The sequence below is a fragment of the Balaenoptera ricei genome, chromosome 13, assembly GCF_028023285.1.
Source record: "Balaenoptera ricei isolate mBalRic1 chromosome 13, mBalRic1.hap2, whole genome shotgun sequence".
NCBI classification, from domain to species: Eukaryota; Metazoa; Chordata; class Mammalia; order Artiodactyla; family Balaenopteridae; genus Balaenoptera; species Balaenoptera ricei.
Genome location: NC_082651.1, coordinates 77,299,219 through 77,587,576, shown reverse-complemented (window position 1 = coordinate 77,587,576; position 288,358 = coordinate 77,299,219). Strand labels below are relative to the sequence as shown.

The 288,358-nt window shown below is 37.1% G+C and overlaps 2 protein-coding genes and 1 pseudogene across 3 annotated transcripts; 1 reads left to right on the top strand and 2 right to left on the bottom strand.

Moving 5' to 3' along the window:
• Positions 1-129,326: 129,326 nt before the first annotated feature.
• Positions 129,327-260,412, bottom strand: MEMO1 (mediator of cell motility 1). Of its 2 annotated transcripts, XM_059943650.1 has the most exons (10): positions 260,124-260,412; positions 259,592-259,669; positions 188,496-188,577; positions 176,342-176,410; positions 169,229-169,341; positions 166,840-166,951; positions 149,096-149,238; positions 140,837-140,913; positions 131,355-131,459; positions 129,327-130,003 (listed from the first exon to the last, which is right to left on the bottom strand). In XM_059943650.1, exons 1-10 carry the CDS (start codon positions 260,395-260,397, stop codon positions 129,872-129,874), a joined length of 1,185 nt encoding a protein of 394 aa, XP_059799633.1. In that variant the 5' UTR covers positions 260,398-260,412; the 3' UTR covers positions 129,327-129,871. The 2 variants fall into 2 exon arrangements, with proteins under 2 accessions (XP_059799633.1, XP_059799632.1); XM_059943649.1 differs by lacking the exon at positions 260,124-260,412 and having other exon boundaries at positions 259,592-259,926.
• Positions 260,413-267,022: 6,610 nt separating this feature from the next.
• DPY30 (dpy-30 histone methyltransferase complex regulatory subunit) lies at positions 267,023-277,493 on the bottom strand. Its single transcript, XM_059943648.1, has 5 exons — positions 277,284-277,493; positions 277,113-277,184; positions 276,980-277,027; positions 269,336-269,478; positions 267,023-267,361 (listed from the first exon to the last, which is right to left on the bottom strand). The coding sequence occupies exons 2-5, from the start codon at positions 277,146-277,148 to the stop codon at positions 267,289-267,291; spliced, it is 300 nt and encodes a 99-aa protein (XP_059799631.1). The 5' UTR covers positions 277,149-277,184; positions 277,284-277,493; the 3' UTR covers positions 267,023-267,288.
• LOC132377405 (transmembrane protein 33-like) lies at positions 272,810-273,546 on the top strand (annotated as a pseudogene).
• Positions 277,494-288,358: the final 10,865 nt, after the last annotated feature.

Sequence of the window (288,358 nt, the reverse complement as noted above, 5' to 3'; positions counted from 1 at the left end):
CAAACAGAATCCAACAGCACATTAAAAGGATCAAACATCATGATCAAGTGGGGTTTATCCCAGGAATGCAAGGATTCTTCAATATACGCAAATCAATCAATGTGCTACACCATATTAACAACTTGAAGAATAAAAACCATATGACCATCTCAATAGATGCAGAAAGAGCTTTTGACAAAATTCAACACCGATTTATGGTAAAAACTCTCCAGAAAGTGGGCATAGAGGGAACCTACCTCAACATAATAAAGGCCATATATGACAAACCCACAGCAAACATCATTCTCAATGGTGAAAAACTGAAAGCATTTCCTCTAAGATCAGGAACAACACAAGGATGTCCACTCTTGCCACTGTTATTCAACACAGTTTTGGAAGTCCTAGCCATGGCAATCAGAGAAGAAAAAGAAATACAAATTGGAAAAGAAGAAGTAAAACTGTCACTGTTCACAGATGAAATGATACTATACATAGAGAATCCTAAAGATGCCACCAGAAAACTACTAGAGCTAATCAATGAATTTGGTAAAGTTGCAGGATAGAAAATTAATGCTCAGAAATCTCTTGCATTCTTATACACTAATGATGAAAAATCTGGAAGAGAAATTAAGGAAACACTCCCATTTACCATTGCAACAAAAAGAATAAAATATCTAGGAATAAACCTACCTAGGGAGATAAAAGACCTGTATGCAGAAAACTATAAGACACTGTTGAAAGAAATTAAAGATGATACCAACAGATGGAGAGATAGACCATGTTCTTGGACTGGAAGAATCAACATTGTGAAAATGACTATACTACCCAAAGCAATCTACAGATTCAATGCAATCCCTATCAAATTACCAATGGCATTTTTTACAGAACTAGAACAAAAAATGTTAAAATTTGTATGGAAACATAAAAGACCCCGAATAGCCAAAGCAGTCTTGGGGAAATAAAACGGAGCTGGAGGAATCAGACTCCCTGACTTCAGACTATACTTCAAAGCTACAGTAATCAAGACAATATGGTACTGGCACAAAAACAGAAATATAGATCAATGGAACAGGATAGAAAGCCCAGAGATAAACCCACGCACCTATGGTCAACTAATCTATGACAAAGGAGGCAAGGATATACAGTGCAGAAAAGACAGTCTCTTCAATAAGTGGTGCTGGGAAAACTGGACAGCTACATGTAAAAGAATGAAATTAGAACACTCTCTAACACCATCCACAAAAATAAACTCAAAATGAATTAGACCTAAATGTAAGACCAGACACTATAAAATTCTTAGAGGAAAACAAAGGAAGAACACTCTTTGACATAAATCACAGCAAGATCTTTTTTGATCCACCTCCTAGAGAAATGGAAATAAAAACAAAAGTAAACAAATGGGACCTAGTGAAACTTAAAAGCTTTTGCAAAGCAAAGGAAACTACAAACAAGACAAAAAGACAACCCTCAGAATGGGAGAAAATATTTGCAAACGAATCAACAGACAAAGGATTAATCTCCAAAATATATTAACAGCTCATGCAGCTCAATATTAAAAAAACAAACAACCCTATCAAAAAATGGGCAGAAGACCTAAATAGACATTTCTCCAAAGAAGATATACAGATGGCCAAGAAGCACATGAAAAGCTGTTCAACATCACTAATTATTAGAGAAATGCAAATCAAAACTACAATGAGTTGTCACCTCACACCAGTTAGAATGGGCATCATCAGAAAATCTACAAACAACAAATGCTGGAGAGGGTGTGGAGAAAAGGGAACCCTCTTGCACTGTTGGTGGGAATGTACATTGATAGAGCCACTATGGAGAACAGTATGGAGGTTCCTTTAAAAACTAAAAATAGAATTACCATATGATCCAGAAATCCCACTGCTGGGCATATACCCAGAGAAAACCATAATTCAAAAAGACACATGTACCCCAATGTTCTTTGCAGCACTGTTTACAACAACCAGGTCATGAAAGCAACCTAAATGCCCATCGACAGACAAATGGATAAAGAAGATGTGGTACATATATACAATGGAATTTTACTCAGCCATAAAAAGGAACGAAATTGGCTCATTTGTAGAGACGTGGATGAATCTAGAGACTGTCATACAGTGAAGTATGTCAGAAAGAGAAAAACAAATATCGTATATTAATGCATATATTTGGAACCTAGAATATGGGTACAGATGAACCAGTTTGCAGGGCAGAAATTGAGACACAGATGTAGAGAAGAAATGTATGGACACCAAGGGGGGAAAGTGGTGGGGGTTGGGGGTCGGGGTGAGATGAATTGGGAGACTGGGACTGACATATATACACTAATATGTATAAAATGGATAAGTAATAAGAACCTGCTGTATAAAAAAATAAATTTAAAAAAATTCAAAAATTCAAAAAAAAAAAATAGAAAAAGAAAAAAGAATCCCCCTGCCAATGCAGGGGACACGGATTCGAGCCCTGGTCTGAGAAGATCCCACATGCCGCGGAGCAACTAAGCCCGTGTGCCACAACTACTGAGCATGCACTCTAGAGCCTATGAGCCACAACTACTGAGCCCACATGCTACAACTACTGAAGCCCACATGCCCTACAGACAGTGCTCCACAATGAAGAGTAGTCCCCGCTCGCCACAACTAGAGAAAGCCCTTGCACAGCAATGAAGACCCAATGCAGCCAAAAATAAATTAAAAAAAAAAAAAAAAGAATGGCTCTCATCAAAAAACCTACAAACAATAAATGCTGGAGAGGGTGTGGAGAAAAGGGAACCCTCCTACACTGATGATGGGAATGTAAATTGCTACAGCCACTATGGAGAACAGTATGGAAGTTACTTAAGAAACTAAAAATAGAGCTACCATATGATCCAGCAATTTCACTCCTGGGCATATATCCAGAGAAAAACATGGTTGGAAAGGATACACACACCCCAGTGTTCACTGCAGCACTGTTAACAATAGCCAAGACATGGAAGCAACCTAAATGTCCATCGATAGAGGAATGGATAGAGAAGATATGGTACATATATACAATGGAATATTACTCAGCCATTAAAAAGAATGAAATAATGTCATTTGTGGCAACATGGATGGACCTGGAGATTATCATACTAAGTGAGGTAAGTCAGAGAAAGATATATATCATATGATATCACTTATATGCAGAATCTTAAAAAATTTATACAAATGAACATATTTACAAAACAGAAACAGACTCATTGACTTAGAGAATGAACTAATGGTTAGCAGGGGGAAAGGTGGAGGGGAGGGATAGATTAGGAGTTTGGGATTGACATGTACACACTGCTATATTTAAAATAGATAACCAACAAGAACCTATCGTATAGCACAGGGAATGCTGCTCAATATTCTGCAGTAACCTAAATAGGAAAAGAATTTGAAAGAAAATAGATACATATATATGTGTAAATGAATCGCTTTGCTGTGCACCTGAAACTAGCACAACATTGTTAATCAACTATGCTCCAATATAAAATTAAAATTTTTTAAATAAAAATAAAAGAATTAAAAACACAAATAGGTTAAAAATTAGAAGATGAAAAAGATATACCATGGAAACACAAATCAAAAGAAAAGCTGGATTGACTATATTGATATCCGACAAAGTAGACATCTTAACAAGGAATATTATCATTGATATAGAGGGATATAATATAATGATAAAAAGTTCAATCCACAAAGAAAGTTTAATAATCCAAAATGTATACTCACCTAACAACAGCACTTCAAAATACATGAAGCAAAAACTGAAAGAACTGAAAGGAAAAATAGACAAATCCACAACTATAGTTGGGTAATTCAACATTTCTCTCTTAATAATCAGTAGAATAACTTGACAGAAAGTCAGTAATGATACAGAAGACTGAACATCATCAATCAACTTGACCTAATTGACATTTATAGAACACCCCACTAACAGGAGACGAGTACTCCTTCTTTTCAAAGTACCTGGAACATTCAATAAAATAGAACATATTCTGAGCCTTACACCAAATCTCAAGAAAATCAAAAGAACTGAAATCATACATAGTATGTTTCTTGACCAAGTCAGAATTAAATTAAAATCAATAATAAAAAGGTATTGAAAAATTCCTATTTAAAATTTAAAAACAGTTCTAAAAACTGATAGATCAAAGAGGAAATCACAAGATAAAATAGAAAATTTTTTAATTAAAAGAAAATTTAAATAAACATATCAAATTTTGTAGATAGATGCAGTAAAGCAATATTTAGAGGGAATTCTGTAGTATTAAAAGGCTTAACTTGGAAAATAAAAGATTTTATGATTTAAAATCCCACCCTTAAGAAATTAGAGAATGAAGAGCAAATTAAACAATCCCAAAATACAGAAGGGAAAAAATAATAAAGATAAGAACTGAAAAAATTAAATTGAAAACACAAAAGCAGTAGAGAAAAATCAATGGAACAAAGACTTGATTCTTTGAAAAGATTTTTTAAATATTATAAACCTCTTGTTTGAATGATCAAGAGAGAGGAGACAGAAAGAGAACATGAATTCCCAATATCAGGAATGAAAATGGGGATATCACATAGATTCTACAGACATTAAAATGATATAAGCAAATATTATGAACAACTATATGCTCATAAATTCAACAACTTAGATAAAATGGACAAGTTCCTTGAAAGGCATAAACTACCAAAGCTCACTAAAGAAAACATAGATAACCTGAATAGTTCCTTTCTCTATTAAATAAATCTAATTTATAATAAAAATCATTCTCACAAAGAAAATTCCAGGCCCTGATGGCTTCATTGGCCAAATATTTAAGGAAGAAACAGTAACAGTTCTATGCAAACTCTTCCTAAAAATAGAAAAGGAAAGAACATGTTTAAATTAATTTTGTTAAGTTAGCATTTCCCTGATACCAAAACCAGAGACGAAGATATTATAAGAAAGGAAAACCACAGACATAGATGCAAATATCTTCAATAATATATTTGCAAATTGAATACAGCAGGGAGTAGACATGGGGATATATGTATATGTATAGCTGATTCACTTTGTTATAAAGCAGAAACTAACACACCATTGTAAAGCAATTATACTCTAATAAAGATGTTAAAAAAAAAAAAAAAGGCCATAACACATCAAGAACAAGTGGTGTTTTTCCCAAGATAAGAGGTTGGTTCTACACTTTAAAACTAATGTAATTCACAGACTAAAGTAACAGAGTAAAGAAGAAAAGCTATATGATCATCTCAGTGAATAGAGGAAAAGCTTTTAACAAAATTCAAGATTCGTTCCTGAAATAAAAACTCTCTGGAAGATTCAACACTGTTAAAATGTCGGTTCTCTCCCAATTAATCTATAGATTCAATGTACTCTCAATCAAAATCACAGAAGGATTTTGATATTACTGATAGTCATTAGTAATATCAAGCTTATTCTAAACTTATATGGAAAGCAAAGGAACTAAAGTAGCCAAAATAATTTGGGAAAATAATGAAGTTGGAAGCCTCATATGAGTTGATTTTAAGACATACTAAAAAGCTACAGTAATCAAAATAATGTGGTTTTGGTGAAAGGACAGAAACATAGATGAATGTAACATAGTCCAGAAACCGATTCATAATATTGTCAGTTGAGTTAGACAAAGGTTCAAAGGCAATTCAACTGAGAAAGGAAAAACTGTTCAACAAGCAGTGCTGAGAAAATTGGATATCCATATACCAAAAATGTGGACTTGGCCAATAATGCACACCATTTATAAAAATAACTCAGAAATAGAGCTAAATGTAAAACCTAAAGTTATAAAACTTATAAAAGAGAATATAGTAGATAATCTTTTTGACCTTTCTGACCAAGTACTATCTGACCAGTACTTATACCTAGAATCGATAGAGAACTCCTACAACTCAATAATAAAAAGACCAAAAAACAATTAAAATATGGGCAAAATACTTGAGCAGGCACTTCACAAAAGAAGATATACAAATAGCACATAACCAAAAAAGTTCTCAACATCATTAGTCATTAATAAAATTCAAATTAAAACCATTATGAAATATCATTACATACCTACCACAATGGCTAAAAATTAAAAGATTCGCACCACAAAATGTTGGCAAAAATGTAGACAGTTTCTTACAAAGTTAAACATAAATTTATTCTATGATCCAGCAGGTCCACTCCTTGAAATTTACCAAAAGAAATGAAAACTTAAATACAAAACATACTTGTACAAGAAGGCTCATAGAAGCTATAGTTATAATAGCCAAACATGCTTGTTACTAGGAATACATACTAAAGTATTAAAAACAAAGGACTGTGATGTCTCCATCTTTATCTAAAATGGTTTAAGAAAAATATAATATCCATAGATAGTATTTTCACATTTATATTTAAGGCAGGATTGTTAATTTTTCTCAAGATTGCAAGTGTTACTGTATTTAGTCTAGCAACTTACTCTTTTCTAAAGAAACAAGTGGCATGCCTACAAACATCACAAATTCAGGAAACAGCTATAACTTTTAAGTGCCAGCTATCACCCTAACTCTGTCATTACACTTTTTTTCCTATTAACACATAGAAAAATATTTTGAGCTTTATGTCATAAGTTTTGAAGACAAACCTGTACATTAAAAGGTCATCCATTTTCTATTTTTCTGATAGATTAAGTTAGACTCTTTTTAGTTCAATTTATGTCAAGAGATAAAACTATAAGCATAACTATCTTTTTATTCATGGATGACAAAGAAAAATAAAAATTTATTTTCATGCTCTTCTTTAAAAAGTTATAAATATTTCCTACAAGTATCTTCCCATAAGTGTTCTTGGGAGGATTTAATGAGATGAGTATCTCTCAACATAGTGTTTCATTAATATAAATTTTCAATAAACACTAGTTTTTTCTCTTTGTATTACCCGCACTCATCTACTATATGAGATAAAATAGATGCTGAATGAAAGAGCAAATGCACACTTCATTAAGGGGTGGAGGTGTGCGTCTGTGTGTCTATGGGTATATGAATAACATACAAAATTCATGTGCACACAGAACATACACATATGACTACACACACACACACACACTCACACACACACACACACACAGAGGAGGTCTTCTTTACTATAGGATATATTCCTGCATGAGGGCTCCATCTTGCATCCATTTCAATGTTACCTACTTCATTAGTTTCCTTCCACTACACATGCTAACTCTTAGCACTTCAAGTTCTGATGTCAACTTTACCTCCCTCATTTTTCTAAATTTTTCTAGGGAAATTTATATTTTTATAAATAAAATATATTTGCATATTTGCTCTATATATTTCTATGTCCCTATGTTGGGTGCATATACATTTACAATTGTTATATCTTCTTGATGAATTAATCCACTTATTATTATATAATGATTTTCTTTGTCACAAACTGACTTGAAGTCTACTTTGTCTGATATACTTATAGCCACCTCTGCTCTCTTTTGGTTACCATATGCTTGAAATATTTTTTCTATCCCTTCCCTTTTTTTAAAAAAATTTTTATTGGAGTATAGTTGATTTGTAATGTTGTTAGTTTCTGCTGTACAGCAAAGTGAGTCAGTTATACATATACATATAGCCACTCTTTCTTAGATTCTTTTCCCATATAGGTCATTACAGAGTACTGACTAGAGTTCCCTGTGCTATACAGTAGGTCCTTATTAGTTATCTATCTTACACATAGTAGTGTGTATATGTCAATCCCCATCTCCCAATTCATCCCTTCCTCCTTTTCCCCCCTAGTCACTATAGTTTGTTTCCTACATCTGTGACTCTACTTCTGATTTTTAAATAAATACATTTGTACCATTTTTTTTAGATTCCTCATATAAGCGAAACCATATGATATCTGTCTTTCTCTTTCTTACTTCACTTAGTACGATAATCTCTAGTTGCATCCATGTTGCTGCAAATGGCATTATTTCATTCTTTTTTATGGCTGAGTAATATTCCATTTTATATATGTACCACATCTTCTTTATCCATTCCTCTGTCGATGGACATTTAGGCTGCTTCCATGTCTTGGTTATTGTTAACAGCACTGCAATGAACATTGGGGTGTGTGTATCCTTTCCAACCATGTTTTTCTCTGGATATATGCCCAGGAGTGGGATTGCTGGATCATATGGTAGCTCTATTTTTAGGGGTTTTTTAAATATTACCATATTTTTATTCGTCTCATTGACGGATGTTCCTTCATTGCAGGGGCAGCAAGGAGAAAGAAGAGGGGAAAACAACAACAACAACAACAAAAGGAAATTCTAGTTCTTGATGTACTCGCAACAGCTGAGGCTGGCCTGCTGTCAACCTTCGGTGGAATCGCATTTCAGCATCCAGAACTGGCCTGGCATGGGGAGTGAGGAATCCATCCCTTCCCCACAGTCATACCTCATCCAGGGATGTTGGAGAAAAATGCTGCCGGGTCCCAGGTCCCATGTCCCATGTCCCTGGGTCCCCAGGTCCCCGGGTCCCCTGTCCCTGTCCCCATGCCCCATCCACAGCTGTCACTGAGCAGAGAAATGTGCATCAGGAGGGTCCGTCATTGTGTCCCGCTGCCCTGTGCTCCGGATGCGGCCCACTCACTTGCCTGCCAGTTGTTGTGTTTTTAGTTTCTTAAGGAAACTCCATACTGCTCTCCATAGTTGCTGTGCCAATTTACATTCCCAAACAGTGCATGAGAGTTCCCTTTTCTCCACATCCTTGTCAAAACTTGTTATTTGTTGTCTTTTTGATAGTAGCCATTCTGACAGGTGTGAGATGATAACTCTTTGTGGTTTTGATTTGCATTTCCCTGATGATTAGTGATGTCGAGCATCTTTTCATATGCCCATGGAATATCTGTATGTCTTTTTTGGAAAAATGTCTACCCAGATACTCTGCCCATATTCAATCAAGTTGTTTGTATTTTTTAAAGTTGAGTGGATGAGTTCTTTGTATATTTTTGATATCAACCCCTTGTTGGATATGTCATTTATAAATATCATCTACCAATCAATAGGCGGCCTTTTCATTTTGTTGACAGTTTCCTTCACGTGGGCAAAAGCTTTTTAGTTTAAGTTAGTTCCATTTATTTTTGTTTTCATTTCCCTTGCCTGAGGAGACATATTCAAAAACATATTGCAAAAACCTGTAGTAGATATACAAAAAATAAAGACAAAGAGTTATCTAAACATACCACTACACAAAATCATCAAATCACAAAGGAAGAGAGCAAGAGAAGAAAGAAACAAAGGAATTACAACACAGTCAGAAAACAATTAATAAAATGGCAATAAGTACATAGCTATCAATAATTACTTTAAATGTAAATGGACTAAATTCTTCAATCAAAAAACATAGAGTGGTAAAATGGATTTAAAAAAAATAACACCCATGTATATGCTGCCCACAAGAGACTCACTTCAGATGTAAGGACACACTCAGACTGAAGGTGAAAGGATGGAAAAGATATCCACACAAACAGCACCAAAATAAAGCTGAGGTAACTATACTTATATCAGACAAAATTGATTTACAACAAGACTGTAATAAGAGACAAAGAAAGTCTTCATATAATGATAAAGGGGTCAACCCACAAGAGAATATACCATTTGTAAATATTTCTGCACCCAGCAAAGGACCATGTAAATATTAAAAAGCAAATATTAACAGACCTAAAGGGAGAAATAGCCAGCAATACAATAATAGTAGGGGACTTTAATACCCCAGTTTCCTCAATGGATAGATCATCCAGACACAATATCAATAAGAAAACAGTGGCCTTAAATGACACATTAGACCAGATGAACTTAAAAAACATATAAAGAGTATTCCACCATGAGAAACAGAATACACATCTCCTCAAGAGTACATGGAACATTCTCCAGGATAGATCACATTTTAGGCCACAACACAAGTCTTAATAATTTTAAGAAGACTGAAATCATATAAAGCAATTTTTCTGACCACAATGGTATGAAACTAGAAATCAATTACAAAATAAAACTAGAAAATTCACAAATATATGGAGACTAAACAAAATGTTCCTGAACAACCAATGGGTCAAAGAATAAATCAAAATAGAAATTTAAAAACACCTTGAGACAAATAAAAACAGAAATACAACATACCAAAATTTATGGGATGCAGCAAAAGCAGTTCTAAAAGTGAATTTTATAGTGATAAGTGCCTACATCAAGAACCAAGAAATATTTTGAATAAGCAACCTGTATTTACACTTCAAGGAACTAGAAAAAAAGAAGAACAAATGAAGCCCGAAGTTAGTAGAAGGAAGGAAATAGCAAAAATCAAAGCAGAAACAAATAGAGACTAAAAAGACAGTAGAAAAGATCAATGAAACTAAGAGTTGGATCTTTGAAAAGATAAATAGATTGACAAAACTTTAGCTGGACTCACCAGGAAAAAAAGAGAGAACTCAAATAAATAAAATCAGAATTGAAAGAAGAGAGACTAGAACTGATATCACAGAAATACAAAGAATTATAAGAGACTACTATGACTAATTAGATGCCAACAAATTTGACAACCTAGAAGAAATGGATAAATTCTTAGAAACATATAACCTACCAAGGCTGAATCATGAAAAAATAGAAAATCTGGACAGACCAATTACTAGCAAGGATATTGAATCAGTAATCAAGTAATCCCAACAAACAAAAGTCCAAGACCAGGCAGCTTCACTGGTAAATTCTACCAAACATTTAAAGAATTAATGCCAATACTTCTCTAATTCTCAAAAAATATAAGAGGAGGAAACACTCCCAAATTCATTTTACAAGGCCAGCGTTACCTTGATACCAAAACCCAACAATAATGCCACAAGAAAAGAAAATTACACATCAATATCCCTGATGAACATGGATGCAAAAATCCTCAACAAAATATTAGCAAACCGAATTCAACAATACATTAAAAGGATCATACACCATGATCCAGGGGGATTTATTCCAGGGATGCAAGGATGATTCAACACTCACAAATCAAGTGATACACCATATTAATAAAATAAAAGATTAAAATCATATGAGCATCTCAATAGACACAGAAAAAGCATTTGACAAAAATTCAACATCCATTTATGATAAAAACTTCCAATAAAGTGGATATAGAGGAAATGTACCACAACATAATAAAGGCCATATATTACAAGCAAGCAGCTAACATCATACTCAATGATGAAAAGCTGAAAGCTTTTCCTCTAAGATCAGGAATAAGATAAGGATGCCCGCTCTTACCACTTTTATTCAACATAGTGTTGAATGTCCTAGCCACAGCAATCAGGAAATAAAAAGAAATAAAAAACATCCAAACAGGAAAAGAAAAAATTAAATTATCTCTGTTTGCAGATGACATGATCTTGTACATAGAAAAATCTTAAAGACTCCGCCCAAAAAAAAAAATTGTTAGAGCTGATAAACAAATTCAGTAAAATTACAAAATACAAAATCAATATACAGAAATCTGTTGCAATCATATACACTACTAACAAACTATCAGAGAAATCTAAGAAAACAATCCCATTTACAGTTGCATACAAAAGAATAAAATACCTAGGAATAAATTTGACCAAAGAGGTAAAAGACCTGCATGCTGAAAACTATAAGACACTGATGAAAGAAACTGAAGAAGACACAAATAAATGGAAAGATAGTCCATGCTCATAGTTTGGAAGAATTAATATTGTTAAAATGTCTATATTTACTAAAGCAATTGTAAAAATTAATAAACAGAATCCTCAATTAAATAGAGTCAGGGGACCAGAAGTGGTAGCTCTCATACCCTAAGATGACAGCAGAGCCCAACAAGAAGAAAAAAGACTCCACTTCTTTCCTGGCAACAATTCAGCCAATGAAAAGCCATAGATTCCATGGATTCTTTATTTATGGTAGCCCTCCCCAACTTCCTTTGCCCCTCTATAAAAGAATTCTCCTTCCTTTGCTCTGCAGGAACTTGTACACGGTTTGCCATGGTTGCAGATTCCAAATCTCAATTCTCTACTGATCCCAACTAAACCTTTTTTTTTTTTTTTTTGCTGGAAAAATAACTGGCAGTCTATTTGTTTTAGGTCAACACAATGTGCAGTTCAATGTAAGCTCTATTAAAATTCCAATAGCATTTTTCACAGAAATACAAAAAAATTCTGAAATTTGTATGGACCTACAAAAGACACCACATAGCCAAAGCAATCTTGAGATAAAGGAACAAACTAGAGGCATCACACTTCCTGATTTCAAACTATGTTACAAAGCTATGGTATTGGCATAAAAACAGACACACAGGTCAGTGGAACAGAACAGGAGGCCCAGAAGTAAACCCATGCATATATGGTCAGTTAATTTATGACAAGGGAGCAAAGAATATACAATGGAGAAAAGGACAGTTTCTTCAATAAATGGTGTTGGGAAAACTGGACAGCCACATGCAAAAGAATGAAACTGGTCCACTCTCTCACACCATACCCAAAACTAACTCAAAATGAGTTAAAGACTTGAATGTAAGATCTGAAACCATAAAACTCCTAGAATTAAACATAGCCAGTAAGCTCCTTGACAGTCTTGCTGGTGATGACTTTTTGGGTTTGACACCAAAAGCAAAGGCAACAAAAGCAAAAATAAACAAGTGGGACTAGATCAAGCTAAAAAGCTTCTGCACAGCAAAGGAAATCATCAACAAAATGAAAAGGTAACCAACCAAGTGGGAGAAAATATTTACAAATCATATAACTGATAAGGGGCTAATATCCAAAATACATAAAGAACTCATACAACTTAAGGGTAAAACAAAACAAAACAAAACAAAAAATGGGCAGAGGATCTGAACAGAGATATTTCTGAAGAAGACATACAGATGGTCAGCAGTTACGTGAAAATGTACTCAACATCACTAATCATCCAGAAAATGCAAATTAAAACCACAATGAAACTATCACCTCACATCAGTTAGAACACTTATTTTTAAAAAAAGAAAGACAAGAAGTAACAAGTGCTAGAGAGATGTAGAAAAAAGGGAACCCTTGTGCACTGTTGGTGGGAATGTAAACTGTGCAGCCACTATGGAAAACAGTATAAAGGTTCCTCAAAAAATCAAAAATAGAACTACCATATGATCCAGCAATTCTTCTTCTGGGTATTTATCTGAAGAAAACTAAAGCACTAACTTGAAAAGATATGTGCACCCAATGTTCATTGCAGTATTATTTAAAACAGCCAAGATATGGAAACAACCTAAATGTCCACTGATGGATGAATGGGTAAAGAAAATGTGGTATACATATACAATGGAATATTATTCAGCCATAAAAAGAAGGACATCTTGCAATAACATGGATGGACCTTGAAAGCACAATGCTAAGTGAAATAAGTCAAACAGAGAAAGACAAATACCATATAAACTCACTATATGTGGAATTAAAAAAAAAAGGAATTCATGGATACAGAGAATAGATTGGTGATTGCCAAAAACTAGGGGTGTGGGGTTGGCAAAATGGGTGAAGGTGTCAAAAGGCCCAAACTTCCAGTTATAAATAAATCCTGAGAATGTAATGTTCAGCATGGTGACTATAGTTAATACCGTATTATATATTTGAAAGTTGCTAAGCGAGTAGAACTCAAAATCTCTCATCTCAAGAAAAAAATTGTAACTATATGTGGTGATGAATATTAACTAGACTTCTGATTATTTCACAATACATACAAATATACTGAATCCTTATGTTGTACACCTGAAATTGTTTCATATAAATAAACTGTTGCATAACAATTATATCTCAATTTTTTAAAAAAGAAGGTAGAGTGTTACCTTATTCAACCTCAGCTGGGAACATGCACTTTGGGCAATTTGAATTTTTCACCACTATGTACATATTTGTGAATAACTATGACAGTGCTACAAGTACGGATTTGGATGTTACAAATAAATTTTAGTGAAAAGGCAAATTTGAAAATACAGAATCCACAAATAATGAGGATCAAGTGTATATTAGTCAAGTTAGAAAGATAGAACATATTTTATTTAATAGTTCATTGGCTTGATTTTATAACTTTTAAATATTTAGACATATGGAATTGGGGCTTCAATTTGACTCTTACCCAGCCCCATAAATGTTTGGGGTAGACCTGCTCCACATCCTAAGAGCTAGCCCTGGACAGAACTGTGAAGCAGGCAGATTTTGTAGCTAATGCCTTTAATACATACATTTTGGCACACATAATATCTTACGTTAGCTCCTGTCCTTTTATTCATAAATCATCATTATCTTCCTGTGCTTAGACACACACACACACACACACACACACACATACACACACACACCATGTTTTTTTCAGCAACCTTCTCTACCCAGAATGGAAACCTAAGCTAGCTAGAAAGGAACACTCTAATGCACATTCCATCTCATTCCTACATCAAAAACTACCTGCCCCTGTCCCATTCCCTCAGGATCCTGTGATATGCTTGATGAGATAAGAAAGATATGAGCAAATAAATTCTTTTATGATAGTGGGCTATTCAGCTCTATTAAACTATGCCAGTGTGCTACCATTCCCAGGTGATACCAAGCCTTGACTAAATTTTTTTCTGGAAAACCCCTTAATAATGACTTACTGAGGATTTTTAAAGGATAGTTGTAGGTCCTTCTGGAAGATATCTGAGTGTTGCACAGTGTTGTCAAATCACATCACCAAATTAGAATCTGTTCCACAGGACACTTTATGTATTAATGTGATCCTTTTCCCTACTACTCAGCCAAAAATATCATTAGGAAGAGCAGGAGATAGCCCTTCTGTGTCTTGAAGGAGAATGGACAGGCCATTAGTCTGGAGGAAGTGCAAACATCAAAGGACATAAGCTATGAGGATGGACACAGACCACAGCTCTGCTGGGCCAAGTTCACTGTGTTCTTGGAGAAGCAGGTCCACATAAGGAGAAAACTGGGTCAATCTAAGGGCAGATGAGGTCTAAAAAGGAACAGTGCATGTGGGGAGTAGGAGCTGAATGAATCTAGAAGCAAGGAGCTTTAAACACACCTATTCTAAAAAAATACTCCTTCCCAGTCCCATGCCTCTGGGAAACCTATTTTTCCTTGGAACACCGAAAACAGTGGTTCCTACACTTTGAAATTTCACAGACTACACTTAATTTCTAAAAACTGGGACCCAAGAACTGCCAACCTTTTAATTTGCTGATTGAATACAATTTTTTAAACTAGTATGTGCCATTATATTAATTTCATACAAGAAAATATTTTGATATCAAAATAGTAGAAAAATATAATTACAGAATAAAAGCGAGTCTTTCCCATTCTGTAAAGAACAGTTGATGACCTGACACTGACACCGCATGAACCCCAGTGAAAACATTGCCATGGGCTGGCAGCACAGTCCTGGGAGTGAGCGGCTGGAACCTCTGTTCCAGAACCAAGTTCAACTCTGGGCTCATTGCCCCAGGGCCATGTTAGACATAGGAAATCTGGATGAGCTTTCTCATCAGATGAGGTCTTTATGACTTCTTCAACAAAAGCCTGTGGCTATTTTGGACCTCAACAGTGAGCCTCATTGTTTCTCTAATAAACCTTTCCTTAAACCTCCCTCCTACCTTTGATGTTAATCAGAACTTGTGGTGCCAAGGTGAGTTCAAACCTCAAGCAGAACCTGACAGAGAAGGGCTTGACATCAGATGGTTCTTACCTAGAAAGTAACTCACACCCTCCTCCTATCCCCAAAGACAGAGCCTGGCTTAGACCCAGGGGAAATGTATGTACAAAGCACAAAGGCAGCTACTGTTTCATAGTGTATTTCTCTCAGGAAACAAGATTTCAAACTGTAGCCAGTGGACTGGTGGGAGAGACAAGTTAGGGAGAGCATCTATGGAGGCCACAAGCTGTTGCTGGGTTTCAAACACACTTAGGCATCTCATTGTACCTGCTTGAGAGCCGGTCAGCCCAACAGAGGTTTCAGCATACCTCTGAGAGGCCAGGTGGACCATGGTACTGGGCACCAGGATGAGAAAGACAAGGGGGACCCATTGTAGAGCCACAGTCAAGGTGTTTTACCTCTTCCCCAGGTGTTTATTTAGTTGAGATCACATGGGTCTCCTTTGGCCCTCAACTTGGTTGTCCTGAATATAACATAACCATAAGAAGTTCTAACCTATTTCCAGCTTCTGGGAATGTGATTTGGAGCTGAAAACCTGCTAGCATATGTTTCTAAATTCTAGTGTAAGTTCTTCCACTGATTTGTGATATATTTGGGTATTATCACCTCCCATCATCTCACCTCACCTCACATCATGTGCCTCAAGTCTGCTGTCTGGGAGATAGGAGTAATAACCCTAGAAGCCCACTTGTGGTGTAGCCATTGCTCCAAGTGTGCATGCCATTATATGTGCCTTTTATGGATGTTTTACTCCACATAGTCTCCTAGAAAGGAGACAACACCAAGATGATGGGTGACATGGGAATCCTATTCAAAATGGTCTTTCAGAGACAGAGGCACTGGCAATGCTATGGAGAAATGACTGACAGAGCTATCATAGCCTTAAGCAGAGCTTCCTATGTGACTTCTGACCAGGGAAAACTTTCTTATAGTTATAGCTCCAGTTGGGTTCCCTGTCTAGGAACCACGGGCCTAGAGCCCTTCCCATTTGTTTGGCTCCCAGCTGGTAACTACAATGGAATGCCCTTGGGACTTTGAACTAAGTTACCATCTAGAAGCTGAACTAGGAAAAGTCTCATGAAATGAATGATATCTTTACCTAAAGGGGCATGATGATTGCTTGATCAAAGTAGGAAGAATGAATTAGGAATCAAATCAAGGTATGAATAAACTTAAGGGGGAAAAAAACCTGTTATCTAATTGATTGTAATAACATATGTGAACAAAAGGAATCAAAGAACAAGCTTTGGCAAATGTTAATCCCACCTGGTCCAAAGGAGATAGAGTGAAGACACTGAACTGGATGGGTTGATGCTTTGGTCACGTTAAGGTAATCTTCCCTCCCATACCCAACATCCTTTGCTCTGATTCAAAATTCACCAGGCAAAATGCTGGGATGGTTTTGATTCTCTGTCCCTCGGGAAGAGAGCATGCCCTCAATACAGACACAAATACTTAGGCCTCTGGACAAGCATGTCCTCCTCTAAAACTAAAAAAATTGGCTTTCTGGTTTACATAGAAATCTCTTGTGAATTTCACTTGGGTGGATTGGGCCTAGAAAGTCTTGTGCTCTCTGGAAACACAGACAAAACTAGTTTCTTGCACCAGAATACTGACTACAATTTGAGGATCACACCAAAAAACCACCTGAAGGCTCAACCAGCCTCATCTTTTTCCAGAAGCATCCTCGCATATCAGCAGTCATGACCATTTGCTCTCTGCATATGCTGCCCTGTGTTACTGTTTAGTGCTGTGACAACCCTGACTTTCCAAGTAAAGCACAAACTGGTCCTGTAATTGAAGTAGGTTGCACAGTGCATAGAGTATGCATAGAGTAGGGACATCTAAAAAATTTATCATTGCACCAGGGAAGGGTCTGGATAGAGGCAAAGAATTTGTAGCCACTGAATAGGAAGTATGATAAGTTAAAACAGAGTTTATGAAATAGATCAAAGACTTAAACATAAGACTAGATACCATAAAATTCCTAGAAAGAAACAGCGGGAAGAAGCTCATTGATATCGGTCTTGGCAAGGATTTTTTGGACATGGTGCTAAAAGCACAAACAACAAAAGCAAAAATCAACAAATGGAACTACATCAAACACAAAAGCTCTGCATAGCAAAAGAAGCAATCAGCAAAACAAAATGGCAGCCTACAGAATGAAAGAACATTTTTGCAAATCATATATTAGATAAAGGGTTAATATCCAACATATACAAAGAACACAACAACAAACAACAAACAATCCAATTAAAAAGTGGGCAGAAGAACTAAATAGACATTTCACCAAAGAGGACATCAAAATGGCCAACAGGCACATGAAAAGATGCTCAACATCACTAATCGTCATGAAAATGCAAATCAAAACCACAATGAGGTATCACCTCACACTTATTAGAATGGCTATCAGGGCTTCCCTGGTGGCGCAGTGGTTGAGAATCTGCCTGCTAATGCAGGGGGCACAGGTTCGAGCCCTGGTCTGGGAAGATCCCACATGCTGCGGAGCAACTAGGCCCGTGAGCCACAACTACTGAGCCTGCGCATCTGGAGCCTGTGCTCTGCAACAAGAGAGGCCGCGCTAGTGAGAGGCCCGCGCACTGCAATGAAGAGTGGCTCCCGCTTGCCGCAACTAGAGAAAGCCCTCGCACAGAAACGAAGACCCAACACAGCCAAAAATAAATAAATTAATTAATTAAAAATAAATAAATAAATAAAATGGTAAAAAAATAAATACACAAAAAATAAAATTTTTTATTACTGAAACTTTCAAACCTAGAGAAGAGCAGGAAAAATGGTATCATGAACACTCATATCCATCACCTAGGTTTTAAAATTGTTACTATTTTGCCATATTTGCTTCTTTTAGTTTTCTTCTGCTAAAGTATTCTAGAGTAAATATCAGACTTTACAATATCTCACCCCTACATATTTCAGTTTGCACTTCTGAAAAGTAAGGACCTGTTTCTACATGATCACAATAGCATTTTTCACACCTAACAAAATTCATAATAGTCTTCTAATATCACCTACTACCTAGTCTATATTCAAATTTCCTAGTTAACCCCTTCCCCAAGATACCTTTTATAGCTGGTTTATTCAAACCAGCGTCTGATTGAGCACCATACCCTACATTTGGCGAATGTGCCTCTGAAGTCTCTTTTCAGTGAGAGCAGCCACACCCTCCTTTTTTTTCCCCCTCTTACTGAAGAGACCAAAGTAACTGTCTTATAGAACAGCCACAGTCTGGGTATGTCTATTTGTTTCCTTGTGGTTTTAATTTTTTCCTGTGTCCTCTGTATTTCTTACAAACTGAAGTTATATCTAAAGGCTTAATTAGATTCTGCTTAAACATTTTAAGCAAGAATACCTTGTAGGTGATGCTGTTTGTGTCACCTTGCATCCAATCTGGAGACAGCACTTGGCATCTGGTTATCCCACCACTGGGATATTGATTTGATTCTTGGGGTAAGGTGGTGATTACCAGATCTCTCCACTGTAAATTCTTATTTTTCCCCTTGGGACCAACTCTGGGGTCTGGGCAGTGATATTTTGTGACTATCCAGTTCCCAACTCTTTTTTGTTTTTAGCGGGCATTCTTCAGTAAAGAAGAGCTTTTGCTTAAAAACCAAAACAATGCAGTTGTCTTTTTTTTTTTTTTTAAGTTAACTTATTTATTTTTGGCTGTGTTGGGTCTTCGTTGCTGTGCGCGGGCTTTCTCTAGTTGCGGTGAGCGGGGGCTACTATTCGTTGCAGTGCCCGGGCTTCTCGTTGTGGTGCCTTCTCTTGTTGCGGAGCATGGGCTCTAGGCATGTGGGCTTCAGTAGTTGTGGCACATAGGCTTTCGTAGTTGTGGCACGCGGGCTCAGTAGTTGTGGCTCACGAGCTCTAGAGTGCAGGCTCAGTAGTTGTGGCGCACGGGCTTAGTTGCTCCGCGGCATGTGGGATCTTCCTGGACCAGGGCTTCAACCCGTGTCCCCTGCGTTGGCAGGCAGATTCCCAACCACTGCGCTGCCAGGGAAGCCCCAATGCAGTTGTCTTGATATAAGTCCCTACTGTGTGTTTGATTCTTTCCCTTTAATTACTAATATCAAGAGTAAGAAGCTGCTGTAGTAGTCACCCTCAATATTTAGTAAACAAGGTTTGGCTCTGTTTAGGATTTTTCTCAATATCATTAGAGATTAACTAACTTTCATACGTTTAATATGTTTTAATCATCTTTAGTCATTGTTCTTTTTGATCCTCAGGTTGTCTCAACTTTGCCCAGTGTGAGCCCTCCAAGCTGGTTCCTGTGTCCTTTTGACATGATCCCACTCCTCTTTGAGTGCTTACTTGCCTTCTGCAAAACAAGTTATTCCAGGCTCTTCTTATACATCCTGTTCCCCAGACTTGAAACCAGCCATTTCCCCAAAGTGTGTTACCTAACCAGGTTCATTTTGCCCAATACACAGCAAGCCAAGACACTGAGACACCAAGGTTTGCAGCAAGGAAAGGATTTATTTTCAAGGCTGCCAAGTGAGTACACAGGACAATGAATCTCAAATCCGCCTCCCCAAAGGCAGAGGGCTTGGGGTATTTAATGGGATAACAAATAAGCAGAGTGGTCTGAGGCATGGGGAGCGTCAGGAAAGGTGACTGGGAAAAGGTGCACTAATCATCATTCTGTGCAGGTGTAACCTCTGAACATTCAAAGGGTCACCGACCGACACTCACACATGCCCAGTTGAAGAGTTGGTGGTCCCAATCAGTCTTAACCAGCTCAGCTGAACTAGGCACAGCTGACTCATGTTTTTCTAGAAAACAACATGGGCAAACATCTTATTGTTTAGGCTATGCCACACTTGGAGGACATACAAGTCTTAAAACGACCTTGATTAGTGAAGGCAGGTGAAATAGATTTAACCCACAGTTTTAGATGTCCTGTTCCTCTCTGTGAGAAATGGTATTGATAAACCAAAATCTGGCCACTAAGGGTACTCTGCTACTAGGATGTCATTAAATAATATTTTTAGTACATATCTTAGCATGTTTAACTTTTTTTTGGCTTTTACTACTGGATTTGTCAGCTTTACATTATATCCTTTAATTCCACCTATGTGGCAATCATTTAACTTGTTGTATTTTCTTCCTCCTTTCTTCTTTCCCCTTTATTTTTATAGTTTTGATTTTTTTTTTTTTTTAGGAGCAAAGGCTGTTAGTTTTGTTTTTGTTTTTGTTTGATTTATTTATTTTGGCTGTGCCAGGTCTTAGTTGTGGCACACAGGATCTTCGCTGGGGCATGTGGGATCTTTAGTTGCAGCATGCAGACTCTTAGTTGCGGCATGCATTCAGGATCTACTTCCCTGACCAAGGATCAAACCTGGGCCCCCTGCGTTGGGAGCGTGGAGCCTTACCCACTGGACCACCAGGGAAGTCCCTATAGTTTTGATTTTTTTATACTTTATCATATACATTACATTTAGATATTATTCTTCCACACTTATTTTCTGCTTTGATTTAGCCTTAGGTCTACATTTGAATGTATCCAATGCTCGCCATTCGTTCTTTGGCCTAAGTTTCTCCAATCATCTCTTGGTTGGCTGAAGCTTATCTTCTAGCAGATTGCAAAGGATGAGCTAACAAATACTTGCACATTCAAAACAGCTTTTATGTACCCTCACTGCTTGAAGAATAAAATGGATCGATATAAAATCATTGGCTTATTTTCTCTTTATGTATCCTGCAGAAGTTCCTCAACAACTTTCTACGTTAAATGTGGCTATTGGAAAGTCTGATGAAGCTCCAGTATTCTTCCCTTTGTATTGAATAAGTGACTTGGTTTTTTTACCTGGAGGCTCAGAGAATTTTTTTTCTTTATTTTTAAAATACAATAGTTTTATTAGGACATGTCTAGAGATAACTATAGTGGAAAAATTTTCCCAAAGTCATGGTGTTCCTTTCAATATGTAAATATGTTTTCTTTTATTTCAGGAGATTTTTCTTGAATTATAATTTTTACTTATTAGTTTTGCTTCAAGTTTGGTTTTTCTTCCTTGCCTTTCTTATAAATATATCACTCTCTCTCAAGGTCACCCGACCCTTCCAGAGCCTCCCAAACTCTTTTCTCTCTGCAGAGGTTGCTTTTCTAGGACTGCTGCACAGTTATCTTTTGGGGAGTTCCCAATAGTGCCATTCTAAATTGGATCCTCTTGTTCCTGGATACTGTATCTCCCTTTTCTTGGTTTAGTTCCTTTGTTTTGGTGGAGCACATTCTCTGGTAAGTTACTGATAAAATGTACATGGTAGGTAAAATTTTTGAGAACTTGCATATAAAATTAAATTTAAAAAAAATTTTAGCTTCAGTCTAGCTTCACACTTTGATCAAATAGAAAATTCTAGGTTAAAAATAATTTTCATTCAGAATTACATTTTTCCACTGTCATCTAGCTGGCAAATGTTGAGGCTAAGAAACAGACTAAGAGGTTAAGAATAAGATTCTATTCTTATTCATTATCTCCTGCATGTGACTGTTTATTTTCTCTGGAAGATTTTAGAACCATCACCTAGACTAATACTCTGAAATTTCATAATGATGTTTCTCGTGTTCCAACATTTTTTATTGCTTATAGGGCCATTCAGTCATTTAAATCTGGACACATATTCATCAATTATGAAATTCTTTCCCACATTTTTAAATAATTTCTTCTCCCTCAACTTAACTTAGAGGTTCATTTTCTGCAACTCCTGTATCAGATATTGGACCTCATAATTTAATCCTCTAATTTACTTAGTTTTTCTATCATGTTTTCCTTCTCTTTGTCTCATTGTTCTATCTCTGTGATAGTTCCTCAATTTCATCCTCCAACCTTTTCATTGAATGTTTTATTTTAGTTATCCTATTTTTATCTTCCAGCAACTCTTCTTGATCTCTGATTAGGCTTTTATGTAGCATCCTGTTCTTGCTTATTATTGCAACATCTTCTGGTATCTCTTTAATAATATTTATTATAGTTTCTTTGAATTTTGATTTTGTTCCTTGCATTATTGCTTTTCCTCTAGATCCTTTTTCTGTTCATTATTTTTGTTGTTGTTACTTTCTTGTTTTGCTCTCCTTCATATTAAGTTCTTTTTTTTAATGTCTGGTGATTCTTTTATTTCCATTTACACATAAGAGATGCACAGTAGAAAATGTAAATAAGAGTTCTTGTGTGCGTGAGCAGGACATGACTGTTGGAATTCTTCCCTGCCTGTGAAATGATCATGTAATTAGCCCACTTTTTCACTGAAAATTTTCATGGGTCAGTATGTCAGTATTGGTAGATATTGCCTCTGAAAATATTAGTATTTCCAGAGAGGTATCTTCAAAACTCTTGCCGGGGGGTGCTTTCTGTGAGCCAACTTAAAAAAAACAAAAGGAATGTTAGTCTCACCATTTAGGAATCAGATACTCATTCCTCATCCTTCTTTCTGTTTGGAACTTCCACTTTGCTTCACGTCTTCAAGTTGAGAGACTCTCTGATTCAATTTTTCCAGAGATTAGACCTTTTGGCTCTTGTGGGGTGGGAGATAATCTTCCAAGAGTGAAATAATTGGTCAGGGAGCTAGTGGTATAAATGCTACTTTTGCAAACTAACAAAAAATTACCTTGTGAACTTGGGGCCAGGTGTAGCTGCTGGGGAAATCATTCTCTGGTGACCAGGGTTTAGCCCTACAGTCAGGCTGGGGAAAAGCAACAGCTCTAAGACTATAAAATAGTCAACCCGGGATTTCCCTGGTGGTGTAGTGGTTAGGAATCCACCTGCCAATGCAGGGGACACAGGTTCGAGCCCGGTCCAGGAGGATCTCACATGCCATGGAGCGGCTAAGCACATGCACCACAACTACTGAGCCTGCGCTCTGGAGCCCGCAAGCCACAACTACTGAGCCCACGTGCCACAACTGCTGAAGCCCATGTGCCTAGAGCCCGTGCTCCACAATGAGAGACGCCATCGCAACGAGAAGCCCAAGCACCGCAACGAAGAGTAGCCCCCGCTCACTGTGACTGGAGAAAGCCCACATGCAGCAATGAAGACCCAATGCAGCCATAAATAAATAAATAAATAAATAAATAAATAAATAAATAAAATAAAATAAAATCATCAACCCATTTCCTGGGAGGATTAGAATTAACCATCATATTAAAATCCCTTATCTGGTGATAAATAGAGGCTCAATAAAATGTGTAATCAAAATAATAGATCATATTCTGTGGTTCAGAACAGTAAGTACCAAATTACTGTAATTTTCAAATTTTTAAAAATCTGATACATATCCCCTGAAAAATTTAACAGGGTTGGATCGCTGTGGTTTTGATAACAAAGCTTACTCTAGCCATATTTTGGGTTTGTTATGGTAGATTTGGGGCCCCTGTGGTTGCTGAGGGATATAGGAGGAAGTGGGTACCACATGGGGCCTTTCCTCACTGTACAGGCATGTCAGGAATATTGGTTTTTATTAGGAATAAGTCTGGCCCCTTTCAGGTTTTGGCACAGAAGCTTGAGATGGTTACTCAAGCTATTCACCTGACATATGCCTTGTGCCTGGGGAGGCCAAATGCTAATAAATCCCCAGTTTACACTTATTGTCCTGGATTAATGACTGAGAGGACTTCTTTTAACTCTCAAAATTGGTTTTGATGATAAATCACACAATATCTCTACATATATCATAATGTCTCAAGAAGACAGAGTCAGAGAGGAAAGGGGGAAAACCCTGAGCCCCATTCCCTCAACCTGAGAGTGCTGTGGGAGAATCTGAGTTTAAAGTTTAATTTTGGAGATTCTCCAAAAGAGTGGGAGAGGAGGTTCGAGAGGCAATGTAACCATGGAGTAAAGTCTTCACCCTCCAAGTGTGGGGAGCAGCATCAGAAACATCCATAGGTCCCAAGTCATTTAGAAAGTAGTCTAAGATTCCCTGAACAAGATTAATGATGTAATAGGAGACATCAAAGAACTGTTTGTCAATGGCATGATCTCTGAATCCCATAGCCCACATGCTTCCTCTTTTTTATAATGAAAAAAATGTCCAAAAAATTGAAATTCATGGAATTCTTGATTCTAAATAGATGAACTAAACTAAACCAACACTACATGTCTGTGCACAGGATGCCTAGTGGAATATCAGGTGTCTTTAACCCTGGATTTGAGAGAGCACACAAACAAAGTCCTTTGGCTAAAACAGGAAACATATTTTATCTGTCTGGTGTGGTTGTACCAATTTGAACAGATGTCCTTAGGCATGTTGTGAGCTCATAACATCCAAGCAGCTAATGAAAGAAATGACAGATTCACAAATTACCTAAAGGTACTAGTTTATCTGGATGACAGAGCTGTATTTGGGGAGACCCTGAAGAAGCACAAATAGCAGCTCCTCAAATTTTGGGATCATCTGGAAAACACAGGCTGGAAATTATTCCTTGACAAAAGACAATTCCTTCAGCCCTCAATAAAATATATTAGATGTATAGTATTATAATACGGGATAAGCACAGGCCTTGAAAAATCTCTACTTTTGTAAATTGGTTAATCCCCCCAAATTTTAGGGGATTAGAGAAATTCTTGATATTTCAGAATAGCAAAACCCTTCAATGATATGGGCCCTTCTGTGATATGGGCAGAAACTAGGACATCCCTCAGGAAAGTGATCCAAGAACAAAATAGTGGCCCAGGCCCTCCAACTCCTTAACTTTTGTGATGATCAGTAAGGAGAAGTATAAAGAAGCACTCACAGCACTGGACTGCTTATATTACATTTCTGTTCCAGCAACTGCTGTCTCTGATAAGCGCTTTATTTTAAAATTATATGCCAGTTTTCAGGACAATGGAGGTGTACCAAATCAAGGAAATGACACCTATATCCTTGCTAAATTTTAATTCTCAAAGTAGAATTTCTGGAGCTAAAGTGAAAAAAGTCCTTACTAACTAAGATTTGAACTTGTGAGGTTTAAAATATAGAGAGAAATAAGGTATATGACAACAACAATGCAAAAGCAGGAAGGGGTTACATCAAATTAAGTATTTCAAGACTATTTTTTTTTGAGAAAATGGTAAAAGTAATCATTTATTTTAGAGTGTAATAAGTCAAGGATGCATGTTGTAATCTCTATGGTAACCACTAAAAGAATAGTAAAAGAACACATAACTAACAAATTAATAAAGAGGATGGGGGTGAAATAATAAATTTTTGTGACTAATCCAAAAGACAAGAAAGGAAATAAAGAACATGAAAACAAGTAGGTCAAATAGAAAACAAATAGTGATATGGTAGACATCAACCCAAATTTGCCCGTAATTCTATTATCTGTAAATTTACTAAATCTCTAATTAAAAGACAAAAAGAAAAAAAAAATCACACTGGATTTTTTTAAAACCTATAACTACTTATAAGAGATATTTCTTATCTATAGGGTCACAGAAAGATTGAAAGTGGCGGGTTGGAAAAAGATATACTATGCAAACACCCCCAAAATGTTGGTGTAACAGTGCTAATATCAGATGCAATATACTGGAAGACAAAAAATATTACTGGGAAAAAAGGAACATTTCATGATGATCAGGAGACCAATTCACTGAGAAGATATAACAATCTTAAGTATATAGGTACCCAATAATATAGCTTAAAATATATGAGGCAAAAATTTACAGAATTAAAAACAGAAGCAGACAGATCTAAAATCATAAAGAGATACTTCAACATACGTCTCTTGCTAACTGACAAAACAAGCATACAAGAAATCAGTAAGGTTATAGAAGACTCACAGAACACAATTAACAAATTTAACCTCATTAGTATATAGAATATTACAGCCAACAATGGCATTAAACACAACTTTTCAAGTATACACGGAACATTTGGCAAAGTTGAACATTTGCTGAATTGTGAAGCACGTATATTAGTTTTCTAGGGCTGCCATAACAAAGTATCATAAACTGGATGACTTAAACAACAGAAATTTATTACCTCACAGTTGTGGAGGTTAGAAGTCTGAGATCAAGGTGTTGGCAGGATTGATTCTTTATGTGGTCTGTAAGGGAGAATTTGTTCCATTCCTCTCTCCTAGCATCTGGTGGTTTGCTGGCAATCTTTGGTGTCCCTTGGCATGAAGATGCATTACCCCAATCTCTGCCTTCATCTTCACATGGCGTTGTCCTGGTATGTTTCTGTGTCTGTATCCAAATTTCCCCTTTTCATAAGGACACAGTCATTTTGGATTAGGCCCCCCCCCCCATTGACTTCATCTTAACTTGGCAATCTGCTAAAATTTCCAAAATAAGGTCACATTCATAGGTACTGAGGATTAGGACTTCAAAATCTTTTGGGAGGCACAATTCAACCCATAACAGCAAGTCTCAACAAATTTGAAAGGAGAGAAATTACTCAGCACACTAACTATAGTGAAATGAAGCTAGAAAACCTCCAAATACTTGAAATTTAAGCAGTAATATTTCTAACGACCCATGGGTGAAAGCGGAAAACACAAAGGAAATTAGAAATTATTTTGAGCTACATAGTACCATCAAAACGTGCAAACATAGCTAAAGCAGTGCTTAATGAGACTCTATAACATTAAATGTATATGTTACTTAAGAAGAAAAGCTGAAAATAAATTATTAAAGTATCAAACTCAATAAATTAGCAAAACAGAGCAAATTTAAACCAAAAGAATAAAAAGAAATTTCCAAAGATAAGATTAGACATTAATGAAATATAATACAATCCTACGAAGGAAAAGAATAAAGCCAAAAATTTTTTGGAGGAATTTAATAAAATTGATAGACCTCTAGCAACACTTACGAAAAAAAAAAAGGCACAGTTACCAATATCATGAATATAAAAGGAGATACCTCTGGAGTTCCTACAAATATCAAAATAATAGTAAGAAGATATTATAAATAAGCTTATATCAATAAATTTACATTTTTAGATGACATGAAAAACTCCTAGAAAAGCAAAACTTACTACAATTGAAACAAGAAGAAAAAGAAAATCTAGTATCTCTTAAGGAAATTGAACTGTTAATTCCAAACCTCCCACAGAGAAATCTCTAGGACAAGATGGCCTCACTGGTAAATTCTTCCAAATATTTCAGAAACAATACCAATCTTATACACAATCGCTTCCAGAAAATAGAAAAGGGGAGACATTTTCCAACTTGTGAGTTATAAAACCTAATAAGGTCATTACAACAACAACAAAACCTATAAGCCAATCTCTCATGTAAATACATAAATGCAAAAAAATCCCCCCCAAAATATTAGCAAATCAAAGTCAACCGTGTGTGTGTGTGTGTGTGTGTGTGTGTGTGTGTGTGTGTGTGTGAATGAGCAGTTCTCACTTTGCCCAGTAGTATAGGACCTTAAAAATTACCATGCAATAGCACAGGGAGATCAGCTCGGTGCTTTGTGACCACCTAGAGGGGTGGGATAGGGAGGGTGGGAGGGAGGGAGATGCAAGAGGGAAGAGATATGGGAACATATGTATATGTATAACTGATTCACTTTGTTATAAAGCAGAAACTAACACACCATTGTAAAGCAATTATACTCCAATAAAGATGTTAAAAAAAATTACTATGCAAGCTGAAACCACGCAAAATGATTCTAATAATCAATGGGAAAATTGCAATTGTTCTATGAGCTTTAAAAATGTTGTCAAAACATTAAATACTCTTACTGTTGGTTATAAATGTATAAGGAAATGAAACACAGTAACGCTAATATTTATTTAGTACACTCTAATTTACCACATTAGAAACATTGAGAAGTGCTTTCTTTGTTTAAAACAACGTTATCAAGTGTAGTTCAAACAGTGCTTGCCTTCTTGTTGTATGACTTTGATACAGAGCAAGATTCTTTTCTATGCCTTGGTGAAGGCATGACTCATATCTAGAGTCTCTGGAACAGTGGAAGTGTCAACAACAGTCCGCTATTTCTTCTAGAACTCCATTTATATTCAATTCAAATTTCACTTCCAGTTTTAACACTTCGTGATTCTTTTTGGCACTTTCATCTTTGTTGGGCAATTCTGTCTTTCAATTTTCATTGAAGTTCATTCCAATTGTTAATATTTTTCAATTAAAAAAAATAATGGCAGATGGGTTTATTATTGGGAACAATTACAGAATACTCTCTTGTCTTTGTATTAACCTGAGTGACAGGTGCTCAGTGACCAATCATCCACAGACTTTGAAAAAAGTGATGTAATTGGTCAGTGCTCCTGATGTGAATTTGCTTTTTATGAAATGATTTGTGGACTGTATACTTAGCCCGAAGTTTGTATTTTATATAATTACTCTCAATGACTATACGTGGTAACTGAAATTTGAACTCGTGTTTGGAGGCTGCTGTTATTTAACTAAATCACGTTCATGGAAATTCGTGCATACCGGAACCATGCACGGTGAGAAGTGCCTGTATATTATAATTGTACTGAAAAGAAGAAAGGAGAATACTCCACAGAGGGCGCCATGCTATACTAGCACACCCGGGTCAGTTAAGTTTCCTTAGACTATACAGGCCCAATTAGTCCTTCTTTTCACTACATTCTCCAGGATGCCAAGAAAGGCACTATGAGATCACTGGGGAGTCTGGCGACCAGTCTAAAACTACGAGTTCCATTCATCATCAGATGCATAGGTTTTGACTTCCAATTATCATTGATAGCTTATCAAAACATATTTTCCCAGGACTTCCCTGGTGGCGCAGTGGTTGGGAATCAGCCTGCCAGTGCAGGGAACACGGGTTTGAGCCCTGGTCCAGGAAGGTCCCACATGTCACGGAGCGGCTGAGCCCGTGCACCACAGCTACTGAGCCCGCGAGCCACAACTACCGAGGCCCACTCGCCTAGAGCCCATGCTCTGCAGCAGGAGAAGCCACCGCAGTGAGGAGCCCACGCACCGCAGCGAGGAGTGGTCCCCACTCGCCACATAGAGAAAGTCCGCCCGCAGCAACGAAGACCCAACGCAGACAAAAATAAATAAATAAAATTAATTAATTAATTAATTTTTAAAAAGAAAACATATTTTCCCTTCTCGTGTCTGATTTTTTTAAGGGGTTACTTTTAGAAAATGCAATTTGAACCATTTTAGGATTAAATTTTCCTGTTAAAAAAAAATTTCCGTTTAATTATGAAAATTAACAGGAAAATATTCCCAATTCCAAAAGTTTGCTTTAGGGCTAACTTTTCATAAGCACACCTATCGGCATTCCCACACATGATAAAGACAATCTCATCTACGCCCCACCTCCACCATTACCTCTAGTTTTCCCTCCTCACTCACAGGGATAACTGTGCTTCCCTCTTTCCTCCTTCCAGAAGGCTGCGGAAGGCCACGGGTCTAATCTGACTGTAACCTGGGCTGAGGGGTCCCACACGGAGCACCCGTGGGGTCCCGGACAAGTGCTGGGCTCCACCAGGCGCTGCTGGGGAAAGAAAGCACAGGCGGGGTCCATCCACTCAAAACCATGGAAAAAGCTCTAATAAATACCTTAATCCTGATCTTCAAACTCCATTGACAATTTCAGGTGATTTTCAGGGACAAAGGTGGGAAAGAGGATGGTGCGGGCCGCAACACAACTAGATGGTTCTGTCACCGGTAAAGCCCATTAACAATTCATGGGAAATAAAAATAGATTCTGGGTAATAAAAGAAAGTCTAACCTTTTTTTTTTTCCTTTTCCTTTGTGCTTAGTCTAGCGTCACTTGCTCACAGGGAACCGTGTGCAGAGGCCTCGCACCCGCACTTCAGACCAGTCCTCCTAGTGCAAAGTGGCAGCACCCACACCTCAGCTCCGCGGGGCAGAAGCGCCCCGAACGACACCTCCTTTCAAGATGGCGGCGGCCGGCCGCGTACAGAGACGCTACGCCAGGCTCTGGGATCTGCAGCTGTGAGCAGTGCGTCTGCGCCCACCCCAAGCCGCGCCCACCCCCAGCCCCGCCCCGCAAAGAGCCGGTACTCCAGAGCGTGTGCTGGCACCTCTCCATTCTCTGATGGAAGAATAAAACTCCTTTGCTTCCGAAAAACTCGTCTCTTTCTTTTGGCTCCAACGACACTGGGCAGAAGGACCCTTACTGGAGAAGGTCGGTGACGGTTCCAGTTCAGATCCTCAAGAGCTCATCTCATTCCAGCACAGCCGGCTCTGGCCCTGATGCTGCCCACCCAGAGACAAGATGCAGACAGCCCTGAAGTCACTTCACCTCCTGTGTGGGTGACATTCTGTCTGCATCAGTGAGAGTTGCAGGGTGTTTGTCTCCCTCAGTTCTACCTTCATCATGCTCTTTCCAGCAATCAACTGTGCCGTCTACAAGTTACTTCACAGCTTTGTTAGGAAATGACCGGTTGTAAAAACTACTTTGAATTAGGTAAATTCAGAGTTCAAGGTTATAACCTTATATGGCGCTTCCCATTTCCAGGTCACCCTCCAGTCCAAAGCCAAAACGTTCTCATTAGTCCTCTCTGTCTCTCGGAAAGTCAAGCTTTTTCTGCCTGGGTCTCAGTGACTCTCTTTGAAGGCAAGCTCAGTGGTTGCACCACTTTCCACTCTAAAAATTATCAAATCTCTGACTGCTAACCTCCAGTTTCGGTTGCTCCAAACTATCCCTTCTCTGAAAACCACTATGGTGTCAGCTCCTTTATCCTAGCCTGCCCCCAAATTTCTCTTAAAGTCCTTTCCATTTCTTCACACCTCCTTGCAACCATCTCCCCAAAGACTCCATTAAGGCATCTGATGTCCTCAGGGGAGGAGAGCTGGGGAAGCACCTAGCCTTCCTCCCAGGGACCCTCCCTTTCCCCTCTCCCTGGGGCTTCCTTCTATTACCTTTGCTTCCTCTTCAGGTTGGCCAGTTCCCCAGCTTCAGACACAGAAATATACAGTATCTTTCAACCCCAGTGAAATCCAAGTCCCCAGTGAAGTCAACAGAGGACAGGAGATACTCTTTCAGGATTCCAGATGGATCTTAACCAAGAAAGAAATGGGATTTCTTTATAACCCAACACCCAGCCATGTGTTCTAAAATGACCATAGCTGAAAGGGTTCTCCCCCAAGCAGAGCCACAGAAAGAAGGGAAGAAGCTGAGGGCTGTGAGAAAAGTAACTGTAAGATTCTTCAGGTAGAAGGCACTCAGAAATTAGGTGGTGGAAACCCATCCAGGTGTTTGTCTGTGGGCCCCATGTTTGGAGATCCAGTTTGTGGGCGTTCTGTATGGTGTTCCTTAATCGTTGATGTTGCCCTGGAAGGCACTGTGCAAGGCACTGAAGGAGAGCAAGATGAGAAAGACAGGATTCCCTGCCCTTAAGGATCTTGCAGCTAAGACAGAAATGGAAGTCAGTGCAAAACAGGGCAACATTTAGTGGAACAGTATGAGACGGCAAGCACTGAAAGGTCTGAAGTGGGAGAGCAGTTATCTTTATGTGAGGAATGAGAAACTTTATGAAGCAGACAGAATTTGAACTTGGCTCTAGAGAAGGAATAGGAATTGATCAGAGAGAAAATCAAGAAGAGCATCCCAGGACTTCCCTGGTGGCACAGTGGTTAAGAATCCATCTGCCAATACAGGGGACACAGGTTCGAGCCCTGGTCCGGGAAGATCCCACATGCTGCAAGGGAAGTCACCGCAGTGAGAAGCCCACGCACCGCAACGAAGAGTAGCTCCTGCTCACCGCAACTAGAGAAAGCCTGCGCGCAGCAATGAAGACCCAACACAGCCAAAAATAAATAAACAAAAATTAAAATTAAAAAAAAGAGAGAGAGAAGCCACTGCAAGGAGAAGCCCATGCACTGCAACAAAGGGTAGCCCCTGCTCACCACAACTAGAGAAAGCCCGCGTGCAGCAATGAAGACCCAACACAGCCAAAAATAAATAAAATTAAATCTTTAAAAAAAAAAAAAAAAGAAGAGCATCCCGGACAGAGGGAACTTCATGAGAGAAGATGTGGAAAGAAGAATGCTTAGAGCGTATTCCCAGAACACTGAGAGGCTGTGGAATGGGAGTGAGGAGGAGGGGGGAGGACTGTGCAGGTCCATGCTACCCGGCCCCCTGCCCCTGTGTCCTGCGGCTGCTGAGCACAAACCATGACCCAGAGGGAGTCTCTTTTGTTTACCAGGTCAAAGAACACAGCCTGCTGCCCACTGAGTCATTTGTCACCTGTGGTCACCTCTCCACATTCTCTGCCCTCACCTGGCAACCTTCCTCTTTTGCTTTATTAATGAGGACAAGGTAAGTTTTCCCAGGCAACCATTAAAACAAAAAACCTGCCTTCTATTTCAAGGGAAACTTTTCTTAAAAGCTCATCTAAAAGAGCTGACTCTTAAGAACATTTGCTTTGATGTAGTTTTCTTAGTTATTCTCATATATGGGAAATAGCAAATGAGAGACAACTAATATAAAGGTCTGAGATCTTGGAGACACAGGCTTGAGTTTGGTCAGTGAAGCAGGCCCAGAAGTGCATAACACAGTCCAGGGTGCAAACTCCACAAGGGGCACTTCTGCCAGCTTGAACTCTGTGCTGGAGACCTTAGTGGGTCTCAGAGGATCAGGGTTTCTGACCACCGTCAAGCACCTGCGTGGCTTCATAGAAAGGGCCCCAGAGCAGGACCTAGGGGGCCTGGGAGCCCATCCATAACTCTCCTTGTGACTTTCAGCAAGTCACTTTATGCCTCTATACTTCAGCCTCCTCCTACTCAAAATGAAGTGTCTTGCTGATCTCAAAGGCAATATAACCTTTCTTTTCTAGAGGAAAGGTTAGGGTTTCCATGTCAACCAAAGAGTGTTCAAGTAAACCTTAGCTCTGCCCCCTTTTAAATTCATAATTTGGGACAAATTACTTGACCTATGCGAGCTTATTTTTCTCCTATGGGAAAAGGAATAAAAATTACCTACCTAAGGTTGCTCTGAGGAAATCAATGAGATAATGCATGTAAAAATGCCCAGCACAATATCTAGAAAATAGTTGGTACTTGATGCCCTGTTTCCTGACTCTTGAAAGGGTCCTTTTGTGTTATAACGTTCTATGTTTCCACCAAAGCAAGGTCTCCACATGTTACCAAAGAGTCTGCAATCATAGCATGGATGGAAATCACCAGTGGTTGAGAATCTGCCTGCCAATGCAGGGGACACGGGTTCGAGCCCTGGTCTGGGAAGATCCCACATGCCGCGGAGCGACTACGCCCGTGAGCCACAACTACTGAGCCTACGCGTCTGGAGCCTGTGCTCCGCAACAAGAGAGGCCGCGGTAATGAGAGGCCTGCGCACCGCGATGAAGAGGGGCCCCCACTTGCCGCAACTAGAGGAAGCCCTCGCACAGAAACGAAGACCCAACACAGCCCTAAATAAATAAATAAATAAATAAAAATGAAAAAAAAAAAAAAGACTTCAAGTGTTCACTTGGGACCCCTGATAATAATATCCTCCAGGAATAAAGGCAAACTAGAAATTAAAAAAAAAAAAAAAAACCTAAGTCATCATCTGGAGATTATAAAGCAGCAAGTCTGGAGAGAGACACGGGGATCTGAATATTTAACTAGCACATACATCCCCAAACCCTGGGGGAGTGGTTATTCCAAAGAGGCAAATCTGAGAAACAGCACTTGATACAGTTCCTCTTGAACTCCCAACCACCTATTTCTTCATTCTCTGGTCTGAGGTGGCTGCCGGCTGTGCTGCCTGCCCCTGGCCCCTGTGTGCTGCCTGGAATTGGCTCAGTTCCTGTATCAATTCTGCTGCTTCTCAGCCAGCTCTGTATATTTGGGGATTGACATTGCAGCATCTGTATTATGAAGATGTGGCTACTCCTTCATCCCCTCTAGAGATTTCTGACTGTGTGTACCTCTGTGAAGCCTGAGTCCAGGAAGAAGCTCAGCGTGTCAGTTTCCCATTTGTAGCAGTTTGGGTTGAAGATGGATTTGGAAAGGAGACTGGAATTAAAGGCTAAGGAAAGCAGTTGGTACCAAGTTCAAGCTCACACTGCTCCTTGCTTGACAGGCCAATAAATCAAGAGACAAGTTGTTGAGGCAAGGAATAGTGACCTTATTTGGAAAGCCAGCAGACTGAGAAGATGGTGGACTACTGTCCCAAAGAACCATCTTACCCAAGTTAGAATTCAGGCTTCTTTTATACTAAAAGGGGAGGGGGTGTGGCTGCTTGTTGTTGCACACTTCTTGGTGCCGGCCAGATTCCAGAGAATATGTGATAATCCTTTGTTCTTGCAGCTGTCCACATAGGTCTGGTCATGATGCTCCTATACACCTCCAGCAAGACAAACGTTGTTCTCTGTTACGCATCTTTTTATCTCTATATGAATGGAAAAGTGTTATACCTTTAAAGGTCAGTCTGGGAGGCAGAGCCTTGAGAATGGGCTATGATGTATATTTCAGGGTATAGGCAACATTCTTTTACAAAGGTACAGAGCACAGGCAACAGAGCACAAAGGTTAGAGCGAAAGGAATAGATCCAATATGGAGTCAGGTTTGTTCTTCTCTGTTACACAATCAGTTATCAAATCTCCTCATTTTCCATTAATACCATTACCAGGGAATTTCAACAACTGTCAGGGGCCCTTCAACCTTCTCCAGCTCACAGTACTGCTAGAGGGCTGATTGAACCAATCATTGCACTTTGGAAAATGTTCATATGCCTGTCACACCTGTCAAACACAGACCTTATGTGGCACTTTGGAAAATGTTCATATGCCTGTCACACCTGTCAAACACAGACCTTATGTGGGTGACTGTCAAGAAGTAGCACATACCCCAGATTAAGCCTGCCCAGTGGCTCCCACTGTGCCCCCCATGAACATGGTACATGGCCCTGCTGTAGCCTCCCACATGGCTCACAGCACAGCCAGGTACCTAACCAGCCGGCCACCCTCTCTGCTCCTGTAGTGACCCTCTGCTCCTGGGGCCCGCCCTCCCTTCTCCAGCTGACCCCACTCTCAGGTTCCCTTCTACCCTAGGCTCTGATTTCGTCTGTCCAAGTCAGGAGCGCTGCAAGGAGCCCTGCCTTAGTGCAGCAAGGCCAGTGATGCACCACAAGCAGCATCCTGCTCCAATCTGTGTCTGGTTTCTTCCAGTTATGGTCCAGTTCCTCTGGGACCAGGGACCGACCCTGTCTCTGGCTTCAGAGATTAAAGTCTTGGGTTTGACCCCATCCCCTAGGGTGAGGTCACAGTGTGTTACACCCCTCACTTCAGCCATCTTCCACCAGCCCAGACCTCTGCATACTGCTTAGTTGCTGAATTCCTCTGTCTGCCAACCTGCACATCCAACCTCTCTCTGGGCAGATCTCCATGCCCCAGCTTCCCCAGAGATGGAGCTACACCTGCCTGGGCTTCTTCCCACACCTGCCCATGATGCCACTTCCAGCACCAGCCTCTAGTCTCAAGGTCTCTGAGGGATAGTGTTGAGGGATAGTTTTAAGGCCTAGATACATAGAGAGGTATGATAAAGTCCCCAGGGTAGGGCATCACCACCTGAGCTCATGGGGATAGGTATGCCCCACACTGAAGCATCTCAGAGACCTAAATTTTAGAGGAAATATCTTGATCCTATAGGCCTCTGTGCTACAAAAGAGGGTTGCATTAATTCATTCATTCATGTTTGCCAAGAATCAGACATCAAGATGGGATTAGAAATGCAAGAGAGTAAGGGGAGGAAGGAGCACAAGGAGGTGAGGAGAGCCTCAGGCCGAGCTGCAAGTCTGACACCCATAGAAGGACAAAGGCAAGGGAGGAGGGCTGGGTAGGAAGAGTTTCAGACTACAGAGCAGTTCCAAGAAAGGTTTGGCAAAGTCAGTAGGGAATCCTTGAACCAGAGTCATGGATGGAGCCTCATCTCCCCAGAATGGGCCGGCCTTAGTAACCCCACCATGAAGCAGTCATCGACAGAGAGGAGGCTGCAGGAAACGTGAGCTCTGCAGCAGTGGTAGGCCTCAGGGCCAACAGCCGGGGCCTTCGGTCAGTTATGCTTCATGAGGGGATCTGCGCATGCCATTTTTATGGCAGCCACCTGGGCCTTCGTGGAGAATCAAGATGTGGGAGATCAACCCCACCTACCATATCTCAACTTAAGATAGAAAACAGAGCATTTCGGAGGGAAGTCAGGAACTACAGACCAGGAGCTGGCTCTAAAAGAAGGCTGCAAGATTTTGAGATTCTCTGCTTCCCATTCTTGGAATTTGGGCTCTCCCCTGCCTGTTTGCCTGTAGTGATTAGGAAAGAAAAGGCTGAAAATAAAAGGGAACTTGGAAGTTATCTTGGAAGAAGTTGGAGAAACCCATCCCATTTCATAGTCCATCTTCAGGGCAGGGTACATCAAGGAGTAGAAAAGGTGGGAGCTGTGTAAGAGAAGAAGAAAGTAGGCTGGTCTCCCAGGTCTGCAGGAAGACAGACTAGGGGCCTCTGAGCAGGTAGGTGGCATCCAAAAAGCAGCCCTGGGGCCTAAAAGGGCCTTGAAGTTTCCTGGGAGGTAATGAGCACAACAAGGAGAGAGACCTGGTAAGAACCATGTAAGTGACATCAACCTTTGACTCCACCTGTCATCTAGATACAGAAGCCCCGAGCACTTGACCCAAGGCTTACATGGCCTCACCTGTGGCAACCAAGGGTGAAGCACAAAGGCCAATGAACAGGCTGCTTAACTCTGACTCAGAAGCAAATACCTCCTCCCACTCATTCCTTCTGATCTCCCTAAAGCCACCCCCACACAGGACAAGGAATTTCCTAATTAAGATTTCCAGGTTGATAATCTTTACCAAGTTTACAGAAGATACGCCCTTCTCTGTTCTTTTTAAATGATGTATTTTGTAAGATTTGATACATACGAAAGTATAGATGTGAGTATAATGTGTATGCATATAAAACAAACACTCATAAGCCCACCACCCAACCTAAGAACTGCAATGTAATCTGCTGGACACATCTTCTGCTCTATTATAAAGCAGTTTTTTAAAGTGCTTTCATTAAATATTGGGCACATACAGTAGAATAACTGTAATGAAAAATGATACAACTAGCTTCTCTGCGCCTATCATCCACTGTCAGAAAAACGGCATTCTTATTAGCTTTGCGGTCTCCTGTGTGCCCCTCCCTAATTCTGTTCATGACTGTTTGCTACCATTGGGAGTGTAATTCTCAGATGAAAGTGTTCAAGATTTAGAACGTTTAGAACATTCTTAATACTTTATACTTCATAGCATAACACCTGCTTCGAGTTGAAAATATTTATTAAATTCAGTTCTATTTTTTCCAATTGCAAAAAGTTACTACTTTGGGCAAAGAGGAGAGAGTGGAAGATAAAGAGAGAGAGAGAGAAAACAACTTGCTTTGACTTGGTATTTTGTGGACATCAGAGACTATCCTTTTTTGGTGTGTCTCTAGGTGCCTAAAGTGCAGTAGATTCTCCATAAACATTCCATCCTCTTTCTTAGTAACTTCTCTTGCACCCATTCCTCAACTTTTCCATTACTTCGGGTTCTTTCACATCTGCATTTAAATATCCTCCAATCTCTCCTGTCTTTAAGCAAAAGAAAACAAACTTCCTGGGCATCTTTAGTCCACGTCCTTCTGGTTCCCTCTTTCCCCTCCAGACCATCGTTGTAGAGAGAGCTGTCTACACTCATTGCCTCCATCCTGCCTCCCACCAATTCCACAGCCCGTGGTAATCTTGGCTTCTGTTCCCCTTCTTCCCTCATCTCAACCTTGCAAACTATTTGCAGCAGTGTCACCAACAACCTCCTTCTTGCTAAACCCAGAAGACATGTGTGCGTCCTACTTCAACTCTCAGCAGCACAGGGCACTGTTAACCGCCCCCTCCTTGAAGCTCTTTCTTCCCTTACTTTCCAAATCATTACACTATTAGTTGTCTCCCCGGCTCTTTGCTGCTGTTTTTCAATGTCTTCTGTGGGATTCACTGCCTCTGTTCATCCTTGACGTTCTTGGAGACATTTTCTCCTCTACGTTTTCTTCTCATTCTATATGTCCTCACTAGTGAGCTCATCAATTTCCTTCTCTATCAGTAGATGTTTGGTTTTTTTCCCAAGTAACTGAAATTGACATTGCACCAGTTGAATTTCCAGGGACAGTCAAGGCAGAGGCAGGATCCAGAGTCCAGAGTAGCCAGCACTGGTGGTACAAAGTGTGATCCAATGTTCTGAAGTGATGGCTTCATAATTTAACTGAGTTTTACTCATTATGTGGATTATTAATAATAATAGAAGATTAAGAAGAAGATCTAATATGTAATGAGTGATTATTATATACCAGGTGTGAAATAAAATATATATATTGGTCCCTGCCTGCCCCCCCATTGCTGGCACAGAGCTCTTAAAATCTTCATAATTTCCTAAGTGATAAGAACACCAGGAGCATCTATTGTTCGAATACCTGTCTTTCACCCCATCCCTGACACAAGGCTCCTGAAACCCTTCTAAATTCCAAAATGATAAGAGCACTAGAAGCATCTTTTGCTCTAATGAGGTGACTTGGGTAGGCTCTTGGATGGCTCCTGGATGGGGGCTGGTCACCAGAGAGACCAAGCCATGATTAGAAGCTTGGAATTTTCAGTTCCACCCCACCTCCTCAAAAGAGGGGAGAGGGGCTGGAATGGGAGTCAATAATTGATCGTGCCCACATGAGGAATCCTCTATAAAATCCCAATAGTAGTGGGTTCAGAGAGCTTCCACGCTGGGAACACATCCACACCAGGAGAGGGATGCACTTCAACTCCATGGGGACAGAATCTCCTGTGCTCAGGACCCTCCCAGACCTCACCCTATGTACTCTCTATATGACTGTCCATCTGTGTCCTTACCATATCCTTTAATCAACTGGTTAATGTAAGTAAGTGTTTCCCTGACTTCTGTGAGCCACTCTAGCAAATTAATCAAACCTGAGGAAAGGTTCTATAGCCAGTGAATCAGCTCAGGTGATAACCTGGGCTTGCAAATGATGTCTGAAGCAGGGTTGGGGGCGGGGAGGGCAGTCTTGTGGGAATGAGCCCTTAACCTGTGGGATCTGATGCTGTCTCCAGGTAGATAGTGTCAGAATTGAGCTAAATTGCAGGACACCCAGCTGGTGTCACAGAGAATTGCTTGATGTGGAGAAAAACTTCCACACATTTGGTGACCAGAAATGAAGTGTTCTATGTAAAAATAAAGGAGACACACAGGGGAGAAACACAGTAGGGAAGAACTGCGTTTTTCCCTCCACAGAAAGAAAAAAACTGAGGGTTTTGTGGTTTTTTTTCCTTTTCACCAGGCATCATGCTAAGTGCTTTACATGTATCATCATCTCATTAGATTTTCTCAGCAACCATATGGGGTGGATACTATTGTTATTCCCATTTTCCAGAAGAGGAAATAGAAGCTTAGAGAATTGAAGAACGTGCCCAAGGCGCCAGAGTTAGTTGGAGGAAAAGCTGGTATCGTACTCAGGAGCTGGACTACAGAGCCTGCGCTCCATTCCACCAGACTATACTGACTCACAGTTTCTTTTGCAGTCGTGAATTCTTATTTCTCTTTACCAGTGCTACACACTAAAATGTTAGTCACTCAAGGGCAAGGCTATTCGTCTGTTTTGTTTACTACTACAACCTCATGGTTGGCTCCGAACAGAGATACTCAATAAAAATTTGTGGAATAAATAAATGTTCATTCAACCTCTTTCAATCTCTCTATCAAATAGTCACATCTTTCACCTGCTTTTTGTTGCATTGTTGAACTTTTTCTTACTGATTTTTAGAATTTTTTAAATTTTGTTTTTGTTATCCTTTAATTTTGTTATATGTATGGAAATAAGTTCTCCCAGTTTATGTTTTGTCTCTTCATTTTTTAATGATTTTTTATGTACAGAGATTCCTAAATAACACAGTCATATTTCAGTCTTTTGTTTTTGTTAATGATTTTGTATCTTTTTAAAGAAAGCCTTTCCTATCCTGAAGTCATATATCCTCCTGTACTCTGTTATAAGCTTGACCTTCACATTTAAACTTTTAATCTATCTGGAATTGATTTGTATGAGTAATGTGATGTAGAGATCTAATTTCGCTTCCCTCCATATAGGTATCCAATTGTCCCAGCCCATTTATTGACGTTTACCCTTTGCACATTGATCTGCAGTGCCATCTTTGTCATATCTGAAGTTTACATCAATGTAAGGACCACGTTCTGTGCTCTCTAACCTTATCTTTGGTTTGTTTTTCTGTCACTCACTGACACCAAACTGTTCTAGTTACCATACCTCGTAATAAATGCCCCCGCCTAGTTCTACCTCACACAGTTTTGACTATTCTTGGCCCTTTTCCAAGAAAAAGACTTTTTTTTGGCCATTCCTTCCGTATAAATTTTGATAAATTCTATGAAAATACCACTGGAATTTTCATAATCTAACTTGATATATTTTGCTGTGATTTTTGTGAAATTTTCAAGTATACAGGAAAAATAGTATAATGATCACCTGTATAATCACAACCCAGGTTCAGTACTTTTTAATATGTGCCATATTTGCTTTACTTATATATGTAGATATATTCGTAAAGGCTACTTGATTTCTAAACATTTAAAAATAATAGGCATTTTGCATTTTACTCTTAAATATTTGTGTTAATTTTCTAAAAATAAGAGCCTCCTCCTCCATAACTATAATGCCATTATCATATCTAAGAAAATTAAAAATTCCCTGTAATCATCTCATATTCAGTCCACACTTAAATTTCCACAATTATCCAAGAATGTGTTTATACATTAGTATTTTTTGTACCAGGGTCAAATCAAGCTGCACACATCCTATTTGATTGTTACAACTCTTAAGTCTTTTGTGTTCTAGAAGAGGCTCCTCACCAATTTTTTTTCATGACATGACTTTTTGTAGCTATCAGGTTAGGTGTCCTATAGACTGTCCCACAAATTCTGGATTTGTCTGATTACTTCTGGATAGCGTTACTTAACATTATCCTCAATCTCTTGTATTCCCTATAAATAGGAAATTTGGCTAGAAAACTTGGCTAAATTCAGGTTAAATACTTAGGGCACAAATACTTCATAGTTAATGGTGGGTACTTTATACTGTGTCACATCACAAGTCACATCATGACAAATCATCCCATCATTATGAATCTGAGTTTGCTCCCTGGTTAAGAGAGTGACTGCCAGTTCTCTCCATTGTAAAAGTACATATTTTTCTTTGCAATTAGTAAGTAAGCTGTGGCATGATACCTTGGCACTGTGTAAATATCCTGTTACTAAACAACTTTCACATAATGGTTTTATATCCACCAATAATCTTTGACTAAATGCAAAAATTATTTCACTGGAATGCAATATGTTGAGGTGTTTGGGTATTTTTTTAGAGGTAAACTGATTCTATAAATCATTTCAGGGCAAACTGACATGTTTGCAATATGGAGTCTCCTTATCCATAAACATGGCATATCTCTTCATTTACTTATATCTTCTTTCAAATATTTTCATTAAATATGATAAATTTAATTATAACGCTATTCATAATAGCAAAAATTGAAAATAACCCAAATATTCATTGACAGGAGAACTAATAAAGAATGATATATTCATACAATGAAATTCTATATCTGGGTGGAAATGAGTAAACTAGAGCTATACACATCAACATGGATGACACCAAGAAACATAATGTTGAGTGAAAAAGCAAGTTTCAGAACAATACATACCACATGAAAAGTTTTTATATGGAACTTTAAAAGGAACTTAATATATCATTTAAAATACAAACCTGTGTGGTAAAACATAAAGAAAAGCAAACTGGGACTTCAGCTTTTGAATTATGGACTGGGTTTTTTAGACCATCCCTCCCACTGAAGACAGATAAAAAGAAGTGGTGAAATTTTTTTTTAATTTTTCTTTAGGTATCAGAGAGCTAACAAGATGGTAGAAAAATTACTGGACCAAGATCTAGGAAAAAAACAAACCCAGGAAAGTGAGGTCTGCAACTCAGGCTGCTTTTGTCCTGGGAACATTTATCAATCTGGAAGTGATAAGTGAAAGATGTAATCATGCTTTGGAGAAGCCTTTATAGAGTAGAGTACAGGGACTTCCCTGGCAGTCCAGTGGTTAAGACTCTGCGCTTCCACTGTAGGGGCATGGATTTGATCCCTGATCAGGGAACTACGATACCACATGACACATGGCCAAGAAAAAAAAAGAGTGGAGTAAAAATGTCAGAATCCAAGAACATAAAGAGTGAGGACTTTGGGAAACAACCCCCTATCTTGGACTGAAAACTTGAAAGTCTGCATCTTAGGAGGAAGAATAAACTAGAAATGAATAAGCCCTTACATGGACTGCAAACCAGCTTTAAATTACCTGGGTAATACAGAAAATCTCAAACCCTGAATCCTATAGAATTAAGGTGAATCCAAATTGCTACTTCTCCTCCATACCACCATAATCTAACAAAATCAATCTTTCAAAATCATATTTAGAGGAAGGCAACAGCTTCCTGGGCCTCAAATTATTTCTACAAATATTTTTTAATTATAGGGTAATCCACGTAATCAAAGATAATTAGACAATAAGGAGAAAAGATGTCATGAGATGGAAGCAGTAGAAATAATAGGCAACTTATAGAGACCCACAGAAATTCTAAATGAATATCACCATACATCGTACAATAACCATGTTTACTATGTTCATGGAGCTAGTCAAGCTTCAGATTTCTGCATGGAACTTGTGATAGATAGCCTCTAAAATGGCTCTCAAAAATCCCCACTTCCTGGGACTTCCCTGGTAGCACAGTGGTTAAGCATCTGCCTGCCAGTGCAGGGGACATGGGTTCGAGCCCTGGTCCTGGAAGATCCCACATGCCCCAGAGAAACTAAGCCCATGTGCCACAACTACTGAGCCTGCACTCTAGAGCCCGTGATCCACAACTACTGAAGCCCATGCGCCCTAGAGCCCATGCACTGCAACAAGAGAAGCCACCACAATGAGAAGCCCAAGCACTGCAACGAAGAGTAGCCTCTCCCTCCCTCTCCCCCTCCCCCCCCCATCTCCCTCTCCCTCTCTTTTTCAATTAGAGCCCCTGGTTTGGAGAAACAAACTGCCATGTAACGAACTACCTTATGAAGAAACCCATGTGGCAAGGAACTGATGTTTCCGGCCAACATTCTCCCAAGACCCAAGGGCTGGTAACAGTCACGTGAGTGAGTTTAGAATGGGGGATCCTCTCTCAGTAGAACCTCGAGATGACTGCAGCCCCATATAACATGTTGATTGCAACCTTGTGAGAAGATAGAGCAGAGGAACTCAGCAAAGCTACACCCAGTTTTCTGATGTACGAAAACTATGTGATAAAAATTGTCATTTTAAGTGTTCAAGTTTAAGTATAATTTCTTATGTACAGCAGATAACTAATATAAAACCAGAAAATATTTTAAAATTGATATACAGTAGATTAGAAAATAATTAAATAGAAATTCTGAACTTGACAGTAAAAACTCAGTTAAATGGGTTTAAGAGCAGATTAAATATTACAAAAATAAAAACAAGCATAAAGGAAGATAGGTTAGAAGCAACTCTTACAGAGTAAAACCGAGTGAGACAAAAATGATGAAAAATAAAAGATATGAGACATACAGATACAGTGAGAAGATCTAATAGATATTTAATTCTCAGGAGAGGAAAGAGAGAATGGAGAATGTACAATATTTGATGAAGCAATGTATCATTTGCTGAGCTCCTTGGATCTGTGGATTGATAAAAGGCATCAATGTGTTCATCAATCGACAGATCAAGGAGCCCAACAAATCCAAGCAAGATAAATTAAAAGAAACCCACAACTAGACACATTTCTTTGAAACTTCAGAAAACCAAAGACAAAGAGAAAATTTTTAAAGCATATGGAGAAAAAAGACATTCTTTTCAAAAGTTACAGTTAGATTGACAGTTCATTTACACTGACTTCTCAGCAGCATCAGTGGAAGTCAAAAACAGTGAAATGATTTTGTCGAAGTGCTGAAAGGAAATAGTTTCCAACCCAGAATTATACGCTAGCAAGAATACTCTGGAAGAATAAAAGTTAAATAATAAAATAAATATATTTTTAGACAAAATTAAATAAATAAATAAACCAAAAGAGTTCACATCCAGTTGACTACCACTAAATGAACTTTAAAGATGCTTCCAGGCAGAGGGAAAATTATTGCAGAAGGAAGTTCAGAGATGCCATAAGGAATAAAAAGCAAAGAAAGTGATGAATATATGAGTAAAAGTAAATAAACATTGTATAAAAAAAAGTAATAATGTCTTATGGAAAAATAAAATATTTATGATTAAAATGCACAAAAATATCACATAACACAGAAGAGAAATAAATAAGGTTTGAGTGTTCTAAACTCCTTACACTGTCAGAGGAGAGTTTAAAGGTAAAGATTATCATTACACATTAATAAATCAAGAATTCATGTTGGAATTATTGAGTTACTTCTAAAAGAATAGAATATAGTGTACTTATTCCAAACTAATATAAGGATAAAGTAGAATTATTTAAAAATACAAAGAACAAAAATATAATCTAAACGAAGATTTTAAAAAAAAAGAGGTGTAGAACAATCAGTACAAATAAAAAGTTAGAAGACAATTTTAGCAAAATATACCAGGAATCATATAATATGTAATTGGACAAAGTGTTCCAAAAACAAAAGTTGTCAGACTGGGTTTTAAAACTCAATTATATGATTTTAAAAGACCCACATTTAAACATAAGGATATAGAATGATTGAAAGCAAAATGATTAGAAAATATACACCTTGCAAATACAGAGGAAAATGAAACTGACATTGCTGTTTTCCTGTTTGAGAAAAAAGACTCTAATATTACAATGATTACTAGATATCAGAAGGATCACCTCATAATGGTGAAAGTTGAATTCACCAAGAAGATATAACAAATCCAAATATATATATATTTGACCATAGTACAAGGAGAAAACAATATATTCAGATCACAAAGACCTACTTTAACACCTCTCTCAGTATTTCAGTAATTGTTAGAATAAGCAGACAAAATTCTGTAAAGAAGATATGAATACGTTCTTAATAAATACATATGGAATACTTCAGAATACACATTATTTCAAGCACACTAAGCCATAAGGCAAATCTAAAAAAAGTTTCAATATTGAAACTATATGAATTCTGTTATCTGATGACCATGAAATTGGGTTCTGAATCAATAACAAAAAGAAACTAAAATCCCCATATGTTTGGAAACTAATAAATATACTTCTAATTAACTATGGGTCAAAGAAAAAAACAATTAAGAGGTAAAAGTATAAGTGATCAAAATAATTTTCATTTGAATGATAAAAATACTATATACTAAAATTTGCACAGTGAAGCTAAAACAGTAGAAAAAATGTATAATCTTAAATGCATATATTTAAAAAAGAAAGTCTTAAAATAATGAGCTACGAATTTATGTCAAGAAACAAAAATAGAAACAGCAAAATACACCAAATAAATTAGAAAGTTAGAAAATAGGTATTTAAAATAAAAGTTAATTAAAAAGAAAAAACTAATAAAAGCCATAACTTCTGACAAGACTGATAGAAAAAAATTGAAAGAGCAAATAAAAATGTCAGAAATGGTGTAGACAATTAAAAGATAAGATATTATGAACAATTATCCACCAAGAGTTTGAAATTTTAAATAAAAGGGACAAATATTTTAAAAATATACAGCTTAAATAAAATGAACCAAGAAGAAATAGAAAATCTGACTATTCTTATAACTGCACAAGAAATTAAATTGATAATCGTAAACACACACAGTCCAGGGGGAGATCTTCAAGATGGCAGAGGAGTAAGACATGGAGATCACCTTCCTTCCCACAATTACATCAGAAATACATCTACATGTGGACAACCCCTATAGAACACCTACTGAACGCAGGCAGAAGCCCTCAGACTTTCCAAAAGGGTCTTGGTGCTCCGGCCGGGTGTCAGGCCTGTGCCTCTGAGGTGGGAGAGCGGAATTCAGGACATTGGTCCACCAGAGACCTCCCAGCTCCATGTAATATCAAATGGGGAAAGCTCTCTCAGAGATCTCCATCTCAATGCTAAGACCCAGCTCCACTCAACAACCAGCAAGCTACAGTGCTGGACACCCTACGCCAAACAACTAGCAAGACAGGAACACAACCCCACCCATTAGCAGAGAGGTTGCCTAAAATCATAACAAGGTGACAGACACACCAAAACACACCAGCGGATGTGGTCCTGGCCACAAGAAAGACAAGATTCAGCTTCATCCACCAGAACACAGGCACTAGTCCCCTCAACCAGGAAGCCTACACAACCCACTGAACCAATCTTAGCCACTGGGGACAGACACCAAAAACAACAGGAACTATGAACCTGCAGCCTGCAGAAAGGAAACCCCAAACACAGTAAGTTAAGCAAAATGAGAAGACAGAGAAACACACAGCAGATGAAGGAGCAAGATAAAAACCCACCAGAGCAAACAAATTAAGAGGAAATAGGCAGTCTACCCGAAAAAGAATTCAGAGTAATGATAGTAAAGAGATCCAAAATCTTGGAAATAGAATGGAGAAAATACAAGAAACGATTAGCAAGGACCTATAAAAACTAAAGAGCAAACAAACAAGGATGAACAACACAATCAATGAAATTAAAAATTCTCTAGAAGGAATCAATAGCAGAATAAATGAGGCAGAAGAACGGATAAGTGACCTGGAAGAGAAAAGAGTGGAAATAACTACTGCAGAGCAGAATAAAGAAAAAAAAATGAAAAAAGTTGAGGACAGTCTCAGAGACCCATGGGACAACATTAAACGTGCCAATATTCGAATTATTGGGGTCCCAGAAGAAGAAGAGAAAAAGAAAGGGATTGGGAAAATATTTGAAGAGATTATAGTTGAAAACTTCCCTAATATGGGAAAGGAAATAGCTAATCAAGTCCAGGATGCACAGAGAGTCCCATACAGGATAAATCTAAGGAGAAACTTGCCAGGACACATATTAATCAAACTATCAAAAATTAAATAGAAAGAAAAATATTAAAAACAGCAAGGGAAAAACAAAAAATAACATACAAGGGAATCCGCATAAGGTTAACAGCTGATCTTTCAGCAGAAATTCTGCAAGCCAGAAGGGAGTGGCAGAACATATTTAAAGTGATGAAAGGGAAAAACCTACAGCCAGGATTACTCTACCCAGCAAGGATCTCATTCAGATTCGACAGAGAAATTAAAACCTTTACAGACAAGCAAAAGCTAAGAGAATTCAGCACCACCAAACCAGCTTTACAACAAATGCTAAAGGAACTTCTCTAGGCAGGAAACACAAGAGAAAGAAAAGGCCTACAATAACAAAACACAAAACAATTTAAAAAATGGTAATAGGAACATATATATCGATAATTACCTTAAATATAAATGGATTAAATGCTCCCACCGAAAGACACAGGCTGGCTGAATGGATACAACAATAAGATCCCATATATATCCTGTCTACAAGAGACCCACTTCAGACCTAGGGACACATACAGACTGAAAGTGAGGGGATGGAAAAAGATATTACATGCAAATGGAAATCAAAACAAAGCTAGAGTAACAATTCTCATATCAGACAGAATAGACTTTAAAATAAAGACTATTACAAGAGACAAAGAAGGACACTACATAATGATCAAGGTATCAATCCAAGACGAAGATATAACAATTGTAAATATTTTTGCACCCAACATAGAAGCACCTCAATATATAAGGCAAATGCTAACAGCCATAAAAGGGGAAATCGACAGTAAGACAATCATAGTAGGGGACTTTAACACCCCACTTTCACCAATGGACAGATCATCCAAAATGAAAATAAATAAGGAAACACAAGCTTTAAATGATACATTAAACAACATGGACTTAACTGATATTTATGGGACATTCCTTCCAAAAACAACAGAATACACTTTCTTCCCAAGTGCTCATGGAACATTCTCCAGGATAGATCATATCTTGGGTCACAAATCAAGCCTTGGTAAATTTAAGAAAATTGAAATCGTATCAAGTATCTTTTCCGACCACAATGCTATGACACTAGATATCAATTACAGTAAAAGAAAAAAAACTGTAAAAAATACAAACACGTGGAAGCGAAACAATGCACTACTTAATAACCAAGAGATCACTGAAGAAATCAAAGAGGAAATCAAAAAATACCTAGAAACAAATGACAATGAAAACACAACAACCCAAAACCTATGGGATGCAGCAAAAGCAGTTCTAAGAGGGAAGTTTATAGCAGTACACTCCTACCTCAAGAAACCAGAAACATCTCAAATAAACAATCTAACCTTACACCTAAAGCAATTAGAGAAAGAAGAACAAAAAAAAACCCAAAGTTAGCAGAAGGAAAGAAATCATAAAGATCAGATCAGAAATAAATGAAAAAGAAATGAAGGAAACAATAGCAAAGATCAATAAAACTAAAAGCTGGTTCTTTGAGAAGATAAACAAAATTGATAAACCATTAGCCAGACTCATCAAGAAAAAAAGGGAGAAGATTCAAATCAATAGAATTAGAAATGAAAAAGGAGAAGTAACAACTGACACTGAAGAAATACAATGAATTATGAGAGATTACTACAAGCAACTATATGCCAATAAAATGGACAACCTGGAAGAAATGGACAAATTCTTAGAAAAGCACAATCTTCTGAGACTGAACCAGGAAGAAACAGAAAAAATAAACAGACCAATCAAAAGCACTGAAACTGAGACTGTGACGAAAAATCTTCCAACAAACTAAAGCCCAGGACCAGATGGCTTCACAGGCGAATTCTATCAAACATTTAGAGAAGAGCTAACACCTATCCTTCTCAAACTCTTCCAAAATATTGCAGAGGGAGGAACACTCCCCAACTCATTCTACGAGGCCACCATCACCCTAATACCAAAACCAGACAAAGATGTCACAATGAAAAAAAATTACAGGCCAATACACTGATGAACATAGATGCAAACATCCTCAACAAAATACTAGCAAACAGAATCCAACAGCACATTAAAAGGATCATACACCATGATCAAGTGGGGTTTATCCCAGGAATGCAAGGATTCTTCAATATGTGCAAATCAATCAATGTGATACACCGTATTAACAAATTGAAGAATAAGAACCATATGATCATCTCAATAGATGCAGAAAAAGCTTTTGACAAAATTCAACTCCCATTTATGATAAAAACCCTTCAGAAAGTAGGCATAAAGGGAACTTACCTCAACACAATAAAGGCCATATATGACAAACTCACAGCCAACATCATTCTCAATGGTGAAAAACTGAAACCATTTCCACTAAGATCAGGAACAAGACAAGGTTGTCCACTCTCACCACTATTATTCAACATAGTTTTGGAAGTGTTAACCACAGCAATCAGAGAAGAAAAAGAAATAAAAGGAATACAAATTGGAAAAGAAGAAGTAAAACTGTCACTGTTTGCAGATGACATGATACTATACGTAGAGAATCCTAAAGATGCTACCAGAAAACTGCTAGAGCTAATCAATGAATCTGGTAAAGTAGCAGGATACAAAATTAATGCACAGAAATCTCTTGCATTCCTATACACTAATGATGAAAAATCTGAAAGAGAAATTAAGTAAACACTCCCATTTACATTGCAACAAAAAGAATAAAATACCTAGGAATAAACCTACCCAAGGAGACAAAAGATCTGTATACAGAAAACTACAAGACACTGAAGAAAGCAATTAAAAATGATACAAACAGATGGAGAGATATACCATGTTCTTGGATTGGAAGAATCAACATTGTGAAAATGCCTATACTACCCAAAGCAATCTACAGATTCAATGCAATCCCTATCAAACTACCACTTGCATTTTTCATAAAAATAGAACTAAAAATTTCACAATTTGTATGGAAACACAAAAGACCCCAAATAGCCAAAGCAATCTTGAGAAAGAAAAACGGAGCTGGAGGAATCAGGCTCCCTGACTTCAGACTATACTACAAAGCTACAGTAATCAAGACAGTATGGTACTGGCACAAAAACAGAAATACAGATCAATGGAATAGGATAGAAGGCCTAGAGATAAACCCACGCATATGGTCACCTTATTTTTGATAAAGGAGGCAAGAATATGCAATGGAGAAAAGACAGCCTCTTCAATAAGTGGTGCTGGGAAAACTGGACAGCTACATGTAAAAGTATGAAATTAGAACACTCCCTGACACCATACACAAAAATAAACTCAAAATGCATTAAAGACCTAAATGTAAGACTGGACACTATAAAACTCTTGGCGGAAAACATAGGCAGAACACTCTATGACATAAATCACAGCAAGATACTTTTGACCCACCTCCTAGAGAAATGGAAATAAAAACAAAAATAAACAAATGGGACCTAATGAAACTTAAAAGCTTTTGCACAGCAAAAGAAACCATAAACAAGACAAAAAGACAACCCTCAGAATGGGAGAAAATGAAGCAACTGACAAAGGATCAATCTCCAAAATTTACAAGTAACACATGCAGCTCAATATCAAAAAAACAAACAACCCAATCCAAAAATGGGCAGAAGATCTAAATAGACATTTCTCCAGGGAAAATATACAGATTGCCAACAAACACATGAAAGAATGTTCAACATCTCTAATCATTAGAGAAATGCAAGTCAAAACTACCATGAGGTATCACCTCCCACCGGTCAGAATGGCCATATTTTAAAAATCTACAAACAATAAAAGCTGGAGAGGGTGTGGAGAAAAGGGAACCCTCTTGCACTGGTGGTGGGAATGTAAATTGATACAGCCACCATGGAGAACAGTATGGAGGTTCCTTAAAATAATAAAAATAGAACTACCATACGACCCAGCAATCCCACTACTGGGCATATCCTCTGAGAAAACCATAATTCAATAAGAGTCATGTATCACAATGTTCACTGCAGCACTATTTACAATAGCCAGAACATGGAAGCAACCTAAGCGTCCATCGACAGATGAATGGATAAAGAAGATGTGGCACATATATACAATGGAATATTACTCAGCCATAAAAAGGAACGAAACTGAGTTATTTGTAGTGAGGTGGATGGACCTAGAGTCTGTCATACAGAGGGAAGTAAGTCAGAAAGAGAAAAACAAATACCATATGCTAACACATATATATGGAATCTAAAAAAATAAATGGTTCTGATGAACCTAGGGGCAGGATAGGAATAAAGATGCAGACGTAGAGAATGGACTTTAGGACACAGGGAGGGGGAAGGGTAAGCTGGGATGAAGTGAGAGAGTGGCATGGACATATATACACTACCAAATGTAAAACCGATAGCTAGTGGGAAGCAGCCGCATAGCACAGGGAGATCAGTTCCGTGCTTTGTGACCACCTAGAGGGGTGGGATAGGGAGGGTGGGAGGGAGGGAGACACAAGAGGGGAGAGATATGGGGATATATGTATATGTATAACCGATTCACTTTGTTATAAAGCAGAAACTAACACACCATTGTAAAGCAATTATACTCCAATAAAGATGTTTAAAAATTTTTTTTAATGAAATTAAATTAAAGAAAAAAGAGCTGTGCACCAGGCACAACAACAAAAATAAAGTTCCTTAAATTGCTTAATTTGCCATGCTTGCATAATGAACGGCATCAAAACCCTTCAGATGAAAAAGGCTGTATATCTCCCTTTAGAACAATGAGGTAAGTGGGTTCCACACTCCATTTGTCATAAACAGAACAGAACCCCCCCAGTTAGAGAAGCTTCAAGAGGAGAGGTAGCTCAGTACTGCCACCTGCTACAGGAAAGAAAAGAACGCAGAAAGCTGACCCAGGGCTGAAAAGTAAGCCTGAGACCTTGCAGGAGAAGGTTCTTCGTGGGTTTCCTGGTAGTTTCTGAGAAAGGAGGATTTGAGCTGGCTGGTCTTTAAGATTGTATGAGACTACATTTGTCCTTCACCAGGGGGGAAGACCAGAGCATCCACACTGGGCCAAGATGTAGGTATGAGGAAGTACATAGATCTGCCAACAAGGAGCCAGGTTCCTGACAGGGAGCAGAAAGTAGGGTTGGAATGCAGGTTGGAGCAGAGTCAGGGCAACGTGACTCCTCACAAGTTAGAGACAGGAAGAGGATGAGGACTTTGTGCCGGGGAAGCTATGCCAACCAAACCAACCATGCCCAGACATCTTGTGATGTAGGGTTAAAGCAATGCTCCTCTGAAAACGTAATTTCCCTTCATCTCTTAGGATAAATTCTTTTGTCTTGGCCAAAGTAAGAAAAAGAAGGATAAATTCACAGGGTATAACATAGTGACTAAGAACATGCTTTCTGTAGTTAGACTACCTGAACTCAAATCCTAGCTCTACTAATTATTCTGTGACCTAGAACAAGTTATATATTTTCCCCTGTGCCCCAGGTCCAGCTTCTGTAAAAATTCTGGAGATAATAATAGTTCTTACTTCAGGGAATAGTGTCAAGATTAAATGAAATAATAGAGATAAAGCTCTTAGAATAATGCCTGGTACATAACTAGAATTCAGTAGATGTTACCACTGGGTAACAAGAAGAAGCTCCTGCAGAAGTGGGTCTCAACTTCAGTGTGTAAGAATCACCAAGGGAATCTCCTCTAAATACAGATGTCAGGGGAGTCTGGATTAGATATGAGGAATCTGCATTTTTAGTGTCACTCCAAGTGACCCTGATGCAGGTCATCCAAGAGAACCCTGAAGGAACCCTGCCCTAATGATGGCTATATTTAGTGGTGGCATCTCCCCTGCCCAGTTGAAAACCCAGGAGCAATTTGTAAGGCAAACCCCAGAAGAGCTGGAGACAGCAGTGGTGCCACTCTCTTCCAGCTCAGAACTTTCCCTTTTACACTTGTCTTCCTTCTGTCCAGTTCTCTGAGCACCTATCAAAACACAGCCTTGCACAGAGCAACAGGAGTTTGACGAGGTCATCTCAGTACTGTTACTAAGCAGCATCTCCCATTCCGAAAGAAACTTTTTGTGAGGACTTCCCCTGCCCCTTTTTTAAACTTTTCTGTTCCTCCACTCTGAATGCTGTGCTTTTAAAGAGGGCTTCAAGATTTCTGCTGTCCCAAAGGGATAAAGGTTTGAATTAACACTCCATTCACACATAAGCTTGGGAAATCCTTCTGCAGCACAATGAGAAGATGAAATGGAAAAGCTTTCTTGGGCACTTTGAACAGTCTAGGCAACCCTCCAGATGTGCCCTCCGGATCCTCCAGAACACCAGGAGTAGCCCCAGATTCCAAACAATAGCAGGCTGAGACCCAAAAATGCTCTTTGTGGTCTTGGATCCTTTCGAGCACCATCCCAGATTGAAGAGAATTCAAAATTTAGCCTAACAGATTCTCTTGAAGTCTTGCCCCACAATGTCCTAAGTAAGCACTTAGCCTCCCACTAACTTAGCAATGGCATGGCACTTGAGAATTGCAAAGTGCATGAAAGACACATGGCTTTATTTTTCTGTGCATTTAGTTCTGGGCTTGATGATGGTATTATCTCCCTAACAATCACAAACACAGAAATGGTTTGCTTGGGAGGGGTGGGGTGTGTGCACTTGCCCTTCACACCAGAAGGCTCCTTGACTAAAAGTCTCCTTTCCATGCAGTCCTTCTGTGCTCACTGCGACAGGATTTGAAATTATGGCAAAATTATCCTACTGAGTTTTTTTTTTTTTTAGGTAACTGAAACTCTACATGAACCATTTTCCTTATACCAATCATTTATCTACCTTATTTTAAATTACATTCCTGCTTTGTCTTCTTTGGAGTATAATTGAAGAAACATGAGCTTTGAAGTCTGACAGAACTGGTTTGAGCTTGGCCCTGCCACTTGACAGCTGTGTGGATTTAAGCAAGTTACTTAACTTCTATTTACCTTGGTTTCTTTAATCTGTAAAGTGAAACTGATATGGAAGCTACTTTGGAGGTTCTTCAGAAGAAAATATCCATAGCTTCTACAATCCTTGTTTCTACAACTAGTCCATCATAGGTATCTATAACTTCCTTCTTCCACTACCCATTCCATGTTCCATTGCCCTCAGTCATCCCCTCATCTAGAAATGTCTCTTGATCTAATAGGGTAATTCAAAATTTCATTCCTGAAGAGTCTGAATCACTAGGCTGTATTGGGTTGCTATAGTATGCCATTAACTTTTACCACTGGTCGTGGAGACATGAGGAGACACTCTAGAGAATCTCTTAGGTTCCTGACATACTCCTCCTTACCCACATTGTGTAACAACAGCCCTATTTTCCCTTGAAAACCAGGATCAGCAACTCCATACAGTACAGTAAGCCCCTTCTTTGGCTGTTTTTTCAGTTACATGAGAAATCCAAAGTGACCAAGTGGCACTTTCAACTTCCAGGTTAGTTGAACCATTTTGTGTCCACTAGTAGAAGTAAGCCTCCATTGGAAACTAATACTTCTAATTCAGCAGAGCCCAAAGTTGCAGAAATGAGAAGCAAAACATATGTGAGTGGGTTATTAGGTACAGCAGAGAGAGAAGCCAGGCCACTCTTCCCCTTGGTGGAGAATGGGATAATGGGAGAAAATGGAAGGAAGAACCTTACATAACCTGCTGGCTCAGAGCATATACCACATCTTGTAGGACAGCACCCCGATCTACCAGGAGTTGTCGTCCAGTGGGCACATACTTAAGTAAACAATAGACCATTCTTTCCATACTGTTTTCAGAGCCACCCATGAGTGGGGCTATGATGCCATAGCTGGTGCCAGCATATCATGTGGAACACTCTTTAAACCAGTTTTTTCTCCATCATTCATTAATTGGTCAGTGGGAACTCCCCAAGAGTCTGAGCTACTTGCTTGCACAATTTATTTGTACTTTTAATGCTTGTTCAAGCCTAATTTTATATATATATAAAATAATGTGTATATAATGTATATATTATAATGTAGTATAACATATAACATTATATATTATAATGCAGTATAATATTTAACATTATATATTATAATGTATATATGTATACCCTTTGCTGTGTGTGTTGGGGTGTGTGTGTGTGTGCACCAAGATCTCTGCCAGATACTTTGGACATCACTAGACCAGCTGGTCATAAAATCCTTGTAGCAAAGTAATGTATGAGTGTGATCTAATCATACGAGCCCTTAACAGCTGAGAACTTTCTCCACCTGCTGGCATAAGGGAAAAAGGGAAAGATAGATTCATTGCATGAGAAGAACTTGATATGCCATTCCTGGCTTTGAATATGGTGGGTGGGGCAGTCATATGCAAAGGAATGCGGGCAACCTCTAGGAACAGAGGAGAACCTCCCCAACCAATAGTCAGCAAGGAAACTGAGACCTCATCCTACAACCACAAGGAACTGCATTCTGCCAACAACCTGAATGATCTTGGAAGTAAATTCATCCCTAGAGCCTCTAGATAAGAGTCCAGCCCACCAGACAACTTGACTTTGGCCTTGGAAGACCCCAAGCAGAGATCGCAAGCCAGCCCAAACAACATCAATGGATGTTGTTTTAAGCTACTAAATTTTTGGTAATTTGTTATGCAGCAATAGAAAATCAATAAAACCACTGTAATCTGAACTCAGGTGAAACTGCATCACCTGGCATCTATAAACCCCTACTCTGACAGACCATGGTAGCAACTTGAGTCATCAGGGATTAATGTCAAGTCAGTGTTGCTGTACAATAACCCAAGAAAGTTTAGGTATTTTCCACTTCCCAGTTCATTAACCTTTTAGGAAAGACTAGGAGAAAGATTTACAGTACGTACTTGTGGGTGGCCACAGGATCCTTCCTCAAGAGGATGTGTCCTTCACTTCATTCAAAGGCTCCTTTCTGAGACCTGGCTTAGGTCTTAGACTTAGGCGATATACTGACTACTCAAACATTTCCCTATTCACCAGACCTAGAATTTTTTATTATACAGAGTAAGTAAAACTTTACTTTACTTTACTTTACTACTAAGTAACTTAGTAGGTCACTGTATTAGTTTCCTATTGCTGCTGTGACAAATTACCACAAACTTAGTGGCTTAAAATAACACAAATTTATTATATTTCTGTGGGACAGAAGCCTGAAAATGGGTTTTATAGGGCTACAATCAAGGTTTCAGAAGGACTGGGACTTCCCTGGTGGTGCAGTGGATGGGATTCCATGCTCCCAATGCAGGGGGCCTGGGTTCGGTCCCTGGTCGGGGAACTAGATCCCACATGCATGCAGCAGCTAAGAGTTTGCATGTCACAACTAAGGAGGCCACCTGTCATAACTAAGACCCAGTGCAACCAAATAAACAATTAAATATTTTTTTTTAAAAAAAGGTTTCATCAAGACTGCATCCCTTCTACAGGCTGATATAAATTGGCAAAACCTTGTAATTCTCCTACAACGTCAGACGTTTTTACCTGTCCCCTGGGGCCTACTCTGATTATGGGTCTGGAGGTAATAAAAGGTGTTAGGATGAGTCTTGGGGTGAATAAGCATCCCTTTGCAATCCCTTTGAAATTACCTTAGTTAGGTCGTTACAGAGACTTCAGGCAAGGGAGGTTATTACAAGAATCCAGACACTGAAATCCACCTAGATGTTTCTCTTCCAGTTCTTAGCATCCCATTCTTTCCAGTCAATGTCCCAACTTTTACAAAAAGCTCTGGTGAGCCATGAATCCAAATTTGCTCTAATTCTGCCATCTACAGCATCAAATTTTGGGTCTGATTTTTTGGATACATCAACTATGGCTATGACTGTAAGACATAAAAGTTTCTTTTAAGGCAGTCATAAAAGCTCTCTGGTTTTCTGACTGTGCTTTGAGCCAAGAAATTTGTCCTGAGTCTTTTTTTTTTTCTTTTGAATCTTCTCCAATGCAGTCAGTTGCAGTTATCCCACCCAATAGTCCTTATGGTCCTCATATCTATTAAAATACTCTATTAAAGCAGCACTTTGTCCCCCAAAGCCTTACCTTCAATGGTCGTCTTATTCTGCGCAACTGTAAGTGGTAATTTCAGTAGCTCTTTTGCCACTATATGCCATGGCCTACCAGTATCTGTTTGTCTCCAATGGATGAAATCCAAATCTAACCAGGTTTGATCCCCATATTTGAGAGTGTGTTTCTTAGTGTCATATACTTTGTCAGAAATGTCCCTCTACGTATTTCAAGCAAGAAGGGATACATCTTAGACTTAGAGCCTTTCCAAAATGTAGAAATGGTGGTCCTGAAAGTACAGGAATCCCAGGAAGCTACCACTAACAATCTCAGATATCTAGAGCACTAAGTAGAATGATTTTCAGGAGGCCTCTGAGAACATATCTGCTGTTCACCAAAGCCTACCCTCTGCTCACCACTGCCCTAGGAGCAATAAAAGTTTTTGTTTGCCTTCCAAATCACATGTGAATGCCATTCACTGAAACAATATAACCAAGAATCCTACTGACACGTATTCTGAAAAAATGTCATTCCAGCCCCTGAGATACAGGGAAGAACATAGAAAAGAATAAATAATACTGAATTTTCAACAGATGATTCTGTACGTAATGTTAAAATGTAATTTCTTCAAAGACATGATGGTGATTTTAGAGGATAGCATGCTGTGCATGCGTGTGTTGGTGTCTGTGTCTGTGCGCGTGTGTGTGCATGTGTGTGTGTGTGTATGTGTGTAATATCCTTACCTGACAAAATAAAGTTAACATCTGTGGTGGATATCGGGGATGTCTAATTATTTTTCTTTCAGGCCTATTGAGTTTCTTAAGGTGAGATGTGACTTACTCTAGCCAAAGAAATTAGAAGTCACACATTTTAATTCCACATAGAAGCCTTTAATTGCTGAGGCTCAATACTCCATCCTATTGTCCCACTGTTGGAATAATCACAGAAGCAAATGTTGATATGGAGGTAAAATGCTGAAATGTCATATGGAAGACAGATATTCCAGAGAGTTTCCCAACCCACAATGGACTCTGCTAGAGCAAAAAATAAACCTTTATCAATTTAAGCCACAGAGATTTGTGGGTTATGTATTGCTGTAATACAATCTATCCTATTCTGACTGGTGCAGTTAATGATAACAGAAGGGATAAGGGATATTACTAAAAAATAATCTAAAATCTGTTGCCTTGGCTAAAAGATTATGCAGTGGGAAGTGAGGAAGCTGATAATGGAGACTGGAAAGATGGCAACTCAAGTTACCTAATGGCAAATCTTTTGGTAAAACTGTAGCTATCAGTAACTTGGGAGGCAATCATGTTATCATTGAACTTGTATATATAATTTGAAAACAGAACAAGAGTTGTATGTGTTTATTGCTGCATTTGTCAAAGAATTGCAAAAAAGAGATGAGCTCATAAGAGAGCAAGTTTTTGTTTGTGTGTTTGTTTTTTGCAAACTGGAACAAAAGGTATGGGGTCTAGCAGGATTGGAAAAGGCAACTGTTTCTCAACTCTAATAGTAAAGATAAATTTGAGAAACAAAACTTACTTAAAATCAGGCTTGAAGTGCACCAACAGACATTATACTGAGAGTTAACACCTATGAATGGATTAAGGCAATTAGACAAAATAACTCATAGAAAAAGGTGCTAAAAGTGTGGTTCTCTCATTGAAATCCAATAAACTCAAGGTGTATGCAATTGCAATTAAGTCAAGAGAGAGATCAGGATGAGAAAGCAAACACAGAAAATCTGAGAACTATTTAATTAAAAAAAACTTTGGATAGGACTATTTGGCACATGAAATTGATTTTAATCAAATTGATAAAGAGGCTACTAAGTTTCTGAGATACCTGAACTACCAAAGGAAGCACGGGCTTGGACTAAGTCTCCAACTGCTCAAAACTAAAAAAACAAACAAACAAACAAAAAAAACCCTTAGACTGTAAATATTTACATATAGAAAAGAGTCCAAGAAGACTGTTCATACCTTTTCCCAATGTTTCACTTCATTTGTGGCCAATGAGACTAATATCAAGGGAAGAACCTTCCCTGAGAGTGAAGCATAGAACTACAGTGACTGGACTACAGAGCCCTCTCAGAGAGCCCAATGGGAGCCTAATCTAAAAATATTCCACTTAAAATACTCTCATAAGACAGATCTCTAAAGCTTTCCCAAGTTTCTCACTGAGAATTAACCATCCCTCCTGGATGCTGTGAAAACATTATTTTTGAACCTCTCTTGCATTACACTCATCTATATGCATGGATGTCCTTATCTAAACTGAGTTTCTTGAGGGTAGGTGCAAATTCTTATTCATCTGTGTATCTTTAGGGACCATCACAGGTAAAGGGCTTTCAAAAATATCTAGCTAGGTGGATTTCAGAATTGCTACAGATCAGTGTCTACTGTTCCATTTTTTCCACTTTCAGAATGGAAACGTTTGCTGTGGTATCCTATTCCCATCCCACCATTGGACACAGGTTGAGCTGCAGGGAGCAGTAGGAAGACAACTTGTCTTTTTAGTTCATAAATCTCACAATCAAGAGCCACACATGGACTACACGCAGAGACTCTCATCTTCACCTACAGACCCTTGGTTTGGGGGTCATCCCCCTTGTGGAAGGGATGGAGGCATTCTATGTTGCGGGAGAAGAGTGAACCAAATATGTAGTGTCTGGAAAGTGGGCTGTAGTGCACATTAGTTTTATTTTATAAAGGAAACTATATATCTAGCTTTCCTCCTTCAAGATATATGGTAGAACTGACTATGTGATGGTTATAGACAATAATTTGGGGGCATATGAAATATGGGGAAATGATTTGGGGGATGGAGTATTTAATTACTTGCCAGTGTGAGACACTATACAACCCCCTTCCCTGCTTCAGCACCTGGCAACTTCCAAATGGAGCCTCTGTCAGCTTGGGTTCCTCAGTGGGGACAATATAAGACAGAGCCCCTTATCAACCTGAAATGGATATGTAACACGAGCAAGAAATAAACCTATTTAGTGGTGTTTTTGTTACCGTAGCGTTGAATAGCATGTCATGACTGATTTAGTATTCCTATCAATTCTCCAAGTTATGTTGAAATCTTCTTGACTTGTGTAAGTCAGAAATCTTCCTTGGAAGATATCTATCCCAAAGTCCCTTAAGAAACAGAAATGATCTCTGCCCCAGTCCCAGCAGACAACCATTCTGTCCTGTCTATCCACACTCAGTGATGGGCATGCACTATCTTGTGAAGAAGTATTGTGAAGCACTTTCTTATGTGGAGACAAATCTGCTTCCCTATTATTTCTACCTATTAATCTTAGTTCTTCTCACCTATGCAACTGAAAGGGAGAATAGTTCTTGTTCCATAAATATCCTCTAACAAGTTTTCTTCTCTCTAGGCTACTTAATGTTTCCTCAGATGGCAGTTTCCAGATTCCTTACCATCTTCATCACTTTTCTCTTGATTGCAGTGCTAATGTTCAGCTTAAAATATTCTCATATGACATATCTCTAAGGTTTTCTCAGTTTCTCAGTAAGAATTAATCGTCTCTCCTCAATAACGTGAAAACCCTGTTTGTAAACCTCTCTTGGGGTGCCTATGCATTACAGTCATTATTATATGCATATATGTCTCCCCATCTAAACTGAGTTTCTTGAGGGTAGAGGTAAATTCTCATTGATCTATTCAGTTGGCCAAAAAGTTTGTTCAGGCTTTTGTAAGATGGTACAGAAAAACCCGAACGAAATTTTGGCCAATCCAATACATACCTTTAGGGACCATCACAGCATTGAACACATTATAGGCACTCAAGGAAAGGAAGAACAAAAGGGGATCTGTGACTATAGTAGGCTAATAACGGCACCCAAAGATATCCAGGCCCTAATCCCTTGAACCTATGAATGTCACCTTATATGGTAACAGGAACTTTGCAGATGTAATTAAGATAAGAATCTTGAAATGTGGAGATTAGCTTGTGTTATCCAGGTGGGCCCTAAATATAATCACATGCATCCTTACAAGAGACAGGCAGAGGGAGATTATACTATGAGAGAAGGCAATGTGACAACCTCAGCAAAGAGAGAGAGAGAGAGATTTAAAGACGCTACTCCGTGGGCTTTGAAGACAGAGGAAAGGACCATGAGGCAAGGAATGCAAGCCATGCCACTCTAGAAGCTGGAAAAGTCAAGGAAACAGATTCCATCAGCTTCTGGAGGGAGTGCAGCCCTGCCAACACCTCAATTTGGGGCTAGTGAAAGTGATTTCAGACTTCTGGCCTCCAGAAATGTAAGAGAGTAAATGTGTATTGTTTTAACACACTAAGTTGGTGGTATTTTGTTACAGTGACAATACAAAAATAATACAATGATCAAAAGGATTCCATGGGTCTGACCTTCTGACACAGTCTGAACAACACGATAAGCATCTGGAACAAGTCAGTGCCATGCCTGACACCCACCAGACAGTCTACACTACCTACAACTGGTGGGAGCCACTACATCTTCCAAAAGTAGGAAGAGAATTCCCTTTTCCTTTATTTCAGAAATACAGCAGTAATTTCCATCCTTACAGGAATAAACCATAAGTTAAAATTTGGTTTTCTTAAATTCACATTATTTCTTCAGCTTTTTCATAGTACTGGCATGATTTAAAGTACTGATTAGCTACCAATATTCCTTTTATTCAGCCAATGTACAATTTATTAAGTTAAAAATGATCACACTTTTATTTCAGAAGACTATATTTGAATGTAAATTTGTACCTCAGCCTCCTGATCTTCCCATGAAAGGCAATAGTACCAGCTGCTGGTTTCTCAATTAAGAAAGTGACATGGGGCTTCCCTGGTGGCGCAGTGGTTGAGAATCTGCCTGCCAATGCAGGGGACACGGGTTCGAGCCCTGGTCTGGGAAGATCCCACATGCCGCGGAGCAACTAGGCCCGTGAGCCACAATTGCTGAGCCTGCGCGTCTGGAGCCTGTACTCCCCAACAACAGAGGCCGCGATAATGAGAGGCCCGCGCACTGCAATGAAGAGTGGCCCCCACTTGCCGCAACTAGAGAAAGCCCACGCACAGAGACGAAGACCCAACACAGCCATAAATAAATAAATAAGTAAATAAAAATAAAAAAAAAAAGAAAGTGACATGATGTAGCAGACTTGTTGATTCAGTGTCATTTCTTCAGTTTTCCTTTTTTTTTTTTTATTAATTTTAGTATATTAGGATGGGAAGGAACAAAAATGTATGAAGGACAATTCTGATGTCAAGATGAGACATCAACAGAATTTCAACTGCTCAGCAATAGAATTTAGAAGACACATTTGAGGGCCTGCTCTCCCAAAGTTAATGAAAAACCATTGATTTTTTTAAACTGAATTTTAAGATCAAGTCATTAGAATTTAGAACCTTGCCATTCTTGACGGCTAGATCTTTGGAACACTTTGTCTGCATTAGTAATATTAATACTATAAAACAAATCTTCACTTAAAAGTGAGCATCCTACAGTAATCAAGACAGTATGGTACTGGCACAAAAACAGAAATATAGATCAATGGAACAGGATAGAAAGCCCAGAGATAAACCCACACTCATATGGTCACCTTATCTTTGATAAAGGAGGCAAGAATATACAGTGGAGAAAAGACAGCCTCTTCAATAAGTGGTGCTGGGAAAACTGGACAGGTACACGTAAAAGTATGAAATTAGAACACTCCCTAACACCATACACAAAAATAAACTCAAAATGGATTAAAGACCTAAATGTAAGGCCAGACACTATTAAACTCTTAGAGGAAAACATAGGAAGAACACTCTATGACATAAATCACAGCAAGATCCTTTTTGACCCACCTCCTAGAGAAATGGAAATAAAAACAAAAATAAACAAATGGGACCTAATGAAACTTAAAAGCTTTTGCACAGCAAGAGAAACCATAAACAAGACCAAAAGACAACCCTCAGAATGGGAGAAAATATTTGCAAATGAAGCAACTGACAAAGGATTAATCTCCAAAATTTACAAGCAGCTCATGCAGCTCAATATCAAAAAAACAAACAACCCAATCCAAAAATGAGCAGAAGACCTAAATAGACATTTCTCCAAAGAAGATATACAGATTGCCAACAAACACATGAAAGGATGCTCAACATCATTAATCATTAGAGAAATGCAAATCAAAACTACAATGAGATATCATCTCACACTGGTCAGAATGGCCATCATCAAAAAATCTACAAACAATAAATGCTGGAGAGGGTGTGGAGAAAAGGGAACCCTCTTGCACTGTTGGTGGGAATGTGAATTGCTAAAGCCACTATGGAGAACAGTATGGAGGTTCCTTAAAAAACTAAAAATAGAACTACCATATGACACAGCAATCCCACTACTTGGCATATACCCTGAGAAAACCATAATTCAAAAAAAATCATGTACCACAATGTTCATTGCAGCTCTATTTACAATAGCCAGGACATGGAAGCAACCTAAGTGTCCATCAAGAGATGAATGGATAAAGAAGATGTGGCACATAATACAATGGAATATTACTCAGCCATAAAAAGGAACAAAACTGAGTTATTTGTAGTGAGGTAGATGGACCTAGAGACTGTCATACAGAGTGAAGTAAGTCAAAAAGAGAAAAACAAATACCAAATGCTAACACATATATATGGAATCTAAGAAAAAAAAAATTAAAGGTCATGAAGAACCTAGGGGAAGACGGGAATAAAGACACAGACCTACTAGAGAATGGACTTGAGGATATGGGGAAGGGGAAGGGTAAGCTGGGACAAAGTGAGAGAGTGGCATGGACATATATACACTACCAAATGTAAAATAGATAGCTAGTGGGAAGCAGCCGCATAGCACAGGGAGATCAGCTCCGTACTTTGTGGCCACCTAGAGGGGTGGGTAGGGAGGGTGAGAGGGAGGGAGACGCAAGAGGAAAGAGATATGGGAACATATGTATATGTATAACTGATTCACTTTGTTATAAAGCAGAAACTAACACACCATTGTAAAGCAATTATACTCCAATAAAGATGTTAAAAAAAAAAAAGTGAGCATCATTATGTACTTCAATAAGGCCATCAAGATCCCATTTTAAATGATATTACATCCTCTTTTAAACTTAGTTATGGCCTAGGTCTTCTGCCTATTAGGACATCTTTGTGTTCTTTGCTTACCCTAGAGCACCTGACTTGACAATTTTGAGATCTATTTCTCTATGTTTGCTTAGATGCATTTATGGAGGGCATGTCAATAAACAGAAAGTTTGGTTGTTTAACAAGAGGGTTAGTTCTGAACAATTACATCAAACTTATGAACATGAACATGCTGTCTTTAAACGCTTCTATCTATGAGTGATTTAAGCAGCAAACTCCCAGCTGCTGAAATGACATGACCACCTAAGACCTAAGGATCCATTTCTTGCATTGTACCTGCAAGGTAGATGCTGCTATAAAGAGCTCAGTGTCTGAATGATTCTTAAAGCCCAGGGCATGAAACTATGCAACAATACAAGAGTGTCTGGATATACACTAACAAGGATCATATATGAACTTGAAAAGTTTTCAGATGAAGTTTAATCTTCATTGAGCTCTGTTTTATGACGGGAAAAGTTGCTAAGTTTTACACTGACTTTTTAAGGAAAGACTTATTGTTACTTAACCAAGATAATAGGAAAGCCTTCACTTTAGTACACAGGTGTGAGGGTGGAGTCTTCAGTTTCTTCCCCAGTCACCTGAGTTCCACCCATGGTAAATTTTTCCGAACATAAAAGAGTCTAATGGAAACCTAGCTGACCCTTAACACGTCAGCCACATCACAGCTCCCTTTTTCAGTCCCAAGGTCACATTGAAAAAGAAATCAGCTTTTCTCTCCTCCCTTATTCTAATTAATCCCAACAAAAAATGACAAACATTGCCTGGTTGTTACAATTCTAAGTCTCTGTTAGCAGAGGCATGATATCCGAGTCATTCCTCTTTCTTGACTTTTCAACTTCTCCTTTCACTTTTTTATAAAGAAACAAGCATTGTTAATTTATAAACATTACCTCCTTGGAGGTAACATTAATCTTTGGGGAAAGATTCAGATGGACTTTTGAGCAACACAAAACAACCTGCTGCTTTCTTTACTCTCCCTTGTAACCACTCACCAGCGTAACTGGGGCCATGAACTACAGCTGGAAATCGAAACTGATCCACTTTCTTGAAGAAATTAACAACTTGTAAAAACTCAACAACTATAGTTTGTGAGAAAGTAAGCCTTTCCTTTCAGTTCCTATTTCAATTGTTGTGCACCAATTCTTGATATTAAGTTCTGTTCTTTGTGGTTTATTCCAAAATTACTTTTATTCATCATCTCCTGATTATTTCTCTCATATTATCAGCAGACAAAATAAACTCTAACCCTAATAAGGGGAAAAGGTGGGTCAGAGCTCAGACCTGCCCTCATTCTCATGGGCTAGTTTATTTGTTCCCAGGTTCTCACACTCACACAGCCTTCTCCTCTCTGTCCCTTTCACTGTCTCCCTAGCTGATGTAGGAGTGGAACTCCAAGGAGCCACCCTTCAATGATTTTTCTTCAACTGAAAATCCAACTTTATCTTGCCACCCCTATACCTTGCCTTTGTTCAGGACCTTATCTTCTCCTCTTTGTTATCTCATCATTTCCCCTTCTGCATCCAGGTCCTGACGTTCTTCCTGACTCAAATCCGAACCCCTACAATCCATTCTTCACACTGCCGTCAGATTAAGCTCCTCACGTATGCCCCCTCCTTAAAGCCCTCCAATGGATGGATCTCTGTTGCCTCCAGCATAAGTGCAAATTCCTTAAGATGACTTATGTGGCCCTTTGAGATCTGGTCCCTGCCTACCTTCTTTCACCGCTCAGCACCTCCCTGCTTCCATGTGTATTCATTGTCTCACTGAAGGATTTGCCTCCCAAGCTCCTCATCTCTATTTCTCCCCGCTTCTTTTCCTCACACTGCTACAGCGTTGAGGAAGACACAGAGCTAAAGATGTGTCCAAAGTTTCTAGCTTGACTCATATAGTGGATGGTGCCTTTCATGGAAACATGAGGAGAAGATGCAGATGGAGGGCATATGAGGAGTTGTTTTCAAGACATCTTAATTTCAATGTGCCTAAGGAACAAATCATAGGTGGAGATGCTAAGCACACAGTTAGAAAGGAAGGGGTGAAGTTTAGGGGAGAGGTCAAGGCTGAAGACAAAGATCTGGAAATTAAAGCCACGGAGGTCCCCAGGGAAAGTCTGAAGCTAATGGCAGAAAATTTAGGATGCAGGCAGAAAAACGAGAACCAGAGAACTGAGAAGGAGAGTATGAGATGAGGTTGGAGAGAGGGCAGAGCCAGCCCCTGGAGGACCCTAGGCACTTGTTAAAGAGATTAAGCTTCATTCCAAGGATGATGGTGGAGTCACCAGAGGACTTTAGGCAGGAGCATGACAGGCCAATTTGCAGCATAGACACATTATTCTGCAGCAGCGTGGAGACAGAGAACAGTTAGAGGGCTGTTGCATTAATCCAGGTGAGAGGCGATGGGAACTCAGAACAGAGCCAGGGAAGTCAGGATGAAAAGGAGGAGTTTCAAGAAGTGTGAGGGTTGAAACGATGTTTTAACATAGCATGGGTAACCAGCAAGCCCATCCAACAGACATTTCCACAGCACAGCATGCTCTCTTTTAAGAGGCTAGATGTCTGCTTGTATAAATGACATCACCAATTTTTCATATGAAAAGCATAAAAAAATAACTTGCTAAACTGTTTCTTTCTTTGGGGCATTTCATATTAGTAACTAGCAAATGGAGCCATATGTTTCTTTACCTGACTGAGCAGTTGACTTCATTTTCTAAGGTTAAGTTGTTGCAGCATAACTGGATTCCTTGACTAGGCTGGAAGAGTCTCCCAACACTTAACTCCCACTTAACCCTATCAAACCCCATGGCTGGAGTAAAATTTTTACTATTCTTAACTGACCTGTTAAAATCGCAGAAGAAATCCTTTATGTTTGAAAGCCTCTAGCTCTGGTGCCTACATGAAGATAAATATCTAAGATTTATCAGTCTGTAAACAGAAATTGAAGCTATGGAGGCCACCAGAAAAAGTTTGAAGGAGGAAGAGAAGCTGTTGATGGTAGAACACTTAGAATGTGGGCAGAAAAACAAGAACCAGAGAATTGAGAAAAATCATCTGAGAGATAGGAACATAGTAGGGACATACAAGAGACAAAAGAGGAGCCCTTTCCAGCTCTCTGCAGTCTTGTAACTGAGTTCCTCTACATCACACACACACACACACACACAGACCCCAATATAAGGCTTGCTTTTAAATCTCAGCTCCTTTTTATTCGTTCTGAAAGTGCTGGGTTCCTGAGAGCCCTGGATTATTGGAGAAGTTAAAGCAGGAGATCCAGAAATACCTCTGCACCACAGCACCCTGGTAGAAGAATGGATGAGCTGAGCCCCTCAATATTTTGTTCCAACACACAGAGAGTGGCACTCCACGAAATTCTCCACCAGTGTGTTCTTCCACCCAACCTTCCACCCACTCACTCACAGGACCAGAAAGGCAACCACTGGGAACAATGAATAAAATGTTAAATAAAGTGAAAATTTGCCCTAGCCTAGATCCTTACTGAAGAGGGATTATTTGGGCTCTGGACACACAGTAGGCCTAAATAATTTATTAAGAGCAATTCTCTTCTTGTCTCTCAAATATGCTGCTCTGTCTTCTTCTGTACTGTCATCGATAGTTATTTATTGATTATTGGTGGGGAGATTCCTCTATACTAAAAAAAAAATTTCTGTCTTGACCTTGTCTTCTTTCCAAAGTTCTGTTTAATCTTTTTTCCTTCACTTTGCCAACAGAAATTAATAATCATGTCATGGTCCTGCTTGATAAATCTTCAATAATATCACAAAGTTTAAAATCCAAATGTCTTAACCTGTGATGGCAGGGCTTTCCACAACCTTATCTTGAAAAAGAATGCTCCCAGTCCCCCATGGTTTGGCCATACTGAAGTCCATACAATTTCTGGAACCCTCCCTGGTTTTTCCCACCTCCATGATCATGCCCTTATTATTGCCTTTTCTTACCCTCCCTCCTCAAAACTCCATGTCTACTCTTAAAGTCCAATTCATTAACCAAAGTCCAGCTTCAGCACATCTCTGCCCTGGGGCTTCTCCAGATGCTCCCAGTCAAAATTAATCTCTCCTTCTCCCTTCTCCCTTCTCCCATCCCATTCTATGATTCTTCAATAGCACCTCTCTTAATTTGCCTTATATTATAGTTTCTTGTGAGTAGATATGTCTCTGTTCCCCCTCTGCTTCCTTCCCCATCCCTCCCCACATACACACTCACACATAACTATGAGTCGCTGGGACTCTCTGTTATTCACCTTTGCACTTCTCATAGGGCTTAACACAGATTTGGACACACATCAGAGTCTCAAGAATATTTGGTAATTTGAAAGGTGTTGCAATCAACATGAAAAAAAGGCATAAACACAAAGAAATTAGCAAACAGACTATTACTATTTGGAGGAAAATTAAAGATCGTCTCCTCTAACTGGTTTATTTTATAGAAGAGGAACTCAAGGTTAGAGATATGAAAATGCAAGAAGGTATCCTGTATCAAGGACCATATAAATAATCAGTGTCACATCACTATGGAGTAAAACAAGTATTATTTAAGAAGGTAGGAATTAACCAGATCTCTAAGGAAAGAGTATGAATAGAGCATTCCAAGGAGGAATGAGGGAATCAGCAAAATTATAGCAATCAAAAGGAACATGATATGTCGGGGAAAACAGTAACCAAACCAGTTTGGAGGGAGCAGAAATTTCTTTCAGGGAAGTAGTAGAAGATAAGCCTCGAATAGTAGGTTGGGGTCAAAATCTGGGAGCCCTTAAATATCAGAGTTCAGACTCTATCCTGCAACATTGGGGTGCTCTTAAAAGTGTTTTAATATTAAAACAGGATGACTTGAAAAAGATGGTGATTTTGAAAGATAAACCAGACACCAAGGAAGGTCAGGGGACTGCAGTGGAACCAGATAGACTAGTTAGAAAGTAGGAAGTGATGATGTCTGGGCTGGGGAGACTACAAAAGAAATCAAAAAGAGGAAGCAGACTGATTCATCATTAAATCTTGAGAACGATGATGGGAGAGGGGTAAACATCAAGAGTGAATTAAAGATTTCCAGCTCATGTGACTGGGAGGGTGAGGGTCTGAGAGGAAAAAAAGAGAGGGGGGAAGCAGAGAAAATAAACTCTTAAACCTGGAAAATTCCTTGCAGATTATCTCCTCCAAGTAGTGTGTTTTACAGATGATGACCAGGTGAATGCTGGTGCTGGAGAAAATGGGAAGACTGCTTTTAGTCAGAGTTCTTAGAATGTGTGTCTCATTACTTTAAAGGCCGGGAATGGAAACATCCCCTGATGGAGAACAGCAACAGCCTTAGGCAGAGTTGCATCTGGCCCCTGGGTGGGGCTCATCCTGCTTCTCTTTCTTGTCTGGTCTGTGCAGCCCAGGATCTGCCCTGGGCATGGATGAAATCTTCTTCAGCTGGATCTCTGTAGCTTCCCTGTTCCCTTGCCTGGAGTATTCTCTTACCTAAGTCCAGGCCTTTTATTCTGGCCCCAGACTCATCCCCTCTGCTTAGACCTGCCCTGAGCAGATGCATGCTAGCTCCACAATATCCCTTTCTCCATTCTCCTTCAGTCACTCCTTTACATTCATTCATTCAAGGTTTTATAAGTCCTGGAAATACAATAGTAAGCAAGACATGGTTGGTGCCCTCATAGGGCTTACATGCTAGAATTGAAGGCAGGCCCTTCCCACTAACCCTTCAAAACAAGTAAAATAATTAAAACAAAATAATTTAAAATCATGATAAGTACTAGCAAGAAAAACAGGGCTGGGATGTAAAATTATGGAGGATTTTTGCAGTCTATGTGGGGAATCAGAGTAGTCAAAGAAGGTGCTCTGGGGAGGTGTCACTTGAGTTGAGACCTAAAGGATGAGGAGGAGCCAGAATTCCAGCTATGTGCAAAGGCCCTGAGAATTTATGCATTCAAGGAATTGAAAGGAGGCCAGAGAGACTGAAGCACAGTGAGTAAGGGGGGGAGACATACAACCAGGGAACTAGACAGTGAGGAGAATTCTTTCAGAAAAATAATACAGAATTTTGAATACAATATTAGGTACAAAACTAAGTTTATTTAGAATGAGAAAAGATATCACACAAATTATAAATTTGTAAAAGCTTACAGGAACTAAAATTTTAGAATTATTAAAACTTTCTAGTTGTTTGAACCTTTTATCATGAACTGAGCCACTCTAATAATGCTTTCTAACTTAAAGTTTACTTGTCTGACAATAACCATAACAGTTTTCTTTTAGTTAGTTTTTTCCATGGTATCTTTTCTCATTCTTTACTTTCAACCTTTTGGAAACCTTATGTTTTAAATCTTTTTCTGGTAAACAGTCTATAATGGGAATTTCTTAAATTCCACCTTAAAACAAATCTTTATCTTTTAACTAGAGTACTTGGTTCATTTATATTTAATGAAATTACTGATAAATTTGATTTAAATCTATCATCTTATTATTTTCTTCTATTTGAGCCCCTTGTTCTATGTTCCTTTTCCTCTTCTTTCATGGCTTCCTTTAGATTGACTGTTTGTTTTCATTCTGTCTTTTCCATCTATGAGTTTGGATGTTGCACATACTTTTTCCACTCTCTTCATGATTATCCCAGTGCATCTCTGAAATATCAAAGTCTGACGCTAATCTTTACTTTTATTCTCCCCCTGAAAAAATGCAAGAAACTTGGAGTACCTTAACTATCTCTTCTTCCCCTCCAAAAAATTATATGTAGTATTATGTATTTTGACTGCATATAGTTTAAAAACCCCACATGTTGTTATTATTATTGTTGCTGTATATAGTTAATGGTCATTTAGATTCACCTACATATTTACCACCTTCTTTGCTCTCCTTTCCTTTTTACATCACGGAGCTTCCATCTGGCATCATTTTCCTTCTTAGTGAACAATATCCATTAAATTTTTCTTTAGTGAGTGTGTGTCTGTTGGAAGGAATTTTATATTTCCATCAGCAGTGTATGAGTGTTCCAGTTTCTCCACGTCCTCCCCAAGACTTACCATCCATCTTTTTAATTATAACCACCCTAGTGGGTGTGAAGTGAAATCTCATCATGCTTTTGATTTGCATTTCCCTAATGACAAATGATGGTGAGCATCTTTTCATGTGTTTATTGGTCATCTGTATATCTTCTTTAGAGAAATGTCTACTCAAATACTTAGCCCATTTTCAAATTGGGTTATTTATCTTTTTATTATTGAGTTGAATGAGTTCTTTATATATTCTGGATGCCAATCCCTTATCAGATATACAAACTGCATATGTTTTCTCCCACTTTGTGGATTATCTTTTCACTTTTGTGATGGGATTGTTTTTAGCATAAAAGTTTTTAATTTTGATGAGGTCAAATTTATCTATTTTTTCTCTTGTTGCTTGTGCTTTTGGTTTCACATCTAAGAAACCATTGCTTAATCAAGGCAATTAAGATTTACTCCTATTATTTCTAAGAATTTTATAGTTTTAGCTCTCACAGTGAGGTTTATGATCTACTTTGAGTTAATTTTTGTGTATACTGTGAGTTACGGGTTTAAGTTTATTCTTTTGCATGTGGATATACAATTGTCCCAGCGATATTTTTTTTAACATCTTTATTAGAGTATAATTGCTTTACAATGGTGTGTTAGTTTCTGCTTTATAACAAAGTGAATCAGCTATACATATACATATATCCCCATATCTCCTCCCTCTTGCGTCTCCCTCCCACCCTCCCTATCCCATCCCTCTAGGTGGTCACAAGGCACTGAGCTGATCTCCCTATGCTATGTGGCCAGCAATACTTTTTGAAAAGACTGTTCTTTTACCATTGAATTGTCTTGGCATTCTTATCAAAAGTCAGTTTACCACAATATAAGGTATTATTTCTGTATTTTCAATTCTATCCCATTTATCTATATGTCTATCCTTCTGTTGGTACCACACTGTCTTTATTACTACATCTTTGTAGTAAATTTTGAAATAGGAAAATGTGAGTCCTACAGTTTTGTTGTTTTTCAAGATTGTTCTGGCTATTCTGATTGCCTTGCATTCTCATATGAATTTTAATATCAACCTGTCCCTTTCTGGGAGAAAATCAGCCAGGATTCTGATAGGGACTGTGTTGAATTTGTAGATAAATTGGGGGAATATTGCCAGCTTGACAACACTAAGTATTCCAATCTAGGAGCATGCATATTTTTCCATTTACTTAGATTTTCTTTCATTTCTTCCACCAATGTTTTGTAGTTTTCAGTGTACAAGTCTTGCATTTCTTTTGTTAAATTTACATCTAAGTATTTTATTCTTTTTTATGCCATTGTAAATTGCATTGTTTTCTTAATTTCATTTTCAGAAGGTTCATTGTTAAGTGTAGGAAAATGCAACTTTTCTTTGTGTATTGATCTTATATCCTGTAACTTTGCTGAATTTATTGGTCTTAATAGTTTTTTTAGTGGATTTTTTAGGATGTTCTCTACACAAGATCATATCATCTGTGACTAGAGATGGTTTTATTTCTTCCTCTCCAATCTGTATGTCATTTATATATATATTTATTTATTTATTTATATTTCCCAGTTGTCCTTGCTAGAACCTTCAGTACAATGATAAATAGAAGTGACAAGAGCAAATATCCTTTTCTTGTTCCTGATGTTAAGGGGAAAACATTCAGTGTTACCCCTTTTTTTTTTTAATATTTATTTATTTATTTGGTTGTTCCAGGTCTTACTTGCGGCATGCGGGCTCCTTAGTTGTGGCATGCGAACTCTTAGCTGTGGCTTGCATGTGGGATCTAGTTCCCTGAACAGGGATCAAACCCAGGCCCCCTGCATTGGAAGCACGGAGTCTTATCCACTGAATCACCAGGGAAGTCCCCAGTGTCACTCTTTATGTATCTAGTTCCCTGATGAAATTTTTAAGCTCCAAATTTATCTCTATGAAGTTAGTAAGCATAGTAGTTCTACAGTCCATATCTGATAATTCCAGTATCTGATGTCTCTGTGGAGCTACTTTTTCTGCTAGTTCTGGCTTATACTTTTTTATCTCTTAGTGTATCCCATTGTTTTGAAGCCATTTTCATTTTTAATTACTTGCAGAAGTAATTTGAGACCTTAAGTGGTGTTATCTTCCTTCAGAGGAAATTTTTTTCCCCTTCTGCCAGGAACCTACGGGCCCTTGCTGTTGGGAACCAAGGTTTTCTGAGTTGCCAAGATGACTTACCAAAGTATAGTCATATCCTTATTCCCAAGGCACATCTTGTTGAGGTCTCAGTCCTGAGCAGTGAGTGTTTCAACGTTTTTTCCACCCTTGGACTGTGCTGGACTCCAATCCTTACCTCTGCCAAGATAGAGTATAGTACTACCTTTCATTCTTTTCCCTGAAATGAGCATATGCCCCTAGGATAAAAACATTTTTGAATGGTGCAACTTTCATTTTGAATGGTGCAGGAGTCTCAACCTCCTGATTCCAAATCCTTCCTACACTAACCTGCCAAAAGTGTAGCTTTGTCCCAATCAATGAACACCTCCAGGGCAGAAGCAGCTGAGGCTTATCTCTCTGAACTATCTTTCTCAAGCTGATCACAACCTCATAATTATTCACTATCATTTTTCCTCACTATTACTTTTAAGACTTCTTTTTCTGTCCAGCTTTTTTAGTTGTCTTCAGAGGAAATGTTATTACCAAATCCAGAAAATTCCTTTTCATCTTAGTAACTTTGCTCTCCAAATAGAAGAGGATATTTCTCTTTATAGATGAGGCCCAACTAATTATTGAAGAAAGAATGACAAATTTTGAATATCATTGCTTTATAAACCTAGTGAAGTAATGAATCTAGGCACTGAATTATTAGCTGCTAAGATCGCAAGAAGAGGGACAATCAGACATTGCAAGTCTCCGAATAGAAAAACACAATGCCACTATGAAGTAGTCATCTCGAAAAAAAAAAAAAATCAAACCTGAATTTAATCAAGCCTCTAAATCCATCTACAAATCTATCTACAAGAAATACTAAGGACAAAGGGGAATATTAAAATGTAACATAAAGATGCAATAGGCAAAATCCAGATTGTGAGACACTCATGAGAAATAGCTTGGTTTCTTTAACAAATAAATTACATGGGAAAAAAAAGAGGATTGGGGGACTTAGAGATTAAAATAGATTTATGAGACATATGAAAGAATCACATTGCACAGATCTTATTTGGATTTTGATATTTTAAAAACTATTGAAACTATGAAATTTATGATACAACTGAGAATTTGAATACTGAATCAAAATTATTTGATAATATCTTTAAATATTATTACATTTTAAAGTATGCTAATACTATTGTGATTATGTTTAGCAAAAAGAAGTGTGTTTGTATGTGTGTGTGTGTGTGTACATACATATGTACATACAAATGTATATATACATACGTATATACATAATATGTGTATATTATACTATACACACATATATAGTATAGTAGTTATGAGTGCAAATGTTACTAAACCAACCTTGAGTCCACTTGCCCATGTGCAGTAAAGCCAATCTACTGACACCGGGTTGTGGTGAAGGAAATTGCAGCATTTATTGCAGCGCGCCAAGCAAGGAGCTCGGGCCTTTTAAGCACTAGCTGCCCAGACTCCTTGCTTGGCACCCTGCAATAAATGCTGCAATTTCCTTCACCACAACCTGGTGTCAGTAGATTGGCTTTACTGCGCATGGGCAAGTGGACCCAAGTTTGCTTCAGTAACACAAGTATTAAGATGTCTGAGAGTTGTTTAAAACTAACACAGGAAGGTAAGAAGTGGATGGGGGTGTGGAAGCAGGGGAAAAAAAGAAGACTGTGTGGAGAATAGGAGAATGGGTTGGTAACAACAAGAATGCAGAAAAGGAGACCATTTGGGAGCCTACTGTTGTGTCCAGGTGAGAGATGATGGTGACCCAGACTAAGTCAATGAAGCAACGTGGAAATTTTTTATTATTTGAAGGTGGCCTTGATTGTAAATTGAATGTCTGGATCAGGGAAAGGGAAGAACCAAAGGTCACTTCTTAAGGGAACCCTCATATACTGTTGGTGGGAATGTAAATTGGTGCAGCCACTATGGAGAACAGCATGGAGATTATTCAAAAAAATTAAGACTAGAACTACCGAACTACCAAATGATCCAGCTATCCCACTTCTGGGTATTTATCCAAAGAATACAAAAACACTAATTCTAAAAGATATATCTATCCCTATGTTTATCACAACATTATTTACAATAGCCAAGATATGGAAAAAACCTAAGTGCCCACCAACGGAAGAATGGATAAAGAAGATGTGAGATATATATATATACATACACACACACACACACACACACACACACACACACACACACACAATGGAATACTACTCAGGCATAAAAAAGATGAAATCTTGCCATTTGCAACAGCATGGATAAACTTGAGGATATCATGCTAAGTGAAATAAGTCAGATGAAGAAAGAGAGATACTGCATAATTTTACTTATATGCGTAATAAAAAAAAATGAACAAACCAAACCAAACAAAAACAAACACACAAATACAGAGAACAGAATAGTGGTTAACAGAGGGAAAGGAGTAGGGAGGAGGGTGAAATGGGTAAAGGGGGTCAACTGTGTGGTGATGGATGGAAACTATTTTTGGTGGTGAACACACTGTAGTGTATACAGAAGTAAAAATATTATGTTGCACACATGAAACATATAATGTTATAAACTAATGTTACCTGAATAAAAAATAAATTTAAAAATAATAAAAATAAAAATACCTAACAGCCAAAAGCAAAAAAAGTGACTTCTCAGTTTCCAGTTTGAATAACTGAGTTGGTGTGGTAACACTTACAGAGAAAACTTGAGAACAGGTGTGGGGAAGGGCAGGTTGGTGGGGAACAGACTCCTGTTGACATTTGTTACATTTTGACTTTGAGATTTCTAAGAGAAATCCATGAATACGTAAGAAGATAGTTGCCAAGGAGAGATTATATAATTTGGAATGAATTTATATCAATGAAAAGATGATTTTTAAATCTAGATGAATTAATAAGCCTAGTCAGGAGGAGAACATAAAGGCAAACATTTATTGAAGTCTAATATATCAGGCACTCAATAGATTTACAGTCTAGATGGGGGAGACAAGTCAGTGGTAAATACTGTGATAAACATGGGCCAAGTAGAGTGTTGAGTGGGGGTGTGAAACAGGATCACTCTCTATTCTAGCTCCCCAAACAGTTACAGGGGATGGACTGTGAATAAGGGTCAAGAAATGTAAACTGAAGGATGTCTGAGATGTTGTCACTGTCTGAACTGTTCAACTTCCTCCAAAGGAATTCGCCATTTTTATTGATAAAATCATTCTTCCAGCCTTGTTTTCTTAAAGAATGAATTTTAAAAGCTTTAGGCACAGGGTAACATGTCATGCCCAGCATTTTGGATGCCCTCAGTATCAGGACAAGATGGAGCCTGAAGCTGCTGGTCAGAGCAGCCATGAGCAAACTAGGCTCCAATTTTCCTTGGTAGGAAGGCACTGGAACAGCCAAACAGGATGAGGGGAGAAGCCAGGCCAAGAGTACATTCTCGCTGGCTCACAAGGCCTGTTTATGCAACCCCTCATGCCCTTCAAGTTTTCTCCCACCCTGAATGCACAGGCTGTGAGTGAGTGCTAGTTTATAGGCACGGCTGATTCCAGTCTCTTACATATCATCTCCTAATGTTTTATGACGTGTTGAGAAGACCTCTGGCAAAAAGTCTCTGTTTAAATTCCTTTTATTATTTTCTCGTTTGTGATGTATCAGGCCAGAGGATGTGTGCAACCTGATCAACCTAGTAAAAATTTTAATCCCTTCTATTTTTATGGCCTTCCAGGAAAAATTCCATTTAGGGGAAAAGTAATGAGTTTCAGAACTAATTCACAAACATCCTGTCAACATGTTACCAAAAGTGGGGCCCAGCCTTGTCAGGGGTCTCAACTCATCTAAAAGTTTTCCTAATAGTTTTTGTTTAGAACGTGGTGCGTTGGAACACTTGGGAAGCAGAGACTTGAGCAGGGGACGGGTGACGGGTTCACTGAGAGTGTGTGTGTCTGTTTGTGGGAGGAATGGAGGAAAAGACTTAGGAGTGAAGAGTTGTTAGGATGCCTATTTCCAAGACCTTTAGTCCACAGAAACTAAAGGTCTTGCTTGCTACCAGATCACTCAAAATACTAATCACAGCTAAAGTCACAATCCCTTTGGTTCTCACAAAAAGCCTGTGAAGTAGGTATTCCACACATTACAACCCCACTTTCCAGATGGGGAACTAAAGCTGGGAAAAGCTAAATGACTTGTTCAGGGCCATATGGCTTAGTGAGCATCAGCTTTGACCTGGTCACTTCTGACCTCCATGTCTAGTTTTGTTCCTGCCCTGTGCATGGGCCAAACTACCTTCTACACAGAAGATTTCTCCCCAGTATAAACATTCCCCCACCTCTATTCAAAGAGCCTGGGAACCAAAGGAGGGCAAATTTGAGAGTAACATACACAAGAGCTGCAGCATCATTCCATGTATAGCATCTTCAGTCTAGTGATTCTTACCTCCTTTTTATCTCACTCCCACGATAGTTGACGTACACCTGGGATCACTTCATCAGCGTAGGATCACCCATCTGTAATTCCAGTACTTTATCTCTCACTTAAAGAGAAGCATAGCAAAATTCAGGTAAGAGCGATATTAAGTCAGCTCTAATTTATCTTCATGTAAGTCATTCACAAACATTCCATAATTAGTAAGAACAAATTATTAGTAGCACTGATTACTTGCAATGTAGTTTCAAACTGTCACCAGAAGTGACACCTGGGCTTCCCTGGTGGCGCTGTGGTTGAGAATCTGCCTGCCAATGCAGGGGACACGGGTTCGAGCCCTGGTCTGGGAAGATCCCACATGCCGCGGAGCAACTGGGCCCGTGAGCCACAACTGCTGAGCCTGCGCGTCTGGAGCCTGTGCTCCGCAACAAGAGAGGCCGCGATAGTGAGAGGCCCGCGCACCGCGATGAAGAGTGGCCCCCGCTTGCCACAACCGGAGAAAGCCCTCGCACAGAAACGAAGACCCAACACAGCCATAAATAAATAAATAAATAAATAAATAAATAAATAAAAATTTAAAAAAAAAAAAAAAAAAAGAAGTGACACCTGTTGTTCCATCCCAGTGATAACCACTTATTCTTTTTCACATCTACTACTGTTTCCTATTCACAATCACACACTCACTTTCACTAATTGAGGTCAGACCACATGCCTGCCTTCAGATAATACCAAGAGAGACAAGAGACCTGTCCCCATGGAGGAGGCTATGCACAGAGGTGTGTCAGAGGAACCGCAATGGTGAATGACCCCCAAACTGAATCCCAACACCGTAAGTGCAGGTATGACAACAAGAGATAAATCAGTAATGGAGAGGCAAAACACAATGAAAAGCGAGATCATCTCAGGATCATATGTTAGTGAATCATCAAAGGATTGATAGGATTCTACCAGAGGAGTTAGCTATATTTATTCTATCAGCTATCGAATCCATTTTTACAATCTTAAATCTGACACTGATCACTGCTCACTCAAAATCTATAATGGTGCTATGCTGTTTTACCAGGGATTCCTGTCTAATATTATCTGTATCAAAAAATGAAGATATGCTATGTAGCCTCAGCTGGTGCCCCAGGGCCACTCTCTTCACTGACTGACTCTTAAGCCCAGTTTTACAATCATCACTCCAGACTTTTTCCACTCTCTTTAATCCCTCAAATAGAAACTCACACCATACTCCCACACTCCACCTCCAAATGCACAGATGACCTAGCCTTCTAGGAGGTTTTGTGAAGCCTGACGCTTATACAATTTGGGGAGAGGGGTTCTTTAAGGAGAAGAATACAAAATGATGAATACAATAAAGAAATAATGCAAAGCACAAATTTTTTAAATGTGGAAAATTCCACATCATCGTAATATATATAAAAAATACATAATGTTTTTAGTAATTAACTGCCTGACATATCTCTATATTTTTCTTACAATTTTTTGCCTGCAAACTCTGTGATCATCTCTTCATATGACAATGGCTTTGTAATATAATTTTTTATAGAGAGAACAGAAAGGTCATTATCTTTCCCTTAGCATAGTTGATCAAAATTTGTGGGTTTTTTAAATTGATATTTTAGGAGAGTTTCTTTCAATTTCCCAATTCAGTTACTGGTGATGTGAAGCAAATTTTTAGGATCATTGTCAAATTTAGGAAAACCTCTATTAAGTTTCTTTCATATATAAGCTATAAGATATGGAAGAAATTCCCACAGATTAGTTTATGACTCCTTATTTTTCAAACTCTGTTTCTCCTCCACTATCCACACACTCCTGATGCCAAGCACTGTAGAAAATGTTCGTTTTGGGTTATGACCTTTGGCCGCACACCTTCATGTCACGATGCCAGGTTAAGTCAGCTCAGTGGGCTGTAGAGTATTCCTGGATGTCATTGCTACACCGGGATTGCTACGAATGACTTAACTATACACGGAAGTGACTGAGAACAAAATAAATACACCCCACTAAACCTAATTAAATATATCCCCAACTTACTCCCCTGTAGCCAGATCCTCAGAACGTCCTCCACACTCCAATGCCAATCCACATGAGGGAAAAGTGTGACAAAGAAGAAGCTGGAGTGGAAAGAGACAGCAATCTTAACCAAATGCAGTTTAAATATTGTACTTTTGCAAATCTTATAAAAACATGAGAACACATTGCTAGAAAAGGGAGGGGCCCATGAAAGTAAGGGGTTCTGAAGCTTTAAGTTTCATTAGATTCATGGTAAATCCACCTCTGTCTCTTAAGGGATTTGAAGTCATCCTACATGAACTTCCTCGGTTCCTTTCCCTTCTTTTTCAAAATGTGTCCATATCTTTAGCTATCCTCTGACCATTCCCTTCTGTTTCTGAAGAAAAAGCATACCAACCTACTTGCAACACCAACCCTTCCATTTAATCCCATCTCTGCTGAGCTCTTGCCCAATCCATCATCCCTTCTTTTTTATCTCACCCTTCCCTGCACTATTAGTTTCTTTGACTCAGCCTGCAAATATACCAAAGTTCCAATACACCTTAAGGTGTTTAGACTGTGCTCTTCATCTTATCCCCATATCTGCTCTTTCTTTGGTTCTCCATTTTTATTATGACTTCCATCATCATCCTAGATCCACAGGCTACAAGACTGACATATTTCACTCCCATATGAATCCTTTTGCCAAGTTTGGTCAAGTGTACATCCACAATATCTTTCTTAATCAGACACTCCATTTTTATATGACCTATATATAGTAAACAAACTAGGCTCTCAAGTCTATAGTCTTCCTGCTCTTACCCAGCCAAATACTGGGTTGACGGAGTGGACCGCTGTTGTTTTTGTCTGCCCAGCATCCACCCTCCTTTCTTACTGTCAATAACAATACCCCGATTTTTTGTTGAGGAGCCACCCCACCCCCATCCTCAGTCCATCTGTGGACATAGACCTAAACATGGACAATCAGAGAATTCCATTCCCCTGGCCATAGTGATCAGTTCACATATGGGCATAAACAACTTAAGCCAGACCAATGAGACTCGATTCTGAGTTTGGGGTGTTTTTTCTTAATTACTGGGGATGAGGAACTGGTAATGATATCTTACTGGATCTCTCATTAATAAATGGGTTAAATAAAATCTTGACACATTTATTTTACATTTGTATTGGAATCATGATTTTACCTTTTTTTGTTTTCAATTAATGATCCATCTGGAGGTCCTCCACCAAGATGCTCAATGAATTCACCTGACACAGCTGAGTAAAATGCATTGCCAGGAAAGTGCATCCAATGGATAGCTTGAGGCCAGACACATATTATCTTTGCTCCCAGAGATGAATGCCAAACAGCAATTTATCTTGAACTTTGCTGACTCTCCACTTCTCTAGTTTGTTTGGTTTTTTTTTAATTTCCACTAATTGTGTATGTGTATATTTCATTTATGACTGATCAATTATTCCCCATCGTTGTCAGCAAAGATTAGGAATTTGGTTTGAATGCATGACCATTTTGGCAATCTCCAAAACTGCATTAATAGACTGTAGAGATCTTTTTATGTTGTTGTTGTGTTAGAGAAGACAGAGAATTTGTTTGTTTGGTTCGTCTATTTGTTTATTTTGAGCTCAAGCCAGTCAAGAATTTGTGCTCACTGGGAAGGAGAACTGTTCTTTGATATCTAGACCAGAGTGTTTTGCTATTTCTGTGCCAACTCTTGACTGGTGGCTGAAATTATAGAACTGAAGCATTAAGCTCTCCATCTGTATGTCTATGTCTATAATTGAGAAAGGCTTCTACCTCTCTTTGTGGGTGAATAATGTTTTCCTAACTTCTAAGGGAATTAATAAATTAGATCATGAAATCTCATAAAGGAGCTCTGTTCTGATTAATTACACAAGAGACAAATAAGGCCAGGAGTCTCAGGCTATTTGAGTTACCTCAAGAAGGGAAGAATTCACCCAAACTTATAGACACTGCAGGTGGAATCTGATGGAGTTCATTCGCTTTGGTTTCCTAGCTTCAAGATTCCCAAATAATAGAGGCCTTTAAAAGTCCAATCTAAGATTCTTTTTGAAAATTTCCAAATAAAAATTAATTTTTTAACTCTTCAATACTGTATGACTCTTGATTTGGCAAAGCAAATTTAAGGAGGCCTGTATAGTAAATTAACATTCTTGCTTCACCTATGATAAATAATAAAGCCAAATCTAATGAGTCAGATTTATTTTGTGATAACTTTTTTCTCTTTTTTTTCAAGATTATTATGATCACAAGGTGAGGGAACTACCAGAAAATTTTGTCAAAACTTGGAAATGAACAGAAAAAGATTAGAGAGTATTTTGCCTAGCCCACCAGGTTACCTCAGCCTTTCCATGTCTTTGAGCTATTTCACAACGCTGTAAATTGTAAATAACTAATAGCAATGTAGATGATATTTTCCATAGTAATGCAAGTTATGCCTAGTGAAGAACCTATTGATTCCCAGCACCTTCTCCCCTACCCTTGTAGAAAAAGACAGTTTTCAAATTTTAGAATTTTTTTAATTGAAGTATAACTGAAAAATAACATTAAAATTTTAGAACTTTTTCTGGCTATTTTTGCATGTTTCCTTTTCCCTCTAAATATTAGAATTAGTTTGTCTGGCTTTTTAAAATAATTTTGGCATTTTTCACTGGGATTGCATTAAATTTATAGATTGTTACAAATTACAACTTTGTGAAGTCGAGTTTTAACGTCCAAGAAACTCCACCAGATTTCCATTTATTCAAGTCTCCGTTAGTGTCCCTCAGTCACATTTAAAATTTTCTTTTTATGGGGTGTCAACTGAAAAAAATGCACAACATGAGAGTTGTGAGTTAAGTTTTATTTGGAGCAAAATGAGGGCTATAACCCCGAAGACAGTGTCTCAGATAGCGCTGAGGAACTGCTCTGAAGAGGTATGGGGGGAGGTCAGTATATATGTGATTTTAGTAAAGGGGGATACATGAAATCAAGACACATTACAGCAGAAGGTAATGTTAGTCACAAGGAGCAGATGTCTCCATTAATGATTTTAGTCCTTTTCTAGACATGAGAAGATACAAGAATTTGGGCTCATAAAATCTTCTCCTGAAAATATCTATCTGAAGGCCTGTTCTGCCAGTTTTCCCAGAGCACAGAGTGCCTCATTTCTGATCCCCAACCTGAACTCCTCTCAGTATGTGTTGAAGGTCAGCAACTACAGTGGCTAGTAAATTCATTCTTACTGAACCAGATGGCAAGCAACAATTTTTAGTTGATAGGAGCTTCTACATTTCTTGTTAAGCTTATTTCTGGGCATTTTATTGTATTTGCTGCTACTGTAAATGGGACCTTTTCTTCCAGTCCCAGCGGTGTAATTCACAATTGGTTTAAGCCAAGAAGTATGGTCCCATTTATCTTCCCAGCCCATACTCTTCTGGTCAACCCAGATATGAGAAGGAGATATGAGGAGAAAGGTTTTCTTCATTGGTCTCACTTATCTGAAAAAGGCACATGGGAAGCAGCAGACCCTCTTGTGAGGGGGGAAAACCCCCCCCTTTTTTTTTTTAATATATTGAGTTCTGTTTTCTAGAACATGCAGCTGAAAATATCTTGTCTGATAAAATAACTATGATTGCATGTAATATACTTAATCCCTTATCTCTTTATCTACACTTAACCCTTTATTTCTTTACCCAGAATCTATAAGCTCCCCATAATGAGCAGTGATGACATTAGTATGTTTCCATTCAGGTTTGTTATTCAGACATACACTCTGCTATGGAAATAAATGAAGATCAATCAGATGAGAACAGGCAAAGAATATTTATTCAGAGCTCCTGTAGCAAAGGATCCAGTTGCCATCACTTGCGTTTTGACAGAGACTCATAAGCAGGCAGAGGAGTGGAAAAGCTTTATAATGGAAAAAAAAGGGAAGCCTTCAAGTATGCCCTAACTGAAGGCTATTGGTGGGGAAGCTGTTGGTGGACTAACCATAAGTGGGACATCTTATGCAATTGTTTGGGGGTATTTAGCTTTTTATGGCTGTCTAAGGTGAGGTTACTATTGGTAATGGGTTAGTTCCCTGTGGTGGTTGTTACAGACTGTGGGTAAGAGTTCCATTTTTATATATGGTCTGGCCATTGTCTGTTTGTATATTTAGTTTCTCACTGCTACAGCTATAATGGCAGCTCAGATACTGATATACTTCCATAATAAGCTCCAATGTGCCCTCCCTACCACTCTTCTGGACCCCAACACTCTCCATGCAACAAAAGGATCAATGTCTGGCACAGCCGATGACTGCCAAGATCCTACTCCTACAGTAGCCAATGTCAATTTTGATTGGTGGGTGCCAGTACCTTACTGGTTGTTAAATAGCCTTTTTAATATCACTCCTGCTTCTACTTCCTCTCACTTTCTATCCCTGTTTTCCTTTTTTCCAAGCACCAAATTTCAGTAGGTCATATTATTTGCTTAATCCTTCTAGTATTTGCTTTCATATTATGGTAGATTGAATTCATGGCACCAATACTTCACCCCCCTCGATAGCCATTCCCTTTGCCTGGGACTTTGCAGTTCCCTCTACATAATAGGTGGAGTCTCCTCCCCTTGAATCTAAGGTTGGCCATGTGACTTACTTTAACCAATAGAATATTAGCAGAGTTGATGCAAGCAGAAGCTTGAAAAAGTACTTGTGTATTTCTGTGCTCTCTCTTGTTTTTATTTATTTACCACAAGAACATGACCAGGCTAGCCTGCTGGAGAAATGTGACAGGTGTATGCTGGTGAGTTGAGTCATCCCAGCCAAAGCCATTGTAGACAAGCCAGCCACCAGCCAACAAGCTAGTTGACCAGAGACACATGAGAAAGCCTAGCCCAGATCAGCAGAACAAGCCAACTAATGCACAGATTCATGAGAAATGATAAACTGTTGTTTAAAGTTGTATGGTAATATGTTTCAAAGTTATAGTTACCTGAAACACATGCCTTTACAAGTACTTAGATTGCTTTTACTGGATTTTAATATATCTTGACCCTTAGCTATAAAAAAAATGATTATATTTATAGTACCTCCTACCTCCTCTTCCTCAACTTTTATCACTTCAATCATTCTGCAAGTTCTACATCATCTTCCCTAAATGCTTGTGTTTTCTTTGAGCATTGTGAGTACTTGAATAAGTTCTTTGAAATCTTGGTGACATGTTTAGTCACTATTTTTATCTAGTTAGCGTCTATTTTTCTTGGGAGGGTCTTCACCTTTCCTCAGTTTTTCCTCACTTTTTTTCTTGTAATATAGGTTGTGTACTTCTTCCTTTTTCGTGATTATTCATTCTGGAAGACATGAGTACTTCCTGGACTAGCAAATTTCAGGAAATTTTAGTTGGAGAATTTCCAAGGTAGTTCTGAACTAACAGGTATTTGCCCTGAATCTTAGTGTAGCTTCTTATAACACACTGTGCATGTGAGTGTGTGTGTGTGTGTGTGTGTGTGTGTGTGTGCATTTCCCACTAGAATGCACTGTGTGTATGTTTCCAATTCAGTGCCATCTCCTCTCCACTCCTTCCCACCATGACTTGTACGTTCACACTGTGGTGACAACAAGGTCCTGGGAGGTACCTTTCTCCAACTGGGACATCCTATTTCCATTGTTCCAAACTAAGTGTAGTTGGTTTTTGCCTTTCATGTATCTCAGCTACTTTGGAAAGCAGCTCTTGCCTGAGATCTACAGCTGGACACATCCTATTTGAGGAGCTTTCTGGATACCTATAAATATTTTAACTGAATGTGCCTCTACTTAAATTTGAGGAGAATCTAATATATTTGAAATTAATTCCATTATTTTATTTTGTACATTTATTTGTTCCACTTTCTCTGTGTTTCATTTGTTTGAAGGGATGTTTTTCCTCATTTCTTTCTCTCTCTCTACTGATTTCGAAATCGTGTATTCTATTCCTTTTCTTTAGTAGTTAAATTTAAATTTTTATATGCATACCTAATAAAGCCAACATCTCTACCCTTTTTCTGAACAGGATGTTAGAATGCTTTGATCCCAATCACTCCTTTTGGTTTAATTGCTATTATAGTCTGGCATTTTTGTTACTGCATTTCCTTATTTTTTTTTAACATCTTTATTGGAGTAAAATTGCTTTACAGTGGTGTGTTAGTTCCTGCTGTATAACAAAGTGAATCAGCTATATATATACATATACATATATCCCCATATCTCCTCCCTCTTGCATCTCCCTCCAAACCTCCCTATCCCTCCCCTCTAGGTGGTCACAAAGCACCGAGCTGATCTCCCTGTGCTATGCGGCTGCTTCCCACTTGCTATCTATTTTACATTTAGTAGTATATATAAGCCCATGCCACTCTCTCACTTCGTCCCAGCTTACCCTTCCCCCTCCCCATGTCCTCAAGTCCATTCTCTATGTCTGCATCTTTATTCCAGTCCTGCTCCTAGGCTCTTCATAACCATTTTTTTTTACATTCCATAAATATGTGTTAGCATACAGTATTTGTTTTTCTCTTTCTGACTTACTTCACTCTGTATGACAGACTCTAGGTCCATCCAACTCACTACAAATAACTCAGTTTCGTTTCTTTTTATGGCTGAGTAATACTCCCTTGTATATATGTGCCACATCTTCTATATCCTTTCATCTGTCGATGGACACTTAGGTTGCTTCCATGTCCTGGCTATTGTAAATAGAGCTGCAATGAACATTGTGGTACATGACTCTTTTTGAATTATGGTTTTCTCAGGGTATATGCCGAGTAGTGGGATTGCTAGGTTGTATGGTAGTTCTATTTTTAATTTTTTAAGGAAATTCCATACTGTTCTCCATAGTGGCTGTATCAATTTACATTCCCACCAACAGTGCAAGAGGGTTGCCTTTCCTCCACACCCTCTCCAGCATTTATTGTTTGTAGATATTTTAATGATGGCCATTCTGACTGGTGTGATGTGATACCTCATTTTAGTTTTGATTTGCATTTCTCTAATGATTAGTGATGTTGAGCATTCTTTCATGTGTTTGTTGGCAATCTGTATATCTTCTCTGGAGAAATGTTTATTTAGGTCTTCAGCCCATTTTTTGTTGGATTGTTTGTTCTTTTGATATTGAGCTGCATGAGCTGCTTATAAATTTTGGAGATTAATCATTTTTCAGTTGCTTCATTTGCAAATATTTTCTGTCATTCTGAGGGTTGTCTTTTCGTTTTGTTTATGGCTTCCTTTGCTGTGCAAAAACTTTTAAGTTTCATTAGGTCCCATTTGTTTATTTTTGTTTTTATTTCCATTCCTGTAGGAGGTGGGACAAAAAGGATCTTGCTGTGATTTATGTCATAGAGTGTTCTGCCTATGTTTTCCTCTAAGAGTTTTATACTGTCTGGCCTTACATTTAGGTCTTTAATCCATTTTGAGTTTATTTTTGTGTATGGTGTTAGGGAGTGTTCCAATTTCATTCTTTTACATGTACCTGTCCAGTTTTCCCAGCACCACTTATTGAAGAGGCTGTCTTTTCTCCACTGTATATTCTTGCCTCCTTTATCAAAAATAAGGTGACCATATTGCGTGGGTTTATCTCTGGGCTTTCTATCCAGTTCCATTGATCTATATTTCTGCTTTTGTGTCAGTACCATACTGTCTTGATTACTGTAGCTTTGTAGTATAGTCTGAAGTTTGGGAGCCTGATTCCTCCAGCTCAGTTTTTCTCTCTCAAGATTGCTTTGGCTATTCGGGGTCTTTTGTGTTTCCATACAAATTGTGAAATTTTGTGTTCTAGTTCTGTGAAAAACGTCATTGGTAGTTTGATAGGGATTGCATTGAATCTGTAGATTGCTTTGGGTAGTATAGTCATTTTCACAATGTTGATTCTTCCAATCCAAGAACATGGGATATCTCTCCAACTGTTTGTATCATCTTTAATTTCTTTCAACAGTGTCTTATAGTTTTCTGCATGCAGGTCTTTTGTCTCCTTAGGTAGGTTTATTCCAAGGTATTTTATTCTTTTTGTTGCAATGGTAAATGGGAGTGTTTCCGTAGTTTCTCTTCCAGATTTTTCATCATTAATGTATAGGAATGCAAGAGATTACTGAGCATTAATTTTGTATCCTGCTGCTTTACCAAATTCATCGATTATCTCTAGTAGTTTTCTGGTAGAGTCTTTAGGATTCTCTATGCATAATATCATGTCATCTGCAAACAGTGACAGCTTTACTTCTTCTTTTCCGATTTGGATTAATTTATTTATTTTTCTTCTCTCATTGCTGTGGCTAAAACTTCCATAACTCTGTTGAATAATAGTGGTGAGAGTGGGCAACCTTGTCTTGTTCCTGATCTTACTGGAAATGCTTTCAGTTTTTCACCATTGAGAACGATGTTGGCTGTGGGTTTGTCATATATGGCCTTTATCATGTTGAGGTAACTTCCCTCTATGCCTACTTTCTGGAGGGTTTTTTATCATAAATGGGTGTTGAATTTTGTTGAAACCTTTCTCTGCATCTATTGAGATGATCATATGGTTTTTCTCCTTCAATTTGTTAACATGGTGTATCACATTGAATGATTTGCGTATATTGAAGAATACTTCCATTCCTGGGATACACCCCACTTGATCATGATGTATGACCCTTTTAATGTGCTGTTGGATTCTGTTTGCTAGTATATTGTTGAGGATTTTTGCATCTATGTTCATCAGTGGTATTGGCCTGTAGTTTTCTTTCTTTGTGACATCTTTGTCTGGTTTTGGTATCAGGGTGATGGTGGCCTCATAGAATGAGTTTGGGAGGGTTCCTCCCTCTGCTATATTTTGGAAGAGTTTGAGAAGGATAGGTGTTGGCTCTTCTCTAAATGTTTGATAGAATTCGCCTGTGAAGCCATCTGGTCCTCGGCTTTTGTTTGTTGGAAGATTTTTAATCACAGCTTCAACTTCAGTGCTTGTGATTGGTCTGTTTATATTTTCTACTTCTTCCTGGTACACTCTCGGAAGGTTGTGCTTTTCTAAGAATTTGTCCATTCCTTCCAGGTTGTCCATTTTATTTGCATATAGTTGCTTGTAGTAATCTCTCATGATCATTTGTATTTCTGCAGTGTCAGTTGTTACCTCTCCTTTTTCATTTCTAATTCTATTGATTTGAGTCTTCTCCTTTTTTCCTTGATGAGTCTGGCTAATGGTTTATCAATTTTGTTTATCTTCTCAAAGAACCAGCTTTTAGTTTTATTGATCTTAGCTATTGTTTCCTTCATTTCTTTTTGATTTTTTTTTTGCTTTGATCTTTATGATTTCTTTCTTTCTGCTAACTTTGGGGAGGTTTTGTTCTTCTTTCTCTAATTGCTTTAGGTGTATGGTTAAGTTGTTTATTTGAGATCTTTCTTGTTTCTTGAGGTAGGATTGTATTGCTATAAACTTCCCTCTTAGAACTGCTTTTGCTGCATCCCATTGGTTTTGGGTTGTTGTGTTTTCATTGTCATTTGTTTCTAGGTATTTTTAAATTTCCTCTTTGATTTCTTCAGTGATCTCTTGCTTATTAAGTAGTGTATTGTCTAGCCTCCATGTGTTTGTATTTTTTATAGTTTTTTCCAGTAATTGATACCTAGTCTCATAGCATTGTGGTCAGGAAAGATACTTGATACGATTTTAGTTTTCTTAAATTTACCTAGGCTCAGTTTGTGACCCACGATATGATCTATCCTGGAGAATGTTCCATGAGTACTTGAGAAGAAAGTGTATTGTTGTTTTTGGATGGAATGTCCTATAAATATCAATTAAGTCCATGTTGTTTAATGTATTATTTAAAGCTTGTGTTTCCTTATTTATTTTCATTTTGGATGATCTGTCCATTGGTGAAAGTGGGGTGTTAAAGTCCCCTACTATGATTGTGTTACTGTTGATTTCCCCTTTTATGGCTGTTAGCATTTGCCTTATGTATTGAGGTGCTCCTATGTTGGGTGCATAAATATTTACAACTGTTATATCTTCTTCCTGGGTTGATCCCTTGATCATTATGTAGTGTCCTTCTTTATCTCTTGTAATAGTCTTTATTTTAAAGTCTATTTTGTCTGATATGAGAATTGCTACTCCAGCTTTCTTTTGATTTCCCTTTGCATGGAATATCTTTTTCCATCCCCTCACTTTCAGTCTGTATGTGTCCCTAGGTCTGAAGTGGGTCTCTTGTAGACAGCATATATATGGGTCTTGTTTTTGTATCTATTCAGTCAGTCTATATCTTTTGGTGGGAGCATTTAATCCTTTTACATTTAAGGTAAATATTGATATGTATGTTCCTATTACCATTTTCTTAATTGTTTTGGGTTTGCTATTGTAGGTCTTTTCCTCCTCTTGTGTTTCCTGCCTAGATAAGTTCCTTTAGCATTTGTTGTAAAGCTGGTTTGGTGGTGCTGAATTCTCTTAGCTTTTGCTTGTCTGTAAAGGTTTTAATTTCTCTGTCGAATCTGAATGAGATCCTTGCTGGGTAGAGTAATCCTGGTTGTAGGTTTTTCCCTTTCATCACTTTAAATAAGTTCTGACTCTCCCTTCTGGCTTGCAGAGTTTCTGCTGAAAGATAAGCTGTTAACCTTATGGGGATTCCCTTGTATGTTATTTGTTTTTTTTCCCTTGCTGCTTTTAATATTTTTTCGTTGTATTTAATTTTTTGATAGTTTGATTAATATGTGTCTTGCCATGTTTCTCCTTGGATTTATCCTGTATGGGACTCTCTGCATATCCTGGACTTGATTAACTATTTCCTTTCCCATATTAGGGAAGTTTTCAACTATAATCTCTTCAAATATTTTCTCAGTCCCTTTCTTTTTCTCTTCTTCTGGGACCCCTATAATTCTAATGTTGTTGCATTTAATGTTGTCCCAGAGGTCTCTGAGACTGTCCTCAATTCTTTTCTTTTTTTTTTTTCTTTGTTCTTCTCTGCAGTAGTTATTTCCACTATTTTATCTTCCAGGTCACTTATCCGTTCTTCTGCCTCAGTTATTTTGCTATTGATTCTTTCTAGAGAATTTTTAATTTCATTGATTGTGTTGTTCATCATTGTTTGTTTGTTCTTTAGTTCTTCTAGGTCCCTGTTAAACGTTTCTTGTATTTTTTCCATTCTATTTCCAAGATTTTGGATCATGTTTACTGTCATTACTCTGAATTGTTTTTCAGGTAGACCCTGGCAGTGGCGGGCTGCACAGGCTCCTGGGAGGGGAGGTGTAGATAGTGACCTGTGCTTGCACACAGGCTTCTTGGTGGCGGCGGCAGCAGCCTTAGCGTCTCATGCCCGCCTCTGGGGTTTGCATTGATAGCCACGGCTCGTGCCCGGCTCTGGAGCTCGTTTAAGCAGCGCTCTTAATCCCCTCTCCTCGCGCACCAGGAAACAAAGAGGCAAGAAAAAGTCTCTTGCCTCTTTGGCAGCTCCAGACTTTTTCCCAGACTCCCTCCTGGCTAGCTGTGGCGCACTAGCCCCCTTCAGGCTGTGTTCACGCCACCAACCCCAGTCCTCTCCCTGGGATCCGACCTAAGTCTGAGCCTCAGCTCCCAGCGCCCGCCCGCCCCGGCGGTTGAGCAGACAAGCCTCTCGGGCTGGTGAGTGCTGGTCTGCACCGATCCTCTGTGCGGAAATCTCTCCGCTTTGCCCTCCGCACCCCTGTGGCTGCGCTCTCCTCCATGGCTCCGAAGCTTCCCCCCTCTGCCACCCCCACCCGCAGTCTCCGCCCGCGTAGGGGCTTCCTAGTGTGTGGAAACCTTTCCTCCTTCACAGCTCCCTCCCACTGGTGCAGGTCCCATCCCTATTCTTCTGTCTCTGTTTTTTCTTTTTTCTTTTGCCCTAACCGGGTAGGTGGGGAGTTTCTTGCCTTTTGGGAGGTCTGAGGTCTTCCGCCAGCGTTCAGTAGGTGTTCTGTAGGAGTTGTTCCACATGTAGATGTATTTCTGATGTATTTGTGGGGAGGAAGGTGATCTCCACGTCTTACTCTCCTGCCATCTTGAAGCTCCTTAGCTAGCTTTAAGTCTTAGAAAGTTAAATGTTTCAAAATTATCTGTTTCCTATTCCAGAGCAACTACAAATCAAAATAACATTCAAGTCAATTATAACTCAAAATATTGAGAACAAAATTGTTTAACTACTTACTAGATTTGAAGAGCCAGAACTTGTGCCAATTTAACTTCTTATTTTAGTGTGTAATCTCCACCATTCCTGTTCTCACTTTAAAAGATTTATAGAAGCATGAAAATTCTGGACAACATAATTTTCTATTAGGGGGATTAAAACCTTACCTCTTGATTTATTTCAACTACTTATTGATTCCAGTCTTGTGCCAAATAATTGGATGATCTAAGGATACCTTGCCTTTTTGAGAACAAGAACTATTTTTTGTTTCCTCTGGAGTTTTGAGATCATTGGCTGGGAAAGGAAGAGAACTAATGATGAGACAGAAGTCCTTCCCATTTCTTCTGCTGACAAAATTTGTTATCTGAATATTAAAGGTTAGGAACAGCTGACTGAAGCCTTTATTTATTTTTCTTTTTTTTGTGTGTAAGCTTTTAAAATTAATTTATTTCATAACAAAGGGAACAAAACAGATGAAGTATAAGGTGAAATCTTCTTATAAATATTCCAGTGAGCTACATGGAAATATTATTCTATGTCCCTAATTTCCCAGCTGTTAGATTTTAGTTTTGTCTTAAAACTTACTCTTAGAAAAATTGCTAGCAAGAGAATATCCTTGTGTCATTTGTGTTGAAAAGAAAGTAAGGCTTCCCTGGTGGCACAGTGGTTGAGAATCTGCCTGCCAATGCAGGGGACACGGGTTCGAGCCCTGGTCTGGGAAGATCCCACATGCCGCGGAGCAACTGGGCCCGTGAGCCACAATTACTGAGCCTGCGCGTCTGGAGCCTGTGCTCCGCAACAAGAGAGGCCGCGATAATGAGAGACCTGCGTACCACGATGAAGAGTGGCCCCCACTTGCCGCAACTAGAGAAAGCCCTTGCACAGAAACGAAGACCCAACACAGCCATAAAATAATTAATTAATTAATTAATAATAAACAAAAATTTAAAAAAAAAGAAAGTAAGATTAGCTCAGTGAATATGAAGTGTAAACTTTTAATTTGAATAAAGCAAAGTCTCTAGGATTATTAAAACTAAAGCACAATACATGTAAGTTTATGAGTCTATGAATATTTTTAACACATTTTTATTAATTAATAGAGGACTATCAAGAGTTTGTGACAGATAGATAAATGATAGATAGATAGATATCCAAATATGTGTTCTTGTACAAACTGTAAAGTTAGGTGAATAGGAGTAACTTGGAAAAGTCAGAAATAAACTGAATAAAACTGATGGTGAAATGTTAAATACTTATCAACTGAGTTCTGTTTCCAGCCCTATGGTACCAATGAAGGTCAGAAAAATTCCTCTTTTTACTGAACATTTTTTTAAAAAGCTGGAATATACATAATTCATGGCTGAGCCGAAAGAAGAATGAGAGCACATTGAAAAGACAGGAATAACAATACAGTGAGGTACATATAGAATCATACTTATCCTGCAGAAAAGCTGGAACAGCCTTCCAATTTCAGCCCTGAAATACAAAGCTTCTAAGTCATCATTCCTATCTGTAGTAAAGTCTTCCAAGTGCGAAATTTTAAACTAGGAGATAAGTAGTGAAGGTAGTCTTAGCTGTCTTCAGAGGTCTGGTCTTGTCCTTGCTCAAGAGATTTTCATAAATTCAATGAAATTATGACAGCCCAAAAAAGAGATCATGTAAATTAACATTGTTTAAAAATAACTAGAGACAAGTGAAAAAAACCCACAACATACCAAACTTATGGGATACATCAAAAGTGGAGCTAAGGGAAAAATTTAAAGCTCTAACCACTTACATTAAAAAATAAGAAAGATCTCTAATCAAACTAACTTTACAACTTAAAGAACAAGAACAACAAACAAAACCCAAACCTAGCAGAAGGAAGGAAATAACAGATTAGAGCAGAGATAAAGAAAATTTAGAATAGTAAAACAACAGAGAAAATCAATAAAAACAAAAACTGGTTCTTCAAAAAGATCAACAAAACTGACAAACCTTTAGCTGCATGGACTAAGATAAAGAGGAGAGACTCAAACTACTAAAAAACAAATGAAAGTAGGGACATTACTACAAATTCTACAGCAATAAACAGGATTATAGGCAGTTTTGGTTCAAGATGGTGATGTGGAAAGATCCTGAACCCACTTCCTCCCATGGACACTCTGAATCTATAACTATTATACATATGGAACAATTTCCACTGGGGGGAAAAAAAGAACTAAAAACCAGCTGAGCAACACCTACATATCAGGGAAACAAGAAAGAAGCCACAGGGCTTCCCTGGTGGCGCAGTGGTTGAGAATCTGCCTGCTAATGCAGGGGACACGGGTTCGAGCCCTGGTCTGGGAAGATCCCACATGCCACGGAGCAACTGGGCCCGTGAGCCACAGCTATTTAGCCTGCGCGTCTGGAGCCTGTGCTCCACAACGAGAGGCCACGATAGTGAGAGGCCCACGCACCGTGATGAAGAGTGGCCCCCGCTTGCCACAACTAGAGAAAGCCCTCGCACAGAAACAAAGACCCAACACAGCCAAATAAATAAATAAATAAATAAAATTTTAAAAAAAAAAGAAAGAAGCCACATTGAGCAGGTTGCTGGTATAACCTGGAAAGGAATTTGTAAACTGAACTGGAACCTTGATTTTTGTGATTGCAGACCAAGGGACACCTCTATATCACCTGGCTCTGGTGGCCATTGGGACTTATACTTGTGGTCCACAGGACTGTATATATTTGCATACTTTAAAAGCTGCAGCCTGAGGGCTTGGCTCCCAATCAGACTGAATCTAGGTGCTGACAGAGAACCTTCCCTTTAGGACACTGACAGGCCTTGGCACACCCTCAGATACTGGGAGCCACTAAAAGTGGGCTGTATGGATAATCACAAAGGTTTGAGAGATAATAAAGAGTTAGGGCAGGGTTGAACAATAAGGTTCATCTACACAAGGCCATTCCATCAAGACTGGAAGAGGTGGCTGTTTTATCTAATGAATAGAAACTAACAGAGTCAAGGAAAAAGAAGAAGCAGGGGATTATGTTCCAAATAAAGGACAGACAAAACATCAGGAAAAAAATAAAGTCCTTAATGAAATGAAGATAAGAGATTTACCTGATAAAAAGTTAAAAAATAATAGCCATAAAGATGCTAACCAATGCAAGAGGGAAGAGATATGGGAACATATGTATATGTATAACTGATTCACTTTGTTATAAAGCAGAAACTAACACACCATTGTAAAGCAATTATACTCCAATAAAGATGTTAAAAAAAAAAAAAAAGATGCTAACCAAACTCAGGAATGATAAATGCAGTGAGAACTTTAACAAAGAAACAGAAAATATAAGAAAATACCAAATAGAAGTCACAGATATATATATAGATATAGATATAGATATAGATATAGATATAGATAGATAGATACAATAACCAAACTGAAACATGCACTAGAGAGGTTCAACAGCATGCTAGATGAAGCAGAAGAAATGATCAGTAAACTCAAAGACAAGGCAGTGGAAATCACCAAATCAGAGGAGCAACAAAAGTAAAAAAATAATAATAATAAATAAATAAAGTGAAGATAGCTTAAGGAACTTAAAGAGACAACATCAAGGTAATAAACATTTGCATTATAGAGGTTCCAGAAGAAGAGAGATAGAGAAAGGGGCAGAAAACTTATATGAAGAAATAATGGCTGAAAACTTCCCTAACTTGGAAAAGGAAACAGACATCCAGATCCAGGAAGACCAGAGAGTTCCAAATAAGATGAGCCCAAAGAGACCCACATCAAGATACTTTACAATTTAAAAGTCAAGAGTTAAAGACAAGGAGAGAATTTTTAGAGCAACAAGAGAAAAACAACTTGTTATATTCAAGGGAATCCCCATAAGACTGTCAGAAGATTTTTCAGCAGAAACGTTATAGGCCAGAAGGGAGTGGCAAAATATGTATCCCATGTTCATGGATCAGAAGAATTAATATTGTTTAAATGTTTATACTGCCAAAGCCATCAGTAGATTAAATCCAATCTCTATCAAAATTCCAATGACATTTTTCACAGAAATAGAAATCCTAAAATTCATAGGGAACATAAAAGACCCTGAATAACCAAAACAATCTTGAGAAGGAACAAAGTTGGAGGTATCACACTTCCTGCTTCTAAACTGTACTACAAAGCTATACTAATCAAAATAGTGTGGTACTGGCAAAAAAAAAAAAAAAAATAGACACATTAGACCAACAGAACAGAATAGAGAACCCCAAAATAAACCCCTGCATATATGGTCAACTAATATTTGGAGCCAACAAGGGAGCCAAGAGTATTCAATGGGGAAAATATAGTCTCTTTAATAAATGGTGCTGGGAAACTGGAAGACCACATGTAGAAAAATGAAACTGGACCCATATCTTACACCCCTTACAAAAATTAACTCAAAATGCATTAAAGGCTTAAAATAAGACCTGAAACCATGAACTCCTAGAAGAAAACATAGTCTGTAAGGTCCTTGACATCAGTCTTCGTGATGACTTTTTGATCTGACTCCAAAAGCAAAGGCAAAAAAAGCAAAAATAAACAAGTGAGACTATATCAAACTTAAAAGCTTTTGCACAGCAGAAGAAATCATCAACAAAATGAACCTACTGAATGGGAGAAAGGCAACCTATTGAATGGGAGAAAATGTTTGCAAATCACACATCTGATAAGGGGCTAATATCCAAAATATACAAAGAACTCATACAACTCAATAGAAAAAAACAAACAATCAGATTAAAAAGTGGGCAGAGGAACTGAATAGACATTTCTCTAAAGACATACAAATGGTAGATACATCACTAATCATCAGGGAAATACAATCAAAACCACAATGAGATATCACCTCACACCTATTTGAATAGCTGTCATAGAAAAGATGAGAAACTAAGTGCTGGTGAGGATGTGGGGTAAAAGGAATCTTTGTGTACTGCTGTTGGGAATATAAATTGGTTAGCCATTATGGAAAAGAGTATGAATTCCAGCAATTCCAGTTCTAGGTATATAGCAAAAGGAAAACAGTGATACTGAAAAGATATCTGCACACCCATGTTTACTGCAGCATTATTCACAATAGCCAAGACATGGAAACAACGTTAAGTCTCCATCAATGGGTGAATGGATAAAGGAGATATGGCATATCTTGAGGGCATTATGCTAAGTGAAATAAGCCAGCCAGAGAAAGACAAATAATGTATGATACCACCTATATGTGGAATGTAAAAAAACCACACTCATAGAAACATAGTAAATTAGTGGTTGACAGTGGCTTGGGGGTGGGGGAATTGGTCAAAGGGTACAAACATGCAGTTCGAAGATGAGAAAGTTCTGGAGATCTTATGCACAGCACTGTGATTATAGTCAATACTGTACTAGGGCTTCCCTGGTGACACAGTGGTTGAGAATCCGCCTGCCAATGCAGGGGATAGGAGTTCGAGCCCTGGTCGAGAAACTAAGATCCCACATGCCACGGAGCAACTAAGCCCAGGCGCCACAGCTACTGAGCCTGCGCTCTAGAGCCTGCGAGCCACAACTACTGAAGCCCCCATGCCTAGAGCCCGTGCTCCGCAATAAGAGAAGCCACCGCAATGAGAAGCCTGCGTACCGCAAGGACGAGTAGCCCCCGCTCGCCGCAACTAGAGAAAGACTGCGCACAGCAACAAAGACCCAATGCAGCCAAAAATAAATAAATAAAATAAATATTTAAAAACTAATAATAATAATACTGTACTATACACTTCAAAGTTGCTAAGAAACTAGATCTTAAATGTTCTCACACACACACACACACACACAAAGATAATTATGTAATGTGATGGAAGTATAAGCTAACACTATGGTGATAATCAAATTGCAATATATAATTGTATCAATTCAACATGTTCAATTCAACCTTAAACTTATACAATGTCAATTATATCTCAATTTTTTAAAAAAGAATTTTAGGTCAAGTCTTCCACCATGTCTACTTCCATTTGCCTCTTAACATTTGCAAAATATACAGAATACTAAGAATTTCTTACATTTCAGTAACTCTTTTAAAAATATTTATATTTCACATGTCATTCTGATGACCCTGTGTAGTAGGTAAGACAGAGATTATCATTATCTACATAGCTAATAAGTAGTAAAGGCAGGATTCAAACACAGTTCTTCCTTAAAAATGACTCCAACACTTAAAGCCTAGAGATAAGAAAATGTTAGCATCCTAGACAAAGAGGAGATTGCTCTAAATTTCTGATATGCTGAGTTTATGGAGGGAGGAGGAGTCAAATGAGATAGGCAGCTCTCTCACTTTCAACAGCTTGCCAGTCTGAAAGATAATTGGTGCATAGTAGCCTAAGCTAGTACATTGTTATATCCTTTTCCGGTTTCAGATCTGAATTTCCCAGATCTGCTTTTTTATTTTTTTAATATTTATTTATTTATTTTTTGGCTGTGTCGGGTTGTCGGATCTTAGTTGTGGCACGAGGGATCTTTCATCGCGGCATGTGGGCTTCTCTCTAGTTGTGGCGGGCAGGCTCTGTATTTGTGGCACATGGGCTTATTTGCCTTGCAGCATGTGGGATCTTAGTTTCTCGACCAGGGCTCAAACCCGCGTCCCCTGCATTGGAAGACGGATTCTTAACCACTGGACCACCAAGGAAGTCTCCCAGATCTGCTTAAGTATCTTTCTATTCCAAGCCAGTTCAGCTTGGATACCCTCTAAACAAAATCAGAATAGGCATTTCGTGTACATGACTATTTGAAGCACAATGCTGACACCTAGTGTATTGACTGATTTTTTTTCTTTCATTCTTTCTACTTTCCTTTTCTTTCATCCCTTCCTTCCTTCCTTCCTCCCTCCCTTCCTTCCTTCCTCCGTCCCTCCCTCCTTCCCTTCCTTCCTCCGTCCCTCCCTCCAAAAATGGCTACTAGGATATAGTTGTGTTTGTTTTTTTTCTTCACACCACACGACTTGCGGAATCCTAGTTCCCTGACCAGGGATGGAGTGCTGGTCCCCCACAGTGGAAGTGAGGAGTCCCAACGGCTGGACTGCCAGGGAATTCCCGAGGATACAGTTTAATAATAGCAAACATTTATTGAGAACAGCATATCAAGCATTGTGCAAAGCATTTTAAAATATTTATCTTCATCAACTACAAACAATTCTTTATCATCATCCCTATTTCATTAAAAGACAAGGGGGGTGGGAGAGGTAAAAAGTTTAATTAAATTTTATGACTGCAAAAGTTAGGATTCAAATGCAGATGTCTGACTGTGGAGCTTATGTATGCACTCAATCACTATTTTTAAAGGAGTTTTTAAAATAAATTGTTTGATTTGATGGCTAAGTCAGTTTACGTGTTATTCACGTGGAGTACATGTTTACAACAGAGACTATTCATAAGACTATTCATAAGAGTTAAGGCAGAAAATATGACAAATCTTAGGTCTGCAACTTTGAGCCAGCCCTCCTCTTGATTTAATGTCTCTTTCTATGACAGGACGTCAGCCCTAGACTCATCCAGGCTCTTTGCCCTTTCATTCTCCCTCTGAGGGCATAAGAAGACTCACAGAGTCTTCTAGGTAGGTTCTGGTTACCTCTGGTTTTTCAAAAAGAAGAGCAGTTATCCCGGGGCTTCCCTGGTGGCGCAGTGGTTGAGAATCTGCCTGCCAATGCAGGGGACGCGGGTTTGAGCCCTGGTCTGGGAAGATCCCACATGCCGCGGAGCAACTGGGCCCGTGAGCCACAATTACTGAGCCTGCGCGTCTGGAGCCTGTGCTCCGCAACAAGAGAGGCCGCGATGGTGAGAGGCCCGCGCACCGCGATGAAGAGTGGTCCCCACTTGCCGCAACTAGAGAAAGCCCTCACACAGAAACGAAGACTCAACACAGTCATAAATAAATAAATAAAAGAACGTGAATTTCTAAAAAAAAAAGAAAGAGCAGTTATCCCGTGAACAATATACATTATAGTGTAGCTTCTTGTAGGGAAAGCCTACCTTTCCTTAGGTTAACTTGTTTCTTCTAGACTGAATGCTGCAAGAAGCCAGAACGTATGTCTTTCTCATTTTCGAAGGCAGAAAACTTGGCATATAGTGGGTACTCAGTAGTAATGTGCTAAATACATTAATGGAAGGCTGAGAATCTGTTATTTCTTTGCACCTTTTATTTAGAATATGCAGTTCTTTGAGTTCAGTTGCTTGGTGCTTGGTGTAAGACTATAGCTGTGAGTACAATCTCCAAGTGAGTGGCCTAGCTTCTCTCTGAGAAAACAGGGTCCCCAGGGCTTGACAGCGTCTCCATCCAAAGGCTCTTTTCAAGAATTTTATTTCCCTTTCCCTTCTCCTCGCCTCACAGTTCTGATACTAAGATGCATCAACTGTTCTAATGCAATGGGAATAAAGTGGTTAGAGAGGCTAAGTAACACGCACAGTGTCAGGCTTTCCAGTTAGTCTGAGCAAGCATAACTTGGCTGCTTTCAGGACTTCCCTTTCAACTTCCTTGGATCAGCCTGTCACTAAATCTCTGTGTTTAAGTCTTTGTAATTAAACCTGAAAAGAACCTGTCAAAATACTTCTAGCCTAATTCTTCTAGACTAGATTTTATTCTTCATTTCCAGTGTCTAGTATTCGATGGATTCTCAAGGAGAGTTTAGTAACAGAGAAAATAATAAAAGCTAACACTGATCAAATACTTGGCACATGCAAGTTCATTGCTTAACACAGCACATACATTATCTCAGTTCACAATACTAGAAAAAAAAAACTATTATTATTGTTTCAATTTTACAGATTAGGAAACACAATAAAAGAAGTTAAGTAATTCATCCAAGGTCAGGCTCCAGATTAATATTTGACTCAAAACCCAACACTTTACAACTATGAATCCCAAGTCCAAAACTGAGCTTTCTTTTGCCCCTTTTGGATGAAAAAGGCAAGACGTTCCTGTCAGGCCTGGACTTCAGTTCGAAACTGTTCTCCAAACATCTGTCTGAAAAAAGTAGTGATGACCTTTTAACTCTATTTAAAAATAGCCTCTGGATGCAGAACATCCCACAACGCCTTTTTTGGGAAACTCTGTAATAAATTCATTAAAATTAAAATGTAGGGCTTCCCTGGTGGTGCAGTGGTTGAGAATCTGCCTGCCAATGCAGGGAACACGGGTTCGAGCCCTGGTCTGGGAAGATCCCACATGCCGCGGAGCAACTAGGCCCGTGAGCCACAACTACTGAGCCTGCGCGTCTGGAGCTTGTGCTCCGCAACCATAGAGGCCGCGATAGTGAGCGGCCCCCGCTTGCCGCAACTAAAGAAAGCCCTTGCACAGAAACGAAGACCCAACACAGCCAAAAATAAATAAATAAATAAACAAAAAATAAAAATAAAGGAATTTCTTTTAAAAAAAATTAAAATGTATGTGATTAATGACTGTTGTTCACTTGATGTATGGGCCTTTTAGGTGAAGTAGAAATTTAGAGTTGTTTTAATACCATATTATTTCTACAAAAGTTGGACAAGTCCACATTCAGCAATATTACCTCCTTTTCCATAAAATCAGATTCATTTCTATCACTGACTTACAGTTAGTTTCAGGAAAGTATTCTCCTTTGTCTCAAAACTGTAGATATTAAAGATATTGAACATCTGATAGAATAACATTAATTTCCTCACACTCCCAATTATACACATTTTACAATCACTTCAGTAGTTCTCAAACTTCAATGTGTAAATTCTGTTGGGAAGACTGCTAAGAGTTGGGGTTCCTGGACTATTCTCAGAGAATTCTAATTAATGGCTCTTGCTTGGAGCCTATATAATAAACACCTACGTAATTCTTTTTTTTTAAATTTTCATGATATATTTATTATGTCAGTATATGCAAAGTGTTATCATTTCAACATGTAATCAATATTAAAACTATTGGGTTATTTTACATTTTTTTGCACCAAGTCTTTGAAACATGGTATGTATTTTACATTTATAGTACACCTTTTAAAATTTTTTTATTTTATATTGGAGTATAGTTGATTAACAATGGTGGGTTAGTTTCAGGTGTACAACAATGTGATTCAGTTATATGTATACATGTTTCTATTCTTTTTCAAATTCTTTTCCCATTTAGGTTATTACGGAGTATTGAGCAGAGTTCCCTGTGCTATACAGTAGGTCCTTGTTGGTTATCTATTTTAAATATAGCAGTGTGTACATGTCAATCCCAAACCCCCAATCTATCCCTACCCCGCACCCTTCCCCCTGGTAACGATTAGTTCGCTATCTAAGTCAGTGAGTCTGTTTCTGTTTTATAAGTTCATTTGTATCAATTTTTTTAGATTATGCATATAATTGGTATCATATGATATTTGTCTTTCTCTGACTTACTTCACTTAGTATGATAATCTCCACGTCCATCCACGTTGCTGCAAATGGCATTATTTCATTCTTTTTCATGGGTGAGTAATATTCCGTCGCATATAAGTACCGTATCTTCTTTATCCATTCATCGTTTGATGGACATTTAGGTTGCTTCCATGTCTTGGCTATTGTAAACAGTGCTGCAATGAACATTGGGGTGCATGTATCCTTTCGAACCATGTTTTTCTCCGCTATATGCCCAGGTGTAGGTTTGCTGGGTCATATGGTAGCTCTATTTTTAGTTTCTTAAGGAACCTCCATACTTTCTCCATAGTGGCTGTACCAATTTACAGTCCCACCAACAGTGTGGGAGGGTTCCCTTTTCTCCACACCCTCTCCAGCATTTATTTTTTGTAGACTTTTTGATGATGGGCATTCTGACTGATGTGAGGTGATATCTCATTGTAGTTTTCATTTGCATATCTCTAATAATTAGCAATGTTGAGCATCTTTTCATGTGCCTCTTGGCCATCTGTATGTCTTCCCTGGAGAAATGTCTATTTAGGTCTTCTGCCCATTTTTTTTTTTTTTAAGTTTTGCTTGTTTTTTAGTCTTTTTTTTTTAACATCTTTATTGGAGTATAATTGCTTTACAATGGTGTGTTAGTTTCTGCTTTATAACAAAGTGAATCAGCTATACATATACATATATCCCCATATCTCCTCCCTCTTGCGTCTCCCTCCCACCCTCCCTATCCCACCCCTCTAGGTGGTCACAAAGCACCAAGCTGATCTCCCTGTGCTATGTGGCTGCTTCCCACTAGCTATCGGTTTTACATTTGGTAGTGTATATATGTCCATGCCACTCTCTCACTTTGTCCCAGCCTACCCTTCCCCCTCCCCATGTCCTCAAGTCCATTCTCTAGTAAGTCTGTGTCTTTATTCCCATCCTGCCCCTAGGTTCTTCATAACCTTTTTTTTTTTTTTTTTAGATTCCATATATATGTGTTAGCATACGGTATTTGTTTTTCTTCTTCTGACTTACTTCACTCTGTATGACAGACTCTAGGTCCATCCACTCACTACAAATAACTCAATTTCATTTCTTTTTATGGCTGAGTAATATTCCCTTGTATATATGTGCCACATCTTCTTTATCCATGCATCTGTCGATGGACACTTAGGTTGCTTCCATGTCCTGGCTATTGTAAGTAAAGCTGCAATGAACATTGTGGTACGTGACTCTTTTTGAATTATGGTTTTCTCAGGGTATATGCCCAGTAGTGGGACTGCTGGGTCATATGGTCGTTCTATTTTTAGTTTTTTAAGGAACCTCCATACTGTTCTCCATGGTGGCTGTATCAATTTACATTCCCACCAACAGTGCAAGAGGGTTCCCTTTTCTCCACACCCTCTCCAGCATTTATTGTTTGTAGATTTTTTGATGATGGCCATTCTGACCAGTGTGAGATGATATCTCATTGTAGTTTTGATTTGCATTTCTCTAATGATTAGTGATGTTGAGCATCCTTTCATGTGTTTGTTGGCAATCTGTATATCTTCTCTGGAGAAATGAATATTTAGGTCTTCTGCCCATATTTTGATTGGGTTGTTTTTTTGATATTGAGCTGCATGACTTTTGCATATTTTGGAGATTAATCCTTTGTCCATTGCTTTGTTTGCAAATATTTTCTCCCATTCTGTGGGTTGTCTTTTCATCTTGTTTATGGCTTCCTTTGCTGTGCAAAAGATTTTAAGTTTAATTAGGTCCCATTTGTTTATTTTTGGTTTTATTTTCATTACTCTAGAAGGTGGGTCAAAAAAGATCATCAGTGTTCATGAGGGATATTGGTTTGTCGTTTTTCTTTTAATGAGTTTTTCTGAATTTTTGTTTGGTTGTGTTTTGGTTTGGTTTGGTTTGGTTTGGTTTGGTATCAGGATAATGCTGGGCTCATAACTTGGGAAATGTTCCCTACTGTCCTATTTTTAATGAGTTTGTGTAAAATTAGTATTGTTTCTTTCTTCAATGCTTGGTAGAATTTACCAGTGAAGTCATCTAAGCCAGAAATTTTATTTGTGAGAAGTATTTAACTTTAATTCCTTTAAAAGGTATGCCTATTTTTCCAGTTATCTAGTTTCTTGAGTGAGCTTTGGTTGGTCAAGTTGTGTCTTTCAAAGAACTATCCATTTCACCTAAGTTGTCAAATTTATTGGCATGAAACTACTCATTTCTTTAATTATTTTGATATCTATATGATCTGTAGTGATGTCCCCTCTGTCATTCTTGTTATTAGTTGTGTCTTCACTCTTTTTTGACCTACTTGGATAAAAATTTATCAGTTATATTGATCTTTCACAAAATCAGTTTTGATTCCATTTATTTTTGTTTGTTTTCTGTATCACTGAGTTCCTCTCTTATCTTTGATTTCCATCTTTATACTTAGTTACTTTGCTCTTCCTTTTCTAGTTTCTGAAAGTGGAAGGTTAGATTATTAACTTGAAATCTTTTCTATTTTCTAAAAAAAAGTATTTAAAATTTTCTCTAAGCACTGCTTTAGCTAAATCCCATACATTTTAATTTTCATTCAGTCCAAAATATTTCTTCGACTTATTTTTTATTTATTTATTTATTTATTTACTTATTTTTGGCTGTGTTGGGTCTTCGTTTCTGTGTGAGGGCTTTCTCTAGTTGTGGCAAGCGGGGGCCACTCTTCATCGCGGTGCACGGGCCTCTCACTATCGCGGCCTCTCCTGTTGCGGAGCACAGGCTCCAGACGCGCAGGCTCAGTAATCGTGGCTCACGGGCCCAGTTGCTCCGCGGCATGTGGGATCTTCCCAGACCAGGGCTCGAACCCGTGTCCCCTGCATTGGCAGGCAGATTCTCAACCACTGAGCCACCAGGGAAGCCCTCTTCGACTTATTATTTAAATGTATGTTTTTTAATCTTCATATATTTGAAGTTTGTCCAGACAACTTTGTTATTAATTTTAGTTTAATTCTACTGCGATCAGAAAACATTTTTTTGAACTTATTGAGATTTGTTTTATGGCCTAGTATATGGCACATCTTGGTGAATGTTCCATGTGAGCTTCAAAGAAAATATATCCTGCTACTGTTAGGTGGATCTATAGATGTCAGTTAGGTTAAGTTAGTTAATAGTATTGTCCAAGTCTTCTATATCCTTACTGATTTTTCTCTCAACTCATTCTATCAGTTATGAGAAAGGTCTTCTGAAGTAGCCAGCTATGATTGTGGATTTGTCTAGTTCCCCTTTCCAGTCTATTAGCTTGCAATTTGTGTATTTTGAAATTTTATTATTAGGTGCATCAGAGTTAAGATATTCTCATTTCCTCTTGATCAGTTAACCAGGCTGTCATAATACAATGTCCTTTATTATCCATAGTAATATTTTTCGATCTGAAGTATACTTTATGTGACTAACACAGCCACTCCAACTTTGGATTACTGTTTGCATATACCTGGGTCTTGCTTTTTCATCCAGTGTGACAATATCATCTTTTAATTCTGGTGTTTAGACCATTTTCATTTAATATAATTTAATATAATTATTCATATGGTTGGGTTTAAATCTACCCTTTTCATAGTTTTTTTCTATTTGTCTCATGTGGTCTTTGTTCCTTTCCTCTTTTCCTAACTTCTTTTGGGTTTGCTGAGGTTGTTTTTTGTTTTTTAAATAATTCAAATATTTTTAAATACCTCTTTGTTTTGTTATTTTGCCTTAGTAATTGCTAGTTTACAATATACAGTCAATCTTCAAATAACATTATGCCACTTCACACATACTATAAGAACCTTACAAATGCATGCTTCCCATCCCCCATTTGCACACTGTGATATTATTTAGACATTTTACTTCTACATATGCTATCCACCCCAAATGCATTGTAAATATTTTTGCTCTACCTAATAGATTATTCCATAAGATTTAACAATTAGAAAAATTAATCTTTTTTATTTACTCACATATATGTGTCCAAATATCTGGTTGTTGTTGTTTTCATTTTTGTTTTTTTCTTGCTAGGAAAACTTACTTGTCTTTTAGTATTGGTCTACTGTCAATTTATTATCTCGCCTTTTGTCTTAAAAAGTGTTTATTTCAACTTCCATTTTAGGAAGCGTTTTCTTGGGTCAAAGTTTTAGGTTTAGTTTTTTGTTGTTGCTGTTTGTTTCAGTGCTTTAAAGGCATCCATTGTTACAGCCTGCATAGTTCCTGGTAAGTCAGTTGTCATTTTTATCTTTGTTTCTCTGTGTCTTACCATGTCTTTTTTCCCTCTGGTTTCAGATTTTCTCTGCATCAAAGATTTTCAGCAACTTGTTTATAATATGCCTTGCTGTGGTTTCTTAACATTTACTCTTTGTTCAATTTGCTTCTTGAATCTGTGTGTCTGGTTTTTATGAAATTTGGGGAAATTCTGGACATTATTTCTTCAAATACTTTTTCTGTCCCTTTCCCAACCACCCCCCTCCTTTTTTTTCCCACTGGGATGCCAATTACACCTATATTAAACTGCTTAATACTATCCCATAGATCACTAGTGCATTGCTTATTTCCTCTTCCCCTGACTCTTTTGTTTTTGTTTCATTCTGGATAGTCCTGTCTTTAATTTAGTGTCTAATCTGATAATCCCACTTAGTGTATTTTTCACTTCAGCTACTATATTCTTCATTTCTAGAAGTCCCAGTTTGGTCTTTTTTATATCTCCCACTTCTACCATGCTGTTTTCTTCTGCCTTCTTGGCCATATGGAGCATTATTTCGAAGTCTCCAGTACAAGACAACACTCAATCTGGCTAAAAGATTCCAGAGTAAGTCCTTATGATAATGAAGGCCACCAAAGGCTGGCCTTCATCCAAAGAAGGTGATATTGTGTATATGGTGGGATTGGAAGGGAGTCCTCTATTATGAGCCCCTTCTGGAAAACCAAATGATTAATTCCAACAAGTACTGCTCTCAGTTAGACCAACTGAGAGCAGCACTTGACGAAAGCATCAGAATTCGTCAACAGAAAACGCATAATCTTCCATCAGGATAATGCAAGACCACATGTTTCTTTGATGACCAGGCAAAAACTGTTACAGCTTGACTGGGAAGTTCTGATTCATCTGCCATATTCAGGAGACATTGCACCTTCGGATTTCCATTTATTTTGGTCTTTACAAAGTTCTCTTAATGGAAAAAATTTCAACTCCCTGGAAGACTGTAAAAGGCACCTAGAACAGTTCTTTGCTCCAAAAGATAAAAAAGTTTTGGGAAGATGGAATTATGAAGTTGCCTGGAAAATGGCAGAAGGTCGTGGAACAGTGAATACGTTGTTCAATAAAGTTCTTGGTGAAAATGGAAAATATGTCTTTTATTTTTACTTAAAAACTGAAGGAACTTTTTGGCCAATCCAATAGTATACATAATGTAATGTCATATATATATATATAGTTATAATTTATACATTTAGATGTACTGTTATATATGTACTATTTAATTTAGAAAGTAAATGCATACACACACACACCCCTATCTATATATCTATACCTATCTATCTATTTCTTTATCTACATATATCCTCTCTAACTGCCAAGGACTCTTATTCTCAAAAGAATACTGTTCAAACTAAAGGGTACACCAAATATTATAACAATAGAAAAGACATTGAAAAAAAATTTTTAATTACAAGAAAACATCTTGCTGCTTTATTGTGGGTAGTTTTGGTGAAAAGAAAAAAAAATGACATGCTATCAGACCCTGTCCCTGCAACATCATTCTTCATCTGGAATGCCTCTGAGCCGAGATGGACAAGGCAAGGAACATGTAGACAGGTGTGGAGACGGTTTTCCAGGCATCATAAATAGCAGATGTAAAGTCATAGAAGTGCTGAAGCGTAATTTTGGATGGTTAAAGAAGAGGATGGAAGAGATTATAGATGAGGTTGAAGAAGAAAGCTCTTTAAGAGCCTTATAAAAGAATTTAGATTTTATCCCATGGATAATGAAATGGCATTAAAAAATTTAAACAGAGAAAAAGCACAATCATATTTTCCTATTAGAGAACTCTGGTGCTGGTGTAAATGAGAGATTAGGTATAGTAAAAGACTTGAGGTGGGAAGACTAACCACAAGAGTCTTATCTATAAAATGTGGACAATGATATCTGCTTTGCCTATTTCACTTAGAGTACTGTGAGATGATCAAATGAGAATATATGTGAAAATGTTTTGAAAACATAAGTAGTAAACAAATGCTTATTATATCCAGAAGGTGAACTGTGCATAAGATCTGAGAGTTCATACTATTTCTGAAGAATTAGACAGCAATAAAGATGACGAAAGACCAAAAATTGATAAATATTCTTCACTCTTTCAAAAGTAGTAAAAGGTGCATTTCCAGAAATTTAAGACTGGTAAAATTGACCTCAAGCCCCATTCCTACCAAGAATCATCCCTATATTTTTTAAGATATTCAGGGCCAAACACATGGGATGGTCTAAGTTCTCCCAGCCCACTGTGAATAAACCTTAGTCTATTTAGAGGTTATAAAAGGATGCACCTTAAATGCTGTGTGCAAGGCATCCTTATGATGTTGTATAGTCCCTTCCCCCTGAGTAACTTGCTTCCACCCAACTTTGAGAGGGTGTCACTTCCATAATTAGACTACAAAAGATTCTGACTTCTGTCTTGCTAGTAGACTTTCTCCCTTGCTCTGATGAAGTTGTCATGTTTGGGAAGCCTAGATGACAAGGAACTTCTGGCCTGCGGCCAGCTACAGATCTGAGACCTTAGTCCAACAACCCCAAAAGAACTCAGTCCTGCCAAAAACCACGTAAGTGAGCTTGGAAGCAGATCTTTTTTCAGTCAAGCCTTCAGATGAGACTCCAGCCCTGGTTGACACTTTGAATTCATATGAGACAACCATGGGGCAGATGACCAACCAGCTAAGCTGTGCCCAGATTCCTAACCCACAGAAACTGTGAGATAATAAATAGGTGTAGCTTTAAACTATTACTTTTGTTGTAGTTTGCTATGCAGCAATAGGTAACCAATACATACTAGTAGGATTACCTTGGACAAACACAATGGCTGTAGAACATTCAATTGAGCCAATGTTTTCCCCCAAAAAAAGCAACTGACTATAAGCCAGAATACTCTAGCATTCTCTTGGGAAGACAACTGTTACTGTCATGGCAACCTGATAAAGTGGCCTTATTTTAGGAGATAAAAGATGAAAACAGCCTGGCCCAGGACTTCATTATAACATCATGTTCCCATTATCAAAAGATGATAAAGAAACAACCCAGAAAAAAACACTGAAGATGATTAAAAGAAAGCAGACAGTGAAGAAAGATTCAAGGACAAGAATGAATTAGGCCAGGGAAGAGTAATCTGGGTTGATAGGTAAGGAAGTTGAAAATGATTTCAAGTACATAAGGGATAAATGAATACATATGTACGGTTAGGTAAAGTTATAAAATTTCCCCCTAGAGATTTTAAAGAAAGAAAGAACAGGTTACTTTCCATAATCCAGTCAAGCTCTGTGCTTCCAGAATCTACACATCAATTCAAAACACCACAAAACAATGACATCACAAGTTCGAATATTCTGAGTTGGCAAAAATATGGGAAGCAGCACTGAACAAGTACAGCCACGTGTCCCGATACTAGTTTAGAGAGTATGCGTTAGCAAATGTAGTCATGCCTATCCATAGGAGTACTAACTACTACTCTGATTACTGCTGCTATAATCTTTGGTTGTCTAGAGAGCTGTAACTATCTTAGAAAACTCAACAAATACTGTATATAGATTTAATATAAATTTAAATATCAAAAGAAAATCTTCCTTATCACCTGCAAGTTAACTCTGCCAGAAAGGAAGCTTGTGAATAGATGGTCATCACTCAACCCTTTACTGTGCTAGGATACCAACAGATCATTACCACACGTAACTGCACTAAATCCCCCAGGTACCTTTAAAAGACTCAGCTTTTCTCAAATCAAACCACTGCATCCAGAGTCTGAAGAACCAGAACTTGTTTCACTTTTTAGGAGAGGCCTTAAGAAAAGAAAAATAAAATATGGAAACAAATACTATAGTGAAGTTGGGTTCTTTAGTTTTTTACATAGTCTGATTCCAGGTAACAGTTTCATTCCACATATGCCTCACACAGAAGACTTTAATTCTTCAGAGTTCTAAGTAGACGAACAAAGGAAAATAACTTTACAAGGTTTTTAAAAAATTTTTTTTTCTGGCCAGTTACCCCTTTGGTTAAGTTCTTGATATAAAAGCGCACCATAGGAGTGATGTCAGCGAGATGACAAAATAGGAAGCCTTCCCCCAACAAACACACCAATTCAACAACAATTCATGGATAAATTCCCTTTGTGACAAATCCTGAAACTAGTTAAGTAGCAAAAATCCAAAACATTGACAACACCAAATGCTGGAGAGGATATGAAGCAACAAGAACTCTCATTCATTGCTGCTGAAAATGTGATAGCAATACTACAGTCACTCTGGAAAACGGTTTGGCAATTTCTTACAAAACTAAACGCACTCTTACCATACAATCCAGCAATCGCACAACTTGGTACTTACCCAAATGAGCTGAAAACTTACATCCACACAAAACCTGCACAAAGATGTTTATAGTAGCTTTATTCATAACTGCTGAAACTTGGAAACAACCAAGATGTCCTTCAGTTGGTGAATGGATGAATCAACTGTGGTACATCCAGACAATGGAATATTAGTTAGTGCAAAAAAGAAGTGAGCTATAAAGCCATAAAATGACTTGAAGGAAACTTAAATGCACATTAGTAAGTAAAAGATGCCAATCTAAAAAGGTTACAATAGCCTACGACCCCAAATATATGACATTCTGGAAAAGGTAAAATTATGGACAAAGTAAAAAGAACAGTGATGGCCAGGAGTATGGAGGATGGTGGAATGAATAGGCAGGAGCATGTAAGATTTTTAGAGCAATGAAACTATTCTGTATGATACTATAACAGTGGATACATGTCATTACACATCTGTCAAAACCCATAGAAGGTACAATATGTGATGTTGTAAACTGTGGACTTTGAGTGATAATGTATCAGTGCAGGTTCATGGATTTTAACAAATATACCACTCTGGTTCAGGCCATGATAGTGGGAATGGCTGTGCACATGTCAGGGAAGGGGATATATGTGAACTCTGTACTTTCTGCTCAGTCTTTCTGTGAACCTAAAACTGCTCTTAAGAAGTCTATTTTTTAAAATTAAATTAAAATTAAATTTCATAGGCACAGGTAGTCTGACAAAAACCTCAACTGATTTCTTAAATGTTCCAACATGTTTCCTGTCCTTCTTAAGGCTTAAGGTGATCATTGAGAAGAATCAAAAAGAGTATCTTGCAAATTGTGAAGATAGTTATAGAAAGTGCCAAAGTGCCGATAAGTGGTCAGCTACCCACAGATATTGCCACAAGGACAGCAGCTGTCTGTGTACATGAATTCTGATAAGTTGGTAGAAGACAAAGGTCTCTTCAGTTGATAGGCGTATCTTATTCAAGGGGATCATCACATAGTATCCAAATCCTCTTTTCCTGAAAGTCTACTATTTGTACATTGTTTAAATTGTGTTGTTATGCAGATTTTATTCTAAACAGTACTTTCTATAATGAGATTTAACCTGTAATATAGCCTCAAATTGGCTGAATGTTACAAAGTTACATATCATTTTCAATTACTAGGTATATAATATAATCATAATGCTCATCAAATGCTTTTACCAAAAAAAAAAAAAAATTTTTTTAATGTGACATTTTAAAAGAAATTTTAAGAGACTCGCCAAGAAAGAAAAACTGTTTAAGAACACTGTTATATTAAAAGCACAGCTAACAGTTTTAAAATGACATTACCTCCCTGAGAATCACAGCTGTAGATGCCTTGATTCCTGTGCCAGATTAAAGAACATTAATTCGTTACCAAAAAGTAAAACTGAAGGACTTCAATACAAACATCTCTTTTAAATTTTAACAAAGTAAAAGTTAAGATTTTTCTATATCAAAATCACTAACTCAGATTTCCCCAAATTTCATAGTGGTTCTAAGGAATTCTAATTGTTAACAAAAAAAAAAAAAAAACTTCAAACTTTTGCATTTTCAAAAACTGCATTTTTATACCAGTTATCAATTTTCACTGAAATGTCTAGGGGTTTCACATACATAATCTCCAAGTATTTAAGTAATTTCAATTACGTTACATGGCCTAAAGGCTGTCCATCAAGTTAAAATCTTGACTATCCTGCTCACAGAAGTGAATTTAAGGTAAAGCAATGATTTGAAAACTTTTGAGGTATATTCTTTCTTGCTTCCCTCCCCTCCCACACACCCACAACAGACAACACACCAAAGGGCTGTGGCATTATGCTTCATAATGAATTCTACAATCTCACCTTGAACTAAGAGAAATTTCACTTAATCTTTGAAACTTCTCCCGGGCAGAACCTTACCTAAACCATTCTTGATGAAGCTACGTCCCCTCTTCTTCACCAAACCATCCTATGACTGTGTGCTCTGTTGTGCTCCTAAAGCTGCACAAGTGTTTCCCAGGGTCTGGTCTGATTTAGGACTATTTAAAACTAGCTATTGACTGAAATAAAAACAGCTCTTCATCACCCAGAACATGTTCCTAAAGATAAAATCAATCCTGACCTCTCCACTTTACTATTCCACATTTTTCTTAAATCTTCCTCCAAATCCTATTTCCTCAAATCACATGTGCCACTTACTCTGAACTTTTTTTCTCCTTTTTTCACGTGTGGAGTCCAAAATCAAGCACAGAACTCTTACAAATGTTTCAACGATGTGTAAGGATTCTGCAAAACACCGTTAGGATGGCCATTTTTCTCCCATCGTACCTATGATGCCATATTATAAGTGGATGGCAATAAGCAAAGTTTGTATTTCCAGAAGAGTTATTTTTTGTTTCTCTTTTTGAAAACTCAATGGGAAGGCTTGCATTCCTGGGTCCCTTGAAACTGAAACAGAAAGGCAGTTCTTAGTAGACTACCACCCCCACGGCACTGCAAGGACAGCAGACTGAAACACACTCCCATCTTTCTGGGAAAGAGGCCTATTTGCTTGTCTTGGAACTTCAGCCTGAGGGGCAGCCTCTGGTTTGGCACACACCTGGAGACTACAGAGGTGCTCTCAGGGAACAGGATGCCATCTTTGCACTCTCCATCTGCCTCACAACAGCTCTTGGGTATTTTCCAGAGAGGAGCTTATACACTCATCTGGAGCACAGATTTGTGCACCTGTTGCCTAGGGAACACCTCCAGATCGCCCAGCTCTAGCGGCCAACAGGGCTTATGCTTGCGGTCCCACTGGTCCCACTGTATAAGTTTGCATGCTTCAAAAGCTGCAGCCTAAGGGTTTGGCTCCCAATCAGCCTGAATCTAGGTGCTGACTGAGATACTCCCCTTTCGGACAATGACAGGTCTTGACACACCCTCAACTACTGGAAGTTATTAAAGATAAAACAGGCTACATGAACAATCATAAAGCCTTCAGATACAACCAACAGCTAGGGCAGGGTTGAATGATAAGGTTCATCTCCTAAACGAGGCTACCCCTTCAAGACTGGAAGAGGTGGTTTTTTATCTAATGCATAGAAACGAGCAGAGAGATGAAACTGGACCACTATCTTACACCATACACAAAAATTAATTCAAAATGCATTAAAAACTTGAATGTAAGACCTCAAACCATAAAATTCCTAGAAGAAAACATAGGTGGCAAGTTCCCTGACATCAGTCTTAGCGATGATTTTTTGGATCTGATTCCAAAATCAAAGGCAACAAGAGCAAAAATAAACAAGTGGGACTATATCAAACTAAAAACTTCTGCACAGCAAAGGAAATCAACAAAATGAAAAGAAAACATACTGAATGGGAGAAAATATTTGCAAACCACATATCTGATAAAGGGTTAATATCCAAAATATATAAAGAACTCATACACCTCAATAGGAAAAAAAAATCCAACTCAAAAATGGGCAGGGAATGTGAATAGACATTTTTCCAAAGAATACATACACATGGCCAACAGGCACGTGAAAAGCTGCTGAACATCACTAATCATCAGGGAGATGCAAATCAAAACCACAATGTGATATCACCTCAAACCTGTTAGAAGGGTTATTATCAAAAAGACAATAAATAACAAGTGTTGGAAAGGACTTGGAGAAAAGGGAACCCGTGTACACTATTGGTGGGAATGTAAATTGGTGCAGTCGCTACGGAAAACTGCATGGGGGTTCCTCAAAAAATTAAAAATAGAATTACCATATGATCTAGCAATTTCACTTCTGGGTATTTATCTAAAGAAAATGAAAACACTAACTCAAAAAGATATATGCACCTCCATGTTCACTGCAGCATTTACAGTAGCCAAGATATGAAATCAATCTAAGTGTCCATCAATGGATGGATAAAGAAACTATGGTGATCACATACCGATACACAATAGAGTATTTATTATTCAGTCATTTAAAAAGTATAAAATCCTGCCATTTGCAACAACATGGATGGACCTTGAGGAGATTATTCTAAGTGAAATAAGTCAGAGAAAGACAAATACCATAAGATCTCACTTACATCTGGAATCTAAAAAAACAAAAAGCAAAAAAAAACAACAAAAACAAAACCGAGCTCACTGATACAGAAAACAGATTGGTGGTTGTCAGAGGCAGGCAATGATGAGTGGGTGAAATGGGTCAAACGGTACCAACTTCCAGCTATAAAATACATAAATTATAGGGATATAATGTACAGCATGGTGACCATAGTTAATAGTACTGCATTACATATTTGAAAGTTGCTAAGAGAGTAGACCTCAAATGACCTCATCACAAGAAAAAACATTGTATAACTCTATGGTGACATGTTAACTAGACTTATTGTGGAGACCATTTTGCAATATATACTAATATACTTTATGCCAATTATGCCTCAATCAAAAAAAGAAGAAAAAATGACATTCTTTCTTAGATAAAGGGAAAAAAGAGACATAGGATAAAAAATGACAGAGAAAGCTGTATCCCTTCTGATGTCATATGATGAAAGAAACTGAGATTTAAGTGTTGTTTTAGGCTTGCAAAATTTGCCCTATTACACACAAAGGAACCCCATTCAAGAAGAAACTAAAAATCCATTTTTATTAATGATTTTTGTAAGAAAACAACATATTTACATACATGTTTACAAACATTTGCATAAAATGATTTTTTTTCCTTTCATTTTAAAAGGTGTTTTTCATTTGGCAAAAGATTAAAACATTATTTACCATTAGCAATGAAACCCAGTAACTTTATAAGTGGTTATTTCTTCCCTTCACCCTTTTCCTTATATTAAATACACTTAAAGGCTACCCAAGCTAACACTAATATTTAGAAGGACAATGAACTAAAGGAGCATGACTAATGGTAAGACTGCCTGTTAGGAGATAATGCTAAATTTATGAGTGCTAATTAAGAATATGAAATACAGCAATTGCATACTTACAGGGTCCTATTTTCCTTGATGTGTTTCATTGAAGGAAGAGGGAGAAGCAGAAAAGGAGTGAGGGAAAAGGGGCAAGAAGGGGGTCGTTGCTCGTGGGGTCTTTTTTAGGGGGTGGGAGGGATGGAAAGGTCCTTGGAGGGGACCACAAAAAAGCATCTGAGACCACAAGTACAGTTAGAGAACATGCCTAACACCATTCCTGCACACAAACATGGGGCTGCTGGGTATTATCTCCTGAGTTCCACTCTCCATTAAAAACCAGGACATGGAAGCAACCTAAGTGTCCATTGACAGATGAATGGATAAAGAAGATGTGGCACACATATACAATGGAATATTACTGAGCCATAAAAAGAAATGAAGGGAGTTATCTGTAGTGAGGTGGACAGACCTAGAGACTGTCATACAGAGTGAAGTAAGTCAGAAAGAGGAAAACAAATACCATATGCTAACACATATATATGGAATCTAAAAAAAAAAAAAAAAAAGGTCATGAAGAACCTAGGGGCAGGACAGTAATAAAGATGCAGACCTACTAGAGAATGGACTTGAGGACACAGGCAGGGGGAAGGGTAAGCTGGGACAAAGTGAGATAGTGGCATGGACATATATGCACTATCAAATGTAAAACCGATAACTAGTGGGAAGCAGCCGCATAGCACAGGGAGAACAGCTCGGTGCTTTGTGACCACCTAGAGGGGTGGGATAGGGAGAGTGGGAGATGCAAGAGGGAAGAGATATGGGGATATATGTATATGTATAGCTGATTCACTTTGTTATAAAGCAGAAACTAACACACTACTGTAAAGCAATTATACTCCAATAAAGATGTTAAAAAAAAAATGAATTGTAGGGGAAAATGAAAAAAAAAGAAGTCATGGCTAAGGATACAAGAGAATGAATAGATTACCTACTACCAGAAGCCACAGGTTGTGAGCTATCTTGAAAAAGTTTCTCCCAGGTAAAAGCAGCCTCTTCAGGACTACAAAAGTAGGCTGTTGTTGCCGTTGTTTTCAATATACAGGGGAAAAAAAATACAATAAAGAGAAAAGAAGGATGGATACAGATCAATATCTTTCTTCACATCGTCATCTTTTATCTTAGAGGTAATGTCTTTTTTTTTCTTCCAATAGCTTTATTAACATTAGCAGCTTTATTCGCATACCATACAGATCATCAATTTAAATCAAACAGTTCAATGGTTTTTAGCATATTCACAGACTTATGCAACCATCACCAAAATCAATTTTATCACCCCATAAAAGAACACCTGTGCTTTTTTTTTTTTTTTTTGGCTGCATTGGGTCTTCATTGCTGCACGTGGGCTTTCTCTAGTTCGTCTAGTGGGGGTTATTCTTCATTGCGGTGTGCGGGCTTCTCATTGAGGTGGCTTCTTTTGTTGTGGAGCACAGGCTCTAGGTGCACAGGCTTCAGTAGTTGCGGCACGTGGGCTCAGTAGCTGTGGCTCATAGGCTCTACAGCGCAGGCTGTTGCTCCACGGCATGAGATCTTCCCAGACCAGGGCTCGAACCCATGTCCCCTGCATTGGCAGGCAGATTCTTAACCACTGCGCCACCAGGGAAGTGCCACCTGTGCTCTTTAGTTATCATCTCCTTCGTCTCTCTGTCTCTAAAGATTTGCCTATTCCGGATATTTAATATAAATGGAGTCACGTAATTGGTCTTTTATAATTGGCTTTTTTCACTTAGCATGATGTTTTCAAGTTTCATCCATGTTGTAGAGTGTATCAGTCTTTCATTCCTTTCCATTGCCCAATAATATTCCATTGTATGAATATACTACATTTTATCCATTCAGCAGTTGATTTCTACTTTTTGGGTTTTATATGAATAATACTGCTATGGACATTCATGTATAACTTTTTGTGCAGGCACGTTTTCATTTCTCTTGGGTATGTAGGTAGGAGTAGCACTGCTGGGTCAATCATAAGATAACCTCTCTGTTTAGATTTTTAAGGGACTGCCAGACTATCTTCCAAAGGGGCTGCACCATATTATATTCCCACCAGCAATGCACAAAGCCTCCAATTTCTCCACATCTTTGCCCACATATTCTCTGTCTTTTTTATTATAGCCAGCCCAGTGTGAAATAGTATCTCATTGTGGTTTTGATTTGCATTTATTTCCCTGATGTCTAATGATGGTAAGCATCTTTGCTTATTGGCCATTTGTACAAGTTCCCTGGAGAAATGTCTATTCAGATCCTTTGCCCATTTTTAAATTGGGCTTCATTTTATTATTGAGTTGTGAGTTATTTATATATATAAAATACAAGTCCCTTTCCAGATATGGGATTGCAAAATTTTCTCCCATTCTGTGGGTTATTTTCTTGATGATGTCCTTTGATGTAAAAAAGTTTTAAATTTTGATGAAGTCGTTTGTCTTTTTTTTCCATTTGTTGCATGTGGATATCTAGTTGTCCCAGCACCATTTGTTGAAAAGACTATTCTTTCCCCATTGAATTATCTTTACACTCTTCTTGAAAATCAACTGATCATACATGAGGATTTATTTTTAGACCCTCAGTTCTATTCCATTGATCTATATGTCTATCTTCATGCCAGTACCTCCCTGTCTTGATTACTGTAACTTTGTAGTAAGTTTTGAAATCAGGAAATGTGAGTCTTCTAGGTTTGTTCTTCTTTTTCAAGATTGTTTTGGCTATTTTAGGTCCCTTGCCTTTCCATATAAGTTTTAGGATCAACTTGTCAAAATCTACAAAAAAGGGCAGCTGGGATTGGGATAGTGATTGTGTTGAATCTATAGATTACTTTAGGGACTGAGGCAATGTCTTTTTAAACGTTAGGAGATAACAAGCATTATAGAATTAAACCAGTAATACTACTGTTGAATTACTTGTATCAATTAACTAAAAGGGGGGAGAGAAACAGATAAAACTTGGCATTTACTGCTTTAGTTCCCAAATACATGAAAGATACTCCTAGGAATAACCAATTTAGTTTGACTTAAAAAGGGTTTAAATTTTTTAAACAATATTTTGACTATTCATATTATTTTCCATTTATTATATAAACCTCATTATCTTTATTTGAAAGACTATTATTCTTCAGTGAACATGATAACATCCCCATGCTCAGTAATCTCAGCATCTCTATTTTGCTACACAATCCATTGTTGCTTTCTTGAGGGTGTTCCTAGGCTGATCTGCAAATAAGTACAAAATTTGGTAAAGGTTTATTTTTTAAGAATATTAAGTGCTGCAAACTCTGTTATAAGAGAGAGAAGTAAAGTATAGCTCCCTATCACAGTGCTGCTCATGTTGGGCAGAAAGACTAAAATTCAGTGAAAATAACTCCACTTTCAAATATGTAGTTTTCCTAAAATTGTAGAGAAGGTACTGGCAATGTAGAATTTTTTTTTTTTTTAAGGAGGGGAAAATAATAGGATAGAAACTAACAAGAAAAGCTAAAGATTCTAACCAGATAGCTTTTTGCTACCATGTGCTATTAAAATTACTATAAAACTTTGCTAAAAATAATTTTTATAATTCATTTTATATCCAGAGTAACTTCAATCATCTACGAGTTGGTTACAGAAACCTGAAGCTACTATAGACAGACATAACTTCAGTTAAAGAGGTAAAATTTCAATTAAAAAAAAAAAGGAAATGTAGTTGTACCACATAAAAGCTGTTATCGCACACTGAACGAAAGGAACAAAAGTTCCTTTCAAGTAATAAACTACTAATGATTTAAATACTGTACATTTACCTAAATTTCTATTAGCTAAAAAGTTTTTTAATCTTCATTTTATAAACAAGCCTAAATGAAGGCAGAAATTTAAAACAACACTAATAATGCAAAACCTCTACATTACACTTAAAATGTAAATTACAATCAAGCAATTTTGAATCCAATATCAATTCTAATGTAAATACCTGAGAGGAAACTGATATCCTTCAGATATTCAATCACAAACCTGATGCAAAACACTAGACCTAAATTTAGACCTGTTTTAGTACTAACAATTGGTTCAACTTCCCTCATTCAATAATGTAAACATTTAGTTAAAAATTACTTCTGTTGAGACAATAAATGTGAAGATTTTTCAAACAGCAAAAAATGTAAATCAAGCACTGCAAGGTACAATATTTTCCTAATACAAAAACAATAAGAACCAGAAATTACAAAATTATCTGTGGCAATTATGGAGATCTACTTTTTAAACAGAAACTTTAAAATACTTTAACTATTAGAACATGCATCATTATTTCATCCAAGTTAATTTTCTCTGACAACTGTACCAAGCAGAACTTTCAGGAACAGACTAATACTATAAGATTCATCAAATTAACAAACATCCAGAAATATAACATTGTTAAATACAAGTACTTAACATTAATGTAGGCAGGGAGCACTTTTTAAACCTTAAAAAGTCCAGGTTGTACTTGAATATTTATATGTACAGACGTATTGCATAAGTGGCCTACTGGTGATGGAAAATATGTGAACTTTTGAAAAGAGACAACTTTTCAAGCTTGTTTTACATCAAGTTATCTTGAGATTGTTCACATTTAGCACAAAGAATCAGCTTCCAGTAAAGACTGTAAAAAGATATTTCACATTTTTGATCTAACATTCCTTACAGAAAATATTTAGTGTTCAGGAAATGGGACAGCCTTCTTGACACATTTTAAAAATCATCTCTGGTTCTTACTCCAAATTTTCAATCTATCATGTTGAGATATTTGAAATGCCAAAAGTCTTGACTGGATTTGATAATAAATTAGTTAGTTGTTGGGAAGTAACATGTCTAAAAAATAACAAGATTAATGTTTTTGAAATAACAGAACTTACATTACAAATGAATAGTTACTTTAATAGACTATACGCTTTTTCCAATACGCCACTGCAGAGATTCTGAGGACAGAGTTTCCACTTTAGACCAGTTTGATGTGTCCCAGGAGAAAGTCAGACTTACTCCTTTGTAACTATTTTCCCCCTAGACCATATTATCCAATTTAATCACCCAGCTGACCTTTGAACATTTATAACAGACAAATGTAACCTCAAAGGTCAATAAACGCCCTGTCATATATTCAAAAGAACATGGCAGAATGTGAAGTTACCACAAGGCAACTGCACTGAGGGAAGATACTCTGTATACACTCTCTGGTATTTTTGCTTTAAAAAAATACAAATGTTTAAAGATGTTACTTTACAATAAGGATAACTAATTAAAATACATTCTTTAAATGTTTTGTTTTTCCTATGGAAAAATATCTGTGCGTGCTAATCTTAGGATGGGCCTATAAATAGAACTATAAACTTGGTTAAATTCATGCATGTTCCATTGCATAAACCAAATCAATAGAGAATACATTTCAGACACACAAACACAATTTTTACATGGAAAAAAAGAAGACTGATAACTAACATATGCCTAAAATGAATACAAATCTCCCACATCAATTTTTTAAAAACATATAAAAATCATTATTTCTAGTTCAAAAAAAAGGTATCAAAGAACTACAAAAGATGTACTTACAATACACTGAATTTAACGTAGTGCTTATTCAACTTTAAAACTCCATATTCTTAATCTTTAATAAATCAAAAAAAGTTTTGAGTTAACAAGGACCACAGAACAATCTTTGGGGAAATTAGCCAGGAACTAAATTTATCCTTACAATCAATGTTCGGCAAGGCTAATCCTGGTCATGGATTGTGAATAAGCAGGTCCTGATAAGAGATGAGAAGGCTGGATTCAAGTAGAAAATAATCTATAATGTTGGCTGAACCAAATTCCATGTTAATTCAATTTCTACCAAAATAGATAACCCACTGTGTCCTTATAAAGCATTTGGAAAATCAGGCCATAATTTTTTTTAGAAGGACAAAAGGATATGGTAGAAAGATTTCCACATAAGATATTTACCCTGAATTTCTACTTAAGAGTTTTACCTTGAATCTTTCCTTTGTTAGGAAATGAAGTTAAGGAAATTAATTTGAACATGGATGTGATTATGAGACTAATTAAAGAATCAGAATATTAAAATACTTGTTTTAGATCTTGTTCAAAATAATTGCCTTAAAAAAAATCTTTCATATCTAACAAGAACACTAGTAATAACTTATCTCCCAAATCAAACATGTTTTAGTTTACCCCAGAAACAGATTCTGAGACAGGATTCAAAGACAAGAATCTCATTTGGGAGGTAATGTCAGAAAACATTGTTAAAGGAATGAGAAGTGAGACAGAGAAGAAGAGGAAGAAAATAAAGAATGCATATTTAACAGTCTCCTGTTGTGGGCAATGAGGTCCAGCCCCACTGGAAACTCTAGGAAACAACATGAAACATGCCTCAAAATATTACCAGAAGGGCAAGGAAGCTGGAATAATTATTCTCCGATTCCCATCTATCACTGGCTGAGGGATGCTCCCAGAGGATTATCTTCCTAGCACTTCCAGTCTGCCCTGCGTGCAGGTGAGAAAATCCAAGGCAGAGTCGCAGGTGCTTGCAGGACACGTTAATGCATGAACTGGAATGGTGAGAGTGTCTGCTGCAAAGTCTCACCATCAGAAATCACAAAACTTAAATTCATTTTTTGTCACAGTCTCATTACAAAGAAGCAGTGCCGTTTTAATGATGCAAGCAATAGCACAGAATTTTGAGGTCTAAAAGTAAACCTCCCAGCAAAGAGAACCGAAGTCTGCAGTTATTAGGAGTATTTTAATCCACCAAAAGAAATCTATTTTTGCCTGAATTAATCAAAGTAGATGTTTACATGAATTATTCCCATTTTCACTAAAGTTGCGCAAACCCATTACTATTTGAATTCAATACGATATCTCAAAGAGCCAGCACCAAAAACAAAACACAGAATAATAATATGGTATAGCATTTGTAACACACAGGACTAAAAATTAGAAGAGCTGAATTCTTGCTAGCTCTTCATACTAACTTGCCATGCGAACTTATATAAGTCATGTTATTTGTATGGGCCTCGGAGTCTCTATCAGTAAAAATACAGTAACGTCTGGCCTACTTATTGTTGAGATTAAGAGAAAAGAAAAAGTTGTGAAACATATTTTTTAAATTACAATATGTTAAAAGTACAATATATTAAATAATAAGGTATTTTTATTATCATCATAAAAAGTCAAAGGTGGAAAGGCCCTTAGGAGTCATACTATTCACTTCTAACACACATTAATAAAGAGATAAACTCTGCTCTAGGAAAGACCAGTGATTTGTTCCAGCAAATCAGTAGCAACTCACTGGCAAAGCTGAAAATGGATTCCAGTGCAAAGCTTCTAGCACCCCATAACATCTTTTTACTTGAGAGTTGGCTAGACATGTCATTGGACAAACAGCTAAAACACATTTTAATTAACTGTTTTAAAAACTCTGTAACACTTTTAAATAACAGTAAACACCATAGGATATTATAAAATATGAGCTAAGAATCATGGGCCAATGGTTTCAAATTTACCAGATCACTTATATTATCATTCATTTGGCATTGCATAGAGCCTAGGAATATTAAATTCTAGCATCTTTTAAAATTAATAAGGAAGCTGGTTTCCACAATCAAAAACTGAAAATGGAAAAAGCCAATTAAAAATTGCTTCCAGTTAAAAGGTTTGTTTTCCTGTCCTTTAGAAAACACTTCATATAAAGTTTGTCTTTTGTTCTCCTTGCTTTAAAATTCAATTCATCAAAATTGAACAAATACCAATTGAAGTCTCTTATGTGCTAGATTCAAATGGGTAAATTTTAAATGGAAAAAAAAACTTCTTAGAAAAGAATTTCCATTTATAAAATTATTAAGGTAAAAATATTTTATTAAATCTAGTTCAACAGTCTAGGTATTTAATTTTAAAACTCACAAAACTCAGTCTTGTCATTTATATGATGTCATTCACATGTTATTCTAATTTTCTTAGTTTTCATCTTGCTTTAATACTTTTTACTTAAATGTATATGATATCACATTCAGTAAGTAATTCAGAGAATATTGTGGTCAGAAAAATTAAAATATTTTCCAAAGTTTACACTGGCAGACTTAAAGACCAGAACTAAGGTCTTACTCATAGCTGAATACACTTGGCCTTGAATAACTTAATAACATTCTCTTTGGTTTCCTTATTAGGCTGATAGGAAAAAAATAGGACTGCATCTAGTAAAGTTACAAACCTCACTTTATACAGTATGAAATATACATTTAAATATAGTGTACAATTTATAATGAAAAACCAATTGCATTATATGGCTTTCAAAATCAGGAGAACTGGCTTTAAATTTTTTCCATTATTTTTCTAGGGTGATGGCCAAAACCTTGCATTAGAATTAAATACAAACAAACACTGTAAATGTGATATGCCCCGGGTACAAACCACTCTGTGACCACTGGAGAACCCTTGAACAAATGACAAATCTAAAACTCTACGGTTCTTCACAGGGGGCCCAAAAAACAGAACATATCAATAAACTTAGGATAGGCAAACAAACTCCATACACAACAATGACGTTACAAAGGCAGAAGTTCCAGTTACCAGCATTACTTTTACCAAATGTATATAGCATGGTCAATGTAATACTGTGACATGCCACTTGGTCGTATTTACAGCATAGGAAAAGAGGAAAAGGGCAGAGAAAACTTATCTGCCAGCTGCTCTTGGTTCCCCTTCCAATATTTTGACATTAAAATAATATAATATAAAAAGAGCAAGCTCCCTCAATACCCTTTTCTGCTACTGATATAGCTCTGTTTTAGATTTAGGAAAGCTAAGTCACTTTCACTAACAATTAAGTAACAATCGTCAATTTATAATCTCTGTTGAAAGTTAGTGTTAAATGATCAAAATCAGTTTTTATTTAAAAATGATTTCCCTTAACAGTTTTATACAAATGAAATAAGTTCCATTTTATTTGTACTAATTCCATTAGCTTTTTTTCAGCTTGGTGATCCATAATTTCAGGTCTACACAGGTAATATACCCCAGTGGTGGTGCTGATGCTGATAGTATAGGGCTCCTACTTTGAGAACCACTGATCTAGCTTTTGTGTAAATACTTCCAATGATTTTATGAGGACAGAGCTGATTTTCATGTAGAAATTCTCATACACATAATTCTCCTTAAATGTGGAACCAGAAACTTCCATTTCTTATAATTAATTTTTCCACCTAGAACAAGACAGAACAATTCTATTCCTTCTTACACATGGCAGTCACTCAAATATCTGAAGAAAACTCCCTCTCTTTAAACTTATTTTCTCCAAAATAAGTATCACCAATTTCTTTGCATCCCGCTCAAGACTTTCAACAGTCTGCCTCCCTATGAACACTATACTTCACAATGTCACTTTTGATATGTGGCACTTACAATTTAACACAATAATATAAAAGTTTTAGTCTGAATATCAGAGTGCATGTGGTTTACTACATCTCCTAATCAATAATAATTTTATAACTATATTAGATCTTTCAGCAACTGCCAGTCTGCGGACTGATACTACTCCTTGATGAAATTTTCAGTGATACAAAGTAGATGAGAAAAGAACAGTGGAGTAATTTTTCCATCAACTTAAAGTCATTCAACTTAAATAACTCTCTTTTATTCTAAGTTTATGTCCTCCCTAAATATGGGAGGAATTTGAGGGGGTCTTAAACAAAGTGATGGTGATGGAAGATGGTAGTTATTTTTCCAACAGTCTTTCTTTATATGGCAAAATAAAGTCTCACATTTCACAATTTCTCTTATCTGTTCCACCCTCTACTATCATCTAGGTAGCCAAGTGCTTAAGAATAATTTATATAATCTGCAACCACCAATCACAACCTCCACTCATCACTCTTTTAATTATGGCAGCAAAGCAAAACTCCTAATGGGCTCTAGCAAATAAAAGGGCTTCAAAGTGCTTTTTTCCCTAATAGTTTCTAGTTTCCCATACCCACTTCCCACTTACCTTTATAATCCTAAATAACATTCAAACCCAGCCAGCTAGACTACATCAAATTAAGAGAGGGCTGGAATGACAGAAACTCAAAACCATTTGTTGCAGTTTAAATTACTAGCCAGTAATTTGAACTACAAGTGAACTATACCATCTAGGACAGCAAACTACGGCCTATGGACCAAATCTAGCTCACCATCTTTTTGTGTAAATAAAGTGTGAGTGAAGCACAGCCACAATGACTCATTTACACATTGTCTATGGCTGCGTTTGTGTTACAATGGCAAAAGTGAATAGTTGTGAAGAGACTAGATGGCCTGAAAATCCTAAAATATTTATTATGTGGCCCTTCACACAAAACATTTACCAACCTCTAATCTACGATAATGAACTATTTGCTACCAAAGAAAAATTTGAGATCTGCAATAATAACCATTAACTAACTCAGGACACCTACTATCTCCATTGGAATATCTAAACACTGGAATCTGAATAATCCTTTATCCCTACTCTGTATAAAGATTTGTTGCCCACCCAAGACAGAGAGCATTTACTTACCTGCTCACTGAGCTAATCTTTAACATACATTTCTCAAGGACTCATTACCCGAATAGTGAAGAATCCATGAATATACTGCTCTGTGCAATCTAAGGTTTAAAAAAAAGTTGCTGCAAATAATTCAAAAGTATATCAAAAAAAGAAACTGTATAGAACTACATAAAATTTCCTTTACATTTTATATTTCAAATAAAAACACTTTTAAAGGCACTTAAAGCAGGAAAGCTTAAGTTCAACAATTTAGGTAATATTAACTGCATTAAGTAATGCAAATTAATTTCCCTTTTGTATTAAAAAAAGGACTTTCATTTTCATGTATGTAGAGTTGAAATCAAAAGATACTACTTCTAATCCAATTCAACCATGTAGTTTTTTAAACATAAATGACATTAGAATCTCTAAAGAGCAAAGTCACAAGATCAAAGTACTCTGAAACCGGAAAGTGCTTAAAAGATCACCTCTACATTTTACAGTTAAAGTTTTGATACAACATGAAATATTTATGGTGAGACAAATAATTAGTGGCAGAGGCAGATCCAGAACCCAACACTTAACTATCAGTTTGGAACTCTTTCTACTTTATGACTAAGAAAGATAGCTCATATTCCAGGATAAAGTAAAGTGATGTTGAAGTACTTTGGAGATTTAAATGTACAGTAAACATACTCAGAGGGCTATAGCCCACTCAACCTACCAACCCTCTTGTGTTTTTTATTAATCAATTAACTATAAAATTACAGAAGGGAAAAAAATCATTCATTATAAAGCCACTCTTAATAGAATGATCAAAAGAACAACCAATTATTTGCTTACCAAATTTTCAACGATTAGAAAAAATAATAGTGGAAAAGCGGCAGTATGATGAGTACTCGTAAACTGCTAATTTGGTACAATCTTTCTGAAGGGTAACTTGGTCATATTTTAAAGAGCTTAAAAAGTTCTCACCATCTAAACCAATTATCCCATTCCCATGAATATATCCTAAAGAACTAGTCTAATATAGAATTCAAATTTCACATACAAAGATGTCCATCCCACTATTATTTATAATTGTCAAACATTAGAAACAATCTAATATCCAAAGAGAGAACTGGTTAAATTATGTTGTATTCATACAATAGAGTATTAGGCAGCCATTTTTAAAAATCACATTTTCAAAGACATGGGGAAGTACTTATGATGGTAAGTTATAAAAAGTAGGATATACAACTATATGATCAGCATAATCTCAATTTTGTTATTACGCACACACACAAACACATATACACACTCATACATATAAATAGCACAGACAAAGATCAAAAGGAAATACAAAAAATATTAACAGTATATCTCTGGATAGTGAGATTGCAGGTAATTTTTTTTCTCTTCTTTATAGCTATCAGCATTTTCTAAATTTTCTGTAATAATCATGTATTATTTTTATACCCAGAAAACATTAAAAATTTACTCTGTAGTCAATTTTGAAATTTTTATAGTCTTTAAAATAAATAAGGAATAAATATTTACAGTACTCAAAAGTATATCTGAATGATGGGAAATAAATCACTAATATGTAAGAATATAATTTCCACATATGGATAGGTGGGTAATTTTGAATCCAAAAGATTACAGTATTTTATCTCAGTTCTTGAGTATAGAAAGTTGGTATTTAGTAAGTAAGAAATGCAAATCTTTAAATAAAATTGGTGCAAGGCATCTAAAAATTGTGCTATTCTGGCGTAACACTGAAGATATAAATGCTCTCCAATGTAACAATACCCACTGTTATATTAAAATAGGTATAATCTAGTACATACATGATGGCCAATATTAACTAATTGAATTAACTTTTTTTTTTTTTTGCCAAAGTGACTACGATTGGTCTATGCTAAAGGAAGAAATACAACACCATACCATTATTTTAGTTGGAAGAGCCGCACCAAAAATCGTGACAAAAAAAAATTGTAGAACTGTAAGAAAATCCAGTGGTTTTTTGTTATTGTTAATGACTTCTTGCTAAAAATTCAAGTAAGAGAGTCAAATTGCTTGAAGCACTAAAAAAGCATAGCAGCAGTGTATGGTCTGCAATGATTTGAAAAACACTAAGAACATTCTTCAATATTTCCTCATTTGCAGACTACTGCCTATCAAGCACTATCTCTGAATTACAGGACTACACCTATGTTCTTCACCAATCTTGAATTTATATTGTGTTATAATACAGTAATGACACAAAGTGATGTCACACATAAAAAGGCAAACTGTATGTAATTTTAAAAGCTAACTTTAAAATATGATTCTAATATCTGTGATAAAAAAATCACATAAATATGTAAAATATAAAAATACATCCTAACATATTTTTACATAAGAGCTAAAGTTTACCACTTTTAACATAAAAATTCTGAAATGGAATTAATAAAAAACAATTTTCATATGTACCACAGAGCAATAAGTTTAAATCAGACTATTTTGAGTTGTGTAGCCCTTTATTAGCAACTAAAATAGAAGGTATCTGTTGTACAACACGGGTAGTAATTGACTATAACTGGAGATTTTTATATTCTAATACAGATCATTTATAAATGCAATTTCTTTATTAAAAAGCTTCCACCCTTTTTGTTTGTTTGTGTACAATTTGCAAAACTATTCTGAAAGCGGAGTATATGTGCACAAGTCTGCAAAGAGTGCAAATTTAGGATATGGTAAATGCTTTACAAGTTACTTTCAAAAAACTGACTGCCACAACTGTGCCTTTACATTGCCTTTTTTTTTTTTTTTGATCAAAATATTTTGATGCCAGCCTTCCTTCCACTGCTCTAAACTATAAAGCATTTTTTTAATGAGTTGAAATTAAGGAAGGACTACACCTACTAGAAAAGAAGAGAAGAAAGTTCTATTAGTTTGAGGTTTCAGAATCCCCCCAAACCAGGACCAGTATCTTGGTAAGGGTTAGGCTGGGACCCTGGACAGAGTATGAGTATGTGCAGGTGGCATCCCTGAGGATTCAGAGCTTCAGTGAACCGTGAGTGCTCCAGCTGCATAACTCACTGAACTGTCTTGCCAGTTTCGACACTGGCTTGACTGGGCATAATTCAAAAAGGAAAAGCTCATATTCATTCCATTCTTCTGCAGCTCTGTGATAGCCTAGAAAAAGAAAAATTTGGTTATGACAGACATCACACAAAAAAGTGAGCACTCTTTGAATGTGCTGGTAGCTTAACTTTGAAGCCTAGATCTCTCTCTCACTCTTAGTTTCTTGAATTTCTCGTCGCCCCATATTAAATAGGAAAAAGAAAGAATTCCTTATTTCATTCTCTCAAAGACCTTCTCCTAATCTAGCTTCTTGATAAATATCAGTCATCTTCCACTCTATCTCTCCCTGTATTTAATAAGGCACTTTAAAAAATAAATAAATAAAATTTAAAAAAAATCATAGTATCTTTCTTTCTGTTCTCTAAACCAAACCTTGGCCACTTTCGTCTTGAAATGTTGGAGTCTTTTCTTTGTCTGAAATTTTAAATGTATATAAATTAAGTTCCAAATCTAAGAGGTATACCAGGGTTTTTACTTTAATTGTGAATTGGCTCATCATTTATTTTACTAAAGTTTTATTTGACCCAATTCAAACTCTAGTAAATTAGTATAGCTTATTCTAGTTCAAATTTCAGAAATCAATTTAAGCCCTTAACAGGCTTTTCTCCCAGTCAATCAACACTGCTTAAGAGAAGATCTTTCCTAAAAATCCACAATGTACTATTTTTCAAATCACAGTAAAGTAATACTAGACCTTTAGGTTCCTACCCTAGACTATTCTAGACTACATTACCAACTCCAGTATTTCTCTGCCTCTCCAAACAATGAGCCCATTATTACTTCCTCTAACCATTCCTGAGTGTACACTGTCTTCTTTTTGAGTCTCTCATTTTCTTTCAATTTGTTTTATTAGGAAAAAAATTAATGCTATTATCTCTTGAGAAAATCCAGCTAACCAAAACTTCTGCCTCTTTACCAGTCTTTAAATGAAATATTGTTTTTGTTATAAGGAGAAAAACATATACATGTCATCTGCCTTGCTTTATTAAATTATGAATATCTAAAACTCAAGAGCAGAATCTTCCATTTATTTTTTATAAAGTCAAGAACACTAAATAAAACCCAAAAATTAGTAAGACCATATTTCTTGAGACGTTACTTTGGTTTATATTTGTAAAGAGCATATTGGAATTGGCTCAGAGTCAAGAGAAAAAAATGGGTTTCTCTTCTAAATAACTTTCTGTATTTAAAAGAAAGTATTGACCTGTCAAACAGTGATATATAATTTTATTTAAGTCACCAAAACAATGGAAATTTAAATTATCTTAAAGGAACTAGAAAGAAAATTGACTATGTATCTAAAACCAAAGCTAATAAGGTGTCACAGATGATAACAATTAAGACATTTTGAAACATAATAGGATCAAATGTTAAAAAATCAAGGCTTCCTAAGGATACTCACATTTAATAACACCCCAATGGGATGTCTTCCACATATAGTATTATGGTATTTCTTCAAGTAATTGCTAAAAGATACAGGGTCTAATTGTTCTATAATACTCATACCCTAAAAAAAAAAGAAGAAGAGAAAAAAAAGAATAAAAAAAAAGAAAATAAGACAATTTATTATTTCCTAATTACATTTTAAAACTGTTACTTAGAGCTAACAATCAATTTTTCAATTAAGGAGAAGTAAAGAAAATACATTAAACATTAAACTCTGTGAAATATCAAATTCATTCATCCAAGGTAATCTCATTATAGTCAACTCTCAATAATATACATACTTTATTAAGTATGTATATTAAACATACTGAAATATTTAATCCCCAGGTTTCTCTGACCTCCTGGTATGTTTCTACACCACATTGCCCAGTTGTCACTCAGCTCACAACTCCTCAAACATTTCACGATTTTATGTTTTTCATATATAATATTTACACAAGTAAACCTGTCGTGAAAATTTTCATACAAAATCTAAAATTAAATTTGATATATGGCTGTTTTTCCAATGTCCATTATATTTCTCATACCACTGGCATAAATAATCAAGAGCTGATTATAACTTAACTTTTTCCATAACATATACTTAAACGTCAACAGTGTGTAAGGCATTTTGAATTATCAGTATTTAGGTATGTGATAAAAAGAGACCACAAACTGAGAAAATAGTTAATGTATTTTAATCAATTTAAAGCTCATAAAAGACTGATAAAAGCTTAAGCAAGATAGGTCTTTACAAATAAGTTGAAAAAATAAAAGTTTTTTATCTCTTAAACTAGAATGCTTTGCTTTCAAGATTTTAATTGAGAATCAAAATTTTTAGACTACTATTGAAACAATAACTATCATTTGGACACTTGTTTATACTTAATTCTGTATTCTGCAAATGCATTCAAAATAATGTGCTCAAAATACATCAATACAGAGCAACTTTAACTCATCTGAATCAAGCAAATAAGTCAATGATTCTAACTCATCCATTCACCAACCTTGTTTTCTTATTCAGGTGAAATACTTTACATTTGTGTTTAATAAATTGGATTAATATCCTCTGGGAGAAATGTAAATGGTGGTTTAACTAAGGAATTAACTGATACATTTTTGTGTTTTCTTAATTATATTTCAACATGTTTTAACAAGCACAGTGTAGAATCACCTGGAGTAATCAGATGAACACTCATCTGAAAAATGATAGCAATCAGTAGGTAACACAGTACAAATATTGCAGTGGCAGTATGTAAATCAAAATTTAATTTTATAAAGAATCTTTCTTCAGAATATCCAAGTCTTTCATAAACATTATCATATTTTTCTACAAATATATCTGAAAGATAAGCGTATGTGTGTATAGTCAACTTTCAATTGCTTGCACATCAATTAGCCACTCTCAGATTTATCCACAACCAGTGTTTAAGGCTAAGTTGGGTTTCCCCTGTCAACTAGGAGGCTTCCAGGTCACCATTCTCCACTGACATTTGGTGCAAACCGAGAGAAATATGAACTAATTTAAAAGTTAAACCTAAGATAAACAATTAGTATTATAATTCTGGTACATAGAAAAGCACTCATATTTCTAAACCAAGTAGTAATGCAGAGATGGAGTCACAAATCTCTTCCATAAATATGCATAATCAAGGTAGAACTCCCTAAAGATGAAGAAACTAAGGCATAAAAAAGGTTAAAAGCTTGTCTCAAATTTCTAATCCTAGGCTATTGGATTTCTAATCCCAGGCTTCTCATTGACTTACTCTGCTTCATATAGAATAACAAGAGACATACCAACAATTCTTTAATACTCTCACATAGGTACAATTGGTATACATATTATAAAAGAACTTTAAATGCTCCTGGGTGAAGCCTAGGACAGCTTACCTTACCTTAAATAGAATTCCACTTATTAATAAATCATGTAACACTGAAGTTCAAATGTGTATTTTAATATTAAAATCTCAAAGCACACTGTGAACAAACATCACATTTATATATATTAACGTGAGTAATTCAAAGAGAAGAAAACTAATGATCACATTTGTAGAAGACAAAGAATTCAAAGTAACTGGCCAAGAAATTCTGCACAGAAAATATAGAATTATAAATGTAGAGAAGTGTAAATAAATAAAGTGTTCAAAATGAAGATATAATGGTTAAATTACAACACAGAAAGTAAAAAATTGAGGTGATGGAAGATAAGGGATTACATTTAAAATTTTAATTTCCTGAAGTGTGCTATGTACCTACCAGGGCAAGAATCAATTCCATTACACTCAATTCTCTGACAAATATGACAGTTAAGAGGTATGCCTTTTTGGGACTTTCCTGGTGGCGCAGTGGTTAAGAATCCGCCTGCCAATGCAGGGGACACGGGTTCAAGCCCTGGTCCGGGAAGATCCCACATGCCGCAGAGCAACTAAGCCCGTGTGCCACAACTACTGAGCCCGCATGCCACAACTACTGAAGCCCTCGCACCTAGAGCCCGTGCTCCTCAACAAGAGAAACCACTGCAATGAGAAGCCCGCGCACCGCAACAAAGACCCAATGCAGCCAAAAGTAAAAAAAAAATTTATAAAAAAAAAGGAGGTATATGCCTTTTTATAAAGGAGGGATAGAGAGAAAAATTAAAGCACTTCTCATGAGTGAACCTCTCCAACTGGAAAATTCATGAAGTATGCAAACAACAGCAAAAATGATTAGTAAAACTGCAAAATGGGACACCCATTAACTAACACAGAACACTGACAAATAAACTTTTGTATATATTTATGTTTTGATGCAAACAATTTTGAAATTACTATTACCAAAATTCCAAGAAGATAAAAATGCTAGTTTGATACTACTGCACAAATTCCAAAAAGATGAAAAATAAAAATGCTTCCCAAATACGCCTAAAGAACTTTTTGATTTCTTAACATACTGGAAGATATGATCAGTAAATCTAAAGTCCAGGTGATAGAAAGCTTGCCTAGGGCCTGGTATACTGAGAATTTGTTCACATGAACTTAATCTAATATGAAGCAGTGAAGTGGGTCACTACCCATTCAGCTCTAAGATACAGACATTATAAACACCAAGAGCCTATCCATCACAGTACGGGTTTCTGAGGAATTTAACAGTTTCAGCAAGAAATTCTCAGACTGAAAGCTAACTCCCTACCTTGAGGGGAAGAAGGGTGGAGGGAATCTATCATTGTGCTGACTCTCCAAGTAATGAGTGAAAGCTTGTATTGTCAAATCCTAAGTGGTAATCCCAAACTGAATAGGCAGTTTTAACTGCCTATTTAACAGAGCTGTAAATTCAAGACTCTAATAAGACAACAAAGGTCTTCCCTTTTTAAAAGTTTATCTATATATAATAAATTATTTTAAATTTTATTTAATTTTAAATACTATCACCTAGATGTAATCTAAAGTAACACACACAAAAGAGTAGCAAAACATTTTTAGAAGTCTTTGAGAAATAAAAACTAGAATCATGTCTATCAACTATTAACAGATAATTAAAACCATATTATCAAATCATTAGGACTGTGGCCTTATTTTTTAAAATAAGGATACACATTTATGTTGGAGAGATGGGTACACATTTAGGAAGATGAGGTAGGAAAAGGAAATATTCTAGTTTCTTTAAGAGGTATCAAGATAAAATCTTCATTAGAAAGAAATTTTATGGAAAAAAGAAATCACCCTAAATATAGCAGTGCTAAGAACCAGTGTACTAATAAATAGATACCTTAAAGATGATGCTGTAAAACTGACTAAAGACTACTAAAGAAACTAAACTACTGGCCTAAGTTCAAGAGAAAGAAGTATGAGCGGACAAACATGAACAATTTCACTTTCAGAAGAGTAAAAGGAAGAAAAGAAGTTGAAGTTCAAAGTAAACAAAGTGACTACTAGTAAATTTGGAAGGAAAAGAAGTTACAAAGCTGACTACAATGACATTTTCAGATTCTCTCTGCCAAATCATAAATAATATGCCAATAGCCATAAGGAAACACTGGTCTATATCAAAAGTAGTATGGAAAAAATAACCTATGATCATGTAATATATATATAAAATATGTATAAATGTGGCTAATGTTTCCAGTATGTAATCTAAAAGGTTCACATAAATCAACATCTTAAAATATGTTCTGCTTTGGTCACCATAATTACTGAAATTGCAAAGTACTCATTTCCAAAAAACATGGTCAGTAGTCAGTAATATTCTAAGACTTTCAGAATCTATATCTCTTATAATTAGTTATTTTCTCCCAAATACAACATTTGGAAGATTGTTTGTTTTCCGATACATTCTTTCTTCCTTATGTGTTTTCTTCACATAATTAATCTCCAAGATATTCAAATGCTAGACATAAAATTTTTGCCAAAAAAAAAAAAAAAATTAGCGGTTTTTCTTTTGCTTTTGGAAACTAAAAGCTTTTATTTATTTTCTAGCATTTTAATAACTACATTTAATAAGACTTTTCTGATAACAAAAAAGAGACCAAAACTTAATTAACATAATAATTTTTTAAAAATTAAATCTAAAATTTTATACTTAAAAATAATCTTTTCACTCTATCAAACTTTCCAAACGTATAATTACAATTCAGAATTGCTAACATTTTTGCAATACTTGTACAGAGAAGCATCCTACTATATTTTGCTCCGAAAAGATTGTATATAGCAACTAAGATATTAATTCTGAAATGAAAGAAATTATTTACAACATAAAATGACCCTTGTGAAAAGCAATATACAGTGGGATATTCACCATTTGGTTATATAAACCAATTAAGAAAACACATTGTATAAGAGTCTGCCTAATAGTGAGTGTACATATACTCATACATGTATAAAATCATATATACATGAGTATATGTATAGACCTAACCATGCTTATTATTTTAATCCATTTATTCTAACTCCCAGAATGGACTTATAACTTGAATTAATAGCATGCTAATAAAAGAACAGACCACTTTAGACTCCTTTAAAAATTCTATATATTATTAAAAAATTCTATATATAAATAGAAATGTTTCAATAAACAGACCACAAAAATCAAGTCCAAGTCAAATGTTACATCAAATACTAAATTCAAGCATATTAATATGAAGCAAATACTCAATAATTCACTGATTTACAAATTCTTACATTTGCAAAATTAAATGTTGCCTGATTAAAGTTTACAAATGATTTAAAGAGCTGAGTAGAAAACAAAGGGAAAGAAGATGAATAGGAAATTTTCTTCTACTTCAACAGATCAGGGGCCATAATAGGCTAGCTCAAACTCACCTACGAAGCTATTCTGGAATAAAGTTCTGGGGACTCTCTCCATATTACTGAAAGTGGATATCCAGGGGTGGGTATGGGCAAGTCTATTTTGAAAAAGTTCCACAAGTGATTTCAGTTGTAAAGATGGGGTTGAGGATTACTATAGTAGGCAACCTTATCTCTGCCCTGGCTTTGATTACCATCACATGTTGAGAATGCCCAAACTTACTCCAGACCTCTTCTCTGCGCTCCAAACCAATATGGTCAATCCATTAGCAAAGCCCTGTTGAATACAAGAACTCAAATCTATGAACTTCTTTCTATCTCCACTACTACCACCCCAGTCCAAATTACTATCTTCTCTCCCCTAAACTCCTGCCAATGCCCACTGTTACTGTTCCTGACCCTCTTGTAGAATCTATTCTCTGCACAACCGCCAGACTGACTTTTAAAATAATTATTTTATTACTACATCATTTCACTTCCCACTGTATTCACATAAATTTCTTACCCTGGACTATAAAGCCCTACATTATCTGATCCCTGCCCACCTCTCTTACCAGAGCTGTGTCACTCTAACCCCTATCTACTATATTCCTACAATCCTGACCTTTTTCCCATTCTTCTAACACACTGGCCTCTTTCCCATCATAAAGTTTTTGCAATGGCAGTTCTGTCTAGAATACTCTTCCCTCTAATCTTCACTTGGTTTGCTCCTTCTTATTTATATCTCAATTTAATATTCCTTCTCAGGAAGTCTTTCTCCAATCATTCAATCTAAAGCAGCCTAGAATTATATACTATTTAAAAACACTTTTAATATTTTCTGCATAGCACACATCACTATTAGAAACTAACTTATATACAATATCCTTAACTTTAAAAAAAAAAAGTGTATCTCCTCCGGTTAGAATAAAATGTCCGTGAGAGCAAGTTGGTTTGTTTACTGCCATATCTCCATCAGTGCCTAGAACTGTAAATGCACTCAAAAATAACTGGTGAAAAGAAAATCCAAACGCCTACTTGGTTGACATCTCCACTTGGATGCCTTAAAAGCAATAGCAAATATATCCTAATACAATTTATGATCACCCTACCTCGTAAAAAATCTAGTCCTATCTTCTTGTGCTTCCGACCTAAGAGAACAGAACCAAGACTTAACCAGCAGCATAAGCCAGATATTTAGGAAACATCCTTTTTTTACTTTTTTATTTTTTATAAATTGTTAAAGGTTACATTCCATTTACAATTATTACAAAATACTGGCTTTACTCCCCATGTTGTATGATACATCCTTGTAGCCTACCTTACACTCAATAGTTTGTACCTACCACTCCCTCACCTCCATGTTGCCCCTCACTCCCTCCCCACTGGTAACCACTAGTTTGTTCTCTAAATCTGTGAGTCTGCTTCTTTTTTGTTATATTCACTAGTTTGTTGTATTTTTTAGAAGGAATCATCCTTGATACTTCCTTCCCCTCCAAGTTCAATTGATCTCCAAGTTCTATCATCAATTTGTCTCTAAAATATACTGGATACATCCACTCTGTCCCTCTCTTCCACCATCACCAACCCATCCACTGTCTAAATTACCATGTCTCACTTGGATTATCAAACTAGTCTACTCATCTCTCCTCTGGCCTCCCTCCAACCCGTTTGCTGCACTGCAACTATATGATCTATTCACATACAATCTGATTTTATCACTATCCTATTTGATATCCTTTAAACGCCTGTTCTAGATTCTCTAGCCTAATTTCTCACTACTCTCCCATCCACTCATCCATTAATTTAACAAATATATATACTGAGTACCACAAACAGGCTGATACAAAATGGACAAAGATCCTGATCTCACGAAGCTTATGATCTAATAGGGCAGGTTTTCATCAACAAATCAACAAATAATAAGTCATATAGTAATAAGTACTAAGAAGAAAAATAAAGCAGGGTAAGGTCACAGAATAACTGTTCACCACAGGGGCAAAATGGAAAATTGTGGGCACATTTCTGGGTTGTGTCAATAACTAGAAGATGCTGTCAGGGGATTTAGTAGGTGGAATCCAGGGATGCTGACTGTCCTGCAATACAGGACAGTCCCACACAGAAAGAACTGCTCTCATCCTATAACACTTTCACATGTCCATGTATGCGAAAAACCTGCCTATAATTATCCACACTCTAACGCCATTTTACATACAAACACAAAGAAGTTTTGCATGATTTTAATATACAATAGATTTCCCAGGAACAAACTATCATATAAAGTGAGGGAAGACTGTACTTTGTTTAGTTTACAGTTTTGCTAAGAAATGTTCACCATTTTGGAAAATCAATTCACCCACCAATGTAACTTGGTAAATGTAATTCACAAATATAAACAACTGTTTGTATGTGGCTGTAATATTGATACTATGTGTAAGCACCTAACTACTTCATTGTCTCTTTTAGTACAGTTGGTGCCTGAGCATTTACATTATTAAATATATATTAATTTATTATAAATTACTTTCCTTTTATTTCTTTCTCAGATTACACTTAAGGTATTCATTTAATTCAATTATGTATATAGGAGGATTATAGTCACCAATTCATTCATTTGAAAAATATTTGTTGAGCACCACTTACGTTCCAATCGCTATTCTAAGCACTTGGATACATTAGTGAACAAAACAAATATCGTTATGTAATAAATAAGTAAAATATTCAGTTTCTTAGAAGAAAAAGTGGAACACAGTAAGGTAAGGTGGACTGGGAATGCTGAAAGGGTGGAGTGTAAGATGTCAAATTAAATACGGTGGTCAGTAGGCCTCATTGGGAAGGTGAAAACTGAGCAAAGCCATAAAGTAAGTGAGACAGTCCAGTGCAAAAAGGGCAAAAGCCCTACGCTAGGCACATATATGGCATTATCAAGAAATAGTAAGGAGACCAGTGTATCCACACTGCCTCATAAATATCTTACACATCTCTATACTGTAACAGCTTCTTTCTAAATCTGTTCAATGATTAGACTGTAAGATCCATTAAGTGGGAGATCATGTTTTCTCTTCTTAGTATCTTCAATACTTCACATAGTACCAGACACACAGTGGATACTCATTAACCATTTGCTATATGAAGAAAATAAATGATACAGAACCAGGAAAGTTTTCTGAGGCAACTAAGAACTAAACCTCAGAAAAATAAGATTAGAATAGTAGCCAGGAAAGAATTAATTGACTGAAATGGCAACATAATAAAGCCAAAAAAAAAAAAGCCCCAAAAGTCAGTGAATTAAAATCCAAACAAAATTCCAAAGGTAAAAGCATTAGGCCATAATTGGATTTAAAGTAACAAAATAAATTTAAATATGATAAAATCTCCTAAGTAACTATTTTGTATGATAAAATCTCCTAAGTAACTGCATTCATTCCATTTGACTTTTAATAAAATAATATTACTCAATATAATCTACTTATAGTTTCAGATCCAGATTCCTTAGTAAAATGTTTTATCTACTTTAGACTAAATATTTTTATACTAAAACATATACATAAAGCTTTTCACACACTGGTAAAGTTGACTTTAACAGATTACAGACTTAAAGTCTGGTGGAGTTTAAAGACAATTTAGAGACCAAGCCTCTCCAAGTCTCTCATCTTAGAGATGACAAATTGAAGACTAGAAAATTGAAATGATCTATTGAAGGTCAGAGCGAATTAGTGATATATCTGCCAGATTCAACTCCTGGACTAGTTAAGAATACAATAATGCTTTAAAATTCTAATTTAAAACAAATTCAAATTCCATTTAAGAAAAACCCAAATGGCCAAAAAATATAATTAAATACTAAAATAAACTTAGAATTTGCTATGGTTGTTTCTGCTTAACAGTAAGCAATGGAATTAGTATCCTGTTGTCCCTAAAACTAAGACATTCCCCAAATAGTATCTAAAAATCTGTATCTAATTATTCAAGGTGTAATTAATCAAATAAAATTAAGATGAAGGAAATTTCTACTAACAGAACAGGGATTATTTTTATAATCAATATCACATGATTACAAAATATATATTGCACATTTAGTTAAAGATAGGGAAAGAATTATTAGCCCACTGTATATTTTAACATAATAAGTCTTGAATCACTAATCTGAAATTAAAGAAAAAATCTTACAGCAGTAAAACCCCACACCTGAAGGACTTACCATTTTATCTAGATGTTCAATGGATCTATAAATCTCCCCCTGGGATTCATCATAGTAACTGTAACGGAACCTTTGACCTTGAAACAAATATCATGTACAAAATAAAATAGGGAAAAATTAGAAGCTAAAAAGAAAGCAAGCGCTTACCAAATAATTTCAGTTCTCATGGAAGGCAAAGCACAGCTTAAGCCTCTGAGAGAATCATTCCCAAGAGCCCTTGTACATAAAAATAAAAGGCATATTTGGGAAGGTAATAAAGAAATGATATATCACCAGTGTTTCATGATGTTAAAAACTATTTCAAACTGTAAAACCTTAAAGTCATGAGCAATACAAAAGACTATGGAAACAAACAGTTTAAAAGTTAGAAGCATTGTTAAACATATTATATCGGTCTATAATGGAAAGTAAACGCCAAGAATATGATTCAAGAAAATTTGGCTTAAGGAAACTATCTCAATTTAACAAATCAATGAAAGCTTAGCTTTTGTTGTACAAATGCAAAGATTTAATCTCTACTACAGAAAAGAAAGAAAAAAAGTAGGTCAGAGATATATGTGGCTTGTATAATTTTTATGACCTAGATTTTAAAAATTTATCTCATTTTTGCAAAACTTTCTACTTGGAAAAGGATCAATACAAGTGCCTTTAAGTAGGATACACAGAAGTATAAATATAACAAATAGTCCTACTCTGACAATAAAATCTCAACAAAGGTACAAGCACAGGACATTCAATGTTTAGCTATTCTCCAAAGAACAGAGAAGGTAAAATGGAAGAAGCTTAAAAAGAAGGTAGAAAACAAAAGGCTCAGGAAATAAATTTTGCTTCCTACTATAGTCAAAGAAAAGCCAAAAGTTAAACATATTCATAATTAATTACATATTATTATTCAACTGATTATGCTGTATTTCAGATATATCTAAACCTATTTTTCAGCAATGCCTTTATTTCCAAGAACTCATTACTTTTATATTCTTTATTTTTAAAGATTCACCAAAATGCAATTCTGAAGGTATTAGAGTACACTAATCATATACACACATAGTATGCATCTTGTGCTTCAATTTTACAGTGAAGTTCACATATCCAGTTATTATCCTCCCATCTGAGGAGGCGGGTTTCTTTGGCTGGATAATTATGATTTTTAAGTTTTCTGTTTCTCTCACTAAAAGAATCACCTTACAAATAATGAGCCATGTAAAATTATAACACCCTTTTGATGTCCTTTTTTAGAGAAACCACACATCACAGTTCTTAACATTTCATTAACTTGTTGATGCTAATCATCTCTGATGGTCACCTTTCTACAATATACCATATTTCCTTAACTTTCACATATTAACTTTTCACATACATTAACATGCACAGCTACTCAATGTGGCAGTTCTTATTTCCCCGCACCCCCTTCCCAGCGCCACTATTAAATAAATATTGCATCTTACAATTCATGATATCCTATAATCAAGCAATAGGGTTCTGAGACAATTACCTGCATTCTGAATATAACAACCTTTTCTGGTAAACACTGGAGACTACTGCATGTTGCTATAACTATCAGATTCATTACAGTCCTTGCACTAAAAAAATTCTTAAACAGTGACAATTCTATCACTGAGTACCCCTATATTAAATAATTCATCAGACATTTCTTACAAAATTTAAAGTATAGCTTTGTTTTTCTTTAAAGAATATATGTACTTCCTCCTAGCTAACAACAGGAACTATATAATTCACCCTATCTTTCCTATTTGCCAGCTGGCTGCCAGAAGGTTCAAAGCCAAATATAAAGTCTGTCATAATAACTTAGTGATTCAATTCATTGGTACTAAATTTCTACTTCTGTTTCAAAGTTCTTTTGATAAAGCTGCCCCAAATCTTCTGTGAAATGAATAAACAATTAAAAGAATAATCTTAGACAAGAAAATTCTAACACACTGTCACTGTAATAAGAGTAATATCCTTGGACGAAATCAAGATGAATATTCTTTGAACCTGAGCTGCTTCAGGTTTATACTAACACATTCTCTTTTTCTTGCTTCTGGTGATAACTGTCAGTTTTAGTTGTCAATAATCCCTGTGACTGGGACATAACTGTCTTATCTCAAGACTGCTACTCTCAGGTGCAGAGAAAAATGCATGTACTTTGTGACATTTACTATTTGAAAGTCTTTTCTATTTATTTCCAAGTTCAGAGCTGCTGTGTCAAACGGCTGAAGTTGGTCAAACCTGCCTTAATCATAAGTCAAAAGTGTAACTATATTTTAAAACGCGGTCTTGTTCATATGGACCATTTTCAATGTAACTTTCACTTAAAAACTACTTCTGAAGTAAGAGAGAAGTACGTAGAATGTTTAAAGTAAGTTAAAATACTAAATCAACGTGTGATTTAATAAGAATGACAATACACACAGAAAATCAATGAGCAAATGTTTAATATTTTGCTGTCTACTTTTTGCTACTCTTTAGTAGCCACCTCGCATTTAGTAGCTGAAGAACTGAGTAGAAATATTTGATAAGCGTTAAAGGATTTATCAGTTAAGAAGCTAAATTTACACTACTAAGCTACTACACTGAAAAATGTATCCTACTTACGATAGCTCAAATTGTCTTACGATAATTTTTAATTATACAAACATTTCAAAATTACTTTTCAAAATTACTACATTCTGGTCAATATACTTAAAGAAAGCATCTAATTTGAAGTAAATAGTTGCCATCATCCTAGCCTAAATGTATATACATACATATGTATGAATATATGTGTGTGTGCATGTGAGTACACACACATACAAGTTCAGTTAAATACCACTTGGAATTTGAGTTCAAAAGATTTTTTTTGTTTCTAATTATTAAAAAATGAAGTTTATCAAGATTTTACTTAACAAGAAATTAAAAAAAAGACAACCCTAGTGCAATACACTGATCATAAATGCACTTTTAAGTATTTATTGTTCATTTAAAATATATTACGATTTCATGTACCTCATGAGTTTTGTTTTACAATATTTCTAACATTCAGTTAAGCTTATGCATCTAAACTGAACAAATACAGTTGCCTATGTGCCTGGAGAACTGGACTTGTGAACTTTTATATAAGTATGAATAAAGCATATCACATAGTAAGAGAAAATTACTTACCTGAAACTTATCCTTTCAGAAGGTACACTGGGAAAATGGATTCTTTGAGCCCCTGTTTCAACTCCAAGTATGAGCTTTCTAGCTTTAAGAGCCATTGACACTGCCCCTAGGGGCAGCACAAGCTTTGGAACTCCCCTAGTGAGTATGTCAGTAGTTTCTCCAGGTGCCTTCCCTCAGTTCTTTTCAAATTCAAAAGATGAGAGGAAAAATAACCCAAGAAAAAAATCCTGTAAAGCAGAAACCTTACTCTTTGAGGGAAGGAGGGTAGCTCATTTGTGAATCCATTCCAGAGCACGCTTTCTGAGAAAAAGAAATACAGGTAAGTAATTTTCCCATCTCCAAAGGTGACTGGTGATTAATGAGTGGATTCACAGAGTGTGGAGAATAAGCTCCAGGGATGTCTGTTTAACACACAACAATCAACTAATGAGGACAAACATAACAATGAATGGTACAAGAACCAACACTACTTTTGAATTACCTCAAAACAAAAAGTAAAAAAAATATTAAATACCTCAACATTAAGCTATACACTAGATTGCAGAAATAAACATGAGCTTGGAAAGTTGTTCAATAAAGCCCCCAAAAGATCAGTCAGTAAGACAGACTAATCTTTTAATAAACAATTAAAAGAATAGAATAAAACTGGACATATATCCAGTAAAAACTGTACTGTTATACATTTACTTAATCACTTTATGTTTATATGTTAAAACGTTTTCAAATATTTGAGTTGAACCTCACAACAACCTGTGAGATAGACTATTAAACCACAGTACACTAAGGACCTAAACTGGGGACACTCATAATTGACATCACTACCAAAGAAAAAATGTACTTCATAAAGAAAATATTATCTAAGTAGCTCAAATAAGGTAATCATTTTTATAAGCAAAATACTATAGTCCTTTCATTCTGAAGTCTTAGTTATAATGTAAAATTATTGGTTTTATCTCAAACTTGTAAAAAGTCAAAACCCTAAATATGTGAAATCAGTATGTACCAATATTAGAGAAGACAAATGTGAAAGCCTGAATAAGATATATTTCAGGAATTAGCTAACTTACACTCAAACCAATTTAAATATTTAGAAAATAGTAATACCCTCAGACCCAAGAGACTAACAACAGAAAGGAAGAAGAGTATGCATGAATAATCATGTGTTAATATATATTAAACTAGAAATCTGAATAAAGATATAAATTTCATAAATATTGAAGGAGAATGCCAATTTTAATAAGTGGCACATATTTATAAAAAAGAAATTATGTAAGCCTAGACAAATGTAAGTTGATAGATAAAAATCCAAAACTGCTGCAGTGACTGTAGTGTAAACTCTATTCATATTTTAACAAAATAATATAATTTATCATTAACATCTACCAAATAAATTTATTGAAGCTGATTTGAACTTAAAACTACCATTTAAAAAGAAAATTAAATAGAAGCATGAACCCACTTTTAAAGAATCAATTTCTATTAGGTCCAGTTTCATTCAGAAACTTCTTAGAAGTTAACTGAAAGTTATGTTAATGAAAGTTGTCAATAATCTAAATTTGGAAGTATAAAGTTCAGGGTGATCAGGAAAACACAAATATTAACAGTATATATGGAAAAGAGCAAAAATGAAACTCAGGAAAATAGAATAAAAATTCTACTAATTAGAAAAACTAAAACAGGTCCAGACAAAATCCTCTTACATGGAGCCATCCTCTAGGATGTGGAACTTGGTAAGTACACAAAGTATGGGGACAACATTACTTCACCATGGTAAAAGTCAAATACTAGCGGCAAATGTATGCCACTCTTCCTGATAGCAGCAGGGAAGGGGAAAAGAGGTGGGATCATTAAAACGTTACCAGGGAAACATCATCCTATTGGACTCCCTAATGACCAAATAAAAGGCAGGAATTGAAACGCAGGGGGTTGGCGGGGTGATTCAAATGAGGGGATAGAAAGACAGGGCACAATAGAATCTAGGTTCCCAACTCTCCCTTTGCTTCTCTCACCCAAAAAGAAAAATTGAGAGTATTTTAATCTTTCTATTTTTTCTCTCTCTAATATCTCTTTCAAGTCTAATAAGAGCTAAATGGTATCTGAAAGATGAACATCTTTAAAGCAAAATACCCTTAAAAAAAAAGTCATTCTTATAATGGACACTGGCTAACAAATAAGGTTGACAAAGGCAAAATCCTTCCAGTTACACACATATAGGTCTCCTAACTGTCTCTATCATCAAGTTTCTCATTTTATTTTCCACAGAAGCTGGACATTATATTATATAAACAGAAATGACCACTAGAGATGAAAGATGTCATCACTGCCAGTATTCTATTATTCAACAAAAACAAAAAAATTCCACTGTATGTATGTAATTGATCAACTGTACCATAATCAATTAAGTGATTTTTCTTCAAAAACCAGCTATTCAGAAATGTGGAGTGTGTTAAGAGCCTAACTCAATGAAACTTCTAAGATCTCTGAGTACTTGAGAAAATGAATCCTTCCTGTGAAATGATTTAGAATTCAGTGTCATCATTATTTAGTATGGTAAGATCAATCTGCACAGCATCTTTAAAACAAGAAGAAGAAACTACTAAGTATTATTGTCCTGAGAGAAAGCTAGATTTTTGAGATGGAAATATACCCCTCATTAATTTAGGAAAGATGACCAATGCCACTAAAGCATGAATTTGAAAAATATGAAACAATTTCTAAGTAACCACAGTTTAACCCATAACTAGCCAATGATTCATATTATTTCAACAGGCATATAAAATAGAAAATGAAGCTTATTTTACAAAAATGACAGTTTCTATTACTATCGTAGAAAGGAGTCTAACAATTTTGGAATAGTGTCCATGTAACTCTTTCCACTTACTCCCAAACCTCCATCAAATTTCCTAACAAGAATTAGTACAGTGCTTTCCATAAGTACAAAGTAAGCACTTAATGAATATTGTTAGTGATAGTGATACTGAAAAAATAAACACTTGGAAAAGTTCCATTACTTAATCACCAAATGTAAATATAAATATGTTTTAGTCTCTAGATGATTCCCATAGCTAACATTTATCAACCTCTGGAAATTTTGAGTTCTTTTTTGTAATTATCACCAAAAAATTCTATCTTGCAATTTAAATTCCAAAATTTTCAAGAAATCAGGAGATCAAATGGCCTAAATAATTTTCTGAGGACCTAGATAGAATATAAGACAAAATTCATCTTTTTCTCTCAACATTCTACTTAAATATAGTAGTGGCTTAGGATTTGCTTTATAATCATCAATGAGGTAAAAAGAATGAGTCCACATAAAAGAGCAATATTAAAACATCTACTCATGTATTATGTGGATTTATGCTGTGGTTGTACGTGCTGCCAACCTTGAGGGAGGGCCCTGAAGAACACTATCAGGGGAGCGAATTATTTAAATCATAAAAGTGATTTTAAATGATTCATAAGAGCCTTAATTAAAAGTGAAGAGGGAGGGGACACATGCTTCAGGAACTTTTAATTTCTAAAACATGCTTTATTATCAACACAAATTCATAATACTAAGTAAAATAACCTTTTTTTAATCATGATACTCCCTAGTTTTATTACTAAACTTCAAAGTTCCCAAGAAAAGAACTCTTTCAAGCATCTACCTACTCAGATCTAAGTAATATACTTATATCCATAAAAAATAACTTCTGCCAAAGGTAGCAAACCAACTAGCAAATAGATTCGTCATTAAAGAACCCTGAGAGCCTCTTAAGGAGTTTGACAAGGTAGCAGAGCTACATGCATACCCTAATCCAGGGCTTCCAACCTGAGCACTATCAACATTTGGAGCAGGATAATGCTTTGATGTGGGGGGCTGTCCTGTGCATTGTAGGATGTTTATTTAACAGCTTTCCTGGACTCTACTCCTTAGATGCCAATAGCATCCCCACCTCCTTCCCCACCCCAGCTGTGATGACCAAAAATGTCTCTAGGCATTTCCAAATGTCTCCTGGGGGGACAGTCAGCCCCAGCTGAGAAATCAGTGCCTTAAACAGAAATACTTATCTATACCATTAGGGAGGATGGTTCTCTTGAACCGAAATCTCAAGGCCATGCATAGTGCAGCATGAGGTAAGAGAAGAAGAAACCAGCCTATCCAGGCCTGATAAATGTTGAATCAACTCCGGCAATCAATGATAAGACATGTAAAAGCCAGGGCTCCCTATATCTCATTAAGGATGTTTTTCTGGCCATTCTGTATCTGAAAATTTATGGTGTTGTGCCTTATGTTTTTACTATAATCAAAGAAATAACTGAAGAATGAACAGATAATGGCATCCTTAAACCGTTAAAATAAATGAGTCAAAGAGATGTCCTAAAAGGAATAGGATTCAGAAATATTCTACAACAGTAATGGATAAATGAGAACAAATTGTATCCAAAGAATTCAAAAAACAAAATTTACTAAACAAGGCATCCATAAATGTCTCACTTCCTTTATGATCTATTCACTGTGAAGCTTCCTTATTCTTTTAATTCACAATAATAACAAAAATCTCTTAGGAGTCCTTACCCTTATGAACCATTACCAATTTAGACCACAGTGCTAATAGCTAACATGTTACAACCTTTGGAGGGTAGCTCTAAACTGATGGCAACTATGGGCAAAAATTAAGCACCAAAGGAAAAAAAAGAAAGAAGAAAAGACTAATTACAAAAAAGGAAATGTGGGAAAGGACTTGCATAGCACACAGTGCTCTTCTACGGTCTAAAGAACATTTGTTTTATCCACCAAAAATTTAACTTCAGAGAATCTATCCCACAACTCTACCTGGAAATGGGGTTAAAAAAATCTTAACTCCCACTAACCTAAGTGTCTAAGCAAGGATGCCCTCACAGTGTGAATCCAATTATACCAGTCGCCTTTGGAAATGTATCCATAATCCCCTATTACAATCTCATCCTTTTTAAATGACCAAAAGACTTTTTTTATTCACCTTTAAACATTGTTGCTAAAAGTAAAACTTTCCAGGGAAAGTGACAAAGAACTGAAAATCAGAGCTTAGAATGAAAAGATACCTTTAACCACAAGTGCATAATATCTACCATGAAATGTTAAAATCTAGAACTTACCCCAATGGCAGAAATCAGAAGAAACCACAAAGAGATTACTAGGATCCGCTAGATATTTACTGAAGAGTTTTCCGAATTCCTGTTCTTTTGACTCACTCAGAGCTCCAACCAATACAGGAATAATGGTAAACTCATCCTTATGGCTTAAAGAAAACAGAAAAAAAAAAAAAAAAAAAAAAAAAAAGTCATTTAAGAAATATAAGAATAAAAATAGTTTTCCAATGTGTTGGCACTAAAAAGTGGAACATTTATTAATAATGGAATGGATAATATACATAATATTGCTGAATTCTTAAAATCTATAATGTTTAAAGAAAACCGTTTAAAAATATGAGGTACAGAATACTAAAAATATCTATTTAAATTACAGAAATGTACAATACTTCTTTAGGTAAACAAAGCTATTTTACTACTAATAATATCCTCTAATATAAAAATAAGCCCATCAAACCAACACCAAGTCAAGTCTTCTCAACTACCCATAAAAGCTACAATCATCTCTGCCCAATGCTTCTGTAATTTTAAAAGAGTATTAAATTCTTCCTCACTTATTTTAATTCTATCCGATTATAAATACCACCATTTCTGGCACTTGTTCTATAAACCTGCCAAGTGAGACCTACAAAACTTATCTTGGCTCCCGTAAGATTCACCAAATGCACCTTACTCCTATACTAATAAACAGATACAGGACAGTCTGAAGATACAACTCAAATTTCACTGGCATCTAGGGTGGACATAGAATTCAAGGAAATAGATATTAATTTCTAGCAGCAAGAAAAAGACGCCACGCCCATCCACAATGTTTATGGCATATCCACAAGTCCCTTTTTCACTCTATAGATTGAAAGATTTATGGAAAAGGAACAGAGCAGATTAATTAAGAATAACTGTGACGGGCTACAGAAACAGACCTTTAAAATTTTTCATTGTAGTGAAATTTTGTTTACATATATTCAATATTATTTATATTCTAAAGGATCCCAGATTTGGAATTTTAGAAGTATGAATCATGTTTGTCTGACTTGTTCTAAACAGGACTTCAAAAAAAATCATTGTAATAAATGCTTTTTAATATGATAATCCGGCACTTAATTGATGTAGGACAAACAGAATTCATAAAAGGGTCTGTAAAAATACTAGGTTTAAGTATTACCAAAATAAATGTTAGCTCAGCTTCATAAAGCTAAATTCAGGGCACCCAAGCGCCTCCCCCAAAAAGGCCCCCTTACCCTTGTCAATTGCGAAATAAACAGATCATACAGATCTCCAGTCCCTCTGCAATGCAGGGGCTTCTTGGGCAGAATCTGCATCTATGGAGTAAGAAAAAAAGAGGAAGCTGGCAGAGGAAGCTGCCATGGGATATCTCTTTCTCTGATTCTTACCACTTTGCTTAACAACTGCATGAACGAATAGGGGCTCTTCAGTAAGTTAAGAGTGATTATCATATGAAAGAAAAGAATTTGAGCTCTAGTAAAAATTCAAGAAGATTGTTATGAATTGTTCTAACTTCAAGTACTACCTACATAAATAAATACACTAAGATCATTAAAGAGTCTGCAAGTAATTATGACATAGTAGGGAAGCAGTTATATAGAGTATAAAAAACAAGAAGTCAGAAGAAATGGGCTCAAGTACTATCTCTATCACATACAAATAAATGTTGAGAGCATAGGTAAGTTACCAACCTAAAAATTTATATTATTTGTAAAATGATCATAATTACAATACCCTTTTCATAAAACTGTTACGAAGTAAGGAATACTACAAGAAAAGTACTTTGTCAACAACAGTTGCTTCACTCTGAGCAAACAACACGTCTCCTCTCCATAACAGCCGCCAAACTATTCAATTAACCTGTCTGAACTATCTATACAGAGGTAAAAGTCTAATACTACTTAGAAATCTAAGCTCTGAATCAAGATTCATCCATCCACCTCTTTGTTATTTCTCTTTTTAAAAAATTGCTTGTTGTTCTCTATCCCCACAAAGCATGACTTAGAGAAAAGAGCATTTGGCTTTGAAATGTAATATTCCTAGGTTTTAGAATCCAAGCTGTGAAGCTGGTCTTCCCTAGTGAAGGAGTATAAAATCTCGCCCTCAAATAACAATTATAAAACTGTCAAAAAAACCAACCATTTTGTGCTCTGGACATCAACCAAGGGCGAAAAACACAGTGAGAAGAGTTTATTCATGAAAAATAAACTGATTTCTTGGGAAGAACAGTGGAAGTCTGGCATCTTACCAGGAACTGACTCTATCTCCCTCCCCTGCTCCACCAACATTATGGTGAAAGCAAGGTGAGATTGCCTGTGAAAACCAGCAGCTTCACCGCTGAAGGAAGCTGACTTTGATTTGGAGTAGAGAGCAGAATACCCACACCCAGCAAGAAACAGAAAATCCTGCAGCTTTTGTAGCCTGAAATTACCATATCATTTGAGGCAAGCCACAAACCTGAGGACTACCTAGAAATCTAACAGGGAGGTCTGGGAAAGGAGAGACCCATATAGGGACTGAATAAATTCATATATTCTGAGGAGATGCCCTGATGGTGCCCTGGCTGAACAGGAGGCAGCACATGTGTGCAGGGGAGGTCCATAAGGCCCTAAGCTCTCGCCAAATGCCAGGTAATTGGGAGGGTGAGAGCAAGCACAAGGGTAAGTGGAGACCTGAGAGACACCAAGCTCTTACACATCCCTGGCTGACTGGAAACCTCCACACATGCACAGGGAGACCAGAGAAGATCCAACAGAAAGCAAAAGGAGGCAAACTTGAAAATTTCATATGTGCTCGCCAAAACATACACAATCCAGCAGCAGAGGGTGAAAGGTATACAGCCTCAACATGTTTAAGCACAACCTCCAAACAAACAGTAGCTAGGCACTAAGCAGTGCAGATACAGGGGTGAACTCTAGAAAGCCAGGGTAAAAAATATAAATAAGAATTTTTTAAAAGCTAAGGAGATATATCAGTAGCCAAATACTGTGAGAGAGACAAATTCCACATATAGAGTCCACGAAAGTTACTTTTAAAAAAATTAATGAATGAAACAACCACCACCACCATCACTACCACCTGCAGAAAAAAATTAATAAAATCAGAATAAAGTTGCTATAAAAAATGGGCAGAAGACCTAAACAGACATTTCTCCAAAGAAGACATACAGATGGTCAAGAGGCACATGAAAAGATGTTCAACATTACTAATTATTAGAAAAATGCAAATCAAAACTACAAAGAGATATCATCTCACACCAGTCAAAATGGTTATCATCAAAAAATCCACAAACAATAAATGCTGGAGAGGGTGTGGAGAGAAGGGAACCCTCCTACACTGTTGTGGGAATGTAAATTGGTACAGCCACTATGGAGAACAATATGGAGGTTCCTTAAAAAACTAAAATAGAGCTAGCATATGATCCTGCAATCCCACTCCTGGGCATATACCCAGAGAAAAACATGGTCCGAAAGGATACATGCTCCCCAATGTTCACTGGAGCACTGTTTACAATAGCTAAGACATGGAAGCAACCTAACTGTCCATCAACAGAGGAATGGATAAAGGGTTGGTACGTATATACAATGGAATATTACTCAGCCATTAAAAAGAATGAAATAATGTCATTTGCAGCAACATGGATGGACCCAGAGATTGTCATATTGAGGGAAGTAAGTCAGACAGAGGAAGAGAAATATTGTATGATGCCGCTTATATGTGGAATCTAAAAAGAAATGGTACAAATGAACTTATTTACAAAACAGAAACAGACTCACAGACTTAGAGAACAAACTTATGATTACCAGGGGGAAAGGGTAGAGGGGAGGGATAGTTAGGGAGTTTGGGACTGACATTACACACTGCTATATTTAAAATGGATAACCAACAAGGACCTACTGTATAGCACAGGGAACTCTGCTCAATATTATGTAACAACCTAAATGGGAAAAGTATTTGAAAAAGAATAGATACATGTATATGTATAACTGAATCACTCTGCTGTACACCTGAAACTATCACAACATTGTTAATTGACTATAATATAAAATAAAAAGTTTAAAAAAAAAAGAATAAAGTTGCTATAATATACTATTGGATTGGCTAAAAAGTTCATTCCGGTTTTTCTGTAAGATCTTATGGAAAAACACAAACAAACTTTTTGGCCAACCCAATACATAAAAAGTCCAGTTTCAAGAAAAAAATTGTGAGCCAAAGAAAAAGGAACCTGTGACCCACTCTTGGGGGTAGGGTGGGGGTGGGGTGGAAGTAGAAGCTGTATCCAAATGGGACCGGATATTAGATTTAGCAGACAAAAGATTTTAAAAGTTATTATAAATATGTTCAAAGAAATAAAGGAAACTATGCTTAATATATACAACATCAAACATACGAGGATGCACACAATGGGAATCCCAGAAAAGTTACAGTAAAAGTATTAGAAAAAAATAATGGCTGAAAACTTTCCCAATTTCATGAAAAACATTAATCTACAGATCAAAAAAAAACTCCACACCCAAAGTAGGTAAGTATAAAGAGATCCCCTACCTAGGTACAACATAATGAAACTGATGAAAATCAAAGACAAAGAGAAAATCTTGAAAGCAGCAAAAAGAAAATGACTCATTACTTACAGGATAGACTTTTCAACAAATGGTACTGGGATAATTGCGTATCCATAGGAAAAAAGTGAACTCAGACCTTTACCTCATACCATACACAAACTGGATAATAGCCACAACTATAAGCTAAAACCGTAACACATCTAGAACTGGGTTCAGCAAACATCTTTTGAAATGGGCCATACTGTAGGTTTTCTGGGCCATACAATATCTGTAGAAACTACTCAACTGTCACTGTAAAGAGAAAGCAGCCACAGTCATTAGGTAAATGAATGGGTGTGACTACGTTCCGATAAAACATTACAATAACAAGCTGTGGGCCAGATATGGTCTGCAGAACACACTCAAGAAGAGAAAATCTATGTGACCCTGGATTCAAAAGCAGAATCCATACAAGAAAAAAAAAAAAGATAAGAATTCATCAAGAATGTTTGCTCTTCAACAGACACCATTAAGAAAACAAACAGACAAGCCATACAACGGGAGGAAATCTTTGCATATCATATATATGAACAAAAAACCTGTGTCCAGAATATATAAAATCTTGTAACTCAGTAAAAAGATAAATTATCAAATTAAAACTAGGGCAAAATATATGAATAGACATTTGACAAAAGAAGATACATGAATGACTAATAATCATATGAAAAGTTGCTCAACTTCATAAGTCACTGGAGAGATGCAAATTAACAGCACAATGAGGTTACACTACACATCTGTCAGAATGGTTGTAATAAAAAGACTGACAATAACAGGTACTGGCCAGAACGTGGAGAAACAGAACCCTCATGCATTGTTTCTGGAATATAAGACAGTGCCATCACTTTGAAAAACAGTTTGGCAGTTTCTAAAAGAGTTAAAACACAGACTTATCATATGACTCAGCAATTCCATTTCCAAGTAACTATTCAAGAGAAATGAAAACATATGTTCACATAAAGACTTGTACAAGAATGTTTATATCATTATTCCTAATAGCCAAAAATGAAAATGATCCAAATGTCCATCAACTGGTGAATGGTTAAACAAAATGTGGCATATTCATACAATGAAATAACTACTTGGCAATAAAAAGAATGAACCATGGATACATACCGCAACATGGATGAATCTCAAAAACAGTATGCTAAGTGAAAAAGGACAGACACAAAAGACTATATTTTGTATGATTCCATTTATTTAAAATTTCCAAAAAATACAAATCTATAGAGAAAGAAAGAAGGTAAATGGTTGCCTGAGATTGAGAATGGGAGCAAGAATTGCCCTCAAATGGACACAAGGTTTCTTTTTTGGGTGATAAAAATGTTGTTTTAGGGCTTCCCTGATGGTGCAGTGGTTAAGAATCTGCCTGCCAATGCAGGAGACACGGGTTCGAGCCCTGGTCCGGGAAGATCCCACATGCCGCGGAGCAACTAAGCCCGTGCACCACAACTACTGAGCCTGTGCTCTAGAGCCCACGAGCCACAACTACTGAAGCCTGCACGCCTAGAGCACGTACTCCGCAACAAAAGAAGCCACTGCAATGAGAAGCCTGCGCACCACAACGAAGAGTAGCCCCCGCTCGCCGCAACTAGAGAAAGCCCCCGCACAGCAACGAAGACCCGACACAGCCAATACATACACACATACATACATATATACATAAATAAATAAAATTTTTAAAAGAATGTTGTTTTAAAACTAGATTGTGAGATGTCTGCACAATCTATAAATTTATCAGAAATCAGTCAGCTATAATTTTATGTGGATGAGTTTTACAAGATATAACTCATACTTCAAACTTCAATAAAACTGTTAAAAAAAGAAGAAGAAAGAAAATCCATCTTTGCCAATTGCAAACTGTGCTACTTGCACCAGGTTACTTAACCTATCCTAAGCCTCAACTGTCATCAGTAAAAACAGAGTTAATAAAATCTACCTTGCAAAACTCTTGTGAGCACTTTAGTACTGTAGATGAAAGTTTTATCCCTTCTTTTTCTGTCCTATACCTTAACCCGTGCTGCAGAAAATTACTATATCCAAGATGTGTAACAAACAAGAATTGAAATCCCAGAACCAATAGTGAAGCACTCTCTTTAAAAACAAACAATATGGGCTTCCCTGGTGGTGCAGTGGTTAAGAATCTGCCTGCCAATGCAGGGGACATGGGTTCAAGCCCTGCTCCAGGAAGATCCCACATGCCACGGAGCAGCTAGGCCCGTGCACCACAACTACTGAGCCTGCACTCTAGAGCCTGTGCACCACAACTACTGAGCCCACGTGCCTCAACCACTGAAACCCACGCACCTAGAGCCTGTGCCCTGCAACAAGACAATCCACCACAATGAGAAGCCCACGCACTGCAACGAAGAGTAGCCCCCGCTCGCCACAACTAAAGAAGGCCCGCGCGCAGCAACAAAGACCCAATGCAGCCATAAATAAATAAATAAATAAATAAATAAAATTCTTTAAAAAACAAACAAAAAACCAAACAAACAATATCGGGACTTCCCTGGTGGTCCAGTGGCTAAGACTCCGCGCTCCCAATGCAGGGGGCCCGGGTTCGATCGCTGGTCAGGGAACTAGATCCCACATGCCGCAACTAAAGATCCTGCATGCCACAACTAAAAGGTCCCACGTGCCGCAACTAAAAGATCCCACGTGCTGGAACAAAGACCCCACGTGCCGCAACTAAGACCCAGTGCAGCCAAATAAATAAATAAATAAATATTTTTTTTAAAAAACAATATCACCGTATCACCAATGCTCTTAATGGTACACAGCACAAAAAGTCTAAATTCTAATGTAAAAATTCTAACATAAAAATGTGAATTTGTAGCTAACATAGTTCTACAGTTAATGCTATAGTTAATAACACTATTGAATATTCGAAACTTGCTAAGAGTAGATCTTAAAAGTCCTCATCAGAAGGAAAAAATGTCAACTCTAATATGAATATTCTAAGTGATAAGAAAACAATTTAAATGGCAGTGTTTTTACTTAATTAGTGGTATATAAGTAACTGAAATCTTAAAATTGATGACATTTTAAACTAGATGAAATACTGTATACAAATAGTTATTTGCTTATTCTTTCTATGGCATTAATCTGAATATTTCTCCCCTGAACAACACTGATGAACATGAGAATTTTCTTTTCTATACAAATTGTTCCAACTTCCCAAAGATTTCAGAAGCAGTCCAGAGCTTCTCAGGTGAGAATTTAAAAAAATCATAGGTACTTCCCTGGTGGCGCAGTGGTTAAGACTCCGTGTTCCCAATGCAGGGGGCCCAGGTTTGATCCCTGGTGGGGGAACTAGATCCCACACGCATGCTGCAACTAAGAGTTTGCATGCCACAACTAAGGAGCTGGCAAGCCACAACTAAGGACCTGCCTGCTGCAACTAAGACCCAGTGCAACCAAATAAATAAATAAATAATAACTAAGTCAGTCAGAAGAAAAATTATTCTTATCCCTAAGGTGCTGAGGCTGTTGCCACAATAATATCACTATATAATTTACTCTCCTCTCCTCTTTTAGACAGAAAATATTCATAGGGAAAAAAGAGGACAAAACATATGTAAATACAAAAAATCTTTACTCTGATAAAAATAAAATACATCCCAATCTTCTCAAATGTCTTATGCTATCTCTTGCTCATCCTTTTCATGGTCATAGAAACTAAAATTATTCCATTACGACCAACAAAGAATTTGTACTTATTATTCCAGAGATTCTCCATGTTCTATCTATAATTCTAAAAAATGCTCTCTTCCGGATACAGGTAATACTCAAAAGGAAACTTCTATGTTCATGAAAAAGTGAAACTGGGGAAGGGGAAGAAAAGGGAAAAGGGAGAAGGTAAACTAGCTGTCAATGACAACTAAAATTACCATTTAAGTCATTATAAACCTTTACTGTTGGATCAGGTAAGTGAATCTAATGAGATTATCAAAACTAATTTCAAAGGTTATATCTTTCTGAATTTCCATTCCAGTAGGAATACTGATTAGAAAGGCTTTACAAGAGCAGGCATATTTCAGGTACCAGAGAATCGTACTAAACTCTGTTTTGGAAACTCAACCATTTGAAGCAAGAGTCCTATGATAAATTGGCCCAAGTCTGCTGTCAGAATTATAGAGACATTCTAGTATTTTGAGAGAAACAAGTCAACATTTCCATGCCCTATGCTCTCCTAAAATTACACCCGGGTTTACACCTAAAACTTAACAGCTTTACCATCTCTGATAATTGTATACTCTTAGGCCTTAAACTTATCTTAAAATTATCTTACTCTCCCACATAGAAATATTTACCAAGTTTTGCTCATTCTAACCTTTAAATGTCTCCCATAATCTGCTCAGTCTGCTACCTTATCCACCACTACCTTAGTTCAAAGCCCCCGTGATTTCTAAACTATTTCTACCAACCTCTTCCAATTCTAATCCATCCTTCACAGTACCATCACGCCATCAAAGAGTAATACTCTTATAGTCAAGTTCCAATCATCTCCCTCTTTTGCTGAGGAACTTTTACTAGCTCTATACCAATCATGGAATGAAATACAAATATCTTAAAATGACATTCAATGCCCTTCATAATCCTGTCCCAACCTACTTTCCAACTTTCTAATCCTGGCCCTCTTACTCTACACCTCTACAAAGTTACCTATTCAAATGTCTCCAGTCCCACATTGGTATCATATATGTGTGAAAAGTCGGATAAGGTATAAGATAACAGGAAGTGGCAGGACCAATATCCAACTAAAAACATTCATATCTGTGAAAAAACTTTTTCTAACTATGCAGGCCAAACAAAAAACATCTACAGACAGACCTCAGTTACTAGCTCGGCCTTCTGCAACTCCTGCAAGCTAAGTCGAATAATTTTCTGTTCTTAAAATAAGCCCTGGGCTTTCTTACTCCTATACTTTGTATTTACAGTACTCCCTTTCCCTCAAAAATTCTGCCCCATTCTGTGAAAATTATAGCCATCCTCAAAGTCCACTCAAATATCACCTTCTCTACAAAGCCTTCTGTGCCCCCCTAACTCAGCTATCACCTACATCCCCCTTTTCTGTTCCTATAAACTCTTCAATCGTACTTATTACATTTTGAATTATATTACATTATCTTATATTATATTACAGTTATCTCTCCTACTAGACTATATGCTGAGGAAACACACAATATTAACTTATTTTGTATCACCTATCATTCCTTGCACAATTAGGCAACTCTACTAATACCAGAAAAATTCAGATTAACCAAAATTTTTAAATTTTGAGAGTAAATGTCATCTTAAAAACAATCAAATCTTTACATCAATAACTAGTAAAACTGAAGGGGGGGGAGTTACGATTATGGGCCAAAATGACTTTTGTTTACTAGCCTACTTAATTACTCCCCATGAATAAAATACATTATTCTTAATCTGCGATTAACAGAAACATTGGAAAAGGAGCCTCTTGTGTATTCCTGTGAAGGTGACAAAGGTAAAGGAAAAGAAATCCTTTTTCCAACCCAAAATAGCAAGTTTTAAATAATAAAATCACGGACTTCCCTGGTGGTCCAGTGGTTAAGAATCCGCCTTCCAATGCAGGGGAAGTGGGTTCGATCCCTGGTTGGGGAACTAAGATCCCACATGCTGCGGGGCAACTAAACCTGAGCGCCGCACTACTGAGCCCGTGTGCTCTGGAGCCCACGCGCCACATCTAGAGAAGAACCCGCGCGCCACTACTAAGACCCAATACAGCCAAATAAATAAATAAATATTTTAAAATAAATAAAATAAAATCAGAGCTATAAACTGCTAAAAAGTCCTTCTGAGACAAGGAAAATGATATAGGTCATAAACTCATATTGACATAAAAGAAAGGAAGCACATTAGAGAGGGATAAAAGAATGTAAAATAACATCTTTCATTTATTTCATTTTATTTTTCTTATCTTAATTGATCTAACAGATAACAATTGTTCAAAATAATTATAGCAATAATGTGTTTGGTAATTATAGCTTATTATGAATGATAACAATGTTATAAGGGACAGGAAGGAGAAATCGGGAATACTCTGTTATAAGATACTTGCACTACATGAATCAGTACAGTGTTACTTGAAAGTACACTTGCATCAGTTGCAAATGTATGTTGCAAACTTTAAAGCAACCACTAAACAAAGTAAAAAGAAGTATAATCAATATACAAAGAGAGAAAAGAAAATGAACTCATATTAAATGCTCAATTAAAACCTGAGCAAGAAGAAAAAGAGGGGAAGACAAAAAAGAAATAAAGAACAAGGGCAATGAACAGAAAATGGTAACAAATATAACAGATATTAATCCAAGTATATCAATAATCTCTTAAGAGGTGAATGGATACACTGTGATACACCCATAAAACGGACTATTATTCAACATAAAGAAAAATAAGCTACCAAGCCGTAAAAAGACATGAAGGAATCTTGAAAATATATTACTAAGTTAAAGAAGCCAACCTGAAAAGGCTACATACTGCATGATTCCAACTACATGATATTCTAGAAACTATATGACTATGAAGACAGTAAAAAGATCAGCAGTTACCAGGGGTTGGATGGAGGTAGAGAGGGGGGAGAAGACGAATAGGTAAAGCATGGGGGATTTTTAGGGCAGTAAAACTATTTTAACTGGTACTATAATGGTAGATACATGACATGAGGCACTTGGCAAAACCAATAAACTATATAACACAAAGAATGAACCCTAATTAAACTATGAACTTCAGTTAATAATCATGTATCAATATTGGTTCATCAATTATCACAAATGTATTATACTAGTATAAGATGTTACAAATAGAAAAAATGTTTAGTTAATAGTAATTAATACCATACAAGGCATCTGACAGTATTCTCACTCAGGGAACCCAAAAATATAATTAATACAAATAAACACAAGAATTACAAGAATTAGGTTTAACAATCTGGATAAACTATACAAAATCAAGATTTTCTAAATATATATAATGGTATAAGTACTAAGTTACCAAATCCTAACCATGGTGAATTTCTAAGATTGGCTAGAACCTAAAACATAAGATGAAACAGATTTAAATACACGGTACTGTGCTTTCAAGTTGTCCATGTTCCAAAATATTAGTAGTAACAAAAAGCATTATATGGCTAAAAAGATAATAATGATATTTTTAGAGTGAACATGAACATTTTTATAGGGTCATATTTCTCAAACACTTTGAAAGTTACTAAAGAACTCTATTTACTTTGCACATTTTTCTGAACAAAAAAAGCATTGAAATTAGGGCAAAGGAATTGTTCTATATCTTGACGGTGGTGAATATTTACAACTCTGCATTTATCAATATTCATAGACTTCTATGCCATAAAGAGCATATTTTACAGTATGTAAATTACCCCAAAAATCAATTAAAAATTTATAAACTGTAAATAGAGTAAATGGGAATGATATAGAGAAAGGAATAAAAGGGGGGGAAAGATAACTGACCAGAGTAAAATGCAAAGAAAAAGAAGAGGTGGGATCATGTTGTTAATTTTAAGAGTGAACAGTTTTTTACAAGATAGACGATTTCTACATATCCGAACTTAACTCTCTCAAATGCAATTATATGCAATACTAAAAACTATGAATTTCAATCGTAAAGATAATATATGGAAAAAGGATCAGAATAAAATACTTAAGATATCATCTCCTATTTACATGTTTTAATTTTCACAAAACCATGTGTATGTATAAATCTTATACATATATTGTATATACACAAACATATATGCATACATATATGTTGGCATATCTATAATAATTTTTACTGTCAGTAAACACTGGTTGAGGAGAAGCAAAGAGGCTTTCACTGCTCATTTTGTACTTCTTGATGTTGTTTACACTTTTAAACCATGTACATCCATTTTTTAAATGTCAACAGAATTAACTGAGCAAGGAGATTATGGGTCATTTTATGTTTTCTCCTCTATAACCTCTAATGAATATCATTTTAAAATCTGTTTAAAATAACAGAGAATTATAAATAATATCTTAGATATTTAATTGTTTAACCTGTAATAATTTTTTATAGTAGTGAAAAATGAGGGAAAAGTTTTAAAATTAAATGATCAATTGAAGTATTACAGAGATGTATACTAGAAAGTCCTATGTATACCCAATAAAAAGGAGTTAAAAAAATGACATGGAAATAGGTTCATGATATGAAAAGCAGTTAATAAAAAAAATCTGATCTCATTTTTGGAAAAATATTTAATAAAAGTATTAAAAATAGATTGTTATTAATTTATTCAACAATTAATTATTGAGATCCTTTTGTGTACCAGGTACTGAGATGGATACAGAAGATACAGGGTAGACTAGCTGCCCTGGAGTAGGGAATAGGTTAGGTAAGTACCAGAGAAGGGAGATAAAGAGCTATTTAACTCCAGTGCTACTGTGGTAGGTTGTCTACAAATATAATCACCAAAATTCCTCCCACTTCTGAATGCTCATGCCACTCCTCCCATTAGGTATAGAGCCAATTTCCCCTTCCCTTTGAACCTAGCCTTCCAACTTACTTTGCCAAGTAGAATGCAACATAAGTGATACTGTGCCAGTTCCGAGCCTAAATATTAAGAGGCCTAGAAGTTTCTACTTGCTTTCTTGTTACCCTGAACTGCCATGTACTTCAGGATAGTCCAGCAGGAAAGGGAAACCATGTGTAGAGACAGGCCCTGAAGGAAGAGTAACAAGTGGAGATAGCACCCAGATGAGAACTAAGGTGCCCCGCAGACAACCTGAATCACAGCCCCAAACAGAAAGTGAGAGCACCTTGGAACATCTAGCCTAAGTCAACCTGTCTCAACTGGCAGCAGATAAAACAGAGATGACTGGTCGCCACTCATCCCTGACCAAATTTCTAGCCCAAAGAATCATAAGCAAAAAAAAAAAAAAAAAGGTACTTTAAGGTGATATGCCATGCTGCAATAGATAACTGAGACCAAAAAATGGTACCTGGAAAGTGTATTACTGTAAGAGAAACCTAAAAAATATAATATTGGCTTTGCGGACACAGAGATAGGTGGAAGTTGAAAGGGCAACAAGGAGCCTAGAAACTGGACGAGCAGTAAGGACACTGCTATAGGAGGCTAGAAATAGGGTTATCCATATTATTTACTGCGAGAACAATTAGCATAACTGTCATATGACATAACTTAGAAGATTAAAAATACACATAGTGAATCCACAGATCTAGCTAAGAAGATTTCCAGACAAAATATTCAAAGTGTCAATGGCTTCTTTATAGCCAAGTATGAGAAGGTACAAGAAGAAAAACATGAGCTGAAGAATTATAAGCAGAATTTAAAAGAAATATTTCCAAACAGGAGTTGCTTGGTTGGAAAATAACTGTTTCTCATCGCTAGCCTCTATAGATAGCAAAAGACTGTCAAAGAAACAGCATAAGGACAAAGATCAAATCCACAGTGCTACCAAGAACATGGGCTCAGAGGCATCAAATCAAAACGCATCTGTAAAATGTATTAGGACCTCAGGAAGACTTAAGACAGTGCTTGTATACTCTCTCAGGCAGGTAAAAGGGCTTCTAAGAAACTCCAGGCCCCTAACTTGAGATCCAAAGTAGTAAGAATCCTGTCTCAGACAGAATTGTGGATGCGACTTTTGTCTAATGGAATGCACTTATAATCTGATGTATAGAAAACCCACAAAGTGTTTAATGGAGTTCAATCAGTTTGTACTGAAAAACAAATCAAAACACTGTTCCAAATGAAAAGAGGCCTTTAGGGTCTTAAACTGTCACATACATGAAGCAGACTAAAACTGCTACTTAGATGCAAACAAGGCCCATTTCTTATGGAAAAGTAAAAATGACTCAGAGAGGAGAGCCAAGAGCCGAAAGGATCCAGTCAAGAGCTAAGAACAATACAGGTCTTCCTCAGCTTACAATGGGGTTAAGTCTCAATAAACCCATTGTCAGTTGAAAATACATTTAATACACCTAACCTACTAAACATCATAGCTTAGCCTAGCATACATTAAATGTGCTTAGAACATTTACATTAGTCTACTGTTGGGCAAATCATCTAACACGAAGCCTTTTCATAATAAAGTGTTGAATCTCCCATGTAATTTATTGAATACTGTACTGAAAACAAAAAACAGAATGGTTGTCTTGGTACAGAGGATTTTAAGTGTACTGGTTGTTCACCCTTGTGATCACGAGGCTGCCTGGGTGCTGCGACTCACTGCCACTGCCCAGAAACATGAGAGAGTAAGCATACACATTGCTAGCCTGGGAAAAGATCAAAATTCAAAATTCGAAGTACAGTTTCTACTTAATGTGTATCACTTTCACACCATCAAAAAGCCAAAAAATCTTAAGTGGAACCATCATAAGTCAGGAACCATCTGTAATGAATTATGAAGCCACTATCAGAGGACAGAACCAAGCCATAATCAAGGATATTTTCTATTTCCTGGTTAGAGTTCAGAATTGCTTTGGACCAGAGACTACTACATGCTTCCCATTCTTTCACTCTGCAACGGAAGTAACTATTGTGCTTTACTGTCCTTGTCTCAAAACTGTACATTGAGTGTATTGGGAGGGTGAGAGGGAGACTTGCCTTCTTAGTTCACAGGTATCCAAATCAGAAAGAGCTACACCCAAGGAGCCTCATCCATATCCCAACCTAACACAGACCATAAGATAATGGACTTTGAACCTGAGGTCATAACTGGATGAGATTTCTGGGCATCTTAGGAGAGCTGGGGGTGTCCTCCATGTTGGAGAAATGGGGATTGTCCACCAGAGGAAGAATTGCGGTAGTCCATCTGCAAAGATGGCTGCCAACAATTCCTCCTACTCCTGTACACATATGCTACTCCTCCTATCAAGAGGTGGCATCTATTTCTCCTTTGAAAAACAAAAAGCAGTTGAAATGATACTATGTAGTTTCAGGCCTAGGCTTTAATGGGCCAAGAAACTTCTGGTTTTGTTCTCTTGTTATCCAGAATCACCATGTAAAGAAATCCAGACTATCCTTCTAGAGAGAAACCAAGAAAATAGAAAAGCCCTGGTTGGTAAACAAACAGGCCATCTAGAGAACAGATGAGGTGTCTCAAGTAAAAGCCAGCACTAAGGCCATCTTGGATCCTCAAGGCCCACTCCAGCCATCTCAGTCAGTATCTTGGGGACCAGAGCAAGGTATTCCCTACTTAAACTCCTGATCCAAAAATTGTGAGCAATAAAATAGCTATGATTTTAAGTCACTAAGCTTTGAGGCAATTTGTTACTCAGTAATGAATGACTGATACAGGTAGTGAGTGCAGCAAAGACTACAAAGGAAAAGTACTGGGTACTTTCTAAGAGTCAGTATTAGGAATCCTAATGTAATCTGAGATGTAGGGAAGGTTTTCTTGAGAAGTGATATACTTAAAAGTGGTTATTTAACACTATTTAATAGGAAATTATGAACAAAAATTTTGTTCACTGGTTTCAAATTTCTATTTTCCTAAATTTCCACATTATGCCTGTTTTACTTTTGAAATAACAACAAAAATGTTATTTTATTAAAGCTTCCTTAAGGATACTGTTGGCAGTTTATTGGTCCTATTGTATTGAAATTTACTAAGTCTAAAATATATTTTCTCATGACAAAATATGCAAACATTTCAGCAAATAACAAAAGTTTTCTACTGTCCTATGTAGTTGAAGAATGGGATGTTCTGATTACACTAGGATTCCAAAAATTAAACAGCCTACATTGGTTTAATAACTTCTAAAGAATTAGAATGTATTAAAACAATTAACCTAAAATTATACTGCTTATAATTTAACTTCTTCAGGTTTATGTAATTCCTCATAGTTATCACTGTGAAAAGATGTGGATAACATAAGACTGAGAGAAGTAAATAATACTTTGATAACAGAATTAAGAGTGGAAATAACCCCCAAAACTGCAATAATGGAATAAAAGCAACATGGAAAAATTAAACAGAAGTAACTGAAGAGACAAACACATTTAGGGTTAAAAAGAAATCAACCACAAAAGTACAAGAGGAGAAATAATCCAGCTTAACAGTATAAAAAAGCCTTGGGGTTTGAGCTGACCACAAGTATATCAGACAATAGTAAGGTAAGCCATATCAGCATAATAACTGCTTAGATAATCTCAGACTACATTAATGCATTTAATTAACAAATATTTACTGAAAACCTATAATGCACTACTTATTTTCCTAAGAGAATACAGTAATGAGGACCAGAGAAGAAATAATCTCACCATATTTAGAACTGGTCAAACTACATATGGAATATTAAGTCCATATAAAGGAAATGGTTGAAAAAATTAGAGAAATGTGACCTATAAAAGGAAAACTTCCTAATTTGAATACTGCCCTAAAAGAAGAAAGAAAACTCTTAAAACAATTCTTTCATTTTACCAAAATAAATTGACTATTACGTGACAGGCGTTGTGCTAGGCACTGGGGTATTAAGTGGAAAACAAAATAGATATTGTCCCTGTCTTCACTCTACTTATAGTCTAGTGAACACCCTATCACTAGAAGACCTTTTAGCAGGTACCAAATAAGAATCTGTCAAGCACTTTTTATAAAAGAGATCTCTTTTATAACAGATCTATATTATATTTAGATAATTATTATATATTATTATACAATAATCTCTTTTATAATAGAGATTCATGTACTTTGATTAAGGCTGAAATAAATTACCTCCAAAGTTACTTCCAAATCTAAAATTTTATGATTACTTACTTATAGCACTGTAACATGAAAGAATGTAATTGTTACTCTGAGATAAATGAATGTATAATGAATAAGATAACAGGCAAATCAATACACACAAACACACACACACGGGTTGTTGTTGTTTTTTTCTTTTAATATTTCTACCTAATAAGACAACCATGTCACTTTACACGTTAAGCCTTCATAGGCAAACTACTCAAAACCAACTTCAATCCACATTCAGAAAATCTAATCCCAAATTTTTATTTCATTTCAACAAAAATTTTAAAATCTCTTTACCCTAATGATTATCTCACCCTAGTTAAAATAATTCCAAAGAAATTAATATCCATGATTTCTCTGGGATTTCTTATATTAATTAATATACCTTTCCATGGCTTTAGCTGTATAAGGCAAATGCATTTCAATACTGTGTTCATCTTCATCTGTCTGCAGAGACATTCGTTCAAACATTCCTGTCTTCCACAGTTCTCCGTAAACTAGAGATTTCAAAATATAGTAAAACAAATATATTAATGTATATCCTTACCCTGTGAGACTCTATCCAGTAACACAAAACTACATGCTTTGGCAAGAGACAAAAAGCACCATATAATATTCTCCATTTTTAGTCTAAAAAAAAGGAAAAAACAACTAGCTTCTTGCATACCAGACAAAACAGTAAGACACGTAATGATTTATTCAGCACTTTCTTATGTTACATAGTTACATAAAAAATAATAATTTAAATTTTTCATCAGTTCCTTTCATTATATCTAAAATCACCTCTGAGTCTAAGCTTATCCTTGACCTTATCCAATCAGTAGATACTAACAAGAACAGTTGATTAGAAATCTTACTGAAATATGGAAAAATCCCCTGGTCTACTTACTCATGAGGTTAATAATATAGTTTTTGAGTTTTGCTTTGTTTTTTAATACAATGTACAGACTTATTGTTTTACACCTCAGGTTCCTGTCATACTAAGAAAAGAAAATTCCTACTGAGAATGCTATTTTCCTCAACATTAAAAATTAAGCTCGTGGTATAGACTGGAATATAAATTTACCACAGTACCATGCCTTAAATAATCTTAAAATTTTTAAATGATTTAGTAATTCAGATCCTTCTGATGAATTACACTTAAAACTAGATATTATCAATATATAGCAAGAAAATGATGAAATATGTAAAAAAAGATATAAGAATATTTTTATTTTATCATTGAACAAAACCAGCATTTTTGTAACTACATCCTTAAATGGGTTTACCAATATCAAAGAAATGAACAAATAACGGTATGACTTTTTTTTCTATAAAATTATACCTGATTAAAAATCCTCCATTCCTCATTGCCAGTCTATCCAAAACCAAAATTTTCAGAATGCCCCAACAAGGTTTTAAAAATAAAGCGTGTCCCGGAGGAAAGGGGAATTGGAATGAAGGTCGTAAAAAGGTACAAACTTCCAGTAATAAGGTAAGTAAGTACTAGGGATGTAATGTACAACATGATAAATATAATAAACACTGCTGTATGTTATATACAAGTTGTTGAGAGTAAATCCTAAGAGTTCGCATCACAAGGGAAAAAAATATTTTTTTCTATTTCTTTAATTCTGTATCTAGATGAGATGATTGATATTCGCTAAACTTATCATTTCATGACGTACATAAAGTCAAATCACTATGTTGTATAACTTAAACTTATGTAGTGCTGTATGTCAACTATATCTCAATAGAACTGGAAGAAAAAAATAAAAATTTTAAAAGCATTTTAAATATTTGAAAAATGTGTACCCTAAAACCATTCCAGGGAGTAAGGCTAGTAATATTCCAGTTTCATTAATAAGCTATAGCCTAACAACAAATTGCTAATACTCTATAATACTTAAAACCCCAAATTATGAAAATTTAGGCCTAAAAATTAAAGAAAAAGAGGTGATCATTTCCTCTGCAAATAGCTTCCTTCATTCTACAGAAGAATTTGTTGCAAAATTTCTTGAAACAATAAAAACACTCAACGTACTTAAAATATAATTTGATGAAGTGGAAGGATACACACCAAGTTCATGAATGCGGTTACTTTTGGAAATGCAAATTGAGTTCAGATGAGGGGAAATTCTGAGTCAAGTGTGGATGATAAGTACATGAGTATTTGTTATAGTAGTCTCTGTATTGTTTGGTATTTTTTAAATTATGTACAAAATGAGACATGATTAAATAAAAACTGTGATTTCTAGAATTCTGTTTAAAAATCAAAATAATAGATACGTCTTAAAAATAAAATGCACTTAAGATTTATGTGGCACCCTTCTTGCAGAGTTTCACAACTACGGTCTCAATTTTTTTCCCATAAAAATCATATATGAGGATATAAAGTCATTATCACCATTACCATTTACGGTGAGGGAACTGTTATACACAGAGGAAGACTAACATGCCCAAAATGTTTCAACAAGTTGTTGTGGGTACCAATTCCTTGTCTCACGGTACAATGAGTACATGGTACTTCCCTGATTATAAATGTAACCACTACACTCCAAAGACTAGCGGATCTGACAGATTTTTGTGGCTGGCAGAAAAACTGTAGTTGTCTTTTAGGCATATGGAAGATTTTCTTTCTTAGTTTTTGTTTTTTGCAGATTAGTTATAACAAATTTTATTTTTACAATTCAAATATTACTATGATATTCATACTTCTAATTGTAAATTAACTTATAATTCCTATTTGTAAAAACTTCAGCTGTTTACAAGCTATAAAATTTCTATATACTTACTCTTTTGGTCAATACGAAGGTCATACAGAGGTGTCCTATATATATCCACACTGGAAAGTGCACATCGAGAAAGGGGCACATGATGAGAAGGCCCAAGGATGAAAATTCTCCGGCTAGGAGGTATACAATAAAAAACACAGAACAATTGCACTTCTACACAAACTTTATTAAATAAAAAGGAAAAAACAAGTAATTTTAAAAAATTACATGTAATATTGTTTTCCTTGATTGAGTTCATTACCTAATGTTATGTGCTAAACTGTGTTCTCTTGAAATCATACGTTGAAGTCTCAACCCCTGTACCTCAAAATGGAACCTATTTGGAGATAAGGTCTTTAAAGAGGTGATTAAGTTAAAATGAGGTCATTAGCGTGAGGCCTGAATTCAATATGACTGGTGTCCTTATAAGAAAAGGAAGAGACACCAGGGGTGCACATGTACAGAGAGGTGATCAACCATGTGAAGAGGCATCAGGAAGACAGTCATCTGCAAGCCAAGGAAGAAACCTAAGAAGAAACCAACCCTGCCAAACCTTCATCTTGGACTTTTCCAGCATCTGGAACTGTGAGAAAATAAATTTCTGTTGTTTCAGTCACCTAGTTTATGGTAGTTTGTTATGGCAGCACTAGCAAACTAATGTTCCTACCAATGACTTGCTCCTCAGTTAATTAAGTTCAATTCCTTATCTCTATCTTTTTGCTGGAAGGTCTTTAAAAGAACCATATTTAACACCCGGGAATACTAGTTACTGATTATCTACAGTAAACCAACCGACTATGCTTAAAATCACCTCTGTATCACATGGCTAGGATACATAAGGTTTTCAATAGCTGTATTAATTGAATTTTAAACATTTCAGCTATTAAATAAAATCTCAAAATAACAAATTCTAAACTTGCCTATAACATTAATAAAAATACATAAAAGTATAAATTTTAAAGATCCAAAATATCATTACAAAGAAGCATTCTGTTAAAGCTATTTCCACATTTCTTCCATGGCAGAGAAAAAAGGCATCTTGTTGAGAAGAACTCTGTGTAATAAGCTTTCTCAGTTCCCATTCAAGTAGAAGTCATTCTCAAAAACAAAGAAACTTAATTATGTGTTATTTGCACTGTAGGCTAAAGAAAAGAACTGGGCTAAACTGTAGCTTAAATCTTTACAATCCTTTTATCTTAACATCAAGAGTAAAATTAACTTATTCTCATTTTATCTCAAACATCTCTACAATCTAAATTCCAAACTCTCCATTTTCGCTGTTTCTCCCAGATTCATATGTACTAAACTTTCCCCACCACACACACACACACACACACACACACAAGTTACAGACACAAAAGAACCAAAACTATAAGAAAAAAAGGAATATATGTAAGCTATATACCTAGAAAATTAAGTTCTACTCATTGCTCATCTAATGGACAAAAACACAAAGACTGAGACACAGAGCTATATCTCTTTCACATCAAAAACTTGCAGGCCAAGGAATGTGTGCTTTAGCAATATATTTATTTTGACAGAATTCTATTACAGCTAAGAAAATTAACCTATTGTCAGCTATATCTTACTTGCTATATGGGGTGTTGGGGGGCGGGGGTGGATAAGAAAGATGTGGATAAGGACAAGGTGATTCTCAGTTTAGTCCCAAAATCTCCGGAAGATGTTGCAATCCTCAAGATGTCACTCAGAGCCCACATGTAAGACTTCACTCACAGGCCATTTCTAGTCAGAAACATAATCCCTTTCCTCGCCTCCCCTGCTAATACTCACTTCTTGTCATCATCTCTATGATCAACTCAATAACCATTTAAGAAAAAAAAAAATCAGATCTATAGATTCCTAAATGAACAAAAGATACCACTATGTTCTCGTATCTTAACAGCACATAAATATCACCACATTTTTAAAATTAAAGTTTAATGAGGGATATAGAAAATGGTAAATCTCAGTGCTTAGGAAACTTGCTTAAGGATAGGTATTATATGAATCAAGAATCAAGTAAGAAAAAAAAGCATTTTTATGATTGAGGAATGTATTTCTATGAAGAGAGAGAGAGATAGAATATTTAAAATCAGAACACTCCTGGGAAATTCAGAATATATAATTAAAATATGAAATGACTTTTAAAAATCAATCTAGGCATAGATATATTTCATAGGTAAGTGTAACAAGGTTCTTCTAACAGTGGCTAAAAGATGAGCGTTACTCCAGAAATAAAGACCCGAGCTCAGCTTCGAAAGCCTAACTGCCTCCTCTAATATGTGACTATTAATCTTGCTTGCCTTTTTGTCAGACCCAACCTAGATGAAAAGATAAAGTCTGGTGGGGAAAAGAGGTCCCAGCAGTCTGGATTATCCAACTGTGTACCCAAAGGTTGAAACTCATCCAAAAGCAACATAGTGAAGTTCCACGTTTAGTTAAGAGAGATAATAGGAAAAAAGAGATTTAGGTCCCATCAATATAAAACCCTTAAAAGTGATATACCCAAAAACAAACCAAAAAAGGCTAGGTATCAATGAAAAGAAGAAAAAAGAAACTGGATATTGAACAAGTAGTAATCTCAGAATGAGTCTCTGTGTTAGCTATATGCTATAAGACAATTAATAGTGTAAATAAAAGATAATGCATTTTTTCCCCCTAGATTGCTAGATCCCTAAACACCAAGACCATACAAATATTTTGGAGAGAAATGTAATATAGGCATTGGAAGTAATGCCACTTTTGCTCCCTTTAATTAATTACAAAGTTCTTTGTCTTCAAAGAGTAAATTTTAAATATTGGCATATAATCACTGTTGCCATACATGTAAAAGAAACCTTTAATATAAAAAAAATAGAAAAAAATCAGTAGGCATTCTTTCAGAAATAAATGTAGTTCACATATAATAATACCTCCAGAGAATCCACATTTGTGGAGTTACTTACTACGAGGAGTATAGTCTGTACACCTAACACATGAGTTACCTGAGTGTCTGTTCTCATAAATATTCAACCACTTATACTAAATAATGGAACACAAGTAATTTTTTAAAAGTGTTTCATGGTTAAGTGGAGATATTTTAACTAAAGAATAAAATGTCATGTGGCCCCAAAGAAGATTCCTTTTGGCATTCTTTTTCTGCCCTGCAAGGTTTTCTGAAAGATATGAATCAAAATCAAGTTACTATCTAAGTAACACCCTGAGTTCCGGTTTTTAATTAAAGTTTTAGTAATAGGAAAACACTTTGCAACTCTAAATATGGGAAAGAACTTAATTAAATGTATAATTTTTAAAATTCCTTAAACAACCTGAGTACTCTTTCTAAAACATGAATCAGATCATATCACTTCCCTGCTTAAAAAGTCTTTCAATGGCTTTTCTTGGTCAGAGGATAAAATACAAAATCCTTAAAATGGGTTCTAAAGTCTCATATCAACTGGCCCCTTCTTGTGTTATTCTTCCCCCCTTGGATCTCAGTACTTTATGCACACTGGTCTTGCAGTTCCTTGATGACAAGAATACCTTTGCCTATTTCAAAACTGCTTCACGTGTAATTGTTTCTTTTGCTTGGCTTAAAAATCATTTCCCCAGAGATGCCTTCTCCAATACCTTATCCACAATATAAATCCAATCACCCTGAATCACAGCAGTTCTCAAAGTGTGAACTGTGAATTCACAAGAACCTTTCAAGGAGTCCACAAAATCAAAACTATTTTCATAATAATACAAAGAAGTTATTTGCCTTTTCAACATGTTAACATTTGCACTTGTAGTACAAAAGTAAGACTGCGTATACTGCTGGCTACAATCAAGGTAACGGAATCAAAATGTACTAGTAGTCATGTATTCTTCACCTTCACCCATGCTGTATTTTTTTTAAAGCCAGTTTCATTTAATTTCATTAAATCTTGAACTTCGAGTACAGTTTTATAAAAATATTGTGTATGACAAAATGCATTCAATTTGTGGTGATAAACACATAAAGCACTTCTACTGCATACAGAAGTATGTCTCAAGGAAAAAGCATCTGTGTGATTTTGAGTTATGAGCTGAAGTAGACTTTTTTCCACGGAACACAATTTTTACTTCAAAAAATGACTGTAGACAAATTGTGGTTATTCCAACTTAGGTATCTGGCAGAAATTTTTTAGAAAATGAACAAAATGAGCCTGACACTTCAAAGAAAATATTTGACGTATTTGTTGCCAATGATAAAATGGAAACTTTTAAGTGAAAATTAGACTTTTGCAAAAAGCTTCCCAATAATTAAAAAATTTTCTCATGAAATTGATGGTGATATTAACAAATGTGATTTTTTTTTTACATCATATGATGAAATGTCAACATTTGAAAGATCTGCATGACTCAATGAACAAATATTTTCCAAATGTTCATGCAAGATGTTACAAAATCATGCAAAGGTAAAAGATCCATTCAAACTTTAAGGACAAAAGATGATCCTGGTTGACATGTAGAGAATGGGAAAGGGAAAGAAGAATGGAAGCTAGTGGTATCAAATTTATCCTTCTCTCTTGGACTGTTATTTTTTCTTATACTTATTATTCCCAAAAGGATGTTTTCTCTATTTTCTTAAAGAACTATGAAGATATTGCAAATCTCAGGGAGGGCCACTTTCAAGAGAATACAACAAGACTGTCCATGATTATTTTTAACACTGAGACCTTCACACTTATTTATTCAGAATTCAATTACTATATACTAATTATAAAAATAAACTGATCACATCATCATCCATCATTCGCATTTCTTTTTACTGATCTCCTTTATCGTCACCTTCTTAGTCCTTGACTCTCTTCCCTTATTATTTTTTTCGTTTCCATTCTCACTGTCCATCAACTGATTTAACACACAATTTCCACTTATATCAATATAGGCTGTATATATTCCTAGGCCAAATTTAATTCAGGGGTACCGTTTTAGCACATATCATCATCAATAAAAGTTCTGCCAAATAGAAAAAGGTTTGGAAAAGGCTGTTATATAAACTAGCCTTGATTATGGCTGGTTTAAAGGCCCAGGGTCAAATAAAGGAAGCTTCTGAAAAGTTTTACAATCTAATTTCTATTTTACTCTTATTCATGAAACAAGTTAAAATTATACATTAAATATGTATTATGAAATATTTGTTAAAGATGTGCAACAAAACATCATAAAGGAGGCGGAGCTGACCAAAACCTCATCAATCTGGCAATATTATCATTTTATTAATTATTAAAAACTTACTAAAAAATAATTTTCGATAAAATGTGCAGAGCATACTACATAAAAACAAAAGAGAGCAGCTTTTTTGCTTTAACAATTTGAACTAATTGCGCATAAAGGAGTAGGCTGTGGGTGAGATTTTCTTTTTAAACTCATGGCTGTTGTGAGTTACTTCTGAATGATTATACTTCATCTCTACTAGTACGGGTCTAACCTAAGAATCAACGTTTGACAGAATTAAAATGATCAGTTTCACCTATTCACACAGTGTATGTACAACTGGCAATATAGACTAGAACCTGAGACTGGTTCACATGTAGTGAATTAACTATTTAAATAAAATGTTGGTCAGCAAATTAAGTAATTTGGGTGGCTAATTCCAGCAGAAACTTTTGAAATTTCACAAGTTTCTTATTTTAGAGAGTGGTATACTAAGCTTTTAAAGTTCACAAATTTCTCATTTTAGAAAGTAGTATACGACTCAGTCTCAATTTGACAGAAAGATTTTTTTAAGCTAATTTCAGAGCTGTCATTAAATTATTAAGAGCTAATATACTTCAAAAACCATATTAAATTCATTGTCAGATTCTAAAATAACTCAGGTACCTTATCCTGTCAATGAGAAATTATTCTTCATTCATTAAACACAACCTAACACGTACAATAAAGAATTTTCAATTATAAAGTGATTAAAATAGAACAAAGGCCTTTGAATTTTTCTTAAAAGTATTCATCTCCAGGTTTTCAAAGAAAATTTTAAAAACCAAAATATTTAACTGTTAATGTTCCTGGACCCAATTCCACTGTGTGCATTCATGTGAGTGGAAGAGGGGGCACACTCAATTCTGACACTATCTACCTTGAGATAGCATCAGATTCCACAGGTTACGGGTTCAGTCCTACAAAAACGTCCCCACACCCACACCCATCCCCCATCTCAGATGCCAGTTGCAAGCCCAGGTTGTCACTTGTGCTTCTGACTAACCAGTTACAGATTGGCGATTCCAACAACCACCTCCTTGAATTTCAATTCAGAGGCCAATCATAAGTCCAGGCTGTTACCTGTACTTCTGACAGACCAGTTACAAATCAGAGGTTTAATTTGCTAGAGTGGCTCACAAAACTCAGAGAAATATTTCACTTACTAGGTCACCAGTTTATTATAAAAAGATATAACTTAGCAACAGCCAGATGGAAGAGGTGCATAGGGCAAGGCAAGGGGAAAGAGCCAGGACCTTCCATGCCCTCTCCAGGCGGGCCACTCTCCCCAAATCTCCACGTGTTCACCAACCTGGAAGCTCTCCGAACCCTGTCCCTTTGGGTTTTTACAGGGGCTTTATTACATAGTCATGATGGCGACTGATTCAACCTCCAGGCTCTCTCCCCTCCCCAGGGGAGGTCAGGGAGTGGGAATGAAAATTCCAACCCTCTAAACACAAGGTTGGTTATCCTGGCAACCAGCCCCATGCTTAGGTGGGGTCTGAAAGTCACCTTATTAACATACAAGAGACACCTTTGCCATTCTCACCACTTAGGAAATTCCAAGGGTTTTGGGAGCTGTGAGCCAGTAACTGTGGAAAAAGACTAAATATAGATGTGAAATATATTTTGGTCATCTAAATGACCAAATATATATTTCATATAAATCACAATACTGTATTAACCTTCTAACACTTCCAGAAGTAAACACTTTACCAAACAAAAGGAAGGTAGAAACTAAATGTTCAGATAATGAAAAATAGTATTAAAGCTTCTCATAACCTATATAAGGTATAATCAAATTTATAAAGTCAAATTCTTAATGAAATCAAGAATATAATAAGTATGTAAAACAAATTACTTCAGTGACAAAGCAATTATGATATAATTCCCAGCCACCTAATCAAAATGGTATCTAACTATATTACTTACGTAATAGATGGATCCACTTGTTTGTAAGCATGAGCAGCACAAGACCCACAGTACGTATACCCTGCATGGCTACAAAACAAAAAAATGTTTAACTTAATCATCAGATTCAAAATCAAGTTATTCGGGGAAAAAAAAAACTTTTGAAAGAAATCTAATAATTATGGTAAACATTATGCGTACAGATTAAAAAGCAATGTATTGATAGATAATGATGCAACTTCTAGAAGATAACAGGGAACACATCATTGTTCTGTGTTCCACTGTTATTTTATTTTATTTATTTATTTATTTTTGGGGGGGCCATGCTGCACAGCATGTGGGATCTTAGTTCACCAACCAGGGATCAAACCCATGCCCCCTGCAGTGGAAGCATGAAGTCTTAACCACTGGACCGCCAGGGAAGTCCCCCTGTGTTCCAATTTTAAATGTTAAAAAGTATTTGGTCTGAAGGAAAATTATATTTGGAAATATTCAAGGCTTATTTGAAGTTGCTAATGTAACATTAATAATATATGAGCTCTTAACATTCCTCTTCAACACCATTAACAGACTATTACATACATAAAAATGATAAGACCAAGTCAAATCAGAGCAAAACAAATAATCTACAAGAAAAAACTCACGTCCCTCTGTGTCTTTAGTGGTAAGAGAATTGACCTGACCTTCTGTGTATTATGCCTTTCATTTTCTCTCCCTACTACTCATCCCATCCTTTTCCTCCTCTGGTCTCAGCTTTACATTGGTTCTCTGATCACCCATACAATGACTTTGTTTCAGAACTTCATTTTTCTTTCTTGACTCAAGCTATGTGGGTCTAGAACTATTTCCCTTAATGCTTACTATTTAGTGTACGGCCAGTAAATGTTTAACAAATGGCTCTGCAGGAAAAAACTGTATACATATGTACATAAGCTTATTATAAATTTTACTGAAATAAAGAGAGACATATCACACAACTGACAAACAATGAAAAAATACAAAATACTCTTTACTGCAAATTCAGCTTAGGCAATTGATTGTCCCAGAATGCTTTCACTGATGGTAGCTGAACTCTTTAACCCACAGCCAAGCAACAGCTGCAAATGACAAGAGTGAAATAATGAAGACATATGTCTGAATTTCACTCATTCAACAAAGACTTGAATGACTTCTTTGCTTATTAGACAATAGTTTTTCAAATACTGGAAAGCATATTTCTTTCCTCATTTTTTTGTGCTTGTCACAGTGTAAAGGTTACAGACATAACATAATTTTAAGTTTCATCTGCCTTATTAACCTTTCCCCATTACTTTTCTTGAGTATAGACAATCAACAAAAAATAAAGTCCTGATTTATAGCAATCTGTCTATTAATGTGGAGTAAATCATTCCCATCATGGACAATCTCAAGATGCACAGTAAACTGAAAAGACAAAACACTGACTGGGAGAAAATATTTGTAAAGCATATATCTGACAAAGGATTTATATCTAAATATATAAAGAAAAAGCATATATCTGATAAAGGATTTATATCTGAATATATAAAGAAATTTCAAAACAACCTAACACTTTAAAAAATATAGGTAACTGTTTTACAAGACAAAAAGAATTCTGAAGATTGGTTGCACAACAATGTGAATGCACTTAACACTACTATATAAATGGTTAAAAGTAGTTAAGATGGTAGATTTTATGTTACTACAATTTTTTTTAATTTTTAAATAGGAAAAGATGTGAACAGATACTTTCATCAAAAAATACACTGGGATGGCAAAAGACACACAAAAGAAGGCTCTACATCAGTTAGTCATTAAGGAGAGGCAAATTAAAACCACAATGAGCTACCACTAAACACCCACTAGAATAAGCTAAAATGAAAATGAGTGACCATACCAAATGTGGCAAGGATGTAGAACTGAAACTCAGTCTGTAGGAAATGTAAAACGGTACAACTACTTTGGAAAATGGTTTGGCAATTTCTTAAAAAAAAAAAAAAAAATATATATATATATATATATATATATATATATTTAAGCATTATGTGCACACAAAGATTTGTACACAAATATTCATCCCATTTTTATTTGCAAGAGCCAAAAACGGAAAGAGCCAAATGTCCCTCAAAAGGTGAATGGATAAACAAATTAAAGTATATCCACACAATGAAATAACTCTTCAGCAATAGAAAGGAATGAACTATTGACACACTCAAAATAATTATGGTAAAAAAATAAATATGCTGAGTGAGAGAAGCCAGACAAAAAGAGTTCATACCATATGATTCCATTTAAATACTTCTACAATAAAAAATTTTTTTAAAGAATATGTATGTATAAAACTGAGTCACTTGCTGTACAGGAGAGACTGGCACAACATTGTAAATCAACTCTACTTCAATTAAAAATAAAAATAAATAATTCTAAATAAATAATTAGAAAATAAGAACTAATCTATAGTGACAGAAAGTAAATCAGTGGATGTGAGAGGGTGGGAGAAGGGCAGAGAGGGAAAGAAGGGCACAAGGAAACTTCTGAAGATGATGAATATGTTCATTATCTTAATTGTGGTAATGATTTCACAGGTGTATACATATTTCAAACTTATCAAACTGCATACTTTATATGCAGCTGAATGTTAATCACACCCCAGTAAAGCTCTATTTTAAAAATGGTACTCATCTGATATAGACAGAAAAAGAGATTCACATAAGTCAATCACAACCATACAAGATAGTAGGGTCCTTAATTAGGAGTAAAGTAATATGGGACATATGCTAGGCACACTGAAATCACTGAGGCTTTATTGGTCAGATTAATGGTAGTCACTCCATCCTCACACCTCTGTCAAGGGAGCCTATCAAGTTGCCTGAATATAGCAATATTCTCACAATCCACTCTAATCTTAGCCAGAAGGTAATACAAGTTGTTCTGTGGCTCAGCAAATTCAGTTTTGCTGTCATCCTGTACTGATCTTGATATTCTAGGCTAACCAGGGGCTCTATTTTAACCAGTTATGTCCCCAATCTTCCAGTCCCCAAGACGCCAATACCAACTACTTCAGATACTTAATACCTGTTCCTCATCTGAACATCACTGGCTCCTGTCAGTTCAGATATGCACTATCTTGCCTGCCCATGCAGACCTTAAAAACCATCTGATCCATCTGGATCCGCCCTGGTCTGTCACAAACCTGAATGACATTCAGATTTTCAACACTGCTTTGCTCTCAGCTGTCACTCACTTCACATCCCTCCACTTCTCAATCCTTACTCTTCTTGAATTTAAAGGCCCTGAACCCCGATCTATACTCCGATCTCTAAATCAACCTGTCTTTGTACTCTGAGTCTCTCCCAGTTTTACCAACGCTGTTCCTACCCAAGCTCAGTTCTTAAATGCCAGAAAGGCTTCTTAGAAACGTTAGATTCTTGAAGTACAGGTAGGAAAGAAATAGTAAGTAGAAGGGTAAGGGCATGAAGGGAATAAAGCCTGAAGGAAAAACATGAGCAAATGTCCAAGTGTATGATGTAAATGAGAAAATATGAAATTGGCCTGAATGGAACAAGAGAGTAATGTTAAGCCAGAGTCAGACAGAGGAGTCTGGGCTTGATAAAACAAGTTACTGAAAAACTGCTGTATGCTCTTGGAACAGGGGAGTGACAATATGAAACTGTTATCATGTACTGAAAAACACAAGCACAAAGGACGTGTTAGAGGCAAGAGGAGTTACATGAAGCTCTCTTGGAAACTGTGGCGTGAGGTAGTAATATCATGGTCTAGGTCTAGAATGGTGTCAGTGCCAGTAGGAAATGAGAAATCAATGCTCTAGGGTCTAGAAGGAAACAGTGACATATCTTAGTGACCAAGTAGGAGGAGGAAGAAGAGGACAGTTATCATGATGGTGATAAATGAGTGCTTACTGCATCTCAGGCACTCTTCTACGTAACTCAAAGCATTACTTTTAATCCTAACAACTCTATGAAATAGGAATTATTATTCTTTTCATTTTATAGATGAAGAAACTAAAGCAGAAAGGTTAAGAAACATGCTCAAGGTCATACAGATAGTAAGTGGCACTCCAGGATATAAAGCCAGGCAGTAGAGCTCCAGAACCCATTCTTAAGCACCGTAAGAGACCTTTACATAGTTCAAGGAAGAAGGGAAGGAGTCCATGGAGTAGGAAAAGCAACAAGCCTAACAACTGGAAAATACTTACAGAATCATATATCCTGTAAGACTACAAGGAAGGAAGATAGTTTTGAAAACACGATTAACTAAGGTAAACTTGTTTCATAACAAGAACTTAGATTTCATGGTTTCAGTCCTTTTTGAAGCTGAAGGTTTAAAAGTCTGCTTGACCTAAAGACAACATAGTGGCAAAAGGAGAGGAAGATTCTTTTACCTTTTTTAAAATTTTATTTATTTATTTATTTTATACAGCAGGTTCTTATTAGCTATCTATTTTATACATCTTAGGGTATATATGTCAATCGCAATCTCCCAATTCATCCCACCACCACCACCACCCCACCCCCGCTTTCCCCCCATGGTGTCCATACATCTGTTCTCTACATCTCTGTCTCTATCTCTGCCTTGCAAACCAGTTCATCTATACCATTTTTCTATATTCCACAAATATGCGTTAATATACGATATTTCTTTTTCTCTTTCTGACTTCACTCTGTATGACAGTATCTAGGTCCATCCACGTTTCTACAAATGACCCAATTTCATTCCTTTTTCTGACTGAGTAATATTCCATTGTATATATGTACCACTTCTTCTTTATCCATTTGGCTGTCGATACGCATTTATGTTGCTCCCAATGACTTGGCTACTGTAAACAGTGCTGCAATGAACATTGGGGTGCATGTGAGTTTTTGAATTATGGTTTTCTCTGGGTATATGCCCAGTAGTGGGATTGCTGGGTCATATGGTAATTTTATTTTTACTTTTTTAAGGAACCTCCATACTGTTCTCCATAGTGGCTGTATCAACTTACATACCCACCAACATTGCAAGACGGTTCCCTTTTCTCCACAGCCTCTCCAGCATTTGTTGTTTGTAGATTTTCTGAGGGATGCCCATTCTAACCGGTGTGAGGTGATACCTCACTGTAGTTTTGATCTGCATTTCTCTAATAATTAGTGATGTTGAGCAGCTTTTCAAGTGCCTCTTGGTCATCTGTATGTCTTCTTTGGAGAAATGTCTATTTAGGTCTTCTGCCCATTTTTGGATTGGGTTGTTAGTTTTTTTAACATTGAGCTGCATGAACTGTTTATATATTTTTGAGATTAATCCTTTGTCCATTCATTTGTTTGCAAATATTTTCTCCCATTCTGAGGGTTGTCTTTTGGTCTTGTTTATGGTTTCCTTTGCTGTGCAAAAGCTTTGAAGTTTCATTAGGTCCCATTTGTTTATTTTTGTTTTTATTTCCATTGCTCTAGGAGGTGGATCAAAAAAGATCTTGCTGTGATTTATGTCAAAGAGTGTTCTTCCTATGTTTTCCTGTAACAGTTTTATAGTGTCTGGTCTTACATTTAGGTCTTGAATCCATTTTGAGTTTATTTTTGTATATGGTGTTAGGGAGTATTCTAATTTCATTCTTTTACATGTAGCTGTCCAGTTTTCCCAGCACCACTTATTGAAGAGACTGTCTTTTCTCCACTGTAAATCTTTGCCTCCTTTGTCATAGATTAGTTGACAATAGGTGCATGGGTTTATCTCTGGGTTTTCTATCTTGTTCCATTGATCTATGTTTCTGTTTGTGTGTGCCCTCCAAGAGTGGAGTCTCTGTTTCCCCCAGTCCTGTGGAAGTCCTGCAATCAAATCCCACTAGCCTTCAAAGTCTGAGTCTCTGGGAATTCCTCCTCCCGTTGCCAGACCCCCAAGTTAGGAAGCCTGACCTGGGGGTCAGAACCTTCACTCCAGTGGGTGGACTTCTGTGGTATAAGTGTTCTCCAGTTTGTGAGTCACCCACCCAGCAGTTATGGCATTTGATTTTATTGTGATTGCGCCCCTCCTACCGTCTCATTGCGGCTTCTCCTTTGTCTCTGGATGTGGGGTATCTTTTTTGGTGAGTTCCAGCGTCTTCCTGTCGATGATTATTCACCAGTTAGTTGTGATTCCTGTGCTCTCACAAGAGGGAGTGAGCGCACATCCTTCTACTACTCCGCCGTCTTAAATCAATCTCCCAAGGACAGGGAGATTCTTAACTTAGATAGAGAATACACTGCAGTGTATCTATTTTTTGATCATTAAGTATACCCCATACTCACTTATCCCCCACAGTGAGGAACTCTACCTCATGAAAGGACCAAGGTCACAGTCAAAGAAGAGAATTTGTAATACTTTCCTTTACCCTGGCCCAGATATATGGTAATGAATAAAGCCATAGTAATAATCATCAACTCTCACCACTAATCCTCTGTTCCTACACCCTTCTCTTGCTAACAGAATCTATAACTCTACATGTATGTGGAAACAGGTTCCAGTAAGGAATCACTCACAATAAAGGAGGCTTCGCTAAGGGAATGGCTACATTTTTTTCTTTAGTCGTTCTGCATAATAGCCAGAAGAGCAATGAAAATTTGAGCTCTACAGATATTTGAATATGCATCATAAAAGTGTGTCCAAGTCAGTCTTTTTAAAGTTCTTAAAACCTTTAATACAAAGTCATCCCTGCTAGCTGTTACAGGTAACTCTGATTCTCAATGTAACTTCTCATGTAAACAAATACAAAATTATACTATTATTATATCTATAATTTGTCATTAGGCTAAAACCATACCTCTAAAAACTGATCTTTCTTTTAACATAGAGTACTTTTGCTTCTTCCTTTACACCTACGCAGCAGACCCTTTGCATCAGCAAGTTCAGCTCCTAACCTACCAGAATTTCTGTGCCCCTCAGAGAGCTGCAATTAAATGAGGATGCAAGGTGACTGTCCACAATCATTCACTAGTTAAGTGACAGTTTCCCATACAGCAACCTTGCAGTGTGGTATAATTTAAATTCCTACCTCAGGAAAATTACTAATCACTACATCACATGGACTTTCACTTATATCAACTATGAATGCCAAGAGTCTACTAAACATTCTGAGAGGCTTTTCATCAAAGTGGATATAGGGAATAATAAAAGAACACTTACTTGAATTCAACAAAGTCAGATTTCCGTAGTCCTAATTCTACTGAATAGCAGGAAAAATGCAAAATAAAAGACTGCCCTAGATGAAATGAGAAGATTGGACCAGATGAAATGAGATCTCCTCCAGCAATAAGCAAAGTTTGTAACCTTAAGTTAAAATATGATCTACAAACCTAGAAACTAAATTTAAAAACATCTGTAAACGTACAGGATCAACCTGAATGACAACTGGCCCCAAACAGTTTACAGAAGCAGCAACCTCCATCTCAATTTTATTTTGCTGCACCTAGCCTTTTATTCTTTTCTTTCACAGGCACTGCTCAATGGCCCTAAAGATTCCTGCTTCAATAAAAAAATCAGTAAATGATTATATCCAAAAAATATCCAGGTAAAACAGTCATTATTTAGAATATTTTATTTTTACAAATGGAATCTCACAAACATTAAGTAAACAATATTATGAGCTAAAAAGTCAAGTAAGAATAAACTAACCACAATGTTGCATATTTAGGGGTTTTTTTTTTACTGCTAGAGTATATATGATTTGAGATATTGCCATGAATAACCTACCAGTCCTTCTTAATCTTAACAAGACTGGGAAAGTCTTGATGGTTTCTACCAGATTTAGCTCGAACTCCATGCTAATGTGAGGAGCCTGTCTTCTGGCCTATCATTCACACAGGGCACATCTGCTTTCACTATGTGAAAGGAAACAAGACAAAACCAGAACAAAGCCAAACAAGCACACAACACAACACAGAACGCACTATGAGACTGTTTAGAAGATTGTTTGTTAACATTAACAAGGACTGCAAATCTCCAGTAACTTAAATTAACTAGATAATTTATGAAGATTCATTGTCTCATGACATGCACTGGTAGAGCTCTACAGGTATGCTTCAGTATATACAACCTGATCTTCTATATAAATGTTTCTTAGTTTTTAAATTTTTTAAACAGGTTTTTATACTAAAGGTATAATGTACACAGTAAAAAAGTCAAACCGTAAAAAAAGGTACACAACGAAAAGTGAAAGTATCCTTTATTCCATACTATTCCTACTAGGTTAACCACTAAGAAATCAAATTCTGCTTTAAATGTATGGCCTTCAATATTCATTGTCTGTGCTTGACAGTAAAAAATAATTTCATCATGTAAATTAAGCCCCTTCCACAATTATCTGCTTATATTTTTATATTCAATAAGATGTTTCTTAAGTGATGCATACCTGTACAGCTCCATTCTAAGGGTTGCTGAGTTATTCCTGAATACTGCAAGATAAACAACAATTTTGGCATCAAGGTATCTGGCAGTCATGGTAAGAAGGCTTCTGGAACTCCTAGCTCATGAGATCATTTCAATATATATCCCAGGGCCACATACTGTCTCCTGTGCCTCAATATAAGTAAGATAGTTCCAAATGCAACCAAAAGATATTTTTTAGTCAAATTAAATTCTTTTGAATCCCTCTCCTAAATGTGCCTGGTTATGTTATATAGATTAGAATTCATTAAAATTGATCAACAGTTGGTTTATGGGTCAATATTTAATCATTTAATGATGTCAACAATAAATGACATTATTCTATTTAATCTACATCCATATAAAAATAAGCAAACTGTTTAAGCATTTTCAAAAGTGTGCTATCTAGGTTCTGAGTTTGTTTTTTTAAGGTTCCCCTTGCATGATTTATTCCTATGAAGGCAAAATCTAAGAAAGGTGGTCCCAGAGAGCTAGAATTTATAAAATTTTAAAAGTATGTTTTTGATTTGAAATAAAAGTAGAAATCTTAAAATTTTAAGTTGTCTAATTACTATATAAGCTCGTTCTTACAAAGACCCTTTTGTGCCTATAGAACAAGAAAATATTTGTTGTTGCTTTTCTACCTTAAAAAAAAAAAAGGTAACTCTGGAAAGGAAAATATAATAAGATGGAAACCATATAATAAGATGAACTTGACTATATTTAAAGTTTTCATATATTAACAAAGTAGAAATTGCCTATACATACATAAATGTAACTACAAAGTCACTATATAGCAGAAACATGCACACCAAAGCCAAAACTATTTTCAAATATTCATTTTAAAACCTAAGGTAACTTGGAAATCTCTTACAAATTAATATATTTGTAACGTAGACCCAAACATTTCATTTCCCAGGGCATTTCCAAACATTTCAGTTTAAAACTAACTGCAAGAAGCAAACAAGTCTAACTACTTTTTCATGAATAACTAACTTCATTTTAATTTTATGTTGATTCAGCTCAGCTCCCACATTTAGAGTAAGTTTTAACTAGGAAGGTAGTATACCATAATAGTCAAATACCAGCAAAGTAATGGGAATGACAATAAAACATATCTCATGAGATGCTATAAAGAGATGATTACTAATCCACTGTTTCTCACCCAACCAAGGATCTCACTTACACAAACTTCCCAACTTATCCTTGCATCAATTTTTCTTTCTCTACTGGATCATGTCATCAACATTATAAACACTTTAATATCTCCCACCTTAAATAAAAATTCTCCCCGACACCATATTCCCATTGCCCGATTTCCTTGATTTATAGCAAAATTTCTCAAAAAAACTATCTATACTCACTGTCTTCATTTCCCTCCTTGATTCTTTCTTGAACCCACTCCAACTGTGCTTTCATCCCCACCACCCCATAGAAATTGTTCTTATTAAAATAACCAGCAATCTCCATAGTATCCAATTATCAATTATCAATCCTCATCTTATTTGACTTCTTGACAGAATTTGACACACCTGATCATCTTTTCCTCCCTGACACATTTTCATCCTTTTGTCTCCCAGAGACTTCACTCACTCTTGGTTTTCCTCCTTCCCCACTGGTCCTCCTTCAAAATCTCCTTTGCAAATACTCATCTTCATCGTGACCTCTAAATTAAGCTGGCTTGCCTAAGGCCTTGGTCTTTGAACCTCTTCTCTTCTCTATTTTACTCCCGAGGCAACCATGTCTGATTAAAGTTACACACTTAGCTGTGTTAAGTGTGATATGCCAACACAGCCTAGCCCTTCTTCCCTGTACTCCAGATTCATATATCTAGCTGCCTCACTTGGATATCTAATAGGTATCTCAACATTAACACAGGCAGAATAAAATTTAGATTTTATATAAACACTTCAAATTCTACTCCCCACCTCCACCCTTGTTTTCTCCTTTAATTAGTACAAACCCCAATTCCATCCTTCCAATTTCACAAGCCCAAACTTAAGAGTCATCCTTGACTTGTTCTATTTTATTGGTCCTGCTTTCCAAATACCCAGAATATACAGCTTCTCATCACCTCCACCTCTAGCTCCCAGCCAAAGGCATTATGTCATCTCTTTTCTGTACTATAGTAATAAGCCTCCTAAATTGGACTCCTTGCCCCCCACAAAACAGAAAGTTCATACAGCAGCAAGAATAATCCTTCTCAAACCTAAGTCAGATCATGTCACTTTGCTGCTCAAAACTTCTCATTACTTGCCTTATCACTTGGAATAAAAACCAAAGTTTTTATGTTCTCCTACAAAGCCTCCCTACAATCTAGCCCCCGCTGCCTACCTCATCCACTACTCTTCCCCATACACACACACCACTCCAGCTACACTGGCCTTGCTTTTCCTCAAACACATTAAGCGTATCCTGCCCCAGAGCTTTTGTCCTTGCTTCGTCCTCAACCTGAAACCCTTTTTCCCTGGGCATCTGCATAACCTCTCTCTCACATCATTTAGACTCAATTGTTACCTTATGAGGAAGACCTTTTCTTACTATCCTATCTAAACTAGCAACTCCCTACCCATACTGTCATTCTCAATCTTCTTATCTGCTTTATTTTTTCTTAGCACCCATCAGCACCTGACACAGAATATAATTATTTATTTACTGTCTGTCTTCCCCAAATACTAAAAGGCAAGCACCATGAGAGTAGTGATTTTGTTTTATTCAAAGAGCAGCACAAAGAAGAGTATCTGGCATTTAGCCTGGTAGATATTTGCTGAATAACAAAATAAGTAATAGCAAGTCATTATGCTAAAAGTTTTATAAAGATTAGCTCATTTAATCTTTGGAAAAACTATATGAAAGTAATACTATTATTCCAATTTTACCAAGGAGACAAAGGCACAAGAGATTAAATAACTTATATGTCACACAGTTGGTAAGTAGTATAGTCAGCTTCCTGAATCTTTTAAACGAGATGAAGTTAGACCATACAAATGGAGTATTTAACAAAAAGTTTGGCACAAAAAATACATAACATTTATGGAATACTTATTATGTGCCAAACATTAATGTAAGCTTTTTATGTGTATTTACTCATTTAATTCTCATATTGTTTAATAAGTGGTTGCTATTATTTTCACTATTTACTATTTATCAAGGTACCAACCTGAACTCAACAGAAGTCACATAAAAGATGCTGCTGTGACAGAAATAGCACAAACTCCAACATTTACCAAATCAAAATTAACTGAATTCACATCATACACAGACACATAGTTAACTGTATGTTTGCTAGCCTGTAGTTCTCAAAAAGCCCTCTAACATAGACGAAATAGTCACAGATTTTCTTCATTAAAAAAAAAAAATCTACCCCTCCCCTAAAAATCTGGCTGCTACTCCATACTGCACCATATTATGTTTAATCCATTTTTTATTATAAGTTTAAAATTATGTGATTAAAGTAGATCTTTTCAATGTTTAAAACAGAACTTATTCATTTGTACCAAATACTACTGAAATCACCAAGTTTATCTAATGTAAACAACTCTGTTTTAAAAGTCAGTTTTATTACCAAAAGTAAATTTTGATATTTCTGCATCTGAGAAAATAAAGTAGCCAATTCCTTTATCCTTCAGTTAAAGTGAAAGCCACAAGAATCATGAAATTTAGTGAATATAACTTCTTCAGTTCAACACAGCATTTGATTTTTAATTTTTAATTCAATCCGTAGATACTCATTCTTTATCAATAATTAACATATGAAAGATTCTGGGTAAAGACCCTTAAAACTTACGGTGCAATAATGGCTCTAGCAGGTCTTTTTGTGGACTGTACTTGTGAAAGCCAACCTTCTAGCTGTGCATTCAGTTGCGGTCCTATAAAAAGAGAAGGAGAGAAACAGGAGTGAGCAAAGCAATACAGTACTAATAACCATACATGACACAAAGTCCTCACTGAACCTATTTGGAACTAAAATAGCTTAATGGGCAGTGGATCATCATTCTGGATGTTAACGTTTGAAACTTAACCAACTACAAAGTTTCTAGTAGCAAGCCATATGATAAAAACAAGTACTGATTAAACAAAATTTGCTTTTATCCATCCACTTATTTATTTACAACCATCTTCATTCAAGAACAACAATACAATCTACAATTTGAGGCAATGATCAAACAAAATAAAACAAGAAAGAGAAAACTATAGTATATGAAAATAAGTGAATATTTTTTAGAGTACCAAAACCTGCCTTAATCACTAAAATCACATCCATGGAGTGATCATTACCACACTCAATGATCTTTCCTGCCATCCACTCCAGCCCCCTATTCCCATCACCATATAAATAACCAGTGTAACTACACCACCTCAAAAATCTCAATTTCAAGCATCTCACTCTCTTCACTTCCTATCATTCCAGTTCACGTCTAGAAATCTGTTGGAGTCACTTTTCCAACTGTCCTTCATCCTCTCTTCTTCACTTTTTATACCCATCCTGAGATTTGATGATCCATCACTATAATCACTCCCTTGCCTGTGGCCTCCCTCCTTTGCTCCTCTCTTCCTCCAGCATAGTCAAATCATAGTTAAAACCAACCTTCCACTTAACAAAGCACCTCCATCTGAACAGTTGAATGAGACTGTAAAGATACACAACCATATGAACTTTGAAATTATACTCATAAATTACAGCAGATCCTTAGCAAACAAAGCTCAGAAATCATACCACGACAACCTAGTGAATTTGCTCACCTATCTTTAAGATAGTTACTTCATACAGCTTCTCTTTTTACCTTAAACCATCATCCCCTTCCCATTCCCATTCCCAACAGATGATCAAACTTTTCACTTTGTTAAGGAAAAACAAGCAGAATAACCAACCATCCTGGTTGCTCAGGACTTTGCCAGTTTTAGCACTGGAAGTCCTGCATCCTGGGAAACCTCCCAGTCTCAGGCAAACCTGAATGTTAGTCGCCCTAAATTCAGAAGAGAACTACTTCCTCTTCCCACCATTTATTCTGCTTTCTCTCCTGTTTCAATCAAACTGTCCTTGCTCCTAACAAAAGCCAAACAAATTACTTCTGCACTGGATCTCACTTTGTTTTTCACACTCAAGGACTCTGCTCTTACAACTGTCCTTGTCTCCTGCACTAACTTTTCCCTTTTTACTAGATCATTATCATTACCGTGCAAATATGCAATACTAGCAAATTGATTTCCACTGTCCCCTTTTTCTCCGGCTCTCTCTTTTTAAACTTTTAATTAAAAAAAATTTAAACATTACAAAAGAATCTAGATAATAATATAACAAACACTCATGGATTGACTGCCCAAATAAATTAAACCTTAACATTCTATCTTATTTACTTAAGATCTTCTTTTATTAAGAAATAAAATACTGGACTTCCCTGGTGGTCCAGTGGTTAAGAATCCGCCTGCCAGTGCAGGGGACATGGGTTCAAGCCCTGGTCCGGGAAGATCCCACATGCTGCAGAGCAACTAAGCCTGTGCGCCACAACTGAGCCTGCGCTCTAGAGCCTACGAGCCACAACTATTGAGCCCACACAACACAACTACTGAAGCCCACGTGCTCTGGGGCCCGTGTGCGGCAACTACTGAGCCCTCATGCTGCAACTACTGAAGCCCGTGCGCCTAGAACCCGTGCTCCGCAACAAGAGAAGCCACCGCAATGAGAAGCCCGTGCACCGCAATGAAGAGTAGCCACCACTCCCCGCAACTAGAGAAAGCCCACGCGCAGCAACAAGCCAGTGCAGCCAAAAAAATACTAAAAAATTTTTTTTAATTATTAATTTTAAAAAAAGAAATAAAATATTAAAGACATCTGAATTCCCTGCTGATCCCATTATATACCTCCCTCCTAAGGTAACCAAGGTAACCACTTTCTGATTTTGGTGTTTATTATTGTGTTATACGTTTACTAATTTATGTATCCATAAATAATACATGTATTATTTTGTTCTCCATGGGTTTTTTTTGTTTTTGTTTTTAAATGTTACATAAATGTAGTGTACCTGTTCTTCTAAACTACTTTTAGTCAAATTATTTTTAAAAATTATCCATGTTGATACATGTAGCTCTAATTTATTCATTTTCAATGCTGTATAGTATTGTAATATATGAATATACCAAAATTTATCTGTTCATTCTCTTACTCAGACAGTTTGGTTGTTTCCACTGTTTCACTGTTAGTATACAGTCCTACAAGTCTCTCATGAACGTCTGTTAAGAGTCTCTCTGGGATTTATCTAGAAGTAAAAGTACTGGATCATTGAGTATGAACATCTTCAACTTTACTAGAACACGACTAAATTGCCCACTGAAGCAGGCAGATCAATTTACTCACCAGTGTAAGAGCAAATAATAATAAGAGATTTAATTCTCCCTGTTAAAAATAAGAGAAGAGGGGCTTCCCTGGTGGCGCAGTGGTTGAGAATCTGCCTGTTAATGCAGGGGACACGGGTTCGGGCCCTGGTCTGGGAAGATCCCACATGCCGTGGAGCAACTAGGCCCATGAGCCACAATTACTGAGCCTGCGCGTCTGGAGCCTGTGCTCCACAACAAGAGAGACCGCGATAGTGAAGAGGCCCGTGTACCGCGATGAAGAGTGGCCCCCACTTGCCGCAACTGGAGAAGGCCCTTGCACAGAAACGAAGATCCAACACAGCCAAAAACAAATTAAAATTAAAAAAAAAAAAAAAATAAGAGAAGAGACACCACACATATACTTTTCTTTGAAAATTTGTAATTCTAAATTCTTTCTCTTTGAAATGTACATAAATCTTTTAAAAAGCTAAATAAATATCATATGATATCGCTAATATGTGGAATCTAAAAAAGGGGGTACATATTAACTTATCTACAAAACAAAAATAGAGTTACAGATGTAGAAAGCAAACTCATGGCTACCAGGTGATGTGAGGGGGGGATAAATTGAAAGACTGGGATTGACATGTACACACCACTACATATAAACTAGGTTAACTAATAAGGGCCTACTGTATAGCACAGGGAACTCTAGTCAATACTCTGTAATGGCCTATATGGCAAAAGAATCTAAAGAAGAGTGGATATATGTATAACTGATTCACTTTGCTGTACACCTGAAACTAACACAACATTGTAAATCAACAACACTCCAACCAAAATAAAATTTTTTTAATAAATTTATTTATTAATTTATTTTTAGCTGCATTGGGTCTTCATTGCTGCGTGCTGGCTTTCTCTAGTTGCGGCGAGTGGGGGCTACTCTTCATTAAGGTGCGCGGGCTTCCCATTGCGGTGGCTTCTCTTGTTGCACAGCACGGGCTCTAGGCACGTGGGCTCAGTAGTTGTGACTCGCGGGCTCTAGAGCGCAGGCTCAGTAGTTGTGGCGCATGGGCTTAGTGCTCCGTGGCATGTGGGATCTTCCCGGACCAGGGCTCAAACCCGTGTCCCCTGCATTGGCAGGCAGATTCTTAACCAGTGCGCCACCAGGGAAGTCCCAAAAGTTGTTTTAAAAATAAAATAAAAATTAAAAAATTAAAATTAAAGGGACGTTCCTGGTGGTGAAGTGGTTAAGAATCTGCCTGCCAATGCAGGGGACACGGGTTTGAGCCCTGGCCTGGGAAGATCCCACATGCCACAGAGCAACTAAGCCCGTGCGCCACAACTACTGAGCCTGCGCTCTAGAGCCCGCAAGTCACAACTACTGAGCCCGTGAGCCACAACTACTGAGTCCACGTGTCACAACTGCTGAAGCCCACGTGCCTAGAGCCAGTGCTCCACAACAAGAGAAGCCACCGCAGTGAGAAGCCCGTGCACCACAATGAAGAGTGGCCCCCGCTCACCGCAACTGAAGAAAGCCCACATGATGCAACAAAGACCCAACGCAGCCATAAATAAATAAATAAATAAATACATTTATTAAAAATAAAAACTTTCTAAAAATTTAAATTAAAAAAAAAAGCTAAATAAGCCTCTAACCAGCAACTCAGGACCATCTTTCTCAAGGACCCAAAAGCCATCTCTTTGAAATGTGATCAAGGGAGATGGTGCCCCTTTCTGCCAGTTTCTGTGGGATAGGAACCTAACTTCAGAGGGCCACCTAGCCCCAAGCTGCAAAATTACCTCCTGTCATAAAAATATGTAAGTTTAGTTTTCCTTTGGATAAAGCAATTAGCTAATACATATGGTCACCTCAATTACCAAGTGAATTTAGGATGAACTATGTGTGACAAATGTTTCTATCAAGTCCTCTTACTTGAACACTACTCATAATTTATCTTGAGAATATGCATATAATGGGTTTTATCTGCCTAGCTAAATAAAAGGATGAGCACTCTTCACATATTTGCAATCTGTTAGCAGATAGCCAGTGATGTGCATCATATTGTAGCTTAATGCTTAGTCAAAAATAAAACTTTCTTTCTCTTCTACCTTTGAAGAGAAGTTTTCTGAGATGGCAGGAGGTTTTGGTTTAAATTATATTTCTCCAACATCAGCAATGGCTCAAATTTCCCATTTCCCTACATCCTTACCAACATCTGATACTGTCAGAATTTTTAATTTTTGCCAATTTGATGGGTATGAAATCGTACCCCTTTGTTTCTTCTAATTTGTACTTGCCAAATATCCATTGAGATGAAGCATTTATGGATTTGGAAATTCTGTGTTTAGGACTATATACATAAACAAGTCAAGTTTATAAATGGCTAGCCCATCTATAAACTGCCAAAGTACAAAAAAGGTCTGATTCAGCAATCAAATGATGTACTTTATTTTTAAAACTTAAATTTAAGAACAGTTACCAAAAAACTTATATTAAATAATTTCATTACTAATTCAAGGAAAAATGGTTCCTAATTTCAAAGTAAATTAAAATTTTAGCTTCCTAATAAATTTCATGTTAACTTAAAATAAGTATTTCCATGTCATAGGAAGTTTACAAAACAAATATAAAACTAAATAAAACAAAAAAAATATCTCCCAATTCAGCAACCCTACTGCCCCCAACTTCACTGGTTTTAAGCACTAAACCAAGCTTTCTTAACAGTCCTTCTGTAAAAGAGCCAGTTTCTTCAGAAGGATCCTAAGATAAAAGTCAAACTCCAAGTTTCTCAATTATTTTTAACTAAGATAGCTGAGTGTATCTATTTATTACAAATGGCTGCTTAACTGTTGATTTGTAAAGTGTCAAATAAAAAATAAATTTGCATTCTTCCACAGAGGCTGATACTTGGCAATATGGTATCCTAAATACATGAAGGTGATGTAGAATGTGTGCTTTCTTTCTCAAATATCACTGAATTTGAAGGCACAGTGATGAATGGAAAAAATGAATCAAAAGGAACAATCCTCGCAAAACTACTTCATGGTAGTCTGACCTTGCCCTGAGAGGAATAAATGGGCATGTACTCCTTTGGATAAAGAGTAAAAGTAGGTTCCCAAAGGATCAATGCTAAAGTATTTCCTTAAGAAATAGACAATAAATAACGTGCTGCAGGCAAGTCAGTACACTTCTGTTTGAGTCCCAATTAAATCAAACAATATTTCACAAAAAAGTTTATTTGCATGGTGACAAAACCACAAAGATACTACACACACACACACACACACACACAAACACACACACATTTTCAGGAACTCCTATGCAACTAATTAACAGAACCATTCTAAAATATGGTAATTAAGTAAGCCAAATTGATTTTTAACTCTCTTTAGTCTGCTCCTCCTATTCCTCTTTGGAGAGAAAAAAAAATTCAATGGCCTCCTGACTCTGAAAACAATCATGTGTCCTATACTGTTCTCAAAAAATGTGCAATGGAACCACCTGAGGATCTCATTAAAATACTAATTATGATTCTATAGGTCTGGAGTGGGGCCTGAGATCCTTCATTTCGAATATGCTCTGCAAGTAAGAGCAACGTTTGCTGGCCTATAGACCACAATCCAATAGCAAGTCTAGATCAACAGTGGCCAACCAAAAAAGGGACTTGGACCGCAAAGACTCCGCAAAACTATATGCATAACAAGTTTTACCTAAAGATAAAATAAATCTCTAGATAAATATAAGATCTATCAATTACAGATTAAAAAATACATATTCACTTAACAGTGGTAATGAAACCTCTTTTACTTTTTTTAAATCATCTATTTTGTCAATCAAGACATAGTAAAGAATAAATACTGTCCTCTAGGAAATTCCATACTTTCTAACATGAAGTAGGTTCCTTAAAAAGAGGAAAGTAGAGAAGAAGAACTACAATCCTGCAGCCTGTGGAACGAAAACCACATTCACAGAAAGATAGACAAGATGAAAAGGCAGAGGGCTATGTACCAGACGAAGGAACAACATAAAACCCCAGAAAAACAACTAAATGAAGTGGAGACAGGCAACCTTGCAGAAAAAGAATTCAGAATAATGATAGTGAACATGATCCAGGACCTTGAAAAAGAATGGAGGCAAAGTTCAAGAAGATGCACGAAATGTTTAACAAAGACCTAGAAGAATTAAAGAACAAACACCTAGAAGAATTAAAGAACAAACAAACAAAGAAGAACAATACAATAACTGAGATGAAAAACACACTAGAAGGAGTCAATAGCAGAATAACTGAGGGAGAAGAATGGATAAGTGACCTAGAAAACAGAAGGGTGGAAATCACTGCCAAGGAACAGAATAAAGAAAAAAGTATGAAAAGAAATAAAGACAGCCTAAGAGACCTCTGGGACAACATTAAACACACCAACATTCATATTATAGGGGTCCCAGAAGGAGAAGAGAGAGAAAGGACCCGAGAAAATATTTGAAGAGATTATAGTCGAAAACTTCCCTAACATGGGAAAGGAAATAGCCACCCATGACCAGGAAGCGCAGAGAGTTCCAGGCAGGATAAACCCAAGGAGAAACGCCAAGAAACATAGTAATCAAACTGACAAAAATTAAAGACAAAGAAAAATTATTAAAAGCAACAAGGGAAAAATTACAAATAACATACAAGGGAACTCCCGTAACGTTAACAGCTGATTTCTCAGCAGAAACTCTACAAGCCAGAAGGGAGTGGCATGATACATTTAAAGTGATGATAGGGAAGAACCTACAACCAAGATTACTCTACCCAGCAAGGATCTCATTCAGTTTCGACAGAGAAATCAAAAGCTTTACAGACAAGCAAAAGCTAAGAGAATTCAGCACCACCAAACCAGCTCTGAAGTTACAACAAATGCTAAAGGAACTTCTCTAAGTGGAAAACACAAGAGAAGAATAGGACCTACAAAAACAAACCCAAAACAATTAAGAAAATGGTCATAGGAACATACATATCGATAATTACCTTAACTGTGAATGGATTAAATGCTCCAACCAAAAGACACAGGCTGGCTGAATGGATACAAAAACAAGACCCATATATATGCTGTCTACAAGAGACCCACTTCAGACCTAGGGACACATACAGACTGAAAGTGAGAGGATGGCAAAAGATATTCCACGCAAATGGAAATCAAAAGAAAGCTGGAGTAGCAATACTCATATCAGATAAAATAAACTTTAAAATAAAGAATGTTACAAGAGACAAGGAAGGACACAACATAATGATCAAGGGATCAATCCAAGAAGAAGATATAACAGTTATAAATATATATTCACCCAACATGGAAGCACCTCAATACATAAGGCAACTGCTAACAGCTATAAAAGAGGAAATAGACAGTAACACAATAATAGTGGGGGACTTTTAACACCTCACTTACACCAGTGGACAGGTCATCCAGACAGAAAATTAATAAGGAAACACAAGCTTTAAATGACACAACAGACCAGATACATTTAATTGATATTTATAGGACATTCCAACCAAAAACAGGAGATGACACTTTCTTCTCAAGTGCGCACAGATCATTCTCCAGGATAGATCACAACTTGGGTCACAAATCAAGCCTTGGAAAATTTAAGAAAACTGAAATCATATCAAGCATCTTTTCTGACCACAACGCTATGAGATTAGAAATAAATTACAGGGAAAAAAAACGTAAAAAAGACAAACACATGGAGGCTAAACAATACGTAACTAAATAACCAAGAGATCACTGAAGAAATCAAAGAGAAAATCAAAAAATACCTAGAGACAAATGACAACAAAAACATGACAATCCAAAACCTATGGAACGCAGCAAAAGCAGTTCGAAGAGGGAAGTTTACAGCAATACAATCCTACCTCAAGAAACATGAAAAATCTCAAATAAACAATCTAACCTTACACCTAAAGGAACTAGAGAAAGAAGAACAAACAAAATCCAAAGTTAGTAGAACGAAAGTAAACATAAAGATCAGAGCAAAAATAAATGAAATAGAAACAAAGCAGTAGCAAAGATAATAAAACTAAAGCCTGGTTCTTTGAGAAGATAAACAAAATCGATAAACCTTTAGCCAGACTCATCAAGAAAAAGAGGGAGAGGACTCAAATCAATAAACTTAGAAATGTAAAACGAGAAGTTACAACAGACACTGCAGAAGTACAAAGCATCCTAAGAGACTACTACAAGCAAATGTATGCCAATAAATTGGACAACTTGGAAGAAATGGACAAATTCTTAGAAAGGTATAACCTTCCAAGGCTGAACCAGGAAGAAACAGAAAATATGAACAGACCAATCACAAGTAATGAAATTGAAACTGTGACTAAAAATCTTCCAAGAAACAAAAGTCCAGGACCAGATGGCTTCACAGGTGAATTCTATCAAACGTTTAGAGAAGAGCTAACACCCATTCTTCTCAAACTCTTCCAAAATATCGCGGAGGATGGAACACTCCCAATCTCATTCTACGAGGCCACCATCACCCTGATACCAAAACCAGACAAAGATGATGCAAAAAAAGAAAATTACAGACCAATATCACCAATGAAGATAGATGCAAAAATCCTGAACAAAGTACTAGCAAACAGAATCCAACATCACCATGGTGTATGATTAAAAGGATCATACACCATGATCAAGTGGGATTTATCCCAGGGATGCAACAATTCTTCAATATACGCAAATCAATCAATGTGATACACCATATTAACAAATTGAAGAATAAAAACCATATGATCATCTGAATAGATGCAGAAAAAGCTTTTGACAAAATTCCACACCCATTTATGATAAAAACTCTCAAGAAAGTGGGCATAGAGGGAACCTACCTCAACATAATAAAGGCCATATACGACAAACCCACAGCCAACATCATTCTCAATGGTGAAAAACTGAAAGCATTTCCTCTAAGATCAGGAAGAAAACAAGGATGTCCACCTTTGCCACTATTATTCAACATAGTTTTGGAAGTCCTAGCCAAGGCAGTCAGAGAAGAAAAAGAAATAAAAGGAATCCAAATCAGAAAAGAAGAAGTAAAACTGTCACTGTTTGCAGATGACATGATACTATACATAGATAATCCAAAAGATGCCACCAGAAAACTACTAGAGCTAATCAATGAATTTGGTAAAGTTGCAGGATACAAAATTAATGCACAGAAATCTCTTGCATTCCTATGCACTAACAATGAAATATCAGAAAGAAATTAAAGAGAAACAATCTCATTCACAATTGCAACAAAAATAATAAAATACAAAGGAATAAACCTACCTAAGGAGGTAAAAGACCTGTACTCAGAAAACTATAAGACACTGGTGAAAGAAATCAAAGATGACACAAACAGAAGGAGAGATATACCATGTTCTTGGATTGGAAGGATGAATATTATGAAAATGACTACACTACCCAAAGCAATCTACAGATTCAACGCAATCCCTATCAAATTACCAATGGCATTTTTTACAGAACTAGAACAAAAAATCTTAAAGTTTGTAATGGAGACACCAAAGACCCCAAATAGCCAAAGCAGTCTTGAGGGAAAAAATGGAGCTGGAAGAATCAGACTCCCTGACTTCAGACTATACTCCAAAGCTACAGTAATCAAGACAATATGGTACTGGCACAACAACAGAAATATAGATCAATGGAACAGGATAGAAAGCCCAGAGATAAATCCACGCACCTACGGTCAACTAATCTATGACAAAGGAGGCAAGAATATACAATGGAGAAAAGACAGCCTCTTCAATAAGTGGTGCTAGGAAAACTGGACAGCTACCTATAAAAGAATGAAATTAGAACACTCCCTAACACCATACACAAAAATAAACTCAAAATGGATTAGAGACCTAAGACCTCTAATAAGACCAGACACTATAAAACGCTTAGAGGAAAACACAGGAAGAACACTCTTTGACATAAATCACAGCAAGATCTTTTTGATCCACCTCCTAGAGCAATGGAAATAAAAACAAAAAAAAACAAATGGGACCTAATGAAACTAAAAGCTTTTGTAAAGCAAAAGAAACTACAAACAAGACGAAAAGACAACCCTCAGAATGGGAGAAAATATTTGCAAATGAATGAACGGACAAAGGATTAATCTCAAAAATATATAAACAGCTCAGGCAGTTCAATATTAAAAAAATGAACAACCCAATCCAAAAATGGACAGAAGACCTAAATAGACATTTCTCCAAAGAAGACATACAGATGGCCAAGAAGCACATGAAAAACTGCTCAACATCACTAATTATTAGAGAAATGCAAATCAAAACTACAGTGAGGTATCACCCACACCAGTTAGCATGGACATCATCAGAAAATCTACAAACAACAAATGCTGGAGACGGTGTGGAGAAAAGGAAACCCTCTTGCACTGCTGGTGGGTATGTAAATTGATACAGCCACTATGGAGAACAGTATGGAAGTTCCTTAAAAAACTAAAAATAGAATTACCATATGACCCAGCAATCCAACTACTGGGAATATACCCAGAAAAAACCATAATTCAAAGAGACACATGCGGGGGCTTCCCTGGTGGTGCAGTGGTTGAGAATCTGCCTGCTAACGCAGGGGACACGGGTCCGAGCCCAGGTCTGGGAAGATCCCACATGCCGCAGAGCAACGAGGCCCGTGAGTCACAACTACTGAGCCTGCGCGTCTGAAGCCTGTGCTCCGCAACGAGAGGCCACGATAGTGAGAGGCCCGTGCACCGCGATGAAGAGTGGCCCCCGCTTGCCGCAACTAGAGGAAGCCCTTGCACAGAAACGAAGACCCAACACAGCCAAAAATAAAAATTAATTAATTAATTTAAAAAAAAAAACAATGTGAATCTGTAAGCTGAGAGTGAGAGCACACAGCTAATCCTTGGTAACACTAAAAAAAAAAAAAAAAAAAAAAAAGACACACGCACCCCAATGTTCACTGCAGTACTATTTACAATAGCCAGGTCATGGAAGCAACCTAAATGGCCATCGACAGCCGAATGGATAAAGAAGATGTGGCACATATATACAATGGAATATTACTCAGCCATAAAAAGGAAAAACTGGGTCATTTGCAGAGATGTGGATGGATCTAGAGACTGTCATACAGAGTGAAGTAAGTCAGAAAGAGAAAAACAAATATCGTATATTAACGCATATATGTGGAACCTAGAAAAATAGTACAGATGAACTGGTGTGCAGGGCAGAAACAGAAAAACAGATGTAGAGAACAAACGTATGGACACCAATCAGGGAAAGTGGCGGGGGTGGGGGGGCTGGTGGTGGGATGAACTGGGAGATTGGGATTGACATACATACACTAATATGTATAAAATGGATGACTATTAAGAACCTGCTGTGTAAAAAAATAAATTAAATTAAATTCAGGGAAAAAAAAGGAAAGTAGAATACACCTCAAAAAGCCCGAGGACCAAAATAAAATTTAAAAATGTTTAAATAAATAAATAAAGCCTGAGGACCATTCTAGTCCTATCACTTACCTTTCCTAGAATTTTATCTGTATTGTGTTTCAGTCACCACACAGCTTTATGTTCTACTAGTTATTTAATAAACTATTACATCATAAGGTTAACTATGACCAATCATGTTATAATTTGCTTTCATTTGTTAACTGAATAAATATTTATGGAGCAGCTATTTATGTGCCAGGAAGTGGGATGAATGCTGGAGTTATAGCAATAAAAAAAAGAGAGGAAATGGGACTTTCCTGGTGGTCCAGTGGTAAAGAATCCTCCTTGCAATGCAGGGGATGTGGGTTCAATCCCTGGTCAGGGAACTAAGATCTCACATGCTGTGGAGCAACTAAGCCCGTGCAGCACAACTATTGAGCTTGCCCGCCTCAACTAGAGAGGCTGCGTGCCACAAACTACAGAGCCCATGCACTCTGGAACCCACGCCAGAGCTACAGAGCCCACGAGCCCTGGAGCCTGTGCACCACAACTAGAGAAGAGAAAACCCGCGTGCCACAACTAGAGAGAAGCCCGTGCACCGCAATGAAAAGATCCCGCATGCCTCAACGAAGATCCTGCGTGCCGCAACTAAGACCCGATGCAGCCAAAAATAAATAATAAAGTTTTTTAATAAAAAACTTAAAAAAAAAAAAAAGACAGGAGAGATACCTGCCTTCATGGCACTTTATAAGTGTCAATGTCTTAAATCCAAAGAATGGTGGAAAGATGATAAATTCAGACACCAGGACAAGCTAATAGGAAAGACAGTTTCGGTTAGGAGAGGAGCCTTCCAGTGCTAATCAAAGTATTCCACATACATAAGGTAAAGAATGATCAACTATCACAACTTTTTTAACATTCTTTTTTAATTGGTACCAGCATAGTAAATATAATTCTACAGGACTGGTTAAAACAAAGTAACCAGGCTTCCCTGGTGGCGCAGTGGTTAAGAATCCGCTTGCCAATGCAAGGGACACGGGTTTAAGCCCTGGTCCGGGAAGATCCCACGTGCCGTGGAGCAACTAAGCCCGTGCACCCCAACTACTGAGCCTGCGCTCTACAGCCCATGAGCCACAACTACTGAAGCTCATGTGCCTAGAGACCGTGCTCTGCAACAAGAGAAGCCACTGCAATGAGAAGCCTGCGCACTGCAACGAAGAGCAGCGCCCGCTTGCCACAACTAGAGAAAGCCCACGTGCAGCAACGAAGAACCAACACAGCCAAAAATAAATAAATAAAATGAAAATTTTTTTTAAATGTAAAAAAAACCCAAAAAACCAAAGTAACAAGAGACAAAGCAGAAGCAAAAAATACAAAGCCAAAAAAGTAGGTTGTCAGCACCTAGTATTTTCTTCTTAATCACTCTAAATCTGTTAAAACCAAGCTAAGAAATAAACTCTAATCTGTGATGGAAAGTCTACAAATAATAAGATTAATATGTTAGGGAGTTCCTAGGTGGCCTAGTGGTTAGGATTTGGCGCTCTCACTGCAGAGGCCTAGGTTCAATCCCTGGTTGGGGAATCATCCCGCATGCCGCGTAGCGTGGCCAAAACACAAAAATAAATAAGATTAACATGCTAGACTTTTTATGACAGTGGCTCCTGGATCGCTGAATGTTACAGGCCAATAAAATTTCAGAAGAAATTTAAGGGACCAACATAGGGTTGCAATTTTTTTTTTTTTTTCGCACATGTCAACTTTATTTGAAGTACTGACAGTAAACTTATTCAAAACAATGTAATGTTGCCTTGAGGTATTTTGTATATGAGAAAGATGAATGTTAACATTTTCCATCACAGTACTGGTTGTACAATGATAATTATCATGATTATGAAATTTGTAGCAAGATGGATCCTGGTTTTCCATATTTAGTGCTATTCCAATTATATATTTTATATTAAAAAGATTAAAGTATTGAGAAGTCCAAAATGTCAAAAACATGAGCTCTCATCTCAAAACAGATTTTGTCATTATAGATGGTTTAATTTCCATACCAATAATAATGTTATGTTACTTCACTATCAATATGTTATGCAGGTAAAATGAGATGAGACATTATCAATTAAAATTTTTTAATTGAAATATAGTTGATTTACAATGTTGTGTTAGTTTCAGGTGTACAGCAAAGTGATTCAGATATATATATATATATATATATACGTGTATATATATATTCTTTTTCAGATTCTTTTCCATTATAGGTTATTACAAGATAGTGAATATAGTTCCCCATGCTATACAGTAAGTCCTTGTTTTTTCTCTATTTTATATATAGTAGTGTCTATCTGTTAATCTCAAATTCCTAATTTATCCTTAGCTCCTGCCTTTTCCCTTTGGTAACCATAAGTTTGTTTTCTATGTCTGTGAGTCTATTTCTGTTTTTTAAATAAGTTCATTTGTATCATTTTTTTAGATTCCACATATAAAGTGATACCATATGATATTTGTCTTTCTCTGTCTGACTTTATTTAGTATGATAATCTCTAGGTCCATCCATGTTGCTGCAAATGGTATCATTTAATTGTTTTTTGTGGCTGAGTAATATACCACTATATATTGTACATATACCATATCTTCTTTATCCATTCATCTGTCGATGGTCACTTAGGTTGCTTCCATGTCTTGGCTATTGTAAATAGTGCTGCTGTGAACACTGTGGTGCATGTGTCTTTTCAAATTAGAGTTTTCATCTTTTCCAGATACATGGCCAGGAGTGGGACTGCTATTGTAACTCTATTTTTAGTTTTTTAAGAAACTTCCATGCTGTTCTCCATAGTGGCTGTGCAAATATTTTATTTTCTCAAGAAAGGACATTTAAAACACATCAACCATTTATCTATGACCACCATGATTTCTTAAAATAAATACCGTAACACCAAAAAGTAATAAGTGCACAATTTTAAGATAACCTCAGTCCTTTAAACTGAATAACCACATTTCATTGATTCCAAGAAGGTGCACCAGTGTTTTATGTATCACTAAGAAAGAAAGAAAATAAAAAACCTTCCAATTAAAATAAGACAGATGGGGCTTCCCTGGTGGCGCAGTGGTTGAGAATCTGCCTGCCAATGCAGGCGACACGGGTTCGAGCCCTGGTCTGGGAAGATCCCACATGCCGCGGAGCAACTAGGCCCGTGAGCCACAATTACTGAGCCAGCGCGTCTGGAGCCTGTGCTCCGCAACAAGAGAGGCCACGATAGTGAGAGGCCCGCGCACCGCGATGAAGAGTGGCCCCCGCTCGCCACAACTAGAGAAAGCCCTCGCACAGAAACGAAGACCCAACACAGCCATAAATAAATAAATAAAAATTAAAAATCTTTAAAAAAAAAAAAATAAATAAATAAAATAAAATAAAATAAAATAAGACAGATGGTTTCTTATCACTTAGAATTTTTATATTTATTGGAAAAGTTCTTAAACTTATTTAGATGTGAATTCTCATAACACAAGTTTATGTAAAAAAGAAAAGCAAAATGAACTCAAGATACTCTTAAAATTTTCTTCACATTCACAATCTAATATCTAAATTGCTTTTTAACTCAGTCATCAGTGACCCTGTTTTTCCATAATATCATTCTCTGTACCAAAGGAATTAGTGATGTGATATTCCTTTTAAAAATGTTCCTCTACTGCCTCGGGACTCTAGTCCAAGAAACTGACACACATTGTCCAAGTCTTGATGCTATATCTTTTCTGATCTTACCAAAAGATATCACCAAAAGGTGCAACCAACAGGTTTCAGAAGACAACCCAGGCATGTTCATCTCTTTCATAAATGGTCCTTAAATGGTATGTTACCAGAAACACCAATTGGTTGCAGTTGTCTAGTCATACCAACAGGATTAATTATTGAGTTCGAGTATATGTAGGCAGTGACAACTATTTCGCAACTGACAATGATTTAAAGATGCCATTGATTGTAAAACACATCTCAATTTCAGAAATGTTAAAATGTGGGAAAACGTACATCTTAAAATCAATGAAATATAGTAGCACTATGAAAACCACACTCTCCACAATGTTCTGGCATTTTTTAATTTCAATGCAAAACAGTGAAAAAATTCATCAAAAAACAGCATTTGGGAACCACTTCTCACTACAATGAAAAGTATTTCTCAGAAGGCTTACTGACTATAATGACCTCATTTAATTTAAAAAATAACATTTCAGCAGTTCTCCCTAAATCCCTTCTCTCATTACTGATGTCTTACTGTGACCATATACTTATAATTTATTGCTATGCTATTTACAAAACTAAGTATCCTATTTTTAGATACATGGCAAGGGATGCTGTTTGTTTTTATGTATCTTATGACAGGACTCCTCATACAGAAAATAATATGCCCTTAGGAGTACAAGAACACAAGAATTGTCTCACTGAATCTGACCCAAAACCCATCCAGAGCAGTACTGTATCAAACCAAAAAAACAAAAACAAAAATAAAAAAAACCTTGCTATGAAGAACACTATTGTTCTCCTTGATACAAACCTCAAAGGGTTAGACCAAATCCAAATATCTTGGATTCCTTATTACCCACTAAAATTATAAACATTTTAAGAATCTGTTTATATTTTTTGCTAAACTCTGTAGTTCAGAATAGAATCCATAGCGGCAAATAACTATCCAAATGAACAATCTTTAGTGCATACCAACTAACCCATATCTGGCCAAGTGGACATCACTTACCACTTTTCTGTCCACTCATATACAGTCTCTCAAAATTTTCATATAGTTAATACCAATTCCACTGGCATTTCATACGTAAAAGGGCTTCAAATTTGAAGGATCACGGTGTATTTCTCCCTTGAGGTGATTTACAAAACCATAACCTGAAAATAGGTTCAGCATTGATCCCTTTAACAGTCTATTAATTTGGACTCCCTATTCTTACTCTTATTCTGTTTATAAACAAATTCCCTATCCCTATCAAATGATGCCACTAAGTTCCTTGAGAGTGCCTGGTTATATAGTATCTTACCTAAACTCTTTTTTAAGATCAAGATACTGATTTTTGTCTGCTATTTCTTCATTATAAAAAAAAAAAAAAAATATATATATATATATATATATATATTCAGTATGGAAATTGTGGGGAATACATATTAAGAAGGGGGAAAAACAAAAATCCCATAATTATTTTAAAAACCCACCAAAATTAATATTTTCCAAATTTCCTTCTAGTCTTTAAAATGATATACAATTCTGTAACTTGATTTTATTTACATAACATTATACATAGGTATTTCCCTGTATTATGAACTCTTTATAGACATTTTATGGCTAAATAAGATTTCTTTTTGTAAATGGATCACTGCTTCCTTAAACATTAATATAAGATGTTTAGGTTCTTTCTTTCCAATTTTTTGCGCTATTATAAACAATTCTGTAATATATATCTCTATTTCCATATTTTAAATTATCTCCTTTTGAGATTCTCAGAATGGAATTACTATGTAAATCAATGAGTCTTTTTAAGATTTCAATACATATATTCAAAATGTTATCCAAAATTGCATCCATTCAAAATCATGCACCATGCATGAACAATACCTGTTTCACCATACCCTCACCATTCTCCTCAAAACAGTATTTTAAAAGATTAATTTAACTCATCCCTCATTTGATAAAAATTTAATGCCTGACCTCAATTATATTTGACATTTCAAAATAAATTACTTTATTTCTTCAGAGTAATTTAAATGCCTAGGAAAAATACATTTTGACTCTTAAGATATGTATTTTCTACTTGGACCATGAAATAGCAACATAATTGTTGCTGCCAGTCACAAGTTATCCATTACTAATGTTTAGCAAACAACTACTATCTATTGGCCTTTACAGTAGGCAGGTCAAATTCAAAACCAAGCCTATTATGCTGCATTATGCTACTGTTTTAAATCGCTCACAATCCTTAAGACTTTTATATTCTCCTGCCATTAAATCTTTTTAAGTAATGGGGTATTTTTTTAACCTTTTAGTTACGATAATTCTTTCTCCTATAATAGTCAAAAAGTGGTCTACAGACGAGAATCATCCAATAATGTGTTTATTTTAAAAAGAGATCACTATGTCATCACAATCTCTGGGGATGGTTACCTGGAGTTTTTAACAAGCTTTTAACAAGCTCTCAGGTGGCTGTGATACACACTAAAATGTGGGGTCCCTGCCATAAAGGCATTCATGTACACATGCTATATGAATGAATACATGAATGAATGCAGCTAACAGACTCTTGGACAGTTTATATTAGTTATAAACTGTTTTCATTACATAAATAAATCACATAATCTATAAGTTAGCAATATATAAATGCGTGAATTTTTACCTCTAAACTACTTTGAATCCATAAGTGATCCACTGTTTCTTAAAATTTACATAAGTTTATTTTTAATAGTGTTTCTAGCCTCTCACTTCAATCAATGCCTCTCCAGCTTTTCCACTCAAATAACAAATGAAAAAGGAAAATAAACTCAGATTCATAGAAACTGGGTGATATGCAAACAAATTCTTTTAAATCTTCTGTTTTAGTCCAAAAATTCATGTGAGGGGCTTCCCTGGTGGCGCAGTGGTTAAGAATCCGCCTGCCAATGCAGGGGATGTGGGTTCGAGCCCTGGTCCAGGAAGATCCCACATGCCACGGAGCAACTAAGCCCATGCACCACAACTACTGAGCCTGCATTCTAGAGCCCGTGAGCCACAACTACTGAACCCATGTGCCACAACTACTGAGCCTGCACTCTAGAGCCTGTGTTCCACAACAAGAGAAGCCACCACAATGAGAAGCCCGTGCACCGCAACAGAGTAGCACCTGCTCTCCGCAACTAGAGAAAGCCCACGCACAGCAACGAAGACCCAATGCAGCCAAAAATAAAATAAATAAATTTTTTTTAAAAATTCATGTGAATGTAATAAACTAAATGACAATATCCATAGTAATTTCAAAATTCCCATGCTCCTATCTGCAATTTAAATGGAGGCTTCAAGAAGATACACCACATTTATCCTCTAACACAGGGTCAAGTACTCTAGTTAGGAAACACGAACCTGGATCATAAAAAGCAACAAGCTAAATGAGCTGAAGTGGTACAAATGCTTAAAGTTGGGTCCACAACACTTCCTTAATGCATATCTAACCAGGAATCATTATTTTCTTCCAATTGCAACTTTTTTTTTTTAATATTTCTTTAGGTTACAACCAGCCAATTGATACTAGTGAATGTGGATAATTTGGTACCAAATGCAAAAACATAATTTATGGAAAAATAAAACAAGTCTGCCCTAGCGGAAAGAATCAGGAATAGGATAACACTTCCCACACAAGGAAACAATTCTCAGGCAATTGCTAAAAAATAAAAGTTTCTTAAGGTAAAAGGAAAAATTAGAATTTTCATTTTTCATATATTTCTACCACTAAACAAATCTGTAGACATTATCACATCTCACTCTATTCTGTGTAATACAGATTTTCTTCTCTAAGAGTTTTCATTACAGAGTTTGATCTGAAAAAGTGTATCAGGCCCAGTGGACTAGATCTAACTTATACGACTGCACATGTGTAAACTGCTATAACAAAAGATCTGAAACAATCTAAGCACCTACCAAAAAAGAAATTGGTTAAACTAATCATGGTAGATCCATAAAATAGAATATTCAGCAACTGGAAAACAAAGAGGCAAATTTTATGAACCTCTATGAAAGATCTTTTAATTGAGGGTAAAAAGAAGCATGGTACAGAAGGATACAATATGCTGCCATATTTGTGTGTGCATATATATCATACATGATTATGTACTGATTTTTATTCATGTGGAATTCCTCTAGGCAAACACAAAAGAAATGGATAACAATGACTGAATCCTGAGAAGGGGACAAAGAGTAGAGGGAAACTTTACTTTTCACTGTATACCTTTTTCTATCTCTTGTATTTTGCACTATACACATATACTACCTACCCAAAAATTAAGTATAAAAAAAGACGGTGCAGTCATATAACATTAAATAATGATGCTGCAGACACATGTTTACTGACATGGAAAAAAGCTTATAAACACTAAACCCAGGGACTTCCCTGGTGGTCCAGTGGCTAAGACTTAGTGCTCCCAATGCAGGAGGCCCCGTTCGATCCCTGGTCAGGGAACTAGATCCCACGTGACGCAACTAAGAGTTCGCATACTGCAACTACAAAGCCCGCACACCACAACGAAGATCCTGCACACAGCAACGACGATCCCGAATGCTGCAACTAAAGACCTGGCGTAGCCAAATAAATAAATAAATATTAAAAAAAAAAAAAAAACTAAACCCAACTAACAACAAATCATTGTTAGACCTAAGACAATACCTAAATTAATAATCTAGGTTAAAATAAATAAAGCCAAATGGTTGAGAATTGCTATTTGACCAATAAAATATGTATCAGAGTACTGGAATACATATGGACCAATCTGACAAGACTTCCCTGTTACCAAAAAGGGATTTCCCCTTTTACTTCACTTCCCTAGGTTTGACATTCATCACCAAATTTCTGGTAGATAGAATCAGTGAATACAGAAACATTCTAGAAAAGAATGGTCCAGAAAAGACAACATTAAACACATTATTAATATTTTTTTTAGTTTATTTATTTTTATTGAAGTATAGTTGATTATTAATATCTTTCTTTATAATTCTTCTCCATTGAAAATGCAATGCTTTCAACAGTTGTTTTTTTTTTTAATTTGTCTATCAAGGACTAGAGTTATTCTCCACTCTGATTTTCTCAGCAATCATGTACCAGATAATCTAGAAAAGTCAAATTACTTTTTGAAGTAATTAACTATAATCTAATGCAATTTTTGTTTTTGTACTCTTGTGGCATGTTTGAGGCTTGTTTCCTTCTTTCACTAAGCATTGGTACTGCATACGCCAGCTCATCCATCTAAAGAATTGTGTTTCTGATTTTGCAACCATAAGATGCAAACAAAAAGAATCTCAGCAAGTTTTTACTTGATAACTAGCCAAGAAAACATGCCTAATGTGGACTGAGAGATGGGCATACCAGGTATCAGATATGCAGAAAAGAAAAAGATAGTCGGTCATAACAGCCATCAAGATAAAAGGCTTTCCAAGTTCTGAGATTGATGATTTAGGGAGAAAATTAAGTTTGGAAACCAAGGGATATGGTTCAACATGGAAGTTGAGGTATACATGTGCATCCACTCTGCCAAACCCTTTCCATATCCTTTGTACTGTTTTCATCAAACTGCCTAACACTGAAACAAATGTGTTAATGTAAAAGCTGCCCAGATTGAAGAATACCTGGGTTTAAACCCAAGTGGCACCTCTCCCATTCCCAGAAGATCATACCAGAAAAGTTTTGACAGGCTCAGCCATACTCAGGCACTAGCACCTTTAAGAGGCCTTAGACAATATCACTGGCACTTTCTTTTAAACCACAGCCACCACAAAAATTCTATTAAAGAAATAAAAACTCCCTCCCAGACTCCTCTACACTTAGGCCATTTCAAAAGAAATATAGATAACTACACAACCAATCTTAATTCTATAAGCCAACATTTCCCAAACTGTGTTAGCAAAATTAGAATATAGAATTTTTGTGCCTAAATAAATTGGAAAGGGGTGAGTGAAAGAATCAATGATGACTAAACTTGGGAGCTGGATAAATGATAGTGCCACTATCAGTGACAGAATTAAGACCAGGAATTAAGACCAAGTTTGTTCCAAGATGAAGACTTTGACTTAGACACACTGAAAGTTTTAGGAGACAATAAGGCAACCAGGTAAAGATATGCAATTGGTAAAGAATAAGAGTCTTAAATACAGAAAAAAAAAAGGATTAAGGACAGAAACAAAGAATTCAGAGTCATTTAATTAAGGTGGTGAAAGACAAGAATGGATAGGAACTGCCTAAATGTGTACAGATTGATGTTGACAACACAAATGTTAAAAATCTGAGGCTTAAGATACAGATATGAGTAAGAAGTTGAGCCAGTGAAGGAGGGGAAAGAGGTGCAGCACAAGAAATAGAGGGAAAATACAGTACAAGGAAAGCAAAGAGGTAAGATCTTCAGGAAGATTAGCAGAATCCAATGGTCTCTAATGAATGAGCATGATGAGAACAGAAAAAATGCCAATCAATGTAGTATTTGCCGATTATGAGAAATCAGTAACCTTGGAGCAATTAGTTTTCAGTGGCTGGGGGTAAAACTTGCATTTACAAGTAGTTACAGACAAGATGAGTTACAAGAAAATGGAGTCATCAAATGAAAACCAATCTAAGAAGAATTGAAAGCAACTATCATTGCCTTCTTTTTCATCACCTCTAGGCCTCCCAATCTGAGGTCTCCAACGCTTCAAATACATCAATTTACTCACTTTATGAAATATAACCTTAGGCATTAGCAATCATATTTTTATACCTCTTAATAAAGAAAGCCATCTAATAATGTCATGGGAAAATCAACATTCGGGTATGCTTTTGGAATTTTATCCAAATAGGTAGCAAACAACCTGAATCTGAGAGTGTATTTTTTGGAAGATAAACACCCTCTAAGATTTTCTCTACACATTCAAATTTAAACATGTATTACAGGGACTTCCCTGGTGGTGCAGTGGTTAAGAATCAGCCTGCCGGGCTTCCCTGGTGGTGCAGTGGTTAAGAATCTGCCTGCCAATGCAGGGAACGCGGGTTCGAGCCCTGGTCCGGGAAGATCCCACATGCTGTGGAGCAACTAAGCCCGTGCACCACAACAACTGAGCCTGGGCTCTAGAGCCCGCAAGCCACAACTACTGAAGCCCATGCGCCTAGAGCCCAAGTTCCACAACAAGAGAAGCCACCATGATGAGAAGCCTGTGCACCGCAACAAAGAGTAGCCCCCTGCTCGCCACAACTAGAGAAAGCCCGTGTGCAAAAACGAAGACCCAATGCAGCCAAATATTTAAAAATTAATAAATAAATTTATTTTAAAAATAAATAAACATGTATTATAGGTTAACAATCCTGTAGCTAGTTCTACAGAAACGTTAAGCCAACATTTCGTGTTAAAAAGGAGAGTGATAATTAAAAATATTAGCATTTGGTATTGGTAGTATAGCTTTCATCTAAGGACATAAAAGCAACCTTTAAACATCTATTAATAATGGGCTTTCTAACAATCCTGTTTGCTGCAGCAGAATACAAGCATGGGGGCTTCCCTGGTGGCGCAGCGGTTGAGAATCCGCCTGCCAATGCAGGGGACACGGGTTCGAGCCTTGGTCTGGGAAGATCCCACATGCTGCGGAGCAACTGGGCCCGTGAGCCACAACTACTGAGCCTGCGCGTCTGGAGCCTGTGCTCCGCAACAAGAGAGGCCAAGATAGTGAGAGGCCCACGCACCGCGATGAAGAGTGGCCCCCGCTTGCCACAACTGGAGAAAGCCCTCGCACAGAAACGAAGACCCAACACAGCCAAAAAAAAAAAAAGAATACAAGCATGAACATGATTACAGTCTACCCTGAGGACACATAAACTATAACTTAAAACATTTTTGATTAATAGTCAATAATTACAATAAATGGGGATATAACAACCAAAGTTATTTTAAAGTACTTCAGAATAAAAGTAAATCTTCTCAATTTGAACTTCAGTAACTGTCATCCAGAAAGTTCAGAAAAGGACCAGACCAAATTTTTTATTCCAATAAAGAAAAAATTTGTTAAGTAAATACCATGAACAAGGTAATACATGCAACAAAAGCATGCTGTTTTCAGCTACTTTAGATATACTTGATGTTCAGTTCAAAAAGGAGGCAAGAAAAGAACTGTAAACAAGAGGGACAGGAAAAAACGAATTTATAGTGTACCTGCGATGTCACAGGCATAGTACCGGGTTCCTTAAAATGTTATTCTTGATTAACTGTCATAGTAATCATATGACATAGTTATTATCTCTAGCTTACAAATAAATTTAAAAAACAAAGTTTCCTTGGGACTTCCCTGGTGGTCCAGTGGTTAAGACTCCACACTTCCACCACAGGGGGCACGGGTTCGATCCCTGGTTGGGGAACGAAAAACCTGCACATCACATGGAGCAGCCAAAAAAAAAGAAAAAAAAAAAACTTTCCTCAAGTTCATACAGCTAATAAATGGCAATGTCAAGATCTCTGAGCCATATTGGTCTGTCTCTGAACTGTGGGGCTGTCCTACTTCACAGCACAATGCCAACTCTGAGATTCAAGTGATCCAGGTGACAATCCTAGCTTTCCTACAGATCCAGGCCTCAATTTCCTTTCCTGTAAAATGAAGAAGGTAAACTCAATTATGTCTGTAATTCCAGGTTACTGTAACATACTAAGAGGTAGAATTGTTTAGGTTGATGCTTAAAAAAGATAATTATCAATCATTTTATATGCATTTTACTAGGTATGACTCCATGCCATCAGCTTTCATTCTACGCCTTCCTCAAATGTTATATCAGAAACTAAGAAAGATCAAGGTAGGAATGACTGAGCAGACATCAAGAACCTCTTTCCCAAAAGTGAGAAGAGAACAAAATTAAGTAACATATAAGAGAATTTAATTACTCTTAAGAAATTACATGGGCTTCCCTGGTGGCGCAGTGGTTGAGAATCCGCCTGCCAATGCAGGGGACACGGGTTCGAGCCCTGGTCTGGGAAGATCCCACATGCCGCGGAGCGGCTGGGCCCGTGAGCCACAATTGCTGAGCCTGCGCGTCTGGAGCCTGTGCTCCGCAACAAGAGAGGCCGCGATAGCGAGAGGCCCGCGCACCGCGATGAAGAGTGGCACCCGCTTGCCACAACTGGAGAAAGCCCTCGCACAGAAACGAAGACCCAACACAGCCATAAATAAAATAAATTAAAAAAAAAAAAAAAAAAAAAAAAAAAAGATGGCTAGCAGGACATCAGAGCCAAAAAAAAAAAAAAAAAAGAAATTACACCTTTCTTGATAAAAATCCTGAAACAGAGACCTTTTTTTTTTTTTTGGGGGCTGCGTGGATTGTGGGATCTTAGTTCCCTGACAAGGGCCTGAACCCAGGCCACCACAGTGAAAGCGCTGAGTCCTAACCACTGGAACACCAGGGAATTCCCAACAAAGCCTTTTAAAGTAAAGCTTTGCGAAGTATGAATCTCAATGTACTTTCATCATTAAAAGAATCATCAACTTTACCAAATTCACTGATTAGTTCTAGTAGTTTTCTGGTGGCATCTTTAGAATTTTCTCTGTATAGCATCATGTCATCTGCAAACAGTGACAGTTTAACTTCTTCTTTTCCAATTTGTATTCCTTTTATTTCTTTTTCTTCTCTGATTGTCATGGCGAGGACTTCCTAAATACTAACAATGGAAGATCAGAAAGAGAAATTAAGGAAACAATCCTATTTACCATTGCAATAAAAAGAATAAAATACCTAGGAATAAACCTACCTAAGGAGGCAAAATATCTGTACTCAGAAAACTATAAAACACTGATAAAAGAAATCAAGGATGACACAAACAGATGGAGAGATATACCATGTTCTTGGATTGGAAGAATCAATATTGTGAAAATGACTATACTTCCCAAAGCAATCTACAGATTCAATGCGATCCCTATCAAATTACCAATGGCATTTTTCACAGAATTAGAACAAAAAACTTTACAATTTATATGGAAATACAAAAGACCCCGAATAGCCAAAGCAATCTTGAGAAAGCAAAATGGAGCTGGAGGAATCAGGCTCCCCAACTTCAGACTACACTACAAAGCTACAGTAATCGAGACAGTATGGTACTGGCACAAAAACAAATATAAATCAATGGTACAGGACAGAAAGCCCAGATATAAACCCACGTAGCTACGATCACCTAATCTCTGACAAAGGAGGGAAGAATATACAATGGAGAAAAGACACCCTCTTCAATAAGTGGTGCTGGGAAAACTGGACAGCTACATGTAAAAGAATGAAATTAAAACACTAACACCATACAAAAAAATAAGCTCAAAATGGATTAAAGACCTAAATGTAAGACAGGACACTATAAAGCTCTTAGAGAAAAGCATTCTTTAACATAAATCACAGCAAGATCTTTTTTGACCCACCTCCTAGAGTAATGAAAAGAAAAATAAGCAAATGGGACCTAATTAAACTTAAAAGCTTTTGCACTGGAAAGGAAACCATAAAAAAGATGAGAAAACAACCCTCAGAATGGGAGAAAATATTTGCAAGCAAAGCAATGGACAAAGGATTAATTTCCAAAATATACAGATAGCTCATGCAGCTCAATATCAAAAAAACAAACAACCCAATCAAAAAACGGGCAGAAGACCTAAATAGACATTCCTCCAAAGAAGACATACAGATGGCCAACAAACGCATGAAAAGATGCTCAACATCACTAATTATTAGAGAAATACAAATCAAAACTACAATGAGGTAACATCTCGCACCAGTCAGAATGGCCATCATCAAAAAATCTACAAACAATAAATGCTGGAGAGGGTATGGAGAAAAGGGAACCCTCTTGCACTGTTGATGGGAATGTAAATTGATACAGCCACCGTAGACAACAGTATGGAGGTTCCCTAAAAAACTAAAGATAGAACTATCATATGACCCAGCAATCCCACTACTGGGCATATACCCTGAGAAAAAAATAATTCAAAAATTCACATGTGGAAGATGGCGGAAGAGTAAGACGCGGAGATCACCTTCCTCCCCACAGATACATCAGAAATATATCTACACATGGAACTGCTCCTATAGAACACCCACTGAACGCTGGCAGAAGACGTCAGACCTCCCAAAAGGCAAGAAACTCCCCAGGTACCAGGGTAGGGCAAAAGAAAAAAGAAATAACAGAGACAAAAAAATAGGGATGGGAACTGCACCAGTGGGAGGGAGCCATGAAGGAGGAAAGGTTTCCACACACTAGGAAGCCCCTTCGCGGGCAGAGACTGCGGGTGGCAGAGGGGGGAAGCTTCGGAGCCACGGAGGAGAGCGCATCAACAGGGGTGCGGAGGGCAAAGCTGAGAGATTCCCGCACACAGGATCGGTGCCGACCAGCACTCACCAGACCGAGAGGCTTGTCTGCTCAACCGCTGGGGCAGGCGGGGCCTAAGAGCTGAGGCTCGGGCTTCAGTCGGATCCCAGGGAGAGGACTGGGGCTGGCGGCGTGAACACAGCCTGAAGGGGTTAGCGCACCACAGCTAGCCGGGAGGGAGTCCAGGAAAAGGTCTGGAGCTGCCAAAGAGGTAAGAGACTTTTTCTTGCCTCTTTGTTTCCTGGTGCGCGAGGAGAGGAGATTCAGAGCACCGCTTAAACAAGCTCCAGATACGGGCGCGAGCCGCGGCTATCAGCGCGGACCCCAGAGACGGGCATGAAACGCTAAGGCTGCTGCTGCCGCCACCAAGAAGCCTGTGTGCAAGCACAGGTCACTATCCACACCGCCCCTCCTGGGAGACTGTGCAGCCCACCACCGCCAGGGTCCCGTTATCCAGGGACAACTTCCCCAGGAGAACGCACGGCGCGCCTCAGGCTGGTGCAACATCACGCTGGCCTCTGCCGCCACAGGCTCGCCCCGCATCCTCTGTACCCCTCCCTCCCCCCCGGCCTGAGTGAGCCAGAGCCTCCGAAGCAGCTGCTCCTAAACCCCGTCCTGTGTGAGCGAACAACAGATGCCCTCAGGCGACCTACACGCAGAGGCGGGGCCAAATCCAAAGCTGAACCCCGGGAGCTGTGCGAACAAAGAAGAGAAAGGGAAATTTCTCCCAGCAGCCTCAGGAGCAGCGGATTAAATCTCCACAATCAACTTGATGTACCTGCAGCTGTGGAATACCTGAATAGACAATGAATCATCCCAAATTGAGGGGGTGGACTTTGGGAAAAAGATATATTATTTTTCCACTTTTCCTCTTTTTGTGAGTGTGTATGTGTATGCTTCTGTGTGAGACTTTGTCTCTATAGCTTTGCTTTCACCATTTGTCCTAGGGTTCTGTCGGTTTTTTGTTTTTGTTTTTTTTACTTAAAAAAAAAGAATCTGCCTGCTAATGCAGGGGACACGGGTTCGAGCCCTGGTCTGGGAAGATCCCACATGCCGCGGAGCAACTAGGCCCGTGAGCCACAACTACTGAGCCTGCGCGTCTGGAGCCTGTGCTCCGCAACAAGAGAGGCCACGATAGTGAGAAGCCCACGCACCGCGATGAAGAGTGGCCCCTGCTTGCCGCATCTAGAGAAAGCCCTCGCACAGAAACGAAGACCCAACACAGCCAAATAATAATAATAATAATAAATTTTTTTTAAAAAAACATTTTTTTCCTTAATAATTTTTATTTTTTATTTTAATAACTTTATTTTATCTTACTTTATTTTATTTTATTTTATTTTATCCTCTTTCTTTCTTTCTATTTTTTCTCCCTTTTATTCTGAGCCATGTGGATGAAAGGCTCTTGGTGCTCCAGCCAGGCATCAGGGCTGTGTGAGGTGGGAGAGCCAACTTCAGGACACTGGTCCACACGAGACCTCCCAGCTCCATGTAATGCCAAATGGTGAAAATCTCCCAGAGATCTCCATCTCAACACCAAGACCCAGCTTCACTCAATGACCAGCAAGCTACAGTGCTGGACACCCTATGCCAAACAACTAGCAAGACAGGAACACAGCCCCATCCATTAGCAGAGAGGCTGCCTAAAATCATAAGGCCACAGACATCCCCAAAACACACCACCAGACGTGGACCTGCCCACCAGAAAGACAAGATCCAGCCTCATCCACCAGAACACAGGCACTAGTCCCCTCCACCAGGAAGCCTACACAACCCACTGAACCAACCTTAGCCACTGGGGACAGATTCCAAAAACAACAGGAACTACGAACCTGCAGCCTGCGAAAAGGAGACCCCAAACACAGTAAGATAAGCAAAATGAGAAGACAGAAAAACACACAGCAGATGAAGGAGCAAGGTAAAAACACACCAGACCTAACAAATGAAGAGGAAATAGGCAGTATACCTGAAAAACAATTCAGAATAATGATAGTAAAGATCCAAAATCTTGGAAATAGAATAGACAAAATGCCAAAACATTTAACAAGGATGTAGAAGAACTAAAGAGGAACCAAGCAACGATGAACAACACAATAAATGAAATTAAAAATACTCTAGACGGGATCAATAGCAGAATAACTGAGGCAGAAGAATGGATAAGTAACCTGGAAGATAAAATAGTGGAAATAACTACTGCAGAGCAGAATAAAGAAAAAAGAATGAAAAGAACTGAGGACAGTCCCAGAGACCTATGGGACAACATTAAACGCACCAACATTCGAATTATAGGAGTCCCAAAAGAAGAAGAGAAAAAGAAAGGGACTGAGAAAATATTTGAAGACATTATAGTTGAAAACTTCCCTAATATGGGAAAGGAAATAGTTAATCAAGTCCTGGAAGCACAGAGAGTCCCATACAGGATAAATCCAAGGAGAAACATGCCAAGACACATATTAATCAAACTATCAAAAATTAAATACAAAGAAAAAATATTAAAAGCAGCAAGGGAAAAACAACAAATAACACACAAGGGAATCCCCATAAGGTTAACAGCTGATCTTTCAGCAGAAACTCTGCAAGCCAGAAGGGAGTGGCAGGACATATTTAAAGTGATGAAGGAGAAAAACCTACAACCAAGATTACTGTAACCAGCAAGGATCTCATTCAGATTTGATGGAGAAATTAAAACCTTTACACACAAGCAAAAGCTGAGAGAGTTCAGCACCACCAAACCAGCTTTACAACAAATGCTAAAGGAACTTCTCTAGGCAAGAAACACAAGAGAAGGAAAACACCTATAATAACAAACCCAAAACATTTAAGAAAATGGGAATAGGAACATACATATCGATAATTACCTTGAATGTAAATGGATTAAATACTCCCACCAAAAGACACAGGCTGGCTGAATGGATACAAAAACAAGACCCATATATATGCTGTCTACAAGAGACCCACTTCAGACCTAGAGACACATACAGACTGAAAGTGAGGGGATGGAAAAAGATATTCCATGCAAAGGGAAATCAAAAGAAAGCTGGAGTAGCAATTCTCATATCAGACAAGATAGACTTTAAAATAAAGACTATTACAAGAGACAAAGACATAATAATCAAGGGATCAATCCAAGAAGAAGATATAACGATTGTAAATATTTATGTACCCAACATAGGAGCACCTCAATACATAAGGCAAATGCTAACAGCCATAAAAGGGGAAATCAACAGTAACACAATCATAGTAGGGGACTTGAACACCCCACTTTCACCAATGGACAGATCACCTAAAATAAAAATAAATAAGGAAACACAAGCTTTAAATGATACATTAAACAACATGGACTTAATTGATATTTATAGGACATTCCAGCCAAAAACAACAGAATACACATTTTTCTCAAGTGCTCATGGAACATCCTCCAGGATAGATCATATCTTGGGTCACAAATCAAGCCTTGGTAAATTTAAGAAAATTGAAATCGTATCAAGTACCTTTTCCAACCACAATGCTATGAGACTAGATATCAATTACAGGAAAAGATCTGTAAAAAATACAAACACATGGAGGCTAAACAATACACTACTTAATAACAAAGTGATCACTGAAGAAATCAAAGGGGAAATCAAAAACTACCTAGAAACAAATGACAACGGAGACACGACGACCCAAAACCTATGGGATGCAGCAAAAGCAGTTCTAAGAGGGAAGTGTATAGCAATACAAGCCTACCTCAAGAAACAGGAAACATCTCAAATAAACAACCTAACCTTGCACCTAAAGCAATTAGAGAAAGAAGAACAAAAAAACCCCAAAGTTAGCAGAAGGAAAGAAATAATAAAGCTCAGATCAGAAATAAATGGAAAAGAAATGAAGGAAACAATAGCAAAGATCAATAAAACTAAAAGCTGGTTCTTTGAGAAGATAAACAAAATTGATAAACCATTAGCCAGACTCATCAAGAGAAAAAGGGAGAAGACTGAAATCAATAGAATTAGAAATGAAAAAGGAGAAGTAACAACTGACACTGCAGAAATACAAACGATCATGAGAGATTACTACAAGCAACTCTATGCCAATAAAATGGACAACCTGGAAGAAATGGACAAATTCTTAGAAATGCACAACCAGCCGAGACTGAACCAGGAAGAAATAGAAAATATAAACAGACCAATCACAAGCACTGAAATTGAAACTGTGATTAAAAATCTTCCAACAAACAAAAGCCCAGAACCAGATGGCTTCACAGGCGAATTCTATCAAACATTTAGAGAAGAGCTAACACCTATCCTTCTCAAACTCTTCCAAAATATTGCAGAGGGAGGAACACTCCCCAACTCATTCTACGAGGCCACCATCACCCTGATACCAAAACCAGACAAAGATGTCACAAAGAAAGAAAACTACAGGCCAATATCACTGATGAACATAGATGCAAACATCCTCAACAAAATACTAGCAAACAGAATCCAACAGCACATTAAAAGGATCATACACCATGATCAAGTGGGGTTTATTCCAGGAAGGCAAGGATTCTTCAATATATGCAAATCAATCAACGTGATACACCATATTAACAAATTGAAGGAGAAAAACCATATGATCATCTCAATAGATGCAGAGAAAGCTTTCGACAAAATTCAACACCCATTTATGATAAAAGCCCTGAAGAATGTAGGCATAGAGGGAACTTTCCTCAAAATAATAAAGGCCATATATGACAAACCCACAGCCAACATCGTCCTCAATGGTGAAAAACTGAAACCATTTCCAGTAAGATCAGGAACAAGACAAGGTTGCCCACTCTCACCACTATTATTCAACATAGTTTTGGAAGTGTTAGCCACAGCAATCAGAGAAGAAAAAGAAATAAAAGGAATCCAAATCGGAAAAGAAGAAGTAAAGCTGTCACTGTTTGCAGATGACATGATACTATACATAGAGAATCCTAAAGATGCTACCAGAAAACTACTAGAGCTAATCAATGAATTTGGTAAAGTAGCAGGATACAAAATTAATGCACAGAAATCTCTTGCATTCCTATACACTAATGATGAAAAATCTGAAAGAGAAATTAAGAAAACACTCCCATTTACCACTGCAACAAAAAGAATAAAATATCTAGGAATAAACCTACCTAAGGAGACAAAAGACCTGTATGCAGAAAATTATAAGACACTGATGAAAGAAATTAAAGATGATACAAAAAGATGGAGAGATATACCATATTCTTGGACTGGAAGAATCAACATTGTGAAAATGACTCTACTACCCAAAGCAATCTACAGATTCAATGCAATCCCTATCAAACTACCACTGGCATTTTTCACAGAACTAGAACAAAAAATTTCACAATTTGCATGGAAACACAAAAGACCCCGAATAGCCAAAGCAATCTTGAGAACGATAAATGGAGCTGGAGGAATCAGGCTCCCGGACTTCAGACTATAATACAAAGCTACAGTAATCAAGACAGGATGGTACTGGCACAAAAACAGAAATAGAGATCAATGGAACAGGATAGAAAGCCCAGAGATAAACCCATGCACATATGGTCACCTGATCTTTGATAAAGGAGGCAAGCATATACAGTGGAGAAAAGACAGCCTCTTCAATAAGTGGTGCTGGGAAAACTGGACAGGTACAAGTAAAAGTAGGAAATTAGAACACTCCCTAACACCATACACAAAAATAAACTCAAAATGGATTAAAGACCTCAATGTAAGGCCAGACACTATCAAACTCTTAGAGGAAAACATAGGCAAACACTCTATGACATAAATCACAGCAAGATCCTTTTTGACCCACCTCCTAGAGAAATGGAAATAAAAACAAAAATAAACAAAGGGGACCTAATGAAACTTAAAAGCTTTTGCACAGCAAGGGAAACCATAAACAAGACCAAAAGACAACCCTCAGAATGGGAGAAACTATTTGCAAATGAAGCAACTGACAAAGGATTAATCTCCAAAATTTACAAGCAGCTCATGAAGCTCAATAACAAAAAAACAAACAACCCAATCCAAAAACGGGCAGAAGACCTAAATAGACATTTCTCCAAAGAAGATACACAGATTGCCAACAAACACATGAAAGAATGCTCAACATCATTAATCATTAGAGAAATGCAAATCAAAACTACAATGAGATACCATCTCACACCGGTCAGAATGGCCATCATCAAAAAATCTACAAACAATAAATGCTGGAGAGGGTGTGGAGAAAAGGGAACACTTTTGCACTGTTGGTGGGAAAGTAAATTGATAGAGCCACTATGGAGAACAGTATGGAGGTTCCTTAAAAAACTAAAAATAGAACTACCATACAACCCAGCAATCCCACTACTGGGCATATACCCTGAGAAAACCATAGGTCAAAAAGAGTCATGTACCAAAATGTTCATTGCAGCTCTACTTACAATAGCCAGGACATGGAAGCAACCTAAGTGTCCATCATCGGATGAATGGATAAAAAAGATGTGGCACACATATACAATGGAATATTACTCAGCCATAAAAAGAAACGAAATTGAGTTATTTGTAGTGAGGTGGATGGAGTTAGAGTCTGTCATACAGAGTGAAGTAAGTCAGAAAGAGAAAAACAAATACAGTATGCTAACACATATATATGGAATCTAAGGAAAAAAAAAAAAAAAAGGTCATGAAGAACCTAGTGGCAAGACAGGAATAAAGACACAAACCTACTAGAGAATGGACTTGAGGATATGCGGAGGGGGAAGGGTAAGATGTGACAAAGTGAGAGAGTGGCATGGACATATATACACTACCAAACATAAAATAGATAGCCAGTGGGAAGCAACCGCATAGCACAGGGAGATCAGCTCTGTGCTTTGTGACCACCTAGAGGGGTGGGATAGGGAGGGTGGGAGGGAGGCAGATGCAAGAGGGAAGAGATATGGGAACATATGTATATGTATAACTGATTCACTTTGTTATAAAGCAGAAACTAACAACAAAAAAAAAAGGTACGAAACTCTATATTAAGGGTCATGCAAAAATACACAAACAAAAGGAAGAGATAAACTCTTTTTCTGAAAGACAAAAAAAAAAAAAGTCACATGTACCCCAATGTTCACTGCAGCACTATTTACAATAGCCAGGACACGGAAACAATCTAAATGTCCATCAACAGGTAAATGGATAAAGAATATGTGGTACATATATATCACAGAATATTACTCAGGCATAAAAAGGAACAAAATTGGGTCATTTGTAGTGATGTGGATGGACCCAGAGTCTGTCATACAGAGCGAAGTAAGTCAGAAAGAGAAAAACAAATATATGTGTAATCTAGAAAAATGGTACAGATGAACCTATCTGCAGGGCAGGAATAGAGACACAGATGTAAAGAATGGATGTGTGGGCACAGCGGGGGAAGGGGAGGGTGGGATGAATGGGGAGATTAGGTTTGACATAAATATACTACCATGTGTAAAACAGATAGCTAGTGGGAACCTGCTGTATAGCACAGGGAGCTCAGCTCTGTGCTCTGTGATGACCTAGAAGGGTTGGATGTGGTGGGGAGGGAGGTTCAAGAGGGAGGAGATTATGCATACATAGAGCTGATTCACTTCATTGTACAGCAGAAACTAACACAACATTGCAAAGCAATTATACTCCAATAAAAGAAAAAAAGAACCATCAGATGGCACTTATTAACTGCCAACATTATTTAGAAGATTTTGCTACTTTGATTTTGTTTAAGAGAGTAAAGATCTGGGCTCCTTAGGAAAATGGTGGATTCCACATCTGGGGAAGGAAATGTAAAATTAAGCCTGGAACATGGTATACCAGTTGCAGTGGTTAATTTAATATGTCAACTTGACTGAATCATGGGGTGCCAGACGTTTGGTCAAACATTATTCTGGGTGCACCTGAGGGTTTTTCTGGATGAGATTAACATTTGAATCTGTAAAGAAGTAAAGCAGGACTTCCCTGGTGGCACAGTGGTTAAGAATCCGCCTGCCAATGCAGGGGACACAGGTTCGAGCCCTGGTCCAGGAAGATCCCACACGTCGCGGAGCAACTAAGGCCCCGTACCACAACTACTGAGCCTGTGCTCTGGAGCCCGCAAGCCTCAACTACTGAGCCCGCACGCCTAGAGCCCATGCTCCGCAACAAGAGAAGCCACCGCGATGAGAAGCCCACGCACTGCAACGAAGAGTAGACCCCGCTCGCCCCAACTAGAGAAAGCCCGCATGCAGCAACGAAGACCAAACACAGCCAAAAATAAATAAATAAATTCATTAAAAAAAAAAAAAAGAAACAAGTAAAGCAGATTGCCTTCCCCAATCAGTTGAAGGCCTGAATAGAACAAAAAGGCTGACCCTCCCACAAGTAAGAGGGAATTCTGCATAAAGCCTTCAAGCTGGTTTTTCCCCTCCCTTCAGACTCAAACTAAAACAATTGCTCCCCCTGGGTCTCAAGCTTACTGGATTCTTGACTGGAACTACACCATCATCCTTCCTGGGCCTCCAGCTTGCCAACTGCAGATCTTGGGACTTGTCAGCCTCCAAAACTGCATGAACAAATTCATTATAATAAGTCTCTTTATATACATTTATATATATATATAAATATATATAGATACATCTATAGATATATATATCCTACGTCCTATTGGTTGCGTTTCTCTGGAGAATACAGACTAATACACCAGAAAGCAAGAAAGCCGTCAAAGACTATTAGGGCCATGTCAAAAGGACATAAGAGCCAGCTTAATGAGGCTCCCACTGGCTAAAGGTGAGACAATTTGAGTATCTTTTATTTTTTATTCTTTTTTTTTTTTTTTTGGCTGTGTTGGGTCTTCCTTGCGGTGCGCGGGCTTTTCGTTGTGGTGGTTTCTCTTGTTGCGGAGCACGGGCTCTAGGTGCGCCGGCTTCAGCAGTTGTGGCACGCTGGAATCAGTAGTTGTGGCTCAAGGGCTCAGTTGCTCCGCAGCATGTGGAATCTTCCCGGACCAGGGATTGAACCTGTGTCTCCTGCATTGGCAGGCAAATTCCCAACCACTGCGCCATCAGGGAAGTCGCGAGAATCTTTTAAATCTATGAGTTTCCAATGACACTTGAAGAAAGAAATTTGCTGGTTACCTTTGGATACTGCTAGGGATCCAACTCATTATTTTGATAACTGGTAAATAAAGAAAAAGAATCAAGCATTACTCATCTCACTTTTTCTATATGAATTTTTCCTTTGGGTAGCCAAAAAAATTGAGGATAGAAAATATCCCTTTAAAGAAGTATTACAGATAATAAATGAAGGTAGAATGATAAAAATATCACCACTTTATAAGCCCTAATGAATTAATAGATCTAAACAATGATCATGAATGACTACCAACATCACCAAAATAGACAACCGGGCATGCCTTACTTCCTGACAAAAAAAAAAAGGCTAAACCTGATGAAGTCTCTAGATCTGTGCTATTCAATACAGGAGTCACTAGCCACATGTGGCTATCGCGCACTTGCAAGGTAGCTAATCCTAATTGAGATGTGATGTAAGTGTAAAATACAAACCAGATTTCTAAGATTTAATACCAAAACAATGTGAAATATCTCAATAATTAAATAGGCTATGTGTTGAAATGATAACATTTTGGATATAATGGATTAAAAAAATATGTAAAAACCAATTTCACCTGTTTCTTTATTTTATTTTTTTTTAAGTGTATACCATAAAAATTTCAAATAACCAATATGTGGCTAAAGTTTATGGCTTTCATTGTATTTATATTGGACAGTGCTGCTCTAGATCTAATTACCAAAATTTATGTAATACTGGGAGAGAAATATATGTTGAACACCACCACAGAGATGCAATTACCAAAATCCAGTCTATGGGAATCACTAAAAATCACAATATCCAGTTTCTTCAACAACACAGTAACAAAATTGCAAGGGGGGGGGGGGAGAAAGAATGAGTAAGATAGAGGAGGAATGTGTAGATTTAAAAAGACAATGTCAGGAACATGACAAGGATGCCGCTCTCTCATCACTGTTTTTCAACATTGTACAAGAAATTTTACCCAATACATTAAGACAAGAAAAGGAAATAAAAGTATACAGATTGGGAAGAAAGAACAAAAATTGTTCTTCTAAGCAAATGACATGATCACCTATGGAGAAAATCCAAGAGTCAACCAAAAAACTCCTGAAATTAAAAAGCGGGGGACTTCCCTGGTGGCGCAGTAGTGAAGAATCCACCTGCCAACACAGGGGACGTGGGTTCGAGCCCTGGTCCGGGAATATCCCACATGCCGCAGGGCAACTAAGCCCGTGTGCCACAACTACTGAGCCTGCACTCTAGAGCCCACGAGCCACAACTACTGAGCCCACACGCCACAACTACTGAAGCCCATGCACCTAGAGCCCGTGCTCCACAACAAGAGAAGCCACTGTGATGAGAAGCCTGCGCACCACAACGAAGAGTAGACCCCGCTCACCAAAACTAGAGAAAGTCCGTGTGAAGCAACAAAGACCCAACACAGCCAATAAATTAATTAATTAATTTAAAAAAATAATAAAATAAATAAAAATAAAAAACGATTATAGCAAGGTTGCAGGACAGGCTAAAATTAAAAAGTCAACTGCTTTTCTACATACCAGCAATGAACAAGTGGAATTTGAAATTAAAACACAATACTATTTACAGTACCACACCCAAAAAGGAAATACTTAAGTATAAATCTAACAAAATATGTATAAGATCTATATGAGAAAAACTACAAACTGATAAGAAGCCTCAATATTGTCAAGATGTCAGTTTTTCCCAACTTGACCTATAGATTCAATGCAATCCCAATCAAAATTCCAGCAAGTTATTTTGTGGATATCAACAAACTGATTCTGAAGATTATATGAAAAGGCAAAAGACACAGAAGAGCCAGTACAATACTGAAGGAAAAGAACAAAGTTGGAGGACTAAGAACTGACACTACCCAACTTCAAGACTTAATATAAAGCTGCAATAATCAAGTGTGGTATTGGTGAAAGAACAGACAAATCAAGTAATGGAATAGAATGGAGAACCCAGGAAATAATCCACATAAATACAGTCACCTGATCTTCAACAAAAGAACAGAGGCAATACAGTGGAGAAAAGATAATCTTTTCAACAAATGGTGGTGGAACAAGTGGACATCCAGGGGTTATATCGTAAAGCTCTGTGCCTTCTGCTCAATTTTGCTATGAAGATAAAACTGTTCAAAACAAAATCTATTTTTAAAATAACAATAATAATTTTTAATAAGAGAAATATCAACCAATTGCAATGTATATAGCCCTTACTTAAATCCCACCTTAAAAACAGTTTTAAAAGAAATTATGACAATCTGGAAAATGTGAGCGTTAACTGGAAATGAGGGAATTAACGGTTTTTTAACAGTGATAATATTACTATGGTGATGTTTTAAATTTTTTAAAAATAGTTTCTCTCTTTTAGAAGTATATACTGAAATGTCTGCATATGAAGTGTTATGCTGGGACGTGTGTTAAAGTAATGTGGGGGGAATACGATGTGGGGGGCAACCATAAATGGTATAGACAAAACACACGGGTAATGGGCTAATAATTTTGTAGTTCCATGTTAGGTAAATTGAAATTCATCGTACTGTTCTCTCCACTTCATTAAAGTCACAGATTTTTAGAGTTGGAAAGAACTTTAGAAATCAGAACACCACAAACATGAGGGAAAGAAATGGAGACAAAGCCAGAAATACCTGAGTGTGTGACTTGAACAAAAAACTTTCTGACTTTATTTCAGCTTTTTTTTTTTTTTTTTTTTAATCAGCCACGCTGCACACATGTGAGATCTTAGTTCCCCAACCAGGGATGGAACCCGTGCCCCCTGCAGTGGAAGCACGGAGTCCTAACCACTGTACCGCCAGGGAATTCCCTTGTTTCCTCTTCCATAAAGATGAGGATAAAACACTTGCCTTACATGGGGTGGTTTAACATTAATTGGAATAACACATATAAAAACATATGTTTCCTTAAAACCAACTCTTTTAACCCTTTCCTAAAGTACTAAACAAACACTAGCTCAACTGGCCCAATCTTATTTAAAAAGTGAGAAAATAAAGAAAATCTCCAAACTCCACATGCAGTTAGCTCCTCTTTCCTAATACCATCCCTTCATTGCCAGTTTATACCCTACATTCCCAGTTTATACAGAGTATCTATGCTCTGTGTACCCTCCTGCTTAAATGCAGACTTATTTTAATACAAACTTGCTGGTCACCAGACAGTGATAGTTACTGCTACTGGTTATTTGGTGATTATCTTTAGAGTTCAAAACAAACACCCTTCTTTTGAATAATGGATGATATTTACAACCTTCTTCTCTCATAACTGTTTGCCATTAAAACTAACACAATATTGTAAATCAACTACACTTCAACTTTTAAAAATTCCAACAACAACAGCAGCAGCGGCAGCAACAACTAGGCCTAATATTCATATCCCAAAGAAAGCTAAACCACTTGTTGCTAGCTCTACATGCATTTCAAGAATCTCACTTATATTGTTTTAGCTAAAATTTATTAAAGATTTAAGTTAAAAATCTTTGAAAAGAATATTACATTTATGCAAAACAACCTAACTTAGTAAATGCGGCCACATGTAAATGCTATAAAACCAATATTCTGTCAGCAGTTATTTCTGGGTGTCAAATTATGGTTACTTATTTTGGTCATCTCTATACATTCTAACTTTTTCTTTTTTAAAGGTTTGGTTTTTTTTTTAAACTTTATTTTCTTTTAAGTAAGTAAGTTATTTATTTTTGGCTGCGTTGGGTCTTCATTGCTGCGCGTGGGCTTTCTCTAGTTGCAGCCAGCGGGGGCTACTCTTCGTTGCAATTTGCGGGCTTCTCACTGCGGTGGCTTCTGTTGTTGCAGAGCACTGGCTCTAGGCATGAGAGCTTCAGTAGTTGTGGCATGCGGGCTCAGTAGTTGTGGCACGTGGGCTCTGTAACTGTGGCTTGCGGGCTCTAGAGCACAGGCTCAGTAGTTGGGGCACATGGGCTTAGTTGCTCCACAGCGTGTAGGATCTTCCCAGAGCAGGGATCAAACCCGTGTCCCCTGCATTGGCAGGCGGATTCCTAACCACTACGTCACCAAGGAAGTCCCTTTTTCTTCAGTAACTAAGTATTTTTATAATGGGAAAAAAGCTTTGTATAAATATAGGATAATGCAGGACTTCATTCAATAAAGGAAGAAGAAAAATAATGAATACTAAATTGTTTTGTAGTTATCAGCACAATTTCACTAAATGAAACTGCTATGTAAAAAATATTAATATGGGTTTCCCTGGTGGCGCAGTGGTTAAGAATCCGCCTGCCAATGCAGGGGACATGGGTTCGAGCCCTGGTCCGGGAAGATGCCACATGCTGCAGAGCAACTAAGCCATGAGCCACAACTACTGAGTCTGCACTCTAGAGCTCGCGAGCCACAACTACTGAGCCCGCGTGCCACAGCTACTGAAGCCCTCATGCCTAGAGCCCATGCTCCACAACAAGAGAAGCCACCACAATGAGCAGCCCGCGCACCGCAACAAAGAGTAGCCCCCGCTCACTGCAACTAGAGAAAGCCCACGTGCAGCAATGAAGACCCAATGCAGCCAAAGTCAAAAAGAAATAAAATAAATATTTTTTTAATGTTAATATAACAGGTCCCAATCATTTGGCAATCAATAGTATCTCTTTCTAATAAAAATATAATTCCTTAATAAAACTTAATGGGTTTTTAATGTGTTAGTGTTTAGCAGAGGGTTTTAAATTTTTGACTTGCTGTTTATGTATGTTCTGAAAACAGTTATTATGAAATTACTGGTCCTACCTCTGTTCTCAAGTCTTATCTTGGAGAGCCATCTGAGGCCTCAGAACAATGAGGGACTGACCAGGATGATAAGGTAATAGGAATCAAACTCACAAGTGCCAGTCAACGTTCAAGACTCCTGCCTCTGTGTCTCAATCTCTGGTCCAAGAGCCACATTCAAGAGAACTGCTGATGTACTTAATAAAAATTCAGACCCCCCCCCAACAAAGCCTAACTCAAAAAGACTGAATCAGAGTATACAGGAAAGTATCAAGCCTAAATCTGGCAAATAAAAGCACTTCATTGAAGATTATTCTATTTCTTCCTGTAATCCTTAAATATCTTCCCCACCAGCCAACCCATGAAACCAGCTCACCTCATTTAAACAGTTCCAGGTATCTCATCTTGTGAAGTACCTGATTCTCCCTCACTTGGCAATAGGATGCATCTGCAGCCCTGAGCTCTGCCTGGCTTCAGTTAACACCAAGGGGCCCAGGGCTGCCTACACCCAAGCAGGGCTGACTGCATACAGCTTCTACCCTGGGATCACCAACTCTACTCAGGAACTCTCATGCTGATCTCCTGACCTGGAAGTCTCTGAATCTTGCACTGCCTGCTACCCTATCGGTATCAGCAGATTTCCATCTTCTGGTAGCAAATCTTCCAGTTATTTGGTTCTGCTCTGTTAGGGACCAATTGTAGCATGATAAATCCTCCAAGTGCCTCAGATTAATTACAAAGGAGGCCTCCTCCTCTTTCACTTTTTATCTTCTTGATTACAAAACTACCCTCAACTTCATATTCTTACATTCCAAACTCCATGCTTCCCCCCAAATTACTGACATATAAACTGTTTTGTTTCATAATTTAATCTCTATTTGTTTTTTGTTTTCATCCTAATTTTATTTTCAGTGTCCATAATAGATAGAATTTTAGATAGTAAATACATTTTCTCTCTAAACAGGACATTTCCATTCCAAGTTTTTAACCCTTTCTCATAATCTAGAATATACTAGAGTCCTGGTTCAGTTTAGTACAGTATATTCATAATAACAAAATTTTAAATTTTAAACTAAAAAAAATGGAAAAATATGGGTTCATAAACTACTAAAAAATGTAAAATACTGAACAATTTGATTTGCTCTTACATACACGACATACTTTTATTAATATTTACTAATAATGTTTACATAAATGTTATAAACAATTCAATACCATCTATCTTTTATATAAGGAAAAGCTAGTTATTATATCCAGTTAGCCATTTAAAACTGTATTAATTACACAGGAAACTTTCTGGCAGGATTCCTAATACCCAATATTTCAACAGAAAGTTTTGTACATGTTAGACTTATGGTTAAGGGAATACAGCAGGCTACAAAGCCATATATATATATATATATATGAAATATATATAAAATTTATATATATATAAAAACTTATATGATCCCATTTTTATACACAGGCATAGAAAAAAGCTAAGAAAGGTTCTTTTAGGATGACAGGTTATTTACTTCTGCTTCATATTTATATTTTCTTAATTTTCTTTAATATACCTGAATTACCTTTGTAATAAAAATAACACAAGTTTGTTTTTCTTTTTCATAATTTTCAACAGAAGGAACAGTTCTCTTCCTGGGCCCTCACAACATTTTTACATTCAGTATATTAGTCCTATTACTGTACTTGAAAATGTAGTTTGTTTTAAAGAGTTAACATTAGTTTAGCTGATCCCAGCCTCTTTCATATTTTAGACCACTGCTCAAGCAGTTTTATAGTTAATTTTGTTTTTACTGATTCATCCATTTAACCAAACATTTATTAAATACCCACTCAATGCCAGACACTGTCATATAGCCTGGTTTCCTAATGAGTCTTAGGGAATTTGTCTGTTAACATCTTTCTTGACCAAATAGTATAATCCTCAGTCACACTCAGAATGTGCTATCATTCTCATCAAGATCAAGTAAAAAAAATACTGTAGACGCACAACCAAACGCTTCTTAATTACATGCACCCCAGTGTTCACTGTAGCACTATTCACAATAACCAAAACATGGAAACAATGTAAATGTCCATCAACAGATAAATGGATAAAGAATATGTGGTACATATATACAATGGAATACTACTCAGCCATAAAAAAGAATGAAATAATGCCATTTGCAGCAACATGGATGGACCTGAAGATTAGCATACTAAGTGAAGTAAATCAGAGAAAGACAAATAGCGCATATATCACTTATATGTGGAATCTAAAATATGACACAAACTTATCTATGAAACAGAAACAGACTCACAGACATAGAGAACAGACGGGGTGGGAAAAGGATGGATTGGGAGTTTGGCATTAGCAGATGCAAACTATTATATATAGAACAGATAAACAACAAGGTCCTACTGTGTAGCACAGGGAACTATATTCAACATCCTGTGATAAACCACAATGGAAAAGAATATGTAAAAGAATATATATATATATATGCATAACTGAATCACTCTGCTGTACATTAGAAATTAACACAACATTGTAAATCAACTATACTTCAATTTAAAAAATTACTGCTAAGTATTCATTTTGATTCTATCATGAATGAAATTGTTTTCTTAATTTCCTTTTTGGATTGTTCATTGTTAATGAATAGAAATACAACTGCTTGTTGTTTCTTTTTTTTAATTTTTATTTTATATTGCAGTATAGTTCATTAACAATGTTGTGTTAGTTGCAGGTTGCTTTTTGTTTCTTGCTCTTGTATCCTTTATTAGCCCTGATGGTTTTAATGTGGATTCTTTATCATGAATTTATCAAAATTAAAAACTTTTGGGGGGGACTTCCCTGGTGGTCCAGTGGCTAAGACTCCACGCTCCCAATGCAGGGGGCCTGGGTTCGATCCCTGGTCAGGGAACTAGATCCCATGTACCGCAACTAAGAGTTCGCATGCCGCAACTAAAGATCCCACATGCCGCAACTAAGACCCAACACAACCAAATAAATAAATAAATAAATAAATTTTTTAAAACTTATGTACATGAAAAGATATTGTCAAGAAAGTGAAAATACAACCTATGGAATGGGAGAAAATATTTGCAAATCGTGTATCTGATAAAGAATTAATAGCTAGAATACATAAAGAACTCTTAACAATTCAACAATAAAAAGACAAACAACCCAATTTTGAAAACATGCAAGACCTGAAAAAACATTTCTCCAAAGACAATATACAAATGGCCAATAAGCACATAAAAAGATGCTCAACATCATTTGTGATTTGGAAACGCAAATCAAACCACAGTGAGATACCACTTCACACTCATTAAAATGCCTATTTAAAAAAATTAAAAGAGGACTTCCCTGGTGGCGCAGTGGTTAAGAATCCGCCTGCCAATGCAGGGGGAGCGGGTTGGAGCCCTAGTCCGGGAAGATCCCACATGCCGCAGAGCAACTAAGCCCGTGCGCCACAACTACTGAGCCTGCGCTCTAGAGCCCACAAGCCACAACTACGGAGCCTGCGCTCTAGAGCCCGCGAGCCACAACTACTGAAGCCCGTGCACCTAGAGCCCGTGCTCCGCAACAAGAGAAGCCACTGCAATGAGAAGCCCGCACGTCACAATGAAGAGTAGCTCCCCATCGCCGCAACTAGAGAAAGCCCACGTGCAGCAACGAAGACCCAAGGCGGCCAAAAATAAATAAATTTATTTTAAAAAATGAATAAAATAAAAAGAAGAAAATAACAAGTGATCAAAGAAGATGTGGAGAAACTAGAATCTTCATATGTTGTTGGGGCTGTAAAATGGTGCAGCCACTGTGGAAAACATTTTGCCATTTCCTAAAGAAATTAAACATAGATCTACCATATGACCCAGCAATTCCACTCCTAGGTAAAAACCCAAAAGCACTGAAAACAGGTATTCAAACAAATAGCTGTGCATAAATGTTCATAGCAGCACTATTCACAAATGCCAAAAGATGGAAACAATTCAAATGTCTATCAATGAATGAATGGATAAGCAAAGTGTGATATACATACAACAGAATATTATTTCACCATAAAAAAGAATCACGTACCAATACATGCTATAGAGTGGATGAACCATGAAAACACCAGACACAAAAGGTCACAAATTGTATGGTTCAATTTATATGAAATACCCCGAAGAGACAGAGACAGAAAGCAGATTGGTGGCTGACAGTGGCTGAAGGTAGGCAGGAATGGGAGTAATTGCTTAATAGGTATGGCGTTTGCTTTTGGGATTATGAGGATGTTCTGGAACTCGATATAGGTGGTAGTTGCACAACATCGTGAGTGCATTAAATGCCAATGAAACATACAGTTTAAAATGGCTAATTTTATATTATCTGAACTTTACCTCAATAAAACAAAGACAATTTAGACAAATCTTCATTCATAGTATGATAAAAATGAAAAGTCAGTAAATCAGAAAGTGCTAATTATTCTCTCCCTCTACCTCCAATCTTTTGTACCTGCTTAATATCATGGAGAGCCATAAAATATACTACCTTGCTCTGTAATACTAAATAAGGTCAATTTATTTACTCACTCCGTTGTTTTTTGTTTGTCTGCTGTACCACACAGCATGCAGGATCTTCGTTCCCTGACCAGGGATTGAACCCATGCCCCCCCGAGAGTGGAAGCGTGAAGTCTTAACCACTGGACCGCCAGGAAAGCCCCTACTCACTATGTTTTTACCTGACACTCAACAAAGAAGCAAGGTCAGTGTATCACATCATTTGCAGTTCACAATTTAAATATGTGAAAATTAATTTCAATTAACAATATTGGTTGGAAAACTATACTTTCGGTTTTCATATTCAAAACATGATTGTTAAAAAAAATATGACATGTACCTAACAAGATAATTTGTGTAATGGATATTAAAAGTGTTACGCACTTTTCTAATGACTCAAATTGGCTTCTAAGTAAAAATTAAAACACATGCACATGCATACACATTTGTTTTCTCATGGCTTCAACACCTCTAGAAATCCAGCATTTCAAACTACAAAACACCAGCAAACTTATAAAAAAATCTATGGACAGATATAGAATACCAAAATCTAAATCAACTCAATCTTGTGTTTATAACCACATGCCACAGAGAAAAATAAAACAATGGTCATGAGTAATAGAAATAGGTAGTGAAATCATAAAAGTACCAAGGGGTACATTGATTTTTCTTAAGCCAGAATAGGAACACCATAAAAAAATAAGGTTTCTCCCATTGAAACAGTCTGCAGTAGGAAAGTAAAACTAATGTAAAAAAATAAACACCAACACATTTGGCAAGTATAATGACTCCTAAATTACGCATTCCCCTGGGACAACGCTCCTTTAACCAGACAAAGCTGGTGTTTGAGGAAAATTCTCGTGTCCAGATCTGTGTGATAGAGAGAGGAGTCAGCAGTTAATGCATATACAATAGGGTCTTATCGGGCCAGTTCAGGGAAAGCCGAAACACCTAAACCCATGCCCTATCACACAGACATACAGGAGATGCCACCTAGATTTAAAGAACACTTAGCTTACACGTCCTTTACTGGTTATCTAGAAAAGGGCAGTAGTGCCCTAGTTCCATTTCTTCCCCACCCTCTATGTGGGCTGAGTACTAAAAAACAAAGTGGTTTTGCCTAGAAACAAACTGTCTTAGAAACAAACTGTCTCTAGAAACAAAATGTCTCTAGAGAGACTGAAAGAAAAGGAAAGGAAGCAAGTACAATGCAATGATGAGCTGAGAAACGAGTCTATACTCCAAAACACATTTAAATGTGACAGAAATTTAAAATGCTGAAAATAATGTCAAGCAAATACATTATAATGACCTAGCATTAGTGGTCACATTTCTAAAAATTACTAAACATATATACTCACATACTAAAATTATGAAGAGACAATTTAAAAAAAGAACCCACAATGTCCAAAAAGTTGAATTGTGCATGCAAACCACTTTCTCTTTAAGTGGCCCATAAATTGGTAATAAGGTTAAGTTTAACTACCATCTGGATTCTTTTTTTTTTCTTTCTCTTTTTCTTTTTTTTTTTTTTTTTTTTGGCCACACCACGCAGCATCTTAGTTCCCCAACCAGGGATTGAACCCGGGGCCACAGCAGTGAAAGCGCCAGGGCCACAGCAGTGATAGCGCCGAGCCCCAACCAATAACCACTGGACCACCAGGTAACTCCCTCCATCTAGACTCTTAATATAGATAATTTCAATTACTTTTAATAAATATTTCTCCTAAGATTAGTGCTCCCTCAACTAAACACTAAATAGGAGAATGATAAAGTGGCAACTGAGGAAGCAAATTCTCAATTTGCTTTAAAAATTTTATATAAGAGTTCAAAGTGGAAAAAACATTAATGAACAGTGCAAACAAGCTGAAGTCAAAGCTTTCCTCATGTAGATTCCAAATTTAGAAAGTATAAGTCAAACCTATAAAGGCTATATGTTTAAAATTAATATAAGGTATTCGAGAAACCGCTTTGAAGTATAAATAATTAAATATATCAAATATCCATTTCTAAATACTCACAATATTAATTCCTATGATCATATTCTTGCTATTTATACAAACCAACACAAAATACACCTTTTTCTCCTTTCAGAGTTCCAACCTTTCACTCCCTGATGAAATTAAACACCAAAATCTTCCACAAGAATATAAATTTTCAGATTGTAAACTTAAGATTTATAATGAGAAAGGATAAACAAAATGTAAACATTTATTAAAAAAACATACTGATATTGCCATATATAGCTTTTTATCCTGTTTTTCACTAGCAAGCAATTACTGAGCTCCCTGTCTGTATAAGACACTACAAAAGGTATCGGTGACAGCCACTTGCATCTAGAGGCTTATCTAGTTGGGAAAACAGCTAAACAAAACAAGGAGGATATACACAATGCCTAATGAGGGATTAAAGAGTTCTGAAGAAGGAAAAATGCTGGGAGGGACTTCCCTGGTGGCGCAGTGGTTAAGAATCCACCTGCCAATGCAAGGGACACGTGTTCGAGCCCTGGTCCGGGAAGATCCCACATGCCACTGAGCAGCTAAGCCCATGTGCCACAACTACTGAGCCTGCGCTCGAAAGCCTGCAAGCCACAACTACTGAAACCCGCTCCCCACAACTAGAGAAAGCCCGCACGCAGCAACAAAGACCCAATGCAGCCAAAAACAAATAAATAAATAAATTTAAATCATGGCTCTTCATTCAATGTTTATTACAAACATTTTAATTTTTGGTCAAAATTTTTTGAGTTCTCTCTGCCATATCACATGTATTCCCACTATAATTAGAATAAAACCCAAATCATTTTACCAGCCCTCCAAGAGTCTATATGATGTAGCCCCAGCCTCCTTCTCCAACGTTCTTTACTGTATTTTTAGCCATGTATTCTCTCTAACTAGAAATCTCTCTCCCCAAGAACTTCACAGCATTCTGCACTTCAACTTACTTCTACCTCTACAGAAAGGTCTCTTCTAATCCCCATCCATAGTTATTTCTCCCCTACTCACTTCTGTATTACCTCTTCACCATAATCAAATGCAGAGACAAGTAGTACCAAGTACAGTTATATAAGGCATAATATTAAATAACCCTGCCAATCTGGTCACAGCTGACTAGAACAGGAATGGGGGTCTAAACCCAAGAAGAGCCCATTTATAGGCTGGCCAACAGCCGAGAAAGTAGCCTCAGGAGTCAAAGAATTCTACACAAAGCAGAGATGGAGACCAGATAACTAAACAGTCAGTTCCTTGGCTTCTACTTCTAATAGTTTTGTTTGTTTATTTATTTAGCATTGAAGTATAGATGATTTACAATATTGTGTTAGTTTCAGGTATGCAGCAAAGTGATTCAGTTATACTTTTTTTCAGATTATTTTCCATTATAGGTTACTACAAGATATTGAATATTGTTCCCTGTATTTTACAGTAAATCCTTGTTGCTTGTCTACTTTATGTATAGTAGTTTGTATCTGTTAATCCCATATTCCTAATTTATCCCTTCCCCCCCTTCTCCTTTGGTAATGATAAGTTTGTTTTTTATGTCTGTGAGTCTGCCTGCTTTGTATATAGATTCATTTGTATTACTTTTTAGATTCCACATATAAATGACATCATATAAATTTGTCTTTCTCTGTCTGACTTCACTTAGAATAACATTCTCTAGGTCCATCCATGTTGCTGCAAACTGCAATACTTCATTCTTTTTTATGGCTGAGTAATATTCCATTTTACACACACACACACACACACACACACACACACACACACGGGCATCTGAGTTGTTTCCAAGTCTTAGCTACTGTAACTAGTGCTGCTATAAACATTGGGGTGCATGTATCTTTTCGAATTAGAGTTAACACCATAAAACTCGTAGGCAAAACATTCTTGGACATAAATCACAGCAATATTTTATTAGATCAGTCTCTCAAGGCAAAAGAAATAAAAGCAAAAATAAACAAATGGGACCTAATCAAACTTAAAAGCTTTTGCACTGCAAAGGAAACCATCAACAAAACATCAAGACAACCTATGAAATGAGAAAAAGTATTTGCAAACGAAGGGCCCAACAAGGGCTTAATTTCCAAAACATACAAAGAGCTCATACAACTCAATATCAAAAAAACAAACAACCCAATGAAAAAATGGGCAGAAGACCTAAATAACCATTTCTCCAAAGCAGACATACAGATGGCCAACAGGCACATGAAAAGATGCTCATACCGCTAATTATTTAGAGAAATGCAAATCAAAACCACAATGACGTATCACCTCACACCAGTCAGAATGGCTATCATCAAAAAGTCTACAAATAATAAATGCTAGAGAGGGTGTGAGGAAAGGGAACCCTCCTACACTGTTGGTGGGAGTGTAAATTGGTGCAGCCACTACGGAAAACAATATGGAAGTTACTTAAAATTAAAAATTGATCCACCATACAATACAGCAATCCCACTCCTGCACATATACCTGGAAAAGACAAAAACTCTAATTTGAAAAGATACATGCACCCCAATGTTCTCACGGTTTAAATTAATCAGAGGGAGTTCCCTGGTGGCCTAGTGGAATTCCAGGCTTTCACTGCCATGGCCCAGGTTCAATCCCTGGTCAGGGAACTGAGATCCCGCAAGCCGCATGGTACAGCCAAAAAATATAAATAAATAAAACAAATAAGTCAAATAGCATTAATTCAGAAGAAACAGACCCTGACTTACCGAACAGCAAAGCACTAGAGCAAAAGTATTCATCAGAATCACCTGTACAGCTTTTTTTAAAAATAATAATAATAATAATAAACAAAGCCAGAATCCTCATTCCTAGAAGAGTCTAACTGACTCAACAGATCTGGTATAGGGCTGCATGGACAATTCTTATATATAACCTCTGGTTGAGAACCTCTGTAGCAGGGACTGAGCCAAGGACACTTGTTGCTAAGAGGGCAACAAAATAACCGAGAGCTCCCTGGTTTCCTAAATGACTGCTCATTCCCTCAGCCACTCTCTGTCTTACTTATACCTTGTCATGCAACAGTTGAGATTTCTGTGTCCTTTACTTTCCCATAATAAATCTCCTTCATTTAAGGTAATCGAAAACTATATCTCTGGCTTATAACCTAAACAACACAGTATCCCACTTTTCCTGTGAAGACCAAATAATCCAGATGTTAAGAATAATCATCAGATAGATAGATGTTCTTCCTTACCACATTTGGTCTAATTTTCCAAATCACTGTGATATCTATGAATCTTGTACTCAAACCTCAAATATTTTTACCAACTGATAGCACAAACGAGAACCAAAGGCAAAAGCATTTCATTGACAAAACCGGTATCTAAGTCTACATATGAAATTCATGCACTTTATCCCCAGGAAAGTTCCCTAGAATTCAAGACTGATTTCACTCAATTCTAATAAATGTATGCTAATACCAAACACCCGATAGATGAGAAGCAACAACTTAGAAGGGAAAAAGAGACTGACTGCTACAAATTGGCCTGACAACATCTACAAGAAATGAGACATACACACAAACCCATTTTTTTAAATAAACAAATTTTATGCATTTGCCAAACCCAGAGAACTGAAATCATAAAGAATGAACTTAAATGTATGCAAATTAAACAAACAAAAAAATGTACCAGCATGTCAGGATATTCCAAGATGGAACAGAAATGGTGACAAATAAATCTAACTGTATTTATTTATAATTTATGACACCACCTCACCCAAGGGGGTAAGGGGAAAAGCAGCTGTAAAATTTAGTAACTTTCCAAAACCACTTAACTTTGGAAAATGATGTTTTCATTAGAAATTGTAAGGCTAAAGACAAAAGGAACTGCACATACACACTTTAGTTGGTAAATGTGTTTCACATAGAGATATGGATTAACAATTCTATGCCTGCTTTATATATATATATACTGGGGTTGAGCAAATGAGTAAACGGATGGTGGATGGTGGATAGGAGCCAGGTTTCTCACTATTGAAGAGGGAAGTTACAGATAAGCAAGGGGAAAAGAGTAAAAATGATGAATTAGAGTTGGAGAAATGAGTGTCAACTCATGCTTCGCTTAATAAAGAGAGAGATGGATAGATATAAAAACAGAGATATAGGTACATGAGTGAGTAAAAATAAATGTATTTCCTAGTTTTATCCAAAAACAGGACCTAGAAGCAATAACACCCAGTAGCAGTAAATACATCCCAGTGCCCAGATCTTAGCTCCTAAATACGATTACCATAAAAGCAAGCAAGAATCCTTGGAGAAATGTCACATTCTATGACTAGGGCAGTGAAAATACAACATAAGCGAGGAGTATCTTGTAGAAAGAAAGGAAGGGCTCAAAAAGCAAAAGCATGGGGCATGTCAAGGGAATGCAGGAGCCAACTTGAATGTGCTCCCAATGACCAAAGGTGGAAATATGTGAGCAACCAAAAATCTAGTGTGGGACAGGATTACCCTCCAAAGTATGAAGTAAATATACATGTGTCCATACTAATACAAGTGACTGAATAAATAAATGGGAAAATGGAACATATCTTCCTTAGAGAAGAGCCCAAAGTATTATACGTAGATACATACTCCTCCAAAAGTGTGGGCTAGACTTCAGTGACTCACATCCAAAGAACAAAACATGAAAAGGGGAAGGTAGTAATTTACAGTGGAGATAATGATGAAAAATCTGCAAGAGAAATTAAGGAAACACTCCCATTTACCACTGCAACAAAAAGAATAAAATACCTAGGAATAAACCTACCTAAGGGGACAAAAGATCTGTATGCAGAAAACTGTAAGACACTGATGAAAGAAATTAAAGATGATACAAACAGATGGATAGATATACCGTGTTCTTGGATTGGAAGAATCAACATTGTGAAAATGACTCTACTACCCAAAGCAATCTACAGATTCAATGCAATCCCTATCAAACTACCACTGGCATTTTTCACAGAACTAGAACAAAAAATTTCACAATTTGTATGGAAACACAAAAGACCCCGAATAGCCAAAGCAATCTTGAGAAAGAAAAACGGAGCTGGAGGAATCAGGCTCCATGACTTCAGACTATACTACAAAGCTACAGTAATCAAGATAGTATGGTACTGGCACGAAAAAAATATATAGATCAATGGAACAGGACAGAAAACCCAGAGATAAGCCCACGCACACATGGTTACCTTATTTTTGATAAAGGAGGCAAGAATATACAATGGAGAAAAGACAGCCTCTTCCATAAGTGGTGCTGGGAACACTGGACAGCTACATGTAAAAGAATGAAATTGGAACACTCCCTAACACCATACACAAAAATAAACTCAAAATGGATTAAAGACCTCAATGTAAGGCCAGACACTATAAAACCCTTAAAGGAAAATATAGGCAGAACACTCTATGACATAAATCACAGCAAGATCCTTTTTGACCCACCTCCTAGAGAAATGGAAATAAAAACAGAAATAAACAAATGGGACCTAAACTGAAACTTAAAAGCTTTTGCACAGCAAAGGAAACCATAAACAAGACGAAAAGACAACCCTCAGAATGGGAGAAACTATTTGCAAATGAAGCAACTGACAAAGGATTAATCTCCAAAATTTACAAGCAGCTCATGCAGTTCAATAACAAAAAAACAAACAACCCAATCCAAAAATGGGCAGAAGACCTAAATAGACATTTCTCCAAAGAAGATATACAGATTGCCAACAAACACATGAAAGGATGCTCAACATCACTAATCATTAGAGAAATGCAAATCAAAACTACAATGAGGTATCCTCTCACACCAGTCAGAATGGCCATCATCAAAAGTCTACAAACAATAAAAGCTGGAGAGGGTGTGGAGAAAAGGGAACCCTCTTCTTGCACTGTGGGTGGGAATGTAAATTGGTACAGCCACTGTGGAGAACAGTATGGAGGTTCCTTAAAAAACTAAAAATAGAACTACCATACGACCCAGCAATTCCACTACTGGGCATATACCCTGAGAAAACCGTAATTCAAAAAGAGTCAAGTACCACAGTGTTCACTGTAGCTTTATTTACAATAGCCAGGACATGGAAGCAACCTAAGTGTCCATCGACAGATGAATGGATAAAGAAGATGTGGCACATACATACAATGGAATATTACTCAGCCATAAAAATAAACGAAACTGAGTTATTTGTAGTGAGGTGGATGGACCTAGAGTCTGTCATACAGAGTGAAGTAAGTCAGAAGGAGAAAAACAAATACCGTATGTTAACACATATATATGGAATCTAAAAAAAAAAAAAAAAGGTTCTGAAGAACCTAGATAGGGGCAGGACAGGAATAAAGATGCAGACGTAGAGAATGGACTTGAGGACACAGGGAGGGGGAAGGGTAAGCTGGGACAAAGTGAGAGAGTGGCATGGACATATATACACTACCAAATGTAAAATAGATAGCTAGTGGGAAGCAGCCGCATAGCACAGGGAGATCAGCTCGGTGCTTTGTGACCACTTAGAGGGGTGGGATAGGGAGGATGGGAGGGAGATGCAAGAGGGAAGAGATATGGGGATATATGTATACATACAGCTGATTCACTTTGTTATACAGCAGAAACTAACACAACATTGGAAAGCAATTATACTCCAATAAAGATGTTAAGAAAAAAAAATTTACAGTGGAAAAACATGACAAACACTACCTTAACCAAATGATCACGGTTAACAACACCAAAGTTAATACCATGTACTCCCAATATGATGAGGAAGTTATTTCACCTCTGCAGTATTCTTCCCCAAAACTCATAACCAGTCTAATCATGAGGGGAAAAAATCTGACAAACCCAAATTGAGTAACATTCTACAAAATCCTGACAGTATTCCTCAAAACTGTCAAAGACAAACTAAGACCCTATCACAGACCAGAGAAGACCAAAGATATGATGATATCCTTGCAATCATGATATCAATGCAATGTGGTATCTTGGATTAGATAATAGAATAAAAAAATTTTTTTAAAAAAAGGATATTTGGGTAAAAACTGGTAAAATTGAAGTCTAGAGTTCAGTTAATAGTATCGACCAATTTCTGTTCTTAGTTTTAACAAATGTATCATGGTAATTTAAGATGTCACTATTAGGGGAAGCTGGGCAAGAGATATACAGAAACTCTGTATTACCTTTACAATTTTGCAGAAAATCTAAAATTATTCCAAAGTTAAAAGGTTATTAATAATAATAACAAACCAACACAAATAGCACAGAAACTGGGGGACAGCAGTAAACACATTGAGAGTAGAGACAAATATCAGCAGGCTCCTAACTAAACCCTGAGTGTCACCGGTTGTTTAAGAAAACAGGACATGGGAATTCCCTGTTGGCACAGTGGTTAAGAATCCGCCTGCCAATGCAGGGGACATGGGTTCGAGCTCTGGTCCGGGAAGATCCCATATGCCACGGAGCAACTAAGCCCGTGCACCACGACTACTGAGCTTGCACTCTGGAGCCCATGAGCCACAACTACTGAGCCCGCATGCCACAACTACTGAAGCCCGTGCGCCAAGAGCCCGTGCTCCACCACAAGAGAAGCCACCGCAATGAGAAGCCCGCGCACTGCAACGAAGAGTAGCCCCCGCTCGCCGCAACTAGAGAAAGCCCGTGCACAGCAATGAAGACCCAACACAGCAAAAAATAAATTAATTAATTTAAAATTTTTTTTAAGAAATAAATTAAAGAAATATACTTGTAAAGTAAGCACACTACAAAATGTAATGAAATACATAATTTAAGGCTAACTTTGTCATCATATATTTGGCAAGTTGGTGTCAGACAAATACCATAATAACCTAGTCAGATTGGTGATTCAATCACTCATAAAGCATTTAGTGAGCTCCTGCTCTGTGCCAGACACTTCTCTCGGTGCTAGAAATACAAAGATGATAGTGGTGATGTCACCTTCCACTCTGAACAGTAAAAACAAAACTGATAATGGTGATGTCATCTTCTACTTTGAGCAACCCAGTTTTCTTTCTAAAGACTCAAAACAGTGTGGTAAAAATGAAGACACTTGGGTCCCACTTATCAGCAAATCTAATTCAAAAGGTTTATGATAGTCCCTCACCACGCTTTTGAGAAACAGAGGTGAGGGAGGAAGTTTATCAAAACCACTTATGACTTATAAATTACATCTCCCCATTTCCCTCGAGCCACTGTAATTAGTAGAAGGAGTATGTAATATGGCATAGGGTGTACTGGGCCGTGTGTGTGTGTGTGTGTGTGTGTGTGTGTGTGTGTGTGTGTTCGTGTAGAGAGACATTAAGATTGATAACCACTAAAATAAAGAGTTCTTGGCGGGGGGCGGGGTGGGGGATTGTTAATTATAATTGCCAAGGAAGAAGTAAGAATTTCTACAAACCAGAGGTTCTCAAAGTAACATGCAGATTCCTGGGATCCCCAAGACCCTTTCAGAAGGTCCATCAGGTCAAAACCATTTTCAAAATACTAAAAACATTATTTGCTTCTTTCACTGTATTGGCACTCATTGCATTTCACTCATTGGCATCTACTGATGGCTCAAAAGTAACGGTAGGTAAAAACGCTGGTATCTTAGCAGTACCAGCACACTATACTAGTAGTCATTACATTCTTTGCCACTGCACACTCACCACACTCTACTTAAAAAAGGAAAAAAAAACCCAGTTTCATTCAAGAATGTCTTTGATGTAGCTGTAGTTATAAATTTAACACATTTTATAAAATCTCAACCCTTGAGTACACACTTTTTAATATTCTGTGTGTTGAAATGGGAAGTATAATGGTTGTCTCAGGCACTTACACGACTGCATTGCAAGCTGAACTAGCCACTTTTCTATAGAACATCATTTTTCTTGAAAGAATGACTGATAGACAAATGATGGTTACTTAATCTTGGGTATTTAGCAAATATTTCCTTGAAAGTCAACAGTGAGCCTAGGGACTTCCCTAGAGGTCCAGTGGTAAAGAATCCACCTTCCAATGCAGGGGATGCAGGTTCTATCCCTGGTCGGGGAACTAAGATCCCACATGCTGCAGGGCAACTAAGCCTGCGCGCCACAACTACTGAGGTCACATGCCACAAAACCACAGAGCCCAGGCACCCTGCAGCCCGCGCGCCACAACTAGAGAAGCCCACACGCAGCAACAAAGAACCCGTGCAGCGCAACAAAAAGATCCCGCGTGCCTCAACGAAGATCTTGTGTGCTGCAAGTAAGACCCGATGCAGCCAAAAAGATAAAGAAAATAAATAAATATTTTTTTAAAAAGAAAATCAACAGTGAGCCTATAACGTCTAGGAAAACAACTGTCAATCTCTATTGCTAACTACAAAATTCAAGCTTTGAGAAAATTAGAATTTTGCAAACTCATTTCTACCAGTGCGGACTTAAAAGCTTCCTACGTCAAAAAGACTTTTCTGATGAGAATGTGAAATTAACAAATGTAATTCTTTGACAATGAATAATGAAATGTGTACACATTCGGAAGATCTGCATAACCCGAGGAACAAATATTTTCCAGATGATTAATGCATGGGGTTAAGAAATCCTGCATGGATAAAAGAAACATTCAAAGTGGAGGACAGACCAACGGATCTTAATGAAAACTTCATTTCATTGCTATGATTTCAAATTCCACATTGCAATTAAATCTTTCCGAAACTGCCTTTAGGAGTACACCATCTTGATTTCATTGATAGCTTCACAGGTATATTAAAAATGTGTAACTTACTGTATGTCAACTATATGTCAATAAAAGTTTAAAAAGTAAGAAACTACCACTTGACTTTTCGTATGGCATCAAAGAAGAATATCCACAACTATCTGAAAGGTCTATTAAAATACTCTGCCCTTTTCTAATTACATATCTGTATGAGACCAGAATTTCCTCATATGCTTCAAGTAAAATAACATATCACAAGACAGTGAATACAGCTACAGATATGAGAATCCAGCTGTTTTCTATTAAGCTAGACATTAAATATATTTGCAAAAATGTTAATAAATGCCAATCTCCTTACACCTGAAACTAGCACAACACTGTAAATCAACTATAATTCAATTTTTAAAAAAAAGCTGGACTTCCCTGGCGGTCCAGTGGTTAAGACTCCACGCTTCCATTGCAGGCGGCACGGGTTCGATCCCTGGTCAGGGAACTAGGATCCTGCATGCTGCACAATGTGGCCTAAATAAATAAATAATTTTTGTAAAAGCTAATCTTTTATATATTCCCTGTTTTGGAAAATAAAGTTATTTTCATTAAAATTCTACTTATGGGGGGGGAGGGATAAATTGGGAGATTGGGATTGACATATACACACTACTATATATAAAATAGATAACTAATAAGGACCTACTGTATAGCACAGGGAACTCTTCTCAATACTCTGTAATGACCTATCTGGGGAAAGAATCTTAAAAAAAAGAGTTGATACATGTATATGTATAACTGATTCACTTTGCTGTACAGCAGAAACTAACACAACACTGTAAATCTACTATACGCCAATAAAAAAATTTTTTAAATGCTGCTTATGTTATTAATATGGAATGGGTTTATTACTGTTACTTTAAATGAATTAAAAGTAAATACTTCTAACGTTTCTCAGTTTTAGTTTCTAATCTGATAGGTATTAATAGACATAATCCACATAAACAAAAGTTCTTTGAGGTTATCAGTAATTTTGAAAAGTATAAAGGAATTCTGAGACTGAAAACTTTGAAAACAACTGCTGGAGATCTGATGATACTTTATTTAGCTATTCACCTCTGGATAACCTTACTGAATGCATCATAACTATCTTCCTTTGAAGAACCAGAATAAACACTGAGAAAAAAAGGAGGTATCATAGGTAGAATAATAACTCTCTGTTGTAATATGAAAAGATCTTCAATTGTTAAATTTGTTAAGTACAAAAAGGCAAAGGATAAGACAAAATATGAGATATTGGCATTTATTACACTTCAGCTTCCATTTGCTGAAAAGAGGGAGAAAATGATGACGTGTCCATACGTGCTTGTATATGCATAAAGAAACACCAGGCACTCAAGAAACCGATAAAGGCAAATACCTATAAGGGAAGGGGAATATGGAATACACAGAAGAGTACAGGAATGAGACTTCTCAATGAATATCTTTAATTTTTAAAACATACAAATGTATTCAAAATTTTCTAATTTATAATTTAATTTAAACAACATAATCCTAAACCAATATTATGCCATAATTCAAATGTATTTTCAATTTTTATGTTGCTCTGATCTCAGAAAAACAAAAAATTTTACTCTATTTTTCAGCTCCGAGGCAAAACAGTATCACTAGCAACTAAATACTCATGCCAGAAGAATAAGTATCTCATTTCTAAAACACAAGAGGGAAATGTTTTTTTAAACCTATAAATAAATCCATCATCTGAAAAAAATAGTAATGAATAAAGTAATTATAAAGAAAATATTAGGAGTTCCCTGGTGGTCTAGTGGTTAGGATTTGGAGCTTTCACTGCCGTGGTCTGGTTTCAATCCCTGGTCGGGGAACTGAGATCCCGCAAGCCACACAATGCGGCAAAAGAAAGAAAAGAAAAGATTCAGGTAAAACCATGAAGTCAGCAGTTATTTTAATTCTTTTATACTTAAAAGATGTCATTGACAGAATTAAAAGCAAAATTAGATACTGCACAAGAAAAAAATCAGTGAACCTGAATATAAAGCAAAAGAAATTATCCAAAAGGAAGCAGAGAGGAAAAAAAGGAAAAGAATAATTCTTAGTGAACTGTGGGACAATATTAAGATATCTAACATACTTTTTTTTATTTGGAGTCTAGAAAACAAAGGAAGTGAAAAAGAAAAATATCTGAGATGATAATGATGACTGCTTTTCCAAATTTGCTGCAAACTACAACCCACACATCTGAGAAACTTGACAAATTCCAAACAGGATTAAATTCAAAGAAAATTATTCAAAGGCACATGATAATAGACTAGCAGGAAAATGTTAATAATTTTTTAAAATCTTAAAGCAACTAGAGGAAAAAAGATACCCTATATTCAGAGGAACAAATATTTAAAATCACAGAATTCTCAGAATCTGTGCGAGCCAAAATACAACAGAACATTTATAAAATGCTAAAAGAAGTAATGTCAACATACCCACTGAATTCAATACCTACCAAACTACCTTTCAAAAATGGAGTAAAAAAGCTACAGAAATCAAAACAGTATGGTAGTAGGAATTCCCTGGTGGTCCAGTGGTTAGGAACCTGTGCTTTCAAAAATAGGCAAAGGACCTGAAAACACACTTCTCCAAAGATGATATACAAATGGCCAATAAACACATGAAAAGGTGTTCAACATAATTAGTCATTAGAGAAATACAGATCAAAACCATAATGATACAAATTCACACTCATTAGGATGATCATCCAAAAAAAGGAAAATAACAAGTGTTGTCAAGGCTGCGAAAAAAATGGAACCCCCAAGCATTGGTGGTAGGAATGTAAAATGGTGCAACTACTGTGGCAATCAGTTTGGTGGTTTCTCAAAAAGTGAAACACAGAATTACTATATGACCCAGCAATTATACTCTTAGATAGATATCCAAAAGAACGGAAAGCAAGACTCAAGCGGATACTTGTACACCAACATTCATAGCACTATTATTCACAAAAGTCAAAAGGTAGAAACAACCCAAATGTCTATCAACAGATAAATGAATAAACAAACTATGGTATATCATACAATGGATATTATTCAGCTTTAAAAAGGAATTCTGATACATGCTACAACATAAATGAACTCTGAAAACATGCTAAGTGAAATAAGCCAGACATAAAAGGACAAATATTGTATGAATCCACCTAAATGAGGTACCTAAGATAGGCGAAATCATAAAGAAAGGAGAAGAGTGGTTGCCAAAGCTGGAGGAAGGAGTCAGTGGGGAGTTAAGTGTTTAATGGATACAAAGTTTCAGTTGGAACAGATGAAAACATTCTAGAGATGGATGCTGGAGACGGTCATATTGGATTGGCCAAAAAGTTCATTCTGTAACATCTTACGGAAAAAACCCAAATGAACTTTTTGGCCACCCCAATAAATAATACAAATGTACTCATGCCAGAGAAGTGTACACTTAGAAATTGGTAAAACAGTAAATTTTGTTATATATATTCTACCACAATTTTTTTAAGTGTCTTTGTATAGCTGGGGCCTTGCCAGATAGTTTATGCTACAATGTGATTTATGGTGAACTCCTCTTTTTGTTCTCCTGCTACCCTGGGCCACACTGTATCAGTGTGACCTCTGCAGGAGAGAGGAGGGCTGGAGACTGAGTAGCTAAGGTCAGTCACAAGCTTGCTCCATGCCTACATGACCAGCCCCCAATAAAAACCCTGGATACCAAGGCCTAGCTGAGCTTCCCTGGTTGGCAATACTGCACACTTGTTGTCACATGTCACTGAGAGGACAACTGGACTCTCACGCTTGGTCTCTCCTGCACTCCACTGTACTGTATGCACCTTTTCCTCATTTTAACCTGTATTCTTTCTCTGTAATAAACCCCGTCTGTAAGTATAACAGCTTTGATCCTTCTAACAAATCATCAAACCTGAAGGTGGTCTTGGTGACCCTGACACATATGGAAAAGAATATACCATATAAATATTAACCATGAGAAAGTTGGATTGGCTTCAATAATACAAAACAAGGAACACTTCAGAGCAAAAAAATATTACCAGATATAAAGAAGAACATACACTGTGATAGTCAATTCATCAACAAAATATAATCCCTAACAGGTATATCAAATAACAGAAATTCAAAAAACTTGAAACAACAAATCAACAAAACTGAAAGAAAAAATAGACAAATCCAGAATTACAGTTGGAAATTTCAACACTGCTCTCAGGAACTGACAGGAAAAAAAGGAAAATCAATAGGAATGTAGAGATTTAAATAACCCAATTTAACCTAATTAACATTTAGAGAGCAATCTACCCCACAACGACAGAAAACATACATTATTTTCAAACAGACACAGAACACTCACCAAGACAGACCATGTAATAAGCCATAAAACAAGTCTCTTGTTAGTTGTCTGGGCCCAAGGGAGAAAAACAGATGCAACATTTCCTAAACTTATTTGACCATAAACCCTTTCTGCAAAGGCATCTCCAGGGACTACTGTTTCTCAGAACACTTTGGGAAAACCTATCCCATTCATTCTCAACATCTCTCCCTAATTCTCCTCCTGGTTGTGACTAAGGAAATAAGGGAGTCAATAAATAAACCTTTTCCTTGACTACCAATCCAGGATTAATCAGTGTTATGAAGTGCACACCAAAGTCCTAAGGCAGGAATAAGCTTGACATATTTGGGGAACAGCAAGGGGGCCAGAATGGCTGGAACAACATAAGGTAAAGGACAAGTGGTAGAAAATGAAATCAGAAAGTTAAGCAGAGGTCAAAGCATATAAAACCTTCTAAGCCTTGGCAAGGATTTTTAAGTGTGATTTTAAGTATGATAGGATTTTGAGAAAAGAATATTATCTTATTTACATTTTTAAAAGAGCTCTCAGGCTGCTGTGTAAAGAACAGAATGGAAACTAGGCAACCAGTTAGGAAGCTCTGGCAGCAGCATAAGAGATGGCTAAGACCAGAGTGGCTTAGACCAGATTAAATGTGTTTGTCAAAGAAAAAAGGCCCTGAAAAATCTACATAAATTGTGTTGAGATGCCTTAAAGCATTTTCCCTACTTGGCTCCCAGGACATCTCATCCTCTTCCTCATGAGAAGCTTAATCTATCTTCCTCACATGATATCCCTCACCTCTTCAACCTCTTCAAGTTGGAAATGTTCCAAGGGTCACTCACAAACCTCTTTTCTCTGGCTACTCTGATTCCTATGGTGATTTCATCCAGACACTTGGCTTTAAATGTTATCTACATAATGATAATTCCCAATTTTAAAGCTCCACCCTAGGCCTCTCCCCTAAACTCCAGACTCATGTATCCACTTAACTATATAGTAAACATCTCAAACTTAACAAACCAAAATTGAGCTCCTAACCTTCCCCCTCCAAACCTGTTTCTCTTAAGTCTTCCCTTTCTCAGATAATAGCAACTTCATTATTGCAATCTCAGGGATAAACCTTAAGAAATATCCATGACTCCTCTCTTTCTCTCACACTCCACTCCAAGTATATCAGCAAATCCTTTCGACTCTACCTTCAAAATATACCCAGTAATGAACCACTTCTTACCCACTTCCACAGCTATTACTCAATCCAAGCCATCAACTGTAACTTGGATTGCTACTTTCCTCTTAACTGTTGGTTCAGCCCTTGCCACTGCCTTCACCACTCCCCAACTACTCTGAACATGGCAGTCAAGTGGTTCTAGTAAGTCTAAACTATAATAGATCATGTCACCAACTGCTCAAAACTTTCCAATGGCTATCTCACTCAAGTAAAGGTCCTTACAATGGTCTTCCAGACCTAATGTCATCTGACCACAACACCTTTGTGCCTCTGCTCCAGCTATTTATTTTCCTCTTAACCTCATGTCGAACTACTCTGCCCCATGTCACTTCATTCCAGTTGCAATAACCTTCTTGCATTCCTCAAATACTCCAGGCCTGCTCTAGCCACAGGACCTTTAAACTTGCTGTACCCTCGACCTAAAACTATCTAGCCCCTAACCCCTAAAATTATCTAGAATGCAAGGCTTGTTCTTTCACCTACTTCAAGTCTTCACTCAAATGTCAGTTCAGTGACGTCTACCCTGTCCTTGCCATTTAAAATTTCTCCCATTCTTGGGGACTTCCCTGGTGGTCCAGTGGCTAAGACTCCGCACTCCCAATGCAGGGGGCCCGGGTTCGATCCCTGGTCAGGGAACTAGATCCCACATGCCACAACTAAGAGTTCGCATGCTGCAAATGAAGATCCCGTATGCTGCAACTGAAGATCCTGCATGCCGCAACGAAGGTCCCACATGCCACAACTAAGACCCGGTGCAGCCAAATAAATAATTAAACAAATAAATATTTTTTTAAATAAAAATAAATAAATTTCTCCCATTCTTTAACATTCCTTATGCACCAGCTCTGCTTTATTTGCTTTATAATTCTCCATAGCATTTTCCTCTAACATACTATGTGTTCTACTTACTTACTGTATTTATAGTCTGTCTCCCCCAACTAGAATATAAACTCTAGAGATTTTTGTCTGTTTTCATCTCCTGCTATGCACCTAGTCCCTAGAGCAGTACCTTTCACACAGAACTGAGTTTGTCCAATACTGAATGATTGAAAGTTAAATAAAGCCTCTGCAGAAGTGTCAAGTTTTGTTAGGCCCAATTCAAATCCTAGGACTAGAGTAATTAAAATATACTAATTCCTTTGTCTATTTATACCATATGAATAATATTCAGTATTCTTAAGTGCTTTTAGTTATGCTTTTATTATTTTATAATATATTTAACCTGACAATTAAAGAGGTGCTTACTGATTCCAAATAGTTCAACTTCTTACTTACTCTGGCATCACTATAAATAGAAGGAACACTAGGCTTCAGCTACAAGTCCTAGGTTCAAATTCTAGCTCTACCATTTACTAGTAGTATGACTCAGACAATTTAGCCTCCTTCAAGTCTTAGTTTCTCATCAATAAAACAGCAAGGTGGGGATGGATTAAAGACCTGCCTGCCTTACCTATCCTGCACCTAATCATAAGATTATTGTGAAAGTCAAAAATGTATGAGAAAATGCTTTATAAACCATAAATGATACATAAGTGTCAGTTAAATGTCTATATTGTAGTTTGGGAAAAACCTGAATGGAACAGAAAAGTTCAGTGTTTGGAGCAGCATATCTCATCATACCTCCCTGCCCCTAACATTTAACTCTAGTTTTGGAGTCAGACTGGCTCTTCTACTTACTTACTATACCTTAAGCAAGTTACTCAACCTCTCTGAGTCATTGTTTCCACATCCATAAATGGAGAAAATACCAACCTTGTAGCAGCCTTTTGAAGATTAGAGGTTGTATAGACATATATGTAATGTAACTACAGAATACACTTAACAAATGACATTTTTATTTGTTGTCTTGACCTTCTTTAAAATGGACAAAAACCCAAAAGCAGATAATATAAACTACACTATGGAGGTAGGGAAGATGATTTTTGACTTGGAAATTGCATGTGAAAGGATAAGAAGGAAAGTGAGAAAGAGGTAATCAAGCAATAATCTCAACAGTTTACCTATTAAATTTGTTCTTTCCTTCTTGCCTTTCTCCAAGGTTAAATAATAGGATGAGACGCAAAGATCATCATACAGAAAACCATATTTAGTAACCTAAAAAAGTTCATTTCAAAACTAAATATTATATAGTATTTTCTCTTCAAAGGAGAATATTTTTATCAGTTTTTTAATTTCTCACACACCAAGATATACTTTGACACTCTAGAACTCAAGGTATATGCCAAAAAAAAAAAGTTGTGGTTTTCCAATTATAGAACCCTGATATAATTTTATTAAATATATTTAGAAATATGACAGAAAGAATTAAAACAACTTAAAAAATAAAACTGCTATTAAGATATATATCATACAAACAGTTCAAGAATGCTTTATGAAATCATTAGATTTTGATATATTTCCTCACTTCTATGACACTAGTAATTATAAGGTGTAACAACCACTTTCCGGGGGGGGGAACCTCCCACATTAAATGTACACTTAAGATATAAAACATACCAATTTCAGAAAACATTAAAATGTGATATATCCCTCTGAGATGGTGAAAACATTCTATTTCTTGAGCTAGGGGATAGTTACACAGAGTATATTTGTGGATATTCATCAAAGTGTACACCCATTTTGTACACCCATTTATACTTTTTCTATATGTACATTTATTTCAAAATAAATTTATGTAATGTACCACAACCACACAGATACAGCTATCAACCAGGTGAATTATTGATCTTAGTATGAAAGGTGAAAAAATAAAGCTTTTAAAAGAAAACATAGGAAAGTTAACTTCATGACACTGAGGTAGATAGAGATTTCATAAATGGAAACAGAAGAACACTAACCAGCTGATAAACTGGACTTCTTTAAAATTAAGAACTTTGACTCACCAAGATACCAAGATCCTGAAAAAGCTACAGAGTAGACGATATCTGCAATACATATACCTAAAAAGACTATATCCAGAATATACAAAGAACCACAAATCAATATGAAAAAAGTAAATACTCTAGTATAAAAAGGGCTAAAGACTTAACAGACACTTCACAAAAGCAGAAGTCCAAATGACTAATAAACATGGGGCCCCTAATATTAAAAGGTGCTCAACTTCATTAGTCATCGGAAAATAAAATCAAAACTACAATGCAATACCACTACACACCCTTCAAGAAAAACTAAAAATAAAAAGACTGGCAATACCAAGTGTTGGCAAACATGTGGAACAACTGGAATTCTCTCATATACTTCTGGTGGGAGTATAAGTTTGTAAAACCACTTGGCAAAACTTCAGCAAAATCTACTAAAAATGAACATACCATAGCCATAACCATGACCTAATAATTCCACTTAAGGTACATACCCAACAAAAATGCATGTATACATTCATCAGGAAAAAGAATACAAAAATGTTCAAAGCAGCAAAACTGTAAATAACAAAAATGTCCATCAACAGTAGAATGGATAAACTGTGGTTTATTCACAGAATAGAACACAACAACAAGAATAAACAAACCACAGTATAACATGGATTAATCTCATAAATGTAATGTTGAGCAAAAGAAGCTCAAACAAGTTATACTATATGATTTCACTTATACAGAGTTCAAAAACAGACAAAACTTTTCTATGGTGTTAGAATACAAGGAATACAGTGTGAGTTGGGAATTCCACTACTGATGTTTATTGAGCTGGGTGCTAATTACAATGACATGCCTATTTTGTGAAACTTCATCTAGCTGTACACTTTTCTATATGTATGTCATACTTCTTTAAAAATCTTACATTAAATAAGGTCCCCAACTAGTGAATCATGATTTCTAATCTTTTCCTACCACCAAGATTCTTCACCTATACTATGCTCAGAGACTTAACTAGCAATGGTCCTATATCACCAGCAATGTTCTTAGGGATTTAAATGTCAATATCTCTGTCCATATCTACTATATGCTAAGCCCTTTAATGTTCACTTGTTCAGATACTTATTAAATATCTATTATGTACAAAACCTGTGCTTGCTGAGAACTTGGGGTACAAAAAAATTAGTAAGACATAGTCCCTGTCTTCTAGGAGCTCATAATCTTATAGAAGACCACATACACAGATAACAAGGTAAATATATAGAGATACACACAGGATATTATGGGAACACAAAGGAACATCAGAAACAGCCAGGGGGAGTTAAGGCATCAGGGTAGGCTTCTAGGAGGTGTTAACACCTGAGTCCTTAAAAGATGAGAAGGAGTTATCCTGGCAAAGTGCATTCCAACACAGGAAACAGCTTGAATAAAAACACAGTGATAAGAAACAGCATAGTGTATTTAAAGAAACAATGAACAGCTGCTAGACGGTTGCTGAAGCGTAGTAAAAGGGAGAACTGGGATGGGGTTGGGGGAAGTGGCCAAAGAGATAGGAAGATGCCAAGTCATGAAGAGACTTAGACCTTATCCAACAGGAAAGATGGGTCAGTGAGATTTATGCAAAGAAATTATGTGGTCAGATAGATTATTCAGGGAGCAATGCAGAGGACGGACTTAAAGGGAATAAAGTTGGCAGAAAGAAGGACGGTTAGGAGGCAGTTATAACTGTCCAGACAGAAGATGATAAGGGCTGAAATAATGAAATGAAAGATATAGCAAATCCGGAAAAAATACAGAGTACAGACACATTATGCTGCTGATCTAGAGACCACATTTTGAGAACCACAAATATACACTATGGGTTGACAATTTTTTTCAGTAAAGGCCCAAATAAATAGTAAATATTTTAGGCTTTACAGGCCACATACAGACTCTATTTCACTTCTTGGTTCTTGTTTGTTTTTTAAACCCTTTAAAAATTAAAAACCGGGCTTCCCTGGTGGCGCGGTGGTTAAGAATCCGCCTGCCAATGCAGGGGACACGGGTTCGAGCCCTGGTCTGGGAAGATCTCACGTGCCATGGAGCAACTAAGTCCGTGTGCCACAACTACTGAAGCCTGTGCGCCTGGAGCCCATGCTCCGCAACAAGAGAAGCCACCGCAATGAGAGGCCCGCTCGCCGCAACTAGGGAAAGCCCACTCGCAGCAGCGAAGACCCAACACAGCCAAAAATAAAATAAATAAAATAAATAAATTTTTTTAAAAAATTAAAAACCATTCTTTGTTAGTGGACTTTACCACCAAAAAAAAAAAAAAAAAAAAAAGGCCACAGGCTGGATTTGGACTGCAGACGTAATGAGTTTGCTGATCCCTGCTGTATACCCATAAAGAAGCAAGGATTAACCTTCCTATGAGATTAATTTTCCTAAAATGCTACTTGCATATCAGTCCCCTACTCAGAAACTTCTGCACTGGTCCTGATTACCTACTGCATAAGTTAAATCCCTATGATGCATAGAATTCACAGGCATCTACACTCTAGCTCCAACCAGGCTCGTGAACTACACCCCGTGAGAACCTTCCATTCTTATTAAATTGGCCTACTTACATTTACCTGCCTCTGTATCTTTGTGGTGTTCCCCAATGTACTTTCTCCCTTTTCAAATCTACTCAAATACCCTTCCTTCAAAGCATAATTCAAATCCTTTGAAGTGCTTCCACCCTCGTCCAAACTCCTAAAAGCACTACCTCAATTTATCTGATATTTATTTTCTGTCTTGAGTTACTACACTTCAGATTACCTTCTTGGAGGGCAGGGAATACTTGATACTTTTATCAATGGATCTAGCATATAACAAGGGGTAAATAAAAATGAAGGTGTGTATGTAGATATATAACACATATATGTATACACACACTTTTTTTTTTTCTGAACTAGCTATATAACTGAAGCAAATGTTATTTCACCATTTTATCAGTAATTGAGCACTTTAATTCTATGGACACAATCTGAATGCTGTAGAATTACAGAATGACAATCCAAAAGCACATCTGTCTCTCTCCTACTACATGTTTTTAGGCCTAGTTTAAGGGAAGAATAATAATACAAGTAAAATTTTTCCAATGGTCAAAGTTATCAATCTAGATACAGTGGGGTCTAGAAGTCACTAGATAAAGTCAAAATTTACTTACGTATATTTTTATTCATTTTTAAAATATGAAATCAGCTTTTATAACTAAATTGCCTTTTATTTTCTTTTAAATTTGGCAGCGATGCATGGCTTGCGGGATCTCATTTCCCTGACCAGGGATTTGAACCCGCGCCCTCAGCAGTGAAAGCACAGAGCCCTAACCACTGGACCGCCAGAGAATTCCCCTAAATTGCTTTAAATTCACCCTAATTATTATTCAAGTTTAAAAGTCTCTCTCTCTCTCTCTCTCTCTCTCTCTCACACACACACACACACACACACACACACACACGCCACACATGGTCTGAATTTTTTAACAATAAGGTTCTCCATGACAATTCACATTACCAAAATTGCATTACTGATTTCATTCAGAATTTAGGGAAATAAGAATATATTTTAAAATTTTAAGAAAGTTGTCCATTTTAGTTCACTACTGATAAATAGTTTTAATCACAGAATGTTTTCAGCTGGATTAAAGAATTCTTATACTTGAGATTACTGAAGAAGTCTTTTCAAGTCTGAAGTGTGAACTATGCCTAATTCTACTATGCAAAGAATGTTCAAGAATCTATAAAAATTCCTACAGAATCATCTGGCCATATTTTCAGTGCAAAAGTTTAAAACATTTTTGAAAGGTATAGAAAACAAAATAAATTAACCAAAAAATGGCCATGAAAATGAAAACTGTGACTTTTTAACTCTTCAAAACACATTGAAGAAAAAGTTTAGTGACTCACAACCCTGAAAAGATTATTCACTGATAAATTTAAAAGTAATAATGCATTGATTAGAGGACAAAACCAGGAGCCAGAGACTCCCATTCCTGTTCTGCCACTGGTTTCTACAGAATCTTGGGCATATCCCCATAAGCCGAACAAGAAAGGCTTAACTGACATGCTAAGGTTGTGAGAACTGATGAAATGTTTATGAAGCACTTTGGAACCATGAGGGAAGCCACTATAACCATTAAAAGTCATCTGCTTAATGCAAAACTATAGCTACCTGTTAGGCTTGCAAATCCTTTGTGTCTTCTTAACACAGCAAATCTTCAGTGAGTCAGTAAAGTGCATGTATTTAATGAGCGAGCTTAGCAACCTCAGAGAAATGAATTTTCTTCCAAATCTTTGTTTTCTCACAAACCATGTCTCTATCCAACCCAACTATTTGCAAAGGGAAACATGATCCGACCCACACTAAAGATTTGGGTCTAGGTATTGATAAGCCAATACCAAATGACTGAAAATTCAGGAATCACAGTGGAATTTTGTCAACTTACCAGAAATGTGACTCCTGAAAATAATCCCATAAAACAGTCGTTCTACAAGAGCTTTATTAAAGGGAAAGTCCCTACACTTTCTGACGTAAAGAGCTCTAAAGTATTTTTGGACAGTGTCGATAGAAGACTAAACTCGCTCAAAACCTGACCCAACGCGTTAGGTAGTCCCAGCACCTGCTTGGTGTTAAGCGACTGGAGACTGGGGAGGCTGCTCAGGAAAAAGTGCTGATGCCATCTCCAGCTGCCCCTTTCGTGAATGACAGTAACAATGAAAACACTGACAAAAGAGCTAGGAGGCCACCCCAAGCCTCTGCTTAGCAATACTTCTACCCTACCCCCAACAGACAGAGCAGCAAACCCCAGAAAGGGGCCTCCTCTCACAGACCTAACATGCCCAGACCCTGCCTCTGGTCTGGCAATGTCAAAAAGTACTACCCTTCACTCCTCTCAAGACGGCTGAGCACCTGAAAGGTGAGGGGGAAATGCGGCCTCTCGTTCTGAACTGCCAAGGGGAGCGGGAGAAGACTGCCTGGCAGGAGGCGGGCGAGCAGAGCCCGTGTGCACCCCGGGAGGCTAAGAACTCCCCGGGTCGCGGGCGCCGCTCGGAGCGTCGTGGGGAGGAGAGGCGAAGAGAGGAGACGGGAGGGGAGGGGACGGGAGGGGAGGGGAAAGGAGGAAGGCGCGTCCCTCCCGCGGCGGGAGGGCGGAGGGTCGCTCGGCTCCGCACGGAGGAAGCAGGGCTCCGGCGCAGGGCGAACCGTCCCCGCGGGGGGTGGCTGCGGCCGGCCGCCCGCTTCCCGGGAGCCGGAGGAGGCGACAAGTAGGCTCGGTCGGGGAGCGCATTCTTTCCTCGAGCCTGGTCCTGAGGGAGGGCGCAGGCTGCCGAGGCGGCAACTCTCCTTCTCGCCCAACTCCCGGCAGAGCTTGAGGGCGGCCGACCCCGGGCTGACCGGCGGGATGCCGCGCGGGTGGGAAGGCGGCGAGGCCAGCCTCCGGCCCGCTCCCTCCCCACGCGGTCCGCGGCCGGCGGCCGTCAGCGACCTCGTCCCTCCCGCCGCCGCGCGGGGCCGGGCCGCCGACCTCGGCCGGCCGGGCGCGGGGCCAGGCAGCGGCGGCGGAAGGGCCGGCCGGCCGGCCTGGGGCCCTACCTGAGGCTGTGTACCAGCTCCCGGCGTGACTGGCTTCCCGGCAGACCACTCGGTTGGACATCTTGGTGCCTGTGCCGCCTATGGTGCACGAGGATGAATGAGGAGGCGGCGGCGGCGGCGGCAGGAGCGGCTCCGCGAGGGGACGAGACACCGCGGGCCCAGCCCAGGAGGAGGCGGCAGCGGGGAGGGGATCAGCCCGGCCCAGGAGGAGGAGGAAGAGGAGGAGGCGGCGGCCCGGGAGGAGGAGGAGATGGCAGCCGGGGCGGTGGCGGCGGCGGCGGCGGCAACAATCACCACAAACTCGGGCGGCCGCCGGAAGACGGGGCCCGCGGCGGCCTCACCGAAGCCCGGAAAGCCCTGGCCCCGGCCCTCGGAGTCGCCGCTGCTCCCCAGCCGGGGCTGGTTCCGCCGAGCCACCCCCACGGCCCTCTCCCCTCCCGGTCGGCCTCCCGGAGCCACCGCCGGTGACCCCACCCCCGTGACTCCGCGCCCGCCCCCTCCCCCCACCCCCCGCGGGACTCCCCGCACCCACCCCCACCCCCGGCGGGGCCCTCCTGCCCGCCCGGCTGCCGGCCCGCCGGCCCCGCCCCGCCCCGCTCCTCCTCCGGCCGCGCGGCGAGGTTAACGGCGGACACCGGACAGGCCACACGGCATCTGGGGTCGGGCGGCCCCGCGGGGAGGCAGCGGCGGCTGCAGCTCCGCACACACAAAAGCCCAGGGCCGGGGCCTGAACCGGGGAAGGCAGACCCGGAGAAGAGCCAACGCTTCCTTACTCGCCACTCTAACGGGTCCTGCCCACTGAGCATGCCCAGCAGCCTCTGCCAGGCCCGGCGAGGAATCTCGACGTGCGCGGTCCGCTCTCCGGGGTTTAGCGGCAGCAGAGGCTGGGAGGGGGAGGGCGCGGGGAGTAGGACGCAGCCGCAGGGCAAGCCCCCTCCCCCAACCAACTTCCTTAAACGCAGAGCACCCAGGGCAAGACGGTGCGGCTTTCCACGTGGAAAGTTCCCTGTCTTCCCCGCCACACACAGGACTCCTTAGTGGATGCTCACCCCCAAGGTTTCACTACTAGGCACGCAAGTCTGTGGCCACGATGGGAAGTTCATTTGTAGAAGCAGGCATGTGGTAGTGTGCCTGTGGTCCTGCAAATGCTACTTTTTGCTTCACCGGGCCACTCTTACCGTCTAATGTGGCTCTGACACTGTAAACAGTTATCCTGTTTCAAGTTATATTTATGTAATTGCATGTCTTAACTCCGTAACTAGACTACAGTGTGATATAGCTAGCCTCAGTTATTCTCATCTATAAAATGGGTATAACAATACTCAAGGTGTGTCCCTAGGATTATGAGTTAATAAATGTAAAGAGCCTGATAGAGTAGTCATACAACAAACATTATTTCCAACCCTCCATTATCTTTTAAATCCCACGTGTCAGGAACAAAGAATTACGTTAAAATTATACAAGAATCACAGCAAAGTAGAATATCTTGGACCTCCAAGGAAATGTTATGGAGTAGACCATTCCAAAACTGGGAAGAGAGTAAGAGAAAGTTGCATAACTTCAATGAAAGACTTGGAGTTAAAATAATAAAAATTGTTATATCTGAATTTCACACTAAACAGATCCCTGGTAGAGTCCAAAACAAACGACTGACTGCTTAATTTTCAAGTTTTCCTAGTGTCATATAATAGATTTTTTTTTCAGGTACTACATAGTTTCTACCCCTCCTCTCACCTTTTCAATTTTAAGGCTCAAGGATCTTGCATGAGATCCCAGTCCTGGTCAATTACTGGAACACTTCTGACTTTCACACCTTTTTATACACTGTTTTTAAGCTGGAAAAAAAAAAAATCTCCACTCTGTATAGTTCTTTACTCAATTTTTAACCCTCTCACTTCACCACTAACCTGCCCAAATATTAAGGTATTACACAGAAAAAAAAAAAAAAGGACATGCCAAGTAGTCTATTTAGGGATAACAGAAAAAGGAGGGCTGGAGCTGATTCCCTGGTACTCTTCCTGAGGTAGCAAAACTCAGTGATACCTGATGAAATGGTAAACTTTTCATTGTAAATTTCAAGAAAAGTAAATAGTTGATATGGTTGATACGGTGTAAGAATGTTGATTGCTCTGTCATCAGCTGTGTGATTATGGATATCTAGTAATTTAACCTTTTCAACGCTCAGTTTTCTCATCTGTCAAATGCAAACAGCAGTCATATGTAACTCACAGGCTTGCTGTGAGAATCATTAAGTATCATGAAAACAACTTATAAGCTGTTCTTTATAAATGTTTTATCATTATCCTCTGCTCCTAGCAACAATCCTAGGTCTCATTCCAAACTAGTAATGTAACCTAAAATTAAGCTTCCTCCCTACTAAAATGCTCAGTTGGAGGCTTCTTTCCCCAAAGGATTTTTCTTACTGATCAAACTCAGCAAAACCACAATGCCAAGCAAAGTGAAAGGTTAGAGGATCTTCTATTATTTCTAGAATGCTCTTAACATATCCCATCATTACTCCTCCTGTCCATTTTATTCTGGCTACCTTATTCAAGGATGTACTCTTGAAAGAAATGTTGAAACTACTCACTTACCCACATCCCCTAAATTAAGGAAGATCCATATAATGCAAAATACTTCATATCCTAGAAGAAGCCTGTTTGGCAATACTATACAATTCCCATGTTATTATTAACAATTTCCAGGGACTTCGCCAGTGGTCCAATGGTTAAGACTCCGTGCTTCCACTGAAGGGGGCGTGGGTTCAATCCCTCGTGAGGGAACTAAGATCCCACATGCCACGTGGCGTGGCCAAAAAGAAAAAAAAAAAATTCCATTATATCCACCAGGGATTTGGGTTTGACGCTCCATAAACATCATCCAAAGTTAAGGGCAAGGAGGAAATCTTCGTTAACAGAGAGTGCTTATGAAGCACAGACTTCAACAAATAAGGCACCCAGAGGCCAACATTAATAACACATCTTCTGAAATAGCATGTTGGATAGTCACTGCATCAGTCTGTACTAGCAAACGACTAGAAACAACCACAGTGTCTGTCAATGAGACTTGTTAAATTAGGGTATACCCATACATATGCACCCATTAAAAAGAATAAGGTGGTGCTATATACTGGTATGGAAAGAGCTCCCCCTCCCCAAAAAATGCAAAAGGCAAATTGCAGAACAATGTGTAAAGTATGCTACCATTTGTGTAAAAGCAAGTACTTATATTCTCACACACTTGCATATACATGGCATACTTCTAGAAGGAAACAAACTGGTAACGGTCAATGTACATCTTTGTATATCTTTTTGAATTTTGTGCCATATACATATACTACCTATACCCAAAAATAATTATTTATTAAATAATTTATTAGGCTTGATTTTGGGAGCCTATATGGCAATATTAAATTGCCCATTTTTAGATTTTACTTATACAAAACTGACACCTCGAGGAGCCCGCTAATTACTAAAAGCCCTTTGTCAGAAAAATATTCTAGAATGATACCACAGGGTTTTGAAAAACTCAAGGTTGAGAGAAGGGAGTTTAGCATAAGGATGCTCTTTTAATTTCAATTAACACTGGTACTCTAACCTAGTATCAGTTGACTTTGCTCTTTTCTTCTTTAGAAACCAAACTTAATAAGTAACATTTATTAAACACTTACTATGCACCTGACACTAGGCTAAGTACTTTACATAGTTAATGATTCTTACAAGATGAAAACTTGTTCATTTCCAATTTTTTGGAGTAAATTTTGTACATAGAGCTTTTTCCAAATTTATTGTTAATATTACTTAGGATTCCCAGAAATTAAACAACTGAGTCAAAAGATTTGAAGTTTTTTTAAAGGCTGACAAGAGTTTTCTTAAAAAGAAAATTCTTATTCATTACTGATTGCCCCCTTTAGCTCTGGTGACCTATTTTCCTCTATTATATTACTTTCCTTCTTTAAATCCAGAGATTTTAAACAACTGGATTCTCAGTGATAGCCATTTACACCTTCCATCTTTTGTCCCTTGTTGCTACAGTTAGACAATATGTATCAGGCCTCCAATTTGTTACTGCCTTTTTGGAATCCAGTCCAGGAAAATACCTGGCTACAATATTTTATGCTGTCCCTACAGCCATTCTATCATGTTGCTAATGGGAAGTTACCAATCTTAAAATCTCCTATACCTTCTCCTAAACAAAGAGATTTAAACAAAGGTTCAATATTCTCCCCATAGCTTCATCAGAATTAGGTAAACAGTTTCCTTCTATCCAAACAATTTTTCTGTTCTTTTCCTTTTTTTTTTTTTTTTTTTGGCCACGGCTTGTGGGATCTTAGGTCCCTGACCAGGGATTGAACCCGTGCCCTCGGAAGTGAAAGCGTGAAGTCCTAACCACTGGACCTCCAGGGAATTCCCTATTTTTCTGTTTTTTCAATTCAAGGTCTCTATATCCTCTAGGAATCTATTCCTGATTTACTCTATTGGTCCTCCCATTTATCCACATTTTTCAAGAATTCACTCTACAGGATACAGTACCTTTTACTCTATTACCGTATACGTTTATTAAACATTATCTTCCTGACTAAGCAGTCAAAGGGTAGGAATTGTTTCTATAGTATAATTGTCAGCTACACATGAAATACCTCATCAAAGTATAGTAGAAGCTTTCTTAACTGATTTCTATTTAACCAACTTACTGGACGAAGTGATGCTGTCCATCCCCATAGTAAAATACACTGAACCATGCCCACCACAAGCTGCATTCTTGAAGACAGTAGACTACACTTTTTAGGAAACTCACACTGTTGCACTCTTCTCCCAGGTTTGTGTGCATAACTAACAAGGGTCAATCACGTTCTCCAACCTATTTATACGAGATGTACAAAGTACTGCCATTACATAATTTAATAAAATATTACATAAACCAACGAAACACAAACACATAATGCAAAAGGTGTTAGTACAAAAATTAGGTGGAATGCTTTGGACTCAATAAAAACAACTGTCAAATTAGAGGCAGATAAGATGACTGAAGGCTGGAGAAAAAAAATCATGAAAAAGTGTATCATTATACACTTAATGCCTTAAGAATTAAGATCTTAAATGTCTAAGATCTTACTCTACTTTCAAAAAATCTGAAACTGAAATTTGTAAACCATACATTATAGAAGTGGTTTGTGGAAGGAAGATACAGAATTCCAATCAAAGAACCCATACTCAGAGCAAAGGCTGACATCAAAATATTACCAAGTTAATATAGATTAATATTTTCTAAGTTTTTAAAAAAACTGTTCATAGTGTCATTTATGTTTCCTTACTATGACTCCTATTTTTCATCTACCAGCTAGATAAGAGGGCTTCTACTGTATATACATAAGGGCAGACTGATTTTTCCCCCCAAAGAAAATTTTTAAGCACATCTGAGAGCATTAGAGCAGAGAGTACTATAGCATTAAGGGCAGGGAGGTAATATAGCATTAAGCTGGGTATGAATCCCTGCCCCAAACTTACTTCCCCTGTAACCTTAAGCAAGTTAACCGAATCTCACTTTCCTCCTCTAACTAAAAGTGAGGTATTAAATTAAACCTACCTCACAGGGTTTTGAGGTTAAATGACAATTCATGTAAAGTATTTAGCATGGTGCCTGGCATATGGTAAGTGCTAAGTAGGATGTGCACTGCCAGCAAAAGACATGCCTATTCTCAGCCCTTACAGAGAAAAAGTATTGATTTTAAGATTAATTTAAGCCCTATCTTGAAGATAATTCATTAGAACACTGGAAGCCATGCAGCATTAGGCAGAGTACTGAATTACTTCTAAGTGGTCATTAACCAAAGGTGGTATCAGAATGCCTTAGAATTTTTGTCAAATTCAGAAGTCCAGGCTCTATCCCAGTTGAATCAGTCTCTCCAGGGTCCAGGTATGCATCAATATATAGATGTATAATAGAGATATATAACACAGAGAGATATAATTTATATTTATATTTTTAATATATTTTTATATATATTTATATATGAAAAGTTCCACAAGTGGCTCTGATGTGAATCGCTAATGAAGAACTGTTAAGAAGCTAAAATTATTGATGCTTTAATAAAAGACTACCCAGTTAGTACTTACTCGAATATTAAAATATCATTAAAAGACATAGACAGATTAACTTATGAGTTAGTCAAATCACCAAAATAAATTTAATGAAATTAATAGTTGCAAAAACTACTACATAAGCATAAATATTGACAGCTCAATATTTCCAGGTTTTTCCTATTCAAACCTATAGATCTGCAGATGTATATCAAAACCATCATATCACCTCCCCAAAAGTGTCACTCCTACTGAAATGTTTTTCCTATATTAAAGAGAACTATAAGACACACCTCGTCAGCATTAAATTTCTAACTTTGCCTTCACATGTTTAGCTTGGAGACATGTCTTTAATATATGCTTCCAAAGCAGGGTTTCTCAGCCTTAGCTCTACTAACATTTTGAGCTGGATGATTCTTGGAGATGGGTGGGGCACCCAGGCTGTCCTGTGCATCATTAAGATTTTTAGCAGCATCCCTGGCCATTACCCACTAGATGCCAGTAGGATCCCACCTTACTCCAGTTGTGACAACCAAAATGCTTCTGGACATCGCCAAATGTCCCTTGGGGAAAGGGGGGGACAAAATCACTCCCAGCTGAGAAACCACTGCTCCACCGAATGTTTATCCTTCCTGGCTCTCTTCAATTTTCTCTTTTCTGAGCTAGTGCATTATCTCAATTTCTTCATACAGGACAAAGTGAGCAGACCCAAAAAAAGGACTAGCTGGTGTGTTTTATTGCAAAAAGAAGCAATATGTTAACTAGCACAAGTATTTCTCACTTAGCTATCAGCAGCACGTTGGTAGAACTGGGTTTGAATGCCCGTTCAAGCACTTACCAGCAGTGTGGTCTTGAGCAAGTCGCTTAACCTCTCCAAATCTGTTTCCTCATCTGCAAAATGGGAATAACAGCATCTACTTTGCAGAATTGCTACATTAGAGATAACAAAATAGTTCTGTGCCTGATACATAGTAGAACTGCAATAAATGATAGCTATTATTATATTAATACCATAAAGGTTGATAGCATTGAAGGATATTGTACACCCTCTGCAATGCTTATAACAGCACTCCAAAATTTATTGCACAAAAAAAAAAAAATTTATTGTGCATTAGAATCACTGGTAATGTTTGTTAAAAACTGAAGATGCCCAAATCCTACCCTCCAAGAGGTCCAGGAACAATGCTAGAAAAACTGGCTGAGATTTTTTTATATGCTACTTGACTCTGGTGTATTTTCACACTGTTGTAAAACTCTGCAGCATTCTAAGACACAAGGAATAAGTAATACATGAAAACAACTGAACCACATAAAATATTTGTCATATAGAACAAACACTACTGTAAGATAATGATGTTTTAACAGTTTATTTTGAAGGTCATTTTAAAAACAAAGTTAAAGACAATCAGAAAAAATTGCACAGAATACACTCATTAAATAAGTATGTGATTAAATCAATAAGGGAGATATGTCTTCTTCTGCAACTCCAAAATAAGTTCTGCTGTCCTGATGATTCTTATACTTCCAAAATGGGGGGGAAAATCATGGCAATTAAAGTTGCCTCTTAATCATGTAAATCTACAGTGGAAACCAAATTTTTCTGTTCTTCCCAATAAGTCAGTTTCGATCTTCAAACTGTGCCTTGTTTTTTAAAAGATAGGATGCTAGAAATTCAATGGGATTTGGTGGTCTGTAAGGGAAAAGAAATCCAAAATTTAGAAATTTATATTCAAGACATGTTAATTTAAATGTATTGCCCCATAATGAAAACATCTTTTTTTTTTTTTTTTTTTGGCCGTGCTGCATGTGGGATCTTAGTTCCCCCACCAGGGATCGAACCTGTGCCCCCTGCAGTGGAAGCACGGAGTCTTAACCACTGGACCGCCAGCGAAGTCCCTTAAACATATTTTAAAATTAAGAGGTGGGAGAGAGGGGTTGTTGGAGGAAGGTGGTACAAAATTCCAGTTCTAAGTACTAGGGGTATAATGTATAACATGACGACTATAGCTGACACTGCTGTATGACATACAGGAAAGTTGTTAAAAGAGTAGATCCTAAGAGTTCTCATCACAAGAAGAAAATTTTTTTCCTTTTTTCCTTTTTATTGTATCTATATATGAGATCATGGATGTTAACTAAACCTGTGTGGTCATCATTTCACAACATACGTAAATCAAACCATCATGCTGTACGCCTTAAACTTATATAGTGACATATGTAATTTTTTTCTCAAAACTGGAAAAAAATTTTTAATAAAATAAAGAGGTGTTATTTCATATTTATCACTTTTACATATGTTGTTTTTGCTGATAAAACAGGTCCAAAGATGAAAAGTTGGGGGAAACATCTATTTTAAACCCTACTATAAAAAGGCATATTTAGAATTGATTTAGAATGATCTCAAAACATTCTCCTAGCACTTTAAACAGCCTTTTGAACTAACTAGACAGAGACAATACTTGTTACATAATATTTATAGTTAATTTGATGAATTATTTTGCTAGAATGCCTTACTTAAAAATTGTATTTACTAATAGAATGTTACTGTAAAACTTCTTCAAATTCTTTTCTTCTAGCATTTAAAGTAATATTTAGAATTTCTGATATATTGGCCTTCTTTAGAGAAAGAACAAAAATGCATAAAAGATGCCCATATTTTAATTGTCAGTAGTAGAGCCAAGACATACCTTGCAGTCAAAAATAAATCCTATTTTATAAATACAACAATCCAAAACAAATACTTATTGTTTATTCATTTAATTTTTTAACTTAAAAATAAGTAATAAAAATTAATTAGTTAATTAAAAAATAAAACTAAGTAATACACCTATTCTAAATAACTTAGATATGTTCCATGAAGTTCCTTATCAAGTTATGTCAGTTTACTACAGTGTTCATTATTAGTCTTTGAGAAAAACATAATTTACACCCAATAAATGTTGACTAATGTAACTTAACAACAAAATTTTCTTGTTGGATTTACTTATACAAAAAGAATTTTTGTACAGAAAACATGTACAGAAAAGAGAAAAACTGTAATCGTGCTAACAAAGAAATGTAAATTAAAACAACTTGGCAAAAAAAAAGTTTATAACACGCATGCACTTGAGGCTATGATGACACTTGAAGAATTTTAAGGATAAACTCTTGGACAGAAATATGATATTACGTGTCAAACACTATAAAAATAGTCATGTCATTTGAAATAGCAAACCAATTCTTGGGTATTTATCATAAAGTAATTAAACAAAAGCAAAAGGGTATGAAAACAGATAAACTACCTGGTGATCAATAATAACAAAGGAAATTGGTCCTAAATGGTCAACAACAAGAAAATGGCTAAGTTAACTGTGATATTATAGTTCCATTTATAATCATGAAGGCTCTGTAAAGATATGGAAGAAGTTTTATCTTATAATTTTAAGTAAAAAGGAGATATAAAATTACATGTATACCATGATTACAAATATGCATATTATCTAAGACTAGAAGAAAAATAAGTGTCTGAATTGAGATTATGGCTGACTTGTTTCTAAAAAAACTTTAGTATCTATAAATTCCTTATATAGTAAAAAATAACTATACATAACTCATGATATTTCAACTAGGGAAGTTTTTATTTTGCTTTTTCTGGTAACTCCGTTTGCAGACACTATTATCTTACCTTTCCTTTGCAAGCACAGCAAGTCCTTGTAATAAGATAGGCACAACTGTCTGATCCAGATAGGCACGAGTTGGCAAAGACTGGAGATCCACTTTCTGTTTTGATGACTTTTCTGCATTAATTTTCTCATTTTCTACTATCCTCTAGTGAATTCAAAAAACATGCATGAATATTAAAAAATAACTAGATTATTTTGAGTGCTAAACCAAAATTAATGGCAATATAAAACTAATAGAAAAGGTAAATCAATGACTAGAAAGCTGATTGAACTGCAAATCTTTCTGCCAAAATAAAATCAGACCCATTTCTAAATTTCATTCGAGCATTTTCTGAAGGCACCATAATATCTCATTCTTTTAATGTCGTTATCTCCAGATCCTACACTTACTTTCTCTCTTTCTTTCTGCCTTTTTAGGAGTAAATACAAGTCCCTTTTCTTTTCTTCATGAGAATACACCTCCTTACAATGTGCTTCAAAAAATCTGGACATGGACACTAAGTAGCACTGAATCACAGTGAGAAAACTAGTCCTGTTTCAATTCTTTTATCACAGATAATATCAAGGACAATGTCTCAGTTTGGCACTAACATGTCTTTAACACTTCTGTAACACTTGCTAAACTCCCTTCTTAACAGAGAGAGCAGGCTTCAGGCTTAGAGACTTCAACTGGCAACAGAATCTAGCTAAAATTTATTACCACTGTTTTGTATTCACTGTTTTCATTTTTAAGGTTACCCTCTACGGCAATGAGAATGCTTTTCCATTTGTTTCTTTTCTAAACAAATGCATCTATGATTTTTTAAAACTGAGTAAATTTAAGAAAAAAATATAAAGTAAAATTAGCCAAAAAATAGAAGAAATGACTAATATGGGAAAGATCATTAATGTGATATTTAAATGATGTTTCAGAAATGATGACTTATACTTCCTCCATCTAAGAACCTCCCCAAATCTGGGCCTTTCATATAAATTCACCTGACATCCAGAGCATCAAAAACTACTTTACTGGAAAACTTTGCCTTCTTCTGAAAATCTACCATTTCAGAAATTTAGAAATAAGTGGCTATCTCAAAGACACAACAGTATTAAGGGCACTTTCATTTAAATGAACTTTGTTCCAATCATACTAGAACTGGATATAAATGAGTTAACAATTACAAACAAACAAAAAAATTCTACACTTAATTTTTTTTAAGAAAATTTTATTTTGTAAAAACTGAGAAAAAACTTTAAGCATATAACTACAACATACATACCATGCTTTCCAAAAACACTTGCCAGAACTATGTCAGGTAACTTATCTAGTTTTGCTTGTGATTTTTCAATCTAATTTTTGGACTTAATAAAAATAATTACCTATACTTATTTAATGTATGAAACAGTTATTTTATTTGCCCATGAATTAAGAAACTTATAGTTCACCAGTAAATTTCAACAAATACCCATATATGATAAAAACTAGTCAGTTACACGACATCCCAATACCTTCATTAAGAAACAGCAATGCCTAAGCAACTCTGATAGATCCTATAATAAGCTCCTTGACCAAATCCTCTCATTTATTTCATTCAGACATTTACTGACTATCCACTATGTGCCAATTGCTATGCTTACTCTTAGTAAAGTCAAAATCCTGAATTAATCTAAAAAACATACAGTTGATGCCTGAACAACATGACCCTCTGCCCAGCCAAAAATCCGCTTATAACTTACAGTTGGCCCTTTATATAGGCTGTTCCTCCATATCTGTGGTTCTGTATCTACAGTTCCATATCCGTGGATTCAAGCAACTGGAAATCGTGTAGTACTACAGTATTTACTATTGAAAAAAAATCCACTTTTAAGTGGACCCACGCAGTTCAAACCTGGGTTGTTCTAGGGTCAAATGTATATCCAACCACATACACACACACACACACACACACACACACAGATTAAGCTTTTAAGAGTGTAGAACAGTGATCACAAAAATGGGAAAAAATTAGGTGAATCCTATGATTGCCCCAGCTTACTGCATGCATCCTGCCTAGAGAACTTATACAACGAAACCCTGGGAGAAGGAACCCAAGCAGAGCCCTGCAGTTTCCCTAAGTTGAGAAGACAGAGTTGAAAATTCAGGGAGACCAAGAGAACTAGAACTTGCAGAGCAGAGTACTGAAAAGGAAACTTTCACAGAGAGGAGAGAGTTGCATAGAAAGAGACTAAGAGACTGCCTTCCAGTCTTCAGGTGAGTATTTATCAGAGCATGAGTGTGAGGGAACTACTCAAGGCCAGAAGAAAAAACCACTTGGAAGAAGCAGGAGGCACAATCCCTGGAGCTCACACAGGCCAGGAGTAGTTCATGTTCCTGTGACCCAGGATGGGAAAACCTCATAACACATGAAGCACTGGGTAGAATACACAAGAGGAAGAAATTATGTCTAAACTAAAGGTTGGTCTGGTCCCACCTAAAAAAGTTTAAAGGCAAACCTCAAAAGATCAAATTGTTTCCAATTAACTTAACCGAGTCCTAGAACAAAGCCCAAGAGTATTTGAAGAAATACAAAAATAACCAGTACCCAACAAGGTAACATTCATAATGCCCAGCCTCCAATAAAAATTACCAGACAGGCAAAGAAGCAGAAAAAACTACTCATAATGAAGAGAAAAACCAATTCACAGAAACAGACTCAGAAATGATACAGATAGCATAGGCAATGCCATTAAACCAGTTAGTATAATATATTCCATATGTTCAAGAAGACAGAGGAAAGAATTAGTAAATTAAGCTAACAAAATACTTGAAAATATTTGAAGAAATAATGGCTGAAATTTTTTCAAATTTCATGAAAACTCTAAACCCAAAGATCCAAGAAACTCAATGAATCCTAAGCACAAGAAACATTAAAAAAAAAAAAAATTACACCAATACACATTATAATCAAGTTATTTAAAACCAGTAATAAAATCTTGAAAGCACAAAGAGAAGACATTAACTACAGAGGAGCAAAGATAGGAATGATAGCAGACTTTTCAGCAGAAACAATGTCAGCCAGAAGACAGTGGAGCAAATACTCAGCAAAAATACCTCAAAAGCAAAGGCAAAATAATTACCTTTTCAGACATTCAGAACCTTAAAGAATTCCTTCCCAGCCGACCTCCACTACAAGAAATGTTAAAGAAAGCCCTTCAGGAGGATGGGAAATGACACCAGCTGGATCTACACAAAAGAATGGAGAACCCAGATATGACAATTACACGGATAAACGTGAAACACTCCTTCCTCGTACTGTTTAAACCTCTTTTAAAAAGATAATTGGACGGAAGTCAAGGGAGCACTTCCGGGTTCAGCAATAACCTGGAGCCGGCGGCGCTAGGTCGGCCCTCTTGGGCCTTGCTCCGCAGCTCTGCCTTCACTCTGGTCTTTCTAGAAACCCAGCTGTGCTCTTGGGTGTGCCCGACAGCCTCCCAGACGCGGGTGTAATAAGCCCCCCATGGTGGACACGGCCCCGAACGGCCCCCAAGAGGCGGGCGCAGTGCAATTCATCACGGCCAATAAACTGGACACAGCAATGTGGCTTTCTGGCTTCTTCATAGTTTACTGCTCTTTGTTCTGCCTCTCCGTGGGTTGCATGAAGTAGCAAGCTTTCACCAACGTGCTTTGCTCGCAAATGCTCTGGCTAGTGCTCTGAGGCTGCACCAAAGCTTACTACACTTCCCGTCAAGCAGAGCATTCCTGCCCCAGGCTTTGTTAGAGGACAGCTGCCACTACCTGTTATGTTCACTCATCTTTCTCAATTCCCACCCCGTTACAATGAGTATTTCCCAGTCTTGTTATTTTCTTCGCTTCATACTGCCACATACAAGAAAAAGGTGCCTTGATGCAAAGGGTTCAAATAGTTTATCTCTGCTGAGAGCTCTCTTGGATAAATTCAGCGCTATTCAACAGAATATTCTGAAATTCATCGCTTGTCATGAAATAATCTTGATGCCTGCTACAGTTTTAATGCTTTTTAGGGGTCAAGGAAGTTTGCTCCAGCCTTTTATATACCATAGATTCCTTACTGTTCGATACTCCTCTAGAAGAAATCCGTATTACTGGACCTTGTTTAATGAACGGAGGATTGTTGTTGAACATCTAATAATGAAACCTGCTTGCCCACTGTTTGTGAGAAGACTTCGTCTCCAGAGCATTGTCTTTATAAGAAGACTGGCACCAACAGTTGCATAGTTTAACATCCAGCTAAGTTATGTGTAATATAAATAAGCACTGTTAGCTGCTGGTACTTCTGCTAGGGATGGTTAATTCCAGGTGTAAAACTGACCTCACTGCAATTTACATAATTTACATAAATGCATCTCTAAAGAAAATCATTTTCCTGGCACGTTAAATCAAGCCTTTTAAACACTTTCTGAGAAACTTTATTGTAATGTGTTGTTAATAGTTAAGGAAATTTAAATCTTGTGATAAATGTACCAAAAATTCTTTAGACACTGCTGTGCCTTTATCATGAAGTACCTTTATTTCTCTTGTAAAAATAGCTCTAAAATTCGTTTTCATCTAATTAGTAATCTGAATTTATATCTGGCATGAGTTCATTATGGTAATATTAACATGTAAAGTCAGTATATTTTGAGACAGTATTCTTTTGCCATTCAGTAATTTTGGTTGATGATTTTAACAAAAACACTTCCCACTATTTAATTTCAAATTGTTTTTAAATTGATTTTGTGCTACTTTGTTACGACAGATTTATTTTGGATGTACCATTATAATAGGAATTCTATATGTATCTTATACTATGATCTTCCAAAATTTTATTTTCATAATTACTTCTGTGGCTTTGAATACTTTTTTTTAAAAGACCCAACTGTTAAGATGGTTAGCCAATTGGGTTAAATACTTGTGGTCACCTAAGTGTTTTACATCAAAGAGCAGTAGTCAGACAGTTTTCCTTTCAGAGACCCACTGAGTAACATTTCTCAAATAGGAAATCCTTCTTTTAGAAATGTGCACACATAGGTTTTAGTATTATTGTAGTTTACACAATTACTTAGATCAGATTCTTGACTGCCAGTTTTCTCGGTTTCTTAGGCTTGAATTTTCATAGACAATTGCAGCAGTTCAGATGCTTTCTGAAAGGAATGTAACTGAAGACTGAGCATGTGACTAAACTTGGTATCTGTTCTGAAATAATGAAGACTATACATACTTACCCATCAAATCTGATTTAAAAGATTAAACAGAAAGGTTTATATAGGTAAGGTTATTGATTAGGAAAGGGGCCAGAGGAGGAGTTGTGGGGGAAATAGTGTGCATTTAAATGTTGTAATGCATAGATAAATTTGGGAGAACTGGATGTGTTACGCAACTGTGATTTGAGTTGTATAATATGTTAAATACGTTTGTTGAGCTTCCATCAACTCCTTTATAAAATTCATTCTGATCTTTATTATTGTTGCATGATTGGAAATGTTTAAAACGTTGCAAAATGTTAATACAGAGTAACATAATGGTTTTTGTAACCAGTTTTTTTTCTGTGTGCATGTAGCTTGGATTTCTCATATACACTCAGCGACTTATCAGTAACATCAGTTTTCTTTTTATTCAACTTTTCAATCTACAGAAATGTGATACCTACTTGATAGCTCAACTGTAACCAGCTATTTTTCTAATTTTGTAATAGTTATCTACCAAGTTAGAGAAGCCTCATAATATACAGTTGATTGTTGGGGGGGGTGGGTAGTCTCATTATCACTATGTATGTAATCTGATGGTTTTAAAAACTAAATTTTCTAGAGCAATAAAGTAACTATAATGTTGAGTAAACAATAAAAAAATTTTAATAAAATAAAAAAGATAATTGACTTTTTAAAGAAAAATAAAAATAATCAATTGCAGGGTTTATAACATATGTAGAAATATAATATATGATAACAATAGTATAAAGGCCAGGAGAGAGGAAATGGAAGGATACTGTTATAAGGTCCTTATACCATACAGGAAAAGATATGATACCACTTGAAGGTAAATTGTGGGAAGTTAAACTTCCGTACAATAAGTCCTAAAGCAACCACCTAAAAAAACTATAAGTCAATAATGGAAATAAAATGGAATTCTAAGACAAAAAGCAGCAGCAGCAGCTGTAGAGTAGTGGTTTCCAGACTCCGAGATATCACAAACAAGTAAATTAAAAATAAAATAATACAATGAATGAAGGGACTAACATAGGGTTGTTAACTCTATTTTACCAAGTAAAAACTTACAAACAAGCATAATTATTATTTTACTATCACCATAACTCATAAAAGAACGGGCATTTTAAAATTATGGAAGAAAACCAGTCACCAAATAATGTATCATCAGTACTCACTCCACTCTCCTTATTTTTTTTCTCACTTTACCATGGAAATTGGTCTGAGGGTTTGAAAAAAAAGCATTTGCTATCACTGCTCTACTGTATTATGGCTCTGCCTCCATACACAAGCACCATCAAGAAAAGACTGCTGATGCCTAAAAAGACATCTCTTAAATGATAAATGGCATAGAGTATCTTCACCTGATTCAGCATAGCAGTTCAGTTAAAAACTACATTATGAAAAGACTCAGATTTTCTTAACCCTGATATCAAACCAACAAACATTCCTAGCAATTTTATAGACACAGAGTAGTCACTCCACATGCCAGGGAACTCTAGCAGTTGGTCAAGATCAGCAATACAATTTAATTCCACCTCAAAAATGTCAGCCTGCTTAGGTTTAACACACAGCTCTCCACTTACTTCCTGGTGACCTTAGACAAGTTACTCAAATTCTCTGAGCCTTGCAAGACTGAAAATACATGTAAGTTACTTAGGAGTGTGCCTGGCACATAGTAAAAGGACTAATATTAGCAGCTATTACTATTATTACTCTACTTGGAAATGCTCCTGCCCTCATTTATCCAAACTTAATTATTGATTATGTCTCCCCCCCTGCCCCCCCGCCTCGTAAAACACCCACATCTCTTCCAGGAGCTCTCTGTTTTCCTAACCAATCCCACCTAGCTCTAGTTAATTCAACTGTTCCAGCATTTATTCATTCATTTACAAAGTAGCTTCTTCTTTTAGACAGCAACTTCTTAGTACTTGTATGAAAAAGCTCTATAAAAGTATACCTTCTTTTGTACATTTTTCACATGTACTCTCTGAATTCAGACTCAACCATGTAAGGCAAAAACAGTGTCTACTACTTGTTATAGCTTCCAATGGCACCTACTACGGTACTCTGCAAAGATATCAACATTTACTAAATGTTGACTTCACCAGCACACTATTCTGTTACAAATACAATGGGCTTAATTGTGATGTGCAGTTTTTCCAATGCAGTATCCCAACAGAGCATTCGTAGCCACCAAGCAAAAGGATTCTGAGTCTCCATCAGTAATGTATGTTTGTTTCTCTATATCATTTTCAAAATTCAACCTCTCGACTCAGCTGATTTGTACGTCTGCATACCACGAAGTATTAGTACCGCTAATAAAACAAGCTGCCCATAATTTGATACTATTTCGTTCGTGACGATAAAGTTTTCCCTTGTGCAAAGCAACCTAGTAAAAATGAAACCCAAGTTTTCTCCAGTTCATAAGAGACGCAAAGATACGGCATAGGAACTGGGCAAGTTACCTCGACGTTGTCTGTGAGACCGTACTCAGAGTGGGGATTTTCTGCAACCTAGAAAAAAAAACACCGGTCACAGAAACATCAGCCACTCTTCCTTGCTTCACACCGCCACCCTGAATCCAGGGCCTTCTGGTACCTGCGTCTGTCCCTCCAGCATCTGCTCTGGTTCCATGGTGGACCCTGCAAGTCACAGTCCCCGGATACCAGTCTTGGAAAACAAGAAAAACCGTGAGTTACCCGTGAGATTTCAAGACGAAGACACCAGGATGGAGTCCAGCCCAGCCCCGTCCCCGCCCCTCACCCCCACCTGGGCGCGGAGCACCCCGAGCAGTAGAGGAACAGGGTGGGACAGTCCACGACCGGGCGCACGCATCAGGTCCGGAAGCTCCGCCGTATTCCCAAGAACCTAGAAGAGGTAGAGAAAAGGGGAAAAGGGAGCTGATTACCCGCGCCCAAGCCGTTCGTTCCTAAGAGCCCTGCACCGCGCCACCAACTCCCAGCACAAACCGCTTCCGCCGTAAGTGACGGATGTCGCACGACTGCCGCGCCTGCGCAGAACTGCCAGTGGGGGCCGGGCTGGGAGGGATCTAGACCAGCCTTGATTCTACGATACACTTTGCGGAAAGCAGTGACTTCGGCAAGTTGTGGCCTCGGGGTCTGCCAAAGACTCGTTCCTCGACCTGCCTACCCAGAGCAGGCGCCACCCCAGCTGCAGACCCAGTGACTAGGCCAGCCGGCAGAGGTTCGACCTGGCCAGCCCTCCGTGCTGCCTGAAATCTGCCGAAGCTCTTCGTCGCGGAACCGAAACCACTTGCTGGATAGTTCTTACTAGAAAATCACAGACCCAAACTCAACTGTCTACGAAAGAATGTCAGTGTTTTACTCTAAAGCCAAAGTGGGGAAGAAGCAATGTTTTAGGGTTTCGTAGTAAGCTTTTATTCAAGCCCTTAAATATGTGAACATGCCACGTTAGTGCTACCTTACATTTGTATCAAGATTAGCAATATGCAACTGGCTTTCCAAACCGTGATACTATTGATACTATTGTATTTGTAAAAATACAAAAGACAATTTGCCTCCTACACACATTTGTAAATACCAAACAGGATCTAATAAATCGGATTGTTGTTGTAATTCCAATAAATTCCTTTTATTTTAATGTAAATATAAGTGATACACTCATTAAAGTGCCTGCCTTTGATTCAATAATCCCATTTGTAGTTGCACTTTGTAATATGAAAATATTTTAACTTCATATAAAATATTTGGAGACTAAATTATGGCATATCAATATACTAGAATAAAGCCATAACTCTAAAAATGCAGAAATATTTGTGATCATAACATTAACGTGTTTGTTTTTTAAGGCCGCGCTGTGCGGCATGCGGAATCTTAGTTTCTCAACCAGGGATCAAACCCGTGCCCCCTGTGTTGGGAGTGTGGAGTCTTAACCACTGGACCGCCAGGAAAGTCCCAAGGTTTTTTTTTAAGGTAGAATACAACGTCATTTTACTACTCCGTTAAAACTGCATGGCTAAAAATCTAAAGTAAATAAAATTTGTTTAGGAGCCAGACTTGTGGATACATTTTTAAAGTTTTATTTTATAATGTATACTTGATTGGGACTTCCCTGGTGGCGTGGCACAGTGGTTAAGAATCCGCCTGCCAATGCAGGGGACACGGGTTCCATCCCTAGTCCGGAAAGATCCCACGTGCCACGGAACAACTAAGCCCGAAAGCCACAACTACTGAGCCTGCATGCTGCAACTACTGGAGCCTGCGCACCTAGAGTCCATGTTCCAAAACAAGAGAAGCCCGCGCACCACAACAAAGAGTAGCCCCCACTCGCCACAACTAGAGAAACCCGCACGCAGCAGTGAAGACCCAACACAGCCAAAACTTAAAAAAAAAAAATCACCTTATGTAATGTATACTTGATTAGCATCGTGATTGGTGACAGCTTTTTCATGTAGAACTGTTGCAAAGATGTGGATGCGTAAGATATAGAATTTTTTTATTTTTAAATTTAGTGGGAGATTTTTGAATGAAATTGATATGGGCTAAAGTCTTTTTTTTTTTTTAATTATTAGCACCTTAATTATTATTTATTTATTTTTGGCTGTGTTGGGTCTTCGTTTCTGTGCGAGGGCTTTCTCCAGTTGCGGCGAGCGGGGGCCACTCTTCATCGCGGTGCGCGGCCCTCTCACTATCTTGGCCTCTTTTGTTGCGGAGCACAGGCTCAAGACGCGCAGGCTCAGTAGTTGTGGCTCACGGGCCCAGTTGCTCCGCGGCATGTGGGATCTTCCCAGACCAGGGCTCGAACCCGTGTCCCCTGCATTGGCAGTCAGATTCTCAACCACTGCGCCACCAGGGAAGCCCAAGATATAGAATTTTTCATGCAGAATTGATGCAAAGTTGTGGATGCTTATGTACAGGATATAGAAACTGACTAGTACATATATTGATTCAAATTAAGATTAAATGCTTTTCAGGAATGGAAAATAACAGAAAGTAAAACCAGAGAATGATTGGGAAAACTTAAGAGGAGAGTTACGTGGATCGTTATTATATATCCATACATTTCCCAATACACAGTAGGCACGCCATAAAAACTTCCAAATTAAAAAAAATAAAAATAAAAAACAAAACAAAAACAAAAGAGTCTTCCAGAAAGTAACTGAGAGCTGCTAATTTACATTTTCTAAGTACTGACAGTAAAGTAGGAAGCTAGATTGTGAGCTCCTTCAGGACAGAGACCTTGTTTTATATATCTTTATGCTTCACGTGGTGCCTGGTACATCATAGGTACACAACATATATTGAGTTGATTCACAGTTAAAACTGGATTTTAATTAAGACACTGACACTACTGAAGAAAAAGGACAGAATGTAAAAATGATTACTGAAGGAAACAGCACAGAATAATTAACTATAGGCCAGGTTTCTCTCAATCAAAAAAAAAGTTATCAGTGTGGTTTACAAAAAAGCTTCACTAAAGTTTTTACATTTACAACATATTAATTGAAAGATTCAGGGAAAAAGCCATAGCAGCAGAGAGCTGAGCAAAAATAAATAAATAAATATAAGTAAATAACAGCTAGAAATGATAGAAACAAAGTAGCAAGAAAGTTATAGGAAGTATAAAAATTCAAAATACTGCAGAATGTTGTTTTGATATGAAATTAAAAATTCTAAAGAGTATGGCATAGAAAACAAACTTATGGTTACCAAAATGGAAAGGGGGGGAGATAAATTAGGAGTTTGAGATTAACATATACACACTACTATATATAAAATAGATAACCAACAAGGACCTACTGTATAGCACAGGGAACTATACTCAATATTTTGTAATAACCTGTAAGGGAAAAGAATCTGAAAAAAAATATATATATACATAGGTATATACATATATCTGAATCACTTTGCTGTACACCTGGAACTAACACAACATTGTAAATCAACTATACTTCAATAAAAAAAATTAAAATAAAAAGATGGCCCTGAAAACCATCATTATGACAGAAATTTGCAATATTGTGTACTATTTTTTGTTGTTGTTAGTTTCTGCTTTATATCTTGTGTACTGTCTAGAGTGGGATAAATTAAAAGAATGAGAATAACATTTAGCTCTTATTTGGACTTGTAGTACCAAACTTTGTTCAGTACTCCTCTCATCTACTTCCACTATGTCTATTTATTATGGTACTTACCTCATCCTGCCTTATATTTTGTTTACAGTTAAACACAATTAGATTTTTTAGTTCTTCAAAGGCAAAGATCTTATTATATTCATCTTTTCATTTTTTGTTTCTTATATTTGATAAATATTTTTCCAAAAGAAGTGAATTTATAGGGAAAGCAAGCAGCTGCACCAAAGTACAGTCTCTAGCCTTCCTTTCTTGGGGTTTTAGGGAGATAGTAGTTATAGATTCTAGAACTAGAATTCTAGAATCTAGAATAATTTTGCTACTGTTCTTGACCCCCTTTTTACAGACATGATGCAAATTCTGTTAATAAAATATTAACCTATTTAGACAGGCAATACCTATTTAGGAATAATACAATATGTGTAGTAGAGAAAGACTTGATTTGGGATTAGTTAAGTATTAAAACCTGGTTCCTTCATTTGTTTGCCATGTGGAATTAAGCAAATAGTTTAACACTTCTGAGCTTCATGTTTTTTCACATAGATAATTAGCATAACAATTCTTCACAGAGGGAATCAAATGAGATTAGATAGATGAAACTGCTTTGTAAATAAAAGTTATATAAATCTAAGTGAAACCTAAGTACTTCATTATTGTGATATTGTTCTGCCTATTATTGTTGTTGTTTCTAACCTGTTTTTTTCTTTTAAATAATTTGTGGGAGAGAAAGTGCTCAGAGAAATAAAGAACATGATCCAGCACACACACACACACACACACACACACACACACAAACACACACACACAAATGTGTTTGCAGAGAAATACATAGAATTTATTGAGTGTAAATGGACCCTCTGAACGCAGTTCGTGTGGAGGGACACCAACCACCTTTCAAGAAGACCTAAAAATATATATTCCAGATTTGGTAAATCACTTTCCAAGGAAGTGGGGTTTTTTTGCCTAACATAGGATGACAACTACTCCACCTGTAGTTCCCTTGTCTTCACTACCAAACTCCATGCCCAGGCACACTTACCACCATCCCCAAGGAACATACCAAATGGGCTTTTCAAAGACATGAATACAGGGACTTCCCTGATGGTCCAGTGGTTAAGACTCTGCTCTTCCACTGCAGGGGACACGGGTTCGATCCTTGGTGCTGGAATTAAGATCCCACATACTGTGTGGCATGGCCAAAAAAAAAAAGACATGAATAAAGTGTATTCTTCTGATTCTTATGATACAGACATATCTCAGCAATGAGAATAATAAAAATGAAGGAAAAGGCTAACCTTAATATCACTTTCCATCCCCAAATTGTCAATTACTTCAGCCGTTTCTCACAAGAGCCCATATTCAGATTTCTTTTCCACATTCCAGGAGGGAAAGCATCACTTCTCATGGGTCTACCCATGAGAAAAAAGCCTGAAGTTTTCTTTCACCTATCCAACTTGAACCAGTTATTTCGATAAGGCAGATGCCATGTGCTGATTGCCACAGACCTAAATTACTGCCTTCCCTGAACAATGATGAAGATATGACCTGGTGGTAGTTAATACCACCTGAATTGCATGACTGCTATGCAATGGGACAGGATGGGTTTCACAAGGGAAAACCTTAGAATGGCTAGGAAGCGGGAAGAAAGGGAATGGATTCTGAGTAGTGAGTCAAAAAATGTTCACTATCACGTATTATGTAAAGAGTTCATACTCAGTATGAGCTTACCACAAAAGAGATAAAATAAAATGGAATGTTCACTTTGACACACTAATTCTACTTCTGTGATTTTAATCCCATAAAAATACAAAAATGTACAAGGGTACAAAGATACTTACTGTACCACAGTTTTTAGTAGAAAGAGATTGGGAATAGATTAAATTATGATATCTCAATACAATGGACTGCTGTGTAGCCATTGAAAAGAATGAGGTAGGGCTTCCCTGGTGGCGCAGTGGTTAAGAAGCTGACTGCCAATGCAGGGGACATGGGTTCAAGCCCTGGTCTGGGAATATCCCACATGCCGCGGAGCAACTAGGCCCGTGAGCCACAACTACTGAGCCTGCGCGTTTGGAGACTGTGCTCCACAAAAATAGAGGCCGCGACAGTGAGAGGCCCGCGCACCGCGATGAAGAGTGGCCCCCGCTCGCCGCAACTGGAGAAAGCCCTTGCACAGAAACGAAGACCCAACACAGCCAAAAATAAATAAATAAATACATAAATAAATAAGCTTATTAAAAAAAAATAAAGAATGAGATAGATTTATAGGTACTGGCATGTAAAAACATTCACAACATAATTTCATCTGAAAAATGCATGTTATAGGAAAATCTGTGTAGTGAGATTCTTTTTTTTTTTTTTTTTTGCATGTATATACTAGTATATGCATAGGAAAAAGCCTGGAGAGATATACAACAAACTATAAATATGGTTACCTGTGGAGCAGGAAAAAGGGGAAGTGAAGTCTTTGCTTTTTGCAAACTTTTATATTGTTTGAACATTTTTTTTTTTACCGAAAGCATGAATTTATTTTAAAATTAAAAGGCCAGGGACTTCCCTGGTGGTCCAGTGGTTAAGACTCTGTGCTTCCACTGCTGGGGGCATAGGTTTGATCCCTGGTTAGGGAACTAAGATCCCGAGTGGCATGGCCCCCCCAAAAAAAGACCAAAAATATTTAGATAAATTTTTTAAATTGGAAAATATGTCACCTTATTATTTGTAACACAGGCAATAATGGGGAAGAATGTTTATATGAGTAATGAGTCTAATCGGTTGTATGACAGCATTAAAAGAAAAATCTTCCAGTTTATTCTTCCCTTTACCCACGTATTTATGAGGCATATGCAGAAGAGAGTTAACATAGCAGGCCTGAGACTGCTGGCCTTAGGAAGGCCTGCTTGCAAGATTGTCTGGTATCTAGGAATTTGAATGATAAACAGTTCCCTACACTGATATAAAACTTCCCCTAAATGATGAGAGTGACTCACTGGGCCTAAAATGTTTGTGCAAAAAATATGGTTTATGTTAAGCACGTGCTTTCCTTCTAGGAGTCTGGACTTTTAGTATGTATTAGGCAGAGGGTGCCTACATGATCAGCAGGACTGAATTTCTTATGAGTGTCCCTGGTAGACAATATTTCACACATGTTGTCAGATCTCAGTGCTGGAAGAATTGTGTCCTGTGTGACTCCACTGAGAGAAGACTCTTGGAAGTTGATGCCGGGTTTCATTCAGACTTTGCTCCATGTGCCTTTTCCCATTGCTGATTTTGCTTTGTATCCTTTTGCTGTCATAAATCATAGCTGTGAGTATGACTATATGCTGAGTCCTGTGAGTCCTAGCAAATCACCAAATCTGGGGGTTAACTTGGGGATCCTAAACTCTTGGAGAGCTTAAGATAAATATCAGTTACAGTGCCTGCCCTCATAAATTTGTATTCTAGTTCAGCTCTATCAGACATACATATGTCATACATTTAAATGACAAAAAAGATAACTGATTAAAGGTTAAAATGAATGATATAGAGCACAAATTCTGAAGGAGTTCAGATGAGGTTGAGATAAATGTAAGCAAGTATCCTTGGAGCAGTTTGGAACAAAGAATAATTATTTAAGCAAAGCAGGGAGGAATGGGGTGGAGAGGACATAATACAGACTGAAACACTAACAAAGAAATTAAATGGAGGAATTCATTTAATATCCAGTATTAACTGACTCCGCTTACGCTTCCATAGCCTCACAGCTTTAAAAATTGAGCTGAGCAAATTAGGTAACAATTTATACTGTTACACCTAATACTATTTCAAAAACATGAGCTCATTCACACTTTCACTAGTAACAAATCCTCTGTAAACTAGAGAATCTCAAACTGGTGCCTCAGTTTTGTTTTGGTTTGTTTGTTTTAAACTTTTGAGCCAGAATCTCCTCAGCAATAAATTTCACATAAAAATTCAGAATTCTGGTTTCTCTTGATATGTTTTAAACTTTGGCAACAGAGGCCACACATTTCTGAAAGGCAAAAATCAGCCGGAGCTGAGTAACAGCTGTCCCATTTAATAAGGGAAGGCTACTCTCCAATTTCTCAAAATCTTTATTATTCACATCATATATACATTTTTGAATTCCACACCCACCCATGGAACTCATATATGTTATATGTCTGACCACTGTGTCTCGTTGTTATTTGAGTTTTTTAGCCATTGTATTAGACTGTAAACTTGCTCTTATTCCCTACTATATCCTGGCAACTTACTCATCAGCTGGCACGTTGTCTGTGCTTAATATCTATTTGTTGAACAAATGAATGATTAATATATGTCACAATGTGAACTCAATATGAGGAAATGATTAATTGTCCGCAACGATGCTTTTGCTTATTAACACAGCTATAGGATAATAATCCCCTAATTGTTACTCTACTCTTCCCATTCCCTACCTTCAACCATGCCTTCTGTTTCTCTCTTTTAAGTTTTCTGCCTTTTTCAAAATCAGTCATCTCTTCTCTTGGTTCTAGGTGCTCCACTTTATTTTCCTTTTTTTTTTTTTAATTGAAAAGAAGTCTTTAATAAGTGTCATTGGTCCCTATTTCAAATAATTCAGCATCTCTCAAACTGAAGGTTTGAGGAGTTCCTTAGAAGAGAAGGAGAGCTAAAATATCCAAAAAAACTATTTAGCAGTAGTCACTTTCTAAATAAATTAATGGGTTAAAGTGATAAAGTGACCAAATGTCCTGGATTAGTTAGCTCAGTACTCAGCTCCTCCTTTTTGTCCTGGTGAAACTGGCCCAGATTCCCTTCAAGATTAAGTGTCCTGCAAGTTCTTGCCATCTAAAAACTGGGAGGCTGTCACACTGTAGGTTAAATGGCTGAGAAGGTTAGGATCTTCAGTCCAGGGAGATTATAAAGCCAGTGTAATATCCAGGCACTATTTTTCTTGAAACAAGTTTTAAAAGATGTTAATTCAGAAAATGGATTTGACTGAGATATAATTCCAAGGGGCAGAAAATGTGGACTGAGATCATTAAAAATTGAGATCCTAGTAGAGTCTGAATTCTGGAAGGCCATTGTACATGTAAGAGATAAAAACAAATAAAATTATTGAGCCCTCTTACATTGCAGGTATTATGCAGGAGGTTTTAGGTGTATTCTTTCATTTCGTAATTTAATTCTTATTCCACCCATTTTACAGATGAGTTAATTAAAGAACTTGCTCCATAACACACAACTAATAAGTGGCAGAACCAAAATACCAACCCCAGTCTTTCTGACTCTCAAGCCCATATTTTTACCAAACAAAAAAATGGCAAAGGTACAGAAAAGCAGTCAATATTAAGAACAACTGGATAGCAGGGACTTAGCAAGTGAGAGGCCAGGGGGCAGAAACTCAATACCTGGATGCTCAGGAATGAAAGATCACTCTTGTTCCAGGGGCTAATGATATATTTATTTCATGACTAATAAAATATAAACAGTCTATGTAAAAATGTTTTTCTTTGGAAGCCTAGATTTTAACCTTAAAACCCTAAAGTAGTGTGTGTCATTAACTAATATGTGATGTTGGGCAAGTAACAGACTGTTAGAGCCTCAAATCCATTATTTAAAAAAATGGAGACCGGAATGCTTAACTCAAATAGTGATGATTGACTACAACAGTAAAAGTTAACCTGCTTAGCCTAGAATATGGGTTCAATAAATGTTAGCTAGTAGTAGTAGTAGTCGTCATCATCATCATTGTTGCTGTTGTCTCCTTAAACTTACCTTAATTTACCTCATGATTGAAACTAGGAATGTTTTTATGACTCAGCAAAGTGACTGGGAAATGCTTTTTTAGATGAGCAATCCATCTTAAGCTCTAATCTGAAATTGAGGTAAAAGGAAATTCTGCATATAATCACTGTGGTAGATTACTTGCAAAGACGGCCACAATAATTTCTTCCATCCCTACATATACACCTCTTTGCAATGTGGCTTTGCTACTCCTCCATAAGGATGTAGAATTTATTTTCCCATCTCTTATGTTGGAGCTGGCCATGTGACTTGCTTTGACAAAAGAATGCAGCAGAAATTACATTGTGCAACTTTGAAGTTTAGGCTTCAAGAGGCCTTGCATCTTCGACTCATGCTCTCTTGGAAGCCAGATGCTATATAAAGAAGTCTGGAATACCCTGCTGGAGATACATGCCCCAGCCAATAGCCACCACCAGCATCTGGACGGGTGAATGAAGATAACTAGGCCACTCAGCCCTGGTCAAGCCTGCAGCAGATTACTGCATTCACATAAATGAACCCAGGCAAGGCCAGCAGAAGGACCACCCAGCCAAACTCAGCCCAAATTGCTGACTCACAGAACTGTGAGTAAATAAATGGCTGTTATCTTAAGTCAGTAAGTTTTTGAGTGGTTTATTACACAGCAACAGAAATCTACAACAATTACCATGTTTGAATCATTTTTCAAATTATTAATATTTATTATATGAGTACCATAAGCAAGGCATCAGGCTAGGTACAGAAAGTGAGCCAAAATATGTAAAGTTTGGCCACTGTCTTGAAATGAGTTTATAATCTATATCAGGAGGTGATAAAGTATTTAAATAACAATAACACAAGACAGTATATTAGAACAGCCATAGAGTAACACAACCATATTGTCGTAAGAATTAAAAAATCTGATCATTTCTGCTGGAGGTGATAAGGGAAGGATTTATCAAGAAGATAATATTAGAGTTAAGCCTTGAAGGATTTTGACAGTGGAGTAGGAGGAAAAGAAATTCTAAGGGAAAGAAAAATGACCTGAGGATAACTGTGGTCTTGGTAAAGAGCAAAGAGTGCTCAGAAACTTGCCAATACTTTTTGTTGGGTTATAGTATATATGTAGACGTGGGAGAACAATTCTTCAACAAATATCAAGTTGCAACTTCATTCCAGGCACTGCCTACTACTACATTATTATGTATTGATGATAGATGTGGAAGCTGAACTGCAGATGTGAAGGCCAAGTCATTAGTCCAAGTTCACAGAAAGTGGGGGAGCAGGGGTTTGAATGCAACCAGTCGGACTCTAGAGCCACTCTACTACTGGGCAGTGTCTTGGCTAAGTTAAAAAGTTAGTTACTTAAGGAAAAACAAAAAAACAAAAAGGCTGGCACCAAACTAAATACCCATTTAACAGTTGCAGTGAAAACAAATCAACAAGGAGGAAATTCAAACACTTAATATTGAGCAGAAAAATCAAATTAAGAAGAATAAATGCAGGGACTTCCCTGGTGGCGCAGTGGTTAAGAATCTGCCTCGCGATGCAGGGAACATGGGTTCGAGCCCTGATCCGGGAAGATCCCACATGCCGTGGAGCAACTAAGCCCGTGTGCCACAACTACTGAGCCTGTGCCCTAGAGCCCACGAGCCACAACTACTGAGCCCATGTGCTGCAACTACTGAAGCCTGCGTGCCTAGAGCCCATGCTCCGCAACAAGAGAAGCCACCGCAATGAGAAGCCCGCGCGCAGCAGCGAAGACCCAACACAGCCAAAATAAATAAATAAATAAATTAATTAATTTTTTAAAAAAAGAATACATGCAGTATGATTATATTTGTGTAAGGTAAAAACCAGGCAACTATACAGCATATTTACATATGTTAATGTATACACAAAGCTAAAATGAAAAGAAAAAAATGATGAGTACAAAATTCAGGATAAATTTCCTGGAGGTCCAGTGGTTAAGACTATGCACTTCCACTGC

Excerpts from the sequence above, each read along its gene's own strand:
- MEMO1 (XM_059943650.1), bottom strand. The coding sequence starts at position 260,397 with ATGCTCAGTGGGCAGGACCCGTTAGAGTGGCGAGTAAGGAAGCGTTGG. Across the intron at positions 259,670-260,123 it reads GGGCCCCGCCGGGGGTGGGG|GCGGCACAGGCACCAAGATG; the intron begins GTGGGTGCGGGG and ends CGTGCACCATAG. Across the intron at positions 130,004-131,354 it reads CCATTGGGGTGTTATTAAAT|GCTATCACAGAGCTGCAGAA; the intron begins GTGAGTATCCTT and ends TTCTTTTTCTAG.
- DPY30 (XM_059943648.1), bottom strand. The coding sequence starts at position 277,148 with ATGGAACCAGAGCAGATGCTGGAGGGACAGACGCAG. Across the intron at positions 277,028-277,112 it reads TGCTGGAGGGACAGACGCAG|GTTGCAGAAAATCCCCACTC; the intron begins GTACCAGAAGGC and ends TTTTTTTTCTAG. Across the intron at positions 267,362-269,335 it reads GCTGTGCTTGCAAAGGAAAG|ACCACCAAATCCCATTGAAT; the intron begins GTAAGATAATAG and ends TTTCCCTTACAG.